Consider the following 213,240-nt stretch of genomic DNA (forward strand, 5'->3'; position numbering starts at 1 on the left):
GAGTGACAGAACTGCTCGCTGGAAACACTCAAACGCCACAGACAGGAAAGAATAGTTTCATCCTGGCTCAGTGAAAGCTCAGATTTGGGGATTTTTAATGTATAAAACACCCTAGAAGAGTTTCAGCCAAGACTCAAATGCCTTTCAAAAGGGTCAAAACACAACTATGTTTGTCTATCCTAGTTCAAGTGAGTAGCTAACATTCTGCTTTTTCATAACTGTGTTCAGTAACAGAAGGATGTCTCACAAAATTAATAGATACTGCTTATTTTAGCCCCCTCATTATTAAAACCTGCTCCTAGAAATGCCATTCCCTCTCATTTAGATAAGGTGCCTGAGTATCTTGCTAGTGTCAGTATTTGCCTGTTTCTAGTTTATGTTCGTAGCTGCCACTGATCTAAGCAAACAGACAACAGCCTTAACTATTTTTTTACATGCATACACGCACACATGTGCACTGCTTTGAAAAAGTTATTTCCCCAAAGTTGAAAAAAGGGAATTTGGGAGAAAAATGTATAGGCAAATAGGGGAATAAAATAGAGCAGTACAGGGAAACATGGTGGGTTGCCAAAAAGTCTACCATGAAGCAAGAGAACAACTTTCCTTGAAAGCCCATTCCTAGAGAAGCGAAGTCAGCAACTAAGAAGAAAAAATTAGCATGTTAGTGTAACCTTAACCAACCCCAAGAAAAACAAGAGAGAAAAAAATCCAATGCATGGATAAAGTTTGTTTTTATAGGAAGTGGCCTGCCAAGCAAACATGATTCATGTTTTTGTGAGGAAATTATCAGTGTGCTTACTAAAGTTACACAGCCGTGGCCATCACAGGTTTTTGAAAGGTGTGTTATTCAATGATACATGACATTCTCATTGCACATGTAACCTATTAAGGACCAGATAAGAGGAGCTTTGTTGAAACAGAACATGTTTTAATGGAGTGCAATGCAAAAATCCGACTCCAGGTGACCGAAACTGCCAGCAGCTTCACTCTGAGCAGAACTGGGGAGCGTGTGGTTTACTCTGCACACAGCGAAGGATTTGGAGGTCAGAGCAGGAAGGAATTGTGCTATACTCCTAGGGAAAAGGGGGCAAAAGAGGATGCAGCTGTCCTCAGATGTTTCAGAGGAGTAAGAAGTAGGTATAGGGAAGTGATTTTCTCTCTGCATGAAGCACCAGTGAGACAGATACTGGAAGCTGTCCAGTTTTGGTATCTGCATTTTTAAAAGGATATTGAAATACTAGAGAAGGTTAAGAAAGAAACCCTAAAAATAATTTGAAGTAATTCCTCTCCAGGGAGAGATTTCAGGTGCCCAGTCTATTCAGCTTTTCAAGAAAAGAGGCAATATAATTACATTGTGTAAGTACCATCACAGGGATATAACAGCAGGTACTACTAGGCTCTTTAAGCTAGTGGATAAAGGCGTAACAAGAACCACAGTTTAGACTAGACAATGCAACTTAGAGCAAACGTAGCTGATTAAACAGTGTCTGTCCATAGGAGAAAAGTGAGACTGTCCTGGGAAGTGAAAGACAATCTACTCATATTCAAATTAAAGAAAAAAAAAAACAAGCGCACATTTGTTATGCTTAGATGCTTAGAGTGTGCTAGATTGTGTGTCTGTACCCAAAATTTCAAACCATCTCAAAGGGAATGGCTAGAAATTGCTTCAGTTAAAGGTAAGGAATCTCCTCCAGGTTGCTAAGTCACTGTTATGGAATCCCACCGTGTTTTGTGGACCTCTATCTCTGCCCGTTGGGACAATCATTGCCAAGAGGTAAAATGGCAAAAGGTTTAAAAGCTAGGCTTTTAAAGATTAGGCTGCCTGAATTCTGCTGAAGTAGGGCTTTACCTGGAAGTTAGGAATCTTAATCCAGAAGAATGCTGAAGATGGCATTGCAGGGTATTGAAAAAGCCTAAATTAAGTGTGCTGGCTCCCTTCACCATTAATGGAAAGATCCTGCAGCCAGCAATTCACTTGATGGACATATATAGGGCCTAGATACACCCAAAGATCAGTGATCCTGTGTTGAGTTGGGCACAGGCAAAAGCGAACCTAAGGAAAACGCACATCGCAGGGTAGGTGAGAAATCCCACCTCTCTCTCCACTCTCAGGAGGTTTTGGTTGACAGCTCCATTCCCTCTGCATTGAGTGTGATGAGCCCCCGCAGGGGTAGGACCTCAGCAGGTGCCGGCTGGGAGAGGCTTGGGGTTAGTGCTAACTTCAGTTCAGGGTGAAGGTTTCTTGATGCTGATGGACAGCAGGGAAAGTTGACTGAAATCTGATATGTCTCTGCAGGTGTTCAGGAAAATGAGTTCTTTTGCCTTCCCTAGCTATGAGACTGAAATTGATCCTTGTTTACAGATGGAGAAGAACAGAAGAGATGTTAACACCAGAAGACCACACAAAGGATAAAGCAATACCATCCCCTCACCCATTTGCTTTGAGTTAAAAAAAAAACCCAGTAAGTTTGTTCAAGAGTTGAGCAATACATCTTTTCTTGACCTGACATTGTTAATACTCCATCCATCTTCCTATGCATATGCTAATAGCTATATTGCCTGTCACTTTACTACAGAATCATAAAATCCTGCCTGAGATTGGAATACAGCTTCATTCTTCTGTAACATTGTTTGAATTACTATAGTTGCTACTGTAGTTCTGGTTTCATTTACTTAGGTCAATCTAATATTCTGGATAATGCTCTGACGCTCTAAAGAAATCTTCAGAGTAAAGTTCCAGAAAAAACCCTGTGTTGCAGCCAAGATAAACTCCTCACTGGAGCTATAGGGAAGGTTCAATAGACTTTATAGGGAAAGTGACATTTTCATTTAAAAATTATGAAAACAGTTGAAAGGAGCTTTATCTTGTTTGATCCTTATCAAGTTTTCATAGTGAGATGGTGCTCCCTGTGTCCCAGAGGCAAAAATTGCCATGTCTTATCATGTTTGTTTAACGTCTGCTTTTGTTATAGAGATTTTTTGTAAACTACATGAACCCAGAAGATTCCTGCTGATGAACATCTTCCCGTTCCTTCTTCTATTATCGCTTCTTAAAAATAAAGAACATTTGAAAGAAACACGTCTCCTTTCTGCAGTTTCTTTCTCTTCTGTAATAGCTCACTCAGCCCCCTTAAACTTTCAGCATTTTCCGCATTTGTCATTACTCACATGTAGAGGCTTACTAAGCCCTCAGTCAAAATATTGGCTTTTCCTTTGCAACGTAAAAATATTAAAAAGTTAGTTCTCTCCTGTTACTAGGTTATTTTCCTTGCTGTCCTGTAAAGCGAGTTATTTAAAAGTCTTACTCAGAGAGAAAGTGAACTGACAGAATCCAGCCCCAGCGCTGCAGGGTAGCCAAGGTGTCAGCGCTGGGCTGGCATTTCCTGCTATCCCAATGGGGCGATTTCTCCTGCAGTGCACCTGTAACTCAACTACAAGTGCTCACGTTACTTATTGCTCCTTTCCTACCTGTCTCCTTCTAAGGCAGAGCATGTGTAACCAAATATATGAAAGGTTTACCAGGACCTAACAAGCTCCTGTTATTAAGCTTACCGTCTTCCCTAGCCTACAGTGTGGGGGGGAAGAGAGGGAACTACTGTGATTAGCATCAGATCCAGGTTCCTCTCCATCATCTTTCTTGAGTGGTCAGCCAGACTGACTGGAGACAGCCTTTAGCTTAAGTGTGGCATAAGGCTCACACTTGTATCTCTGTGTCTGTGCTAGCTGTTCTGGTGCTGACAGACATACACAGAGTGAAGCACAGTCCTGCTGAGGCAGAATTCAAGCTCCAAAACAGTGCCAGTTCCTAGTGTTTTAATCATCTTCCAGGGGAAATACTGTGAAGAACCTAAAAGAAGCTCTAACTTATGACGGAGATTCTTTCCAAAAAACCCAGACAAATTGGAAATGTATTAGCCAAGACTGTGTAAAGAGTGGAACCTGCTGCAGAAGCTGCATGGAAATGTGTGATTAGAGATCATCTGTGCCTCATGCTGGAAGTTCATGTGATCTGGAATGAAGAGTCATGCTAAGTACTAGTTAGGTGGCTCATAACTTTTGCGGTGTAATGATAAATCTTGGAAGTAGAGGTTGCCAGCTACAGGGCATTCTCTAACGCCTAAACAAAATGCAGAGTTCAGTCTCCGTGCAGAAAAACACACTGTCTATTGTGGACAGCATATATTAAATATTACTGCAGTTTTCAAATTAGTGGCAGAATCCTGCTTCACACTATTTTGGTTGAATCATACCAGTAAATATGCTGCATAAGAGGTAGCATTCACTACTCGCTCAATAGACATCGTATGTCTTGCTCCTTAAGCAATCACCAGCAGAAGAGGGTACAGAGCTACAAAATACAATGCTCACCTCGCCAAGGTTACACCCCAAGTTCTGAGTGAAAGATTTTCTAGTTTGAGGCTCAGCTTTTGAGAGGACACCCCTAAAATTTTTCCACCATTGCCAAAATGAAGCTATTGCCAGCATAATAGGTGTGTGAGGGGCCAAGCTACGTGTGCACATCCTAGCTATGATTCAGAGACCGCTTACAAGTGACATTTCCTTTACAGTGTTACACTTCCATAAAGCTACCACATTCAGATCAAAAGTTGAGTGTACCCAGTGACACTGAGATGCTAATGTTTGTCAAGACTTCCACCAACAAGCCTCTGAATGTAGTAACAAAAAAATAGATATACCCAGGATGACGATGGGAACGTGTATATGGCCCAATTCAGACATATGCAGAGATTCCTAGTCTTGCTTGAGAGACAGGAAGCATATACCTGAATTAACGGGACATTTTCCTATACAAATACACCTTGCTGATGAACTTCAACAGAGCATTTATATCGTGCCACACAGGTGGCAAATACTGACACTTGGCCAAATGGGAAACAGTAATACATTCTGCTGAAAACAGAAGTGTGAGGTTACTAATGGAGATTTTCCAGAAGAGATTCCTGGGATTGATCATATTTAACATGATCATTAATGACCATAGTGCATACAAACAAAATGGGAAACTCATTGGTGACACAAAATAAGGTGCCATTGGCAATAGAGAGAAAGGCATGTATGGAGTACAGAAGAACCTTATTGATCTGACTCAGAGAGATGGGATGAAATTCAATAGTACATTATGCCAGGTCATGAATTTACAGACTAAAAATACATACTTCTACTCTTAATTGGAAGCTCATTGGTTGGGATACTAGTTGATGAGGATGTCAACGTCACAAAGATTCCATTAACCACTCCCCCCATTTCAAATGTAGCCTTAAAATGCATTAGCAGACAGGATCAGCAGCGATGGGGGGGGCATACAAATCTTCTCACACGAGGCCTCAAGAAAGCCCACCTGGACTTGTGTGTAAGAGGAGCTGCAGTCATAGAAGATGTAGAAAAGGGCAGCCAGGAGAGCGAGGGAACGAAGAATTATTTATGAAAAAGTTACAAGCTTGGCAACAAGGGGAAGGCTGAAGGGGGTACGATTGCTCTCTGTTGGTATATCAGGAAGGCTAAATGCAGTGGAAGGAAAATAGCGATTTAGGATTTGGCACTTAAGAAAAGGACTGCAAGTTGATCATATATAAACGAATACATAAAAAATGGAGGAAAGTTTTTCATTAACAGAACTGTGAAATTTTCTAATTACCTAACTGGAATTAAAGAAGACATGATAAACTGATGTGAAGGAATTATTAAATTATTAAAGGATTACATGCAATAGCAAGGTTTGGACTAGATTATCCAAGAAATCCCCTTTGTCTACATCCAAACATAGCTTTAAAAGTTGACAGGATATTTCTTTTCTTACCCTCCTCTAAAAATAGCATAAATAGCATTTTTGGAAGACACCAGATGGTGCTGTCACAGACAGTTTTATAAGCTCAGTACATCCAGACTTCCACTTTTACAGGTTATGGTCGAAATGCTGTGTAGCTGTGTCACATTAAGTGTATTTTATGATGTACCTGCATATGCTATTAAAGTTTGTTTGCTGCTCAAATCTGTGACTGAACAAGTTCTTAGAAGCAGTGCTACTGCTCAAAGGAAGCACTTTCATACTTAGACATTAAAATTCCTCTTCAAATGGTATTTTTACCACTGGTTTGAATGGAAATTGCACTGAATCCTAAGGATGCCAAGCACATGAGAAAGATGAGAGCCCAGGATTTTGCTGTCTCATTTTCTTATTTCCCTCATTGGATCTTTCTTTAAATTAAGTGGAAGGATATTTGTTACCTGGACTGCGACCCAGACTACAGTCTATGAAGACTTTGAACACAGAGTTAAAGGAAAAAGTATACATAGTTGTTACTTAAAAAATTGATAGAGCTCAGATGGGTTTTACTAATTTTGGGCTATTACCACTTCTCATCCTCTCCATGCTTTAGATCTCTGTCCTCCTACAAGTCTAGTCTTTAAAAGTGAGTGTTCTGAATTCATCACTCAAATACTTCAGACATTGCATTTAGAGTTTAGATAATAGCCCCATCCTTTGTATTGTGTCTTCTTATCTCATACATTTATAAACTGTTTACTGCTACAATTAGAATGACAGAGAAATGGTCCATGCTAAAGCGACAGAGAAATGGTCCATGCAGGGTAAGAACTGATGAATGATTTATAAGTACTTTTAGCAAAAAAGTCATTCAAGGAAGTTTGTTCATCAAGTTCTAGTTCTAATCTCTGATGTGGGCTTTTTTTTTTTCCCATAGAATTGAGCACAGCAGTTTGCAATAACACTGCTGTTTGTCTGACAGAGTTAAACTCAAATTGCTCAAATCCCTTTATTACATTGCACCTTTATTTGGCATATGCCTTAGTCAATATCTTGTCTAAAAGCTTCTTTTTGTGTAGAGACTAAAAGTTTTGTTGTCATACAAGTCAATGTAATGGTTCATTATAACATCGTCTTGGGAGAAGAAAAGGCTTTTCTGCAGTCAGTATGGGTTTGTTTTTGTTACAGATTGCAAAAACAAATTAGGATTCCTGTAAGAGGGTCCATTATGATCACCTATTCTAATTTCCTACAATGCTAATGATGTTATTAACATTTAAATTGTTAATATTGTTTTTAATATCAGATATCATTCCTAGGTCCATGTTTTATGATACATCAAAAAAAAAGTAATTTTTCAACTTCTTGGCATTTCAAGAATTTATATAGGGGTTTATATTCCATTATCCTTCTCAAACTTTACAAACTAATTTTTGATCTTCAGAGTAAGTTTGTAGAAATTCATTAGTTGACTCCTAAGGTATCCATGAATGTAGGCAAAAGTTACTTCCACTATAAATCTTTTTCCTCTTAGTATCCAAACTGTCAGTAAAAACTAGCAAAATGTTTCAATAGGCAGTAAGGCTGTGCCGCTCATGTTGTGGATGATAAAAAGTATATATACATGTAAACCTCGCATTTAGAGAAGAACTAAGGTTCTTTTCTCCAGGAATAGCAGACCTTGTTCTGGTTTCTTTACCTTGAATACTTTGGTCCTAAACAGAGTGCTTGGTTTAGTAATTGAATGCAACTACCTGTTCTGACACATATAAGTTAACAAGAAGTTTTCTCCCACAAATGCCTTCTTGCTTCCAAATAGCCCAGAAAGGTCCAAGAGAAATATTTTATTATATTTATCAAATATGAAGCCTTCCACAGTCCAGCTTTTAGAAAACCAGCCTTTAAGCAAGTTTTTGAAAGACAAGAGGCTGAAATGATTTGTCAGGAAGCCCTCAACCCTTTAGCCTGTTAGGACCTCCAAAGCAGTCAGAGAAAGCAAACAGAGACTCTCTCTCCACCTTGAGGCAGGAGAAGCCTCACAGCGTCCTCTCCTCACCATGCAGGAGCAAGTGAGGGCTCTGCACTGCAGGGCAAAGGGAAGGGAAGGAAGCCTGTGACTAGACACATCACTTTGCACTCTTCCAGAGTGGTGCACGATCATATGATTGGTGATACGCGTGCGATTGTTAGAGATAGCTATACTTGTGAGTTTTCTGCCAATGTCTTGCTTTTAAAAAAAAAAATTATTTATTATTGTTATTTTTCAGGATCAGGGGATTCATTTGGCACCTTTCATGTTGCTGAAAGGTCCTCTAGATGTGTCCTCTCTTTGAGCAGGAATCATCTCTATCTTCCTTCTCTATTTTAAAGCAGAAGGAAAAGTGCACCAAAATGAAAATGCTCCACTTGCTCTGTAAATATATTTAAAACTTTTAGGGCAATTACGTGGTACCTGGTAGCTAGGCAATCCCTCAGTACAAGGAAGCACTCAATAGACATCCTCAGAGTTAATCTGTGGCTGTGGGTCAGCCCCCTGAGGAACTGACTGCTCATACAAGTTACTTCAGGCTGCTCTTGTGTGTTTTAGTGCTGACCCCAGAGATTTGACCAATATTCCCTCACAGTATTTTAAATCAAGTTGAGAGCTTACAAGCAGTAGCCACAGTGAAACACTTCTTTGCCTTTCAGGACTGGAGGGCTACTGACTCCTGGAAAAAAAAGAAAACCAAAGCAAAAGCAGAAAATCTATTTGTGTCCCATGCCTGTTGGCCACCTGAGAGTAGGGACAATGGGCAGTTTGTCACTGACATGGGTTAGGCAAAGACCATGACAATGCTTGTGTGTAGGGACCGCTTCATGCCTCATTGACTGATATGCACGTGTGGTGGTTTCTAAATTTGGTTTTCTTGCAGACCTTCTGATGTCCTGTGGACACTGGTTAGTCCTGGACAACAGGCCTGGTTACACCACTAGAATACTGTGCCCACTAACCATGGAGATACAGCAACCAGGGTCGGTGGAAAATAAATATATCACATACTTGGTGTGCCACAACTCACAGGTAGAGGCAACATTTCCACACTATGTAGGAAATATTTCTGTTGCCTTTATGCACATCAGAGTGATTTGTGCAGAAAGAAAACTGCTTTCTTCTGGTGGCCTATTTCTTCTGATACTCAACCTAGTGATTTATTCATAGGACCTTGGAAATGGATGTATTTTAGCAGACATACAATCTATGTGAATCAGCATCTCACCTCTGAATGGTCAAAACAAGGAAACACATTGGAAGGTACAAAAAGCCCTATGATAAGCTGATGTGAGGTGATTTTTCCTCTCATCATTGCCTCCAGCTCATACTATACTGCCTTCCAGAAACGACTGTCTTAAATCTTGAACCAGAAGATCTTTGTGCTAGCATCAACCACCAGAAAGATGCACCCTGAAATACCTCATGATCCAGTGTCTGAGTTTTCCAGTACTCTCAGTTACAATGACATCTCATGGCAATGAAGTCTGTCTGTAAGTTTCCAATCAAGCCTTTCTTCCCAAGGTTACTAAGAAGTTTAGATTTGCTCCTTCACTGATATATTGAGATTAGATTTTAAAAAATATTTATATTATTTATATTTATATTTAAGACTTCCCAATCTTGAAGGTACAGATTTTACATTAAAGTTGGCAACGCATAACAGAAGAATAATGACATACCTTAGGTCTGTACAGAGCCGCTGAGGGCTCCTTACACATCACATCTCACACCATACTGCACTACCCAGCAGAAGCAGAAAGGAAGTCCAGCAATGATTTTGATGCGATACAAAAGAGAGTTTCCTTCCTCAAATCCACTGGTGGTTTAAACCACGTTTCAAATCAGTCAAAAGATTTTTAACTTTCAGACCATGGTTGAACATAAACAATTTCAACTTAAGTAGTACAAGCTTTTTACATGATTAAAGGTAATTTTGTAACTCTAAGGGAACATTGTGGGCATGAAGTATCATTAAAAACACTAGCCAATATGAATGTGAGTTAGATTATTATAAGAAAGTAATTCTAGAAATATATTTTTCACCAGTTGATGCAGAATGTTTAGTCTCTGTACTTCAGTCAGCATAAACAGTGAAAATATGGTACTTTCCTGTATACTAGCACAGCGCCACAACTTTTGAGTTGCACACATTTAGACTGATAGGAACGTTTACCTAGAAGGCTTTAATTGCACAAAGTTTATTTGCTTTTTTTGTGTCAGCTTTATGGATTTAAAAAAAATAAATCCCATTTCAGCTTAGAACATTAACCTCAACATGAGTGAAATTCTAGCAGAGAGGCAAAATCGTACTCTCTGAAAGTAAGCTCGTATTCCCCACTTAAATAAGGGACTTGCATAGGAATAGTTAGTGTTGCAGCCAATGTTTTGACTTTCCCTAATTTAATAAAAATGCGAACTCCTTTATACGTGGGGAAACCTGAAGCTTTACCAGATGACCACAAGAGGTCACGGTTGCTCCATGAGAACAGTTTCTCTCCAGTCTAGTAAGAAAAACATCTTTATCTTCTCAAGTGTATTGGATTTACTCAATATTTACACCAGTAAACAAACATAAAACTCAACATAAAACTGGCACCACTGAGGGGTTTTTTCAAATGTAGAAGGCAAACCAGAGAAGTTTCTGCAATAAATTCAAAAAAATTTCTTAAAATATGTACCTTTATCATTAATACATCTTTTCTCACCTTCCTTAAATGTCTGTCTTGAACTTTTCCACACACTCGAAGTTCAACTTTAACAGAAGGATCAAGGAAGACGATATTATTTGGGACATTTTTCTTTCTAGGAGAAACAGCTACTTATCAATCCAAAAGACTGGATGGTAAAAAAATCACAGCTCGTGTCCTTCCTTAAGGTATCTTTCGACCTTCTACAGTCAACCCTGTCTCTTGTCCCATTCTCAACTTTAAAAACCAGTTGAAATATTACAGAAAGGCTTCTTCTCTACTTTTTTATCTGATACAAGGCTGTCTCACTAGCATAAAGAGATAGAAAAGTTTGAAAACTGTTTTATATTCAGAACCCTCCAGAGATTCTCTTACCCTGTTTACATCTAAAGCTTGTCAATTTCTTTTCACATAATCTCTTGAAAATTATAGACTTTCTTAACCACACGTGCACCTAAAAATTCTTATCTAGGAACCCATCTCATGTATTTACAGGAGCTTCCTTTTGTCTTGTCCTGGCAAACGCAATCTTGCCATATTTAGGCCAATTCAGAGTACTGTTAAGAGAAGATCATCATCTTATCTTGGCCCTTTCCCCCCACCTTTCTTTATATTCCTCCACTAGCTCTTCCTTTGGTCATACCAAATTTTTGCTACCAACTTCACCTTGAGGGGCATTGCAATCTCTCTGGTATTGCCACTGCTGCATTCTCACCTACCTTGCCATCCCTCTGCCCATGCTGCCAGTCTCTGCTGCCTACTCAATTTCCCAAAAGCACTGCCACACTTCCTTCCACCTGCTTCACACCGGAGAGCAAACCACTCTGTCTTCCTTCAAAAGCCTCCTTAAAACCAATGTAAATTATTCAAATGGCAAAATATCAAACCAAATGTAGTCAGGCAACCGATTTGCTTTGATCACTGCCAATTCTCCTTACCTCATTCTTTCCCAGTGTTTCTCATAAGCTCATCTGTATCCACCTGTAAGTTCTTTGAAGGAAAACCATCTTCTGTATTTTTATGATCCCTTATGCAATATCATCCTGCTCCATTCTAAGGGCTTCTCTGCAATGAAATCAAATAAGTACAGATTAAGGGTTTAAGTTATGAGGGAAATGGCTTGCCTAACTTATTTAATGTGGAGACACAGTCAGTCTGGAAATGGGTTTGAAAGTTCGCAAAGCCCATCTGGTTTGAGCAACACAGTGAACATTTTAAAACAAAAGTATTATCTTGACTACAGACTGTCTTCATTTGGGACCTATAAGACTCCAGAGCATGTTTCCAAATTCAGTCATGATAGAGACAATATCAAATTTACTGAAATCAACAGCAAACTCCCATTGATTTTCAGCAGTGCTGGGATTTCATCCTCAGCTAGGTAGGCAGTTTAGAATCACATCAGCACAAAGAAATTGTTGTAGTGGCCATAGCCTCATCTGGTGATATCACCATGGAAACCTCATCACAGATCAAAGCTAACAATCCAGTAGCATTCAATTAGCACCAGTGTCAGGCTACTCTCACGAGCAGCTATGATTTATTGAAATACTAAAAGCTTGCAGAACAGATACTGCAAAAGGAAAGAAAAACAATTCATTCATTTCATGGATATATTACAACATGCAAATTTTCTAGCTATAGAGTATATTTGTCATTGTACTTTAAAATTATTTTTAAATAAAGAATTTCACAATTAATATTTATTTCATACTTTATCCATGACTGTCCTCATCTCACTTTTTCTAACAAGCACTGCTGTTAACTAACATTAGAGAAACAGAGATTCAAACTGAAAAAGAATTATGTTAGGGAAATGAATGTACTGCTGATGTACGTTCAACTTGCAGTACAGACAAAAAGTGTTAGATATTCTGAATAATTGTATACAACTAACGTATAAGAAAAGCATAGTATTGTGGCTTACATTTGAAAGCTGTAATATACTGACTAGCTCTATCAAATAGATGACTTTCTCCTCATGTAGAGACTTGGTTATTTTTTTACACTATATGAATCATAGTCTAATGTTCAACTACTCTAAATATCTAACTAGATTACTAGATCTGACAAAATACATTTTTATGTTACATCAAGAGGATAAAAAATATACCATCTAAAACTTTCTAACTTATTATGGCTTCTTCCTGTAGCGTAACAAAAACAACTCCAGTTGTTTTATATCTCTATTGTATTTCCCATTAAAATTGCAACATACTTTATGCAAAGTTCTCTTTATTCTTATTAGCTTTAACATAAGATTTCATATGTTCCGCATTCCATCAAATAAACACTATCTGCTGAATCTTATTATGAATATGCACAGATATTCTGTTAATTAATGCCCAAGCATTACTCTGCTAAATCAGTTATTTTATAGCTGGATGAATCCAGCACAGTTCTGAATCCAGGCCCTTTTAGGTAGTTCAAAGTTCAATATCCCCTGCACATTCCATGAAATGAGGAAAAATTGATGACAGTTTTCACTCCTTTTTATTCAGAAATCCTACACTAAACCTTGATTCCTTCTGTGTTCCAGGGAACTCCATCCCCCCAAATTTCTCTGCTCGTGGCTTCAATCCAGCATTTGACCCCAAACAACTCCTACCCAAAGTAACTGCTTTTCTTGTAGCTGTATCTAGTAATCCTTTGTTGCATCTTCTCTCAGCTTACCTGTTCTGTCTGCTGATTCCCTGAAGATGGCTAGATAAGGAGCCAAAAACCGTAGCTGGGTTTATCTCTTAAAGCCACACAAGCTTTCCCTGCCTTACAAATTTTACAGACATAACTACATCAGGGAAGGTGGCAAAGAATCCCAAGTGACCAGGGAAAGGGGTACTACAGAGACTACACCATACCCTGGTTTAGCTAGTGCCACTTCAAGAAATTGTGTTTCTTCTTCTCCTGCCTTACATTATGCCTCCATTACAGGACTTGGCCAGTGCAGACATACTACATGTGGCCATGCTGTGCTCTAACTTGCTACCACGTCCCATGGTTTTAGGCTGTTGCCTCTGCTTTGAGTGGTGCGCCTGCTACATCAGCTACCTGTTACTCAGAAATACGACTTCATGAAGCCATTGCAAAGGGAGGGGTTGGAAGTCCCATCTGTTAGTGCCAAAGATTGAATCCAATGTATTTCAAAACAAAGAGAAAAGAAGTCTCCTGCTGTCTTCCTTTCTGTGTGATGTCTTTCCACAGCTGGGATGTTTGCACATTCCCTAGCTCGAGATGACAGGGCACTGCATATCTTGCCCTTTTCTCTTGCACAGCTTATGGAAGCACTCAAACACCTAGCATATTCTGGGCACACCCTTCTCTCTCTCTCTCTCTTCCACAGTTTTACTTTGCTTAGTTTTGTTGAATGAGTTACTATTTCAAAGCAAAAAAATATGAATACACGATATTTAGCAATTTTAATTTCTTGCATAAGAAGAACTGCAATTTTACTTTTCCTCCTGTTTGTAGGAATCAGCTCTGAAATCAGCATGAAAGGCATGAAAAGCTGCAACAGGAAAGGCAAACACAGCTAGGAGCTGAAAACGCAGAAAAAGGATTAAGTGTGCAGACCAACAAGTGACCAGGGATTTACCACTACAACCCTGTAACTGTGTGGGCTGGCAGGGGACTGAAGCGCCAACCTTAGTGCAACCAATTTTGCCCACTTGTTAGGACCAAGGGCTGGAGCAAGGTTACATCGCTGAGGACCCACGGCCAGAAGCAGAAACGGAGATAACAGCCAAGTCCCACAAGCTCAGGACAGAAACCAGGATGTGAGCCAACAGCTGTGGCACAGCCACCACAGGCTCCAGCTGCTGCCCAGCCAGGAGAGCTCTCTTGCCCACCCTGTACGAGCAGAACCCCCCAGCTGCCAGTCACGGCTGGGGGCACCCCTGGGATTACCCAGGGCTAGTGGAGAGGTTCTGCTCATCAGTCAACTGCCAATGAGCCTCGGCTAGGGAAAACCTCGCAGCCCTGTCAGTGATTGGGTAGGCAGCAAGGATGTTATCTTTCAGTCAATAGCGAACAAAAGCTTTTGAGGGTTGCTAATATGCATTAGGCTATGGGAGATGCCATCTTCTATCGGAAGATGAAAGTGGAAGGTCTGTTTCTGTAAAATTCCCCCCACAGGAAAGGCAGTAAGAATTGTGTGGCAACCCATTTCCAAGCTGGAGAACTGTATTTCATGTTTATGTGCATTTATCTCTGCATCCTTCTTTTCCAAGGATGTCTGTAGTATTCCTGCACTCTACTTACTAGCTGCAACTGCTCCAAAAGAGATGCAGCTGCACCACAGAGGCAGGACAGCAAACTCTCTGCACATAATATTTGACTAGCTTTCAATAACTGCTTTTATTTTAGCACCTTGGTTCCAGCTTTATTCTTAGATGGGCTGTGTCACGCAGAGTTCTCTGTAAGCCTCTACTGTACATTGCTACATAGCAAGGATAAAGAAGCAGCAATAAGAAAATCCCTCCAAACTTTACATCAGTTTCACCTAAGATGCAAACAATGCCATCTGCCAGCTACCCAGACATTTGGATGAGGTCAGCACCGGGCTGAAGAGCAACTGTTGAAGTCGAATCCAAGGAAGTCTGATGTAATGGCAGAGTGGGTTACTCAGAGGAAAGAATGCATCATTTCTTCAGCTTGCTTTCAGGACACCCTCCCAGTGCTCTTTAAGAGATGCATGGCACAGATACTCACTGAGACTCCTTACATTTGTGTCTACCCAATCATGAAATTAAAAAAGTGACACCACTCTCTAATACTGCTTCCAAAGCTGCCTCTTGCCTTCTTGGGGTCAAACTCAGACTCACTCATCAACTTGGTGACACCTGTGGTGAAAAGAATAGCCTTTTAGAAAAGCTCTGATAAGTTCGTAGCAGAGGTCCATTGACTGAGAGCTCAGCCTGCTGCAAGCGTGCTGCAGAAGCACCTGGTTCCCCTGGGAGCACAGAGCGACTTTAGAGCTTCTCATAGTGAAAGCCTTCTGTAGAAAAGGACAGGAGGACCCAGGACAACCCGCTGCGGGACAGCCTGGCTGCCTGCAGTGCTCAGGCCAGCGCACAACCTGTGAGGGTTGTGGCTGGGCTGGGCCATCGGGCTCTCACCCTGCCACAGGACCTGACCGCTCTGCTGATCCTGCAGATACCATCGTAACTTGTTTTCCAAGGCCACTGTATAAACCTTTCAATCATTCATTTCTTCCTACCTTGACCTCTGCGGATAGCCTTCAGGTGTCTTAATTCTTTGTATTCTATTCATTCCTGGAATGTCTTTACATTTATCTACAGAACAGCCTACTTGCCTCATTTAACTTCATTTGCGCCACACCATGGGGGGTGGGAGTGATGAAAAGACAGACCTCCAAGTGGGGAAGGCTGTGACACAAACGTGTCCCTGGGTCCCAGCGGGAGACAGAGGTAAGGCAAGGCCAGGGTGACAGCGGGGGCAGTGGGACACCGGGGCAGGCTAGGCGAGCGTCTCACTGAAAGTGCCAGACTCGATAGCCCTGTGTGAAAACACGCCTAGGTGAAGCGTAATATTAACATATGCACAGCGAGTGAGCTCTGAAATTCTCTCCCTTGCATTCTCCCAGTGCCTTCAGCAAGTATTTGCAGGCTGTCGCTCACATTTTACACGCACTCTCCTGATTGCCAAGTACCACCAATCCCCAACCCACCAACGGATCAACACTACAGTCAACACCCGATACCGTGCAAAGCTAGACAGATCCACCAGTGACCGCGGAGACACTTGTTGAGCTTGAGAGCATCCCACAGTAGGGGATACGTGCACAGGACTCTGAACACATCGCTTCCACCTATCACACCAGTGATCCCATTTTGGTCTTACATTTTTAAGGATTTTAATTAGGGGTCTGTCTTTGATCTTTCAGGAACTTTAAAGAACCTGGGAGAAACTGCTTGAATGCTGAATTTACTTTAGTCCCTGAAACCTCATGAATAAATTCAGCATGCTATGTTTTTTGACAATCCAGTTATTTGATAGCCTTTATTAAACCTTTTTAGAACGACTGGAGGCTCTGGATGTTATTTATTCATATTCAAGCACAGAAACAGTCACTCACGCATAGAAATCCTCAGTGACTCACGAAATGATGTGCTTACTTATGCATAGGAACCTTCAGTAACTCACACAGTGACACACTCCTGCCCAGACACACTTGGTAACATGCACAGTGACAGACTGGCCCAGAGCACACACTTCAGAAATCCTCGCAGACTCCCACAAGGGCCTCCTCTCCCTTGAAGCTGAAAACAAAACTCCCCAGCAACTCCAGCCCACGCTGCCAAACATGCTCATCCACCTCCTTCTCCGAGATGAGCCTTTTCTCACCACTGTGGCATTTCCCTGCTGAGGGTTCCCCTAAGGTCACTAATGCACTTACGAAAGGAAATCTCATTTTCACTACCTTCGCATTTTAATATCTTAATGCCAAAGAGCTGCTGTTCTGCTTTTCGGGTTTCATTTTGTTTTGTTTTATATGGAAATTTTACATTAAACAAACATTACATGACAGTCAAGGGGATGAGATGGCTCAGGGGATCGGTAATGGGCTGTGAAGCCTTTCCTTTCAAGGCCAGTGCTCCAATTCATTCTAGGCTGTTTTAGCTGCATATCACATAGGAAAAAAAGTGTGCTCATTTAAAAGGTCTGAGCTCTCTGAAACGAATTAGATTTAAAATGAACTGACCAGTGACAAAAATACCACTATGCAAATAAACTCCACCAAGCAGTCACTTGTAAAAAAACCCAAATGGAATGTAACATTTTAGTTCAGCTGGGTAACGATATGAATGGAAATGCTCTGGAAACATACTGGCTGCCAGGGGCATCCCATCCATCTTCCAGCTCAAATCTGTTACACAACTAGCTTTTGTAGGATGCCTGGAAGGTCTTCAAGCTCAGAGCGGGTCAGACCAAGAGAAGCTGGCAGTGAGCAAAAGTTATTGCTAACTTCACTCATCATCATGCAAATAGCAGATTCATAGCCTCGAGGCCCTATTCCTTGTAGACGAATATTTAAGTTCATATAAAATACATAGCCGCATCCTAGCTGTGGATGGCTTCAGACTGTCCAGTGACATGACAGCAGCAAGAAATTTGATAAAACAAACAACTCCTCAAACACCTTGATGATACTTCCAATGACCCATCAGACATGCACTCAGTGTGGAGATTGCAGATCTGCAATCAGTTAGAGAGAACTCCATCTTGTCAAAAAGAACTACAACCTAGTAAAAATCAACACAGAAACCAGATGCCAGTCCAGGAGGCTGTTTTCAGAAATTGCTTGCTTTTTTCTTGTCTTTCTTTTGGAGTTTTACCTTAGGTACATCAGTGCTGCAGTTTTCCACCACTGTTTTAAATAATACATAAATACAATAAAATAATTGAAACAAACTCTTCAATTCCCCCTTATACTCCATCAAAAAGGCTTTTGCTCTGCATTTTACCACCACCACACTTGGAACACTTACTATAAAATGAAAATGTGTTTCACAATACAATGATAAGCTCTAGCTCAGAGTAGGACTACAGATTCCTTACTCTGCAATAAATATAAATAAGGACTTTAGTGAATGTTGTGAGCACATGACTATTTATAGTGACACTTCAATAACTCTAAATGTACAGGTACTTGAGAAGCAATAAAACTGTTATTATAACTTTGTACTATAAATTAAATCTAACAAATAAAATACAAATGAGAACAAATAGAAACTATTGTCAGGATATCAAGTAACAGCAGTGAAATGTAACCAACTGGGTTTTCTAAATCAATCAGAATATTGAGGACTGATGTCCACACCTAGAAATGGTTCCAAGTCTTGTTATTCATAGTGCCACATGATTAGACACTCGATTACCTGCATTCAAAGATCTTATTTATAATACAGGCATTACATCATCTATAATATGAAGTTCAGTACGTGATCAGTTGCTGCATGACACTATTATAAACGCTGGGTGGAATTCTGGTTTTTATCCACAATGCTTTTCAAAACATGGTGAGGGCAAATAAGATGTCAGCTTGTTAAGTTTGTGAAAGAAATAAGAGAGCTCCCTGCAATATCAGGGAAGTGAACTGGTGATGCAAAAATTTTCTTTCAGTCCTCTGAACCAACAGCTAAACCACCCATGTTGTATGCCGTAAAGCAAACATCTGTCCTTCAGCTTTCGTTAGCTGAATAAATTCAGTATTTAATTCAGCCAGTGCTCAGTACCACTGATATTAGCCTCATCTAAATGGAGCTATAATTAGACAGGAAAACCATTCAGTTCGTATTTGCATACGATTTCTACAACCGAATTCTACTGAACAAGGAAAAGCCATAATTAAAGGAGAAAAATTGCTATCTAGATAAGAAGTGACACAAAAGAGGAACATGTCACACAGCTCAGTAACTGAGGAAAACCACGGAACAGCTGAAATGCTGAATTTGTTAGCACAGATATTTCAGAAAAGGATGGCAAACAACTATTCTGCCTCATCTAGGCCATAATCCAACTACCTCTGAAGTCAACAGGATCCTCCTATTCAGGATCTTTGCAGGGAGAGTTGTTAAGCCTGGGAAAAAGTTGCCCCGAGCAGTTGTGCAACCGCCATCCTTGGCAATATTTAAGATTCAGCTAGACAAGGCTCTGGCCAGCCGTGTTTGATGTGGAAATTTTCAGCAGGAGACTTGGCTAAGTGACCTCCAGAGGTCCCTTCCAGTCTAATTCATTGTGTTATTTTAATAATAGCCATTATAAATTACAAGAGAGTTTCTCGTTGTCAATGTAGGAGGCTGCAGCACAGCTTTTCCATTGTTTAACCACTCTCACTCCAAACAATTTTCTTCCATATACCAGCCATAATTCCCCTTGCTGCAGCTTGTGACCGTTGCCTCTCACGCTTTCACTGTGTACCCCTGAGAAGAGTCTGGCTCTGTCTTCTCTGTAAATTCCCTTTAGGTCCTTGAAGACAGCAATTGGATCTTTTCAGCCTTCCCTTCTCCAGACTAAACCACCTAAGCCCTCTTCATACATCACACAACTACAGCCCCTGAACCTTGACACTCTCCCACTGTTGTTATCTCTCTTGCACCATGTAGCCCCAGGCCGTAATGTTTCATACCCATTTGCTCTTGTGCCAGAACGGGTTTTTTCCTCACCCCCCACCTTAATTGGCTCACTGATGGAAACCCCCCTACCCCATTTTGACCTTTCATTTTGTCAGATACAGCACTTCTTTTTAGCCTCCTCCTATGTGACGGGCTTCTTACTTTCCTGATCACCTTGGCAAAACTTCCTTCCACCTGGTTGTATGAATTCTTTACCTTGAACAAGGATAAACAGGTATTAACTGGTCCACATTTATAGGGGGACCTGTGGGAAGTCTTCAGGAACTTCAGCCCCTCTTTCTCCTTCCTCTCTGCTCTAGCATCCTCCAGTGTAACACATCTCCTGACTGATGTGGTACAGCTGCAGCTGTGCAGACCCTGTTTTAGATCAGGGCTGAACTCAAGTAACGGTACCAAGCATTCTAGATAATGTCTTGTGAGACCTTTTTGATACCACTAGCTCTTCCCTAGCCCTGTTGGAAACAGCATCTTCAGTATACCCTAGAACCTTACTTGCTTTGCACGGACAGCTGGTAGGCACCCTGGGCAGGTTTGATAGCACCTAGCTTTAGCTGTCTGAAAAAAGTGATCATCCTGTCCTGAGAGAGATGGTTGGTTGACCTCCTTCCGGTGCCCATCTCGCTCTGTCGATTAGAGGGAGAGGCCCGACAACAAGCTTAGACCCAGGAGCTCATCATTACACACCTGAAGTTAGGTAAATTAATCTCATAACCTGTGACCAATTAAAGCAGTCACATTTTTCATTCTCCTCTGTCACTTCCACCTGACAAGCCTCCAGCACTGCCGGAGAAATTCTTGTCATCAGTCATCCACTGTCTGACCTTGATTTTTTTTTTTTTTTTTTTTACTTTTTCCATTTCTGTCACACAGGTGCTCCTGTTTATTTCTATCAGGTATCTCCCTGCTCTTCTTCATGCGCAAAACCTCCCAGTGTCACATATGCAGCAAATTTATCACCATGTCCTAGCTAGCCTTTTGACGGCATCAGAGGGAAGAGAAACAAGATAATTTTCAACATCACAATCTCATCATGGAAAAACAATACTAATAACTTGCTACCATCCAACAAGTTCTTCTTCCATCACAAATAATTATTGCTTACCCCTTTTGTTAGAAAATGAGTAACTTAGTCTTGCACTATCCCGTCACTTCAGTGATCTTAACTAACACGATAATTAACATGATACCACATTAAATACATTACAGAAATCCCAGCATTAGCTTTACCGCATGTCTTTCATCTTAAAAAACAAAACGAAAAAGCCCCAATAAACTACCACAATAAAATGCTGTTCAGTTCTTTGTTGAAGTCATGGAAGAAATATGAAAATATACAACTTGAATATCATAAGAAAGATTTAGATTTTAATAAAGAAGCTGACAACTGAGTGGGCTCCCTGAATCGGGACTCTAATCACTTAACAGCAAATTCTCTCTTTTATCTTTTTTTTTTCCCCTTTTGATACATTGACCAGACAAAATAATCATTTAGAAATTTCTTGGGGAATAATTTTCCAGGGTTAACAGTAATCATTGTAAGCATCAGTTATAATAGCAGGGGGGAGAGAAAACACACACACACAAAATCTTTCCAACACCTATTTCAAGAAGGCCTATTTTAAAATATTATATTTGAACATGCCAATTCAGTAGACATCAGTAAAGATTTTTGCCTTAAGTTCTTTTCTTTGTTTCCCTTTTCTTTATGTAGTTAAATCAGCAAGGATAAATGTCTACGGACAAAATTATCTTGCATCAAACAAACACTGACATGACTTTTAAGGTCAGTTGCTGCAAGGCCAGGATTTAAAAACAAATTAAATTTGATGCATGACATTTCAAAGGTCAGTTAGAAAGGTATATGCTGCATCCATTTTACAATGCGACCCCCAGGGAGGCAAATGTATTGAATGCTGTGAGGAGACATTGCAATAATGAAGATAATTACGGTAATAGGTAGGTAGGTAATAGGGGCTTAATTAGATCAGAACAAGCATGCTATTTAGAGAAAAAGAAATCGCAGTGTATTAAATTAAAAGTAAATTACAACAATTCAGGTCAGCATTTATTTCAAGTTGATAGTTAACGCACTTTATTGTATCTTTAAAGGGACTGAGATATTACAGCAAAAGGCAGTAAAAATGTTCCATTGTCATCCAGCACAATGCAGTGTCACTGCATATGAAAGTCCTGTCTCTCCCAGAATATTGCCATTCTGATAGAGGCTGCGCACACACTTAATTTCCTGATTTTCCTTTCTGATCTCAATAATTTTCAACAGCAGAAGTGAGATGGCACAAATCCTTTGTTATTACTTGAGTAGCTTACAAAATAAATAAGTGTCCATCCCCGAAACACGCCCTCACTGGAAAGGAAGAATTTCTATGAGATGAGCAGACAAAGGAGTGAGCAGGGCAATTCTGAAGATGGTTAGTGTCCATGTGAGCTGGTACACTGTGCTGCAATCGCACTACTCAGCTTTGCCACTGGAAAAAGCAACCTCTACCTTCTCTCAGACAACCATTCCAAATACTTCTCTTCAATGAATTATTCCCTTTTAAAACATTTGTGAATTTATTGCCTTAAAAATGTGTATCATACCAGCAGTCAGTATGTAATCCATAGTGCTACTGTTCTGCCCTGCCACACGACTCCAAAACGTGAACAAAAAAGGGAGCGAGGTGGAAAGAGATTGCCTCAAATTTCATTGTTCTGCACCCTGGACAGCAATTTATTTTGGAGGGATTCCAATTTATTAGCATCCTGTGGCCCTTTGCATAGGTGAAACTAACTTTATGAGATGCATGGAGGCGTAGCAGAGTAAAACAGGAGTGAAAAACAATGCAGGCTGCAGGGTACACCTTTAACGTGTAAATACCAAGACGGCTCTGCGGTCATTGCATCATTTAGTTTACAAGAGTGAATTTCACTGCCAGTTCTCTCCAGTGTACAGCTCTTACTCTGCAGGTAGCAGAGCTTAGGGTTAAGACAGTCACCAATATTTGTGCTGTCCTGCAAACTCTTGACTAGACAAATAACTTTGTCAGGCAATGCAGGGAGGCCCTCACAGAGTCTTGTCCTGCTTTCTCAGCTAGACAGACAGTGGCCATTAAGCAAAAACATGACAGTTCTGATTCTCTGTAAGGTAATATGGAATGACGATAGTTCAGAGACACACACTGTTGTCCTTCCATGGCTTTTCTTACAAAGGTCACTGAAAACACCTCTAAAAATGAAGGTGACTCTCTCTACTTTCTGCACGTATCTTTGAAACAACAACAGTCCACAATAGTTCCCCAGAGAGTAGTCCAGTGTTGCTAATGAAAATTCTGCAAGCTCCAAACTGGCTATTCTCATCTAAATTTTTTTTTTTTATTCACTTGTATTACAGCCCTAGGCCACTTTACCGGTTCTGAAAACAACGTATTTTACTGTTCATGAGTGAAGTGACTAACTCCTGCCATCTAGAGGGTGGTTTCTGGAACATAATCGAGGCAGATACGGTTTCACAGGATAAAATAAAACAACTGCTTTAAAGCCATTTAAATGAGACTAAGCTGAACATCTTAATGTCCGCCTGTCTCCTTGGTTTTTTTCTAGATTTTTCCCTCTTTTTACTCATGTGTTTATGTAAAAATGCCCATTCAAATGAGAGGGCAATCATCACGTCTGTGGATGTATACAAGTTCTTTATTCAACAGGTCCATTCATTCATGAAAATAGACTAGCTGACTAGGATAATTATTCTAAAATAGATTAAAACTTTCTGTCTGTATTTTTTTCCAATGCTATATCATTTATTCTCATTGTCTTCTTGCATTCCTGGCTGCCTAAAACACACTAGAATGGTCACAACCAGAATAAAAGAAAATTAATGATTAATGGCATTCATTAAGAAAAGTGAGAATGACACACAGAAAGCTCTAAGGTCTCACAAAAGATCATATTTTCTACTTTGGTTGTTAGTTAAATAGTATGTAGCCATGGCTACTGACAATATTTAAAATATTTAAAAATGACTTCTCCACACGCTTTCTTACAAAGGGGACCCATCCAATTAAGTGATCATCATGAATTTTTGTCTTTTGTTGTTTAACAATGCTTTTTTTCTGTGTGTCCCACTAACTTGGTGTGAAGACTATATCTTGAAGGAAAAGCATGACAAGCAAACAATTTGTTGTGGGAGATAAAACCCTAGCCTCACAAAAGTTAAGAGAGTCTTCCCGGAAAGGCAGTGGTGGCCAGTGAATACCTGTCTCTCTCATTAAGCCAAAATTACATTCCATAACTAGCAGCCAACTGTCAGTAAGAAGCACATGACCAAGTACAATGTGAAGCAATACAACTGCCCCACCTGAGTGAATGATGATCAAAGCACACAAGAAATAAAACCGTGCCCTAGGACTTACTTATATGAAATATATATCGAACCATTCCTAGGCAAAAGGCTATGAAATACACTGGAACGTAATTGCTCCATGATCCTTGCACTCATCTTCATTTAAGTATCTGTATGATACATCATCTAATGATTTTCACAAAGGGTTTTCTAGGCAATATGCACAAGAGCAATAAATATGCTTGTAGGAAGAACTTTTGATATTAAAAAGAATCAAAAAGACATCCTTACATTTCTGCTTGTGTTGTGTGCCATTTATGAGGAGTTAAGCAAGGGCTCATTGTAAATACAAAGAAAAGGGAGCGGTGAGTCCATACAGCTGTCTTCACCACATACTTCATACCCCTTTGCACCTCACATAGTATCTTTCATGCGTGCCAACCAAACCAAACTCCAGAGCTCACAGCTCTTGCAGAACTCAAGCAAGCAGTGATAGGTTACAGACCTCCAGGTGGCTGAGCTGGGAAATGAGCAGAAATTGCTGAGAAACAGACTGAACTCTCCTTCTGAAGGGCAAGTCAATCTGTATGACTTGCATAACCTCAGAGGAGACAGAGCTGTGTACTGCTTTTTTTTTTTGGTACAGATATTATTTCTCTTTTTAAGCTACATTGTATTCCTACCATTAAGATTAAACAATACTTTATTTTGAAAACAGATTGAGCCACTAATGAAAGATATCAGAGGTAACTTTTCAGGTGCCAACCCTAATCAATTACAATCACAACTAACTGTTGCAATTACTGTGCCCTGACATTTGGTGTCTCTCAAGTAAAGGTTGCAAAAGCGAACAAAATTTTAAGATAGAACAACCACTGAACATCCATGCAAGCAGCTTATAAAAACTTTTTCAATTATTTCCACATTGAAACCAACATTGTATTTTAAGTGTGGAGGAAGATTACGTTAATTAGGACCCCCAAAATAACACCAAAAGAGATTTTTTTAAATTATTATTCTCTTCAGGACACAGACATTCATGTGGAGGTAACAGTTTTGGCCTTTTTTTTTTTTTAAATCCAAGAAGATGCAAATGCATGCAAATGCAGTTTGCATTATAACTCCAAGTGCTCAGTAGTACACAAGATGCAGGTGCTCAATACTTCCGCTTCAGAGTGCTGTCTTTGATATCCATACATTTACCATTTTTTATGATGTGTACTTCCAAAACTCTGGCAACACCTTTCCCTGCAGTGTGGAAATCCTGCCCTTTCCTGGGTCCAACCCGCGGACATTGCCATTCTGTGAGGAGAAAGCGCAGACTTGCTACTTAGGCACTCGTTTCCCTCCCTGAATCCCCTCAGACACAGCCTCAGCCCTTCCCGGCTCCCTCAGTCCCCACCTCTGCCTCCTTCCCGGTTTGCCCCTTCAGCTTCCCCTACCCAGCACGCCTGGCCGTGCCTCCGACACTGCCCCCTCGCACCTCGGCTCCCTGCCGGGCGTGCGGCGCTTCTCACCGCGAGGGGAAGGACGGGAGACGGAGGCTTCCCGCCAGGGACGGGGCCCTGAAGGGGCCAGCCCGCCTTCCGACCCCAACGGCCGTCTCGGAACCTTCCCGCTTCGCCGCGCGGGGCCGGGCGGGCAGCGCAGCGCATCGCACCGCGCCGCTTCCGGCTTCCGCACGGCCGCTGGAGCCGGGTGGGCGCGGGGGACGCTGAGGGAGCGGCGGCTGTGCCGGCCCTCCGCGGCTTCTCCCTTTGAGAGCGCGAAGCGGTAGCTGCTTTCCCCAGAGATAAGTGCCGAGAAATACGGAGCACGGCGATCCAGGTCGGAAAGGTGTTGCGACACGGTTTGGGGGCCTAGGTAAAAATACTTTAAAAAAAATAAATAAAAAAAAGTTAAAACCGTAAAATACTGAAAGCTGAAAAACCGCAATATGTGTGTTTTTCACACAAGCCTACTCCGGGTGTTTCACGGAACAGCTTTAAATCAGGTCGTGGGAGCGCGTCGGCCTCACGCTCGGCAGCCGTTCCCGCAGCCGTTCCCGGCGGGCAGGCAGGCAGGCAGGCAGCCCTTCCCGCAGCCGTTCCCGGCGGGCAGGCAGGCAGGCAGCCGTTCCCGCAGCCGTTCCCGGCAGGCAGGCAGGCACGCAGCCCTTCCCGCAGCCGTTCCCGGCGGGCAGGCAGGCAGGCAGCCGTTCCCGCAGCCGTTCCCGGCGGGCAGGCAGCCGTTCCCGCAGCCGTTCCCGGCGGGGACGAGGTGCGTTTCCAGAGGAGGGAATGGGTGAGGGACGTGCCTGAGGTAATCTCTGCGCATCTGGGCCCTAATCAGCGCGGCAGCCTTCAGACGCTGCCGTCAGAGAGTACAGGTAGCCACCGTGTTACTGAGACAGGGGGTAAGTCATTGAAATCACAGTGCCTTGAAAATTATTTAGTTATTAGAAGAAATCGTGGACTGGACTTATGGAACGACATAAGTATGAAATATTGCTAATACAGATTTTTTTTTAAAAAATATTGTAATCATGTATAATGCTTGCAAAGTAGTAGAAGAGATTTTATTGAGTTCTGAATGGAATCACATGTGACCCAGCAAATTTACCGCGATTTCTCTTTTGATGAATATGCAAAGGTAGAAGCTATTTGTGATAGTCAAGTACAGGAAGTCTTGAAATATGGCAAACCTCTTTTGGGTGGTAGTATTTGCATGGCGTGGCAAGAGTAACCCAACAATTCCCCTGCCCCCAAATGAATAGCTTATTACAGCTGTTTGTTATATTTGTGACAGCAGGGTGGTTAGCAGATCACATGAGATAATATGACACAAGAGAACGTTGTGTTTAGCACAGAAGATCCAGAAATCTGCTGGTGCAATCTGCTTTTCTGTCTGCTGCAGACTTAGTGAGTGTCTTTGGGACCTCATCAAGGACAGTCTCCAAGAGGGGAAAAAAATGGCATAGACATAGTATGACCTCAACAGAATTTAGATGCCATTCATTGTTTATGGGTTGTACATAGCACAACCATCAGGTGAGATACACAAGCAGTCTTTGGAGCTGTGGTAGGAACTCTGCTGTCTTTGTCTGCGTTTACATTACCAAATAATGCAGCATGTGAGGAACAGTAGGTGAAAACTTTTACAGAATGACAGGCACAGTGCTGGGGACCCAGTACTCACACAACACATTTTAGGGCTTTTCCTTTGAACTACTGCTCACCTCATACACAGCCTCCCGATAACCAAATGCTGTGCCACAGCATCAGCCATTAAGCTGGAGAGTCATGCCTGCTCCTGTAGCTGCTCTGACCCAGTCACTCGGGAGGAGCATTTTGCTCCCGAGTATAAAACTTCAAATGGAGAAAACCCCCTTGTGCAGCACTGCTCCCCAGTTCGGGAGCTCAGACGCTCTGTAGGGCAGCAGGGTCATACTTTTTGGGGCTGAGGAGGGAACCAGGCATGGACCTATTGTGTCCTGGGCAATTTCTCTTACAACAGCATCATAGATGAAAAGGAGGATGCTAGCATGACTAAGTCTCTGCTTTCAGCAAAAAGACAAAAGGTTCACATTGTATTTCAAGCAGGTAGATCTGAAGTAAGTAGCTCACTGTAGGCATTTCCTTGATAAGTGGGCCTCTTGTTTTAGGCCCTCCAGAGGCACTTTTCTCTCCTGTGCACCCTGCAGGGGAGCTGGACTGCAGACAGGTTCCACTGCGTCTTTACTGTACAAGCATTTGGTAACGGTGTTGGGGTGCCTAAATAAATTTTTGGGTCATCAATCGGCCTCAGATTACAGAAGCGTTGCCAAAAGTGGAGGTAGAACATACTGCAGAGGCATTTTAAATACTGATTAGCGCTTTGAAAAGGTGAGATACTCAGGAATTGCAGGTAAACAAAGCTTTTACTATCATAGTTTCTGGCATCAACACTATTAAGTTCTAGTCAGAAAACAAAAAGATACATCCCCTAAAAATTTAGAAAGGGTAAAGACAACAAACATCTTAAGTGGAAGCTCAGAGGGAAAGAGTGATAGAATATTGATCTATAGGCTGTTGTTATTTATTGGATGCTGTTTGAAAGCCTGGATTGAGTTGATAGCTTTGTTAAAAGGACCTGACATTGCAGTTCTGTTGTTATTTAGTTTAGTGCAACTTTCTAAAAACTACCATCTTAAAGATTTTTCATAATCTGTGTCCTCAGTAGTCATCGAGACAGTGTTTTTCATGAAAACAGTTTGTCATTTTGGTGCTTTCGATTATGAGGTAATGTGAAGAAGTCAAGGTATAAATACTAACCATTAGATCCTGTTGTTAAATCAGTATTCAAGCAGCTTGAAAATTAGTGTGCAACCTCATCTTGGACTCCCAGTGTCAGAAATGTCACGGTCTAGAATAATGACAGTTGCTAGCAGGCAACTCAGCAATACAATTTTGACTACAAAATATGACACAAATACAATTTAAACACGGTGCAGAATGCTACAGGGTGAGAAAACTGATTTATGTGTGTTATCAAAAGCAAATTTTAGTATTTGGTCAGGACAATATATTTCTTTGTTTGGGAAAGTTAGGATTTCTGGGTTTATTTTATAAGACCTTTTGAACAAAGATACTAATTTTTCTTCCAAGTTTAAGCTTGTACAATTCACTGCCTGTGGATGCTGCAGCTCTCCTTATAGATACCAGCATGCGTGTCTACATGTCTGCTTGGAGTTAGGGATGAGGCTGGGGAGAGCAGGTACCTCCCATTTTCTCAGACCAGTGGCCCCAGTAGCCATCCGTTGACCTACTGGAATCAGCAGAACCTTGCCTGGGCAGAGCTGTCCTATCGTGTGGGCTGGTTTCTGCCAGGCCCCAAGTGTGTAGTGATTTTCTTCAAATTCCACAAGTGGAGACTGAGATTTTAAGATGACACTTGACTCTCAGTTATCAATTGTTTGAAAGTATATTTCTGCAGTTTTAGAAATCAGAGGCAGAGCAAGGAGCATCATTAGGTGTACTTGTAGCTAAAAGAACTGTGGGTTAGTCGTGCAGTGCAATATATGTTGGGGCAACTTGCTAGAGAGGCCAGACTTTCAAAACAGAAGCACTGTGGTGAGTTACCAAAATAAGAGCGGAACACTTCCAAAAATTCACCCATCTTGTCATCTGCAAGGAAGTATGGTTTGGTAGCTACAGTACGAAGAAGTGCATCCACCTGGGCCATAAACTTGGGAGTGGTTTTTTTAGAACTGTGTTCAATAAGGCAATTTTTTTTGTCAGTGGAGACAAAAAAATTGCCTCTTCCTTAGCTGCCTTGCCAAAGCAAATACCCCTGCTGCCCCTTTCACTGTCCTCCCCCATCAAATTGTGCTAATCTGGGCCTTGGGGGTGCTTGTTGGTTTAGGTTTTTTGGGTTTGTTTTTAACCTGTATCTGGTTTAGAATGTGACACCAACAACAGTTACATCAGCAGAAATGAGGGGAAGATAAAGATGGAACATAAGGAAGGGTGTCTCGAGTGCCTCTGTTGACGAAAGACATCAGACCACCCTTTTAATCTCTCAGCTGTCCATTTCATGAAGTCAAGATAATACTTGCCTAATTTGTTATAAACACAGAGTAAACTAAGCATATGCGAGTACTGCAGAGTTCATTGTGGAGATGACAAGAGAGCAGTGGTCTGATTGATTACCTGATGGTCTCACCACTGTGTGCATTGGTTCCCTCCCAGAACGTTAAGCTAGACCATGCGTTGAACCAGATGGAATTAGTGTAAACCCTTCTTGGGAAGCACTGGCATCTTCAAAGCAATGCATGCTCATCTCTTCATTATTGTTAATGTGCTAGAATGATAAATAAGCAGCACAAACATCCATTTGTCATAGCTCTTAAATCTATATAATGGCATTTTGTTTTCTAAGCCTTCATGAAATGTGAAATTTGCATTTTTGCAGTACACCACGATTTGCTTACCTGAAGAATGCTTTTAACTGATTGAAGTAGTTAGTGAGCATGAGAAGAGAGAGAAGTGAAAGAAAATGAGCTGAATATTGTCCTTATTAAATAGACAAGGCAAAGCAAAACCAGAGATGCCCATCACAAACAAATCTACAAAACATAGAGGTTTTTTAAGGCAAAACACTTCAAAGATAGTTAAAACAGTAAAGTCCTTTCCAGATCACAAGATTCTTAATGGTTCATGACATGACTCTTCCTAAGGGACTGGCCTCTTATTCTACATTTGAAAAGAAACTTTCAGAATAGGAAATAAATGGAGATGAAGCGCAGTTAACATGGGAACTCCAAGATCCAGTTTTAGTGCTGGATGTGTCGTGTGTAGCCATGTATTTACATCCATAGTTTTGTGTGCATTCATATTTTTCCCCCAACAGAGAGTGAAAAATGCCTAAAAAGAAGACTGGTGCTCGTAAGAAAGCTGAGAACCGTCGTGAACGTGAAAAGCAGATAAGAGCTTCAAGAGCCAACATAGATTTAGCCAAACATCCTTGTAATGCTTCAATGGTAAAATAACCTAAAGTATTTTATATTACAGTACTTGATTCTAAATTATGTAAAGCCAGTGATAATACATTGACTGTATAAATATATGTGTAAATACATAATATTTAATGCCACTAGAATGTCATTCTTCCTGCCATCTTTCTTTTATATTTAAGGTTACATTTGCATCAGAGCTATAATGCTTGAATAAAAAGTTTGGTTCCTAATCAGAACTTAATTCAGAGTCCCTGTGGGGTCTGTAAATTTTATATATTTTACCTAGAATAAAAATAATTACCAATATTTTATGTCTTTTCTTTAGGAATGTGATAAGTGCCAAAGGTAAGTATTTCTTCCTCTTCTCAAACCAGTAGTTTCATATTAATTGGTTTCAAACATTTTACAGGCCTTTTTTTTAATGCTTGCTTGCTTTTTTTTTTCCCCTCCATGTGCATAGACGACAGAAGAATAGAGCTTTTTGCTACTTCTGTAACTCTGTTCAAAAATTACCCATTTGTGCACAGTGTGGTAAGTAGAAATAATGAACAAAAACCTGCTATCCACAGTCCTGTTTGTGGTGTTAAACTCTCAGCAGTTAGAATACCTTTGTCTTATAATACCTTGGTGATTTTTGGAGCAGGATCTTTTCAATCTGCTGTGAATATCCTCCTTGAGGAGAGATCTTGCTTGATCATGCACTAATGTGTATGCCTCTGACCCCCTGAGGTCTGCGAGTCTGAGTTATGGACTTGTCTTCAGTATTTGATCAGCAGAAGAATTTGTCTCACTGGCTTTTAAGTTTGCGAACATCTGACTGACCATTTCCCTAGATTGACCATGTGGAGTATTGTTTCATAACAGCAGCAAAGTTAAAAACACCCTGACTGCCAGCAAGGCGCTAATAAAAAATGCTTTTTAGGGGTGATATAATTTCTGATCAGTTTAATAGCAATTAAAGCAGCAGTACATTATTCACCTTGCGTGGTTTTGTAATGTAATATGCTGCTCATGTTATTTATATGTGCTAGAGGGCTGATGCTTTGAAATCGGAAGAGGAGGACTCTGAAGTGACAGAACTCAGCTCTGAATCGGGCTAAAATGCCTTTTCAAAAAACCAACAAAACAAAACCAGCTGCTTACTTGCAGGGAATGTTGATAATTTCATACCTTGAGGTGAATTTCGGGGTTTTACTGTTTAAATGCATCCTTGCAGATTTTCAATTTGTCATTAAGCAGTTTGGCTGTTTTGTAGCTTGACTGTCAGAGCTGCTGACACCTGCAGCTTCCAGTGCCTTTGTTGGGACCTGCAGGTACTGAGCATTTCTGGAAGCCAGGCTGCTAGTGTGCAATGGCAGTGCATCATCCTTCCTAAGTCTTCCTCCTGTCATCATGCAGTGAAGTACTAAAAACATGCTGTCTATCTTACAGTACATTATACATCTGAAGTTGACTCGTGTGTGTTGAATTTATCTTGATCTGCAGTACGTTTCTGGAGGAGAAGCATTCCTAATAACAATCACAAAATTGTACTGAGTCCCAGGGTTTTCCAAGACAGAGACCATTAGAGCAGTTTGGTGCTTAATCAAGTGTCGGGGACAGCCCCTGTAAACCAACAGCATGTTTCTTGGATAATTTCCTGAGGGATGGGAGCAAGGTAGCTGTATTGCAGTGCTCCAGACCCAGTAATACCCCTACCACCTCACACTGCCCAGCTCAGCCCCCCACTGGTCCTTCCTCACCCCCCAAGTCCCATTTGGTATCTGAGGTGTGATTTAATACACAACTCTGCTGCTGCATACTGGGATTTAATTACATTTTCAGAGTAGAATTTGGTTTTGTCAGCTCTTGAATGAGTTTGCAGGGAGCACCCTTTTGTTGGTTTCTCTGAGCAGGCAATAGGGCCTGTGGCAGGGCAGCTTAAATCAGTGATAAAACTCCATTGCAGTAGCCTGGGCTAACTACAAGATTTTTTTTTGCTTCTATAACTGCATACAGAGTGTGGATGTTTCTGGTAGAGCCATTTATGTCAGAGGCAAGGAGTAGGGGAAAGCTGTCACCCTAACTGCTTGCTTGTGTCAGAATGACTTTTAAGCGCAGACTGTGGCTTTTTCTCCCACCCATTCCCTGCATTTAAAGGGAATTATTCTGTCTAGGAAGTAATCTCTGTAGAAGTTTTGAAAAAGAAAAAAAACAACCACCACTAAAACCCCACAAATATCTAAGTAATTAAATAATCAGGTGCACATGTTTTTTTCACAGGGCCTCAGTCTTGCACACAGTGCATACTGCTTTTATGGTGGGACAGAACTAGCAGCGGTTTTAAATGCAACTTTTTAAGATGTCATTGCTTGACTTTCACCTTAGTTTTGTTCTTTGGTTTGTTTTAGCATTTGAAATTCTTGCCAATGCTTCAAAACATAGAGCAAGACAACACATTGCCTTATCTCAGAACTAGGGCAAGAGAGTTTGGCTGAAAACAGACAATAATTAATTTGATCTAAGGGAGATGCGAGGGTGGGTTGCAGACATTTGTTTGTATTATTTTTACCTAGATTTACAATTAAGCACAGGCATTTGGTTTAAGTACTGCTCTTACATGAACATTCATTCTATTTTGGGGGGATTTTTATATAGTTTTTCTTCTTGTTGCTTGCCTTTTTTCTTTAAACAGGAAAAACCAAATGCATGATGAAGTCTTCCGACTGTGTTATAAAACATGCTGGTGTGTACAGTACCGGACTAGCAATGGTGGTATGTATACAAAATTATAGCCTTTTTTGCACTATGAGAGTATTCTATGCAAGTCTTATTGAAAAAAGATAAGCAGATTTGTGTAATGGTAGCATGTACCATGCCAAGTTTTTTTTCCTCATCTTACCATCACAAACTGATTTTTCCCTTATACTGGAAACGCAAATTTTGCATTTTTAGATTCAACTCCTGCAAACTCCAACACAGATCTGTTAGCATCCAGCACATGTGTCAGTGGCAGGCCCTAAGCACATGCAGTAACAGCACGGGAGCTTATGTGCCCCATAGCCAATTCCCAGTCTCCATTAAAATCTAGGATCATTCTGTAGAAACTAGTGGACTTTTGGTGCTGTCTTCTCAGTATTGCAGAGACCATCAGTATCACAGAGAGGAATCCGTTCCATGGCATTAGGGGGGAATTTCATTTAAAAAAAAATAAATCATTTGGGCTCTTAGCAGAGATATTCATAGCTTCTCACCTTTGAATTTTTGTGCTTAGAAGAACAAGTTAATTACTCCATTCTGGAAAGCAAGGTATGACATGTCATAGCCTCTGGATTAAACGCTGTATGGACTAAACATCTGTCCTGTTTCTGCCTCATGTTGGCAGTCAGCTCCTCAGTAACACAGCCAGCCTTGCCAGTCTGAAGTTCTAAACTCATTCCATGTGTTCACTGATGTAGTATTGTCATCAACACTTAATTTAGATTCACCATTGTTTTCTTAGTTTTGTGTGCACCTCATGCACATGATAGTTTGTTATATATGAGCTGAGGCAGCTTCTTAAATGCTACAATTAAGGGATAGTTGATGTATAGATCTTTTAGTTTAATCAAAATGAAAGTGAAGGGGTCTAACTTATTTCTAATGAGTTATTCGATCTTTGCTTTCTGTGGAGCTTGTGTTCTAATATAGCATGGTTTAAAATCCAAATGAGTGATTTCAGCTGTAAGAATCCAGTGGCATTTTTCAGGTCTTTTTGGAAATTGCATTTTTGCCAGAACATTGTTATCATTTATGGATCTCAGGTTTCAGCTGGAGGACACAATTTTCATGCATATGATTTAAGATAGGAAATGTGAGAAACAGAAAAGGAAAAAAACAAGTTATTTTGTGTTATATTTAATCCTGCAGAAGTGAATATCAAACAAACAAGATGACCTGTGGAGCAGCTTGGTAGGAATACAGATGTGGTTCATACTGTTTCACTCAACTGGAATGAGCCCACTGAGAGAATGGTTACTTTGATACATTCAGGGTTATGGAATAAGAGTCTCTCTAGGTACTGCAGAAGTCCCAAGATGGTATCTTTTTGTAATTGCAGGGGGCAATCTGTGATTTCTGTGAAGCTTGGGTGTGTCACGGGAGGAAGTGCCTCAGCACACACGCATGTATCTGCCCTCTCGCAGATGCAGAATGTATTGAGTGCGAAAGAAGCGTCTGGGACCACGGTAGGTTGCTCACACTTAAAAATAAGAAAATCTAAATGATACTTTTCTCCTCACATTGCTTAGGTTATTATACTTATCTTCTTAACATAGCTTTTTTAATCTTCACTGATTAGCCCTTGCAGTATATTTATTCAAAGCAAGGCATTCTCCCCATTTTAAAAATAGAGCTTCTACAGTGGGGAATGTAAATGGCCTGCTTGGGAACATACAGTGCTCAATTTGGGGATGGTTACGCAATCTAAAGTATTAACTGTCCTATCAGCAGAGTGCTTCACATAATTAAGCACTACATCAGATTGTCAACACACAATTTTCTGCCATTCCCGCTCCATTCATCTGCGCTAGTAGAGGTATTTGGATTCCCAATTGCTTAGCAAACCATACTGATCTCTATTTGTGGAATCCTTTAAAGTGTTTATTTCAAGTGTGCATCAGAAGTGAGGGGTGGGAGGGAAGGAGACTGGATGAGAGAAAATGTGATCTGATTGAAGAAAAACACTTAATGCCATAGTCAAATGAAAATGAAGAGAAGGACCAGGAGTAATACTTGCTTTATATATATGCTGTCTTGTATGGTAGGATACGTGGTATTTTTCAGTGCAATAATGGATGGCAGTGACTAATTTAGGACTTTGTTGAAGCATTTGTGACAGAAGGGAGAACTGGTCTTCAGTCAAAACTACTGCCTAAATTGTTTACAGAGCAGAACTTCATGTCTATGTCCATTGCTGATTATTTTGCCTTGATAAATCTTTCAGGAGGCAGAATATTTGCCTGCTCTTTTTGCCACAATTTCCTCTGTGAAGATGATCAGTTTGAACATCAAGCCAGCTGCCAAGTTCTGGAAGCAGAGACATTTAAATGTAAGTTAGTTATTCACAGTCCCTTTCAGCACAGGTAAGCAGACTCTCCAATTGCTTCCTCTGTGCTCCAGAATACTCTCCATCACCTTTTCCAAATAGCTTTTGCCACCACTGGAGGAAAGGGCCTGTTTCTTCTGTGCCTGCTTTTGATACCCAGTTAACTAGGCTAGAGCTTTTGTCTCTGACCTTCCTCCTTGCCAGATTGCACATGGCAGTTGTTTCCCTGCCTGGCTCTTAGATGCCTCCCAAGGGAAGTTGCCTTTGCAGGAGCCAGCAGTCTCTAAAGTTGCAGGACTGCAGCAAAACTGCTAGAATTGCTGCTGCTGCTTTTTTTAACTCCACAAAGCTCTGCAGGCAAGAAGGAGCTCTCTTCCAGTCTTCTGACCATATGATGAGCTATTTCTAGATAGCTGTTCCTTATGGAAAACAGCTGCCTTAAATAATACCACCTGTGTTAGTCCGGCTAAACTTTCCCAGGTTGCTGTGGATGGCCTGTATGTTGGTGAAGGGTTTGCACCTGCCAATTGTGTGAAAGCAACACATCCTGAGGAAGGCCGTGCCTCAGGAAGCGGTCATCGTCTGATTCAGGGAGACAGGGTGAGCACTGAAGGAAGTAACAAAACTAGTGTTCATCCAGAGCAGCATCAATTCAGTGTTAGTCCACTGACCAGCGGACATGTGTGTCAGTAATGTATCAAACGTTGATACATGTCCACTTTTACTGAGTAACCAACAGGTAGCTGAAGACTTTATGTCCTTTTGAACTTCCAATTAATTGTATGGACCGAAACTGGTATTTGTCTGAGGACAAGATGGCCATGCCTGACTTTGCCAGTCCACTACTCATCTGTGGCTGAAACAGAAGCTTCAAGGGAAGTTAAAAAAAACCCCACAAAACAAAACACAAACCAAGACTATGCATGTTTGAATAACTAATCTTTTGTAGAAGTATTTTTCTACCCACCATTAACTACTATTTGGTTTATCCCATGAGACAAGCATCTGTCCTTTCCAAAACTTGTATGCCTGTATTTTGGCTATTATAACATTTTCAATCCTTATTATAGAAATTCAAGGTGCTCTTTATCATGTATAAGACTGTTTTCTTCAGAACTGACTAATCTCTTGTCCTAATTGATTTCTCCCAATTCAGAATATTTGTTGATTTCAATGTTATAGTCTGTGTCTTTAGAAATCTCTTATCTCCTTTTCATCTCCCATCCTTTTTTTCCCAGCCAGCTATTTTCTAAGCCTTGATTAGCTTCCCTTGATGTATTCGGCCAGAATATCTTCCTGCATAGCAATATTGAAGCGGCGACAGCTGTTCTGCAAGAATGTTTTTTCAGTGATTGTTGGAAGCTTTTAGTTCACAGATGTGATGTCACACCCTGAATAAAGAAATAGCTTTTTTGAGGGTTTTCACTGTGTTCCACGTTTCATGGCACAGTGCAGTCTTGGTAGAGAGGCAGGATTTTTGTCAGTGTGTGGTAACAAGATTATAAAACCTGAACTTTTACAGAATACATGAACTTTGAATGTGGTCATGCAACTGTCATCTAAATCCCATTCTAGCTGTGAAAAGGTAGTGTTACTTTAAAAAACTTCTCTGATAGTGATGGAAAGTGCAGATACTCCAGAAATGTTTGAATATATATGCATTAGCATTTCCAATTCTATCTTTAAACACATGACAGAGCGCTAAATCCCACAGCTGTCCTGCTCATGTGGAGAACTCATGATATTTATTACTTCAGATTCAAAACCTTTATTGTCACAAGGGTAAGGCAAGGTAGAAGGGAACAAGTACTTGTACAGAGACCGATAAAATACATATTACTGCTTCTTGAGGAGTAAGTATTCCCCCAGCTTCGCGTTGCTGCCAATTCCTGTGTGGTTGCCTTTACTATACTCCCTCTAGTGGGGTAAAGACACCCGTTTGAAGCTTCAAGACAAGTTAGATTTTTGAATGCTGATTCTGCTCTTTAGAGCTCATGTACCAGCTATAATTCTTTAACACAGTTTAATAGATTTTTATATGAAGTTGTGGGCAATAAAGCACATTTCCAGAGGACATGACAGGAAATACAGAACAAAAAAAGAAAACTGTTCTAGGTTTGGAAGTTTGGAAGCTTTAAGGGTTCTTACATTCCATTTAAATGAGATAAAGGTATTAAAGGCTGCCATGGCATTGTTTAAAGTGACTGTAAAACGCTAGCACTCCTTCTTTTGACATTCTGAGAAAAGGAAAAGATGATCACTTAATACCAAATTGGTTCTGAAACTTCTGTTTTTAAAAGTCTAACTACTTCTTGAGTTTCCAAACTTTTTCCCCCTCTTCAACTTTTACTTTTTGTGTCAAATTACATTATTGCAATGAGGCTTAGACTTGAAAAAAATCTAGTGAATTGGTACTGTATGGTAAAATGACTGATTTGTGTTGCCAAAGGGCAGTTGTGTCAGGGAATTAAAAATAAATGCCTCAGTTACATTATTACATACTTTTACAAGGTTTTAAAAACATCACAGATCTGCAGTTTCCAAGTACTGAATTTTACATATTGATTTTCTCCAACAGGTGTTTCCTGTAACAGGCTTGGGCAGCATTCATGCCTGCGTTGTAAGGTAAACAGTAAAGCAGTTGCAAGTAGTTATGATTTTAAAGTTGTTGTCCTTAGCCTCCAAGGCTGGTATCAAGCCTTTTCTTGTCTTCCTCTACATTATTAAAAAGATGTTCATACATTTGTATTGGTTTCTGAAGCCTGGGGCAGACTTACAGGGGACAAAAGGGCTTCAATCTGTGCGTGCCTGTTAACCACAAGCCACTGTTGTGCATCCTTATGCCAGGTGAGGTGCTCTTCACTTTGGCCAGCCCTCTGTGTCTAAATTGGGGCTGGACCATGTTTGGGCCTTTTCAAAACAAAGCAAATCCTTGGTCTTGAACAGAACCCAAAGCTTTAGAATATGTTTTGATCCAGCATAGAATGAAGACAAAAAAAGGGGTTTTTTTGTTTGGTTTTTTTTGGGTTTTTTTGTTTTTTTTTAAAAACAGTCAAGTGATAATCTGACCAGAAAACATTGCAGCCTGGATCTACATCTCCACAGCTAATCCAGTTTTACACATGCACAGGCTAATCTGTTGACATCACACATTTGGTTTTACACACTCAGAAGTAATTTTGTATAAAAAGTTCCACCTGCTTCATCATCAGCATTGCTTAGATTCTCATGGTGCTGGTTCATTGCCCGCTCTTACTCTTCCTACCCTCCACATGTTTCCCTGCAGTCTCCCATGGCATCGATTTCATATTCCAAATTGTTCCTTTCTCCAGATACCTTCACTGGCACCCTGGTGCTCAACACGTGAAATTTCAATCTCTAATTCTTGCCTTCAGGTCACTGCATCGTTATGTTCTGGCATACATCTCTGACTGTATTTTATTTAAGCTTGTCACTGTAAACCAAAGTTTGCCAGGCTCCTTGTGGGCAGCACTGTAATCCAGTCCTTGAGTATGTTACTTTTTCTACTTGTTTATTAGCGCTTTTATTCAGCCTCTTCCCCAGGAAGCCACGAAACTACATTCAACACAGAAGTGGTTGCTCTGTGCACAGACTCCAGTTCTACTGCAGATAGAGCTCATTAAATTTTAATCCCAGCCAGAAAATCCTGCTGCTGTTAGACACTTTTTTGCTTGCTTCTTGCTGAAGACTATGCTTCTATGATTAAAACATTTAAACTTTTTATTCTCCTTTCACCCCACAGGCTTGTTTTTGTGACGATCATGTGCGAAGTAAGGTTTTCAAGCAGGAAAAAGGAAAAGAGCCTCCCTGCCCTAAGTGTGGCCATGAAACTCAGCAGACAAAAGATCTGAGCATGTCAAGTAAGCCTGTTTCTCTAGCTAACAAGCAATACAAGTACCACTGGTGTCTACTTTTCTGCATAGGAACGCTGAGTAAAGTCCAATTACTTTCAATTGTTCTGTAAAGCTTTGCTGCGTTTGTGTTGGGAAAAACTTTGTGTTTCTTAGTTCTAGAATTGAGCAGTCTCTCATTCTTTATCATTAATTGATTGCAACACAGTGAAGCTTCTGTTTAGTTTGAGATTTTAGTTATGGAATATTGCAAAAAAATAATCACTGCTTAAGCCTTTATTTCATCTACAAGAAGCTGGCTGATGAATTTCAAAGTGCAGTTTGATGACACGCATACAATCTACCTCAACCACTCTTGAATAAATCGCAATACATATTGTGTCTGCGAAGCACATCCAATCACAGGTTTTCTTGGCTAGAGTACCAGAGGTTTATCCTGAAACTCTTATTTTATTGTTTATACAAACTTGGCTGCAGGGGGACACACTGTGTAGCAGAAAGGTTCTGACAGAGAGTAAGGATTAAATCTGAAAATGTCAGGTTTAGAAAAAGGCTGTCTTAACATTGTATGCTCTTTGCTGAGTAGTGAGAAAGGACAGAAAAGAAATGTCAGATGCTCAGCTCAAATTGCTGTTGAGGGGTGAGAACATGATGATTTTTCTCTGCCTACAGCACGTTCTCTGAAGTTTGGCCGACAGACCGGAGGCGAAGACGCAGATGGAGCTTCTGGTTATGATGCCTACTGGAAGAGCCTCTCCTCCAGCAAGGCTGGAGATGCAGGTGACCGTGAGGATGAATATGATGAATATGAAGCAGAAGATGATGATGAAGATGACAATGATGAGGGAGGGAAGGATTCCGATACTGAGACCACAGATGTATTCAGCAATTTGAATTTAGGAAGGACCTATGCTAGTGGGTATGCACACTATGAGGAACCAGAAGATTAAGCTTAGTATGCTGGCAAGGTAAAATCCCTCGGAAGGAGCCAAGCAGTGCTGCCCTTGAGTTGTGTCCATGCCAGGATGATAGCTCCATCAGGTACTTACATATCAAAGTTAGGGAGTTAAGAGTGGGGGACTTCTGCAGTAACTCCAAGTGAGATTTTTTTTTTTTTTTTTTGCTATAAACCAATATTGGGTTTGGACTGGGGGAGAAAACAGGAAGATTTTTATTCCCCTAAGCAATGGAAGTGGTTTTGTCCTTTAGTTACTGAGTATAATGGTTCAATGCCATTTTCAGCTATTAATACAGGAACATGGAAGAGCTGTACAGCTTGCTTCCATTTGCTCATCAGAAATTTAAGTTATTTTTTACAATAATCTTGTTAACTGATTTCATAAAATTAATGTAGTGGTGGGTTGATGACTGCATTTTTGTCTGCACAATAAAAGTCAACTGCATTCTCTAATGAATTGTCATAAATATTGATCTCCCTTGAATAATTGGAAAGCAGGTTGTATACAAAGTACAAATTGACACTAAATAACTTCCTTTTATATGTAGGTAAAGCAGATCAATGTAGTTCTCTATGTACTTGAACATTACCTTCCAGCGTTTTAGTATTAGCTATTAATCAGTGGGCTACATGCAGTCATTACAAGTGCACCCTAGAACAAAAATTTTATTGCAATAAAAATGTTGGTGTATCCTCTCTGCCACTAAAATCTGTAAGACAATTTCTCATTCGGTCAAAAAGAGACTGGTTTCTTCTGTGCCTAGCCTTCAACTCTTTTCCTTGCACATGGTACAGACAAATAAAAAAAATTGATAGTAAACAACCCCTGTATATGAATTGATAAGGTAAGAAGACAAGGGGGTTCAAAGCAGGGGGTTCAAATACCCTTCTGTGCTGGTACGAGGCAAGTGACCAGCACAGCTGAGCTGAGGAGGTGACACTTGCAGAAGTGTCTGCAGTGATTCCAATTTGAAAGCCAACTTGTTAATCTACACAGCTAAGTGACAGTAGTTTTCTCCTGTAGGGAAATGTTGAGAGGGTAGAGATTTTAACAGCAGACAGATCAAGATTCAAGGGCAGCCCCCTAAAGTGTTAGTCCAGCTTTCTAAATGCCATACTTAAATGCAAGAGGGCTGTTTCTTGTTATCTGTCAAATATATGAACTGATGATAGAATTACCTAATTTTGTGGTGCTTTCTCTACTGTTTCTTAACAGCTAAACATCTTATGTTGGCAGAGCATGCCCTGTTGAGAATAATTTTTAATATTTGCCAAATGAGCATTTCCTAACAAAGCCGGATTGAGGAACCTGGCCTTTATACTCCCCTCCTAAATGTCTGTCATACCACGTGCATGAAAACCATGAGCTGGAGTCCATCCAAGACAAAAAAAAAAAACCCTGACAAAGAGCACGACTTGCTTATGGCAGCTGGGGGAAGAAACTGCACTGGAGAGAGGGACATGACCCTATCAGTGCATGTCAAGTGTTTGCCTTCAGAAAAGAAACCAATGGGTTCCTTGGAGAGGAAACCAATTAAATGCACTGTCTGAAAGCCAAATTCCCTTTAAAAAATTGAAACTCCAGGACCATCCAGTTTCATGTGCTAGCAAAGACCTACCCCATCTTAAATTATGTACCTGATAAATGTCTCGATTAGTCTTTTGCAAAAATCAAACACAAAGTGAGGGAAGTGGGATGCCTGCCAGTTCAACAGTGATTATTTATTTGTGAAATTGGCACCTGTGATAGAATTTCTGCTCAACTTCATGTGGTCCAAAAACTTCCACGGTCAAGTCCATCTGTGGCTGGCCAATGCCAGGTTTTATCTTGGCTGATGTTTCAAATAAAAAGCAATTATACATCAGTACAAAGTCTTATATAGGATTGAGGACAGTATGTGCATTTCTGCACATACATAAAGTTATAGGTGCTTGTGTGTCACTTATTATTATTTAACCTCACAAAATTCCCCTTTAAGGTTTTTGGCTCTTGAATTAGTTTTTTCCCATACGAAAGCTGCTGCTGTCACTGGCTGTGCCAAAGGCTGCTGACGTAACAGAATTAATCATCATAATCAGAGTAAAGGACTTATTCATTTTCTCATTGAAATGTCCTTGCACTGATCCTTGCGAGATCAATCCTCCAAAGCTAACGTGTGTTCCTATGATACTGTTGTAAGAGAAGGCCCTAGCACTGCCTCCAGCAGATGCTCAGGATACCTGCTGTCATTTAGCAAGGTCACCACTTGATGGACAGAGGCTTTTATTTGCTGTTTCTTTGTACTGCTGTTCACACCACTGACAGTGCCTGTACTGTGAACCTGGCTGGAAACCAGGCCCAGGTATTAGACCTGCGGGGGCTGGCCTTCAAGGGGGCAAAACATGCAAGTTTAAGCTGCTTTGAAGTAATCCGGTGGATTCAAGCTAGAATAGACAAACATGACCGCATTTTCTACTAATTGAGTTGGTCAATTTGTGACAGGACAAGCAGGATATGATGCTACAGGTTGCACTTTCTCATCCTTGTCTATTATTTAGTAAAGTTAAAAGCACGTAGTCTGTTGGGGATAGGTCCTCAGAGCTTGCTGTCATAGAAAGGGCATCATCTTGGTTGTCTTGAGGTAAATTGCAGGAACAGGATGAAACAGGGAATGAACACGTATCTGAGCTTTATTGAAACACAGGTCTGGGACAAACTGCCAATCTTGTCAGCTCCATTTTTCTTCATTTCTATTAGTTTACTTTGAAGTGTCTTGGAGGAACATTAGCAAGGCACTGACAGGGCAGTATGCCGTCTCTACACCTAAAGTGTAAATTAGTGCTCCATTTACTCTGAATTCAGCAGCTGATTTAGCTGCTGCTAAGTCTGAAGGTGAGGATGCTGTGGTACTGATGATGTATGCTTTACAACTCGCAGGATCTCAAGCTAGTTCAGACACTACCACCATCCACCAGGTACTTTGAGGTGACTGCTGAGCTGCTTCTGTCCAAGAGATGATTTTTCAAGTCGCTGAGTCCAGGACTCACAAACACCCCCATGCATAACTCTAAGTTTTTAAGACTGCAGTACTGCAGAGTGTGCTTCCTGGCAGGGCAAGAGTCAGGTAAGTAAAATCCTGAGATTGTACAGGACTTTCACTTTTTCTTTAAAAAATCCTGTCCCTGATTAAAGGAAATGATTCTATAAAATTCTGAGCTGAGAGAAGGATAGTTTTAACATGTAATCAGGAATACTTGAGAGTTACATGTAGTACTCCAGAAAACCAAGATCTTGATAAAGTCTTACACTTCAGGTTTTTTTTCCACCTCCGTGATGACCATTTAAACAAAGCTTAATTAAAATTTGAATCAAAATCACAGCAATATTTATTGTGCCTGTAGACCCTGAAAACCCAAGAGCTCTGGCCACCTCTGTAAGCTCTTTTCTGGCATTGGTTTGTTACAGTGACAGCACTGACTCATTATGAATTCATTGGGTGCTTATGTGGATTTAATGCGTTTTCACTGATACTCGGGTGTGATGTAGCACCTGTGACTGGGCATCTTTTGGTCAATCCTGTTGCAAGATTGCTGATTTTGTTTCCAGTAAATTAATGTGAAGATCCTTGTGATGTACTGAACAGTTTCAATTGCCCGTTGATCAAGTAGTGGCATGCATGTCGCAGAGAACTGGAGGACAAGATTCAGAACTGCTTGGAGTCCTATTTGTTCAGGCATTAGTGTGTCTTACAAGACGTTACATGCATCTATTCCGGTCCTGATCCTATTTCCAGAGGAACCAGCGGCAAAGCTCCCATTTACCCAAGTGGGAGCAGTTTAATAATCTTTAGTATCTACAGTTCATCGTAAAATGGCAAGAGGTGTTATGGAACAAAACATGAGGATAAACTGAAGTGAGGAAGATGAAACAAAGTGTAACATGATGTTAATGTGCTACCATTAGCATAAAAATATTTGCTCTAAATTTTAACAATTCTACTGGAAAGTGCTTTCAAGACTGAAAGAGGAAGCTGTTTAAAGCAGGAGGAGACAAGATGCTACAAAACACATTTAACAAGATGTAGAAATTTAATTACTCATCTCCTGAAAGTCTGCTCATAGTCCATAAATATTGCTAAAAGCTCAAGGCAATTAGGACACAGACACATTTTCTCATCCCTGCTTTGTACGTACATAAATAGGAAACACAGTAATTGACAAAATCACAGCCTGAGCCATCCAGTTGGCAACAGCCCTCTGCAGCTTGGACTCTCCCTCTCCTACCCATGAAACTCTAGAGTAAACAGATTTTATAACTAATGACACTTCTTTATTAAGATTATGTGTACTGTAATTAGCTACCACACATATGAAATTTGAAGCAGGGCCTAGTTTTTTGCTTCCATAGCCAGGATAGACAAAAAAAAAATCAGCAAGAGAATGTCACAGATGTGAGGATCATTCCATGGAAAAGCCACTGGTTTCCCTTTGCTAAGCAAACGATAGGCTCACCAGCCTGTACTTTGTCTTCTGCAGCTATTTACTTCCTTAGCTACTCATGCAATATGGGGGGGTGGGGGGGGAAAAATCACATTTCAGTCTCTTGCCAAATTAAGCTACTACTACTAAGCATGCAGTTTTGCTGTTAGTTTACAACCATCCCATTTTTTAAGCACTGCACAATGTTTTTTGAAAAGAGAAACAACTGCAAAGCATGAGAAAGCCTTTTGTAGCCATCTCTACTCCTACTGTTTCCTAACACTGAGGGATAATGAAATGTTTGCTGCGTTCTTTTTAACCCCATTTCTGCAGCCAGTGATTCTTCCACAGTGTTCCCCAAACCACCGTAATTGGAAATTCACTTTTGTTTCCTTCTGAAATGAGAAGTACTGAGTGCCTACAGCCCTGAATAATATTTTGACTTCATCATGATATTTCATGACATCTGTTGTAGATTTTCACATTACAAAACCACTGAGTAAGATTTTTAAATTTTTTTATTAGGCAGTTAGAATGCCAACGACCCACAATTTCTTTAGCAGGTAATAGAAATTTTTACTGCTATAGTTGCCCCTTGCTCTTCCTACTGTTTTAGTTTTGGCATAGAGAAAGAGGTTGATTCTTTTGAAAGTGAATCCCTGCTAGTCAGGCACATAAACCCTTGGGCTGCCTCCAGTCTGATTTAAATTCAGCACCTTATTTTGATGGCAGAGACAAGGATGAGCCCCTTGGAGATTCTCCCACCAGCAGGAGAGATGCGCAAGGACCTCACCCTTGATGTCAGCATCAATTCAAAGTGGTGTGCTCTCCTGCCACTTCAAGGTGGTAACAACTGAAACATGACCTTTCACTAGATTACTTTGGAAGCCTGCAGAAACCCAAATGCTGTAGCTTCTACCTCTCTTTAAACACACATTGGCTGAAAAAACAACAACTACAAAGCTGAATCCCAGGAAGAAGGTACTTTCACTCTATTTCTTCCTCAGGGATAACAGAACGTGTCCACAAGCTTACGCAGAAGTCATTATTACTTGGTTTTTTTCTTATTAAAAAAATAATCTATTGAGCAAGGATTTAAGTGAGAAAAAGAAACAGCAACAGAAAGATAAATAAAGATGTTAGCCTACCAACAGCTGAACAACAAGGTGCTTTGGAAGAGGGGGGTGCAGAGACAATACCCTATGCTCACAATTGGCTTTTTCTGCACCCTCCTCTTCAGCCTGGAAGTACGGGCCAAGAAAGCATTATGCACAGCTTAACCTCGGGGTTTTTGTATGCCAAAGCATTAACAGTTCCAAGGGAGCTTCAGAGGGAGCACCATACAATTTCTTACTAGGCATTTAGTGCACACAATCACTGCAACCAGATTTGGAACATTAAGAATAATTTAGAAGTTAGGTGATGAATTGCATTCCTTGCATGTTCTCCCCACTTTCTTGATGTTACATGTATTTCAAAGATCCCATCATGACATTTACACGCTAATACCGCACAAGCATGCTCCTCTGATCTACCATCAAAAATAATTTCTAAGCAGATAGCACCAACATAAAATGTAGCAGGTACCGTCTAGGTTTATCACACCTTCAGAACACCACTACTCCTCTTTTGTCCAACACTTCATTTCTGACCTTGGTTTAAATCATCAATTTTTAGTCAAATGAGGGTGGATGTGCACCCAACATACTGCTGGTACTGGAGTGCAGATGTACACCTGCCATTCCCTGGGCTCTATCAGGGCTGCTGCACCGCAGGATGCTCAAACCCTGCCCCGAGCTCAGCTATGGGATGCAAGAACATAGACACAGTACCTTCTCGCAGTCCTGCGTAGCCACCCGTGAAAGCACCAGAGCTCACTCACAAGAGAAACTCCTCATGACCACAAGCTTCCCCCCTCCTCTCCAGGCCTGTGCAGCATCTCCTCTCCTTGCCACCAGCAGCACCCAACTGTTACGCTTCCCTTGTAGAGAAAGCTAAACCATCACTCACCCACAGGCAGAATGACTCCAGACCAGGACACCAGCCAACCCCCCTCTGCACCACAGACACTCATAGCTCACGTGCTGCCTGCTGCCCTGTTTATAACCTTCCTCTCCATCTGCACCCCTCCAGCAGGGCCCAGTTGGCCCCTCCCTGACGGGACAGGTGAGCCTGGCCTCTCTCTGCAGCCGGCCTTCAGCAGCAGCAAGCCCGGTAATTACCGCAGCCTTTGCCTGTTGCTGTCAGATGAGTTGCCGTGGCCCCTCTGCACATTTGCAGATGCTGCGTGATCAAGTAGTGAGTGCTGCTGCTTCAAAAGATAAAATGTTGCAGTATGAAGTGTAAATAACATTTATCCTATTTAAAATGTGGCATATCTCCTATGCTATACTATTTTATTATATCAAAAATGAATTTGCAGATGATGATACATATTTTCTACTGACCCTGGATGTTTTATCATTAAAATACTAGCATTCTTGTTACAATGCCTTCATAATATATTAATATGACTGTCTCAGCTTCTAGAAAACTAAACTATAATCTCATGGTCTTTTATATGCTGTAATTTGTCTTTAGGTATTAAACAAAATATATTATAGCTGTATCAGGTTATTAACAGTAAAAAATGAGCCACAGCCCCTGCAGTGCCATTTAAACATATCTGAAAATCTTTGTCCTGTTGGAGATGGTTGGTTCTCAGATAATCAACTCGTTTCCAGCTTCACAGAGAAAGTTAAGAGGTCTTCCTACTTGCTCCACTGCTGGTCTCGTAAGCTGCAGCCCAGCAGAGCACGGCCTGGGGCGACAGATGTTGCTGGAGCTGACAGAGAAGTAGCACTCAGCCCAAGCAGTGATCTGACCCGTGATGCTGCAGGACACGGTATTTTGTTTCCAACTAAGCTCAGGTCCTTTGGTGAAATATCCTAAGGTGAGAACAAAAGCCAAATGATCTGTCATGTTCTTTACTGGACTAAACCTGGTGTCTGCATTTTGTTCTAATATATGGAATATTGTCAAACTGCATTATAAATAAACCTGAGGGATGTTTTTCCTGTACCTATCTATTCTAGCCCTTCAGCTCCCTGTGTGCCATACAGCACGCTGTGGGCATTTGCTCATCTCAGTCTCTGCACTTTTCCCTCCTGCCAAAGACCCCGCTGCTGCCTGCTCACTGTTAAGTTCAACTCAACTGCAGGAGCTGATGTGTAGCACCCAGTAAAGCCATGACTGTGTTCCACTGAGCTTTTGCAGTAGGGTAAGTGACGGACAGCCCAAGTACAACTCACTTTTATTTACCCAGAGCTGGCAGCTGGGAACAGCAGAAGGCAATTCTTGTCTCAGGAATCTCAGCCCAGCACCAGTCACTGGTTTCCAGGGAGCCATTTCTGCCTAAAGAATCGAGTCTAATCGAGAATCAAGGCAAAGAGCACGAGCTCCAGCTGCTTGCAGAGCCCGCGCTCCCTCGAGCAATGCCTCTGCACAGAGCCTTGCAAACTGAAGCTAACAGCGCACAACATTTCTCTCTGGAGCTGAACAGAAAGGCTGGCACAACAGGCTGTTTGTGTGCTTTGGTTTTCTGCTAATGACAGGACTTTCCACCTTCTGAGACTCAAAATTAATGAATATTTCTAAATGTAGAATTAGTGGCTGTAGTTTAAAAGCCCCCTCACTTAAGCCTCAGGTCAGATTGCCTCTGCGTTTAGTGTAGGAAATAAGCAAATGATAATTTCCTGTCATTTAAATCAAGGGAGTTGTGCAATCGATCCTGGGAAAGTTAGAAAAGCACTGAGATACCAAGTATCCACTTCCAATTGCTGCTATATGAACAACAAAATACCTGATATTGCTTCTAAGGGCCCAATCTGAAATCAGTTTTTCCAAACTCAGCTCTATCTCGAACTGAGACACCTCTATTCCCATCTTAATTGGAAATTTATGGCAGCCTGGCTGAACTGTTCGCTGTTACAGCCACACTCGGCAGGGAAGAGGAAACTGGTACGATGCTCCACTGAAGAAATACCATTTGAAGATGTGAAAGATGAAGTAGAGGTGCCAGAAGGAATTCCCAGGTCTCTTGTATACTGTGATATATTTTGAGATGCTGGAATTGCATGCCATCCTTAGTCAGTTCAGATTAATCCTGAGATCAAGCTGCACTGGAAATCCATCTTCTTCATTCTTATTTCTGCCATGGAAAGAGAAGTCTTTAATTTCACTCTTGCATTCTGTTAGCCACCGTGAAATGTTTCATCATGGCCAAAATGGTGAAAGCTGTTTCTCCATCTGTGCCTGTAAGCCATGAAAGCACTAACTGTTGATATAAAAAAACCCGAGTTCTTTAACACTTTGAAGATCCAGCAGATTCGTAGAATTTTCTGCTTTTACTAATGCCACTAACTCCATACATTAGGATTGCAGGTTTATCCCATTGGTCCTTTATCAGTAGAAGAGTAGCTTCTGGCCAGATGATCTTAAATTTGTGGTCTTAACTATTACAGAACTTGCACTGTCAGGAAAAGACACTTCTGTCACTTGTCCAATTTACATGGAAAACAGTCTGTTACTTGATACATAAACTGTACCACTGGCCAGTTGAAAAGCTAACAGAGTATTAATCTAGTTTCAGATGCATCCAGGCAATTACATGATAACTCAGGTATTAAGCTACCTTTGTGATTTCAATTACCTACTTTTTATATGCCTGGAAAGTAACTATAAAGTTATCCGGATAAAACTAATAAAGCAGGGAGTTCTATAAAAGTGGCAAGTGCGTTATTGCAATTGCTCTAGGCAATGTAACCTACTTCTGCATAGTCGCAGATGGGAAAGGTTTACTGCCTAAATTTTATACGCACAGAAAGAAAAGCAAAACATGAAAGCAATCCTGCTTCCTCTCCAAACTCAGTTTTCCTTTCTGGCCCCCCAGGAGCCAAAAAAATCAAATCAGTTTATTTTAAAGCAAAGGCATCTTGATGGGACTATACTGTAAGGTGAAGGAGACGGTTATTAACTAGAATTATATTGCAGCTTAGAGGAGAAGAGTAACAGTCTAAAGACGTAGTGAATTTCAGAAAACCAAAATGTAGCCATTTTAAATTGTATTTTTATATTTGATTGATCAGGCAAATGTGTTACTTTAGAGATAAGGCAAAAGTTACCATACCGAGAGATGGTTTCTAGCCACGCTATCAACTGGTTAAAAAGATGCAGCACCCAAGGGCTCTGCTTGTTTATTAAAAACATCTGGTTTATTTCCAGAAAAAAAAAATTAAAAATCATTGCTTCAAAAAGTGTGTGACAGAACTGGAAAGACAGTTACTTTAAGTCTGTGAACTGACAGGGGTTCTGACTCTACTCCTTACTAAATGTGATTGTCGGTCACACCAGCAGTCCTGCTAACTTCAGCGTAACTCCTTTACTGCCTGAGAGCTACTAACTGGAGTATGTGAGCTGCGCGGCTCACTTGTCCGGGTTTAGCCTGTGCAAACAAACCTGGTCTAGCTGTGAACTGGTAAAACACCAGCCCAAAGCCAGTGGATCAGCCCCCAGCTTCCTAAGCCCAAGGTCCCTCAGCAGCACTCAGCACCTGAGCTGGAGAGGGGTGTCAAAGCTCCTTTGCATATGTCTGCGTAAGACGGCGCAGTCCTGGCTCACGGGCCCAGGGTGCCCTAAAGCGGTGTCATGTGCATTTGGGCCAACATTGTCTCTCAACATCTGGCCTGATGTTGTAAGTCTGACACTGTGGCTTCCTGACCTATTCTCATCAGAGGCTGAAGCCTGCCCTAAAGAAGCCCAAGCAAGGCCGGCACTTGCTGTGCACACTCTGCTTGGTCCCAGGGGGAGAGGAGAGCAAGTTTGCTGTGCCCCAGGAGCATTGGTCTCTCTGCGCAGGACGTTTGCGCTCCAGGAGTGCATTGCATGGGTCAGTGTTTGGAAGCATCTGACTGCTGCACCTTTAGCGTGGGGGTCATCCAGGAAATCCCAGGTCAAGGCACGCTAACCTTCACAAACTTCTTGCTGTGCTTGGGTCAGACTCCTCACAAGGGCAGAAGTGCTGAGGTCTTACCTTTTCTTAAACTGACAATGGGGAGAGAGTCCTTACTCTGGGAAACCACGGCTTCCTAATTCTGCTGCTATTTAGATCCCAGCATGCCAGATGCAGAGGCCACAATGGAGAGGTATCTAACTGATTTCAGATGTGTTTCATCTCCTCTGCCATTTCATGAAACCTGAAGACAGAATACTATGAAAAGGGTATTTGAGGATGGAGTTGCCTTTCTTTTCAACAGCGTACTGCCTGCTTTTCATGTTTACTAACCTTTTGGCTGTAAAAAATGTAGGTGGCTGAGAGGTTTCTCTTGGGTCTGTAGTCACTGCCACAAAGGAATGCCTCCAGGCTCCTTTGCCTTCCCTCCTGAGCTCCTCAGAGACCTCTGCTGCTGTCCCTGGCAGCACACCAATGGGAAAACAGCTTCAGTTAAAGCTCCTCTTGTAGCAGCAAAACACCATTGATCAGCCACGTTCTGTCAGTGGCAATAGCTTTTGGAAGCTGGCACGTTTTTAGTGCCTGCTTTCTCCTTTTATTCAGGTTTCAGGTATGCAATGTAAAGAAAACCCCCAGAGAGTTATTTTTCTTTATTTCATCCTTTCAGGTGAGTTTGAAAAGAAAACCTGCTGCAGCTGAGCACCCCTGAAAACACCAGTTTGGATCCATCTCAGGCCAAGCCTGGGAGGGCCTTTTCCTGCCCTTCAGGTCTGTAGGCAAAGCAGAAGAAAATATGCTGGAACACGAACTCAACAGCTAAATGCGTGGCAGAGCGAGCAGAAACTGCTGAGCAATGCAACTACAGTGTCAAGGCAGTCGTCGGAAAAAGGCAGCGGCACACCAAGATACATACCAGTGAAAACTGGTAATCAACCTGTTCTGCCAGGACAGAGTGAAACACCGTCCTTTGGTGCTAGAGCTGTGGGCAAAGCATTAATGAATTTTATAAACACTGTTTGCAGAATAATAATGCAACCTCCTTTCTCCACTGAATGGATATCTTATTTTCTTGAAAGGATAAGTAACTCCGTGCAGTCAGAATAAACCAAAAGCCACTCGGTAAATCCTAGCACTGAAGAAGGTATCCCTCACTTGGGAGCAGGCATGAGGAGCCCGTGATGTCCTACATTGCTCCGGTATCAACCCATCTGGCTGAAGTTCTCTGTGCACAGGCCAGTGAGCTGCCACTGGCTGTTCAGAGCGTTGGGCACGCTGGCCCAGAGACATCCAAACTGGAGATACAGGCCCTGGGTTAGGCCTCAGCTGCATCGGTGTGAATTCAGGGTGGTTCCTTTAACTAAACTGGAGGCATTCTGGATTTATAACTATCTCCTTACTGGCAGGGCTTGGCCTGTTGCAGTGAGAGATCCTAATCTTGCTTTCATCCCCATGGGACATTGACTTTAACAAAATACTCTATGCTTCATTTCTCAGCATTGCAAAACAACTTAATGGATCATATACTTAGGGGAGCATTTCCATTAATTTCTAGCTTACATCCTCACTCTTTCACCGCACAAAATGTCAGTGGCTTTAGCCTTTTCAATACCTATTCCTCTGACAGCACACAAGGCAAAAAGAAGGCAAAAAATAAGCTTTTATTTAGCTAAAGCCATCCACATATTACCTTTGAGCACGGAGAAAGAGTTACACAAAGGTCCTTCCACTTACCTTTCCTCTGAGCAGGCTAAAACCCCCGCTTATTCCTTGATGATTGACGTTTGTTTGTTTAGTATGACCCTGATTCTCTTCTTGCTCACACATTTATCAAGCATGAAGGTTTGCTATAGCTGACGTCAGTGGAATTTTATCAGCGTAAAAGCAGACAAAAATGTAAGGACAACTGACAGAAGAGGCATCTTCTGAAAGCAAAAATATGCATTTGCTGTTACTGAGAGAAATGAAACTTATACTTGTCTATTTGCAGCTATATTCCTTTGAAGCATTACAAAACCCCGTGAAAATTTAGATGTTAGAGACTGTATAATCACTTAGAGAGTTAATGTGCATAAACATATATAAAATGATTGTTTGCATTTTTCCTGCACGGCCTTTTTACTGTATTACTGTATAAATCAGACCTATTTTATTTTCACTTGCTAAGCCTTGTACTCTTTTCAAAGCATCTCAGTGAACAAATACATATTTCCAGATCCTTACAACCTTAAAAAACAAATTTACTTGTATTTTCACGGAAATGTCTTCAAGATTTTTTTCTACAAAGCACATTATTCAAGATAGGACTGGGAGATTTAATGGCTCAGGATATGATTTCCAACCTGTGAGGTGCATGACAAATCTGAGCACAAAAGGTCACGTCATAGAAGAATAGCAAGTCTTAACAGGAAAACTCAAAGCTCACCAGCCCTGTACTGTTACGGTGGCAGCTGCGCTAATGACAGACACAGTTCTCTGAAAATCATAATCTTTTCTCTCATGCTTCTGCTGGTACCCAAGAGCATACGGCCGTCATTGCATGGATGAGATAGCCACAAGTCACGCCCATGCAGAAACTAGGAGAAAAATCACCCTGCTCATTCGAAGCATATGGATCCAACGAGGCTTGAAAGCTGGGCTGAGTGGAGGGCTAAGGCACGCTCCGCTGGCAGCAAATGACCCCGTTTCTCAGAAAGGGTGATCCTGCAAAATGTGGACTGGAAACTGATGTCTCCCTCATGCCAAATGCAAGCAAAGGCTGGTTTACAGACAGCAGGACAAACCAGAGAAAGTGGTATGGGAGATGCTGCCTCAGTAGTAAGCTCTGAATTTAGCAATCTCCATCAAGAAATATCACAGGCAGGTTAGGGAGAAGTTGCACGGCAAAGGAGAGAGGTGTGCTTACAAATCTTTTCCTTCTAATTGATTAGAGTTCTATCAGATAGCAAAGCCCTGACCGTGCTGGATGCTGTGCACCGAGAGATGCTTACAGGTACACTGTGTCTTTTGTCGGCAGCAATGCCTTTGACGGCAGTCAGCACATGGGACAGATTCTGGATGGGCAGGTGGTGAAGAGGTACCACCCCTGCCCATGTAAAACAGTCTGGCAGTTTTTACTTGCTGCGCTTAGATCAGTCACGGCTTTCTTGGTTGGCCCATGCATATTTGCATTTTATTATTTACCCAGCAGCCCTGCAGATGGACCTTCTGCCCCCAGAGACCACGAATGCTAAGAGCATGAGCGGTGCCGGGGAGGAGGGATCCCACGGCGTCCAACAGTGATTAGCTCGACTTCCAAAAGGGGAATTCAGTGAGAAAGTGCGTTACAGCCTTTGGTCCTTGCCAATGACACAAAGGCTCTGGCTGTAATGTAGATGTCTGTCTAACGGGCACTGGGCTAAGACCAACAAAATACAATTCATACAGGCCACCGAACAGCTTCTGATGTTAATGACTTTCGATTACCACTGGTCTGAGCTGCATCTGTATTTTATTAACACTGAGTACAGAGTGAGTGGAATTCCAGATGGAGTACAGAGTACCTTTTTTCTTGTTTTGCCCATAATTGCAAATGCTTAAATTGTACTTGTAGCTGTTTTATGACTCGACATTGACCTTAAACTCTGCGCATTTGCTACAGTGGAACATTGCAATTTCTAGGGAGTGGAAAGATCATATAGAACTGGTCAATGATCTCTATGATAGAAATAAAAATAGTACCATGAGTGTTCAAATAAATATTTCTTTCCATTTTGTCTTTGCATTTTTATTGCTTCCCCAGGTCACTTGAAATGAAATTGTCCTTCACAGGTCAGGCTACGGTCGCTTTGCAGACTGCAAAAAGACAGTGCTTTAAGATCATTAGAGCCCTGAAGAGGTTAGAGTAGACCAGATGATTTGCATTTCTGAAGGAAAGACTTTTATTTCTGAACTGTTCACCTATTATTGATCTGAAAAAGTACCTTTTTTCTCATGAAAATGCGTGTCCTCAGAATTAAAAAAAAAAATAAATCCATACTCCTAGCCTTGATGTGCCACCTCTCCATCAGCTCCCTGATGAGGTGCCCAGCGTGCTCTGGGTGGAAGTGATAATGATGGAGGAAATGAGCACCACTTTGGGCTCTGGAGCTGCCCTGGGTCTCAGCGGATAATGCGGAGGGAAAGGGGATGGGAGACTCAGCCCCAGCTGAGGGACTAGATGCACCATCTGCTCCGCTCCACACTTCCCTCACAGGAAGGCAGCCGCTTCCGCTCGGGCAGGAGGGTTTGGTTTTTTTTTTCAACTTGCTGCTCGCTGCTGGCAGGCAAAGCTGTGCAGCCTTGTGAAAGTTTGAATCTGAAGTGGATGTTTTAATGAGGCCCCCTCATTAAAACACGTGGAGACGTGGTGCCCCTGCACCTTAACTCCCTTCTCCACCGTCCCCTTCAGCGGTGACGCACGCTGCCACATCAGAGACATGAGCGGGACAGGACAGATGCTCAGACCACGAACACTTCAAGAACTACCAGATTAGCCACCACTGCCCTTTCTTGCCCCCAGGTAATCTGTGCACCGTACTTTTCTGCCTGGTTTTCTTTTGCCCGAGAGGCATCCTTGCCTCCGGGAAGCCGGTGGCTGAAGCCAGGGTGCTGCCTGGAGGAGCGCTTCGCTTCCTTGGGGCGCCTTTAGATGGCTCCCGCCCGCAGGGGTTGCGGGGTGCGCAGGGAGAGGCTGGGGTGATGGCCCGGGGGAGGGACTGCCTGCGATTTTGAAGTCAGGCTCAGGGGATGAATGAGGATGTCTGAAAATAGTATATGGCAAAAGTTAATGGGAAAGAGTGCCTCATCGCTCGCGGAGAGCCTTATGTTTTCAAGGCGTTTATGAACAAATAAAATGCATGTGCAACTGGGGAAGGAGTATCCCCCCCACCTGCCATGTTCCCCTCCCCACCTTCGAGCAATCCTCTTACTGATTAGAATTTCGACACTGATTTTCTTTGAAGTACAACCTGTATTTTAGTTATATTATTTCCATTTGGGCTGTGGAAATAAAACTTATGACAGTGTTGATTTCTCAGATCTGCTCAGAGTCTTTGAAATTTGCATTAGATTATTCTAATCACTTAGCCTCATTGTATATATTTACACAAGCACTTTTGATGTTTAAACAGACCAGGCTGCAATGGGATGTGCAGGGGGAAATATATACCCCAAAGAAAAGGAATGCTCTTTTTTTCTCAGACCACATCTTAAACTAGAAGTTTTCAGCTAAAACAAAGGGTCAATTCCTTTGGGACCTGAGGGGAACAACTGTAAGGCTGGAAAGATGGAGGGACTGGCTCTGCCTTCAGCTGCAGCAAGCAGAGATAGAGCAGGGCTGGGTCCCTGCGAGTGTGAGGAAGGCGGCGAGGACATGTCTTCTCACACCCTTCATTGCCACTGTAACTTGCACTCCTGACCATCCTGACAGAAGAAACTGCTCAGCCTGAACCCATGACGTCTATAACTACAGCCACAAGTTTCTGGGGACTGAGCAGCAGGAACAGCTGCCAAATCCCAGCTCTACTGAATTCAGTGAGAATAGTAAAATACCGTTTTTGGAGACAGCAAAAAGCCTGGGACTGTGGTGCAGTTGTGCTTGCTTTGGCCATGACATGCAGGAGGCAGGAGATCCGGGAAGCGTTACAGTCGTTAATGAATCTGGTCTCAGGGCTGGCTCTGTTAGATTCAGAATGAGAGGCGACAGTGGAGACAGAGGCAACCCTTACATTGCAAATGTGACCAGGAAAAGATGGTGGGGCAGGCCAGATGAAGGAGAAATAGATCTCTTGAGGACTGAAGAAGATAAGGAATCTTTCTGGAAGATGCAGGAAATTGCCAGGTATCTCACATGGAGTTTAGCTTTGCAAATGCTAAGGATCATATTTCTATTTGCAAGTTAGTACAGAAAGAATATTTGCAATTATTGAAGTAGTGCAAAGGAGGAATATTCTGGATGACCCTGTTGTTAACTTGATCTTACAATGAAATCTGGAGCAAATCATCCATTATCCAACATACTACCCTAAAGACTAAAAACCATGGTAAAATGTGTCAACGCAGTATTGATTCTGTAACTTGAGATGATGAAGTTTGTGGGTAAGGACCTTAAAAAAAAAAAAAAAAAAAGAGAAGCCTGTTCCAAGAACATACACTTCCATAAACTCAATGACAGATGAGAGCAGAATTTCTAACTCACACACTGAAACCGATCTATCCACTTAGACATGCAAATGTCATGTTTTGAATAAATCTAACGTTTTGAATTGTCACCAGTGAAAACAGCTTTCTCCAAAGGCAAGTTGGATTTTTCAGCTATCCTAAGCTTGTAAACCATGTAGAGTCAAGAAAAAAACCCACAACCAACCTACAAAAAACTAAACTAAAATGTTCTGCTTTACGAGGATTCAGTGATCTAAAGACATTTTTAAGATAACATTTTCCACTTCATACTCTTTTCACAAGAAAATATTTCTAGAAGCATAGCTCCCTCCCTCCCTAGGACTCCCTGGAATGGGGCAGCCAGGGCCTCTTGCCTGTGCTGGAAGAGGAGTGCGCTTATTGCCAGCACTGGGTGGGCAGTCACCAAACGTGGTCCTGCTGCCCTCTGGGGATGCAGCAGGAGGCACAGCCCAGGGCTCTCATTCTGGCTGACTTATTTGTCCTTATTCCTAACTTGCAAGTCATATGCCTTGCTGCACTGGTAATGAGATGCTGTGACCCATGGGAGGCACGGGCAAGAGACAGAGAGGCTAATGGTCCTTCCTCACCTTAAACAACATGAATTTGTGAAGCAATCAGAAACACCAAGAGATTCTAACTTTTATCGCCCACAAAAGTATGACAAGACAAGATAGTGCACACGGTAGGAATTACGTTTAACATACTGTTATTCTTCTGGGAGATGTTATAGCTTTTTCTACAGTTAAAACCTACAAGTTGCTAAAATTGCTGCCATTGTTATACGTTACTCAGACATAAAACATGTCTATAGTTATCAAAACTGTGCTGTGAGGCCAATGGGTGTGAAAGACCTAACTGTGAATCTATGGCTCTAGGTTACTTTCTGGGTTTGTCAGGGAGAAGATGAAAGAAACATTTATATTAGCAGTTCAAGTTTCATCAAGGTGTGTTAAAGCTGAGAATAATTTTCATGTTAAAGAGCTGTGGTAATTAAGCTTTGAGTTCTAGTTCCAGTTTTGGAAGCAAATTCTTAAAACTATAAATATTTATGACTAGGATTAAAAGATGTAATGAATGGACAAGTGCCTTGAAACAGCTTCTGAAATCAGTTTTGCTCAACTTGCTTATTCCTAATGAGGGCAAAGATGATGCCTATGCTAAGGAAGAGTGAACTGAGTGATTTGCTTGAGAAGTTTCGAAAAACATTGATACCCTTCCCTAAAATACCCTAAAATGATATTAAAAAAAATCCCTTTCCTCTTAAAAACAAATATATCAAAAGTGTGTATTTCAGCATGCTTCCTCCCTGAGGATTTCTCAGTCTAGAAAAAAATGGATGTTTTTTTCCAATTGCCTTCGAAAGGTTTGCATGTCTGCCAGGTGGTTTCCATCTGACAGAACCATCAATTCCTTCAAGGACCTGACACTGCATCCAATTTGTATCGCAAGTGACTGTAAAAGGAGGGGACTGCAGCTATTATTTTGTTAGATTTAGTCAAAATATCCCCAGAAGAGGCAGGAGGACATGCTGGGAATTGTTTGATGAGCCTGCTGGGAGAATAATTACATGGCCAGCAGTTTGTTCACTTCATCTTTTGTAGCACTTTCTTAACAGTTTTTGTGTGGTTTGAGCACTTGGCTTTTTGAATTAAACAATCTTTACTGCCATTGTCTTTTTAGATAATTCTCGGATTATGCAGTCTGAGATGTGCATCCCAGGGCTGCTTCTGTGTTACACGAGGTATTAGAAAATTAAAAGACTTTCTTCAATATTCCCATTCTTACTTGAGATGAAATTTTCTGCACCATAGCTGTGATTGAATTACAAAGAGTTGCCTGTTCTGATTGCAATGCTTATGCAGACCTTAGGCCCATTTGTGTTTTAATCGTGCTTCTTTCAGCAGGATGAATGTCAAAATTTGCAACTTCAATACCATTATTTTCAGTTAAAATTGCACATATAAACTTAGCTTTTTTTTTTTTTTTTTTAAATGTAGCAAGTTACAGCTTAAATTTTTCAAGAGCATCTTAGGTACCAGGGACCCAAAGATCTGTTAGAATTTTAATTTGACTCAGCAGCTTTTGAAAGAATAAATGGGTATGAGCCCCTGGAAGACAGTATGTGAAAGTATTACCAAAATATTAATTCTGAGTTGGCAGTAAAATCGAAAGCTATGAAAGGAATCACATTAAAAACTAGAAGCTCTGCTTATTCACCTCACTACCGGGGGCCATGATAGCCGTGGGTGCTTTTCATAAGGCAGGTAGGCAATTAAAAACCAGGTGGTAACAGCAAACCCAATCCAGCAAACCATGCTGCCAAGAGCAGCCTGACCGGTCCTCTCTAAACCAGTTCTCTTCTCAGCTGCTGTTGCTGATAAAATAGACCAGCCTGAATATACCCTAAGCCAGCTCTAGTCTCTGGTTTTCTCTGGTGGGTATAGCACGTGTGCCTTTCAGCTCTCCAGTATGAATGCATATACAGAGCTGTGTGGCTCCTGCTTTAAATACATTGAGATGAATACAAAGGAAGGAGGAGAAAAGGAAGTAAAAGAGGCAAAAATTACCACATCAGAGCCTTCTGGTGTTGGATATATGGATAAAAATATATTGCTTGTGACTCCGGTGAAATGAGAGTCTGCTGTTAGAGAGCTTACTACAATCTATCTTGTTTGTGCGCTTGGGGACTTCAGAAGACTAACTTTATTGGAAAGGAGCTGGAAAAAACTGGATCATTGGCCAAAGCTTAAAATAAAAAGTTTCCTTGCTATGGAAAGAATATTAGCATTCTAACAAAACAAGAATCATATTTTTAAAGCAAAACTCCTGTTGATGTGAATCCTGCATAAAAATATAAAAGGGCCTGTGGGATCCCATGTTCTTCTGTGTGCACTTCCCAATTCCCCTCTTTGTTAAGGGGTCACTTGGGCGTGTCTTCGTTCATTCCAGTGGCTGAACCAGGGTGTCTTAGGAGCACAGCAGGGATACAAAGATTTCCTAAAAGACATGCCAGTGCTGTAACCAGTTTCTCGAAGGGGGAAATATTTCTGTTTCCTTTTCCCTTCTTTTTTGTTTCTGCACTGTACCTGCTTCACCTTGCAGTTACTTGCATGGCAGAAATGTAACTTGAATTACCAGCCAGAATCAGCCCCAGCAATCTGCTCCTGACAGAAGTTGGTACTGCAGAAAAATCCCGAGAGATTACCTTATGGGCAATGAAGAAATGACAGGTATATACAGTGAAAGTTTCTTTTCTTTGTTCCATTCATTAGAAATTGGGTTTAACTCTGAAGCATGAGATTTTATAACCCTTTTAAGTGTTTAGTAAATTAAGGTAATCCGTATCTTTTTGAATACTGAATATCTGTCAGAGGTCAATTACGTGCTTTGTGTTCTTCATAAGATTATTTTCTCATACATTTTTTAACTCCTGATCTTTTGAGTTCCCTTTTATTTATCATTAAAAAAGCCACTCTAGTTCAGGACTACATTATTTAAAACTAAATTTAATTATCATTTCATCTAACTTCTTTTATATTGAAGCAAGGCTTGCTGATCTTCAATTTACAGTGATTTCAATTAAAAAAGCCACCCAAAGCACAAGAAAAAGAACTTCTGAAGTCCTTTTGTAAATAATGGCTAGCTGTAGCAGGATTGCAAATAAAGAGTGGGGGTTTTGTTGGGGGTTTTTTTTGGGGGGGGTGATTGAGGGGGGCAGGTTAGCAAGTTTGACATTTCTTCCTTAGCTTTTCTCAGAATTCTATTATTCATCACTGTTCTATTTACTAGGTTCTTTGAGCATCTTGTGCTAATATACCATTAGCTAACTTTAGCTCAGTTCTATTGCCTAAGAGTCAGCTTCAATTTCAAAGTTATACCTTTTAATATGCTTTTCAACACATTTTTAGGAAGTGGGGAACTTTATTTGTATACAAAAACGTTCCTTCAAGTCAACATTACACCTGTACATTACCGGCTGTTGGATTTTCCACTTTGTTCTTAAGCTCACATAGTTATCAGTTATGCCCAATCCTCTTATATACAGTTCAGTATTGTAAATACCTAAAAATAACAAAGGATAAAATTTGTCCTGACAGAAGGAAGGTGTCAGAAACAGCTCACCTGCTCTGCACAACACACTGATACCAGACCTGCTTCCACAGCCTGCCACCACAGATGCCCCCAAAGGTCTATGTTCGGTAAGCAGTGCTGAATGGAGCAGAGGCTCAGCTTGAAGCGCTTGGCTCCGCAGCATTCACACTCCCACCTGACAGGGAGGTGACCCTTCGCTCCGAGCAGGGTCTGCGCGGTACCCTGTGCTCCCCAGGAAAATGCCTACAGGCATCAGAAGGCAAAGCTGGCATGGGGAGGTAGGATTTTCCTCGGGTATTTTCAGGGGCATACCTCCATCCGTTCTCTAGAGGGGAAAGGTGCCAGTACCTTTCTTTCACAAACTGAGCAGCAAACAAGTCTTTTTCAGCTGGGGGTGGAGGATGGCAAGCAGTGCAGTGTTCCCATCAGTGCTGGGTGAGCTAACGCCCTCAGGACTGGGGAGACTCTTGCTTAATCCTCTCTTCTCTGCTACACAGGGACTCGAGCCCACGTGTTCTCCTCTGTTATCCCTGGCAGGCAAGTTTCTCCACCGAAAAACAAGAAAAGGAAAATAGGGTCAGAGTGAGAAAAAAAGGAAGGGAAAATACTTTCATGCCTAGGGATGGCGAGATACTCTACTACAAATGTTTTTACTAATATAAAACTAATAACAAAAACAGAGCAGGGAAAAAGAACCAGAGGTCCCCAGAGATCAGCCTCTAGCAGACTGAGGAATGACATTCCCCTTGTTTTTCTTTCTGACCAAACCCAGCTGGACAATGTTACGAGGACACTGTGAATAAGCATGTGCTGTTGGTTCCCATGCAGTTTCTCACACATTTAGGTCTTTAAGGTGCCCAATATTCGTAAGCATTCAAATGACCTAAAAATAAAAGAGGGAAAAATTGCTGTATGAGCATGTCATTTACCCACAGGCAATGACTGGATACCACTAAATCAAACTCATGTCATACTGTAACTAGGCCATGGTTCACTTTGACAGGCAGCCTTTTTATTTTTTACTTTTTTTTTTCTTATGATCTTGGATTTTTTTTACTGGTAACTAAGGAAAAACTTACAATAGAAGCATTATTCCTCTTCATTTCAGTATGAATTAACTCCTGAGTCTCTGTGAAGCCTCCCAAGGCTTCACAGCCTTTATCTTTGCATGGGTTACACCAGAAAGCTCTGATTTAGACTCTTACATAATTAAACACTACATTGTATAAACAAAGCAACAAAACCTCATTAAAAAGTACTAATAATGAAATTCCACTATGGAAATTCATTCACATAGGCAGAAAATCCAGATTTTATTGCCATCTAACAAGGATTTGCACAGGCAGGATTTTGTCTTCGTTCAACAATATAAAAGATCACATTTTCTTTCTTGCAAACATAGTTTTGAAAACTATGCTCTAGTAATCACTGCCTCATCCAGGGGATGAAATACTATCCATGTAGAAAAAGAGAAATGTGTTTAGTCAAAGGTCAAATCAAAAGGAACAGGGTGGAAAGATCTCCCGCTTGCCAGCAGGAAGTAGGTTTAATTATTCCATGCCACTGCTCATCTCATTGGAGGTAATGAGCTCCCTGACAATTCAGCAGCAGGCAAGTGGAGATTCTTTCTACCAAACAGGAAATTCAGGTAAGATAAAAAAAAATAGCTTATGGTTTGTTTTGTTTTTGTTTTTTTTTTTTTTAAAAAAAAAAAAAAAAAGAAAGCAATGCAGGGAAAAATTAAGTCTAATATGCCCACATTTAATGACAAAGATATTTACTATTTCCTTTGAAAAGTGACAAATGCAGATCAAGTTATTTCAGACTAAAAATATTAGCAAATTTATTCTCAAGTCATAAACTTGCCAAAAGTCCTGCATCAGAAACTAAACTGTGAATCCACATTCTCTAGGTTGCTATAAGTTGGGATGCGATTGGGATGTGACTGGATGTGCACTTAAGCCTGTGAGCATGGGACCATGCCCAAGTTCTGCCATTCAGATATAGCCTAGTTCTGTAACAGTCTTCTGTGAATAACAACCACACAGATGATGTGAAAAAGGTGGTTTCAGGTGAAGTGAACTGCGAAGTGTGAAATAAGCTTTACAAAAAGCAATGCCTGCTTCAGGAGAGTTTATTTTCAGAATTAGTTTCAACATGCACAGGCTTGCACACAGAAGTGTCTGTTTATACATGTTTATCCTGGTGCATTCCAATTTTGGAGACTTAATCATGATATCAAAATCAGGAGGCTGGCCTCTCAGTAGGGAGAAAAGGGCTCCTCTGACAGGCAATTCAGAAAAAGGAGTCAAACCTGGGTGGTTTCTATTCCTCTTTACAAAAGGCCCTCTCTCTGTTAATTAAGAAAGGGAGCTTTGCTCACAAAGGAGTGAAAACATCTTCTTACTGATCATTTACTGAATCTCGGTATTCATTATTGCCAAGACACAATGTACCAATTACTGCCTAGCCCAATACCTTACAATTTTTTATATATATAGATACATACGCACACTATATATATCTATAATAGACCTTGAAAAGAAGATATGCAGCAAGAGAATTTTGTACTGCAGATTGCAGCTGAAAACACAATCATCAAATAGCTTCTCTATTCTTCAGTTCTGCCATTCTTCTCAACAAGGCTTCCTAAGTACTGGGGACTGTATTACCTTCTTGCTTTGTATTAAATACTGACATGCACAGATACCACTTAGCAGAGAATACCATTTCCATGGCTTTGATTCTTGATAGGATCTACCTTTTTTGTGGAGATTTGGCTACATAATTTAGAAATATGACCTCCAAGAAATATTTAGAAAGGAACAAAAGAAATGGTGCTTTCAAATGGAAGAGGTTCTTTTGAAATGGAAACCAACCTGGAACAGGTTGCTCAGAGAAAATACAGGCAGTGGTACAAAGCCCTGCACTCAGAAAATTGGAAGAATTTGTACTTTAAGTATAGATTTCAAGCCCTTTATAGCTCCTACAGGGTTGCACCTCTTACGGAAGATAAGAAATCCAGATGTATTTATTTTTCTGATGAGAAAAAAAAAAAAAGCAGGTACCAGGATGCAATATAAAATCCCTGGATGCAAATTTTAGGACCTTTAAAAGGTCACTTGTCTTTTTTCCCCACCTTCCCAAAAGAGAATGGCATAAAAGAATACATTCTAAATTCCATTCCATTCCCTTCCCTCCCCCCCGCCAAATTAATTGTCTGTGACATATGCAATGAGTCAAGATAACATCATAATTGTGAGGCAAACATTCTGTTTTCATAATGGAAAATTCTAATAGCTTGAGACTTTTTAATTAGAGCACTGAATCTCTACTGCAGTACCAAGCTCCTTCGACCAGCAGACAGCTGATTTAGTGGACTATCCGGGCCTTTCCTGCATTCGTTAAATCAAAGGTAAAGGAACTTCCAGGATTATTACTGAAATTTGATTTATTTAAGGAAACCAATAGTGAATTCTTTGCCTCTCTTTTATAGAATAAGTTTTATAGGTAATTAAATTGAAGTAGTATTTTGGACACATTTATGTTACAGTGCTGCTGGCTGCTCTTGTTGCATACACTGCAACTGCTGTAGAGGGACAAGAGATGCAGCCGCTCTGTGAACAGAAGCACCGCAGTAGTGATGACAACTGGAAGATCTTCTCTCACCCAGGGCACAGAATGTGAATATCAACAGCTGCTATGCACTTAAGGAAAGATTATGCTCAGGTGTTTCCTATTAATCCTTACCAAATCTATCTAACAAAGATAAAAAAGGCTATTATTATTTATTTACTCAATTGGCTAGCCCATTGCCGGTTAACCGGCCAGAAACCAAAAAACACTGGCTGGTCTCACCAGCATTTGCTCAATTAGCATTGCAGGCTATGAGGCGGCGCGACTTTTTTCTCCTATCTCTGCATGAGGAACCTCAAGCACGTTCTCATGAAGCAAAGCAAATCCTTCAGCATCCTCTAAAGCCAGGTTTTAAATTGCTGAAATGATTGTGTTCTAATGGAACTATTTCTGAGAAGCTGGGAAAAAAAGTGGAGACAGTGAGATCCCATTTTACTGCCTCTAGATTTTTCTTCAAGAAAGCTCAGTGTGAAGTCAGTGACTTGATATGGTCTGACGTAGGTTTTCATGAGGACAGTGATTTGGGGTATCTTCATCACAGATTTGGCTATAGATACTGTAAGATTTTATATGAAGCGTAAGAATGCCAGAAACATGGATCTGACTTAACACGAAGCAGCAAAGGAAAAATGGCTTGAATTCACACTTACAGGAGAGTAGGCTTTGTATGTGTGTGTTTGCTTTTCTATATTGCCCTCTTAGCAGAAGGATGCATTACTGGCAATGCGTTACACTGTGCAGGAAAGCTGAAGAGGTGCCTACAGCCTAGGGGTAAAAAATTTCCATCAGTCATTCTCACAGCACTTGGAAAAAACCTCCAAAAAACCCAAATCAAAACAAACAAACGAGTCTCACACCCCAGGGCAGCACTAAAGCTACAGCCTACCAAGGCAGCCTTACTTTTGCTCTGTGGCTTGTTTTACACTAGCTCTGCACACTGCTTGCTATAGTATAATCCCAGTTTCGTTTTTTCTTAATTAGAAATAAAACAGCCCATTTTCAGCTTAGCAGATCTGAAGGTAAAACATAAGTCATTGTTCTGGTATTTCTCAGTTCTGATCTTCATAATTTTAAACCTCTGGCCAGCTGCAATTCAACTTGACAGAGATGGAAAGGTCTCTTGCATGTTATCTTTCAGCCTGTTTCATGAAATTACGTAGTCAAGAAGAAAAGAGGAATGCTATCTGTGCACCAGTTGAGCAACAGCCTTCTTTAGACATGGGGGAAATTATGTTAACTCTCCCTGGGGACAGTATTCCACAAAAAACTGTGCTCAAGGAACTCTGTGTTATTATTAATGAGTTTGATAATAAGAGCTGGTCACAGATCAAAGTTGTACTCCACTGGGTTTTGTACACAGATAATCTTCTTCAGATAACACAGATGCTTCACACCTTTCATAAAACACAAATCAACAGATGGTGAGAACAAGAGACAGCAGCAATCAGTAAGACAGGCAGTACCGTGGTACGTGGCCTGCTATCAGTGCTTTTGCAGGCATCACCACAAAAGAAAATTTTAAAGGGGGACAAAACCATTTAATTCTCTTTTGCAGGTGGAAAAAGCAACAATCACTTTGTGAAGTAGAGCTGAAGGGACAGCACATTGATGTATTCCCTTTTGTTTGAAACCTCACCACCTCAGCCACCACAAACAGGGAACACCTAAGCGCCTACGGTTCTCTTATGTACTGTATTTGCAAACTTCAAAACCAGTGACCTAAAGTCCTTTGTGGTGACCCATTTAGCTTACATTTATGGTCTTCTGCCTAATGATACTGTTCCACTATTTCAAGCTCTATCCCTCTCTCAGGAAAAAAGAAGCACTAGGAAGGTTTTGTGTTAGGATAGCTATCACCTCGCAGAATTAAACACCCCCCAGGCTCTCACTCTTTCAGCCCTTTTACTCAGAACCAGCCTCGTACTTGTTTTAGTTCTGTTTTGTTCTTACTTCTTTCTCATGGCCACTTAGTGCCCAGGCTTCCATCAGTGATGGTGCTGCATTCTCTCTACACGCACCTGTACAAGTTTGTTGGGTAGATAAGAAAGAAAAGTATCTAACATGGATACAGACATGTATAAAATGAAATGGCAGGAGGAGGGGTAGCAAAAAAAACCCAAACCCAATCAATCACAGATAGTGTATGCTTAGTTAGCAATAGTGTGTACACCTTCGTCTGTCCTTCATGCTGTTTGAATGTTTTGAATGTTGAGAGACTGTTCCCAAGAGAGCACATCAGCTGGAGGCATCACTTCAGGCATTTGCTTGAAGCAGCTGGGCAAAGGGATACCATCAAAGAGGACTGGACACTACCAAGAAAAAAGAAAAGGCAGGTGTGGGTGCATAGATGATTAGAAGGAAACTGGTTGTACTGGAGAAAGAGACTGCATTTCAAGAAAGAAAAGAAACTGCACGCAGGGATCAGGAGAAGGGATACTTTCCTCAGTTTAATTTAAATTTACTGAATTCCCTACAAGTGGATTTGTACCTCTCCGCTGCTAATTACAGAATAATTAATTTCTGTACCTCTCCTGAAGTCTGTGCATCTGTCTGAGCGGGCGGCATCATGCCTATGAAGATGTGACCTTTAGAGTCAGTGTAGTGACAGGGGAGCAGCTTGGCAACCAGACTGGAGCTGAGGTTCTGCATCCGTATTTTCCATGGACAGAGCATCAGTACCAAGAAAGTGAGAAAGGCTGGAGCGCACCACACAGCTGGATCCTACTGCCAGAGCACAGCAGGGATGGAGGCAGGTGATACCACCACCACATCCAGGCACCCAGCATGCTCCAACACACCCTTCTCAGGGGACAGACAAACTGCTCTCCTCGTAGGCACAGCGAGCATAGTGCCCATTAGCAAGAGGCTCCCATGGCTAATTGAACGTGCCGGTATAATTTTTCCTCCCTCTTTTTTGCTTTTATGATGGCTGATGTTCACCATCAAATTTATGTAAAAATTGGGTGTAGCAGGTAAGATAAGTTAACACCTTTGTGTTTAAGTAAGGTAAACACCTTAGTGCTTTTGAAAAAATGAAAAATCTTTTGATTCTTCTTTTGAAAAAAGAAATCTTACCTATGTACTTAAGGAGTTATAAAACATTACCTTTGTGGCTTTTGCTTCTTTTTACATGCAAACCAGAGTAACACCCTATTTTCTATCAACAAGCAAGCCTGAATTAACTGAGGGCATAACTCCCAGATTACCCTGAGCAAATATAAGGGCAAACTATTGTCAAAATGTGTGTTTCTTTGGCAGCAGCCTATGCTTGTGTCAGTAGAGAGTGACTGCAGAATCACAGCCTCAGCTTTACTCATCTTTTCCAGACTTGTATTGTCTCGTGAAGACAAAAAAGAAACTTCAGACTATGGCCTGAAGGCATGCCCTTGTATGTTACCTTCACTTCCACAGCCCCATGTGTCAGTCCTATTGAATATTTTTATGAATAGTGTCATAATACTGTAATTTGGATCCTCAGTCTCAGACCCTGTAACAAGAAGAGGAGCAAGGCTGTCTTGTACTATCTTGTACCTTCCTCAGAATACTTCCTTTCCCCCTGTAGTCACTGGGTTGCCTCATCTATGCTTGTCACCAACAAAAACATCAGCACAACGTGGAGAACTTCCTTTCTGTTTGAGAATGAAAAGCAATACAAAATATTCCTTTTTGTTCATGCCTGGCCCAAAGTTGATTTCGGTTCTCATCTTGTTAAGGAAACAAATCACTAAATCAAACAAAAGCCAAAGGCATCGTACCTTTCTTCCTTAGGACAGCTCAGGTGTTGACTACTCTCAGCACTGACACACTCCAGGAGAGACAACTGGCTCCAGGTGCTTACAATTCCTCTGGCTAATCATGTCCCTCTGGCATTGTGTGTCCTGTCACCTCCCTTGTGCTTTCAAACCAGAGGGGTTATTTCTTTCGTTGCAGGTTACATATAATGAGGATGAATCCAACACAACTGCAATTTATGCTAAATAGAGATTGTAAAAACTATACTTGGAAAATCCTCAGTAACATCTGCTGTACTGGAAAATATCTCTTCTATATAGTATGTAAAATAGGGATTCTATAGTTGAGAGTTTAAGCTGTTTCTCATGGTTCCAGAGAGAACTATTTTTCCCAGCAAACCTGGATATTAGCTGTAGGAACAACAGATTCTGATTTTTATTTCATTTTTTAGAAGAGTGTCTCTTACCAAAATTATCATTACGGCTCACAACAAGCATTGGTTTTTGCTCATATCACGTTAATCTTTAGGATTCTTGAAATAAGCTTGGTACTCTCAAGGGTTTAACTTTACTCAGATAAGACTTATTGACATGAAAGGAAGTATTTCTATGAACATTAGTGGGGGCTAGATCAGGGTTAATTAAAAAAACCCCAACAGTTGTGTGAGGGTTTGCTTTTAGTAGTGAAATAAACAAGAGGATAAAAATTAGGGAATGTAGTTTGGGTAGTCTTACACTTTTAAGTTCCTGAACAAAAATCTTCTCACAGGATTTCAGCTTATATGGCCTAAGACGATCTATTGAAAAATACTGTGCAAGCTGGGAGGACTTTTATGCTGACATAATTGTTATATCGGGAACAATGAGTGAAACAAAAGTTGCAAAAGCTTGCAGATTCTAGCAGAGGAACTAATTTCAACAAGAGGAACCAAAACAGAGGGAACTGAAATAATTAGATTAGCTTAATTGTAACCATTTCTAAATAATGACAGGCATGGAAATGTTCAGTAATTTTGTAAGAGGAGTAACCTGTGAATGGCAAAAAGCAGTGTTCTCCTTAATGTGCACAGCTGGCAAGAGAAGAGGCAACCTGTTCGACACATATCACGTTCATTCTTCCTGCGTACTGCCTTAAAAATGCAGCCCCTTTTTCTTTGGTAAAGCTCTGGTTCACGTTTTCATTGGCTCACGTGTCCACAAGTGAAGCTTCCTCTTCCTGCTTTCAACAAATCTACTTTCTCTCCCTGCAAAACCATTTAACACACTGCAGTAAAAATAATCTTGCTGACTTACAACCTCCATTGTATATTCATGTACTCTGCATCCCTCATCTACCTCTTTCCTCTCCTAATGCATCAAACAAGCTCTGTACCTGGCTATTACCCACTTCTCTCAAAGCACACACCAGTCAGCACTTGCTTGCAGCTGACCAAGAAGATAAGAGATGGCTTTCCAGCTGCTGGTGCTCTCCAATACCGCTCCTTCCTCTTTTATCACATTCCTTTTGCAAATGAAAAGCTTCCTGTAAAGAAAATCTACAAAGTCACTTTAAATTTCTGCTTAAGACTTACTGATGCCTTCCCATGCACGTAACACCTGACAGTGACTCATTGGCCCTATGCTGTGGTCACTCCCTTTATACTTATTCCAAACTCTAGAGCTCATCTGGATGCTACCTTTGGTTTTGCATCTGCTCATTTTCTTATCACATACTCAGGTTACAAGATCTGCAAGGTGAGGGCTGGGCTTTGTTTCCTACAGCATGTGACTGCTGTAGAAACACTGCATTAAGAGATGAGAGGTTAAGCTTTACAGAGGTGTGTGCGCAAGATCTTGGCTTGCGTAAAGCCTGGAACATAGGTGGTGCAAGCCAGCTTCCTCATGTGCTCTAGAGAGCGCTGTGCCGGTATTTAGTTTTGAAAACATCCCTGGCTTTTCCCTTCAGCTGGGATAAAGCAGTAGGCTTCCTGGCCAAGCTGCCTCAGGGAGGTGGGAAGGATCAGTGCGATACCCTAGGACAGAAAGAGCTCTGTGATACACTTTTGGATCATTCTGTAAGAAAGAAAGAAAGAAAGTCCTGGAAAGGATCAGGGACAAAAAGTGACAGTGCTGCACTACAATCCACTTTATTAGGCTGATATGCCTAAGGTTTGGTTTCCTCCAACTGCCTCCAGTCAGCAGCTGTGGAAGCACTGCTGAAGCACTGTAGGGTTCGTCACGAGAATCTCCACACTGCACCTTTAAATTCTTGAAGAATTGTCATGGGGCAACCACTTGAAAAATAAAATAGTTATATAGCTGTACACAGAATGGAGTTTGTGCACCTAGTTTTCTTTCTGGAGACAAACTGCAGTCACCAATCTTGTCACTGAGGGAGATGGCCGTGCTGTGGAGCGTGACAGCAGGAAAAAAGAATTACTTTTGTGGGACAGGGAGGACCAGGCTTCTGGGTAGCCTCAGCTCCTCCCTTTGCAGTCTTTTCAATCTTTTGGGGCACATGTTAGAGGCTGGCTGTGGATATATAGGCAAATCTGTCACCAGGTGAAAGATCTCATGTGACCAAGGCAAATTTTCTAATAAAATTCAGGATTTTTAATTTAAGCATTCTCATCATTATTTGTGGAAGAGTCAATGCAGCTGCACAGCAAATCACTACTCATACATCATTCATTGACATCAGTAATTTTTGAAGAAACAGTGTCTTGGAAGGTGCTCTCATATCTCTTAGAAAGAAAATAACAAATGCATGCAACTAAAGACAAAAATATTGGGAAAAGTGGGTGTATGCTGCTTTGGTGTCATGATCACTGCAATTAGTCAGGGACTGACAGTAGACCATACAACACTATGAAATCATGGAGGAAAAAATTGGATAAAAGGCAAGGTCTGTAGGTGTCTATTGGAAGTAGATTTTATAATTTACTTTAATTCTCTGTGTGTGTGAATGCACACACATGTAAAGCCATATATTGTAAAGAAAGGAGGAGTTAAGCAGAGAGAAGAAAAAGACAAAAAAAGGCAGGAGGAGGATTGGAGCAGAGCATCATTGCTGAGATGAAAAAGGTTCAGAAGTAAGAAAAGAAAGGCCAGTGAGAAAGGAGTGGGCCATCAAGCAGCAAAGACTGCTTCTCAACAAGCAGTGACAAATTGCTCAATCTCCTTCTTTTCAGACTGAAAGGAATGGATGGCGGGGGGCATTGGGGAGCGGGAGATACACCCTGTACAGATTTGGCAGAGGCCACAAGATCTCTCGTCCACAGCAGTTGCACATCCAGGTCACTGCACAGTGACACACTGCCAACAGTCAACAAATAGAAAACTATTTACTCTAGAGATTAGCCCTGGAAAATGGGAACAACCATCCAGGACCCAACAGCCTACGACAAAAGCAACATTTTTTTCTCATTACTGCACTCTTTCACAGAGTAATTAATCTTTTCAGAAAGCTTCTAGGCAGCGGATTCTTAGATTTGTCTCCCCTTGTCCCTGCTGAACAGTCTTTTACTGGGCGAGCAGCCTGAATCATCTGAAAGAGCGCGGCCTCTCAGAAATCATGGGCTGCTCGGGGTGAGTGAAGGTGACAGCGGCAAGCCCGTGCAATGCTGAATCCTGCCTGACCTCACAGGAACTGCTTCATTTATAATAGCCTCCTCTTCATTTTCTGAGGCTTAAATTATCACAGTGCATTTCTTGCTTATGAACATTTTAACACTGACATTATACTGCAATGTTAAAATTGGAATGTCATTTCAGGAAAACCTACAGCCGCCCATGAAAGAAAAACATAAACTACAACAAATAAAGAAGTCAACATGAAAAACTTCTTGGGAATAATACAGAGGTATCTGTAAATAATACAAATACAGGTTTAATAGAAAATAGTCACACACAGAGATGTCTGAAAGTAACTGTGACAAAGCTGATAAGGGAAAAAATATGAGGCTATATGTATAAACACTGAGGAAGAACAAGGACCTTATGATGTGACATGCTCAGAAAATATGGATTCTAAGCATATCTCTATAGCAGTGAATTTGGTAACATCTTTATTAACCCATTATAAGGAGTTTCCAAAACATCTGGGCCAGTATTTACCATTTTCCACAAAGATGTTGCTTTCAATGGTCTAAATACTAATCAAAACACACCACTATGGCACTTCATGAAATTGGCCCAAATGCCCCAAACAGGTAGTATTCGGAAAAGGATTTCGTTATGAAAAGCCCCTTTCCCACATAATCTTTTTTCATTCAGTTTTACTTTTCATGTTAGAATTTCTGAAGATCCTTCTTTCTCTCGCTGTCAAAATAAACAACAAAATATTGCATATAAGTTTTCCAAAGGCTTTATCAAAGGATATTTAAGGTCATTTTTTTAGGCTAAAGTACAGTCTTCTCTTCACACCCTTAAAAGCTGGGAGCCTGGCAAGATATGGCTGAACACCCAGGGCCCAGTCAGTGCAATCACTTTCTCTGAACAGGTTATGATTATGATGCTCCCAGGTTAGCATCTACCACAGAAAGCATCCACATGTGCTTTGTACTGCAGTCCAAGGGGCAACTAATGGCCGCCTGTGGCTCACGCAGAGCTGCTCGAGGCACAAGCCTGCGACCCATAGCCAGGGCAGGTCGAGGGGCAGTGCTTGGGTGCACACCTCAGTTCCCAGGTAGGTTTTGTGTGTTGGGTTCTGCTTAGCAAGTAGATTTACTTTTCTGCATTCCACAGAGAGGAGAGTCTGCAGCTGTGCTGCTGAAGTGTTCCGCATAAAATAAAGCAACATACACAGGGCAAAATTCAGGAGTCACTGGGGTCAAAACCATCTTTTGCCATCTTTTCAGTCAACTGGAGAAGACCTCCAGAATCGCCTCTGTTGCATGACCCAGACTGAGGACTCCAGCATTAGTGACGATTAATCCCACTTTTATCTGGTACCTTTAAACGCTGCATCAACCCTGACATTTCTTGGCATTTCCTTCTCACAATTAGAGATTTTTTTTCTTTTTGTTTTGTTTTGTTTTTGTTTTAAACCAGCTGAACTGGAGAGAGGTCTCCATTTTACAATGTGGCTACCATTAGGGTGGTGTTTCAGTGCAGGAAGATAAAATATACCTCTCCACTGTACTGCTGTGTATTGTTTAATTCTCCAAATGGCTAAGAGGCAGATAGCAGTAAAAAAAATCAGCTGCACAAACCCAGTAGTGACACAAGCTGCTTAAGTGGAGCCCTTCTGACTGATATTTTTCTTATGCTTCCTGATTTTGCCTGTCACCCAGGACAGACATCTTAATAGTATACACATGCTTTAATATGGTATAATCCATGTACTCCAAATTGTCCCCTGGAGCTATCCAGGAAGATGTTAAGTGATATGATCATTAAAAGAGAGTGACAGCATCATACAAGATGGAGCATTGGGGAATATGAAGACCTGGGGACTGTCTGAGAGTCCTCCCTGACCCAAAAAGTACAATAGCAGGTGAGTGGAGAAGTGAAACTAAAGAGTATCCCAGATAAGCCCCTTCCTTATTTCGGTCTCTTCAGTTGCATCGCTTCTACCCCACCTTTTACCCACCACCTTGACTGTAGGCCAGGAGGGATAAACAAACCAGGTGACTCCTTTATGCACACAAGTGCTCCTCTACTCCGCTCTTGTGAGACCCCACCTGGAGTACTGCATCCAGCTCTGGGGGCCCCAGTACAGGAGAGACATGGAGCTGTTGGAGAGAGTCCAGAGGAGGCCACGAAGCTGATCGGAGGGATGGAGCACCTCTCCTATGAGGACAGGCTGAGAGAGTTGGGATTGTTCAGCCTGGAGAAAAGGCAGCTCCGGGGAGATCTAATTGCAGCTTACCAGTACCTGAAGGGGCCTACAGGAAAGATGGTGAGGGACTGTTTATCAGGGAGTGTAGTGACAGGACAAGGGGTAATGGGTTTATGCTGAAGGAGGGTCAATTTACATTAGGTGTTAGAAAGGAATTCTTTACTGTTAGAGTGGTGAGGCACTGGAACAGGTTGCCCAGAGACGCTGTGGATGCCCCATTCCTGGAAGTGTTTAAGACCAGGTTGGATGGGGCTTTGGGCAACGTGGTCTAGTGGAGGGTGTCCCTGCCCGCAGCAGGGGGGTTGGAACTAGATGATCTTTGAGGTCCCTTCCAACACTAACCATTCTATGATTCTATGAATTCAGAGGCTGAAGCAAAGCCCAGAAACAAGCTCTGGCTTAGATGTTGCCAGAAGAAACCTGGGTGCTCCAGGCCCGCACTGCTCTCTGCAGTACTGAATGCAGCAAGGATGAAGCACCAGCAAACAGCTCAGGGGAGAATTAAACAGCCTCTTCACTTTGCCTGGGATATAGGTTTTACCTGTCTTACAGAGATTCAAGGCCTTCCTGGCAGACAAAGCACTGGTGTCCCAGACAGATTCTCCGTAATGGTTTGTATTGGCAGATCCAACAAGGAAAGTCATCGTGCTTCACAGTGGACAGAGCTATTACGGATCCAAAGCAAAGGCAAAGAAAGAGCTGGGAAAAGCGTGTAACAGGTCCACCCTAAATAAAACGAGACAAATTATATTCACTGCTCATGCAATTGTTCTCTTACTGCAAGAGCCACTTTCAAATTCAAAGGCCATCCTTTCTGAACCTCTGAGTCATGTATCCAGAGAGCCACTGGACAGACTTCTGTTACTTGGAGTGCCTAGAGAAAGACAAGGAAATGCCTCTGTAAGACAGATCTCAGCTGAATATGCAGCTGGGATTTAAGGCAACTTTCAAACGACCTTTGGTCCTTCCCTTTCTCCTGTCAGTGGCACTCATCCAGCAGACCAGCTCTGATGTTGCCCCACTGCATTTGAACTGCACGAGAGAAACCAAATAGCTATTTTGGCTTAGGACATAGTCCACATCAGTTTAAATGCCCACAATGAATTATAAGCAGATATGCAAAGAGATAATCTTAATAACGCATAGCCTAAACTATGGGTTTTGTAAAATTAACAGAACATGGTGGCCACATCCTGTGGATACAAATATCTCTTCCCAACACATCAGTGCCTGATAAACAAAGCAGCAGGTAGAGAAGTGATGGTGCCTAAATTTTCACTCCGCAATGGCACTCAAATTACAACTCCCGTCACTAACATCCGATAGTGACTGCTAGCCCATGCAAACTGGAATTTTGAACACAGAATAGGTTGTAGGGTTTGGTTTTGTTCTGCCTTTTTTTTTTTTTTTAAACATTTCATCAGAATACTGAGTTACTCTGACAGTTATCCCTAGACAAGCTGGCAATTTATCAGAGGAAAAAAAACCCTTTTCATCAAAGGATATAGTCAGGGGACATTTACCATGGGAAAATATAGTTCTTTTTTGGTAACAGATCCAGCAGCACACAGCACATCAAAAGGGAACTCTGTAATGTGGGGATGAGAAATGGGGATGCCTGAGCAACGTTACCTCCTCTATCTTGTCTTGAGGTATTCTTCACCCTACTGAATAGCAACACCTACAGCCTGAGCTCTGCCAAGAGCTCAAGAGCACTTAGTATTACGTATTTGTCAGTGGTCGTCCACAGACAATAATGCCAGGGCTGCACATGATCACCCAGCAGTACTAATTTGATCTGGATCAGGCCATGGTATTTTTGGCAGATTAGCCAAAGTACACACCACAGGGTGCTTTTTATCTGGTTTTGTGAGAATAAGCAATACATGATCTGACATAAAGCATACTGGTATAACATTAAGCTGTTGAACCCACCACTTTTAAACAAATCTGAACTGGCAAGGTGAGTTTACACTGGAATACTACTGTGTGCCATGTAGCCAGAACCTCTCCGATCACAATTTAGAAGTTCTAAAGTTGGATTTATATAATCAATAGATGGCCTCAGCTGAACTCTTTAAAATGAATCTGCGCAGTGCACTGCACGCCACCTGGTACACTGCTGCTAACTACGTCAGTAGAGAAGTGTGTTTCAATGACAGCTGGAATTTCCCTAGCCCCTCTCCCTCTTGCTTCAGCAGTAGACAGAATCCCAGTAGGGTGAAAAAGGATGAGCATATGGCTAAACCCATTACTGACATTTTTACAGCATTTAACTTCTGTCCCTGGGCTTGTTTAAATGCAATTTGTGGTGCACCTTCTCTTTTTCCCAGCAAGGACTGCTGAGATGGAACATACACACAGGCTAAAACTAAAAGAGATCCAGCGAAAAAGAGGAATGCAAACTGTGGATGCAGGTGTCAAGGGCCCGGAAATGTTCTATGGAAACATCATGCCTCATAGGAAGATAAATAGGCAGCTGAGAGCAATGATGTAAGAGTTATGGGAAACAGCAATTCTGGGACCCGTTACCACAGCTACCTCAAGAAAAGAAAACAGTAATTCATGTTATGAAGCAATGGTAATGAAAGGGAGGTTGTTCATGGTGTGACTAACGCTTGCAAAGATACTCAGTTCACATGTGCACAGGCTACAGAAGCCGGCTGCCATTGTTGCAGCCAGGGAGTATAAACAATGGGCAGTTGATTGCAACTGACATGTAATCGCAGGAGCACCGATAAAGCAGCAATATTAGACTCGATAATTAGATGGAAGAATCAGCCTCATTTTGAGGCTAAACAGCAAATGCGGTTGCCAATAAGAAAATTCAGAAAAGCGAGTCATGCCATCATTTAAAACATATTATGGCTGATGTACTAAATATCAATCATAGCTGGCCAGCAGAGCAGGGCAAATCACAGACTTGAATATTGAATGAAGTACCAGATTCCATTTGAAATACAAGGTGGAAAAGAATAGTAATCAGGAAGTCTCTAATCTCTTCTTCTAGAGAGAAGATCTCTCTAAAAAGCATCTATAAAAAGCATCTGTAATTTTAAGGAGAGAGTCTGCAGGACAGCAGATTGAGTTTAGAAGCAGACCCCCTCTCTGTCTATTGGTCAGTCCATCCTAGCTTGCCCAAGCACAGGATTCACAACATGGAGGTTGGTCAAGCCCAGGCAGAGCTGCAAAGAGCCATTGAAACTAGCAGCAAATGCATCACAACCTCTTCTCCAAAGCTGGTGTCAACCCAAAGCCACTGAGCAGTGTACTGTAAATAACTGAGGTCACTCGACCGACCAAATAAGCCTGCCTAACTCATACACCTACAGCATCTGCAATGTCAGGCAGAGTTTCTGCTGTGACAGAAGATACAAATCTGATGTTCAAACATTTGCCACATCACCAGGTACAAATATTAATGGAAGACAGGACCTCAGCTGCCTGCCAAGGGACCTCATGTCAACTGAACCAGATCCAGAGAGACTCATTGCCTTAAACACCACAACACTCCCACCTGAAAAGAGGAGAGGTCAAAAAAGAAGGTGCCAAGGTGTGACAACTATTGAATGTACTGGGCATGGAACATTAGGCTGAATATTCACAGGCTGCAGCTGAGCAGAAATGAAATCACCTAAACATTAGATATCCTTTGAGGAACTAAGAGCCATTAAGTATATACTAACAAGACTTCAGCTACTGTGTAAGACTCTTGCAACCTGTGAAGCTTGTAAAACAATTGGTTTACAATGAATGTTGTAAAGTAAGAATAGACACAAGAACTGGAATTTGCAAAAACTAGTAAAAAACCATGCTACGAGTGACATACCAATTTTGAAATATTACATCCTTTACAACAACTACAACAACAGTTCTGTGCCCCAGTAAGAGTCCGAGGAACAGTAGCACTGATGTGAAACTAATGGCCTATGGCATACAGTGGTAGACAGACATGCAAATGTGCATGGGTGGAAAAGTAGATACAATCTACAATGCTCTTGGACATGGAGCAATTCTTTTGCAACACGAAGTGGATACATGGTCTGCTCACAACAAAACAAGTGCACCCAGCAGAGACAGTGCATGTTGTAGCACTGGATATAGCGCAATGACAAGCGGGCAGTTCACTAACTGTAGCAGACATGCATAGCAGGCACCGTTTGCAGGGACAAGCACTGCACCCAGATGCACTGCTAAAGGCTCTGTAGAACTGTAAGCACTCTCGCTCCATATGACAATATCTCTCCATTGGGCTTTCACTGAGCCAAAACACTCACACTCCAGGGTTGGACAAGCTGTCAGGAGTAAGTGCCACAGAGACTGCTCTCTTAGGAGTAAGTAGCTGTCTAAGCAAGGTAATATTTACTTAAAGGGGATAAAGTATAATCCAGAAAATTATGGGTTGGTAACTTCCCACTTGGGACATCAGCTGCTTTTAGGCATGTCACCAACAATACTGGGACTCAACACTAGTAATTCTTCTCAAAGGAGCAAGGTATTTACACAGTACTGCCCTATTGTCAGTTCTTGAACTTTGTTGTTTCGAAGTTAACAGTTATCCCAAATATAATTTATTAGAAGAGTTACTCACAGTTTCCTCCTCCATTTATCATGAAGAATCTGCAAAAGAATAATATGGAGTAACTCAATTTTAGCAGCTGTTGGCACATGTCTCATCTGAAAGAAGACTAAATACAAGACAAACTTCCCACTGTTCTTTCAGGTCACTTACATGATTTTTGAAGTACATTTTTTCCCAGTTGATCCCGACAAGGTATGACACTAGGGTTTTTAAAAAGCTTTCCCAATAGCATTTTATAGCAGAGCTGTCCAAGACAAGAAATGGCACATTAGTAATGCAAAAAGCTTCTAACTCAGTAAAACGCCATTCTACAAAATGTTCTTTTTTTTTTTTTTCCTCCAGAAAATAGCCTCTGCATCCTTTCCGACTCTTTATGAGTCTTTTCTGTTTCAAAGTCCATTTATGCAAGGTATTTGTCAAAGCTTGTTTACTTGTTTGCAATCTGTGGAAATATTATGTGCTATTAAAATCAGGTCAACACTGATTTAATAGTATCTCTGGGAACTTTTATGTTTGGTATCAATCTCTACCACTGTCTTGCAATAGTAGCCTTGTTTAAGATCAGAGCCTGAGGCCAAAAGGGAAAGGAAAGTTCTTTACTCCTGAGACATCTGGAGTGGAGCCTCCCCCACCCTCTCTGGAGTGCTTTGCAGTGATGGCAAGGGGAGATGAATGAAAGGAACTAATGAAATGTTAAAGAGAGACACTTTTTTTGCTTACATAGTTTAAATTTAAACCAGAGCAAACTGTCTATGCCCAAACTGGGCATACAGGTGAAAGTCTTTACTTTTAAAACAGCAATTTCCAGGCTTGGGGTGCAATGGTAGCCTAGAAAAATAGGGATTCTATTAAAATGTCTCTTGTAACTGTCTAGTGTGAAAAGCATTTCATGCCTCCTGAGGACCAAGAGACAAGAATCCATTTAGGAGTCTCCCAAATGTGCAAGAAGACCAGTCTTTCTCACGAGGACCTGGAAAATGAGCCACTTCAGCAATGCTGCAGAGCAGAAGAAAGGAGGAGTGGGGGTATGGAACAAAGCAGAGATGGAAGTGCCTAGAAAGTGGGGACCAGCTACTGATGCTTATGCCAGTCTCTGTCAGGTGCTGATGAACGTGGCTGCCCAGCTCAGCCTGGCGACACCAAACCCGGCAGGGGTTGCTGTGGGGCCGAGGTTGGTGTTTTGCACAGGGGAGGTGCCGGCTATTTCCAGATCCCAGTAAGAAAGGCATAGCCCAGAAAATTTGCTAGCACACTATTAAGTTTACATCCCTCCTGATACTGGGAACCCTGATACGATACAGTACCAAGCAGACCTCTGCCAACGGCATGCCAATCCCACCCATGGTGATGGTTCACCCCTCTAGGTTCAGCAGTATTTTGATAGGGTCTTGCTCACAACGCAGATTCATTAGTCACTGGCAGGAATGAAGCCTGGGATGGAGGCTTAGCTTTGAAGAGTACCTTGGATAACATGCTCTATTATCATTATCTCTTTAATAAAGCTAAAGTTTCTGAACAGGTGCATATAATATTTCAAGTGGGCAAGACAATACACTATGCATACTCTTATGAATAAATATACGCTGACTACATATACATTGACTAATTATGCATCGATATGCACACATTGATCAATTATTGTCCTGATTGCAGCTGAGAGAGTTAATTTTCTTCATAGTAGCTAGTATGGGGCTATGTTTTGGATTTGTGCTGGAAACAGTGTTGATAATACAGAGATGTTTTTGTTCTATGGACCTGTTATTGCTGAGCCGTGCTCACACAGAGCCAAGGCCTTTTCTGCTTCTCGCACCGCCCTGCCAGCGGGACGGCTGGGGGTGCACAAGGAGTTGGGAGGGGACACAGACAGGACAGGTGACCCAAACTAGCCAAAGGGGGTATTCCGTACGATGTGACATCATGCTCAGTATAAAAGGGGGACTAGTTGGGGAGGGGCGGCAGCAGCTCCAGGACTTGTGGCTCGGGAACAGTCCAGTTTTGGGACAGGTCTGAGCGTGTGGTCTGAGTTGTACAGTCCTTGGGTGAGAAACTGCATTGTGTGTCACCAGTTTTGTATATTCTGTTAAGTACTGGTTTTCCCCTCCCCTCCCTTTGCTATCCCAGTGAACTGTCCTCATACCAACCCACGAGGTCTTACCTTTTCCTTCCCATTCTCCTCCCTGTCCCACTGGGGGGGGGGGAGGGGGGGAGAGGGGGAGGGGGAGGGGGGAGTGAGCAAGCAGCTGCGTGGTGCTCAGCTGCCAGCTGGGGCTAAACCACGACAATAAAGACTTACACCTGGATTAGCCATTATGTGGATCAGTAACTGTGGGTACAATAAGCTTCAAGAAGGGCGTGTGGATACTATAGTTGCCTTCATGGGTTTCCTCAAAAGGGAGAAGATTTATGCAATAGCTACATTTCATGAATTAAGCATTATGTGTTATCCTGGTTGTCTACTTTACTGGTGCTTTTCTTTTTTTCCTTACCAAGATGTTATTGAAGCAAACTGACTCATGTTTGCATGTTGGAAACATTAACTCATCATACACTAGGAAATCAGGTTTAATATTACAAAGCTTATGAGTGGAGAGGTTTCAGCTCATTCCTCTCTCTTCTTTCTTTAATACGGTATCACCTGCTATTAGCAACTGATTTGTTTTTACAAAAGAGGAAAATAAGCTCATTATGACCCGAAAGCTTAATTTTCTGCATTTCTCAAGCTGTTTTTCAGTAATGGCCTATTTAAGTTTGCCACTGGTCCCTGTTACTGCCAACCTAGTCATGGGAGAATGGTTTTTCTTGCCATCGGAAGAAGGATAGAAGCGTCTTTCCCAGCGTAACAGCAATGCTATGTAGGCTTCAATGGTCTGGCAACAAAAGTCAGGATCTGGTAGAGAACCATCCATAAAATGTCCATCTTAGCAAAGACAGGCATAAATGGTTCAAGCAAAAATTCAGGCAAACTTCTCAACAAAGAGCCTACAAAGATAGGAGCAACAGAACTTGGGAGAAAGAAAAGGGTTCAGAAGAAACATCAAGAAGTTATACACTACTTACTCATGCCTAAAAATTATATTTGAAGCACTTTTGCAAATAGGCATGTAGTACACCATGAACTCATACCTTCAGTCAGCTCATTTGTGTAAATGATTGAGACCCTCAGATGGAAAGCTTGGTACATGTACAACACACACGGGCTTCAATTTTGTTTAAGTATATACAATTTTAACTTTTGTCATACCTGTTCCTGGCTACCACTTTTAGTCTTACAGAACTGTTGACTTCTCCCTTCCTTCTATTTTTCTTTTAGCTTTAGTTGAGTGTAGGCAATAATAAAACAGTGGAATAAATGAAATCTAGATATCCAAGCTGGCTATGCTTCAGCAGCTGAATTGTAATTTGTTGAACTTCTGCTGAATTTTATGCAAGGGTGTGCAGAAACCATGTTCCTTGCCTATTAAGGAACATTTCACATGAGCCAGATTAACTGTTTATAACATAAAGTAACCAACATCAGTAACACTTGGGAATATTTTGTTTCTAATGCATCTTGAAGGAAAATTGATTAAGCTTCAGCTGCAGAGAATTCTATAAGCAAAGCTTTTATACATGCTTTATCTCAGTTACAGCTTCAGGAATGCAGCTAAATATGTTGGAAATGAACAAAAAAAATATCAGTACATCTGTAATAGGATTCTTCAGTGGCTCTGACCATTTGGCTCTGATGGAGCAACATTTGGAAAACATTAGGGAAATGCATCAGGGAAAAAGCTCCCTCTCTGGTAGTCTTCATTTTCAAAGGGCACAAAAGAGACTCGGAGACTGTCAGAATCTGTTATTTTCAGTATCTGTGTTCCTCTTATACAGCTTAGACTGCTGGTGGTTTTTGAAGGTTATCTTAAAATGAAGATCCCTTTTGGGGGAAAACAGTCAAATGTTTCAGAGCTTTAAGCAAACACATTGCAGGGCCTCCCTTGGAATGGACAGTGCTAACTGAAAGTAGATATGCAATTAGGAAGGAGCTCATTAAAATACTGAATATACAACACAGTAGACTGTAGAATGACCCAGTTCAGGAAAATGATACAACATGTACTTTATTAGCCTTTTTCCCACTGAATATCAAGATAAAAATATTCTACATTAGGACAGCATTTAACACCTCAGTTCTGAAAACGAGGTCCCATGCTAATTTTTACCTGGAATGATATTAAGAAAAATAAGATTTATAGGGCTCAAAAGCTAGTACTTCTGTTGTTATGAGTCAATGAATGTTATCATTGCGGTTTTGTCTTACTGTTTTTCCTTTGATGGTTTTCTCTTTTAGACATGACTTCTCACTGAGACATTGAACACCTACCTTATTGCCAAATTGTAAAGATGTTTAAGGACATAGTAGACTGACCATGAAAGTGAAAGAGCTCTTTCTTAAGCAGGAAAAATTTGCAAGAAAATCTTCTTAGACTGTTTCCACTCTCTTTGAAATTGCATTAGTGGTCACTCTATTAGTCTTTGAAAAACATTAAAATATTGGTACTAATCTCTTTAGAATACAGTTGATTTCCTGTAGAAATGAAATTTTTCTCCCATAATATCAGAATTTTTCTTCTCTAGCTTTTTCTTCAGATACTAAGCAAACAAGCTACATCATTGCACTAATCAGAAAAGAAGAAATCCAAATATTCCATTTCTACACCCTGAAAAAAATGTAAGTCAAAAGACCGTGTTGTAACTTTACTTAATAACTCCTCAAACTTCATACACTGGCAGAGTTTATCAACAAAATGCAATACAACAGTAACAATTGCAAGATACAAACTCATAGTTGAGGAAAAATCAGAAAGATAAGTCCATTTGCTTCAGACCACCAGAAAGTCTTCGGGTATTTTTTGTTTTTCTTTTTAAGACCTTGGTGGCAGTAGACCACCTGATATATTTGATTTGTAAGAGACAAAGCTCTCCTGTTGTGATAGTAAGTTCTTCATTACTAAAATTAATTTGCTCCAAACCCATTAAAAACAATGAAAAGAAAAAAAGAAAGAGGGGAAAGAAAAAAAAAAAGCAGGCATTTGATCAGTCAGGTGGAGTGACATGCATCTAACTATTAATCAGTTGTCAAGCAATTTTGAACTTTTGAACTTTTACTGATTTCAGAGGCATATTATAACGACTTGTCTCAGCCTCATACCATCTGCAAGGCACCTTGGAGGCTTAGCTTCCATTCTGGCCTGTACAGCATAAACCAACAGATTACACATTAAGCATAAAACAATAGATTACACATTCAATTGTGTAATTCTGTGCCCATAGCAAACCTCCTGTAATACTGATATCTTGCAGTACATTAGAGAATGGCGTTTGATTCTGCAGAGACATTGAAATCAGCTGGGCTAATAACATTGGCCAAGGATCTGGCTGTATGTATGTACACCTGACTACAACTTCAGTGGGGGCAGATCTCTCCTTGATCACTCTCACAAGGACTAAAGTTTGTATTATAGTTCTAATAATAGAAGTAAAAGAGAAGATATCACTAGTACTTTTGATAATAACAGTTCTGTTCACATATTGGGTCGAGTTAATTTCTGAGATAATTCTAGCTGAAGTTGTTCAGACTACAACAGGCATTAATTTAATCCATTAGATTTGTCATTACCTGCTATCTTGGGACATCCTTATATTCTGACTGACCAGCATGAGATGTAACACACACAGTTAGGAAAATAGCTGCTAATAACAGTGACTTTAGTGAAGTGAAAACACATGCTAACTGAATTCCAATGCATGCAGGAAAACATGCTGGCAATTAAATAAAACAGCAAATAAAACAACACAGTAACTGTGCTGTTGTCATACTGCCATTGGGCTGTGACCACATGGAGCATAAGGACAACTAGCGACCTAAAGGAAAATTAAAGATGCCCCCCTAAAGAGGAAATCTACAGAACCTAGCTCCATAATACCATTTTCCACCAAAAGCACACAAAAATATCTGGGAAGTACCATCAGGTACCTCATGTCACCATTTTTCTCATACACATTGAGAAAAACACTCATAAAGCTCACCTCATCCATCTAAAGAGACCTCAATAATAACTCTGCTCTGAAGGATGGATGAGCCTTTGAACAAGTCATTCAAGTACTACAGAGAAACTTACCCGGAGGCAAAAGGATAAACTAGCACTAAATATGTATCTCCGATCGTCATATTCTACCCCAAACCGCAACTTTAATAAACAATTCTTAAAGAACTACAATCTATGCTAGAAAAACATCAAATGACCTACAGGAAATTTGCTGCTGGTGATCAGGTCAGCCAAGTTTCTGAGCTTTGTTTATAAATTTCCTCCAGGTCATTTGCTGCTCAAGCTTCCAAACTATTGGTGCTGTTTTTGCAATTCTGTCGAACTTTATAGAGGTAGCTACAAACTACTGGTTTGTTCTCAGAAATGCTACCACGACAGGAGCAGCGCTTGCTAGTACTGATTATAAGAAAGAATAGAAAGAGAGAACTCCAGAGTCAGTGCACAACAGTAGAAAAGCAAAAAAACCCCAAACCAAACAAACCAAAACCCAACAAAAACCCAACACACCCCCACCCCACCCCCTCCCCCCAGGGTTTCTTCTTATCTGCTTTGAGAATTTATTAAATATATAGATTTAGAGTAGCTGGAGATGTAATATCCACTCTCAGAACATCTTTGGTACCTGGAAACGAGGATCAGCTTTTTCCATTAAAAAAATCCAACATGTTATATTTCAGTCCTGTTTTGAAAGTGCAGACATTTAATCTCTGTTGATTTACTCTGCTAACCCTTTCCTTGTGGGCATTTGCTCAGCACTTGCACTCAGGTACAAAAGTGCTTGTCATATTCTAACACATTTCTAGTACTCGTGTTAAAGTGCTTTTTTCAAATATAGCAGTATCTCTTGTGCTTTTAATCAGAGACATTTGCATGGCATGACCCACTTAGATCTGCAGATAATACTGTCAAGTATTTCATTTTTTCAAGTAAGCAGTAACAGAATGGCAAGACCACTTATACCACAAAACACTTGTAAGGGATACTGCAGAATCACTGTCTCTCAAGATACTTAAGCTGGGCTGAAGAAAGCAATAGTAAACATGGAGCATGAAACTGCTCAACATTGGCTGAAAAACAGTTAAGTAAACATTTCCATCTGTAGTCTCCCTGACACTTGGATTATTGCTAAAGTTTAAATTCTGAGACTCAGACTTAGTGGTGCCATACAAGCTGCACCAGCTCAGTATTTCTAACACATATCTAATCTTGCCAAGGGAGTGCCACCTAAAACTAAGTATCTTTTAGTTTTCTTGAAGTTATGTATGAACAATAAAATAGTGGAAGAATGAAATGATTTCTAAAAAGAATTCCAGTTCATTTGTTGAGACTGATTGGAAATAGCTAGAACCATATCATGTCATGTTAGTCATTCCAAAGTCTAATCCCAGAAAAATTGTCACTTGATTGCAAGACACTGTTCAGCTGTGCCAGATCTCGGTCAACTTAATGCAATCATGAAAATCCATCAGCAGAACAAAGTAAATGGAGTACAAACACTCTAATGTATCATCACAGAGCTGCCATGCCATACACTGCTGTGCTTTCTTATTGTCAGGTACTTTGGTCACAGGCTTCCTGAAAAGCTGCTTCTGGCCAGCACAGGCTTTCTAGAAACATGTTCAGTGCAACAAATAACAAAGATGAGACGATGGATGGCTTCTTGCTGCACAAAGGAAATCTGACTGTAAGAGCAGTGTTTTGATGTTATTTCTAGTGCAGTAATTCCTCTGTTCCAGTGCTGGCTCTCATTGTTTCTGAGAAAGCAATGGAAGTGCTTTAGGATCAAGACTCTACTCAAGAAAGGTGGCAACAGTAGAGTTGTTTCAGCCAAGGTGGCCTCACACTATGTTCCTTTTCTCCTTTTTATTATCCCACTGTTCTCTGCAAGTGCAAAGTACTCTTTTCTCATCAATGGCTTCCTCTGGCAACCCAGGACAGCTGTTCAACTCAGGACAGTTAGTCCCAATCTCTGCTAGATTGAAGTTTGCCCCATCGTTTTGCCTATACCAGTTGATCTAAGAGGAGATACTGCTTCTCCATGCAAACCTTGTCTCTTTTATTCTGTGATAAGAGTTTCAGAGAGGGAAGATGCTAAGACAAGGTGTGTTCTACAGTATCCCCAGCAAGTTATTATAGATTGACCATTTAACATTATTGATTTATATGTGCAAACTTCAATAGAGACTTTTTAAAGTAAGTATTTTGGTATCAGTTATGCAATAAAATCAAACTGCTATTAGTCAATTAAGCAAGCAAGACCATTGTGTAGTTTCTAATTACAGTCTATTTAAACAGACTGCGATGATAAAACTGGAAGGGCAACTTATTTTGATCTAATCAAAGTAAATCAAAAAACCCTATCTAAATACCAAGAAAGTGGTATTGAAGCCTAGACAAATGTGCTAAGAATAGATCACCTTTAAAACTGATTGACTAACATCGATGTTTGTATAGCCATGTTTTTGTAGCAATTTCAGCAAGTATTTCCAAGAGTAGTGAAATTGTTAAATATATTTTCACCTTATGCCCATGGCTTTTTTTTTTCTTTTTCTTTTTTAAGATAAGAATACAGGAGAAAAGCTTCCAAATGACTAAATATTTCCTGTGAAAAATATTTCCTGTGAAACAGGACAGATTGCAAAAAGTCTTCCAGAAAGTTTTTCAGAGAAGAGCTAATTCACACTTTTCTGAAAAACTGATTTTCTGAAAAACCTGTAGAACGATTATAAAGGGACAGCATAAGGCAGGCTGGAATTGCATAGAAATCATGAAAGAGAAAAATATTGATTGTCAAGATTTTCGTGAGTGCTTGACAACTATCATTCAAAACCACTAAATTAGCATCCACTTTGAGAAAGCAGAAGGAACATTTCCTATAGGAAGCTTATTCAGAAGAGGCAATATATTTTGTTTGCACTGCTTAAACCCTATCCAGGAGCTCCTAGATGAAGGCTGCATTGTGAAGAGCTGTCTGGGGCATTAATCTGCAACAGTTGCAGTTCTGTGCTTGCTAAAGAGTCTAAGTATCAGAAAGAACAGAAGTTACTAAGCTAGATATGGGTGACAGCAGGAAAGGAAGTCAAAACTTGCTGAGAAATCTGTGCAACAATTATCCTGCCTCAAACCAGCAGTCTGGCAGGTGATCATGGAGTGTCATTGCACAGAAATTTAGAACCAGTCAGCTGGAAAGACTATGGAAAAAAAATCAAGACAGCATTTGTTGTAGCTAGAAGATAACAAGCAGCTTACCAGTGACAGACAGTTTCTGTGCCTGCATTTCAACAGAAGAGTTCTTCTAATTTTACATGTTATCAAAAAGTACATGAAGATATTGCTATAAACCTAAAAAGGATCTAGGAACACTAAAAAATAATTTATCTTAGAAACACCCACCCCACCCCCCCTTATGGCTGCTTTCAGTAAATATTCTACAAGAAGAAAATTCTCTTAGAATGTCCAAGGGAATAGGGAATATTAAGCAACATGGAAAATAGGACTTCATACTACTTCATAACTGAAGACCATGGGAAAGAAAGAGAGAAAGAGAGCAAGAGAGAAAGAAAAGACCTGTTTACTTCAGTGACCCCAAGATCATTCACCAAATACTTACATTTGTTTAGTGTTAAAACGGGGTATTTGGAATCAAGCTCTGAGCTAGGAATCAGAGAGTGATCTAAGGAATAATTTTGTTTTTAAAACACAGAAATGTGTTAAATGCTTTCTAAAACTTGCCATTAAGCTTTTTCTTTTTCTTTTTTTTTTTTTTTTGTTTCCCCTTTTTTCTTTCTTTTTCAAGCAAGAAGATATATTTCCTAAAATCTTTTCAGCCAGCTGGCTGTATATTGCCCAAAGTTGCCTCCATATGTCTTATTGCTCTGGCTTTGCAGCATATGGCTTTACAACAGTTTCAAAGGTAGAAGAAATAGGTGTTGTGAACAACCTCAGATAATTAAAGGAACATGAAAGAAAGTTCATTTAAAATTCTCACAACACATCAAAGAACACTAGCAGTGTAAGTGCAGTGATGAAAGTACTGCAGTCAATGTCACTGGATGGTTTTCCCCACTGAATTCAAAAATTAAAGTTACTATTTCTGCACTGTAAAGTTCCAGACTTATTGAATTTGAACTTTTTTTTAAGTCTAAATGAGCCAATCTGAATCTCTAGCAAATAGCTTCATAACTGAAAGAAATTTAAAGATAGAAGAGATAAAACACAGCAAAATAAAAAAAGAAAAAAACACCAAGCAACCACAACAACAAAAAAACCCCACAACAAAATAAACCAACAACGCGGCAAACCAGTAGAGTAGGCTGCTAGAGATGGACAGGCAATGTCCACAATTTTATTAATTATCAAGTTAACTTCTGCTTTTAAAGAAAGTTACAGCTCCCAGGTTCAGCCTTCCTGGGACACTACAGAAGCAAACAGCTGGATTAATTCAGTGGTTTGTATACATCAAGGAACAAAGTTCACTTCCATGGAAGTTGCGAGAGAAACTCCCCTTAAAACACAGAAAAGTACGATTGAAATTTTAAAAGAACCTACAAACCTTGGCATTTTTGCTGTATCTTTACTCTTGTCTCTAAGTTCTTCTTCTGAGCTATGAATCGTCAGCATCTTTCCTTGAGCTTTGCTGTCAGTGTAATATTGTCCTAAACAATCTGGCTTAATTTTCTTCCTACTGATCATGTATTTATGAAGCTAGATCCAAGCAAAGGCTAATATGAACAAAACTGATACTGCAATGTAAGTATTTATGCCCAGAGTTGTAATTAATAAATCCCCCCCATTCTTTCCCCCTGCAGGCATGTTGCTGCTAACCAGTATTTTTAACACTAAACTTCACATGTCCCTCTTTTCTTGACTAGACTTTACATTTCTCCAGGCATTTGCAATTAGATTTCTAGACGAACACCAAATTGCCATTCCTAATTCACTATCTGTGCCTAGGTGGATTTCACAAACAAGATGGAAACTCCCCATCTAGTAGGTGTTCTCACAGCACATTCATACACCACAAAACCAGTTCTCCACAAGAGAGAACTATGTTAACCTCGTTCTTTTGAAATTGGACGTTTGAGCTCAAACCCAAGGCCCCAAGAAGCTGAGGTTTTCTTTGCTGCTCTTCCTCTGGCCAGTAGCAGACAGGTTATTTAAGCACAGTCTCTTTCTCCAGTCTGTGACAAGAACTGCAGGCAGCATAGGCATGGAATTGGGAGCAACCTATTGTATTTTAGGCAGACTTTATTTTCCTTCTTCAGGCAAGAGTCATAAACAACGTTGGATACAATTTACCAGTTAAAACATTTCATTAGGGTTACCATTCCTGTCTCTGCTTATACGTATCGCCTTCTAGAAAGGATACAATCATGTAGAAACAGCCTCACAAGGAAAAGTGTCACCTTGATCTCAAAGCAGTCCAAAGCCAAGGCATTAGATCAGTAAATCTGAGGCCTAGAAATTCAGCTGAGGGTTCATGCTGTACTCTACATCTGGAGTTACAGTATTAACAGGGATGCTAAACAATTAACTTTTAAAAGGAAAGGGCGACACTGTGGTTTTTATTGAAAGGAAGGATGTAATTTTAATCAAACTCTGGAGGGCTCAAGGCTGTGGATTTGAACAGAGAGAGGTGCTGAGAAGAGGAATCCAAATGGCAAAAAAGTCCAGAAGCTTGAAATACCCAGTTAGTAACTCAACATATATTCATAACCAAGAGATAGAAAAGAATGAATGACATACATACATTAAAAAAAAATAACCCTCTCATTTTCAGAGGTTATACAAACAAGTACAGCCTTATTTATACTTAATCAAAGAGAAGTTATTAGTTGAAAGTTGAATAATATTGGTTATCTGCACAGAATGCCAATAGGAATTTAGGTACACTCACTCCCCCCAGCCAGCACCAGAACTTTGAGGACAACCTTGCTATGTGCTTCCAACATAAGAATAGTTTAGAAGAATGATGTGTTAGTCACAAGGTGACTAAATGCTTTCACACAATTTCTTCATTTATTTGATCCATTCAGCTGCAAGTTAAAAAGCTCTTGCAGCATCTAGTAAAATCCTTGTTAAGAAAGATTTTGGACAGGAACTTTTCTGACCATTTATCCTTAGAAGAAATAAAAAGGAGCAGAAAAAACTTCTCCTCCACGTTGCATTGGAAGAGCTGCCTTTGTAGTAGCAACGGCGAGAACTCATACAGAAAACACATTCATGGTCAGTGGCATTTTTCCATTTCCATTCATTCAGAAGAGAGAATAGGTGAGGGCTCCATACAAGCTGTGCTTATGGGAAGGGCTGATGTAGGCCTGTATGTAGTTACCTTCATTTCTAAATTCTAGATTTAAGCCATTTCTGTGTCCTCAGTATTCCTCTTGGTAACCAAGGAAGTTCCCTGTGAGGGAGGCAGAGATGCAGAGAATCCTAATTTTAGATGCCTAGTTAACATGTCTGTACAGTGCACTGCATCATTAAGGGAGGAAAATAGACACTGCATTGCATGGTTCTCCCTGTCCTCGGCTATCACATCATTAATTGGAATTTAGGGTACTTAATACCTTGAAATACCTGTTTTTCAGAGTGCCAATTCCCTTAATGAATCTGTCTGAAAGTGAATATACAATCTATGTCACCTCCAAATTACATTCTAAATACCCAGTTAAATGATCTATTAAATAATGTTTCTTCCGGGCACACCCCACATTAAGGAACAGGAAGGGAAGGGGCACTACAATACATTTCACAAACAAAGGCATATTGTTCAGGAAGGATTTCCCATATGAAACATTTACTGTCTGGTCCTGTCTGCTTGCCTCCCCTGACTGCAGAACACTCCAGCATTCTGTGGGCTGAACCCCAACTAGATAATGTTCAAATTTCTGCTGCAAACTGTGACAACTTCTTTAACTTTGTTCACTGTCAAGCTATGCTTCATACACATTCTCATTTCTTTTTGGTAATAAAAGAAAAAAAAAAATCTATCTGAATTTTTTTCCTGAAAGCTGGGTAACAAAATGCTGGGAGATTCATAAAGCTAGACAAAAAAAACATCTTACAATATACACAAGACAGAGTTAGTGTCACCAGACGTGCAAGTGATCCATCTTCACATTTTGTTTTTGAAGTTTTGAGCAATAAAACTTGTTTGTAAAAGTAGTGTGGTTCAAACTATTTCTTGCTATTGAATTCAGGCAAACTTAACAGATACGTATGTATCAAACTGACACCATATTGCAAGAGTTTCTTCCCTGCCCACTTTTTTTACCAATCCCCAATCTACCTTTCTTGCTTCGTGTCATTTGTAATCCTGAAAAGTCCTTTTTATTTGCTTTTGAGCTGCACTGAGGATTATTTTTATTGTTTTTATTATTTAAATGTCATCCTAGCTTCTATCTGCCTTTAACTTTCACAGCTGCTCTTCATTTCAACGTGCCTAAAAGCCCATTCTTGTCTCCTGATCTCAGGAAAGGCTTCTGCAATCCCATCTGCCTCTTGAAGGCACTCAACTTTGCAAGATACCAACAGCACCTACAAGTACACTGAGAAACAGCTGTGGGCACAAAGCTATTCCTTATAAGCCTTTGCTCCAGAATGCAGGCGTTAACTCATTCCCATGTTTTAAAATTGCCCCCTTTCTTTGGCAATGTACGCATCCTAGTTGATGTGATAAATAGGGACAAGGCACAGATAGTCATTTAGGACACTTTATCCACACATCCCTCTGAGATGATGTGGAGCTACTCTGCTAGGCTGTACATTTGCTAGACTGTTTAGTCTGGAGAAAAGGAGGCTGAGGGGAGACCTTACTGCTCTCTGCAACTACCTGAATGCAGGTTGTAGTGAGGTGGGTGTTGGTCTCTTCTCCCAAGTAACAAGTGATAGGACAAGAGGAAATGGCCTCAAGTTGTGCCAGGGGAGGTTTAGATTGGATTTTAGGAAAAATTTCCTCACTGAAAGCGTTATCACGCATTGGAACAGACTGTCCAGGGAAGTGGTTGAGTCACCATCCCTGGAGGTATTTAAAACATGCGCAGATGTGGCGCTTAGGGACATGGCAACATTAGGTTTACTGTTGGACTTGATGATTTTAAAGGTGTTTCCCAACCTAAATGATTCTATGAAACTGCTGACCAGATGTAAGAGTGACTTATAAGCCAAACAGCAAGATCTATAGAAGTCAGCAAGCTGACTAGAAAGCTGCCTATTGCACTTTTGTGATGTGTAATAAAGAGAGGTAAGCAAGACCCAAGCAGTGCTCTGGTAAGGAATGACCTGTCTTTCTCTTCCCTCCCTTAAAATCTCCAAGATTTGCATTTGCTGCAGAGAAGGAAGCCCCAGAGACAGTTTTCTGCCTCAGTGTCTTTACCACTTTGAAGTCATCTTACTTGCCAGTCATGGGACAAGGATCCTATAAGATTGTCAAAGATTTTGCTCCTTCAGCTCCCACTTCTGCTTCACAATCACAGATTCTTCCCAGTGCAGCCTGCCACCACTGCCTGCGGCTTGCCTTGTACTTACAGCTGGCTTTTCCCTCTCATCTCCAACTGTGAAATTGCATCCCTCCCTCCCCCTCTTTGACTGAACTGCATCGCCCAAGTTCAGTATGCCATCCTGGCAGCTACCTTCTTTGCCAGATCACTGGAATACCTCCAATTTCTCCTTCATCAGCCTCTGCTGATCTACATATCTGAGCTCTAGGCAGGATCCTAACAGAGCCATAGGATTTTCCAGAGCATGGTCAAGCTTACTGCCTCTCTAGAGTCAGATAAACAGTCTAGGACAATCTAGACAATCGTCTTCAAATTCATGGAGAGACAGTCAGTATTGGAGCAATCTTCCATCACAGCAATTTGACCTTATCATTCGGAGCCCACCAAAGTAGCTGTGAAATCCTTATTGAAGTAGGACTGTAAGGTCTAACAAACTTTTCTTCAGAAATGGTATTGTTTTAGACAGCCCACTTGAGGAGGAGGATGGACTGGGTGACCTCTAGCATCTCGTTCAATCTTACTTTTCTATGATTTTCTATACCCTCATGGAGAGATTCTCCAAAGGGCTTTACATTTGTGTGAGCTAAAAAGATAATTATTCTTATTGAGAGCCATGTTTCTAGTCTCACTATGCAACTTCAAAGGTGCTGCATAATGGTAAGTATATTATTCAGGTCTGTGGAGCTTTCCCAAGTTAAAAAATACTGCAACCATTCCCTACCTGAAGTTATGTTTGAACGGCAGTATTGAGTCACTAATGACACTGACAGCTTTTTTGCCCTTTTCTCCTGTATGAAAAAAAAAAAAAAAAAGTTATGGCCTCCTTCTTTGTATTGTTGATTTTTCACTGTGTCTTCAGTGTACTTAGGAAAAGCCCTAACATTTCTACATATTTGCACAGGTAGGGAGTTTAACCTTTCATGGGGATTTTGCCTTAATTAAAATCATCTGAAACAAGTGAAGTTTGCTCCTTTTCAAAGTAATTGGATTAACGCAAACATTTTCAGTGCCTACTACAAATTAATACAAAAGGTCTGACTTAAATGAGGTTAAAAAGTCACCTATAAACTATGACTACTGTTATTAAATTTAATTAAGATAGAACAGCAGGCAGTTTAAATGGGAAAGTGTTGCACAAAAATGGCAGCACAACAAAATGACTCCGATGTTGTCATTAAAGCTAATTGGAAGCAAGGGTTTCTAAATGACAATGTAATTAACAGGCTAATGAATACTATATTAGGATTGTTATTAACAATGAAATTTGCAAACATACATGGAAAACTAGTTAGGGATATCGTGCCATTAGAGATATTACAAGGTAAAACTCTACAAACAAATTATACAGCACTTTATCTGATGATACAATGCTCCAGCCACGTAGCAGTAATTATACCTTTTGCCCTCTCACCCTCCTCTTCTAGCAAATTAAGTGATCATTATCACAAATTAACTATAAAATGTGTGCTTTGAAAAATTCCGCCATTCTAAAATTCTGCATAGAGCTCACCAAAGTAACATTGTTTGAAAAGGCAATGATCAAATTTGGAGGAAGGCCAATGACGGCATGCAGCCTATGCCCTGCGGCTAAAAACAAGCTACCTTTGGGATTCACCACTAAACAAATACTCCACATAGCTGAACAATAAGGTTTCTACTAAATTAGGCTAATGTAGTTTTATGCATAAATGAAATTATTTCCACCTTTAGAAGGAGTATTTGAGCTGGCTACTTTTCCATGAATGCCAGCTAAATAGCAGATGGAACAGTGCTGGCTCAGATCTAGGAGACTTTCCTTTGCGTGGTAGTTCATCTTCATTTCAGTGCTTGAAATGAAACTTCAAGGAGAGGGCAGGAAGGATGAGAGTCTCAATGAGGAGGAAACAATAACGAACAATAGAAAAGGTGATAAAATAAATGAATCACAGAAGAGCCTGATGGTGGTTTAAGAAGAGCTGGTTTGCTCCAGAAGAGCTTGGATGTGTTCACAGTGACCATAAGGAACCTAGTATTCTTGCTGGCTTGAGACAGTCTTACTAGAAGGTATTACAATTTGTGTTGGTTTTGCGTGGCAAGGTTTTGGTAGTGGGGGGGCTACAGGGGTGGCTTCTGTGAGAAGCTGCTAGAAGCTTCCCCTGTGTCTGATAGAGCCAATGCCAGCCGGCTCCAAGACAGACCCGCCGCTGGCCAAGGCCAAGCCAATCAGCGCCTCTGTGATAACATATTTAAGAAAGAGAAAAACAGTTAGAGAGCGCTTTTGCAGCCAGAGAGAGGAGTGAGAAGATGTAAGAACATCTGCAGACACCAAGGTCAGTGAAGAAGGAGGGGGAGGAGGTGCTCCAGGCGCTGGAGCAAGATTCCCCTGCAGCCCGTGGTGAAGACCATGGTGAAGCAGGCTGTCCCCCTGCAGCCCATGGAGGGAGGATGAGGGGGTGTAGCGATTCCACCTGCAGCCTGTGGAGGACCCCATGCTGGAGCAGGTGGAGACACCTGAAGGAGGCTGTGGCCCGTGGGAAGCCCGCGCTGGAGCAAGCTCCTGGCAGGACCTGTGGATGCGTGGAGAGAGGAGCCCACGCCAGAGCAGGTTTGCTGACAGGACTTGTGACCCCGTGGGGGACCCACGCTGGAGCAGTTTGCTCCCGAAGGTCTGCACCCCGTGGAGGAGACTCACGTTGGAGAAGGCCGTGAAGGACTGTCTCCCGTGAGAGGGACCCCACGCTGGAGCGGGGGAACAATGAGTCCTCCCCCTGAGGAGGAAGAAGCGGCAGAAACACCGCGTGATGAACTGACCGTAACCCCCACTCCCCGTCCCCCTGTGCCGCTGGGGGGGGCGGAGGTTGAAGCCGGGAGTGAAGTTGAGCCCGGGAAGATGGGAGAGGTGGGGGGAGGTGTTTTTAAGATTTGGTTTTATTTCTCATTCCTCTACTCTGTTTTGCTTAGTAATAAATAAGATGAATTCCCTCTCTAAGTTCGGTCTGTTTTGCTCGTGATGATAATTAGAGAATGATCTCTCCCTGTCCTTATCTCGACCCGTAAGTTTTTTTCATTGTACTTTTTCTCCCCTGTCTAATGAAAGAGGGGAGTGATAGAGCGGCTCTGGTGGGCACCTGGCCCTCAGCCAGGGTCAACCCACCACACAATTGAACAAGTATTAGATATAACATGCTCTTCTCACTGGGCATGGCTTATGTTTCATTCTGTTGCTGAACAACGTGTCACCATTTTTTGAGCATTTTACTTTTAGTCAGGAACAGAGGCTCTAGAAAGCAGTGTTTTGATTTTATAGGCTTTTCCATAATGCAAAGATAATTGGTTAATAAGACAGTAATTGAGCAGACTTGTGACATATCTTTGCCTCTAGTTGGTTTCTGCAACATTGTTATTTTTATATGCATTTTACAACACACTTTTAGCAAGATGGGTTTATTTTCTGTTAAACTTGTTAACATGAAGGACCAGGTAAAAAGACCTGTCTTTCAGAAAAGACAGACAAATATAACCTCTAAGGGCTTAGCATATTGTGCTGGTTTTGGCTGGTATAGGCTATGTTTTGGATTTGTGCTGAAAACAGTGTTGATGACACAGGGATGTTTTCGTTACTGCTGAGCAGTGCTTACACAGAGCCAAGGCTGTTCTGCTTCTCACCCCACCCCACCAGCAAGTAGGCTGGGGGTGCACAAGGAGCTGGGAGGGGACACAGCCGGGACAGCTGACCCCAACTGACCAAAGGGATATTCCCCACTGTATGGTGTCATACTCAGCGTATAAGGCTGGGGGAAGAAGGACAAAGAGGGGGGAAGTTTGGAGTGATGGTGTTTGTCTTCCCAAATACCTGTTACACATGATGGAGCCCTGCTTTCCTGGAGATGGCTGAACACCTGCCTGCCCATGTGAAGTAGTGAATGAATTCCTTGTTTTGCTTTGCTTGTGTATGCAGCTTTTGCTTTACCTATTAAACTGTATTTATCTCAACCCACGAGTTTTTTCACTATTGCCCTTCCAATTCTCTCCCCAATCCTGACATGGGGAGAGTGAGTGAGCAGCTGTGAGGTGCTTACTTGCTGGCTGGGGTTAAACCACGACACATATTCAAATAAGTTAATCTTACAGAATCATAGAATCTTTCATGTTGGAAAAGACCTCTAAGATCATCAAGTCCAACTGTCGACCCAACACCACCATGTCTATTAAACCAAGTCCTGAAGTGCCACATCTATGTGTTTTTTGAACACCTCCAGGGATGGAATGCCTCTCGTTTTCCCATAGGCTGCGAATGGACAAACATATAGGCCTGAAAGAAATATAAAGTATGCCACAGAACAACAAAAATTGCTGGATTTGGATTATGGAGGCAACATATGCCAAAATTGCAGGATTTCATATGAGAGAGAAAAAGAGAAGTGCTGATTAAAACTTAAGACCAGAATTTTAAAGAAAGATTTTACTTAACTAGCAAATACTAGATAAGAAAATATGATACAAGAGCAAAGGTGTGATTATAAAAGGGAAGGAAGAAAATAATAACAAGCACTTTTCTGCAATCATACTGGACTGATTTTCTTAGAAGACCTTGCAAAGAACTCCAATTTATAAGCATTTTTACAGGTCAGAAAGGTTAAAATTTCATCAAGAGAAAGAATTTTGAATGGTCAGATTCAGACTTCTAAGCTAAAATATAAAACAGTATCATAAACAACAGGCAAACTATTGAATATACATACACATGAAAAATTACACAATTTCCTCTGCCTCTACAACTGACCATTTCTAAATAAACATAGATTTCATCCTTAATTGGTCCATGCAAACAAACTAAAGTGTATTGAACAAATTATGAAACTTATCCTCAACCCACATATATTTAGTAGAAAACAAGAAACCCAAAAACATCTGGAGGAGACAGCAAGACAAAGACAACAGCAATTTGTAGGAAAAGATGGTTTAAGTAAACCCAGGGTTTATCTCATATCTCAAAAATCGTAATTGTTTCATATTCAAGATTCTTTCATTCACAGTAACCATTGTGAAGTAAATTTTTCAGCAACTACTCTTTTGCCAAGATTGAAAACCTTGACATCCTTAAATAAAAATCTCTTTATGTAATCCTTGCTTCTCAGTATTTGGTGGAGCCAGTAAGCTCAGAGCCATACTCAGCTATGTGGGTAGAATGAAACTCTTAAAACATCAGCAAACCTGACTGAAAGAGACTGCATCTTGCAAGATAAGAATTAGATTATTTCAGCAGTTCCCCAAATTATATCCTACCAAAAGATGAAAATCTTTGGCTAGTATATACATTTCTTACCTGTAATCCCTTGAAAGGGCAAGGTATACCTTTACTTTTAGGTTGCTATTGAAGTGATCTCAGCTAAAGTCACTTTATTCCCAAATGAAGGCAGGTTAAACAGGTGTTAAAACTCTTCATTTATGCATATCATTCTAATTGCTTTGCCTTAGTTTTCAGAATTTCTCTGTGTAGAGAAGCTCTTATGTGGGTTAACATCGAAATTGTTACAACATGTTCAGACTTATGTAACTTTTTGGCTGGTGATGGCAATATAAAAAAAGCTCACATTCATGCTAGTGTGAAGCGTAGCCTAAAGGAATCTTCCTAAAATTGGCAGCAAAAGCAGAACTCGTAACTTAAACAACTATGTTTTGTGATCGAGTCTTGATGTTCCCCAAAACCAGTGGGGAAAAAAACACTACTAGTTTCAACGACTATGAAAAAAATACTTCTCATCTTTAGCTCAAAGTACCAGCTTATTGATAGAAACAAGATATGGTTTTATTAGAAGTAATCAATCCTGTTTCTGTCCTGCTGCTGATTGCTTTAGTTGTCTGTAAGAGGTTGACTTCTGTACAGTCCAGAAAACACATGCACACACTGTTTTTAGCTACAGCTGTTGCTGCCATTCAGTCCAGCTAGCTTTCTGGCAGGCAAATTCAGCAAAAGTATGACCACATGGGGTTATAAGCATTATATCACATATTCACAGGCACAGAGTAGTCCTGCTTTTCAAATCACAATATGTCCCAGTACTGTTGGCAATGTTCACCTTGGTAATGAAGACAACAATATATCAAGAAATTGAGCTCTTCCAAAGAGTGAGTAGGTGGCAAACGCCTTTTGCAACTTCTGTTTCCACCCCTCTTATGCTGTAGAGTACCAGGTTTTTGAGCGTGGTGGGAAGGGCCAAGGGGAGATGGAGAAGGAACTATGTCTGTGTTCCCCAGCCAGAAACTTTTCCCTAGTATGTGCCAACAGATAGACACAATAGCTAGTTTTGACTGCTGAAGCCACCAGTACAATAGTTAACATTTACATTTTCTGCATACTGTTGACTGGCTTGAAAAATCAGTGATAAAAAAAGTATAGTTCACACAACTCTTTTCCTTACTGTTCAAATCCCTTTACTTCCTGGACAATATGCCATCAGTTACATCTAGTTAATTTATGGAAAGTTCTTCTCAGGACCCTTTAGGCTATGAAGCCTTCAAAAAATAAAAGCTTAAATTCTGTAGAATAAATCTCCATGGACTGCAGAAAAAATCCATGGTGTATGGATGTAAGCTGAGTAAACAAGTAAATTCTTCAACTATGCACCTTTTTGGTTTAGTATTCATTAATACCCCTCATTCGACAATGGTTTCATTTACAGATGTGCAAGGGAGAACTGAACTGTAAGATTTATCTAGTCAAGAAGTCAGCTCATGTAAAGAAAGAGGAGAATGTTACCACATAGTTTCACATATTACTCACTATGAATAGCATACAGTAAATAAATAGTAATTCCTAGCTTTTATATAGTACTTTTCAGTTCCACATGAAACAAAGCTAACACTTAAATTTGCAGTACTAATTCCATATACATAAAAGAAAGTAATCTTAATAAAGTGAAGATTTGCTCACAAATCGCAAAATAACTTTATTTATGACACAGGTCTTCTGTAGCAATTGTAAACTAATTTTTCGCTCAAAAGGTTAAGAAACTGGAGTTTCTCCATCTCCTTATCTTCTAAGGTGGGTGAGGGGAAAAAAAAAAAAGAAAAAGGATGGGAAAAATAAAAGGCTATCTAAATTGCTAAAAATCCTAACCATCATCCCACCTGAAAATCCATTTTATCTGTTCACTGGGCTATCTTGCTAAGAGAAGTTAAGATACTTTTACTGAACTGGAGCTTGTCTAAATACTTGGGAACTTTCGTGAACTATCCTGAAACACTACATCAATGAGCTCCTCTCAATGTTTACCCATTTTTCAACATGGAAATAATCTGTTTCCATTTCCTTTCAACATATCCTTTTGACCTCTCTTTCTTTTTGCAATAATGCTTGTATATTTTACTAGAATGGTGTATTATTTCACACTGTCCCACACTGAACAGAGTCAAAGGTTCTAGAAAACCAATTAAGTTCGTTGTGGCTTTTGTAACATAAATCTTTTTAAAGCTTCAAAGATATCATCTGCATATCTGCTAGCTCCCCTTGTTAATCTACTGTATGGAATTGTCTGTTCTTTAAAGTCAGCGCTTCCATCTGTCCTTGTGATTCCTAGATGTGAAGACCTTCTGTAAATCCTCCTCAAGAAGACCATGTTAATGGTTTCACCCACAGGATCATCATCTCTAATCTTGACATTCGCACTTTCAAAGTACCTTCATGTTTCCACATGACAGCAACACAAAAGTGAACTTCTTCCAAGTGAAAAATTATCTTAGAAAACTGCCCCTTTCCTATAAATAACTATTCCATATAGGCCAACTAGCATCCTATTGTTTATTTGTTATAACACCATGAGCCATTATAACAACCGAGAAGGAAGTCATATAATATTTTGTTTTGGGTAGAAATGTAGTTTCCCTAGAAGTGAAAATTTCTCTACCAGTAGATGATGATATAGCAGCAAACCAGCAGGCTATACTCATTTATACGAGCTGATGTTTCCTTACCTGACATGTGGTTCAAATTTGTCTTAACCTCTAAAGATCAGCAATTTGCTGGCAAAACATGTTAATAGTGAAAGATTGCAGCAAAGTAATTTTTTTTCCCAGTTCTTTTCAAATATTTTGTGGGATACTTCACACTGTAAACACCTAAATCATGGTTTGAAAAGAAAGTTAAGAGTAATTATACAGCTAAAAGCCATACAAGAGAGCTTAACTGCTGGAAGAATAAAAATGTACTGAAATTTTTTGAAAGCTTAATTAAAAAAAATCATCTACTGAAGTTAGAGTGGTTATCACATAACAGCATCCAATACACACTCAGATAAGTATCTACACAAATAAGATATGCCCGGGGGTGGCACCCTCCCCATGTGCTTCTGGCCAGCAGACAGGCTGCATTCTGGTTTGATTGAGTGTGGGCTTCCAATCTTCTTTCCTTTCAGACTGACATGCTAGGGTCCAAGCTGGTAGAAAACAGGTGTAGAGTGACTGTCCTCAAGATGGGGGCAGAAAGAGCGAGGGCACTACAGTCCAGACAGGTAGTCTCCCATGCTTGAAAACCTACCAGAAGAAACGCTCAGAGAAAATGGAAATTGGAGGAGGAAGAAGCCCACACATTTTGTTATGGACAAATTATAACAAATTATTCTTCCTTTCATGACAGTATAAAAAGTCTAAATGACAGAGGAGAAGCAGTAGCTGTCATGTCATCTTGACTTCAGTGAGACTTTTGACATGCTGTCATGTGATATCAATACAAGCAAGTAATCTGCCAGCATGAGGGGGCACAACCTGTTGGAAAAGTGAACTCAGGCGTGCTGCTCACAGAGGAACTCGTATAACTGAAAGAAAGAAATATGGGTAGGTCATCCAGTATTATTCAATTTATTCAAGCACTTTCACTTGTGATGTAGCTATCAAATAACAGCTCTGCTGACAAAATCTCAAACACTACTAAACAGAAGGAATGAAATGTTTTGGAAGGGAAGAGCAGACTGCAAAATAATCTTGAAAAACTGGAGAAGTGCCCCAAACTGCAACACACCCAGTGCAAAATCTGAATAGTCAGTTGCTTGAAAATGGCATGGGGATAACCAGCCATGGCACACCTTCTGGAGAAGACAGCCAGTCATGACCAGCCATGTGCGGGCAGAGGCATGCAAAGGAAAAAAAAAAGGGGGGGGGACCGAGAGTAGCCTACACGCAAGACAGGAAGAAAATCTGCTGCTCAGCCACAGGCCAGTCAATAAATCATAAACAGCACCAAGAGATTCTGAATGGCTCATAAAAATACCCAAGGCATAAAAATAACTATATTTTCAAATTAACTCAGAGTCATTAGCTCAGACTGGATATTTTAAACACATCTCCCTCCCTGCCCATTCATCCTTGCATGGAGGAACATCACTTCTGGTCCTGACTTAGAGCATATAGTGCTCACTTTCCTCTGGTCCTCTAAAAGTTCTTTTTGCCCACCTTTAAGATCTGGCTCTCTGCTACGTGTTTTCTCATTCTCTCAGTTTCCCTGCACATGCCACAGGATTCTGCCTTTGCTGTGCACCTCTCTTGCATGCCTTATTATGCCACATCCCTGTGAAATTCTTCAGACCACAGGAGATTTTGAAGAACACTTCAATAAAATATCCACTAGGTGTGGTTTACTCATGTCTTGGGGCAGAAGGATGGACTAAACAATGTCGCAAAACTTTTAAAACTCAATTTTTGATCTGTTTTAACACAGCTACGTCTAAAACTGTATTATACACACAACTGAAGAACATTCCATATACATCAGAAAAATCAGTGACATATTTTTAAGCAAAATACTAAACCAAGGTGCAATCACAGATGAAAGAGTCATGTAAATCAGAAGGGCCAATCTCCCTATCTGGAGAAGAGGTAGGAAGGAGAGAATGTAATGGAGTACTTCATAAAAGCTCAGATCCTAACAAACACTTTTAGACAGAGACTACAGGAATACCCAGCACTACCTTTTGAATTGGTCAGCTTTTTGCTCCTGACCAAGGTTTGTGGAGAGTGAAGTTGCCTCCTTATGGTAGCAATGCTCATCTTCAAAGGGGGTAATATGGGTCAATATGACCATGAAATCAAAATTTTGCTTTGGAAGGGAAAAAGGATAGGTGGAGACTAGTGCTACAAGAGCAGAGCTTCCTATTTAGTGTGAGTAGGTCTTCAGCAACCACCAGGGTAGGGAGAGGGAAAGAGAAACCCCCAAACAACCAGAAATCACAATGTGAATGACCACATGTAACCAGCTCTTCTCCTTCTCAGGTGAGGAAGTAGTTATTTTTAAATTATCAGTTGAAATATATTAATATTTCTAGTATTTTTAAACCCACAAGTTACACTACCTGTCCCTCAGCAATCACACAGTGGCTATTTACATTGCCTAGGCAGCCTTGAGAGGGTCACCAGTTGCATATATTCACCCTGCTTCTGAGAAGTGTACAAATTAGCAAAACCCATCATTTTAAGACAAACCTCCTATTTCAGCCAAATTAGAGCATACAGGATTTTATTAAAAGTTGCTGAATGTAGCTATTCCTAATTGGGGTGACTGGCAATGAAAAAGGCCTCCGAGTCCTTGTAGTTTAGGGTATTCAAAATTTCAAACCACTTTTTCATACATTCAGTGAAAAGACTTAGCCCTTCCTCCTTGCCAAAGAGCAAATGGACTTCTTGCTCCTCTGGGGTGCCTGAAGACAACCGTGTTTATCAGATAGGTCTAAGCTTCTACTGGTATGTGTATGAGAATAGACTAAAATTGATTTCATATGATCGCCCATGAACGAAACAAGCAAAGCATGCAATTTTATGTACCAGCTGCATGTAATGTAAATCTAGGCAATCACAGAGTGTCCACTGGTATAAATACATGGAAGGGTTTGCAAGAAAGTGTAATATCAGCAGGAACTCAATTCTAACCCTCTCCTAAGCCACACAACATTCATTTTAAAGACAGGAAACTAGTTACATTGGGAGCTGCACAAAAATAGATGCTCTTTAGTAAATTCAGAAGGAATCCTGTGGTAAAAAAAGCGCAAATGACAAGATGTTGCTAGGAATTTAGGTATCTGGGAAATGACAAGAAATGTCATAGTTTTCTGTGTCTAAGATTTTGGAGAGATTTCATTAGCCTTTCTAAGGTGACATCAAGTCCACTGTTCTTGTAGAGTATGCTCACACTAACTACTTGTCCATGTCTTGCAAATTTACTACTTAGTACCTTCATTACATAGGATTTATGGACTAGATTACTATGTGTAGTTGCACTGTTACAAACTGAAATCTTTTTGAGGCAATGTATTTTCCTGAGTCTAAACTTGATTCATTTTATAAATGGATACATGAAGCCTAATGGCCACATATCAGTACTTGCATTCTTAATTAGGATGACACTTACAGTCTCTTTAACTCCCTTTCATAGCAATAAAGTCTCAACTTTGTTTCAGTGAAAAAACATCTTTAGCTATATTGATTAAAATTCAGTATATATGATTTTTATTTGTATTTCAGATATTTCTGGATGCTACTGCTTGGTTATATTTGACAAAGTACTGTACAAGTAGCTTCTGGAGACACACAAAACCAGGCAAAGTTAGCAACAATGCGTGGTTTGAGTCTCATCTCTTCAATAATGTTTTTTTTTTTACAAAAAACTGCTTTTTTGTCTCCCATATTTTCAACTCTGCAGAGAATATCATAACCCGTTGAGCACCTTTCATCTTCTATTTTAATGCACAGAAACAATCATAGTGACAAAAGTTTTTGTCTTATTGTCAGTTTCCCCAGTTTGGACATTATTGCAGTGGCAATTTAAAGGGCTGATGCTACTTTACCTTCCGTGCTAGGACATGGCTCAAAGCTCAGTCTCTGGTCCTTCTCCATTTTAAGCAATCTCAAGCAGATTGTGAATCCCCTTGAATAGTAACAAGAACTGCAAGTCATGGATCAGGGTTAGCTAGACATGCCGATATTAGGAAACACTGAAATGTTCACACAGCTAAAAGTCACTTGATAGCGTTGTGTCTCTGGGAAACAGGGACCTCCTCGTTTCCCTGTGGATGGGCCTAGCCTGGCCACGGGTCTGAGCAGCTGCAAAGTCACCCTCGGCAGTCTCTGCTTCTGTGGGCCACTGTTCACATCTGCAAGCCAGCCCCATTTTTGACCTTGATATAGACAATTAATCTGAACTGCTCACTAGACAAATAGAGTTCTGTGGCCTAATACTGGAAATCCTGTCCACAAACATATTTTCTTTGGCTTTTTCCAGACACATGAAGTACTCACAGATAAATAATCAGAGAAATGGAGAGGACTGGAAATACCCTGTACATTGCTGCTGCTACATGCCATTGTATGATTTCCTACTACGAATTTCAGTGACTCAGACTAGACAGTCTCAAGGCAGAGGATGGAAGTATTCAGAGTGAGCAGTGGCGGTTAAAAATGGGGAATCTCTATTCTTATGCATATTGAACATTTCTGTGTCCCACGTGGTGCCAGCAAAAGCAATGGCATACCATTCAGAGCAAACTGCTGCTTCTCAATAACACATGCTCTGGGGAAAGGTTAGAAATAACAGATGGGAAAAATTGCTGGTCTGAGGACAATAAGCTATCAAAAAACCCCAGGACTGAAATGACAAATGACCAATTATTGATAGTAAATTTCAAAACACTATCTTTTCATCAACTAGTCAAATTTTTGATAACTCCCAGTGCATTCATCCTTTCTGTAGTATGCCACATATTAAGATTTCCTACAGAAAGCACATTGATTTTTTTTCACATGAAGGAGCAAGCAATACATTGTGGGGTGATGTGGGAGTTTAATATTGCACAAGTGTGTCATAATATATGAAAAGGCTCTTTATATACCCTAGTAACCCGAAAGCGATGTGACAAAAGTAAAGAATATACCTTGAATTTGGTGTGACTCCTAATTTAAAGTTAAACTACTTGGAGAAGGCCCTTTCCTTCCTTTTGGGTAAATACAGTATGTTGTGCAGAGTCTCTTAAATTTCAAGTGTTTAGAATACATTCTGTCCACTTGGTAGCTAAATATCTTGGTTTCTCTATTTATACAGAAATTACTTTCCAATGAGTGATTTCTACCTTTGTCATAAAAGCTCTGAGCATTAGAGACCAGCTGTATTACAGTATAATGAAACTATAAAACAGTATTATCAAATGAGAAACAAGATACGTATGTCATGGTTATTGTATTTTAGTATTAAAGAGCAAAAAAAGGAAATAATCTTGACAGAACGCACATCATTACTCAGTTGCATTCTTTCCTCTTTCAGCCCTCTCTTTTGTGTGTTATTTCTTTTTAGTAGGACTTACTTATTTGCATTGTCATATGGGTTAGGAACTAATTCTCCCACATTCCTGAAAGCTCCAACTACAAATGGCAAACTGAGCAGCAAAGCAGACTGTTAACCTCAGAGAGGGTGTGTCTACGTGGACTAAGACTGAGAGATCTTGACAAATTGTTTTGACAAATAGCTTTGAAGAAAATCTGCCTCCCTCCCCCCATGTGATTCAGTTTCATTATGATAATGTAACATTTTGATTCTTCAATCCACTGTTCTGGAATTTCTGTTGAGAAACACTTATAAAATGCTTGTCTAGTAAGAAAAGTAATAATTGACACCTGTTTTGGATGTTGTGCTTTAAACTGATGAAAGGCAATAGTTTCAGGGGAGGATCCTGAGCTATGGATCCTGGTTGGAGGCATGGACAATGCAGCCAAGGGCACTTAAACCTTCAAAAGGCTTTTCCCAGCCTTGGCTAATTTAGACAGTGTCTGTTCAGCATGTGAAACCTAAAAGCTAAACGTGCCTGACTCCCAAGGCAATGCACTGGGCTCCAACTACTCAGTTTAGAAAGTGCCCAGCCATCTGAAGTCAAGTGGCACAGCACCTAACTTCAAAAAAGCATTTGAGGATAGAATTATTCCTGTGGGAACTAGCTGGGAACTTAAATAAGGATTAGATTCGCTAACAGTTTTGTGGATTTGGCATGTAGCACTCTACATCAGAGGCCACTGAGATAGCGTGGACCACAAGAGTTTTGTAGTCTGGCCATTCCACTCAGGCTTAATTAACACAGAGAGAAATAACACGAGTATAACTTGAGAGAACTGCTATAATGAAGATATGTCTTTTGGGATGTTAGGCAGCTTTTTTATTCACAAATTTATTTTATTTTGTGTAGGATTTTCCATATCTATCATGCAATTTAAGGAGTAACTCTTTTATGAAAACTTTTCGGCTGCAATACTGCAAATATTTTGTCTAAATAGGATAGTGCTTGTTCACAAGGCACTAAAACCCCCACAAGAGTGTAGGTTCCTCACATGACTTCAAGAGACGCACATTTCTCTGCATTAGCTTTTTTCACAGATTCAGAAACATATTCCTACTCATTTTAAGCATTAAATGCCTTTCCCTTTGTTTTGTTTTTGCTAACTTAGCAATTGATATGGTTTTGCTTGGAAACACTATCTCTTTAAACAGGAATAGCTCATGCTTAGTGGCAGTAGTGGTTAAATTACAACATGCCAGAAATATTGTGCATGCTTCTGAAAGGCAGAATATGAATGTCCTCCACATGTGTCTAGAAATTAAATAGCATTTTTGAGATGCTAGAAGTTTTTAATAACCAATCTGAAGAGTCTATAATTTAGGACACATTATAATTTAGTATAAAAAAAAAAAAAGAGACATATTATCTATAGTCCTATACCAGCCATGAAGCAGAAGTTGCCTAGATTTTCAGAAGGCATACATTCCCACCTAGTAGCATGTTCCCACCTAGTTTACATGTTCTATTACAGCAGTAACTCCACCATAGAATTATTTCAGACTTGAATACTGGTTTACGTGTTGTTACAGCACTGGTGCAGGACAGTTCCCAAATTCAATTATGTGTATGATTTGCTGAAGATTATAATTTCCAGAAATGCACTTTCCTAGTATATACTGAAGACAGATTTACATAAGTCCCTCATCGTACAAGTTCCCTTCTGTTCTCTCCTGCTCAGGAGTAAGGCGCTCTGCTGCTTGCCACTATCAGTAGAATCAAGGCTCACCTCAGCTGAAACAACATGCAGTAGTGATAAATGCTGGTGGGACAACTGGAATGTGACTCCTTGGAGGCAGAAGGCTGTTGCCCCCTGAGTTAGCTCCTCTGGCTGCCATGCTGGGAGTGGGGGGAGCCAAAGTGATACCTGCTTATCAGCTCTTTATATCCACTCTGTCACCTACAGGAAGAAAACAACAGGTCTTTCATTTTCCTATGCAGAAATTCATGAGGTTGATAATTGAGGGTGTAGTAATTCAGCCCTGCTGCAAAAATTCAAACACAGCAGGAACACTATAATAAAAAAAATACCCAGGAAGATACAGTATGCAAATTGCAATTACTGTCATTTGCATCTGCCTGTACATTTGGGTTCAAGTTCTTGAAAAATTTTGGAATTAATTTAAAAAAAAATCATTATGCTTATCAGAGCATAATATCTTATCAGAGCTCACATCTTATCAGAGAAGGCCTCCATTTCAAGACTTTTTTTAAAAGAACTGATACTGAGACAGTAGGTGAGAAGAGCATAATGCAGTCCCATCCTTAGAGTATTCAGAAATTTAGCAAAGTTGGCTCTGAGCTGGGTCAGTTGGGGGCCATCCTGAAGGAAATCTGGCTCAACAGGAACTGCCATTTTTTTCCAGACTACCTTCAGAAAAGGTAGAAATGTCATTTTTGTACAACCACCCACATCACATTGCTCTGGAAAAGCCTTCTTCCTTCACACTTCTTTACTCTTGCTCCTGTAGCAATACTTCCTCTCCTAGTGTTCAGTGCCAGAACAAACACCAATTCCAAAGGAATTAAGTTCATGAAAATACGGGCAAACTTTCAAGAGTATGGCAAACCCAAACTTGTTGTTGGCTGTCATGCAGCTGCACAAAACATTTGGGCAACGTTGCTTCAAATCAAGGTGGTCATGTTTTCAGTTATCCTGTTTTATTTATAAAATGACATTCAGGCATTTGTTTTTACTTTACTGTTTGCACGATGTAAGTTATTCACATTCTTTGTCACTGCACTTACTTACAAAACTAAATTACAGTTTAGCAGCTCATTAGTGAGAGTAATTGCCAATATCTTGCCAAATAGCCTGTGTCCACTATAAATGAAACTTGCATAAATCAGAAAGGGGTATTTTGCTCCTAGGAGAGTATGAGAATAATTTATGTTATAAATAAACACCTTCATGTGTCTAGTAGTGTTTAGATGACTATAAGACATCCCTTGTGTAATTAGGAAGCACATTTTTGTGTAATTAAGAAAATGAACAAGAATTAAATTTTGAGGGAGTGCAGGTGGTATTGCCACCCTATTGTAACATAATACATACTGACACTTGCATTATTTTTATATACAACTACTGTAATGTTTAGGAACAGTTTTTATATTAAGCTAGAAATCGATATATTGTAACTTCAGAAATGACATGGTTTAGCCCCAGCCGGCAGCTGAGCGCCACGTGCCGCTCGCTCACCCCTCCCCTGGCGGGATGGGGAGGAGAACGGAAAAACAAGGGCAAAGCCTCGAGGGTTGGGATAAGGACAGGTTACTGGGACAGCAAGGAAGAGGGAAACAATCAACAACAGTGCTGATAACAGATAGTAACAATGGGTGATAACAGAAAACAATTTACCGATCCCAGGATCGACCGGACGCTCAGCCTGTCCCGGAGCCATGCCGAACCCGCCACTGCCCGACTGGCCCCCTTTTATGGTGAGCATGACGTCACATGGTATGGAATAGCCCCCGGCCAGCTTGGCTCACCTGTCCTGGCTCCTTGGGAAATTAACTCTATCCTTGCCAGAACCAGGACACCAGCAAAACATAGTTCTTAAAAAAAGAATCAACAAAGAGAAGTAGTTTAAAAAAAAAAAATCCACCCTATATACAGTGTTTCCATTTTGCAGTGTTCAAAGGAAACTGGAAAGAATGAGTGATTCTCCCCCTTTTCCCACAGACCATAATTCATTAATACCTGAAACTTTGTGTGCTTGTTTTTGGCTGCTTACAAATTTTTCCTAGTTGGGAAAATCCTGACAAACTATAGTACAGCAAAGGTATCACATCAAAAAGCAAACACAAATGGAAAACAACCTTTTTTTTTCAGTTTTAAGCAGTCACAAATGTGAGAGACTTTGGGATCCCAAGCCCAAATACATACACTCATATGTATACTTGAAATCATTTACTCTCATTCTTTGAGCTGCAGTAAAGTGAAGAAACAGAGGTGCTTATGACCACTTCTGTCTTAGAAGTGCCCTTATCACAAGACAGTTAATAAAAGTGTATGTTCCTTTGGTTTTAAATATTTATCTAGGCTGGTGTTTTCTTCCTGCAATGCTGTTACCTCCTTTTCACTTGTGTTTTTGTCCCCTGTCAGGGCAAGAATTCCAGCCAAGTCTGTACTTTTATTTGCTTTTTCAAATCCTGCCCAGGTTTCTAACAGCTGCCAGTTGAGGCAGATTTCCCCTCCCTTGCTCGCACAACTGCTTAAGAAATGATATTAACACTCTATACTGGGGCAGACTGCAAGGAGTGTGAGTAGCTACTTTTCTGGAGATGCAGATACAGTGACACATGAGAGCACCAAGAGTCCCTGGAGAGCATGAAACGGTGTGTTCTGCTTTTTTGTCTTGTGTTGGATTGCTGGAAGGTTCTTTCCAGCAGTAGTGAGTGGAAACCAGATCCTGCACAGGAACTAATCAGCACGGCTGCGTTTCACTTCGGTACCTTCTCTGCAGAACAGATGCTGGACCCAAGTGTTGGACCACAAGATACAGTGCACAGGAGTGCTGAGAAACAGCAGCAAGCTGCCTCACAAAATGAATTTGTCATGCAGCCATCTAAAACTACTCTCTGGAAACCCTAAATGCCAGTCCTTGTTTCTCTATCTTGTATGACAGCTGTTCAAGATACAGAAGTCTTATTCAGGCCCTTAAGTAGATTTTCTGAACCTGGCTGTAACAGAGTATCTCAGCACAGGGAACTAACTGGTATTGTTCACCAGGTTTTATAAATAGTGTTCCTGAAAAAATGTTATTTCACTGAGAAACAGGAAGGAAATGCCCAACTTGAGAAACTCATCTCTTCTTCAGTAAGGAGACAGAGCCATTTCTAAAACCCTGTCATTTAGCTGCAGAATATTTTTACTATCTCACAGAGTGTTACACGCACAGAATAACAACCAGCACCTAGAATAACACAGAAGATGACAAAAAGAAGAATGCACAGAGAGGAAGTACCATTTTCACTGTTGCCTCTGGAGTGCATGACTCTTACATAGGTAAGTGATAGTTCCTGGAAACCTGAGTACTCCTACCGAGCTGCTAAGCCTCATCTTAAAGGTAAAGTTTAGACATTAAAAGTTTAGCTAAAGGTAGAAAGGTTTTTCATCGTGAGGTGTCTAAGCAGGACTTCAGGATTACAGCTGTTATGCCCTGTGATTATCATAGGCACTAAACCTCCACTTTTCTTAACAGCTTCTGAGTTCAGTGCAATTTGTAAAGTATTTTTTCAGTGCCTTTATAAGGATCTTCTTCTGGTGTCACCCGGGCTGATGACATCTCTCTGCCCTGAAGTCCCACAGCAAGCCAGATGTTGTACCTTTTGGAAAAACTCTTGTCTGTTCTGACAAACCTTTTCCATGGCCATGCTCTCCTGGTGTTGCCCTAAGCAGCAACTTCTTTTTCCCTCCTTTGGTGGCTGCCCCAGTCAAACACTGCTCAGGCTGCAGACAAGAGGAGGAGTTACAGCATAAAGCTACAGTGGTTCCAAGACAAGCAACTCTTCCGAGCTTTGTTTGGGAGGATACACTTAAGTTACAAAGGGGTAAAGGACTGTGCAGAGACAAGGGCACAAACTGTGTGCTTTCTTCCCTTTATGGAAGGATAGAAGGTAACATGTATGTCACAGCCTGGGACAGCAAGCAGCTGCCTTTCGTGTTTGTCAGTCACATGCCTGCCTTCTAAATCACAGACATATGTCTTTCCCCATGGATTTTTGGGGTTTTTGCCAAGTTTGAAAATCACTCAGAAATGGCAGCGGGAAATCCCTACTATCTGCTATTTGTGGTGAGAGTAATTTCCATGTTGTATTAGGTACAAACATAGTCCTGTATGATAATATAACAACTGAAAGTAAAACAGAATGGAGGAGGGGGTGGAGCGTTTGCTGCTGTCACTAGTGCAAACTTTATCCTAACTTCTTCTGTGCCAACTTGCTGCACAGCTTTTCCGAGACTTGTGAGTATTTTACAACTTTTAACATCCTCTTTTCTTTCTTTCTTATATTAAAAAAAAATGAGGGAATTCATACTGCATAGCTTCCAATTAGTTAATGTTTTTTAAAATTGTCTTGTAAGATTTGTTATATATATAAAAGACATCGTTTATGTATTTTATTTAACCTTCTACCTGGCACCTGTTTCTCTGTTTCTGCTGTGTGAGAGACATCAGCAAGTACGGAGAATTGGTGCTAGCCAGGGAAAATTTGTCATTGTTTTCTAACAAATTCACACAGCAAAAATGAGGAGAAAACAAAGACACTGCTGTGAGCCTAGTTAACATAGCAAGGACAGAGACAAAAAGCTGGGAGAAAAGTTATTTACCATCTTAGTGTACACACTTGAAAGAGCAATAAATGCAGGCAGGGAACTGAAAATCTGCAGTCAAGTGGAATCCTACTGAAAACAGGGATACAGAGATACTGTAGCTGATAGCAGTATAATACGGAGGTATTAGCTGGTTGCAAACCTGAGTAAGCAAATGCATTTATGAGTCTGTTGTTAAAAATCCACTTTCTACCTGATGAAACCAAAAGGTAGGAGGAAAAAGATGTGTGAGGCAGAGATTTGTGAAGGATTGTATTGTCAAAATCTGCAAAATTACCTCTGTAAAAGCCAGTAACAGGAAATTCTCCTTACTGTGCACAGCCACTACCTTGTGATTCCTTCTGTATACAGCAGGTATATTTGTGCTGCTTACTTTTAAAGGAGTGTGATATTGCAGAACAAATTCCTGATTATAATTATCACAATATGTTTTGCTATACTTTCCAAATAGTCAATAGCACAGCACTTCCTTTTTATTTCTATTTATAGTTACCAATTTATTTGACACGTACTAGATAATTGGAAAGGTATCATTTGGTTATTTTATCTTGGAAGGAGATGCTTAATTATAGATCTTATAATCATAGTATTATTATATACTACTTAGTATAAATAAATGTTCTTTATATAGAGGTATAAAATTCATTCTTTGGGAGCCTACTGGAATGTTCTACACTCTAAGAACATGTAGTATGCCTGTATAGCCTCTCACAATCATTTTAGCTCTGCAAACTCAAACAAGAAAGGTCAGCTTTGCCAGCTTTTTAGAGTAACATTATACCCTGCTGTCTTTAAGAATATTTGAATTCTCTGGGAAAAAAGAATATTATGGTCAGATGCACTCTGAGGATTCGTAAATCTTCACTGAAAAAAGAGAGGGATCACGGGGGGACAGAAATACAGGCTGATGTGGAGTAATTGGGCAGTATGGGTAACAGAATGCTAGATTTTATCTGAAGAGTGAAAGGTTCCTTCTCACTTCAGCTTACAGTCTCTTCCAGGCCACAGCCAGTAATACATTTGACACAAACCTTTCAATGTCAGGTGCAGGGTTCTGTCAGCCAAATGTTTCCCTCTTCTGTGCTCAGGGAGTTCAGCTTGCTGCAGCCAGCACAGCAGGGAAAAGGACAATCTGGAACAGCCCCTCTGTGGGACCTGGTATTCTCTCAAAATAACGTTTTTTGTGGTGTAAAGTACATCACTGTTCTGCAGGCTAGCACAGTGTTATTGCTTGCAGGGATCAGTAAAGCACAGCAGACCAACCTCAGTTGTTGGAACAAACTTGTTAGTCTGCACAGAAGTACATATTTTATTCCTCTTGCTTTTTACATGACATGCTCTTGTGGCTATATCCTCTATTTCATCACTGCACCATCAGTAGGAGCTAACTCATGAGAGTAAACATCCTTGCCTTCATGTTTTTCATGTGGTCTTTCTGTGCATTTAAAAACTCATAATGAAAGATAGTGACTTTAAAGGTTATTTTAACTACAGAACTGTAATGCACTGCCAATTCTCATTATTATAATACATTTCCAAGTCTCTACACCAAATTAGTCTCATTTTACAGACTTTGATAGGACAGGAGTTCACTCCAGGAATAAATGCTGACGTATTAACAAACAAGCTGATATATACATGTCTGCAAATACCAAACTCTGGTAGAAAGCACTATTAATAGGTCCTCATGGGGATATATGCTCAAAACTCCTTTTGAGCAGGAGTTCAAAGGGACAGGACTATGTTGGAGGTCCCCAGTACCTAGACACAGATTATTCTTTCACAGACAAAAGGACTTCTGATTTTGTATCATTAATCCCAGATCAATTTGCCTGCTCACTGCTTCTGTGCCAAACACTGAATTGGTACCCACCTGCCTGCACACTGAAGGCTCCTCTGCTCTTGCTGGGTCAGTGCCGTTCCCAAGATGGGTGCTCCAATGCCACTCTCAGAATGGACCTGAAGGAAGGACTATAAGAGAAAGACATTTCATCTGAGCTGCCTGTATCAGTGTAAGCAGAGATCCCACTTGGCCAGGGCTGAGTGCCACCTTTGAGATAATATTCTGCACATCTCTGTGAGAGGTCTAGTCTGGGATTTCCTCCACATCCTTTAGCTGATTTGGGGCCTGTTCTCTACCATCCATAAGGATTTATGGGCAGGTGGGGCTAGATTTTTATATCATGATGACAACACAAAGAATTCAGGCGCCTCAGCAGCTAATAAAAGCTTTCCATCTTCCATTCATAAATTAATGTACTAGTGTAAAATAAGGAGACTAATTCTTTTTTAGCTAAGAAAGTAGTGAAGAGCAGCAGAAATATTTGGAAGCCAGCAGGAGATCTGCTATATAATTAAACTGTTTTCCTTGCCAATAGGTTATCATCAGCAGGTAACAAGATATATGCATCATTACAAACCATCTTACAGTATTTCATGCTGTAACAGATGAGGTATGTCTTTAGTGGCAGCACAGGGTTATCGCTCAGGCATTGTTGCCATTATAGCTGCTATAAATTAGAACTTAACAGTTTAATAGTTTATCAATTAACTCTAGTGCCAATGCTTAAAAATTCTTTACCAAAAAATGGCATATTTTCTTTGCTCACTGAAAACCTGTTTTTAAAAGCCTGCTCTATAAAAATACCTGTAGACTAGAAGGGTTGTACTCTGTGACAGTTAAAAATATCTTATAACAAAGTTGCTAAACCAGCCCACCCATGACTAGGTTTTATCAAATGTTTTAGGGTGCCTTTTTGTAAATGAAAGTACAAGTGAAACAAATTTGCTGGCTGTAATTTATTCCTGAGTAGAGGGATTGTCATATTCTAAACCGCTAGCCAAAAATGGTTCCCACTGCACCTTTTCCTGGTTGGAGGATCTGCCAGAAGGCTGTGAATGTCAAGTGCTTTGTAATTTTCTTCCCCAGAGTGTAAGTTATAAACAGGGACAGTGTGGAGAAGTTTATTGTCTCTGCTGGAGAAAGGACTTGAGCTCACTGGCGATGTCAGGTCACCGTCTGCCACAGATCCTGTTTGTGCAGATACAAAATAAGACAATGCAGTTGTTGAGTTAATGATCTTGTGAATGGCTTCTGCAGTAGAAGACTCGTTTAAATGTAACGGAATAACACCACTGACAAGGTTTCACTCCACATATCTTAAATATCATATTAACTGTTAATATGTTGTTAACTATTATTAACATAATAGCAATTCTGTAACCAACACGATGGAAAATCAGGCATGAACTCTGTGGCATTTTTTGGTGTTGCATTGGCTAATTAAGTATTATAGCACTTGTACCAGTGGTGCCTGCATGTATCTCCAGCAAGTGTCACTGTCTGTCTTCCTGCAAGGGGAAGCAGGAACCTTAACTGCCCTTCCAGGACTAAGGAGAGGTATTGCAGGTACATGGAAATCTATGTGCCTGACATCAGAAAGCTGCAGCTGGTTACTCTCACTAACCTGCTTGTAAGAGGTATCAACATAAGCACGCTTGTTCAAAAACAACTAATTATATCCGTTTTTATAAGCCATACTGGCTCTCTCTTGAGTCATGTAGACTCAGTTTGAATGTCATTAAAGTAACAGACATCTGCATACCTGTTAAAACTGAGTGCACGTAGTGTGCTTTGAAGAACATGGGAATGGTAGTCACAGTAACTCTCGCAGGCTTATCTACTGTAGCCTGTGGCAGAAAAAACAAAAAGTATGGTTTGTTTCCCTGCTAGTGTACTTTGGTAATGGTACAGTTGCTAGGTGGAGTTTTTCCTTATGCAGATTCTTGGCAGGGTGAATAGATCAGTGTTTCACATTCCTAAGGCTAGATTAGTTCTGGTAGTAGAGGTAACATGATCAGTTGCATTCAGGGCTGCCAGTAGTAGCGTAGTGCAGTGTAGATCACTGCTGAGTGGCAGAGAAGATGGGAAGGAGGGTGGCACTGGGAGCCCACCTGGAATTGCACTGGTCCCTGTTCTCAGCCTGAGGATTTCAGTTGTCAACTTGCCCTGCGATGACCAACACCGGATACTGGTGATGGCAAAAATAATCAGATTGGGGTTTACATGCTGCCTTGGTGCTTACGGCTTTCTTTCACTCATTTTATTTCATTTTAAATCTTTTTTAGTTAATAAAAAATGTCTACTACCTTAGTTACACTGTATCTTATAGTAATTAGTTACATGGGCAGAAGAAATGTGATTTTTACACTGGCTAGAATATATATATAGACATATATATATATAAAACCCCAACAGGAAAAGCAGGTATTCTGTATTTCATGTATTCTTCTTTTGTATGGCCCCATGTCTGATTTGCTGCACATTCCTTACACCATGTTGTAACTCCAGAATAATTAATGTTATCTTTTATTGCCTTCTCTTTATGGCACTTACCAGTATAGCATCCAATTGCTTCCTGAACATGAATTAGTTAATTTTTCTCAAAAGTCCTGAAGGATAGGAAAATGGGAATTTTACTTTACAAATGGAGAAGGATTGGAAGAACCTAATGATTTTGGGTCCAGTATGTGATACCTGGAGATGGATATTTTCTTAAGAGATTGTTTAGCATTCTCTAGGATTGTCTGTGTTCACATATAGCGCCCAGAATAAACTGGGCGCTATATGTGAACACAAATAGCTGTGAGAACTCAGTGCTTTTTTGAACTAAGCTCTGTAGAGGGCACACATTTCTTCAAACTGTGGCATCTGCACTGGAGAAACCTGCATCTGACTGCAACAACTAGAAATACATGCTTGGGGAGCATGAAGCATTTCATCCTAAGGGCAGATATACAAAGCAACTTAAAGTCAAGATTTCTTGTAGGAGGAAACTCAGAAAATTATTGTCACTTGTGAAAAATCTGGGTTAAGAAACTTGCCCAAATCACAGACAGATGGTGAGATGAAGGCAGGGACAGGAACCTGTTCCTCACGGCTGCATTCAGCTGTCTTTGTCATTGAGCCCATGCTTTTCTTCCTGTGATCTTCTGCCTCCTTTTCTACACATCCTCCCTTTTCAAATAAGGACATTTATACAGGGTTTTTTTTTTTCAGGGGCTTGGTCCATTTGGTGAACAGAATCCACTTTGTTCATAAATCCTGTGAGAGAAAAAGGAAATCGTTACATCATATTAAAGATTTAACACCTTTTTAAAATTAGGCATTCATGGGAAGGCAGTGAGCATGGGACTGAGTTTCAAGTTCTCAGAAAGAATATGTTTTAGTGTTCATAAATGCTCCCACTTCTGCTACACCCAGCCTTTCTTCCTTCCTTTCAGCTCCACCCTGTCTTGATTCTTTGCTGTGCTATCCGTTCAGTTACGCTACTCAAATTCCACTGCTGGGTACCAGCAGCGTCACTGATTTCTGTTCCTCAGCCTTCACTGCACTGGTCCTGAAGGAAGCCTTGATTTTACACAAAGAGTTCTGTTTGCCTCTGGAGCTCTGAGATGGAGTATGTTCATTGCGAAGAGACTGCTGGAGACCAACTACAAACACAACGTCAACAAATCTCCTCTGCAATTATGTAAACTAAGTCACTCATGACTTGGCCAAGTTTGTGCAGGTTTTCTAGGCTGCTGAACTTTAACACATTACTAAAAAGCACAGCTTTAATTAAATGGCCATAAACATTTTCTTTATATGAAAGAAATGCATATTTCTGCTAATTTGTTTTTGGAAATGACTGAACTGCTCTTGATGGAACTTAAAAGAAAATCACTAGCCTAAATAAGTAACGCAGTGTAGGATATTTCAGCTCTAACAATTTCAGCTTGACCAAACTAAAAGCAACTGAAACTGAGTTTTATTGTTTGAGAGCCAGCTGCAGAAGGCCCTAACAAAACTGTAGGCAATAGCCCCTTTACATATATAGAAACAGGACTGTGTTCCCAGCCCATATCTTTGAAATTGTGTTTAATTTTCTAAGAAAACAATCCTTACACAATCAAACATCATGCGTGTGTGCACAATATGTAATATTACTGCATATTACTCTCTCCTCCATCACATTTTTTAATTCAGGGCCTAATTTAATGAATAATTTACATTGGAAGAGGCATCTACAAACCACCTCTTCCAGCCTCCCACCTAAAGCAGGGCTACCTTCAACATTAGAACAGCTCGCTCCAGGCTTGGTGGATTTTTTAATATCTCTGAAGATAGAGCTTCCACAACTTCTGCAGGGAGCTTCCTTCACAAACTTATTTTCTTGTAGATTGCATTGGGACTCCTTTTATAAAAAATACTAATATTAATGTCCAAATAAACTGTTCTCTCAACATGTCTTCATAATTTTCTGCTGTATCTCTTCAAGGTCTTGCTATGAATACAAAATCAGTTGTTTGAAAAAAAATCGCTTGTTTCTCCAACTGCAACACTTGCAAGATTTGAAAGTGAATCTAGGAGGAAAAAAAAAGTTTCTAAAAGAGAAGGGAAACATTCCAATTAGGTTTTATTGCATAATCTGTAAAAAGGTAATAAAAAGGGGAATGAGCTGGTTAGACAGTTGCCATGATCTTTACTATGAAAACACTACTTAAATGGAGGTGGTATATGGTATTATGGATTGCTGCTGACCTAACCTTGTTTCCATATGGCTTGCCTCATTTATTCTCTTCTAATTGATTTTATAAAATAGGTGAGAACAAAAGTAAAATTGCATAGCTGGACTGTACTGTGTCTACATAAATGGCAACTATTAGAAGCAATTGTCATACTGCGTTGTTGGGGAACTTTTCCAGCCCTTTATAAAAAACAGAATTGTACTGATGTCAATGACTTTAATACTAGCTACCTGGGCTACAACCTCTCTTCTGATTGTTATCAGAAGTCACAAAAAATATCCTTTGATGAAAATATACATCTTCTAGGGGGAACTCCCCTTATATAATAGCATTCAAAGATGGGTGTCTATTATCTAAATAAAAATAACCCTTTTTTAAAGTCTGTGCCTTCCAATAATTTAGAAGATTTAAAGGGGACTTGCAAAAGTTACTTCCAAAATTTCAGCAACCTCCCGCTGTGAATGCTCTTAATAGATGGGCTGAGAGCCACTCAGAACCCTATTGCAACATTATATATACTTATTTTTTTCATGTCTAGGTTGCACAATATATTTTCCTGATCCAGATTCTATGCCTCTGTTATGAGTAATGTTCCAGCAGGCAGGATGCTGGGGATAGCACGGCCACCAGGAAACTCTGCTGGAGCTTTGAGCAGGCTGGAGAGTCAGGTAAGCGTCACTTAAACAACACAATATTTTAGGAAATTTCAGCCAAGCTTTAAATGTTATTTGACAACCCAACAAGAAAACTAGGTAATACAGCAAATTTAAGGCTTGGAAACATTTACAGTATTTTAGATGAGATCACTAGCACCCTATAATTTTCTTCTTCAATTTTTCCACTCCTTGTTTTTCACTTGTAGCAGAATTACATAACAAATAGGTCTGGGTTTTTTCATATTTGTGTTTTCCACAGTTCCTTCGTGGCACAGAAAGTTCCAGCAGATTTTCCCTCTTGCTTTGACTTAAAGACTACATCTAGCTGAACTTTGGCAACACCTGAGCCCATAACCCCTGACCCTCAACGGTGTTTAATACACAAGGAAAATCCTTGCAAGTGCCCAGCCCCTGTCGCACTCTTCAGAGCTCCTCAACACACTTTCTAGATGATTCTGTATCAGTTGTATTTCCAGTATGCCGCGTGGCCAGGTGACTTCATTATAACCCAAAAGCCATTAGTATATGACACTCAGTACCCCCCAGGCTTGCATGCAGCTCCACACTGGCAGGTCAGTCCTTCCCTTCCTCCAGGTAGGCTCCTTTCCTAAGCAGTGAAAGATCTGACAGCTTCAGGTGGGATTCTTCCACTTTCAAACACTTGATTGTCCCACGGCAACAAGCAGAGCAGAGAGCTGCCTGCATGGTACCTTGCCATGGAGGAAAAAACAGAGTGCCCCAGCTCTGTGCCCTCACTTGTGCAAGGGCTGCAGTGGGGCTCCAAGGCAGGCACTGTGCATAGCCCTGCCACCATGGTGCCTCCACAGCCCCATCTCACCCAGCCTTCCCTGCCAACAATGCTGCACTGTGGATGGATAGGTCCTTGTGCAAAGCCAATCTGCCTAAATACGCAGGTAGGGGGAAAAAGCCAAACAGGAATTGTCTGAATGGTCTTCATGCTAGTTACAGCAGTGAAGTTGTTGCTTAGGACACTGGATTTTTTTTACAATGAATTCTGATCAAATCATACTTAGCTTCTTCAATTCTAAACATATTATTGCTCATACTTGAAACTATAGCTCATCTTTTCTGCTGGCTTACTAGCTGCTTTTCTGCAGAAATCATATGAACAATTAATCAACTCAAAACTGAGTTAATCATTGATTACCCACTACCTTCATATGAGTTCATGCAAAGTGCCAGAGTGACTACATCAGAATCCTAGCCCTTATTAAAAGCAGAAAAGTATAGCCCTCCTGATAATGGAGAAAAATTTGGAACTCAAACCCCACCAATGCAGCCTATGGAAATTTGGAAGGATTAGAGCAGACAGCAGCAGTTTATGGGACAGGTGAAGAATGCAGCAAACTAAGTCACACACCCAAATGTCTCTCACGTGTTGAGTCACTCATAAGGTTTGTTTCTTGTGTTTATCTAATTCCTTACCATTCTGCTGCTTGTATTCTGTTGGGAGACTGGGGTAAAAGATAAAAGATCACTCTTAGGAGACCACAGTATCTTCTGCTTGTTGGCTGGCTTCAGGTGTCTGCTAGCACTGTGATCCAAACTACTGCATGGACTCACTTGTCACAGGCCTTTCAAAATTACACCTTGTTATAGTGCTCCCATTTCTACATCTCCTTCTTTCTGACCTACACTTTTACCACCTCCTGCGTCATATTCTGTCTCTCCACACCAGACAATAACTCCCTGAGCCTTTGTCCCTACATTTTCAGTCTCCCGCCTATGTTCTTATATCAAAAAAACCCCAGGTCCTGGTGCTTAGATGGTGCTGAAAATATGATATATGATAATGACAGAGCAGGTCATGACCCACTGTCTTGGTGGGTACAAGTTACTGCAAGGTAGTTCTTACACAATGATCACCTGTAGCACATGTGAGTCAAGTTAAGGTTATTTACTCTTCTAAGCCTGCAAAAAAATCAAATGCATCACAAAAAGCAAATAAGTTTCTATTTATGCTGAGCATTTCAAATACAAATATAGCCAGTGTTGTTTTGACTCTACTATTTCCCCTACTGTTTGTAAAGAATATACAAAGCCATTACTCAGGTAGCAAGATGCAGACACTGGATTGTGTGACTATCTCAGTAAGCAAGCTTATTTTGCCCTTTGGTCATAGTAATGTTCCTCTGCTATAATTTATATATTTAATCGCCTTCATCCTTCATGATAACTTAAAAGAAGTTCATGTCTTCTGGCAGTGATTCTGTTTGCTTCCAAAGCCAGTGAACATTTTAAAATACATCTGTACAACTATCCCTTTTAAAGGTACATGCAAGTTTATTCATCTGGCATTTATGCTGTTACTATATCATCTCTTAAATTAATAATTTTATGCTATTTCTCATATTTATACACAGTGAATGATATAGCTATGAAGGTACAAACAAAAAGACAACATCCTTCCCAACAAGACTTTGTATCTAAAACTAGATGTAACATATAGCCATTAACATCTATGTTGTGCCTGTTAAAAGAAAAAAAAAAAAAGACTGTAGATAAGTTGATAGTAATAAATGGTAGAATAGTCTACTATAAGAAAAAAAGCTGAGTGGATTCCATCCACTGAGAATATATTATTGTGCACTCTGTAATAGTTTTGTAAAGATTTTTTTCCTTTAAATTTTTATTGATCAATAAAGATTTGAACTGGATGATGCTTTTGTAGTTGAGCTATCTTCTCGCGTATTTTTAACAGAGATTATTTATATAAAATGGTATCTTAGAAAGTACTGCACAAAAGCTAACTAAAAACATTCTGATAATGTTAGAGGTTTTAGAACAGTTTCCAGAGATTAGCTCAAAGAGGTATCACGCACTGCAGAACAGACAGGTAGTTACACCATTACCAGAAATTTAGGAACCAAGGTTCCCAGTCTCTTTTCTAGAAATCGGATCAGCCTTCTATTACCAAAATGACTTTGAGTAACGGAATTTCTGCCTGTTGGCCACTTTGCTATGAGTTATCTCTGTATGTTAGAAGAAAAGATGCCATAAAGAAAAAGTTAGAATAGCGTAGCTGTTCTCGGGAACTTGACAGGGAAGCAGTCAGAAAAGATACTAATCTACAGGCTCACAAATAATTACTTATCCTTAGTGTACCCAACGGTGCTTCTGCGTGCACTGAACTAGCTCCTGTCCAGCTCTCGCCTGTGGGCTGTGTGATGCTCTTAAGTGGTGCTGTAGAAGGTCGTGTTAAGGAAGTTGCTGAATAAGAGTTTATTCCTGACATTAATCTTTAATATGAAGAGTTACATTGACATAAAAAGGAGAACAAATAAAGGGGGAGACATACATTTCACCCAGTATCTTGCTTCGCTGATTCTAACAGCTACTAGTTCAAGAAGAATTTTTCATTCTCCTAAAAGTTTCTACAACAGTTTACCACATGATTTGAAGCTACAAGTTTAGATTAAATTAAACATTAGCTGATTCATTATTCCTAATGTAAGGTTGTCCAGCTGAATTTGAAAGTTCAAAGGCTATGATTAGAGGATTCCCTCCCTCAGTTACATCAGGGAACCTGAGGAAAATTTCATATTTTTAAAATTTTCTATTTGTTTCAGAGAAAGGGAAGTGGTTTAGTCATTTCACTAAAATGTATTGTCAGGTATGTTTGCAGCTACACGTGCATTTACTTTATCTTCATATTTTCTTTGCATTGTAATTATACCAAAATTTACTTTTAAAAAGATCACTGAAATGCCACCAGTACACATAGTTCATTCACTCACTCACGAAAATGAAATAAATCAGCCCTGATCTCAGTTGTTAGTTTATTTTCTTAAAATTTATCAAAGTCCTAAGAGGAAAGAAAGTAGAGGTGAGCATGGAAATTAGGGTGTGACTTCAATGGTCATTTCTATGAATTACTGCATAACAAGTTTTTAATTATATCATCTTGGGAAGTTTAGGCTATAACAGGGTGGATGTGCTCACTCTGTGAGAAACTTCCAAGAAAAGCAAAGGCAATCTAGGGGAGTGTTGCTCTATTTTCTTTCCGAAAACTTTGCCTGTGGGAGCATGCCTCTATGTTACAGCTTTCCTTCAGTATTAGGGCAGGCTGCAGACTTGCCTTGTTCTGTCCTCACCCCAACATCTCCAGTCCTTCAGCCAACTCAACAGCCTAAGTCTGAATCAGGCCTCTTTTGCAAAGCTGAATGAAGATGTGTTCTCTCTGCAAGCTTTCCAGATGGTCGTGGGAACAAAGGGGAAAACCATAACAGACATTCCAAACCTGATAAAAAATAACAACTTTGTTGCCAAGGAGAAATGTATGTCATACTAATATATTCTGCTCCCTAGTTCCTGAGTGAGAATAACAAAGTCTCTTCTATAGAGAAGGTCATTTTCCATTTCAGAACAGAAAAATCTCTATACAGATTAGTATTCCTTTTCTTACCTGCTTTGCTCACCATCCATCCCTTTAGAGTAAGATCAATTCAATTATCGTATCCTAAAGACAGATCAGGCAATAGAAGGAAGAGAGAAGCCTCTATGAAAAAAGGGAGAGGCATAGCAAACTGTCAGAAGACAGTACTGAGGAACACAGGAACACCCAGAAACAGCTTCTGGAATAAATGCAGAAATGGTTGGTCCTGCTGGAGAATATTCCAATTAAAACTCTAGTCCAGAAAAAACCTAGAGCCTAAAATTAATGATATGTGCATTAATGACATGCACATCTCCCCCACTCAGGCTGCAAGACCATGCATCACTGACAATCACTCTTTTTCTGCTACTTGCCTTTCTGCGCGTCTAAGGAGAGCAGACAGAAATACTATGTTTATTATAGCATAGACTAACTCAAACCTGTTGCCTCAGTACTTGCATGCATACCCACTACATCTGCATTGTTATGTTCAGTGAAGTTTGAAATACTTACTCTTATAGGTTGAACTTCATGGTGTAAGGTTTCCATTGTTGGGGTTTTTCTTCTGGTAAAAAAAATTTGTATTTGACAAAGGCTTAATGCAGCATCATAACCTGTGTGTGGCACATGCAACAAAGCTTTTTAAAGAACAGCTGCATAAAACCCTTCAACTTGAAGCTTCCTTGCAGACAGCCTTGGTGCTGTGCTCAGCTGGCAGGACAGATTAAATTGCATCAGCAACAAAGTCTCAGCAGTTCTGCTTCCCAGCCACTGCCGAAGCCCCTTCCCTTGTTTTTGCTGGTATTGTGTCAAATAGGGAAAGTTTTTCAGGCACTTGCAGCAGACACCTTCTACATGTTACTAATTAGCCTCGTCATTAACCATTGCGAACTCCTTTTCTACCTCCCAGCAGAAAACTTTTTGGTCATTCTACAATTTCTTGAGATATTCCCTCCTAACTATTTTGTCTGGCGACTGAATCAGGGGCAGGGTACTAGGGTGTCATAAATGCTTGAGCATTGCAATATTATGCAGCGAGACCGCGAGATCTCAAGGGCTGTGCAGACAGGAGTCCTAATGGGCTTGATGTAGCTTGGCAATCCAAACTGTGCAAATCCATCTGTCATCCATGCATTGCAAAATTCTGTAAGCCAAGATTTCAGCATCCACTTAACTGATGTCATCTACTCATCTACAGCCTTGGTGTTTGATCCGTCCTCAGCGAAGTGATGAGCTTGGCATTAGTAGTGAACAATGCTCTGAGGTGGAGCTACCTCCCTGGTATATTGGTTTAACTTGTAGATTGTCTCTGAGCAGATTTTTATGATAATAAGCTTCATTTCCATGTGATGTTGTCATTTTGTTATCATATCACTACCCAGCATAGCCTTGCTGTGAATCACCATTCTTTCCCAACATTCACTGGTAGTTTCCTGAGCCAAGAAATAACACTTTCATGAATGAAGTTGCTCCAGGAAAAGTTTGTTCACAGCTTTTTTGCTGGAGGAAAGAGAGAAAAATGTCAGCATAGCAACTTACTCTCAAATAAAAGCAGTTTCAAGTGGAAATGTATTAGGACTTCTGTTTTTAAGGAAAAACTTCTCTCCCTAAATACAATCTGGAAGTTCCACTTCAGTTCAAGACAGGTGATTCATGAAGTCCTTTTGGAAGGAACGTGGGATTTTGTTGGATTGACTACAATCACAAAACCCCAGTGGTTTCTAACACATACCCTGCAGTACTTTGGGAGAGTGGGGAGGGAGGAAAAGATCTCACAGTGCCATTTGCGTGTACTGGTTTAAAGAAAAACAGCTATGGAAATAACAGTTATTTCAAATTAATTCTGTTAGCTATAAAAAAATAATTGAAAATATATATTAAAAAGACATTTACCATGCAGATATTAATAGTCAGTTCTCTTGTCTATGCTATCAGACAATTTCCAGCTAAACTCATAAAGCACAGGCTACTATGCAAGTAATTGTTTCTACTGCAATATAACATGACGCACCAGACCATCTACCTCACATGATACTCTGCAAAAATTAGAATTGGTAGCCTTTACGTCTTGGCCATATTCTTATGTGAGTAAGTATTTTCCCTCTCTCTTGAATCCCAAGTATGTGTTTCTCCATGTCTCCTTGTCACACCTTCAAGTAAACTTCTTTTTCATATCTTTTTCCCTTTTAAGAAGCAAGAGTCCACATGCTATTGCTACAAGAGATGAAGCTGTGATATGCAGTTGTCATATGTGTTATGAGACAAATAGCTCTGTAACAATGTTGAAGAATCTTCTCTAGGGAAAAAAAAAACCAACCGAGAAAAAAAAAAAAAAAGAGAGAGATTGGCATTTGGTTATGTCTTGGAACTAGGAATTGGACTCCCAGAGGCCTCTTCTAGTCTGGGACGTTAGTACTACGCTACTGCATAATAAACCCATGCAGTGTCTCAAGACCATTGAAACCTGGCCTAGGTGTCACTGAGCCTTTAACTGCAAAGTGTTTGATTTAGTAGCCAGTCTCTCAAGAATGATTCCACTGTGTGAGCACAGAGGAGAAACTAATGTAATTTCTAAGGAGCAGGATGCTTGTTCACCTGAAAATCCACACTAGCATTCAGGAGAATTCAGTTAACTTTCTGAAACCTCCACAAATTCTATGCATGACCAGGGGCCATTAAAGCAATATTACCGTGTCTCATTTCTCCAGCAAGAAAAATGACACTCTTTTTTTGCATTTTGTCTGACTGGTTGAGGTCTTTTGCAATATCTTTTGGAAGACATTAGCCTTAATTATAGGTTTACATAGTTTAGAATATAGCACACTAGGTTGCATCTTAGCAGATGTTTTCAGTTACTGCCATTAGACAAAAAGTGTAGCATTAACACATAGTATGAGTTCTCAAAAAAAAAATTCATTCTTTCCAAAATGCAAGTGATATCTCCACAGGTTTTTCTAAAAAATGAGCTCAGAGGCAAATACAATCAGTTTGTTTCAGTGCATCTATTCTCTTTTTCTCATAGTAATCACGCTGATATTCAAGTAACTAAGTAGCATATAAAATTATAAAAATTAATTCCTATTATTCACTCCACTTTAAAAAAGACAAAAACCAGACACATAGAGTTGGCTGTGTATTAGTGAAATTTTGATAGTGAAATTTTAACCACAATTTGGAAGTGACTCAAAAAGTATCTTTTAACTGTGCTTATCTTCTGACCTCTGCAATTGTAAAACAAAAGGAATATGAATATACTACGAATTGAGAAATACACACCATTAGGAGGTCATTACAATTAAAGTAAACAAGCACAGCTTTGGGAAAACTGCCCAAGCTTCCCAGTATGTTTTTCCATTGATTTTGATCTCCTGTGCTTGGCTTTGCTCAGTTCTGCTTAGCTCCAGCAGACCCATGAAAGACAATTAAAAGCAAGTAGGAAATGTAGAAAAAGGTACATCTGCCACATCACATCAAAGATGGTTAGGAGGAATGGGCAAATTCTTTTTTTCCAAAAATCTTCAAAGCCATTCACGTACTACTGAGATTCTGAAACACAGTATGCTGCTATCAGGTCAGACTATAACTATTGAAGAAAATTTATATCAGGCCCAAACATTGCTAGAAAACATCTAAATAGATCTCACAGCTCTATAAAAACTGCAAGGCTTTAAATTATTAAAGGGATGCATTAAGCTATTTTACTTCGATTGATGCATGAATCAAAGTTTCAAGCTTTGTTCTATTTCTGCTAAATTACATAGTTACAGTGTTCTTTTGTATTGCATTCACCCTTTCTAAAAACAGAATTAAAATACACATGATATATTAACAATATAATATGGAAAGGGTCAATTTCAGAGTAAGAGACATGTACCTTTATGAAGACTGTGTAGGTTAACTTTAAGATTTTAAAAAAGAGTTTAATGAGTCAGTCCAGCATTCATTTTCTGTAAATGTTGAAACAAAAGCTTATCACAAAATACACTCTTATTTAATTTTTATGGTAAAACTTGAAGAAAATACAGTGAAGATATTAAATTTGGCCTGATTTTGGGAGACATATTCATTGATAATTTTATCTCAGGAATACCCCCACCCTTTCATAAAGGCTGGAATTTTTCAATGTAAAGTTTTTCAGGATGTGATGAAGCATTTGGGGTCTAGTACTCCTGAAGAATGACAGACACATGACAAGTCTCTGCCCTCACAATCCTGATTTATGAAAGGGGTCGGCTTATTCTTCTAGCCAGAAACACAGTGTATGCATCTGTGTTGGAGGAACGGTGATGTCCAAGCTGGAGCTGACAAAGACTGGAGGGCGAAAGGAGAGTTGAGGATTGTTCTCAATAGCAAGCTCTGGATAAGAAGATGCCTCAGGGCTCAGCTGTGGGACAAGGCACCTTGGATCAGGAGAGGAATTTGTTATTGTTGAAGGAAAACATATGTCAAGTTGCTGTATTTACATGATTTTTGTCTCCGTTTCAAGTGGAAGACTCTTGAAATATCTACATTGTCTCTATAAATTATTATGACATAATTTAGTATAGAACACTTCTGATTATCAACTTGAGGATGAAGACAAACTTCTGGAGGATTTGTTCAGCACCATGACTTCAGTGGTGTTGGGAAATGTGAAAACAGTGCCAGGAGGCAGAAAGCGATCTTCACCGGCTGAACCTACCCCGTGTTCTGGTGTGAATGTCATTTCTACCACACCTATTCTGTAACTGAATGGATGCCTAGTTTGATTAGTCAAAAACGTTTTTGGAACACAAAACAGTTGGGTCATCACTACAGGCACTGATTTTACACGTATCCCTCGGCTGATGCCATCATTTCTCCCTGTAGGAGCCAATAGTTCAAAATCAATCCATTTGCTTTCATTTCCTTAACAGGCAGAAGCAAGGAACTGGGAGCTAGTGAGAATATAGGGAAAGCTAGTGAAGAGCCATGATGCACTGACTCTGAATTCCCCATGGGCATAAACCCACTTGAAAATTCTGTTATGGGTACCTGCTGCTACCATTTGCAGTCTCTCAGCTGATTAGAACACAAAGTATAGCTCTCCTATCTAGTATTCAAATTTATCTTGAGATTTGAGAAAAACAATCTTCAGCAGTTAGACACCTATAATCCAGGCAGCTTTTTAGTGCTGCATTTTGGATTTAGGATGAGAATAATGTTGACAACACACTGATGTTTTTAGTTGTTGCTGAGCAGTCAAGGATTTTTCAGCTTCTCATACTGGTCTGCTAATGAGGAGGCTGGGGGTGCCGAAGAAGCTGGGAGAGGACATGGCCAGGACAGCTGACCTCAACTGGCCAAAGGGATATTCCATACCATATGACATCATGCTCAGTATACAAACTTGGGGGAAGTGAGGTGGGAGGAGTGAGTGAATAGCTGTGTGGTTGTTTTAGCTGCCTGCTGGGTTAAACCATGACAAGCATGTACACTACTGATACATTTACTCTTCAAGTATCTATGAGACTTTTTTCCTCAAGGGAATCAAACTTTTCTCATATTCTACTTTTGAAAGAATTCCTTCTTTTTTCTGTCTTCCCCTCCTCTTTTTTCTGTCTTCCCCTCCTCTTTTTTTTTTTTTCTTTTTTTTTAAGGACAAAACTCCCACTCGTCTCCTGCCCTCATGTAACTGAAAATATCTCTCAGATCCATAAGACCTTATGGATGCCTGTAGATTATTTTTCATAATTTAAATGACACATGAATATTTCAGGTCTCATTTTAAACTGTGTGTGATTTCAAGACACATGGGTCACAGTGAGGACAAAGTAGTTTTCATCCAGCTAAAGATGAATGACTTGACAATAATGTAAATTTATGTGCTGTGTCTATGTGATAATTTTTAACAAGAAACTAATAGATAATTTGACTACAACTGTGAGTAAGATACAGCATTGAAAATGAACTGATGTATAAATGTTGAGAAGGCCAACTACAGACAAACACCGGATTACACTTAGTAAAAGTGACTTTTCAACAATAAGGTGATCCAACAAGACGGGGGGCTAGTAGTGATCCTCTGTGATTTATAGGATCCTGAAGGTTTTTGCCAGTACCTTTCCTAACAGCTCAGTGCTCATACCATATCGAAAGTATGGTACCATCCAAGAACTAGGACAGACTAATTTATCTCGAAGCAATTTAAGACCCTTGTTTTGCTCTGACTTAAATATCAGAAAACAAAAAATCTCCTTCATTAAATCATGGATCTTAATTTTGATTTCTGTTTATACTTCAATTATTTTCTAAAGATAAGGTCATTTTCTCTAGTTCACATAGCCACTAAATTTTTTGCAAATGAAAGAAACCTTTACTTTAAAATGTACTACTTAGTATTTCTAACCAGAAAAACCCATAATATGCCATATTTCTTAAGCAATTTTTAAAGTTATACACTCAGATTCTTAACTGTTACAATGTTTTTATCCATAAGATTGTGAATGATGACTTGTTTCCTTGCTAGCTTGTTTTGTAATTTGCTTACAACTTTTGTCAGCCTCAATTGCAAACAAATGGGAATGGAAGTAACACACAGAGAATATTTGAATCTTCTCTTGAATGAGTTCAGTATGAGTAGCTAAACTATTTCTGATACAGAATAAAAAAGGAGCATTCTCAAACCAATAGGTTATTCTTTTTGCTCAGTATTGCTCAGATTTTCTGAAGGACAGGGAAGCACCTTTGGAAAAAATATGCTAGGCGTTTGAATAGTATAAATGCCTTACTGTTACTGAAACCAATAGAATAAAATGATGTTTATCATCCCCTCAGCTGACCACAAGCTTGGGTCTATGGGATGTAACTTTGCTATGTACTCTGAAGAATTCTATACGTGCCTGCCTTGGTGCCAAAAGTAATCTTTAAAGCATGGTACATTGTCCCAGGTATTTAGAATTAGTAATGGACAGCCCTTCCACGCATTTTTTCCACTCACAGTTTGCAACTAAGAGAGAAGACAATTTGTTTTCTCTTTTGCAACTAGGTTGCTTAGTTTTGAAATAGCTATTTCAAATGATGAAAATGTGCTTACAGTGCCTGGTGAACTGAAACAAAAATAAATAGATCGAAACCACAAAGAAATGAAATACTTGTTTTCAGGAAAAGGGTAAATACCAGCATTTGTTCCATTGCAACGTCTGAAAATAATATGTATGTTTACTCAAGATAGTGACATTGTGACTTTTAGAAAACTCAAGCTGACCTAAAAAATGAAATATATGTTCCCTTGGGTTATACAAACTTGTAAAAGCAGTAGTCTTTATAAAATTACATTATGAAGAGGCCTCATTAATAGTAACATTTTGTGTTTTTAAATACCCTTGTATTTTAAGTTTAGAACTTAACATTGCCTGTCAAAATTTGAAATGTAAGCTGAAAAAATAATTACACAGAAGAAACTGCTACATAAAATTCTAAAAAATCAATTAAAAAGAAAATATTTATCTATGCTGGCAAACAGCAGGGAAAAAAGGCTTGAGAAGTTATAAAGCTGAAAACACTAGCCCCAAATCTGACAAGCTTTATCTGCACTCTCCTTTGATGGAGACTGGAGGATATATCAGGGATATATCAGTATACTCCTCCCTTGGCATTCACAACTGGCTGTGGTTGGAGACATCAGGCCTAGAGGACTTTTGCTTACAGTCAGCTCTGCTATTCCTAAATTCTCTAATTCATATCAGGGACATGTACCCAACTTTTAACCTGTGAGGACTATAACTCTTTCTCATCTGCCTATTACAACTTACTTATAAGGTACATGCTACCTGAAGACCAGCAAGGGCTAATGAAAAGTCATTATGGCTGACATACTTCTTACAACAGGACCTTCTGCAGGCCTTTGAGTGTTTAGAAGCTGTGTAAAGAAGATTTAATATAAAACAGGTTTTCAACAAGACGACTCCTGCATGGCTACTCTGATGCAAAACTGTTATTGGCTGCCTATACAGGTTTAAGACAAAGACCAGTAAAGTGAGTCAGGCTCTGAAAGCAAAAGGTAGGAAAGTCAGTGGGAAAAGAGCAGACACAGCAACTTGCAGGCTGAATATCTAAGTGTAAAACGATAATATTAAATCTGGCCTAATCAATTTGAAAGAAAGACCTTCTGAGATGGCATACAGCAGGGGTATTGTAGAGTGGCAGGAATGGATAGTTCATTTTGGAAAAATCACGTAAGATTTTGAAAAAAATTAAGAAAGTTTTTTTTTCTGGGACTGAAGTGGTACTGGACCTGTTCTTGCAGAAGCGTTGAAAACTTCTAGGTGTGTCTTCTCAGAAGTCATCTAGTTCAGCAGTTCAGGAGTTCAGCTTCTGGAGAAGTGAGTTGGAACAAAAATCAGTGAACTCAGAAATGTAGAAATTCCTGATTTTACGGAAGGAAAGTGTTAAATTCTTCATCATACACGTCAGCCATATTCTCTGCTATGCTACGTTTGTGAGGCAGATCAAACACTGTATCACCCCTTGCTTAGAATGACATAGAACTAATTTCTAGCTTTACCATTCGAAAGTGATGAAAAAAAACTTTGCCTGGAAAAAAGACTATAGGGAAATATTATCTTTATCGTATCTCTTATACCTTCCCACAAGGTGGATGTGGCACGTTTACTAGACCAGTTCCCTGCAGCTGAATCAGACATTTATTTCAGTGGGAGCTGTTGAAAACAGTCCGTTTTGAAAATGAGACTAATTTTTTTTCATTTTTAATTGATTGATGTTGATCCGAAGATATGCACTTTCCTATTTGTAAGAAGTATTAATTTTTCTGGCAGGCTGCATTATCTCCCAAATTGTTTCTTTTACTTAGCAGACTAATAGTAATTCTGTAAATAATATATATACACATACATATTAATTTAATAGAATTGATTGACTTTTTGCAACGTGGTCATGGGTTAAACTTACAATGTGTATTTCATCTCTTACAGTTTATGTTGCATCTTGTATGAGCATAGCAGAAACATTTATTATCACCTAATTACTGTCAACACAGTGAGTTGCTTTTGGCTTAACATCCTGTATGTTAAATCAATGCAGTAAGCAATCCCAGAGTGCAGACCTGTAATTTTATCTAGGAGGTTACTCCTTTTCAATAATATCGTTCCATGCAGTTTTATAATACAAAGGTGCCCAGGGATTTATTTGTGCTTTGCTGTATTGCCAATTATTTTATATACAAATGCTTTTAACATCCCTGTGAGGTACTTTTTTCAATCTTTAAAACCACTTTTGTCTAAATGAATGCACTCGCTAGTAGACTCATCTTACTCTGTCCGAAAGAAAATGTGAAGTTTTCTGAATGAGTGTTGTGCTGCACTGTTAAGAACTATGACTACCATTTATTCTTTTTTAAGAGCTATGATACAGAAATCAGTGTAATTTAGTATTGCTTCAGTTCTCATTAGTTTGCACACACATAACCTTTTCCATTCCTCTTGGTTTGGCAGCCAAGAAATGAAGGAAAACCATCATCCATACAATTGAAGAAACCTCAAATAATGACAACTACTGTATTGCACTCACCACTTGTGTACATATAGAAAAAGTGGTTCAGTGTGCAATGTCATAATTTGCTACATTCCACAAAAATACATTCAAAATTTACAAGAAAGGGGGAGGCTTCTGTAGCACACACTAGAGCTTTTCCCATAATCAATTTTCCTGTATCCTAAGGCAAGAAACTAAGGATGATTGCTCACTTGCTGTAAGTCTTACTGCATTGTTATTTATAAGTGATTTAGAGTAGTATAAAGCAGAAATAATTTCCTTTCCAAATTTGTTTGCCTTTCCTATGCAGAAATATGAAACAAATCTATAGCAGAGATATTTTGTTGCTCTTTCTTTGAATCCTCATACTAATTTTTTCTGCCTATTGATCTGTTTACAATATTTCTTTTGGAAGTTTGTGTGCTGCTTTCCTTGGTTGTTCAATAAATCTTTTTCTCAGGTTAACATTTCAGTGAAATTCTCAACAACTCTGGAAACGGAAATAACTTCATTGGTTTCAGTAAAGCTATGGCAATTGACACACATTAGGATTTCATTCTGCTCTTTAAAGAAGAAAAAAAGCACAAGAAAAAGTAGAGTATTTCAAACTTCATCCTGCCTATTTACTTCAGGATCCAGTAAATTCCAGTAAAAGTATTGCTGTAAGAGAGGGTCATAGATGATAATTTTCCTTTTTTTCAAAAAAGCTCTGAAAACACTGCCTTACTTTACCATTTTGAGAACTGCATTTGCTATTTTTGTCTTCTATCTATTACAAGTGTGTTACAGACCTCTATTAGCATATGATGTTATTCATCGTCTCCGAGCTATTTTGCTAAGACTGAGATATTATTCATCCAGCAGTTGCTCCTGTGATAACTATTTTGTGGTCTCAGGATTTCCAGCTCTCATGCACAGTATGATATCCTTTATATTTTTACTATTAAGTTCTGTATTTGGCACTAGTTTAGATGTTAACATCCTACCCCTAAACACACAAAAATTTTATGCCTAATTGTATTTTCATTCCTTGTTGGATATTTGTTGCCATGGCATAAAAATATCACAAATAATATTTATACAGAATGCCTAACAGCATATATGGATCAGGACACATTTTGCTAAACAATCTTCAGTGCTGACTAGTTCTGGCTCTTTTTTTTGGTGATTTATTAATGTTCTTTACATTTCAAATGTTCGGTGATTCAACTGCTTACTAATCCAGGAGAGTATACTCTGAAAGGTCTTTTCACTAATTATAGCATATTGCATACTGAGGGGGGTTGCTTGGGGATAAATGGTCAAGCTAACCATCTGTGCCCTACAACTGAGTTTTGTGCTGTGTACTTCCTCTTTACTGACTGCCTTTAACTCATTAATTTTGCCACTACCAAAACTTGGGGCTTCTCTATTTATCAATCACTGTGTTTATCAAGCAATCCAAACATCAATGTCATATATACTTGCATCAGGACAACATTAAGTTGATCTTTCATAATTTAATAAGTGATTGATACCTTGAAAAGACTGACATTACATGGAAGGATGTAAAAAGAAAGAAGTGTGTATTAGCTGTCTTTTCTGGTTGGATTTTGCCAGCTGGCAAAAAATGCTTAAGAGAGAGATCCTGAATTGACAGGCAAGGGGTAAGTCTAACCTATGGAGTAAGCAACATGTTTGCTGTCTTGGTCTCTCAATCATGTAAATAGGGACCTGGCACCCTTATTTCAAGCAGAGCTATTAATGGAAGAGGCCTGTGGTCGTGGAGTATGCATTGTTCTGAGACTGTGACTGACAAATTACCAAAAGCAGATGGACTAAAAGGAAAGCTCTTAATTTATAATATTCATACTGACTGTAAGGTTCTTTGGAAAGGTATAAAAATCATTCTTTGCATGAAGGACAAACTTCCTCTCAGGCCTATAGCCAAGTATAGGACACATCTTCATAAGGCAATGGTATGAGCCCCAGGCCTCAAGCATGTTTTGCAAAAAAAGGTCAAAGGAATTATTTAACTTCTCACATTTCAACTTCTGATGTTTAAGGTATTGAGTGGAATAGCAATGACTTTGCAACCTTTTGGAAAATTTTCAAACAGGCATTGCAAACTTCACTTTCTGGCATACATGCCAGTTAGCAAGAGCATATAGGAGAATGAAGTCCTGCTGGATGACTGTCAAAAGCAAATCAACAAGTATTTAAGCAAACCAAGAAGACATAAATGCATAAGTGATTAACCTGAAAAAGTTTCCTGCCATGCTGATTACTGATAATACTCTACTGAACGTCAACACTGCTCACATACAAGCAGAATAAGCTAGGTAGAATAGTACTCCCCAGGAGAGTCACCACTATACAATAAAAACAAGGAAAGCTAGAGTTCTTAGGGGAAAAGGGGTGAAACGGAAGTAATCAAATAGGAATAATATTTAAAGAATGCTCAATTTTAAAATGTCAGCTCCAAAAATGCTTTAGCCTGCCTAACTCTAGCTAAATACAAAACTTCTGAGAAAGCACTTCAGCTTTGTAGAATAAAGGCTTGAAGACGTAACAATCTAAGGCATGTTTTGGCTCTCATCCGGACAAGCATTCAGGCATGTGATTCAGTTTAACACTCAGTGACTTCCCTTCTGGATCAGTAAGTACAAGCTAGACAGAAATGTGGAAAGCTTGCTCTTTGCCTTCAAAACCGTGAGGACGAGAGCTGCTGGTAACACCTGGTGGAACTTGAGGGCTGATTTCCTGGGCTGTTGTGCAAAGATGGGTAGGAAGGGAGAAAAGGAACTAAAATGGCTGTGGAATCATAATGGATTCAGGCACCATGATAGCAAAGAAGCAACTTTATAATGGTTGCTACATCAACTGGTGTTCAGAATTTACCAGAGCTGTAAAATATGTTTCTTCAATAGATGGGAATAGGCTGTAGAAATTGGGAAAGGATTTAAGGCCCTGGTACTAGATCCCATCATAGAAAAATATTCTGTTTTCAATCAATTTCTGTTGATATTGGTAACACACAAATTAAATTACTTTCAAGGTGTGTTTAGAGGGCTGCACCTGTAGGTAGCATCTGTTACAGAGTTTCTTATTGTCTCAGAGTACATTAATGTGGTTCTTTGTTTTTATCTCTGAATTCTACCCTGTCAGAATAAATACATTCTGACACATTCATATTCAGGGTTGGGTTTTTTTGTTTGTTTGTTTCCCTTTGTTTGTTCCCTTTAAACCACCTAGAAGAACTTAGGAATGAAAGAGCAGAGAGATCCTTCAATGAGTCTGTTCCTTTGACTTGGAGTGTTTTCCAGCATTTACTCCATAACAAGGCACTAAGAACATATCTTTCCTCTAAAACTTACTCATGATCCATGAAAATTTGATTTCAAAATCACTTATTTAAGGCCTCAATATTAAAACATCTATCTAGTTCGGAAGTATTGCTTTGCTTTATGAGCTCCATTCCTTTTCTAGTCACTTCCATTAGTTTATGAAATCTTTACTCTCCATGGCTTCTCTCCTTAAAAAAAAAAAAATCTTTAAAAAAAAAAAAAAGCGCTTCTTTTTTACAAGACTAGGACACAAATGGGAAAAACATCTCATTTTCTTCTCAATCGTACAGATTCTGACATTAAAAATGCTCTCTATGCTTCTGAGCATAGAGAAGGAACTAAAATATTATGCACAATACACAAACTTAAATAGATGCAGCACTCTAGTTGTGCAGCTCCTGGACGATTTGTCTCCTTGATAGGGATTGTCCTAGCACAAGAGGACAGAACAATTAATGAATGGAGCCAACAAACAGAGAACAGCAGAACAAGAGCCGTAGGATGAGATTTTGTTGGGCGAGGAGGCAGAGTTCTCTACAGGAGGCTATAATTATTGTGGCAAAGGAGACACTGAAAGAGAAGAATTGCAGAAACAATACAAATGAATGAGTGCAGAATTCAGCTCTGCATGATGTAGACAGTACACTTGAATATGGACCTGAGAAAACCACTTTATGCCTGAGACATTGCTCAATAAAACGACCAAGGACTACAGAGAGCTGGAGGTCACGGTATGATTTTAGACGGAAATTTGCAGCAGTAACAGAAAAAAGAAGAGAAGATTTACAGACCTTTGTTGCATGAGATGTCAAAGAAAAAAGTGCTAGGGACACATATGTGTAGAACAGGGCAGAAGTATAGATTAAAATAGGATAAATAATGTGCAAGAAGAGGTCTAATGCACTAGAAAGTGAATATGAGAAATCAGCAGGAAAAAAAATGCATGACAACAAATAAGAGAAGAGCAATACATCATACACACAAAAAAGAGAAGTAAATCAAGAAACCAAGGATGAACAAAAATGTAATACAGGGTGTCACAAGAGACAACAGTCTGAGGAAGATGATTTGCTTACCGGAGTAAGGAATGGAAGGACTAGTGACACCTATCAGCACCACCCAGAGGCAAAGGGAGAAAGGAGTGATCAAGAAAAAAGCTATGTGCTAGAGGTGAAGAAGTTAGGGAAAAAATGAGAATAATCAAAATTAAGCAGGTTAGATTTGGGGTTTTTTTTGTTTGGGTTTTGGTTTTTTGGGGAGGGTTTTTTGCAAATAGTGAAGGATTCTTGAGACATTCCAGGATTCTGAAAGACCTCGACATAAAGTTCTTGCAGGGGAATATATTATTGAAGTATGAGCCACCAGTGTGATACAGTCATGAAGAAAACACTGGCACCACCCAGTTCCCTATTTCCCATGGAAGGTGAAAATACTAGCACCAGTTTCTAAATCCTTCATGAGATCTCAGTATTTTGTATGCTTCTGGTCACTTGTTTTCAAGAACAATGCAGCAGATGAGGATTGCTAGGAAGATCAAGGACACGGAGGCAAGTGTCTTCAAAAGACTGCATTGCATAGTTGTAGCGGGTTGATCTTGGCTGGCAGCTAAGCTGCCACTCAGTTGCTTGCTCGCTCCCCACCCCAGCCAGACAGGAGACAGAACTGGAAGGGTAAAAGTGAGAAAAACTCAGGGACTGAGATAAAGACAGTTCAATAAGTAAAGAAAAAAAGGGAAAAAGAAAAAAGTAATGCAAAAGCAATCACTCACCACCTCCCACAAGCAGACCAATGCACAGCCAGTCTCTGAGCAGTAGATCCCTTTGAAGAACTCCTCACCTCCTTTTAATGGTATGATGTTACATGGTACGATGTATCTCTTTCCTCAGTTTGGGTCAGCTGTCCTGGTCACGTCACCACTCAACCTATTGTGCACCCCCAGCCCACTTGCTGAGGGTGGTATGGGAGAGTGAGAAAAAGAGAAGGCCTTGCATGCACTGTCCAGCAATAGCTAAAACACAGGCGAGATTATGAACGCTGTTTTGGCCACAAATCTAAAACATAGCACCATACCAGCTACTATGAAGAAAATTAACTCAATTCCGACCAGATTTGGTACAATAATCTAGCAAAATGGAGGCTGAGAAAACACTGTTGTCTACTTACTTGTCAAAGAGGGATCCCAATGAAGAAAAGAGCTGTTTTAGACTGAAGGACAGTATTGAAAGCATATGCACACATAAAGAAGAAGTGGTCAAGGACTTGTAGGTTCAGGATCCAAATTCTCCAACTAAGAATAAAAATACAGTTCAAAATAAGCAATAAAAAATAGTGGACCTTTGTAGATAACTCCAACTTGCACAGGAACTAAACTTTCTTAGTTATGAATACCACATCTCAAGGATTCACTGAGAAATTTATAAGCAAATCTTGATAAAGAAATTTAGATATATGGTATAATAGGCAGACATGTAATTTTAGCTTTCAGTATTTTCCTTCACAGGTAACTTAAATATTGTAAAGAGCTATGAATATTTTCTTTTGACTAACTTGGATTATAGTTTCTGTGACAGCCAAAACAGCAAAGCCAGCAACTGTTTCTGCCTTCTGAAGAAAAAGTTTTTCATTTGCTTATACATTTGCTTCTTCGAAGAGAAAACAGTACTACAGTGGCTTAGATTTTACTCAGTGGTAACCGCTCTTAAACTGCTTCATTTTAACTTAATTATAAAAAAACAGCATTCCTTTCCAGATTATTGTGTATATCATCACTCTCAATTGCATTTTGTAAACAACACATATTCACTTACAAAGTCTTTAATCCTTAACCTAGAATTGCAGGTTATCAGGACACAAGCTACAGATAAAAATATGTATGTATTTAAATATGAACTGCTCCCTTGTCCAAAGTTCAAGCTTCCATAAAACAAGCGTAAGTATCAGAGAGATAATGAAGACAGAGGACAATTGGTTAATGATTAAATAGAAAATGAAAAAACTGACACTAGCCAAAGAAAAATTTTACATTACAACAAAGTGTGTTCAAGGCAGGAGAATAATTTGTCAAAGCATGTAAGTGAGCTAACATTCCTTATGTTGCTGAATAGTAGTTTGGATAAATTAATTAAGAAATTAAAGTAGAAAATGGCCCTGAACTGTTGAAAGGAATGTGTTAGGTGATCTACTGGACATTAAGAACCTCTTTATAAACAAATGGAATGCCCTTTAGAGTATGCATGAAGTATATTTTTTATATATTTTACAACCAGTACGAGTTCTTATTACTTCTAAAACCTAAGCTTTATTTTGAATTAGCAATGATTATTTCATTACAATAAAATATTACCTACCATATTTAAGAAAACCAAAGATCAAGACAATTACATTAATCATTAAGAGCACAGTGTTCCATTGTCATCACAGGGAACAATTATTAAAAAAAAGGAAACAAATGACAAACTAATGATAACCCTGGCCCATTATTCATTATGGACTATGATGTATTATTTTCCTTACTTGAACACTTTGTTCTACAGTATAAATTTGACAATACATTTGGACTGAACTCCCTCTCAAATCGGCTTTTAAGGCCCCATAATACTAATTATGAAACACAAAGCTGGTAAATGCTTAAGGACTCAGCATAAGTCTTTCATATTTCATTTGTAGCCACCTAATCTCTGATAAAAAACTGGCTTGTAAAATGATGAAAATGTTTACTTATTGCAAAATGTTTCTAAAACATTTTAAAATAATTTGTTAAAACATGTTTTAAAAATGAAAACATGGGATTAAAACATGTTTTCCTCAGTTATATCCAACAAATCAGATTTTAAATTTCTTTAAATGTGTTTTGAGTTTCCCCATAAAGTTACTTTTGAACCTCAATTAAATTTTTTTAAAAAAAGCCAAAATCCAAATAGGGTATTTTTAAAGGACTGGCAAATCAAATCAATATGTATGCAGATGTAAGAAACAACAAACAAACACCACCCCCCCCCCCCCCAAAACCAAACCAAAACCAACACCATGACAAGTTTCAGATCAAACAATATTAACCACGGAAAGGTTACAGGCTTTCTGTCATATGATAACAAAACGATTTAGCTCTTTTGACCATAGCCAGGCAGTTAGTATTTCTTTTCCGTTACATTCTTGTATGTTTGCAAAATATATATTTATATATACTTTGCATTTTAGTTTTAATACTCACATATTTTTCAATTTCCATTTGTTTGTGGAAACAGTAACAGGTTAAGCATTGTTTTTAGACATACTTTGGGTAACAGTAACACAGCATGTTCCATACTGAAATAGTTCAGAAGATGGATGAGATATTACTTGCTCTGGCCTTACTTTAATTTAGATTATCTATTATTCATTTATATACTTCTTATTTAACAGGTTTTGGACACACAGAGGTGATAAAAGGGTCTGTCATTGCTTTCCATTAGTGAGTTTGGAAATGTATGTAGTGATTAGATTATTATGCTATTTCAGCTATATCTGAGGGTTTTGAAAACAAAATAATTGCAATGTGTTTAAAACATTTTCTATTTAAGAGAGTAACAAATATTTGTTACAAATACCCTTCAGAAGTCCCCTGTGACACATGTAGTATTACTCTCCTGGCTTTGCCAGTAGATGCTTTAATAAGGTGGTTTTCAGCAAGTTAGCTGCAAACCTGACAATGCATGGATTGTCCTCCCATTTTGGTATTTTTACCACTGCACGGTGCTAGCTCTTGTTTTATTATGTTCTCTGGTCCATTTTTAAGTATTCAGTTGCAAGTTAGTATGTAAATAAACCACTGCTAAAGAAATATCATTTGAATCAGTTAATATAAAAGTGTTGCACATATGGTAAGAAATAAAACCTTGGCTCAAAAGTACAGTTGCAGATAATTAACCAAGCTCCATGAAGGAATTGTATCAGCTTAAATCAGAGGACTTGTGACTTTGGAACAAAGGTTGGAATGTTGGCTGTGCAGAGTGAAATGTTTCCTGACAGTCAATGCAACAGCTCACAACCTCCTCCCTATTTCTACTTGCCAGACTCCACTGACAGAATTCTTAAATGTATCACTTCCCAGTATTAGATGTACCTACACTATATAAAGAATATAAATATATACCGTATCTAAATATTATGTTTAAAATCTTGTGTTGGTTTTGCGTGGCAAGGTTTGTGGTAGCGGGGGGGGGGGGGGGGGGGTGGGGGGGGGGGGGGGGGGGGGGGGGGGGGGGGGGGGGGGGGGGGGGGGGGGGGGGGGGGCTACAGGGGTGGCTTCTGTGAGAAGCTGCTAGAAGCTTCCCCTGTGTCTGACAGAGCCAATGCCAGCCGGCTCCAAGACGGACCCGCCGCTGGCCAAGGCCAAGCCAATCATCACCTCTGTGATAACATATTTAAGAAAGAAAAAAAAAACAAACAACCAGTTAGAGAGCACTTTTGCAGCCAGAGAGAGGAGTGAGAAGATGTAAGAACATCTGCAGACACCAAGGTCAGTGAAGAGGAGGGGCAGGAGTGCTCCAGGCGCCGGAGCAAGATTCCCCTGCAGCCCGTGGTGAAGCCATGTGAAGCAGGCTGTCCCCCTGCAGCCCATGGAGGGAGGATGAGGGGGTGTAGAGATTCCACCTGCAGCCTGTGGAGGACCCCACGCCGGAGCAGGTGGAGGCACCTGAAGGAGGCTGTGGCCCCGTGGGAAGCCCGCGCTGGAGCAAGCTCCTGGCAGGACCTGTGGATGCGTGGAGAGAGGAGCCCACGCCAGAGCAGGTTTGCTGACAGGACTTGTGACCCCGTGGGGGACCCACGCTGGAGCAGTTTGCTCCTGAAGGTCTGCACCCCGTGGGAGAGACCCACGTTGGAGAAGGTCGTGAAGGACTGTAGCCTGTGAGAGGGACTCCACGCTGGAGCAGGGGAACAATGAGAAGAGTCCTCCCCCTGAGGATGAAGAAGTGGCAGAAACACCACGTGATGAACTGACCGTAACCCCCACTCCCCGTCCCCCTGTGCCGCTGGGGGGGGTGGAGGTTGAAGCCGGGAGTGAAGTTGAGCCTGGGAAGATGGGAGGGGTGGGGGGAGGTGTTTTAAGATTTGGTTTTATTTCTCATTCCTCTACTCTGTTTTGCTTAGTAATAAATAAGATGAATTCCCTCTCTAAGTTTCGGTCTGTTTTGCTCGTGACGATAATTAGAGAATGATCTCTCCCTGTCCTTATCTCGACCCGTAAGTTTTTTTTCATTGTACCTTTTCTCCCCTGTCTAGTGAAGGAGGGGAGTGATAGAGTGGCTCTGGTGGGCACCTGGCCCTCAGCCAGGGTCAACCCACCACAAATCTATACACATAACTATAGCATTTGATGTATTTGATGTGGAGTTTCATATATATATGCAACCACAATATTGTAGGTAATATTACAGTTGTAGGTAACTCTCAGAATTTGGGTGGCAAAAGGTAGGCAGGGGTAAGATCTCCAGGATGGAAAACAAAACAAAACAAGTTCTTTAATATTATCCCTGCATTAAATTGCAGTCTGCAGCAGGAACAGATAAATAAATAGGGAGCCCAGCATGAGTTCAGATTTTTGCAGTGTGTCTTCAGCATCTGATTTTCTACCAACTGGTATGTAAAGTGATTATGTATTTCTGCAAGTTACAAGTCAATTGGTCTTTCAATCTACTCACAACAGGTAGTCTTGTCTTGATTGGATGTCTTTTCAAATTAATTAAGTCAGTACTAAAGCAAAATTCTGTTAAATCAGATTGTGATAAGCTATCATCTTGGTTGTGTCTTTCAGAAAACACATCTGAAAAGTATTTGTCTGCAATATCAGCTGTATCTTCTTCTGAACAGCCATTTCTTTTGCCTTTTAAAGAATGAGATGAGACTAATCATCATCTTTCTATGGTAACTACAAAGTCAATGATAATTAGATAGTAAATACAAATTATTTATTTTTACTATTGCAGCTGTTACTTGCCTCCAGTCACTTTAGAGAGTGAATCCCTCTGCTGCCATGATATGCAGTCCCCTACTGATTCATAGGCCACTCATAAGTGGCCATAAAGTCCCTGACTTTATTCTGTCTTTGACTAGACTCAGTCTGGTCAAGAAGGCATCATGGCCCTAATCTCCATGATAACCCTCAAGTTGTTGGAATTGTTGCATTTAAAGACCTCCATCAATTGCTACATCTTTGCAATGAAAAAACCACCACACGTGAACATTTTTAAATATGTATGCTGAATTATAAGAATTCCATTCTCACTCCAGTTTCCTGTCTTAGAAAATCGGCCCTTCTTCTAGGGCCTACAGGTCCCATGTGTTTTCTCCTTGTGCCTCGTACAGTCAAATTTCTTTACTAAGATCTGATGTTTCTTCTCTCTCTCTCCCCCTGGCAAAAACATGGTAAGTGTCCTCTGATTCTTGTTAGAAACCCTCTTTTTTTTTTTTTTTTCCCTTTCACAAAAATCTTGTAATTTTTGAGTCTTCGGTTGAGGCTTAAATGTCTAACAACTGCTTGTTTTAAACCAACTTCCCAAAACAATTGGTCTGTCTTTCTCTACGTTGTCATATATTATTTATAGTACAGCAGTACTGAAAAGCATCCAAATTAAGGAACCAAACAGATTAAAACTGCAATTCACATTCCAAAAACCTTCCAAGGAGAAGGAAATCTTCCTTCCACCCTTTAGTGGTTCATTTTGAGCGAAATCTTATCCATAGCAGGAGGCATCTTTCCTGTACACAAAAAATTATATGTAAATGACAAATAATATTTCTACAGGGCTTAAGGTAGAAATTCGGGGGGGGGAGGGGGGGAAGGAATCTGCAGTATAAGAGACTTTGAAATTTGTGATTTTTTTTTTTGTATACTTTAAAAGAATTGTAGGTATTTTACATTAAGTAGTTGAACATTTCTCTTGCATTACATTCTATAAAACAGGCCTTTTTGAAAAAACACATTGACTGTTTATGGTGTGTGACTCTGAAATATAGTTTTTATGTAGCTATATAATTTTATGATTTGTCAAATATAGTTGTCCCACACATTTGCTATGTGTATATATACATGTAAACAATGTATCTATGATATCTTAATAATCTCTGACTCTTTTTTTCAGAATAAACGTTGTGTATACCTACTGTTTAGCTTATGGTCACTGGTTTTCTTCTGTTTTAGTGCTTATGTACCAAAGACAGCAGCAGGTCATTGCAAATGGACGGAAGTTCTGAAAGATTTGGAACAGATCAAGGCATCCAAAGTAAGTTCATAAAAAAGTCAGCATTTCATATAATCATAGGAGCAGACATAATTAAATATGTAGCACTGTACTCAGCTAAGAAGTGACAGGGAGCAGGAAAAGGTGTTTGTATAATGCTGTTTCATGGGTGGAAGCAAAGGAATAGAAGGTTAAAGAGAATTGGATTGACCAATACTGCAGACCCTAGAATTAAACATTATTTTCTTTCTCACTTTTATAAGACATGGGGCAATGGGCTTGGGAGTTAGCTCCTTCAGAGAAAGTATCGTGGGACTTGATTCTAATGAGTCCTCCTAACAGTGAAGCCCATCCTGCAGGTTACTAGGTGACTTTGAGATTCCCTGACTTGCTGGCTCCCAGTACCTGGGTGGACTGGGCCTTTGAACTTGAAGCTAATCCGTATCTTGCACAGTTAGCTTTATCATCTCTAAATCTGTTGGCTAATGTTCATAATTCTGGTTCTTGTTTTCCTTCAGGACATTGATGTCAGTTTATATACTGCAAACACAGATGAGGATGTAAGTAAACTTAAAATTTGACCAAACTGGTCTAATATGGTAGCTTCATTTCTTCACTAGCAACTTTCTCCTAAGGTAGCTTTGGTCTAGTTTTGAGAAAAGTTTCAGAAATCAAATAATTTACCTTGGAAGGAACAGTTCTGTTTAGTTTCAATACTTATGATAAATTATGTAAGCAGGTATTATTTTTATTGAATCATCTGCTATTAAAATTCATCAATTAAAAGAGATGATCCAAAATGATCTTATCAAAGCAAACACTGCTAAAATAATGTTGGCATTCATTTGTAATTCGATGGAAGAAAAAAGCGATAAAAAAATACTTCCAAAGATGATTATTTAATATCATGCACTATTTAATGGAATAAAATACCAGAGAAATAGAATATGGAGAGTAACTGTCAGCATCTTCCTGTGCATTTCTTTGCTTTTGCCATGACACATGCACTCTCTTAACTGAACTAAGCCAGAGAGGTTAATCCATTGTAATGGCTGATTTAATACCTGGTAGTGTCAGGAAGATTTTCTTAAAGTGGGACAGTCTGATATGAAAGTCAGACAACCTGGGACTTATTCTTGCCTTATTGTTGACTTGATGAAGAAATCAGTACCTCTGCCTCTTTTTCTTTAATTTGTGAAATACAGGTAATATCTACTTTCTCTTCTCCCCTACCCATTCTGAATTCAGATCTCTGAATGAAAGTGCTAGAACTACTAAAAATAATACTAATTTAATTCTGATACGTTTAATTATATCCCCAATTCCTATCCTAATGAATTATTTTTCTATGTTCTTTATAAAGACGCTACGTTTCACCTCATCTTAGCAAACTGGTTGGCCTTTATGTTGTTAGCTCTCACAGCCAATCTTTGAAGATATTTAAAGGTATTGGAATAGTAAGAGCAGCTATCCAGTAAATAAAAATCAGCCACTTTGTGGTAAATTATATCTTACATTCACTTATTCCTTTTTAATTGTAAAACTATTACAACTTCATTTTTTTCAGAAAGAATGCCAGGAACCTGTAATGAGATGCTTTTTCTTAGAGACGGAAGTGATTCTTCAAGAATGTCGTATTAAAAATTGTAGTAAAACACAGGATGTACTGAACATATGGAAAAATGGAAATGCGAGCTTAGAAAATAACAAGGTAAGTAACACTAATCATCCATGGAAAAAAGGGAAATCAAAAGAATTTCTTCAGCAGCAGAAATAACTCTTTTGTTATATAAAAGGTGAGATTGTACAGATTAAAGCAAATGGGATCCAGTAACCTGTACATATAATAGTGAAAAAGCTACACATATAACAATTAAAAAGTAGAATTTAGTGTTTTTTTAGAAAAACACTTTCAGGATTCCCATCAAAGCAAATACTTTTGACTGTGCATGCATACCTGTATCAGTGTATTTGAATGTGTATGTATAAATGTGTATGTATAAATATATGTGTTTCGTAACTTCAGTATCTAAAGTCAGGTATGCTCAGACACATACAGAAAAGTATTGCATTTTCTTTTTCAGTTGAATTCCACAACATCAGCAAAATGCAAAGAATGTGAAGAATATGAAGAAAAAAATTTTACAGAATTTATACAGAGTTTTGTAAAGGTTATACAGAAGGAGTGCAAACACTGACCAAAAGACACAAGCTGGGAACCAAGATTCTTCCACAAACATCCTCAGAGAAATTAGATTATTGCCAATGATAAACTGGAAAAAACATCACTTACAATCCCTCTTACACAGCATAACAAGTAAACAAAGAATAATAAAATCCCTGTAATTCACAATGTATTCATAGCTGAATACATACAAATGATATTACTTATGAAATATAAATGAAGGGAATTTAACAGGGTTTAAAGCTTCTTCTTGACTTAAAGTGTCCTTATTTTTTGGTAAGTCCATTGGAAAAGAAATCCTGCCTAACATACCAACCTTTCGACAAAATTCTTTAAGATCTCACAGTATCTGCAGTGGGAACTTCCTCAGTTCAGGCCAACTGAATGGGGTTTCACAGAAAAACTCTTCTATTATTATTATTATTATTATTATAAAATTATCATACCCTGTTAAAGCATTTGGCTATAGCTTTTTTTGTTATCTGAAATCTATCCCATTACCATCTGTACTCCTAGAAGATCCTAGCCCATCTCTCACTTCTGTTGTTAGTCATGTCTGACAGTTTTCCTTGCTATTTTTTTTTCTCATCAACATTCCTTCAATAAACTAATGTCAAAACACAAGCTGAGGCCTATTTGTCTTAAAGGTCTATGGCTATCTCTTAATATATTTATTTTCAGGTAAACCCAATTATTTGTTTTACCTAAGAATTCAAAGTACAAATTTAGAATATTTATTTAAAGATTCTTCCTTGTCTTTTTTCCCTTTTGAACAATGGCAGCATAAGGGTATTAAAAATTATCTCCAGTCTTCTCAGCAGATGATAATGCTGGTGCTTTCCAGCTGTCCAACAACAGAACATGCTTTGTTTGTTCATTTGTTATCTCTGACACTACCTTAGTCATTATGGTAATTACTACAGTTCCTTTAGCAATTACCAAAGATATCAATCTAAATTTCAACCAAAGTAAAGTAGCGTAAATTTTATTGTCTGAATAAAGGAGGTGACCAAGTCTCTTATGCACTTAAAAAAGTAAAATTCTATGTGGTAGAAATCTTTCCTAGAAGTAGAGTTTGTAGCTTTGGTCTCCTTTTAGGATAACAACTTTGAAGGCAGGAATCACTTTTGACCAATTATTGGAAATCACGATAAATGGATTTCTAAGACTCAATGCAAAGTCACCTGTCCCCTGGTAGTTCTGAAATGTTGCATAGCCTTCTTTCAGCTCTTTTTAAAGTAACTGCTTTCTTCACAATTCATAACCATGTCATACCAACTGCTATCCATAATAAGTAATTTTTTCCTCCAGGCACCTCCATTTCTCCATCTTCATTTGATAAATGGCTGAGCCATTCAGCTGTCCACTTACCAGGAAGGAAGTCTCAATCTCATTATGGCAACAAATCCACTGCCTGGTACTCCCTTATTATTGGGTTATTCCCAACAGTCAATCTTTAGCACTCTGAGGAGCTGAATCTCCAGTAAACTACAAGAGAAAGAACATAAATATGTTGGATGTCATCTTCCAGGTGACTTATAGACCAGCTGATTGGTAAATTCATAAGCACATTGATATCAGGATTAAACAATGGCAGAGGTATCACAGAATAAACAAACAAATTATTTGCCACTGAAAATGAAAGAAGTGTTTATTACATAGTTTGGATGAAGTAAATTGGTCCTACATTTTAATTTTTTCATTAAAACAATGGTATAAATTGAATATGATTTTCTCTTACCTGATGTCACAGTCACAGGCAAGGTAATACTAAGTTACAACTGTGGTCTTTAATCAAAGATATATACAGGGATTTTACTTTTTTCTAGCTTTAAGGGAGCTTGAGACACAGTCCAGCAGCATTCATGATGGGAGAAACAAACAGCTCCTTTGCTCATATAGTTTTCTTTATCTTGGTCATTGTGAAATCAGTTACCTGATTAATTTTATTCTGTTTTTCATTAAATCATTTACCAGTAGCAAGTACACTAAATACTGTGAATTTGTCTTTCTGAAAGAATATTGCTATGTCTATAACCACTCAGCTTGCTACCCTGTTAGCCACCTTCTATTAGACATTGGCTATATCTCTTTTATTTCATTTCTTCTCCATGCATTGTTCCAGATGCATATTCTAGAACAAAAAAGGCCATTTACTAATCTGGTTCTCCAGTATTTCTCCTGGGGTTTTCCTTTTCCTGAGAGCTAAGCTGTCACTTGAAAGCTTTACTACATCCTGAATCCTGTGGTTATAAGAAATGATCTGATCAGTACAAAGGATGGACTAAATTAAGGCCAGGTTAGTATTTTTTTTAGTGAGGGAATTCATACATATCCTGGAGGAAAAGATTCAATATGACTAAGACATGCATGGATCTGATGTGACTTGTTAGTACTACAGGCAGAACAGTAAAAACTAATTCAGGGTGCCTAGCTTTGAAGTAAACATCTCTATGTCGTGGAAGGTGTTTCTTCTACACAAGGTCAAGTAATTTGCGTGGCATTTACTATCTAATATTTTTCAACTACTGTTGGTAAATGTTAAGAAAAAGATTAATATTGTATTTTCTCCAATTAATTCAACTCAGTTTGGGACTAAAGTGACTCATAGCAGAGTGTTTCTATGTTCAGAAAGAAAAATAACTCTACCTTTTGACACCAGAAGAATAATGCTCTTCCACAGAAGTTTTGGACTACATAATTCTGTGTTCCTGACTTTGCAATACTTTAAAATCTATTTTTCCTTTCCTTTTCTGGTATACAGTATCCATATTTCTGTCTATATTTTAACAGGATATTGCAAGTAGCACTAGTGCAGGTGATGTCTGACAACCTTTGCCTTCTTGTTGTTTTATTAGACCCTGAAAATAAATATCGGTTGCTCATCAGTAGAATGTTGCCTCCAGTGGCTCTCAATATTTGAGCACCTGTTGATCAGGTACTGTGCAGATAATTTTAAAGGACATGTTTGAAAGTCCTCACAGTTTCAAGTCAGCTCTGGATCAGCATCAGTATATTTATACAAGGACTATTAGCTATAATACCTCCCTCTTAAAACACAGAAGAGAATTTAACCAATAATTTCTGCAGTCCAGATTTTTTTTAAGCAGTCCATCTATGCTGTGTGATCAATAGATTTCAGTTTCTGCAATGTCTGGCAGTCTTTTACAATTACAGGGCACAGTATGTCTTATCAATTTAATTTCCCTAGTAGACATTTGGACCTGAAAAGTAGCATGTGACAGTTTTCCCACATTTTTTTTAGTCAGTTCAATTTCTGACTAAGGTTATACAGTCATTTGATTATGCTAGTAATATGGCACTATCACTGTTGAGTACAATGAAGGATTATTCTCCTCTGATACCCAAAGTAAACTTTTACATCCAAAGTGGCCCTTCTTAGGCATTTACATATGTGGATGCATAAGTGTATAATAAGTAATCACTGCCTAGAGGTAGCAGTCCATTTGTCCCTTCTTTAATCAAGGAGATGCTATTTTAATGGGCGAGATGTCTTCAGTGAGAAGCCAGCTGCCATGGGAACCTGAAGAGCAAGCAAAGGGCAGGCTAACAGACTACTGCAGGTCTATAGCTGATGGTCTGTTTTGCCCAGACAGAAACAGGTGACTCCTCATTTGACTTGAGTGATGCTGTAAGTGGTTTCATCTTTTGCTCCATACAAATCCCCTTTTAAGAGATTGACGTAAGTGTTCACTGATGCTAGTTCATTTGGAAATGAGAACTTTGTGAAAGCCACAATCATTAATGGTAGTGGAAAAAGGCAAATTCTGAACTGCAGCTACCTCTCTTGTTAGAAGCTTTGCTGTTTTGGGGAAAAATATTTAAAAAGGGGATTCTTTGCCTGCAGTGGACTAGCTGGGGGCTCAGCAGCAATTTCAGATTTTTCATCTTGTTCATATGGATATGCGAGGAAAACAACAGTTAGAAACATACTTTAGGATCCATTCCAGGTCCATGGGGCAAACGCTCAGATAGACAATGAACATTTGTCTCAGACAGCCCAATACACAGTGGTAGCACTTAGAAAGGAGGGCAAACATTTGCTATATACATCAACAGGCATTCTCTATAGCTAAATGCAGTGTTTCAGCTGCTTCAACCCTTCAACCAAGGGTCCAGATCCAAAGTTTAATAGATGCCAAGGAGAGTAGCTACTGTAGAAGCCAGTACAATGTATGTTGATTTAATCTCCTGAAAGCAACAGCCTGCTTGCTCTTTGTTTTTCCTACTGCAGCTTTCTGAACAGGCCCAACAAAGATTTCAACAGAGATTCAGGGGTTTTTTCCCCCAAGTCTAGTTCAGCACCTGAAAAATAGTGATAATGTTACATGCCTTAACAGCAAATGTCACTGAGTTACCACTGCTTGCACATTTTGCCAGTTATATTTTTGAGTATCAAGTAACCGTTCCATTTTTCAGTACTTCTGCCTCTAAGTAAGAATACTAGACATGAAGGTGCAGCAGACCGTAGAGATTCAAGTGGCTACAGTGGAGCAAGAATATTAACCTCCTATCGCACTAGAGGATCAGTGAATGTTTCCAGAAGTATCATCTATTTTGTAAAGCAAGGTAGAGGACATTTGCATTTACACAGAAAATCTACTGCCCAGTAGATTATGGCCTCCAGGTAAACTGACCAGGGCAGAGCCACATTGCAAATTAGCTCTCCTATGACACATAGCACTAGATAATTGCATTACTACCCATTCCAATTACATAAATTATGTGTAGAATTGTTAGTCAACTCATTTGTCTAGACAGCTGCATCATAGATACTGTGGTTCTACTGTCCACTAAATCCAAACTAAGTGCCCTGTCATCCTTGTGAATCTCTTTGCCTGCCTGCCGTGCTTTCCTAGTTTAATGCTGGCAACACCACAACAGGATGGAGCTATTAATATTTTGTTGTATTTCTACTAGGAAGAATGTGGAACAAATATATAGGAACAATATATGCAGCATCAGGAGACTGATCCACATGACATATGTAAAAGGGGACTATTCTGTAGTGTGTAAACAGCTATACCTTCTCTAGAGGCAGACAAGAAACAATTAAACTTTGCTACTACGCTCTCTATGGAATATTACTCACATGCACTTAAGGAGGAAAAGAAAGCCATAAATGAGTAGGTTATGTATTTTGCAATAATAAGATCAAATCAGCATCTCTAAGCTGTTTCCTTCCAACTATTTTCCTCCAAAACCTGGAAATGTTGGAGAATTCTCATCTCCTTATCAAAAGACTTAATTAGGCCAATAATCAACACCGGAAATAAAGACATAAAGAAATAAAAATCTTCCAAACCCCCACCCTCTTTGGAATGCTTATTAGAGGGGGTATTTTCTTGGTTAAGTCAAGGAATCAACTGGATTTGTAAAAATGGGGGAGAAGATGGGCAAATACAATAAAGAATGAACCATCTGTTTAAATGACTGACTTATCTGTACCATAGCATAGGCAGTTCACTACCTCTAAAAGTGAAAAATGTATGGGGGAAAAAGGATGAAGTTAGAACATAAACAGAAATCAGGGGGCTTCTGAGAAATTTAGCGAGAAATACTTAAGGCTAAAGAAACTTATTTTAACTTTACCAGATAAACAAATATCTTATCCTGGTTCTCTTCTTTCTGAGTCTGAATCAGATTTTTTCAGAGATGAACGGTGACTTACTATTGGGTAAAAGCTTTAAAGTCTCAGCGAGATGGTGAATGGGGAGGGAAGCAGTTGAAGAAATGTCAGGAGTTATCTAAGATGTGAGGCATAATATTTAGAACATGTCCTCATGGACAAAAGAAATGAATTTATATAAATACCTTCATCCTCGACTTATTTATTAGAGCCAATTTGTAAAAACATGTCCAACAGAAATAGATCATGACAGAGTTCCTATCAACTGTGACTCTAATGCTATGTCACCCAAGAAAAGAATTGAATCTTTCATCCTATTCCTTCAAAACCTGATTTCCCTGCAGAACATAAATGGGTTTATATGCCAATAGGATGTCTCCACAGTTCTTCCAAATTTCTAAATCTATCTTGTAATACAGCTAGTCTCTCGTCATATTCAAATTCCCTGGGCAAGAAAAAAACAACAGCATGGTTTCACCCCCAGACTGTAATTCCACAAAGTCCTGAACCACACAAACTTTGCCCCTTAGTTTCTTTTCCTAGTGAGACTCAATACTCTTCCAGCTTTCCACTTCAGTATGTACAGGTCAGAGTTCAATCTCCTTCTACAATTAACAGAAACCCTGTTGTCACCCAGATAAACCGACCTGCTATGTGGTTTAATATATCCTCCAGTAACCTCAGTTTCCTTTCATATGTCTCACATCAACCACTTTTACAGCATAAAAAGGATTATCTGCACTTTCTGTTGAGCAGAAGAGTATTTGTCAAAGTTACAGGCTTTAACAAAGTTTGCAGCTGACTGAAACTCTTCTGCCTTGCATCACTTCTCCCTGCGCCATTAGCTTCTTCAGCATAAAAGCCAGTCCAGTAATTCTGATTTCCTACTTTGTGATTACAGTTTTATACAAAATACTGCTTTCTTTAAATCTGATGAAATAGAGCTGAGAATCAGTACCAGAACTTTCTGTATCTTTCTGTAAGTGGTTGTGCCTTTCAAATTAAATAAATGTGCATAATATATGATAGGGAAAATTACCTGATGCTCAGGGGGTCAACATGCAGCACATACACATAGATAAAAATATATTTTTACACATATTAAAAAGTGCATGCGCACACACACTTTATTTTTTGATTATTCAATCTTCCTATGAATGCACATTTTCTGGTGTTTTGTATGCTCTATCCAGATGATAAATTTATCATTATCTAACCTGAACTGGTTTGTCGGGTTTTTTTCCTAGTAAAAAGAAATCTTTTCTTCTAATGTTATCTAAGTTGTATTTATGAAAAAATACACACAGCTGTTTTAGATGGTGATACATTAATAGTGTTGCTTATGAATAGACAATGGTCAAACTCTAGTATGAGATAAGCTATATGCCAGAACATATTAAATGATGAGAACTGTGGTTATGTTAGAATATAATAAAATAATAATACGTAATCATATTGCTTATGACACATAATCATAACCTAATAATAAAATAATGTTGCTTTAATACAATATAACCACATTGCTTTATGCATTCATTCCCATACTGTTTATTATCAATAAAATTCCTAACTCTGAGATTTTTTTTAATTGAGATTTGCACTGCACATTTGATCTATGTTGGCACGTACATAGTGTGAGCACTAGCCACATAAAAAATCCAATGTTATAATTTTTTGTGATACAAGCAAGGTAAAATGTTCTATCTACCACTTGTAATAGAGACACATTTTAATTTCTATCTACATTTCACAAAAAAAATCAGGTATTGCTTTGTGGATCAAGGACTGACTATGAAAAGTCAAACAAGCAAAATTAAAAGATGGTTTGGTTTTCAAACGTTTGTAAATTATTTACACGGAGTGTCCTAAACTTCTAGAATACGCAGATTTACCAGTAGACATCTACAGGCTCAAATACACCTATTCCTACCTAGTAGACTTGCTGTATTTACCTACTTATATCTTGCATTCCAAGCACTTTAAAGCAGTGTGCATTATTTTTGTTATATTCATTGGAGTCTTCAGGAGTAATCAGAATTATCTACTTCTAACTGGAACAGCTTAGAGCTTACCCACTTTCCTACATCAAACAGGTGAGCTTATTCATATACTACTGCTTATTTTACATGTGTGTGTACATGTAAGTACAGGGTTGACTACCATGTGCCCTAATCAAGACATTTTCAACTTGTGGTCCACAGGGCACCTAAGCAAAAAATAATGAAGGGAAACAACCCTATTGTCCATCAGAAAATGTTAAATGGTCGTCAGAATAAAAAAGCATGAAAAACCCCATAGTTCTAAGGACTGCCTCCAGTAAAAATAAAAACATTGTAAATACTCTGAGAATGGTTTCTAATGCACTTTTTTCACAAGTTGTAGTTGAGAAAAACAAAGAACTGTAACTAACTTTTTATATGCCAAGTTGCTTTCTCGAAAAATACAGTGACAGTATTGCTAAAGGAACCTGCATTAGACCCAAGTGCAGTATTTCTGTTGTGAGATTAAAGGAAGTTATCAGCTTGCAGCTTTGTTTATTCAATGCCTTTCAGGAAGCAACTGTACTGAGTTTTTCAAAATGAAATATTGCATGTCAGTAATCATTACACAACCTTAATGGCTGTTTTACCACAAATGACTGATCTCATTAGAGTGACAAAAGAGAATTTAAGAGAAATTTAAAATATACTTATGTCATTAGAACATTTCTAATATGGCACAAACAACGATAACATTGTATTGTAGCAGTGTGCTCTCTGTGCCATAGGTAAAACTGAGAAACCATTCTATTTAAAAGTTGCCTTTCTAGCTCTTCTAAGAATCATATACTCCCTTCAGTTAGCTTGAATTCTATAGTCTTACAGTAATACAGGACATATTAGTAATCCCAGTTTGAGATGTTCTGAGACATCAGTTTCCCAATGAGCCAAAATGTTCTCTCACACCAAAACAAAAACCTAGTATTTCTTATAATTGATAGAGTCTACTGTTTTTGACTGGAGTACTGAGAAATCAAACCATGCTTTTGGTCAGTCTCAAAGCATTCAAGTCACTTAATATTTATCCAGTTAGTAGTACATGGAACTCCTCAATCCTTTATGGCAGCAGAACTGAGTAGCAGGTGTTAATTTTCATCAATTATGACAGCTGGGAATTTCTTCTCATTAACCTTAATTGTGACTTTTTACATCACATTTTGCAAGAATCTTTTTTTCTTCTTTCAGTCACAAGTTAACAAATGAGAGATTAACCTATATTTCCTTTATGTTTCCTTTGGCAAGCTTGCTACAACTAATTCAAAGAAAAATAGATCATTATGAATAATTTCTGCAACTTTTTTCTGTAACTAGCTTCCTGCTTTCACGCATCTGTGTTGGTTTTGCGTGGCAAGGTTTTGGTAGCGGGGGGGCTACAGGGGTGGCTTCTGTGAGAAGCTGCTAGAAGCTTCCCCTGTGTCTGATAGAGCCAATGCCAGCCGGCTCCAAGACGGACCCGCCGCTGGCCAAGGCCAAGCCAATCAGCGCCTCTGTGATAACATATTTAAGAAAGAGAAAAACAGTTAGAGAGGGCTTTTGCAGCCAGAGAGAGGAGTGAGAAGATGTAAGAACATCTGCAGACACCAAGGTCAGTGAAGAAGGAGGGGCAGGAGGTGCTCCAGGCGCCGGAGCAAGATTCCCCTGCAGCCCGTGGTGAAGGCCATGGTGAAGCAGGCTGTCCCCCTGCAGCCCATGGAGGGAGGATGAGGGGGTGTAGCGATTCCACCTGCAGCCCGTGGAGGACCCCACGCCGGAGCAGGTGGAGGCACCTGAAGGAGGCTGTGACCCCGTGGGAAGCCTACGCTGGAGCAAGCTCCTGGCAGGACCTGTGGATCCGTGGAGAGAGGAGCCCACGCCAGAGCAGGTTTGCTGACAGGACTTGTGACCCTGTGGGGGACCCACGCTGGAGCAGTCTGTTCCTGAAGGTCTGCACCCCGTGGAGGAGACTCACGTTGGAGAAGGCCGTGAAGGACTGTCTCCCGTGAGAGGGACCCCACGCTGGAGCGGGGGAACAATGAGTCCTCCCCCTGAGGATGAAGAAGCGGCAGAAACAACGTGTGAGGAACTGACCGTAACCCCCACTCCCCGTCCCCCTGTGCCGCTGGGGGGGCGGAGGTTTGAAGCCGGGAGTGAAGTTGAGCTCGGGAAGATGGGAGGGGTGGGGGGAGGTGTTTTTAAGATTTGGTTTTATTTCTCATTCCTCTACTCTGTTTTGCTTAGTAATAAATAAGATGAATTCCCTCTCTAAGTTCGGTCTGTTTTGCTCGTGATGATAATTAGAGAATGATCTCTCCCTGTCCTTATCTCGACCCGTAAGTTTTTTTCATTGTACCTTTTCTCCCCTGTTTAATGAAAGAGGGGAGTGATAGAGCGGCTCTGGTGGGCACCTGGCCCTCAGCCAGGGTCAACCCACCATAGTCCTTTTTGGCGCCCAACGTGGGGCACGAGAAAATCGAGATAAGGATAGTAATGGGAAGAGGTAACGGGCAAAACATTGACTGAACGTAACTTGAGAGTGATATAGTGGTGAAGGGACTAGAGGTAGATTTTGTGTGTAGATTGTCCACTCCTGTTTGGTGTTGTGATAGTGTTGTTTTGATTTTGGTGTGGGGAATTCTTTTTCTTTGTTGATGTGATTAGTGTTTGTGAAGTTTTGTGTTGAACGTATATTTTAATGATATTTCTTAAATATGTGATTCACAGAGGCGAGGGGTGGAATGTGTTGGTTTTGCGTGGCAAGGTTTTGGTAGCGGGGGGGCTACAGGGGTGGCTTCTGTGAGAAGCTGCTAGAAGCTTCCCCTGTGTCTGACAGAGCCAATGCCAGCCGGCTCCAAGACGGACCCGCCGCTGGCCAAGGCCAAGCCAATCAGCGCCTCTGTGATAACATATTTAAGAAAGAGAAAAACAGTTAGAGAGGGCTTTTGCAGCCAGAGAGAGGAGTGAGAAGATGTAAGAACATCTGCAGACACCAAGGTCAGTGAAGAAGGAGGGGGAGGAGGTGCTCCAGGCGCCGGAGCAAGATTCCCCTGCAGCCCATGGTGAAGACCATGGTGAAGCAGGCTGTCCCCCTGCAGCCCATGGAGGGAGGATGAGGGGGTGTAGCGATTCCACCTGCAGCCCGTGGAGGACCCCACGCTGGAGCAGGTGGAGGCACCTGAAGGAGGCTGTGACCCCGTGGGAAGCCCGCTGGAGCAAGCTCCTGGCAGGACCTGTGGATCCGTGGAGAGAGGAGCCCACGCCAGAGCAGGTTTGCTGACAGGACTTGTGACCCTGTGGGGGACCCACGCTGGAGCAGTTTGCTCCTGAAGGTCTGCACCCCGTGGAGGAGACTCACGTTGGAGAAGGCCGTGAAGGACTGTCTCCCGTGAGAGGGACCCCACGCTGGAGCGGGGGAACAATGAGTCCTCCCCCTGAGGATGAAGAAGCGGCAGAAACAACGTGTGAGGAACTGACCGTAACCCCCACTCCCCGTCCCCCTGTGCCGCTGAGGGGGGCGGAGGTTTGAAGCCGGGAGTGAAGTTGAGCTCGGGAAGATGGGAGGGTGGGGGGAGGTGTTTTTAAGATTTGGTTTTATTTCTCATTCCTCTACTCTGTTTTGCTTAGTAATAAATAAGATGAATTCCCTCTCTAAGTTCGGTCTGTTTTGCTCGTGATGATAATTAGAGAATGATCTCTCCCTGTCCTTATCTCGACCCGTAAGTTTTTTTCATTGTACCTTTTCTCCCCTGTTTAATGAAAGAGGGGAGTGATAGAGCGGCTCTGGTGGGCACCTGGCCCTCAGCCAGGGTCAACCCACCATAGCATCATTTGACATTTTAAATTTTTTACTGATGCCTTCAGACAACATTTTTCCCTCTTACACTGCCTACTGCAGGACAGTGACTGGGCTTCATTTTACCCTAGACAATCTTCCTAGCAGTAGGTATCAGGCATTTGGATAAGGTAACATCCAAAATCCCTTGGCTGTACTGTATTTTTATTGCTTGACATAATTCCTTCTTAGGACCTCATCCGCTAGTATTTGTCCTGGGTTTGGCTAGGATAGAGTTAATTTTCTTCCCACTAGCTGGTATAGTGCTGTGGTTTGGATTTGGGATGAGAATGGTGTTGATAACACACTGATGTTTTGGTTGTTGCTAAGCAATGTTTAACAAGTCAAGGAATTTTCAGCTTCTCATGCTGCCCCATCAGTGAGGAGGCTGGGAGTGTGCAAGAAGCTGGGAGGGAACACAGCCAGAACAGCTGACCCAAACTGGCCAATGGGATATTCCATACCATATGACATCTTGCTCAGTATACAGACTTGGGGGAGGCTGGCCAGGGGGTGATCACTGCTTGGGGGTGGGCTAGGCATTGGTCAATGGGTGGTGGGCAGTTGCATTGTGCATCACTCATTTTGTATTATTACTATCACTAGTATTATTATTTCTCTTCCTTTGCTGTCCTATTAAACTGTCTCTATCTCAACCCATGAGTTTTACTTTTTTTTCAATTCTCCTCCCCATCCCACTGTGGGGTGGGGAGGATTGAGTGAGTAACTCTGTGATGCTTAGTTGCTGGCTGGGGTTAAACCACAACAGTATTTTATATCACTAATAAAAAACCTGGGACAACTTAGGCAGAATTCATTGAATTTCTTAAATTGTTTGTAAGTTTTACATTCTCCAGCTATGACATATAAGGTGCAGATATTAACTATTTGCTTAAAGACCTAAAAGTTTTTCTGTCAGTTTAATGTCCCCCCTTTTTCCCCTCATGATCTTCTGGTATCTTCTAAAAGCAATCATAACTTTGGATAGCCTATGTTTTGTTTCCGCATTAGTGAAGGAATCTTAAGCCGATAAACTTCCACAAGCATGCATCAGTTGTGTCAGCACGTGGGACTTAAGCTTTTCCAGATATGTGCTTGTACAGGATCTCCATTGTCAGGTGACTGACAGTAAGACCAAGCTATGGAAACAATGCATTGTCCTCCTCAATGCACAGGAAAAGGATGCAATCACCAACAGCCAATGGCTCCTGAAACAGTTCTTTGGAAATCATAATTTCTGACTCTGTGCAGTGGAGCTTCTAGAAGTCCCATTAGCAACTGAGCAGGATGGTGATGATGGCTATCATAGAACATGGGGTTTACGCAGATAATTTTCTTCTAGGCAAGCTGCCTTAAACTAACAGTTCTAAAGTCCTGTTCCCATGACTTTATCAAAGGCCTCTATGCCTATACAAATAAAAAGAAAGGGTGAGGAATTATTCCTTGGCCTCAGGGCCAACTGGCACAGCACAACTTATTTGGGGGTGACAACATGAATGAATGAATCTGCATCTAGTGCCAGAAAGCATGAAGTATTTTTAAGCTGCAGTGACATAAAGGGACAGGACAAAAATGATAGCATTGCTGACAAATATGCTATGAGGATAAGAAAGGGATGAAGGCATAAGAAAGTTATTTTTTTTTCCTCTGGTCCTTCAAGTTATTGTAACCACTAAATATTAAAGCTGGCAAGATTTGGAATTTAGACACACAGGTATCTGTGACTCCCCTCACTAAGCTGTTAGCTGTATCTTCTAAGCTTGCGAATCATAATCAATAACAATTTGTACCGTATGTTGAAACCAGAGCCTCCTTTCTCCCTGCCCAACTATAAGTAGCATTTAAAGTGCAAACCACCTTGGTAACAGTGATCTCTAACACCTAAAGGTACTCTGTAACCACCACAATCAACAAAACCTGGGCAATTGAGAGATAAAAGAATAACACACAGTTATTTCCTTGGCTGAATATCATGTCCATGAACGCTGAGACTAGCAGATCTCAAGGTTCTGAGAAGTAGGGAGTAAGAATTAAGTAGCATATGCATTCAGGTACTGTTTTCAACAGCAACCCATGCCATGAATACCTTTGTTTATGAAAAATACAAAACAAGATTTGCCTTTACTCTTCCCAGACTAAAACACTTTTTTGCTTCATAGTAAAAAATGTTGTATATGCTTCATTTTATAGCCCTCTTCTCCTTAAGGATGCTACACATTTATTTTCCTCTCATTAAACACCTAGGCTACACTCATCTCCAACCTAATTGCTGTCAATAGCAAGACCACCCTAGGTTCTGCAGCTGAAGCAGTACTGAACAAGAGACATATTAAATCTCCTGAGATGCATATCCACTCCTTTCTTCGTGCCATGTGCGTTCCCATGCAAGAAAAAAAGTTTCACTCAATTCCATCACAGAAGTCCTTCCAGACTGTATCATTCTCTCACTGCCAAACTGCTTTAATTAAGCCCTCCAATATTCACAGTAGCTACGCCTAAGACAGTGAATACAGCTTCAGTGTGGGCAAATCTCCTTTCGCTACGAAATCTGAAGTGCTTAAGGCTGGCTGTGCATTCTTGGTCATCACAGTGAGTTTTGTTGAACGAGCCATTCCAGAAGGGCATGGTTATACTTCCAAGTAACCCTAACTCTATATCAAAGTATTCTGTTAATAAACTACAGTGATCATCACTGTAGATGATCATAGATCAGTTACAACTACAGTTACAGCACACAGATCTTAGAATTACTTAGTAGAACAAAATGCCTTACAAATGTCTTTTATCATCCAAAAAGGCAAAACAATGCTCACCCAAAAAGCTGTCCTCAGATGCTGCCAGAAAGTATTCCGGACCAGTTTTTGCACAATAGTTAGGACACTGGGACATATAATGTAACTTGAAGGGTGGTGCAGTTGCACAATATTTCTGCAAGGAAAAGATGTTTACTTCAAACAATATTCACTCACATCTGTTGCTATAACAAAACCATATCAAGAGAGCTCAGAAATCTACTCATGCTAAAGATTATTATGGGCTGTCTTCTGGTTATAAGCAGAGTTGCAAATTATTTTTTTACTTGAAAATATTTTCTATCAGAGAAACTTATTACATCTTCAGAAACAGCCTATTAAGCAACTTCTTAAGTTACAGCTTTATTATAAGAGTACTGATGTCCTTGTGAAAAGAGGATAACAAATGCATGTCAAAAAATGTGTATTGATAGTTTGCATTTTTCTCATGCCCTATGATAACACTGTGTGGGATACTAGCACATATAAAGAGTATATAGATAACATTCTCAAACTTTCTCAGGACCTCAGGGAAATTTACACTGTTTTTTATTCTATATTCCAAAATGTATTACTGGAATTTTCAACTTTCACTATCTAAAAAAAACCATAATAGAGTCATGTTAGAGACAGTTTAGGTTGGAAAAGATCTTTAAGTTCATCAAGTCCAACCATTAATCCAGCACTGCCAAGCCCACCACTAAACCATATCCCTAAGCGTCACATCTGCACGTCTTTTAAATACCTCCAGGGACGGTGACTCAACCAGTTCCCTGGGCAGCCTGTTCCAATGCTTGACAATCCTTTCAGTGAAGAATTTTTTCCTAATATCCAATCTAAACCTCCCCTGGGACAACTTGAGGCCAGCTCCTCTCATCCTATGACTTGCTACTTGGGAAAAGAGATCAACAGCCACCTTGCTACAACCTCCTTTCAGGTGGCTGTAGACAGCAATAAGGTCTCTCCTCAGCCTCCTTTTCTCCAGGCTAAACAATTCCAGTTCCCTCAGCTGCTCCTCATAAGACTGGTGCTCTAGACTCTTCACCAGCGTTGTAGTCAATTTAAAGCTACTCTGAAATGGCTCTCAGTCAATCCAGCAAAATGAGCTCAACAGTAAAAATGTTGGCTATATCTAAAATGATTAAGAATTTTCCAACAGACATTCTTTGTGTAAAGGTAAAGCTACAAATTCAGACACAATTCAGTGTTTCCATGCAGTTTTTTTCAAAATTACTTCAATACTATCTGATATGTACCTTTAGCAATACTTCTACAATGAATTGTACAAACTCATTCTTGTTTTGCAAAAATAATGGTAAAACCCACCCTATGCTTGAGACTGCTTGTATTTTTCCTTAATGAAAAGACCTGAAAGTGTCTTTTACTTATTAAAGTCAGAGAGTGAAGTTATCCAAAATATATATAAGTGATTTTAGAATCCAGGGAATTTTTAAGCCCATTTTAACCCCATTTAACATAATCAAAACTTTCTCAGAATATATTCTAATGGGGAATGTTACTGTAAATCTTAGGTCAGAATTTCTATAACTTCACTGTAAGCATCCCAGCTGTTAGCAACTAAATACATTTCTGGGAAGAAAACCTACAACATCCTGTGTGAAGGTAGAGGGTTAAATAAAGAATAAAATAAAAAAATGATAAGCAAAGTAGATTAATTATATCTCAATTTGAACATGAGTCAGATGACTACACTTTATTATCTTGCATTTTGTATATTACTTTTTTGTCTATCACCTCCTTTATACTGTCCCTCCCTGCATTTCTTTCAGTTAGGGATCAGGCTTTTAAAGAAATCTTTAAAATGGATGGTTACACCTTCAGGCTTAGACGCTGTCTCCAGGACACAGATTTTAGGCTGTAGAGAATGGCAATATCCTGCTTAGCATAACAAGGAAGATGTAGAGCAGTGAGGTGACAATTCCTTGAGTTGAAAAGCAGAATTTACAGAAGGCTGTGCACCTCTGCTCTTCTGATGTCATCACCAGCCCTCAACTGCTGTGGACACCTTAAATTAAGACAGTTTGCAATTGCTGAATTATTGTTTTGTTCCCTTCTTTTCAGGAATTTGAAAGAACTTTATTAAAGCAAGAGGAAAAGAGAATGAGAGTTACTGAAATGAGGCACTATTAGCAACTCTTATGCTGTAAGGTTACACTTCAGCCCAAGATACAACTATCAGTTAAAAGGATACAACTACAGAAAATGGAAAACTCACTCATGGCCAGCCTCTTGATCCCAGGATCAAAAGAAGGGACAACTAGTATTTTCTTTAATTAAATCAATTCTTTTTTTCTTTGCTATTTAACCTCAAAGATATTTATAAAGGTCAAAATTAGTCATCTTCTTTGCATCTCTAATGAAATAAATACATCATTTCCCTACTTATTCTAATAGCCCTTCTTTGCAACATAGAATTGATAGATGTGTAACATTCTTTCTTAGGGATTCATGTAAACATACATGAAAGTCAATGTTAAAAGACACTCAACAGATAAATCAAATACTAGAAGTTCTTGCCAGCTGTACACGAACTATAATCAACTAACAAAGAACTACTGAGCATCTTTAACCCCTTGCTGTAGAAAATACCTAGATAGCTCTCCAGCCATCCAGCTAGATAAGAACCTAAAGGTAAACACTTTTTAACTTAAATTCAAATCCATTGTTTAGTTACAAAAAAAGGGCACTAAAATCTGTTTTAAACTAGCACCTAATTTAAAAGCTGGCATTTCTGACCCAGCAGTGCTACAAATGGCAATTTCACTTAGTGGATGGAGGAACTTCCCCATTTTCTAAGCTTAGGACTTGCTTCTGGATCAGAAGTCTCATAATACAGGGTAATAGTGTCTTCTAAGGATCCTTTCTGAGCCCACCTGGTTCTCAAGCAGGACACAGCTATTCTACTATAGCTTGTATCTTGGGAGGGAATCCCAAGGAAACTGCACCTAAATTTCATCTCATTTCTTCTTGTCTTTGCAACTTCTCTACTCTTTCTCCACAAATACTCTCTGCAAATCACTGCAGAGAGATCTGATGAGCATAAGTGGGTTATGTGCATATGACATCTGCTGGCTAGCCAGCTAAAAGGCTACCTCCCTTTGCTATCCCCTCTCATGCCCCTACAAAATGGCAAGGCAAACTAGGTATGCAAATTGCACACAACTTTGATCACACCGGCAGTACAAGCACTCTATTTATAGAGATTTTCTTTACCTGTCTGCAACAGACCCACCACAAGCTGACACCATCAGCCAAGTGTGTGGCAGCTCTTTGAAAACACATTTAGAAAGGGGAAAAAAAAAAAAAATAAAAAAATCTGGAGCAGATATTCATGGAGGACTCCACACTGGAGCAGTTGTATGTGTCCTGAAGGAACTGTGGCCCATGGAGAGCCCATGCTGGAGCAGGTTTTTCCTGAAGGACTGCAGCCCATGGAAAGAGTCCATGCCAGAGCAGGGGAACAGTGTGAGAGAGAAGGAACAGCAGAGAAGAAACCACTATGTACTGGCAATCTACCCCTCCAATACCTTCCCTGCTGCTACTCAGGGGTGGGTGTAGAGGAGTCCAGAGTGATGGAATGAAGTTGACCATGATAAAGGGGTGAGAAAAGGTGTTTTAAAGTTTGTATTTGGTTCTAACACCCGAATTATCTTAATTGGCAATAAATTAGATTAGTTTTCCCCAATTTGAGTCTGTTTTGCCCTCTACAGTAATTGGTAAGCAATCTGCCTATTTTTATCTTGACCCACAAGGTTTCCCATCCTATTTTCTGTCCCTGCCCTGCTGAGGAGGGGGAATGAGTGAGAAGATGGCTGAGTTCGGCTCTTAGCTTAGGTTAACCCACCATACCCATGCTGTGCACTTTCAGTATAGAACTGTTGCCAGTAGGTATCTGAGCTCAGAGGCGTGCAAATTACAGAGATCCCTAATCATACTTCACTGCACATAAATGACCTTTTAATTTATTATTCCATCCTTGACATCTCCTACTCAATATATTCAGTGCACTAAATACATTTGGGAGTTGCAGCGGATTAAAGATTAACTGTGACAAACTGAACTTTTCAATCAAGTAACCAAGGGAAAAATACCAATTAAGCAATGCTGCAGTTCCATGCGGACAAAGCATGCATTCAAATAGCAATCCAAACTACATGGGCAGAAGTAATTTGTAGGCTCTACTACTAGGTTAACAAACTGAATATGGATTCCTCTGTGCCCCCCATTTCCTTGTGCATGCAGTCCCAAAGAGGTTTTCTTACCATAGCCAGAGAACCAGGGTTAATGAACAAATGAGTGCAGATCTGTCCTCCCTACAGAGCCACCACACTACCACAGAAGAAAACACAAATGAGTTATGACTGTGAATGTCCTCTGACTATCAAAAGAAAATCTACTCTGAAAGATTAGTCTGTTCTAGCTCCCAACAGTATTTGAAGCTTAAGCAATTGCACATTAGAGTTTAATATTTTACTAGAACAGTTAAAAAAAAACCCCAACAGTGCAATACTGTGCCACATTCTGGCCCTTTACATGCACGAGGAATTCCCAAATAACTTCTAGGATATTAAAGGGGATAGGCCAAATTAACAGCAGCAGTAAATAGAATCACAGTCTAGCTCAGTGAACTAATATAGTCTCTTCTTCTAAGTGTTCAAGTGATACCGAGTTTATTAACAAAATCTTCTTGCAACACATGCAGTTGTGTGACATCTTTCATGGAATAAGTAGCAGATGATAAATTATAACTATTAGCCTAAATCACAACAGTATCTCTCTGTAAGGCTGAGGCATCCATAATACAATTATTAGACTATCTGTATTTAAAAAAAAAAAAAAGTAGCATTAGCAAAAATAAAAACAAACAAGAAGGCATGTCTGGGTTCCTGATCTAGGAATAGGATGGACTGAAGAAACAAGCAATAAAAATCTATCTTTCAAAAGTGTTGTTTCTAGTGATCTTGCAAAATACCCAGCTCATAAGTGCCACATTGATTTGGAGGGAACTGTCAGAAGGGGGGAAAATAGATGAGCATGGGCAAAAATCTCTGTGGAACGATTATGTATAAATAGAGATCAAATGGGATAGTCTTGCAGCTTCTTCTTTTCTAATCTTAAAGAATTACTATCTAAATTTGGCTAGACCTCAGGAGTACAAACTTTAAAAAAATTAATTCCAATAACAATCCTTAGTCCTTAAAATATCCTCTGAATATCAGGGCACATGCCATACTTGTGTATGAAAACAGATTCTTGCAAGTGGACAAACATTCATGGGAAATAAACAAAAAAAAAAATCCTACATGTTGAGGCCCCGAAGCATCCCAAATATCTAAATTATGACCACAGAAGCCAAACACAAAATTTGTATCAAATTATCTCTGTATTTGTATTGAAAAATTATTTCTGAGGATTTAAAAGTCTTGGAAAAAATTCATTAGGAATCAGTTTTAACCACATATGTAACAGGGGTAATATCAGCCAGATAACGGCTTGATTGTGAACAGTGACTAATACTTCCCCAGAATATTGTATTTTATAAACAAGAACTCTTCATACGCAGATCTACTGAGTCCTCTCTCGTGCAAAAGGGTCAAATTCTGCATTAGAGTGACGTTGACAGGCATTTACACCAACGGAGCCAAGACTAAATTTCAGCTCGGTAACTTATCAGTCAAGTATAAAGGCCTATTTTATGCTGAATAGAATTTTATATGAAAATTTATTTACAACTTAAAATCAATGTTAATGCCTATCAAACAAATGTTTAATGTTAGTTCTGTTGTAACACATGATGAAAAAAAGGCTGGAAGATGCATTATTTTTATGCAATATGCTTAGTGTCTTTTCACAAATGACCCACCTCAAATACATGTTTAAATCTAGGGTAGCTCAAGACTGCAAGACCTCCCACTTGCTTCTCTCTCACGGCTGTGTACCAAACCAGAAAAAATAGTATTACCAGCAAATGCTGCACCCATGCTATGGCAAAGATTTCATCAAAAGGGAGAGTTTAAGATGATCTGTCAGAGAAGACAGACATTTTTTACCAGATCACAGGACAGAGATGAAAAGGCTCACAACCCATGTGTTTAGGTTAACTTCATACTCTAAGCCCAAGCTAAACAGACAAATTTGCTAGACTTCTCTTCCGGGAAAGAGACCAAACAGAGAAATCAGCAGTCAACAAAGGAAAACCACTCCGCTCATCCTCACCCCCAATCTGGAATCATCAGTTGCTGTAAATATACAAAACAGGTGTGTAAAAGAGAAGTAGCTACCACGTGCTATCCTTCTAAAATAGATTTTGGGGATATAATCAGTGTTTCATATTTTCCTATGCTTCATGCATCAGCAGGTGCCCTATGAAAACTGTAGCATGCTTGCATTTGCCACTCTCTTTTACTAACAAAGCTTTACTTCCTTTTCCAGTTCAGTTCCTGAACCTGACTCAAGCCTATGATTTATGTCAGATTGAATAAAATCTGTTTTTTAAAAACTAAACAAAACACCTTTTGGGGGGGGCTAAGGAACGTTTGTGCTTTTGTCACAGACTAACTGATTTTGTACTTTGAATTGTGGGTTAGGACACTGTCTCTTCAGTACTGTTAAGTTTTTCTTGGAAAAAGATGTGGCGTTGGGATATTTATGGGCTATAGCTTCCCAGAGATAGGAAATCTACAGGGCAGGCACTGCAGAACAACACATATTATTAAGCAGAAGTGGTATAACTGAAATTAAATTAAGTGTTGAAGTAATACTTAGAACTTGTGCCAGAGTGGCAAGCACCAAATATTGTGGCAAACCGTTTTCAGAGGTATTGGTGTATCTTTGCTCACAGAAAATTAGACTAAAAGATAAATTATCAGTCAGCAGTAATAGCTATTTTTCTTTTAAATTCTCTGCTTTGCTGTCTCATAACATTTTTATGATTTATAACCATAGTCCTGTTTATTGCCCAATCCTCTATCCAGAAATACACTACAGAGTGTTACCCTCTCTGTTGCACTTGGCTACAGACTTACTACAGCAGTTCATGAATAATTCTAGAGCAAGAGATTTTGATAATGAAGTGATCCTCAACATGTATTTTTCCGAGCACAGTTTGACTTCCTAATGATGCAGCTGTTCTGCAAATCACACCACCACATGTAAGATCTATATGTATTTGAAGAAATTTCTGAAAAGAGAAGTGGGAAACTTAATGGCGCATTCATCACCAATAGGTCTCTCTTATCCCAGAGACGGCGCTGGCAGTTCCATAATTACATACACTTGAAAATCCATTTTACATACATACAGCAATAATTCAATTAGTTAGCAAATGAAAATCAAGAGCTTTTCCAGCACAAAGTTACATTTTCCTTAATATGATTTTCTCAAAGACATCTGCTCTGTCTTTCAAAGCTTATCAGACTATACTTTTTCCAACAACACCTAGACCTAGGATAGGAGTCCCAAACAAGAATTGTCACTTTCTGAAGTAGAACTTTGTCTTGAACTTCCCACATAATCTTTGCCTGATGAGTAAACTTAGCACTTGTTTTGGATTTCAACAAAGGGATCAAAATTCTCCTTGAACTTACAGCTATAAATCAAAGATTGAAAACAACCCTTGTGTTTCAGTGCTCACACACTTCATCCTTTCCTATTACCCCATTTTTAGCATATGTTTCAGATACTCTGTAATGGATGATGAATTCCCACAGGTGTATGTAGTGCTGTACTTAGAAGTATAGTTAAGCTTCATTACTAGACTGGATTTCTGCTGGATCAAAGTTCTAATGAAAACTCATTTAAGATAATAAAGAAATTTATACTTATATTTTTCTAGCAATTTTAAATTGAAGTTAATAAAAATACAGATTATTTTTCTTTTTCGGTTGTATTGGGCAGGCCATTTAGTTGCAATAGTTCTTTAGCAACATACAAGCCTTAAGCTCTGCAGGAAGCCCCATAGTTGAGACTTTTTTTTTCTTTGCCTGTAGAGAAGCATATAAAGATATTATCTATCTAATGAAGTTCACAAAGGAGGCAGATAACTATCATGGAACTGGACAGGAAAGATTTACATCTTCAGTAAAGAGTTTGAAAATGCCATGAAACATTTATCTGTTAGCCTTCAAGCATAACAAACATTTGTCTTTGAATTCCATTTAGGTAAAGGCTTCATCTTCATAAACTCCATTTTAGGAATCACAGAATGGCTGCTGTTGAAGGGACCTCTAGAGGCCATCTGGTCCAACCTCACTGCTCAGAGTCGTCTAGAAGAGATTGGCCATGACCATGTCCAGTTGGCTTTTGAAGACCAGTTTTCTTTAACTGTAGCTAAGAAACAATTAGAGCTGCTGGTTGATGGTGTCCTGGTTTTGTTCTATGGTGATCACCAAGAAATTATTCTCTTCACACAGGACAGGAAAACAAATAGTTATACTTTGTGTAAAATTTGTCCTGATTCCTACAGCATCCTGGAAACAGCATTCTGACTTACTGTGGTCTTTTAACTTAGCCCGCTAAGAACACTATGCCAACATTACTATGACTGTGGACATGCTAGTGTGTATATGTGTGTGTGATATGGGTTCTTAATCTTAAGAAATGGTTTTAAAGATAACTAGTTTTTTTATATCATATTCTATGCATTTTAACTAGATTGCACATCTGCTTGATGGTCAATAAAAGCTGGTATAAAGAATTTCAGAGTTTAATGGTCACACCTGGATTAATATTTTGATGGAAGACTGCAACATTTTAAATGTAAGGGTAGATTAGAAATTCTCCATTTAATAGCTTAGCATACTCTTTCCAGATTCAGCCAAAACCCCTTGACTCTCTTAGGTACTTAACAACAATATGGACAATTAAGCAAAATGGAATAGTACAGAGAAAATAGCTCACTGTGCATTAAAATACAGCATAGGAATCAAAGACAGATTGATCTATAATTTCAAGATGGTTCATTATTAGAATGTAACCAACAAACAGTTGATACTTTATATCTGATAATGGAATGTTTCACCTTGGCATATGTTCCTCTAGCTAGGCACTGGAGTTTCCTTTGGGATCACACCTAAGGCCACTCCCTTTATTCAAGTACTTTCCTTTGAACAAGCTGTACTTCAAAATATTTGAGCACATTTCATCATAAGATTACTTTCCAGTCACACCCCAATAAAAAAATACTTATTGTTCAGCCAACACTCAGCAAACAAGAAAAACCCTTACTCTTGGCTAAGGTCTGATTTAAACAATGTGGATGGAATGGGCAGCTCTGTGTAGCATTACAGTATTTTTTCCAAGATCCCTATTCAGAATTTCAGCATTAAAAGAAAGTAATCTAGTTACTTTCACTATGAGTATAATTATTTTCTAGCCTGAAGTCAGTTTGTAACTCCTTTTCTCCTATCAGAATGTTTCCTATAGTAGGAAAGAAGTTGGTGGTGTGTTTTAAGTATCATACACATTAAGAACATGAAGATTCCCCACTTAAACTATTGGACTACCTTACAGCAGGGAAGACTCAAAGCTACATAGGTATGAAAGCAAAACTGAATGTTGCTGTCCTGAGGCAGAAACAGGATTGTATTTTTCAGCGGTTGAAGAGATGGCATGGGGAGCTGGGGGAGAGAAAAGGCTGGGAGAAGTCAAAAGACGATTAAGAGGGTACTCAGATTTAACTGAGGAGGCCTGGGAGCAAGCAGTCAGATATGGGGAAAGGCTATATGTAAAAATGGAGGCTTAGGTCTTGTGCCTGAGGGATACTTTGAAAGGTGCTGAGAGGGACTGGGATCTTTCCTTTCCCCCTTCTTCAGCCTGCCCCTCTTCTGGCATGTGTTTCTCTCCACTCTATCTCATCCCATACCCCCCAACCCATCCAATATATAGAACTCCACCCTCCTTGCCACCTCCAAAGGCATCTTCTTACCTTAACATCCATCTCCCATTCCCTAACTCAGATAAACTAGTCTTCCTTCCCAGTAGCTTCCCTAACAAAGGAAGAGCAAAGACAATCTCTTTATAATATGGGTTGAAGACAAGACAGGACCAGAAGCAGAACCCAAAGGATCTGAGGATCCCAGAGAATGAAGCTTTCTGACCCTTTTCTGGGCAGCCTGAGGCAGATGTGATGGTAGGGACAATGTCTGGGGCTACTTACATGGCCTGCTGTTCTCTTCCTCATCCTCACATAAGCTGACCCCATCTAGCAGCAGCAGACGGGGTAAGGATGGATTGTTCAGACTACAGCAGTCCATCTTTGCAACCTCAGACACAAACTAAACATGCAGTTTGCAGCACTCTATAGGCTCACATTGTAGAAAAATTATGATATATCCCTGCTTGGGCAAGCTGTACATATATACAAGATGATGTTTTCATCCTGAAATACTGCTAACTGTCCTCATTTTATCTTGGAAGAGGCTGACTGTTGAAAAGTAGTAGTGCATGGAAATTTGATAGCAGCTGTATCACATTTCAGGACTTGAAGGGAAGCATGCATACAAGTGCTGTTTTTACTATTCTTAAGGCTTCAAGTCCTCTGTTACTCACTTTGCTTTGATAGCCATCAAGGATCTCTGCCCTGGATTTTCGTGGCTATTCCCTTTCATAGCTGGGTGTGTGGCTGAACCTGAAGTCAGAGTTGCAAAGAGCGCCAGGTGAATTCAATCTCTGGGTCAGTTTTTGCCCTGTTCCTGTCTTCCTACCTAGGGAATCAGCTGATTCACCCCAAACTAGAGCTAGAGAGGGGGCTAACATGCAAATAGCAGAAATGGCAAAGAGGTGGTGACCTGAGACACAAGTCTACATGACAGCAGGAGTGTTGCCTCAACGTAACTGCCAAGTCCCTTTCCTGCAAATTGTATCACTGCACTTTTTCTTTTTTCTCTAGTGACTACATCATTCACGTCAGCAAGGATGTTTCTGTATTGCACTGAACAGGCTTTCCAAAGCTAAGTTTGGGTGTTTTCCTTTCTCACTCCCAAACACTTGACAATATCAAACTTCTTTCTTAGTATTTTGAAAATACTCTGTAAGTGGCTGCTAAAGCACCTCCTAGTATGTGAGGAAAGCGTCAGATTCCTGTTAGTGCAATTTCAGATTTCTTCGGTTTGCTATTTAATTAGGATAAAGATTACTGCAACGTAGCAAGACAATTAACAGAGAACCGGGAGAAGCTGGTTTCAGGAGGATGTGTAGGTTTAACGCTTTTGCTCCTCATTCTCTCAGAAACAGACCTTGTTTCCCATTTGTTCAGCTGTGGGTCCTCCTGTCTCTAGCACTTACAGCTCTGCTTCATAACATGCCATTCTCCAGTATGTCCAAGTACAGTTTCAGGACAGGCAAAGAAAGATCTCATCAAATCTGAAGCAGGAGTAATCAGGCTGTCTAACTTCGAAGGTCCTGCAAATTCTCAATATTCAGCACTGAATATAATGCTTCACTGAAGAGGAAAAAAAAGACAGTGAGGAGAAAGAAATTATTCTTTTTGTGGGGGAATGAGAGACATAATTAACAGTAATGCCTCCGTGTTGGGTTTGCATGGCAAGGTTTTGGTAGCGGGGGGGTGTGTGTGTGTGTGTCTGCAGGGGTGGCTTCTGTGAGAAGCTGCTAGAAGCTTCCCCTGTGTCTGACAGAGCCAATGCCAGCCGGCTACAAGACGGACCCGCCGCTGGCCAAGGCCAAGCCAATCAGCACCTCTGTGATAACATATTTAAAAAGGAAAAAAACCAATCTAGAGAGAGCTTTTGCAGCCGGAAAGAGGAGTGAGAAGATGTAAGAACATCTGCAGACACCAAGGTCAGTGAAGAAGGAGGGGCAGGAGGTGCTCCAGGTGCTGGAGCAGAGATCCCCCTGCAGCCCGTGGTGAAGACCATGGTGAAGCAGGCTGTCCCCCTGCAGCCCATGGAGGGAGGATGAGGGGGTGTAAAGATTCCACCTGCAGCCTGTGGAAGACCCCACGCCGGAGCAGGTGGAGGCACCTGAAGGAGGCTGTGACCCCATGGGAAGCCCGCACTGGAGCAAGCTCCTGGCAGGACCTGTGGATGCGTGGAGAGAGGAGCCCACGCCAGAGCAGGTTTGCTGACAGGACTTGTGACCCTGTGGGGGACCCACGCTGGAGCAGTCTGTTCCTGAAGGTCTGCACCCCATGGGAGAGACCCACGCTGGAGCAGTTCGTGAAGGACTGTAGCCTGTGGGAGAGACTCACGTTGGAGCAGTTCGTGAAGGACTGGTCTCCCATGAGAGGGGACTCCATGCTGGAGCAGGGGAATGATGAGAGGAGTCCTCCCCCCTGAGGATGAAGAAGCGGCAGAAACAACGTGTGATGAAGTGACCTTCCCCATCCCCCTGTGCTGCTGGGGCGGGGCAGAGGTTGAAGCCGGGAGTGAAGTTTGAGCCTGGGAAGATGGGAGGGGTGGGGGGAGGTGTTTTAAGATTTGATTTTATTTCTCATTCTTCTACTCTGTTTTGCTTAGTAATAAATAAGATGAATTCCCTCTCTAAGTTCAGTCTGTTTTGCTCATGATGATAATTAGTGAGTGATCTCTCCCTGTCCTTATCTTGACCCATAAGCTTTTCGTTATACTTTTTCTCCCCTGTCTAGTGAAGGAGGGGAGTGATAGAGCAGCTCTGATGGGCACCTGGCCCCCAGCCAAGGTCAACCCACCACAGCCTCTACAGTACTTTAATATTTAAAATGCTATATACTTTATGCATTTATGAGGTTGATTAAAAAAAATCACAAGCACAAGAACAAGTAATGGGAATGTGGTTTGCAGACTAATCTTAAAACTTGGGAGTCAAACTCTGAATGTCTACAAATCATGGTCTGAGTCTTGATTTCATCTCAGTCTCCTATGAACTTCCTCACCACTGTACCAACAAGACTATTTGAATATGGAAATATACTCATATTTAATAATGATTACATAGTAGTTATTGTTATTGTGGCTGCTCTTACTGCTATAATTATGCAAGCATGTTCATGAATTTAGAATTCACAATTTATAGTTATGATATATCTATTTTGAGGTAGTAGGCTTATTTCAAACATATTTGTGTCCAGGCTTCCACAATAATCTTCTAAACTTCAGTATCTGTAGAAGTCATGGTTCATTACCTGGTCTGCTAATGCCCACAACTCATTTTCCTCACCTAAGGGATATAAATGTTAGATATTACTCTCCTCTATTTTAAGACTGAACTACCTGCGATACAGCCACATCAATTATAAATAGTAAATAGCCTTTCAAAGGTCTAAAATTTTGCTTTACCAGGGAACTCCCCTTTCAGAAGAAAGAATAGGGCTTCTTGTTGCTGTGAGTTCTCATATTATGGCTATGGCTGTGATAATTTTGAGTCTTGGTGATGTTATTTTATGAATTGTGACAGAACTGATTGCAAGAAGAAGGAAATATGATGGAATCATAATGATGTTACTTATTTGTATTGAGATAGCACTAGGAAGGCAACCAAAAAATAGAGGCACGTTATACTATGCATTGTACAAACACAACGTAGTAGACAGTGACTGCCCTGAAGAGATTACAGTTTCAGTAATTTACAAAGATTAGAGAGTAATTGATATTGAGTATTATGATTCTCTTCCTGGATTTATTGATACAGGATGACTGTATATCTCACCTAACTTATTTTAATTGATGAAGAAATACTTCAAATCACTAATGCAAAGGAAGGCATTTTTGGTAATCCAACAAAGCCTAAACTTCAAACCCCAGTCAACACCTATTTGGAAAAATGCTGTTTCTCATACAGAACAGTTACTGTATCTTCCAGCTTCTATTCAGTGGTGAATACCCTGGTGCTGTGCTTAAAATAACTTGTTTAACACCATCAGTAACATTTTATGCTTACATGTTTAGCAGACTAGAAGAGGCCCAACACACATCCCTGTCCTAAAGAGAGGCAAAATCAAGCTAAAAGGAACATTGCTAGTCTTAGCAAACCACTTACATCTGTAAAAAGTTTTCTGTCCCTTTTCTGTTAACCTTAGTATTATAAACAGCACTGCTAGTACAATAAAGGTCATGTTTTGTTTGAAATGCAAATAGAGAAAAGTCAGGTATTTTCTGTACAAGGAGTTTAATCAATGTCTCTAGTGTAAATGAAAACAGCCAATACTGAAGCTCCAGTGAGATTAAAACGCTGTTAAGCTTCTTGAAGATCACAATTACCCATTTCATACCTCAGTGTTTTCCTCATGAACAAAAAGCAAGCAACAACGTGAGCAGTTGGGCCTGCACATACGACTTTATGGTCAGTGGGAACTTTGCCACTGATGTTAGTGAGCCCAACAGGAACAAATCCAACGCACACATGCTTTCTGATGCTTTTCACTCCTCACCACTGGATCTGCTGGTATCTACTTAAACGCTGTACAAACCTGAAACATTGATTTCCCTCAGTTCCTAAGTCAGCATCCGTAACAACTTAATTACAAACTTACTCTCTGAGGAGTTTTCCATTGGTGGTGATATTCTCCCACTGTTATTCCTCTTCTCACTTCTTGAACTGAATAGTGACATCAACAATTCAGTAGTTACTGTAGAAACCTGAAGAAATAACTTCCAGAATTTTTAAAATAGAATTTTCTGTCAATTTCATCATTCTCTATTAAATCAAATTTAATTTGCTACAGATGTTGTTTTATCTCAGATTGTCCAAGTCTTTACTGAGGAATAAGGCTCTCTTCCTCTGGGAGTTGAATTATCTGCTTCTGTTACCTACACACAGCTTAGTCACCATGTAAGGGTAACAGTTACCAATATACCTACCTCAGTCTGCTGCACTACGCAGCTTGTGAAACAAGCGAAAGATGAAAACTTTGCAATTTGTACTGGTTTTATCTCTCAATCTCAATTGCCACCTTTATTTTAAAATATGTTTGACTATTTTACTCATATTAAATCATCATCATATCAAAGGCATCAAATTCAAAAGAGCAATGAGGCTACGAATAAGCTGCATTGATTTGCTTTTCATGTGCCTACAGCTGAATTCTTTAGAAGGTCCCAATTTCATGGTCAGGCTTAGCCTCTGCCCTCATTTATGTCATCAAACACTACAGGGTCAAATCCAACATAAAATCTTTATTCTATGCTTTTTGAAAAAGCAACATGTGAGAAAATTAGGGGATGGTTTAACTTAAGTTTAAGCTAAGATTTCTCAGCAACACAAACTGGGAGAAAGTTATATAGTGAAAAGCAAAAATCAAATTATCAAACAAAACATGTTATACTCATCTGATATGGAATGTTCTCATCTGAGCAAAAAGCTACCATGATTTTCAATACAGTCACATTTTGAAGAAAAGCAACCAATTTTTTAAAATTGGAATATAAGGGAAAACCCACAACATCTTTCTTCCCCACTGTCAAATGTGTTAATTAAAGTTTTAGAACAAATTCTAAAAGAACAATCTTGCAAAAAAATATTTGTTATTATCTGGAAATCCTATGAAATAGTGTTGAACTGTACAGAAATTTTTTGGTATGCGTTAGTTGTTGTAGCAGAAGTGTTACTTTTCTTCTGTTACTAAGAACTCAAATCAATTAATGAAAGTGTACTGTCTTGTATGTTTCAAAGACTATACTTAATAAATACTCTTCTGTAATCCAGAAAATCCAAATATATGTTTTCAGAGAAATTAGTTCCTATGTCATGTCATGGTTTGGGTTTTTGTTAGTAGTTTGTAAAGAATGTAGTTTTAAAAAGTAGTTTATAAAGTATATTACTTGTGTGTGTCTGTGGCACTACATACATATTATAATGTGCACAAAAACATGCACACTGTAATATATAGTTTTGTGTCTATACATGTAATGCATACATAATAGTGTGGACAGATAGACAGCAAAACATGTTAATCAGTGCAATGTTTTGAGCATTAAGCCTGAATGTTTCTTCTAAAAATACAAAACCACAGACAAAAGTCTAAAATAAGCAAGAAGACCTGGGTATGGTTTTCATAGCAAGAACACAGAAAAAATAGTCCACTATTATTTTTAGAAAGCTTAAGTGACTGAGCCAATGTGAAAGAGCTACTCTTAGTAACCCTTAACCCACTTAATCTAACAAAAAATATTTCTAATTACCCTAAGTTTATCTTACTGACCCTTGCAGGGCCTAACTTTAATCATAACGCTGTCTGTCCAGAGGGTCTTACCAGCCTTGGAAAAGTTTATCATAACACCACCAGGTTTAAGCAGAACCTGTTGATTCTTCCAGCCTCTCTCTGTTTCCAGTCAGTGTTTACCAGTACGTACTAGCATCAATGCTAATCTCAATCCTAATAGCATCCTTCACCTTATCAAAAACCCCTTTGGGATCCACATCTACACCTAACTAAGCCTATGTCAGGTCAGCTGTGAATTTAGCCTAGCAGCTTCTTCTGGACCATAAGTTTACCTTTGCCTTTCTTTGAGTCTTACCCCTAAAGAGGAAGTACAAAAAAGGAGCAAAAAATATTCCTGTGGGATGAACCTAATTATGAAAGTGAGAAAGCTCATATTGGAGATAATGGATATTTTTTACTCAGCAGTATGTCAAGGCCCTTTTATCCCATGCCCTGTCTGTTAGGGAAAGAGACAAAGTATTTTAAGGGCAAAAACAGTCCTTTGAATAAAGTTAAAGGACCAGCAGAGTACCTTCTTGGGAATTTTGCCATTAAATTTTATCATGGCAAAAAAAGATTATGATTAAAAATTGGGTCATTGGTCAATCAAGTAAGCAAGTGCAAAAGCAGAGATGAAGTGAGCAGGTAGTGATTTAAATCACTTCAACTTTCCTACGGAGAGAACCTAAAGAACCCAGCTGCAGCGGAAGGCATAAGTTCAAAAGTTGGCTTCGGCCTGTCCTCCAAATGCCTAGGATCTCAAACTGATGGGACAATGCAGACAAAGTCTCTGCTTCCAGCACAGCTGTCTTCCTCTTTCTTCAGTGTCCAGAACATGATTCAGACCAGAAGCTACTGCAATTATTTGTAACAGAAATAGCAGACAGGTCATAGACACCACCCATTGTTTAGAACATTAAAAACATGACCACATGTCCACAAAGAAGTGCACATAAAAGCATGTTGGTATCCCTTGGCTTCCTTTAGCACTTTTTCATAAACTAAGCAAGAACAAACTGAACTTTAAATCCAGTTCAAATTGTCAAGCCAAACTTATTTTGTCAAAAATATATTTAACGCTGATATTTTTCACCAAGAAACTCTTTCAGAAAAAAATTGTTTTGTGGGTTATTTTTTTCAACTTGTTTACAGTCTTTCAATGTATGAAATCACATTATGCAACTGAACTTCAAATGCTTTAAGTGAAAAACCCGAAAAAACACATATGTCAGGATCATACATCACTGGAATTTATTAAATGAAATCAAGTCTGGTATTTAGTATTTTGTCATCTAACTCCATTCAAAACAATTTTTTGGTTACTCAAATCTTTAGTGTGGCAGAGTCTGCTTCAAGATTCACTGAAAGTAGTGGATCTGTTCCAATCTATTTCAATAAGGCTTCAACCACATCTCATATGTTGTAGAATTATGAGGTGTTTTAGTTGCTCAAACATAAAAAACCTGAAATTTTTCTGTCTGAAATGGAAGGAAGGATTCATTTTCTGCAATGGACAACTCAAAGCATAGCTTAATTTCAGTTGTTCCCGGACTGAACAGAAGTCCTCATTTTGTTCTTTATACATTGTACACTTTATAAGTAGAGCCCTTGTAGGCACAATTACACATTGACTCATTCTTATTGATATTTATAATCATAATAGAAGTTTTTGCATTGCATTTATATACTATGGAGACAACTCAGGACTTTTTTACAACAAAAGTTTGAAAAATTTTTCCTAACAGTTTAGTATTATTCAAATTCCTCTGCTTCTAGAACAAAACTGACTTTCACTGACGTCCTGTTTAAAAAAAAATCCACAACTTCCCCTACATCAATATACGAGCAGGAGGGCATTGAATCAGCTCCCATTATCCCTGAACTGGTAGTTTCTCTTGTGATAATGGTATTTACCCGTCTGCAACTGCATATCTGTAGTCTGAAAAAGTGGGCTGTAAACTACATTAATCCTATATTTCCTCTTATTTTTATTGGAATGAAATGAGTAGTAAGAAGCAGCCTTCCGTGTCTAAGGAAATGACAATGAACATATTATACATTAGTAAAAAAAAGGTGTATTTATTTATCTTGCATTCTTTTATGACACAAATTGCTTCTCTGTGCTATTGCCAAATGCTGCTGGAAACAGACTGGCTATTTGATCTTTGAAGTCTCCACAGGCTTTAGGTCTACATGCCTCTCTGACTGAGATCATGATCATGTTCATTCACTGGATGCCTGCTAAAATATGAGTTTTGCACCCACATCTGAGAGGTTAGTGAATGGTAAGCCCAGCCCTATTTTCAGTCAGGTATCAAATCTGAGAGGAGAAGCAGTAACTCTCACTACCCATCCACTATAACGGACAATGATGTCATAGTTCCCTTTAGGGCAAAATCAAAGCGGTTAGTTAAACGAGAATGATACTATCCTCTTATACTATTCTTTGGTATGAAGACCTTCAGACAACAGATCTCTGTCAGGAAGCTATGTCTAGCAGCTGATAAGCAGTAGGAAACATCTTCAGCTGCAAATTAACCACAAGGACACGCGAAGGGGCCAGGTGAAGTGCACATGAATGCTGCAAGTTCTTGTGATGAACCTGTAACTACACTTAAGGTCCACATCATCTTGCACCTGAGCACTGGCAGACTGATGCTAGAGATGTAAGTTCACACACAATATTGTACTGATACAAGCTCAGACATCTTGGCAAGTGATACTCTGTGAACAGTATTACTGCTCTATGCTCCTACTCTCTGTAAATGTGTGTTGCCTTAGCTGTTTTCAAGGGTGATGTGTTTTCATTAATATACTCTATGGAAGAGACATGGATTCGATGGATGGACCACTCGGTGGATAAGGAACTGGCTGGATGGTCGCACTCAAAGAGTTGTGATCAATGGCTCAATGTCCAAGTGGAGAACGGTGATGGTTCCTCAGGGGTCGGTACTGGGACAGGCACTGTTCAACATCTGTGTCGGCGACAACACCAAGCTGTGTGGTGTGGTCGACACGCTGGAGGGAAGGGATGCCATCCAGAGGGACCTTGACAGGCTGGAGAGGTGGGCCCGTGTGAACTGCATGAAGTTCAACAAGGCCAAGTGCAAGGTCCTGCACGTGGGTCAGCGCAATCCCAAGAACGACTATAGGCTGGGTGAGGAATGGATTGAAAGCAGCCCTGAGGAGAAGGACTTGGGGGTATTGATTGATGAGAAGCTCAACATGAGCCAGCAGTGTGCGCTTGCAGCCCAGAAAGCCAACCATGGCCTGGGCTGCATCCAAAGAGGCGTGACCAGCAGGTCGAGGGAGGTGGTCCTGCCCCTCTGCTCCGCTCTTGTGAGACCCCACCTGGAGTACTGTGTCCAGCTCTGGGGGCCCCAGTACAGGAGAGACATGGAGCTGTTGGAGAGAGTCCAGAGGAGGGCCACAAAGCTGATCGGAGGGATGGAGCACCTCTCCTGTGAGGACAGGCTGAGAGAGTTGGGATTGTTCAGCCTGGAGAAAAGGCGGCTCTGGGGAGATCTGATTGCAGCTTACCAGTACCTGAAGGGGGCCTACAGGAAAGATGGTGAGGGACTGTTTATCAGGGAGTGTAGTGACAGGACAAGGGGTAATGGGTTTAAGCTGAAGGAGGGTCGATTTACATTAGGTGTTAGAAAGGAATTCTTTACTGTTAGAGTGGTGAGGCACTGGAACAGGTTGCCCAGAGAGGTTGTGGATGCCCCCTCCCTGGAAGTCTTTAAGACCAGGCTGGATGGGGCTTTGGGCGATGTGGTCTAGTGGAGGGTGTCCCTGCCTGCAGCAGGGGGGTCAGAACTAGATGATCTTTGAGGTCCCTTCCAACCCAAACCATTCTATGATTCTATGAAGAAAGTAGTCAATTCAGTCAAGTCCGTATGCAGAGGAAAGCAGTTTACACAGACTACATTACATTATTTTAAGAAAGTAAACCCTTTGAAGCCTGGTACCCAGCTATATAAACTCTGTACCAGAGAGGATCAAGAAGGTTTTCAGCAAATTAGTCTCTTACTTTCTTACCTCTATAGAAGGAAATCTGTCTTCAGGCAGATGGCTAACGTTCACCCAAACATCTTACTCCTACAACATTCATTGAAATGCCTGTTCTCTCTGTGTAAGGAGAAAGCAGAATACAGGGTCTGGAGGACTCTCCATTTTGCTCTCAGAAATAGCTGTTCTTTATGCTCTGTCTGGAAGATCACAATGTGTTCTATGTTAAGGTTCTCAAACTCAGTGAATCCTTTTGACTCTTCCTTGTTTACAGGCTGGAAAGTGTATCACATTACAGAGATGTTTGATGTTGTACCACAGACTGTTAAAAGTCATTAAATAACTCTGTAAACATGTTCCCTGCTTCTAATGACGACTGCTATTCTGTGCTACCTTTCAAGTAACTTTTCAGAGGCTTTAAAACAATCAAGGTGATCTGAATTATTTGCAGGCCAGTTTTATCCTTTGCGAGTTTCCAAAATAAAGATAGTAGGAGTGAGACCTCTCCAGCCTCAGACACTCTATCCTGTGCACATTGATCTTTGTGCTTCTGAGAATCTGAAGGTCCTGTCTCTTTCAACTGCCTATAAAAATAAAACTATTGACTTTATCTTATAAAGAAGAAAATGGTTATGCTCATTTACATACCCTAAGGATCTAGCCCAACATCTTGCCTAAAAAGTTCACTTCATTCTGCCTAGCTGGAAAACAGTCAGTCTAAATTAGCTATAATTTTCTTTGTTATTTCACTGCTTAATATATTTTTCTATGAAGAGATTTTTTGGGGGCATTAGTTTTTTTTCTTCTTTAACTGAGTTCTTGCTAATAGCAAAGTATCTGTTCCATCTGGTGAGAACCTCAGAGGACTTTAGACAGTGGTAAAGACAAAGGTCACAAGTTTATGCATTGATTTTATTTTAAGAAAATAGTTCTCCTGCAGCTGTTTTCTAAAAACTAATACACATCAAATATGATAGCTGAGGGAAATAGGGAACATTTCTTGAATAACACCAGTTTCTCTTCATTCCTGTTTTACACATAGATGTAATGCTCTCTGACACTACTGGCTTTGAACTGTGTTTCTGTAGAATATTATAGAAAAGTCATTTAATGATGAAAGTTTAAGTTGCCTTGTGGAAAAAAGACTATTGTCACAAAGGTGAAGGGGGTCTTTAAAAGGAGGGTTAAAAGGGCATTGTGTTATGCTCCAGAATAATCTTAATAATCTTAATTTTTAATATCTTAGTGCAGGTCTTAAGATTCTTACACTTCCTTCTCCATTCCCTCTTTTCAGAATTACTCCTTCCTGTGAGTTTCAGAGTCCTGCTGTGTTTTATCTTCTACTATATAAATTTTTTTCACAAAATTCTGTATCATCACAGCATTTGCTTCAAATAGATAAGCATATTTTCAGAGCTTAATTAATAGAATCTGGATAACAAGTATACAGATCTCAGCAAGACATATATTGTATCAGAACTGCCCTTCAGAAACCTGATCTAATGCTTTCCAAATTATCTTACTTTGCAGAAAAGATAAAAAATCATGATACACTGAGGACATGAAAACTCTGGGAGTTTCACTCCCAGAAGCCCTCATGCAGAATGGCATGAGCCCTGGTTCAAGTCATTCTTTAAAGGAACTCAGTTTTAATCCACACCGGTCAGATCCTTTCCTAACATAATGACCATATAGGTATTAGAAATGTGACCCAGGGTTGTTTTTCTTTTAGAATTTAACATGCAATTCACAAATCTCCTATATGAAGCCACAACAAAAAGAATAATTATTGTTGATTGATTTTTTTTTGCTCTCTAGTAAGAGATTTTTTTTTCTCTCACTAGGAGGAACAGATGTTACACCTCTAAACAGAAATCTTGTTTTTGTCTTTTGGTTTGTTGTTTTTTGTCTTGGTTTTTGGGGTTTTTTTAATGTATTCTTCCAAGTACAATAATGAACACTTCTGAGTACAAAACACAGCTGAGCTGTGACTATTCTATACAGGAAACAAGAAGAATTTAAGCTAGGTGTGTTTTGTCCTTGTCATGCTCAGCTGCTGGGTGCTGTCTCAGTACTGTGGCCCACACATCCAGATAACATCAGTCACCCCATCTCCAAAATACTCAGCTGGGAATGCAAAGGGAAAATATTTCAAAAGCACTTACTCTCTGCTTCCCCACCACTCCTCCAGCTTGGGATTGTTTCACTCTTATCTGTGTGTTCCCCAACCTGCTTGATCTAACATAAAATAGAGTTGGCACCCCACAACAACATATTAAAACAATCTGATTTCTGCTGCGTTCGTGGGGTAGTCCCCAGGTCTGTTTAAAAAGGGAAACAAATTCCTAAAGACCATTGAAGCAAAGATGGCTGCCCATATTCCATGCAGGAGGACAACCTGGGAACACCCCTGCCAGTTCTCCTTGGAAGAAAGTATTTCCATTTAGTCCTTGAAATTTCAGAAGGCAAGGAGCAGCCTTTCTAAAAGATACTTAGTATCTGTTTCTCTCTTGTCCCCAAGTGTTTGGTTTGGATTTTTTTCAAAATTTCTTACAGTTTCAGGAGTTGTGTGGCCAACAGTGGGAAGCTGGGCAAGTCTGAATCCGCACCAGAGATCCCTTCATTGTACTTGAAGAAAATTCTCTTGAGCTCTAAAACCTAGGAAAGAAATTTAACAACAGCTTAATCTGCCAGATAAAGGCAGAATCGAGTAAAAAGCAAATTCCCAACTCCAAGTCTTAATTACAGTGCTATGAGCTGTAGTTCAAATCTCCTGATGACCCTACTGGAAGCATTGCAGGATTGCTTAATTGCTTTCCTACCTCGATGGCAGAGGGATCTAAGAATAAAAAAGTTAACAATCTGTCCTATATCAGAAGCCCCAGTCATATAAAGGGATATTGGCACTGCAACTTTTTTTCATTACAAAAAAACCCCCTCAGTAAGAATCACCTGCTAATTAATTTATATTACATTGGGCTGTGTTCCGCTTCCAGAAAAGACCAAGCTTTGTGGGCTTTTTTCCACTCTCTTTATTCACAAATTAAGCGTAAACTAAGGGAGCTGCAACATACAATTTGACAACATCCTGTCCCATCCTTTCGGCCAATTCTAAGAAAACCTTTACCTCCAACACATGGCTATAAGCCTGCTACCATTTTCCTATCATTTGTGGGAAGTCTTATCTCTTTTGGGTGGTTTCAACTTTTAATTTCATACCTCCCCATTTAAAATTCTAACTGGAGCAGTCATTGTCACTTTCTGACACAAAGAGGTCCATGGAGCCAGTAAAACATTACATGGTGACCTACATAGCAAACCTGCAGAGCCAGCACAAGGGCACAGCTGAACGCTTTGAGATGCCGGTGTCAGTTCTTGTAAAGAAATTCTTAGTATTACCACTTCACATGGAGTTAGTGTTTTGCAGAAGCAAAGGTGCACACATCATGCAGACCTGGGAACAAGCTCTGTGGTTTATTATTATTCACCTTTGCTTACCTTAACTGAAAATCCTTGCTTGATGACCTGCTGGCACCTACACAGAAAAAGAATATAGGGTAAGACCTCATTCAGCCATCCCTTTTCAGAATCAGGTATGCTTAAGATCATAGGGAAGAGCAAACCTCTATTGACAGTTACAAAAAACTAAAATGAATCTTCAGTGAACCTTTTCACTTTTTGACAGGCACACAACTTGAAAGAACTGCTAGTGCAGGCTATTCTTTTCTGATGAAGTTATTTGTGTGACACTCCTTTTCCGGCTGTCAGCTTCTCATGTGTCAGATGCAGTATAACTATAGAGGAAGCACGGGCTGTACATTTGTGTGGGATATGGGCAACCCTCTTAGCTCTAATGCTTTTCAAGAATCTGTATTTCTTTTTAGAATATTCATTGGACTTGGGGAAAATCCCAAACTATTTGTCAGCGCCTTCAACAAGGTGTTTGTACTTAAATATTCCTTTTCTCTGTAATCCTAGTTTCTATATGAAAATGTTACATGAAACTGAAAAACCCCAAACCCCGCAAACACAGACTAAATCCTAAATCACATATTACACATTGAAAGGAATTTTTTTCTTTGCTATTCTTCTATTGATTGCCAAACTTACCTATTAACCCAGTTTCAACAGTTCTCGTTTTACTTTGAGGGGCCACCAGCACAAATTTTTGTGCACTGGTCAGTCATACCTACTCTTGGAAATCTTTGGTGAAATCATGCAGGAAAAAGAGGGTACCCATAAAATAAACATATTTTATGTTAGGTAAATGAAGAAGGATTTTTACACCATCTACATGGAATCCTTTCTAAAATCAGTGGGTGTCAGGAAAACACACAAATTTAGTTTCGCAGATTTAATATCAAAATGGAGTCCCGAGCAGAGAAAAGATGAAAAACACTTTTTTTTCTGAATGTTACTCCACTTTGAGTCCTTATTAATTAGTAGGAGGAAAACCAGTATTTTTCAGATATTTGTCATTAAAAATTGTTATCAAGATAGTGATAGGATGACATGCTCTTTTTCTATTACATTAGTAGCTTTTGTAATCCATGTGTGATATTGATTTTCTCCTGTGAATATATATGGTAGGTTTGGTATGATATTTTATTGCACTTATTTTGAAGATAATGTGTAAATGAATGGACAATGATTTGTTTTGTCAGTGAATCAAGGTTGAATGACTTACTAGTCTTACTAGGATCCAGAGAAGATTTGATGTAACACATTAGCGTGGTGATTTTCTGGAACACATTTACTGACATTTTCTCACCCATATTCTTTTCTAAAAAGAAAATAATATTTTCTAAACAGTGAAAATTAGATGTTCTGTATCAACTTAGCATGTTCCGTGAAAACATACATTGTTGCCATGAGATTCAAGTTATCAGTCTAGTAAGCCACAATAACCAAATGAATTAATTTGGTCCAGAAAGATGTAGCATTCACAGAGCAATTAACATAATATATGTATTTTTAAGTAGTCATTCAAATAACCAAAATTGCCATCATAGAGTTTGCTGCAGGAAAAAGATGAATGAGTAAAATTAATGTGTTTTAAATAAAATAGGGCCAGGGAATAAATCTGAAAACTGGATTGAAATGCTAGTGAAACACTCACAGTCAGTGAATAGGACAAGGATTTTATATGAAGCTGCTTCTTTTTACTTTGGTTTTGCACATAAAGATCATAGCTCCTCAGCTGATTAATTTTCATTTTATGATCAAAAGCAGCACCTTGTATGACTATCACAGTTATTCTGTCCCCTCAGTTTTAGACATGGTATTAAGTGATGTTTTTAACTAGCATTAGGGAATTTGCCTTGATAGATCCAAACCTTTCTAGAACATAATACATTCTTCCTTTAAGTGCTGCAAACTTTGAGACATGATAGAGAAATTTCCATTTGAAAAAATTAATCCTGATAAAACCAGACCTCCTTCTTCATTGGGAAAATTGATTTTTTTATGTTGATTGTACTTCAGCATCACAAGATGGATATTACGCTAAGAACAGGCTTTGTTAACTACATGAGGAAGTTCCACTGTATAACCAAAGTTGCAGAGCCAGGCTAAACTGCATAAATTAAATAAAGCCTGAGGGCAATGCCAGATCATCAGACCCAAACCTTCACACGCCAGTGAATTACATATTACAGAAATGACCCGTAACACGTCTAAAGCTTCCAGTTAAAGCACGAACATTAGTCCTTAAAAAGAAGGACTAGCCATGCCGTTGGTAGAGAACAGGAAAGATGAGACCTGAAAGCTTTGCAAGATTAGGAATTTACTTGAGATATACCAAGATAATCCCAGAAAATATACCATATACAAATCCAAGAGCAAATGAGTAGCTCCATGGATCGTGGCTCTGATGATTTTAAGAGATACGTATCTCCTGGATGGATTCCTTGGTGCCTGCTACAATGTCTGCCACAGAGAAAGTTCTCATTGGTGAATGCAACTTCTGCTACTGAATTAACCCAGTTACCCAAAACCCATGGAAGCTTAATGTCTCTGACACTATGATTTTCCTGTCATTTCACTAAAATTAGCCAACAACTTCTGAGCTTACTGGAGGCCAAGACCAGACATTACTATATAAACCTTGTTTTCTTAGGAAAGTGGATTTAAACATTAAAACAGGCTGCCCAGAGAAGTTGTGGAGTCTCCTTCTCTGGAGATATTCAAAACCTGCCTGGACAAGATCCCATGCAACCTGCTCTAGGTGACCCTGCTTTAGCAGGGGGTTGGACTAGATAATCTGCAGAGGTCCCTTCCAACTCCTACCATTCTTTGATTCTCTGATTTTTAAAGGTGCCTGGCAGTCTGACCTGTGGGAAAAAAACTCCAGCTCAGGCATTCGAAATCACTGTGTACGTATTAGTAGCGCATATGGTCAAGTCATTTGAGAGGGGTCTCTGTGTTTGCCCTATTCAATATGCTATCTACGACTCTAAGTTATCTTGGATGTTTCAGAAAAAGAAAAACAAAAATGCCAGAAACCAATTTAAGCATGAGAGGAAGAAGGATTGCTTCAGGCACCTGACTGAAGTCCTGACACATGACAATTAATTGTAGTCATTCTTTCAATGTAGAGACAGAAGAGTTTTGTCCATGTACAGGACCTGTGAAGAAGGGGAATGAGCACAATTACTCAGATCCTTCATACACACCAATGCAAGAAGAACCATCTTATCCTCTTTACAATATGAAGAACAAACTTGTCTAAGGGATTCCAATAGCCAGCAAGATCATTACGTCACTCCGCAGCCCCAGTGACTGCTAGGCTCCCGCTGAGATCAAAAAGGCCATCCTTCTCCCTTACTCTACTGTAACATATCTCGTATCTCCATATTCAAACACATCTACATATAATAAAACTCTCTCCAGCCTTGTTGATATACCTATTGAGAAATAAAGCACATCATTGAATTCTGTAAGATTTACATAGCTTGTCTTCTGCCTAATCCATGTAGCCCATTGTTTGAATCCTCCTTTCTATTAATTTCCATTTTATACAGGCACCAGAACTGAGCATCATACTTTAGCAGCAAGTCTATGCTGGGCATACAGGCAGTACACTTCTATTGTTTCTACCTAAAAATTTCTTACATGTTCATTCCAGTATGGCAAATGATCTTTTCTCAGAGCATTGCACTTAAAGCAAATGTTGAGGTGATTACCTACAATGTATTCAAGAACAAAATAAAACAAAACCACAAACCACGCCAAGTATTTCTGCACACCCTTTTGCACAGTTTAACACTGCAGGTTTATAAGCTGATTCAAGTGATTCACGTAGCACATTCTTGTTCAGACAAGCCCTCCTCAAGTCCACGACTTCATAACAATACAAATAACAAACTGAAGCAGGACTCAAAGCTGCACAAAGCATGCCTGCCAGCATCAATCCATTCATTATCACCAGATGCCCCTCCAGGCCATCATACCTGATTTTCAGTTATGGAATACCATCAGTTTTATAGCACTTAGCAGAGTCAAAGTCCCACTGCTTTGGAGAATCTGAACTTTATTCTGCTATGTGTTATACTGAAATCAGTCTGTTTCTAGGATGCGGGCTTTCAAGAAGACCATGTATTGAAATGAAATTAATGGAAAAGATGTTAAGTACTTCGTGTTGGGATTTAGTGGTGAAAGGGGAAAATGTGTAAAACATTTCATCTTTATACCCGAAAAGTTTGTAATATTTTCTTAACTTGCACTCCTCTGGTTTGGAGTCTACCTCAACTACTTACATGCCCTTCATTATGTTAGTATCTGAGAGTTCCCCCAGCCCAAGAGCTTTCATCTTAAAATCTGTCTGAGAGTAACAGAGGAGTCATGCCAATTGGAATGCTGGCCCAGAAAAGCCTATCTGGCATAAGCTTGCAAATAGGAACCAAAAATTTGAACCTAACACACAAGGTGGGGCCACAGTGGCAGGAAATATAACAGAGGCAAGAAAACAAGAAAATCAAGTCACAGTTTGTATGGCAGCACTCCAGGTATACGAGCTGAGGAGCTGTGTACAGAGGGTAATACTGCTCTGCTGCAGATTTCTTATGGCTTTGGAGGGAAGACAAGGGAAAAAATCGTTCCTTTCAGCTCAGTTAGAGCAACACTGAATAATTGTCTGAGCTGTAAAACAGTCCTTTTGTCAAAACCACTTCTAACTAATTACTTGCCTGCCAAAAATACATTGCTTATTCCATTCTTTGCCAGATGTAATTGATGCAAATTCAGTTTTATATCTAAGTATTTGTTGTATATATTTTGTGACATCTCAGTTTGACAGCATACTATTAAAAGACAAGTGCTGTGGTGTAAAAGGCATAGTTATAATGAGTATTCATAACTTTTGTATAAACTTATATTTGATGTCTTATATTTTAGAGGACACGAAAGTCACCTACTTTCACCTTCCTCCTAGCAAACAGAGGTCTGAGCCAGGTAAGCAAAGTCACTGCCATGACTTGTCAAACAGAGGTTAGTGGACTCAAGGGCACAGGCATGCTGCCTTGCACTCAGCTGACTGCAGCTATGAGGGTTGTCACTTGGGAAGTATACTGCGATGATCTCCAAACTTTTTTGTCTCAGTGTGTCAGTACAGTGTATCCATTCATGCTTGGCTAGGACTTAACTGCACTGTTCAGGGCATCGCGGGCATGTTTCTCATATCGTGTCCTGCCCTCCTTTCAGTGATTATTCTGGGGCTGGCCTGCCCTTAATTTTCCCTAGGTCTGTTCCTAATCCCTCTGTAGCTATTCCTGTTCCATGATTTCAGACCTTAATCTTTTTCTAACACCCACATTTGATTTCAAAACGTTCCACTTGGCACTTGCCATCTTTTGAAGAATTCTCACCTGCACTGTCTACAGCCTTCTCAGGTCTGTTTTATTTTATGCATCACTTTCCACTCCAGAGAGTAATATTATTAGTGCACTGTCCAGATAAAGCTTCACTTTGATATCAAATGCAATGTTTTATTATGCAGTAACTTTGTCAATTTCTCTGCAGCACTTGAGTTAAGAGGTATCTCTTTTTAATCTCAGTGCTGGCTGAACCATCAGACCTTATCAAGACCCCTGGGTGCCTCCATGGGTCTTTCTTATTCCGTTATTTCTTGGCTGAGGCATTTTGATATTCTATATTTTTTTCCTAGTTGCAACTACTTGATCTTCTTGACACTTATACTAAGTATAGTAATCCAACTACATGGATTTACTGTCATAGTTGAATCCAGTTTTCTAAAAATTATCACAATCAATTAAATGTGTCTTCCAGTTATACTCAGGGATTGTCCAGCTTTGATAACTGGAATAGAAGGCTAGAAAGAAAGGAGAGTATAAGCTGGGTTCCCAGCTAGTGGAGGGGTTTCATGCAGTGAGAGCATGAGAACATGGTATAATACAGAGTTACATTTTTTGTTTTCAAAAATGAGGGGTACACATGTCTGATAACTAAAAGAAACAGCAGTGAAAAGACTATCTATGCAATTTGAGTTTAAGGTTTCTCTATTAGCTCATGCAGTGTCACATTCTCTAACGCGCTCACATTTGTCTCTATGCACTGGAAGAATACAGTGAAAATCTAGGTCCTAATATCACATCAGATAACATCATATCACACCAAACTTTTCAGCTGTTAATTGATTTTCCCCTTTGTGGCTTCAGTGCCCCTGCAGTTAGTTCTTATAGTTTCTTATATCAGTAGTGATCTTATGCAGAAAACACCCTATTGCTTCGTTATTTCTATAACACGCCCCTCTTGACTTGAACAATAACTTTCATAAATTTTTTACGTGCTTAATACTGAATTGTAGACACATGCATAATTTGCATCAGCAGAAACACTTTCCACACAGTTAGTACAAATGTTGCCTTTATCTAGCCACCCACTCCTAATTCCTGATTTTTACCTTTTTTATTGCCTGAATCCTTTATACTTTTTTTTTAAAGGTGTTATCTTCCCTATACTCCAGTAGTGAGGTTCCATTCTGGCATTAAAAGATTCATCAACCTCCACCAGGCATAGCTAATTTGGGCTTCTGGTTTCATCACAGGATGCAGTGGGTTCTGAGGAGAAGAATTAAAAACAAAGACATGAGCAGGTACATATGACCCAATGATTTGCTGATGTTGGTCTAACTGGTTTTTAGCTATTCAGCTATTGTGTTCTTGCCCTGTTTTTAACTTGTCCCTTGCTCTTTCTATTCTTTCTTCTGACAGTGGAGCAGTATTGGCAGCAGTTCTGTGCACAGACTGCTCTGTTTGTCTAGCTGCACAGCAGTTAATTCCCCTTCACCTCACAGAAAAATCTTGCTTTTTCTCAAAACAGCAACTCCTCTAATATTCAGGGAAAGTCTTTCTTAACCATTTGCATCACTGACTAACAAATGTTTGTTTATAGTCTAATGTTTTGTATAGTGTTTTAAGATCTTGATTTCTTTCTAGTCTGTTGAGCATCAGCTTCCCAGCATCAGCTTTGGTGGACTAAACTCTTTCGTTTCTTTGCAGCTTTATGGATTCACAGATTGGTAAGGACTTCTGGAGATCATCTAGTCCAACCTCCCTGCTAGAGCAGGATCACGTAGGGCAGGTTGCACAGGATGGCATCCAGGTGGGTTTTGAATATCTCTGGAGAAGGAGACTCCACAGCCTCTCTGGGCAGCCTCTTCCAGTGCTCGGTCACCCTCAAAGTGAAGAAGTTTTTCCTCATATTCAGATGGAACTTCCTGTGTTCCAGTTTGTGCCCATTGCCCCTTCTTCTGTCACTGGGCACCATTGAGAAAAGTCTGGCTCCTTCCTTTAGACATCCACCCTTTAGATATTTATAAGCATTAATAAGATCCCCTCTCAGTCTTCTCTTCTCCAGGCTAAAGGGACCCAGCTCTCTCAGCCTTTCCTCATAAGAGAGATTCTCCAGTCCCCTAATCATCTTTATAGCCCTCTGCTGGACTGTCTCTAGTAGTTCCCCCTCTTTCTTGAACTGGCGAGCCCAGAACTGGACACAATACTTTTGTACAATGTTTGAGGAATTTTCACTTCCTCAGAAATGTTCTTTGTTCATTATTTGTGCGCTTTCCTCTCCAGTTTCTCCCTCTGCTATATTTTGTGTTGGGACTGCATGTTTTTTATAACAATGCATGCGTTGAGAGCAATGAGTTAGGCTTTAACAAGTTAGTACCCAAGATGTCTGTGCTATGCTGGTGGTTAAACAGGCTTTACCCTCATTGTGCAGAGAGACAGCGCAGGTGTTGAACTAAGGCTGGAAAGTGATGACACAGACCTTACACAGAGTGGCTAGAATGAGAATTTAGAACCTCCTGGCTGTCTGCTTGCTCTGACAAGCCATGGTGCTTTCCAGCTATACTGGATTACCCTAGGGAGGCTGAACAGCATTGTTAAATTGTTGGTCAACCATGAGCCAATTACTCTCAGCTGCCGAATCTTCCAGTGCAGCACTCCCCATCAGCATCAGTGTACACATTAGCAAGTTCCCAGGAAGGAGGTACAGATATATCTCTTCACATGCTACCCTCTAATAGAGAAAGGGGGGTGGGAGGGTGGGGAATTAGGGTACTCTGAGTACCTCACATCCCCAGACAAGAAGAGAACATCAAAAGTTCATCTGAAAAGGAAAGTTTTTAAAGTCATTTTGACCCTTGCATGCTGTCAGCACACTTCTAACTGAAAGCACCAACTATAGTTTATACTAGAAATTATAATTCCATTTCACGGCCAAAGTTTTGTCTCTCAGTAATGCAAAATGGACAAATAATTAGCCTGTCATTTTTCAAATTGAAAGACATTTACTAGGCAATGGCTTCATCTAATTAAAAACTACAATGTTAAAAAAAGTAAAAGAAAGAACCTAGTCTTAAGAGTATGAGGTTATTTGTTGAACATGTTTCCGAAAGAAAACCCTGAAAATGAGATCCAATCAACCAAAATTGTATTTTGTAATGTTAAGAAATTGAATGTTCTCACACAGTACTTGACGAAAATTGATCAGTTGCAAGCAAAGACATAGTAGGCAGAAGTAGCACACACAACAGAAAATACAAACCAGATCCTGTTATTCCTGGCTGCATGTGTTTGTGCTGCAGACTGGAGAACCAGAGCTAGTTGTTAATTGGCCAGCTGGAGGAATTTCAGAATTCTAGTAATTCCAGAAGTCATTTTGGTGGCTGGTCATATTCCAGGGTAGATTTCTGAGATCAAAAACTGTAGTCTACTCTATGAAATACAGTTGTAAAAAGAAAAAAAGACCAATGAGCAACGATGTTGCATGCCCAAGTTCTCCAGCCTGCATTGAGAAAGGCTGCTTTCTCCTTCAGTGTTCAGCTAATCTGGTAGACAAGCCCTGAAAATAACCTGGTAGGTTTGCCTGTAGAATTTGTGAAGTCCTTAATTTAAAATACAGTTTCAAACATTAAGCAACTAAGGTAAGCATGTCAGTGATACAGGCAGCTCCTGAGAAGTTCTAGACTATTCACTGTGGAAGGGAAGGATTGGCATTCCAAAAAGCTCAGAAAAATACTAATCTTGAACCATTAGACCATTGAAAAACGCAGTTACTTATTACCTACTTTGAAGACACATCAATTTGCAGAATTGGTAAGGGATTTCCAGTTTTACATCTAAGCCACAGAAGTGTCATTCCAATCAGAAAATCACATAAGAGTTTGTTCAAGACTTGCTGTGCAAAAAGTCTGCTACAAGCACAAACATTGCTTTCTCCAGCAACATCTCCATGCATACTTGCAACCAATGTCCTGATTAATCTGTTGTGAATTCTACAAGAAATTTAACAGTGACAGAAACCTGAAAGATTCCTGCTCATTTTGGTGATACCATTTGGATCAAATCATGCTAAGGCAGAAATGTGAGGAAAAGACAAACTGTTCTCCTGAAGAACATTACATCCTTTCTCATCCCTCCCATTATAAATCAAGGAAAGAGTTATCCGACTTCTACTTTGAGACCTCTGTAACCAGCGGTAGTTACAGATACGTCAAAAGGTAAGTACACTTGACAGAAAAGGAGCTTCAGGGAAAGCAGTCAGCTGTATCCTGACATGTGTCAGATCCCTTATAAAACTCTTGGGTAAGCCGGATCCATGCATTAATTACCTGCAATGGACATCTGCTTCGCAGAGGTTCCAGCCTCCTTCCCTATCACTCTCTCCACAGATTTTTCATCAAGCCAAGTGAAGGAAAACAGAAATAATTGTACCTGCTGTTATGCTGTTTCTCATCATAAGGGTCCAACAAGGAACAAGAGCTTTCCTATGAATCAACTACCAGCTGTAAAAAGGATAAGCTGCCGAGCAGACACTGCCAACAAAATCAGTTTGCCTGAGGGAATGACAATGTCTAAAAGTCAAAAGGAATATAAAATGTCTAGACTTAAATACAGCCTGACCAACACTGAATCTCTCCAGGTATTTCATTTAGAGAAAACACTTGCTCATATTAGCCTTGGCTTATTATTTTATGCAGAGGTGCCAGCCAGGAAGTCCAAAAAGCTACATTTCTTATGAGGAAAAATCCACTTTTTCTATCCTTAACCCTTGAAGCTCTGCTTCCCTTTCAGTTTAGATAGAGGGGAAAATTCCCAATAGCTCAATGCAAGTTTGGGACAGATCAGTCCTGGCATTATCATTCTGAAAGCACAAAGCATCAAAGGCATGGCTTCTTTCTTCTCAGAAAATGTTCATTCTATGAAGGTAGAGCTAGACTCAAGTAGCTCAGCGTTTCCAATTACAAGACATCAGGGAAACAGCTGCCAATTTACACCGGTTAATAACAAAAGACCCATGGATTCACTCACTGCTCTGTCCCTCCTATGTTACGGCTTGCAAGTGATTCTTTGGAAAGGTCTCTTAATCCTCCTACCTTTTAAAGTACAATTCACCACAGAACAATTGAGAGGGTTTAATTAAGAAGTCCTATGCAAGCATTAAGCTGTTTTATAAGATTCTTAAATGCACGTTCATCTTTGAACTTATTTCAAATGCAGAAATATCCTGAGCTGGAAGTTAAGCACGATATTTTGATAAACCACCAGTCCTTTCCTCTGGCATCATTCATGCAGAGGAAAAGCAATCATTATTTCATAACCTCCATGGAAGGACAGTGTTGCTCAAGTGTGGGCCAGCTCTGATACCACTTACTGTCAGTTAGACATGGGGCAATGTCCAGGCTGTGAAATTTGTCCTCCAGCACTCTCAAAGCCTGTAACGCCTGCACATGCTCCTCAGACCTCAAGAAAGGTCTGAAGCTTCACTCTGGCACAGAGTTTTCATGCCCAGTGCTAGGGTTTCAGTAAACATTATTTCAAGAGGATTAACTTGGTGTTAGTATTAACATTGTGATTACTCCTTAGACAATCTTCCTTTTCAGTATGCTGAGTTTCTGTTTACGGATTAGTCTGATTCTTTATTATTATTGTTGCTGCTACGGACTGCACTATTTAATTATTTTTATTAAGTCTCCATCTCAAAGGTTCAAAGAATACCACAATAAAAAAATAACATAATAATAGTAAATCCATATACTACTGGGAGCACACAATACAAATTTTGTTTATGTCAGAACATAAACCAGCATGATACTAACAACAATTAAATTCTGGGATTCTTTTCTAGACTCCAACACACATTAGCACCAGGGAAACTATTAAATACAGGGTTAATTTATAAGTACAGTTCTCTCAGTCTGGGTATTATAGTCGGTGCAAGTTACATTTGACAGCTATGGATTTACTGGCAGAGGACTAGAACAATGCAATCCCATTTCCTGCCTTCCACCACTACACACAGTACAAATCTGGTTATGAAACATGGGCAAGTAGTTTGAAATGAGAAAATGGTCTTATGAAACCAACATTCATAAGTCATTGACTGATCCATTTAATGAGATTTACAGTTTACTCTCTTCCCTTACTGATAAAATTCAGGACTCATGAAAAAAACTCTCTATCCATAAAATTCAAATACCATCCCCATCCCCCCTTACATTCAAGTACTGAAAAGGTACTCCAAGGTTTGCAAATTCAGCACAATGTATATTTATTAATCAATAATCCATATGGAAACTGTAAATTCTCATACAAGTTTCTGGACAACACTACAAGACCTTTTGTAAAAGCCTATAGCTATATAAAGTTTTCATCCTTCATTCCCCTAACTTTTAAATTACTATATCAGTTTTAGCACAACATATTTTCCATGTTAATTCTTCTATGTAACCTTTGAATGCTCTATACCGAAACTACATATTCACTCTGTTTTAAGGCATATGGTGATTCCTTTCTACTATCATAATACAATCTGAGAGGAAGTGAATACAAACTTACTTTCATGAATGCTAAGAAATTAGGGAACCTGAGCTTGACAGAAAAGCACTAACTACAACACAACTCATGCTAAATTGCAAGAACTCATTACGCTTGGTCTTTAAAAAAAAAAAAAAAAAAAGCCACCTTAAATGTAGAAGGAAAGCCAGAGTAGCAGAACTGTGCTCAACTACCCACAGACCCTACCTGTTCTATGCAGTTTCATGACATTTGATGGAGAGAATCTCAAATCATCCTACAAACATGATTCCCTGTGAGGAACAGAAAAGCAATCATAGCACTTTGATGAAAGTCCTGAATTTGGTACTTGTGTCATATCACTTCTGGGTAAGGTGGTCCCTTCAGCTTTCCCTGATACTTGTTTGTTTGTTTGTTTTTGGGAGGGGCGGGAGGAAATTCAGCAATCTTATTTATTTGGTTTTGTTACATACCTTCCGAGAGTTATTACATCAGGTCAGTCTCTTCACCATGGAAATCACCCTACAAATGCTTAAAAAAGAAGCAGAGAGGACTATAATATTTTAAAAAGTGCCTGTCAAACCACTACTGCTTAGTTTGGCTTGTGGCTAAACAGAAAGTCATACACAGGCAGGGTGATGGGTCTTTGTATTATTCATTATCAAGTGTATGGTTATAAAAAACCCAATGCCTTCAACAACTCAGAGCTAGGGAAGTAGTTTTTAGAGGTTAAAATTGTTATATATCAGTTTCAAAATAAATGGTTTGAAACAATAATTTACAAAAAATTGCAGTATTTCCTTCTATCATAAAACATCAACATAGACTGAACAAGAGTCAAACTTTATCCCAGTGTTGGACACTACAACCAGTCAAGTCACTTAGAACCTGGCCTCGCAATCCAGTTTGTTTTAGCATCATTTCTGCAGTCTTTTTGCTACAAGAGCTCTCTTTCCAATCTTAATTTCTGAGCAGGGTCCATAGGAGTTACCACAATACAGAAAAAAGCAGCTGAATTATCTTGGGAGAAGAATAGTGACGTATTCCTCTGGAGTTCACTTGATGATTTAGTTATGTTTTACTTAATGCTGGCACATCTGAAATTCAGAACCAAAGAATTTTCAACTGGATATTGCTACAAATAAGAGGGCTTTTTTTATAGTTCTTTTATGTGGATTCAACAGACACTTATATCAGACTTAGCTGGCTGTCATGTAGCCAGTTTAACATCCACGCAGCTCTAGAGGTTTTATATGGCTATGGCTTACATTAGCAGAACCTCTATGCCCACAGGTTCTGGGAATTCTGAATTTACATATATGACTCCTGAGAAATTACACCACACTGTAAATAAAAATCTCAGTCCCAGAAAAATAAAGAGAAAATTCTACATGGGAAATGAAGAGCCAAGTTTTACAGTTAAGTTTAGACTATCAGAAAACACTGACATGAAGGGAAGCAGCAGCTGATACAGAATACTAGGGACTCTGGGAAACAAAGTGGAGTAAAAGGACCAAAGATAGCACCAACATTACAAACTGTCAGCTTCACTGCACAAAGACAGTAGTTGCTAAAGTAACTTTCTCTGTTGACAGGTGACTTCCTGAAGAACATGTTAGCTTCTCATAAGGACAGCTTTCTTTTCCAATCTCCTTTTTTTCCTTCAGTCTCCCCCTCCTTCTTACTAGAACTCTGCTAAATCATCAGGGGGATGGGGAGGCAGGAATTAAACAGTTGAGAGACTATACTAGTTGTATGTGTTCTTGCCTTTCTTTTTCACCCTTGGAGAATATTTATGTAAAAGAAGTTTCTCTTTGTTCCAATAATGGCAGCACTGCAACAAAAGTATACAATGGTTCTACTTTGTCAGTGTAATGTATTCCCATTCTAAAAGGCTGTCTGCTCGCAGTTCTCCACAAAGTCTTTGCTAATGCTATCCATCTCATACAGACCATTAAAACTCTTGATTGTCAAAGGATACAGAACTTCAAAAGATAGTGTTTGTTCTTAACTAAAAATAATGTTTAATAGCTTAGCTTAGTGTGTGGTTCTATTTCTGCTGGTCAAATCTTTACATCCCTATTCACAAGATAAACTAGGCTTCAAGGCAGAGGGCGATAACACCAGGCTTGCCAGTGACATGTTGTGGGATGATGTTCCCAGGTTGGAGGGATGGGGTGCCGGTGAGAGCCCTCAGCCTACTGCTCAGAGACATGCTGGATGCACTACAGCACACTCAAAGCCTAGAGAAGAGCCAGGGGGCTCTGGATGCAACAGGAACCAACAGGGTAACCCTGGGTTATCCTTACATCAAAAGAATTCCAGCCACCCCAGCCAATAAGTCAGCCTCATTGGGGGCACAACTGAAATGCCTCTACGCAAACACATGGAGCACGGGGAATAAACAAGAGGAGCTGGAGACGTGTGTGTGCCTGCAAGGCTATGACTTTACTGGCATTATGGAGACGTGGTGGGATAGCTCCTATGACTGGAGTGTTGGGATGGAAGGGTACATGCCCTTTAGGAAGGACAGGCAGGGCAGGCAAGGAGGGGGGTGTCGCCCTCTATGTCAATGACCAGCTGGAGTGCATGGTGCTCCACCTGAGGATGGATGAGGACCTGACCAAGAGCCTACGGGTCAGGATTAAAGGGAGGGCAGAGACAGGGGACATCACAGCAGGGGTCTGCTACAGGCCACCTGACCAGGGGGACTGAGCAGATGAAACCTTCTATAGGCAGAGAGGACCAGCCTCATGCTCACAAGCCCTGGTCCTTATGGGGGACTTCAACCACCCCGACATCTGCTGGAGGGACAATGCTGCTAAGCGCAAGCAATCCAGGAAATTCCTGGAATGTGTCAATGACAACTTTCTCCTCCAAGTGATAGAGGAGAGGTGCCATGCTAGACCTTATTCTCACCAATAAGGGGGGCCTGGTAGGGGATGTGAAGCTCAAGGGCAGCCTTGGCTGCAGTGACCATGAAATGATGGAATTCAGGATCCCCAGGGCAGCGAGGAGGGCGCACAGCAAGCTTACTACCCTGGACTTTGGGAGAGCAGACTTTAGCCTCTTCAGGGATCTGCTTGGTAGAATACCAAGGGACAAAGCCCTGGACGGAAGAGGGGCCCAAGACAGCTGGCTAATATTCAAGGGTCACCTCCTCCAAGCTCAGGAGCGATGCATCCCAGCAAAGAGGAAGTCAGGCAAAAACACCAAGAGGCCCCCGTCGATGAACAAGGAGCTCCTGGGCAAAGTCAAACAAAAAAAGGAAGCCTGCAGAGGGTGGAAGCAAGGGCAGGTAGCCTGAGAAGAATACAGAGAAACTGTCTGAGCAGCCAGGGAGCAGGTTAGGAAAGCCAAAGCCCTGATAGAAATTAGTCTGGCCAGGGATATCAAGGACAAGAAGGAAAGCTTCTACAGGTATGTTAGTGAGAAAAGTGTGGGTCCCCTCCAGAATGAAGCAGGCAAGCTGGTTACCCAGGATATGGAGAAGGCTGAGGTACTCAACGACTTCTTTGCCTCAGTCTTCACTGGCAATTGCTTGAGCCACACTGCCCAAGTCACAGAAGGCAGGGACTGGGAGAATGCAGAACCACCCACTGTAGGAGAAGATCAGGTTCGAGAATATCTAAGGAACCTGAAGGCGCACAAGTCCATGGGACCTGATGAGTTGCATCCACGGGTCTTGAGGGAACAGGTGGATGAAGTAGCCAGGCCACTCTCCATCATATTTGAGAAGTCCTGGCAGTCCAGTGAAGTTCCCATCGACTGGAAGAGGGGGAACATAAGCCCCATTTTTAAGAAGGGTAAAAAGGAAGACCCAGGGAACTATAGGCCGGTCAGTCTCACCTCTGTGCCTGGCAAGATCACGGAGCAGACCCTCCTGGAGACTATGCTCAGGCACATGGAAAATAAGGAGGTGATTGGTGACAGCCAGCACAGCTTCACTAAGGGCAAATCGTGCCTGACAAATTTGGTGGCCTTCTATGATGGTGTGACAGCATCGGTGGATAAGGGAAGGGCAACTGACATCATCTACCTGGACTTGGGCAAGGCATTTGACACTGTCCTGCACAACATCCTTGTCCATTCGATTGATGGACCACTCGGTGGATAAGGAATTGGCTGGATGGTCGCACTCAAAGAGTTGTGATCAACGGCTCGATGTCCAAGTGGAGAACGGTGATGGTTCCTCAGGGGTTGGTACTGGGACAGGCACTGTTCAACATCTGTGTCGGCGACAACACCAAGCTGTGTGGTGTGGTCGACACGCTGGAGGGAAGGGATGCCATCCAGAGGGACCTTGACAGGCTGGAGAGGTGGGCCCGTGTGAACTGCATGAAGTTCAACAAGGCCAAGTGCAAGGTCCTGCACGTGGGTCGGCGCAATCCCAAGAACGACTATAGGCTGGGTGAGGAATGGATTGAAAGCAGCCCCGAGGAGAAGGACTTGGGGGTATTGATTGATGAGAAGCTCAACATGAGCCAGCAGTGTGCGCTTGCAGCCCAGAAAGCCAACCATGGCCTGGGCTGCATCCAAAGAGGCGTGACCAGCAGGTCGAGGGAGGTGGTCCTGCCCCTCTGCTCCGCTCTTGTGAGACCCCACCTGGAGTACTGCATCCAGCTCTGGGGGCCCCAGTACAGGAGAGACATCGAGCTGTTGGAGAGAGTCCAGAGGAGGGGCATGTAAGCTGATCGGAGGGATGGAGCACCTCTCCTATGAGGACAGGCTGAGAGAGTTGGGATTGTTCAGCCTGGAGAAAAGGCGGCTCCGGGGAGATCTAATTGCAGCTTACCAGTACCTGAAGGGGCCTACAGGAAAGATGGTGAGGGACTGTTTATCAGGGAGTGTAGTGACAGGACAAGGGGTAATGGGTTCAAGCTGAAGAAGGGTCAATTTACATTAGGTGTTAGAAAGAAATTCTTTACTGTTAGAGTGGTGAGGCACTGGAACAGGTTGCCCAGAAAGGTTGTGGATGCCCCATCCCTGGAAGTGTTTAAGGCCAGGTTGGATGGGGCTTTGGGCAATGTGGTCTAGTGGAGGGTGTCCCTGCCCATGGCAGGGGGGTTGGAACTAGATGATCTTTAAGGTCCCTTCCAACCCAAACCATTCTATGACTCCATGATTCTAAGATAACTCATTAAAAGCAATGATAAATTTACATTTAAATTTTAAAAGTAAAAGGTGAAACCCTCATGCCCTTAGTAAATTTGTATTCATTTTATTCAAGAAAGACACCTATACATATGTGCAGAAGAAAGAAATTAGAAAAACAAGAATTAAATAAAACAGAGGAATCACTATAGAAATGCCTACTTCATTAAAAACCGTTCTAATTTTTCCCTTACCCATTTTTACTGAAAATGATCTGAAACCAAAATAAAATGGAAGAAAGCCCACACAGCCTTTTATGAAAACTTATCTATACTGGTTAAAGCACAGCTCATGTTGAGCAATACATTCTGTGCAGGAATAAATGCTCAGGAGGGCCTGTAGTCTGCTCAGGAAATGTCTTATTTGAAAGTGAATGTAGCACATGAGAAAAAGAACTTACTGGCTGCACAATTTCAGCCACATTGGGAACCTGCCTGGTTCCATCTGTGAGCATGTTTATCCCGCACTGACAACAACAACATAATTCAGGAGGGAGGTTCAGTTCCACCAACAACTCACCACTCTGACTATCTGGTAGGCTCCTATTTTGTCCTATCCTGGAATCTGATTTTTATCTCTGACCCATTTAGGTCTAAAAATGACTTGATTGCTTTGTGCCACGCTAGGAAGTTTATGCATTGATCTCCCTTAGTGTAGGCTAGCAGGGAGAGGGAATCAGGTGCTCCTATACAAAAAGTTGTATTTGCATTTTACAAGGAAACATTACTGTTAGCTGGTTATTGGGGCTTATGCACTGAGGAGTAATAAAAAGTATATATAGAATAACATTGGATCACACATAGAGTAGTTTAGTTAGTGCAAAGAAATCCAACTTAAATTGTTTATTCAGGAAAAGCTGTCAGGAAAGAAAATAATTAACTATATACAACATTAGCAAGAATCTTTTAACCAGCTCCAGTTGACAGCAGCTATAAAATACCAGGGATATTTCTGTTGCCATTATTTATTCCTTTAAGGGAACCAGTAAGCTCAGAATGCATCCTGTCTTCTCTGCTTTTAATACCCCTGAAATTTGAGTGAACTTTCTTACAACATATTTGTTTGAGCTTGTGGCAGCTGACTAGTGTCAAGGAATATGACATCCTGTGCTACGTTTTCGCTCCAAATGTCCTTCCCAGGCCATTTCTGCTGCAGCTCATTTGTTTCCTGAATTATTCACTACCTGAAGCATTCCACATTCAGATGCACATTAGGAAAATCTAAGATGAAAGATAGGAAGTCACTGGGATAAATTTGCCTGGATTTTTTGGGGGGAGTGAGGAGGGAGGGTGCACTGTTTTGTTTGGTTTTTTTTCCTTCTGGAATCTCAGTGGTATGCCAGCAAGTTAAACATCAATCTGGAGTGAAATAGGGAGGAAGATGGGCTCTGTAAGCCCCTGATTTCTATGATTCAATATGCTCTCCCATCAAAATGAGAAGTTATTCAAAGATGATTCACAGCTGCTTAGGAAGAATAAAAATAGGTCCAATCTGCAAAACTCAGATACATAATTTACATACTGCAAAAGCTAAAGTGGACAAAGATTCAGAAATCTGGATTCAGGGACTCCGCCCCTAAGAAAACTGTGGTGTTATATAATATTAAGTCCTACAAATACTAGTATCAATTCAATGAAAAACATCAAATTTGCAGGTAATGGACATATTTTTATGGTCTAGAACTAAGTAGGTAGAAAATCAAACTGTCCCCAGTGGCCCTAGATATAAACGGTGAATGAGCTGTACTAATGAGCTTTAACTTACAAGTGCAAATCAGGTTAATTAAAAATAAACTTTACTACATTACAGCACTGAACACATCCCTTAATTCAAGTACAGATGAATGGATACAGCAAATTTGATCTATATACGTTCACTGGGTTAATTAAAAGTCATGCATTCATCTGCAGAACAAGACGGAATTTTTTATTTCTACAAGGGCTGTTGGAAACTCGCAATTAAGAAAGAGATGAAGAAGTAAAAAAAAAAAAGCATCTGATCTCTATTGAAGTTAAAAGGTTCTTTGCACCAGGAAATCTAAAACACTGCTGACGTAAGAAATGTTGACTCACAAGCAAGGGAATATTAAAGCCTGCCACACCTGTCTTCTGCACTTTTTTTTTCCTGTGGAGACTACTGTGTCTATGTATGAACAAGTTTAATTCAATATGTTGAAGTAGCCTAGTACTAATGCAATCATACCTTTAATACACTGAGCTACAAACTGCAGAGGTTCAGCTGCACCACACACAACAAAGACAGCCTGGTCAAGGGGAGCTCTGGCCACAGACAGGGCAGACAGCTAGATGCAGTGCCCTCATCAGCCCCTCTGTGTTTATGGGCTCTTGTTGAAACACATCGCTATTGTCCATTTGAGGAAAACCTACGCCCAAAAATCAGCCTTTTATCTGTAAGCAGTCTTCTTGCCAGGATGCTGCAACTTGTCTTTGCAGAGACTCCAACACACAGCTGAAGCAGATCTGCTACCCTTTGTTCTTATTTCTGCACCATAGGTATTTGCCTGCAGGCATGAACACACTCCTGAATTAGTTTATTATCACTTTATTGTTTAGGAAAGTCAGCAGCACTGGATGCAAAATGACTAAGTAAATCTGCATCTTATTTTTAATATTATCTTGTTGGCAGAGGCTTTAAAGTGCTTTTTCAGAAGTACGGGATTCTTTCTCACCTTTTCAGGAATATTCTTTTAAGAGACTACAAACGATGCATTCCCTAATGTGCTACATAATCTCTTCATACAGGAACTGTGTGTCAGGAAAAACGTTAGGCAGGCCTCCTCTATGTGGGGAAGCCCATAAATCACCTTGTTTGGCAAAAATGCAAGTACAGCCATGTCTTAACTGGCCTCACGGAGGCTCTTCAAGTGAAACCTGATCCAACAGAGGCAGCAATTCTATTATAAGGCTTCTGCCTGCCTGCTTCCCACCTAAGTGCACCAAATAGTAATTTAAATGCAAGAAAACACAATCTGTATGATGAAATGTTTTTCAAGAATGCTTCCTCCATAACAGTTTTGACAAATACAATGTTGTGCACTCACACGGGTGGGCTCAAAGGCAGTGCCAAGCAGAACATCTGAACATTGCTGGAAAAAGAGGCTGAAGATGTGTGGATAAACTGTGCTACTGCCTAGGGGCCCTCAACTGCCTCCAGTCCAAGCAACTTAACAGCCAAAATGGCAAAATTCACATCTAGAATGGACAAGGTTCATTCTTGCTGGATTTCTGCCATTACAATGTGAAAGGATGCTCAAAGTACTTGAGAACCGGAAATCTGCATGAGGTGAATCCAGTGAAAGAGCAAGAAGTTGGTATCTGTAAACTCTATCCCAAGCTTAGTATTCCAGCAGACTATGAAATACAGTCAAGGATGATGAGGGCTCTGTTCTGACAAGGCTACAAAATCTATGCTGGTTTATTCATAAAGCTGAGATAATTAAGCAATAATTCCTTTTATATTTCAGCCACTACTTTGCCTGTAAAACCAGCTGATTAATTTAACATGCCTCAGAATGCAGAAAACCAGTGCAAAATATGCTTCTTTAAAGTCGTAACCTTCACTAAAAGAAAGACTGTCAGGGAGTATAAAACTAATTCTAAGTGCTATGACTAAGTACAAGAGAAGAATAAACTTTAATTATCTCACTGTTATGGTTTTTAATAAAGATTTATTAGCAATCCGTTAGCATGACAGCAGGTTCCAAATCTTTCAATGCTTATGTTAGGATGAGGAAATGTAAAACCTATTTAATTGCCAGGGAAAGAAGAGATTTTTAAACAAAACCATAGGTCCAGAATACCCTGCATATCCACATGCTGAATTTTCTTTAAATTAAAAAAAAAAAGGCATGTATAAGGCAATGTAATCTAACTGCAAGTATCTTAGTCATTAGTACACTTTAATTGTGTATTTATCATTAGCAACTGAAAGTCAGTAACCTAAAGCTTAGTAGCCAAAAGAGAAATAAATAACATACATATTTTTGCAGCACCTGTTTTGAGGGAGAGTCAAACTTTTTGGATTTGAAATTTATCATATTTGGGAGACAGATCAGATAACGGTTTCAGATAAAATCTTTCCTCATCAGAAAGCACCTGACTTTCCAAGTCTACTTTGTTTCAGATTACATCAACTCAGCACTCAGTGCTGAATTTCGAGTTGTACAGAACTCATCTCTTTAATGCCAAAACAAAATCACCCAGCTGGCTTCCTACTTAGAGCAAGTGAGTGAGGCTGAAACTGTTCTGAAATTCACTGTCTGTGTATTTTGGCATTAATAGACATCTCTTGTTGAAGACGTACTGATTTCCCTTCTCACTCCTGTCTTGCTTTTATGTCAGATGCAGAAATATGCCACTGACATAGACTGGTAACTGCAACTCAGTTTTGAAGGGAGCGAATGCACCTAAAATCTGAGTGAAAAGCCTTATTTTTGTTCACATTATGCACATTTCTAAAAGACAGAGAACCTGCAGGAACCTACATAGTCTAGCCACTCCACCTGCAAAATCTATAAAGAAATAAAAGTGTTGCAATATTTTTTCAGGTGACAGAATTATAAATGTGTGAAGAAGTGAACTATTTTGACATGCTTTAGATTGTGGGTTTACTTGAAACAGATTCTTATTTACCTTTTGATATGGAATCATTTGGAACTGAAAGATGGAAGAGTTTGACTCAGTTTGGGTATGTCACACTAGATGAGATCTGATTATGAGTAAGAGAAAGAGGGGGGAAAAAAGGATACAGGCGTATGTTCTCCTCTTCCATCCTTTGGAAATTTTAACACGTATCTTAACACTTATTAAACTTTACTGTGTTTGTATTATACTTGAATGCTCATTTGCAGTCTTGTGCTGAGCAGTTCCTTTTGAATCTTCCACAATGGTGATATTTACATCAGAGTATCACCAAGTATTTTGCTACTTAAGACACTGGACAAAGGTTCAGTGTCATTTCAGCCAGCTGGTTGGGAAAAGCAAGGGCAAGTTTATCTTTACTTCCTTCCATTACTGTCTATTCCCTGGATGAGTTGATGTCACTGGAAGGCTGGAATTGTCCCCCTAAAACTTCTCCTGCTGGAGACAGCAGGATAAGGTCATACGGGAATCAGTCATAGGAAGAAAAATATCTTTCTCCCACTCACTCCCTCTCTGCAACAGGCAGACCCACTCTGTGCACCTCTGTTCTGCTCCAGCACTTGGTGGAAAGAGTAGGGTGTGCTTTCAGATGGCAGAAGAGCAAAGATGGAGCACGACCCACCAGAAGCCCCCTTGTGTTAAAGTGGAGAAGACATCCAAGCAGCATTGCCCTCCTCTGAGAAGGAAGTAGTCAAGGAAAAGGCAGAGAAGAGATAGGCTGTGAAAAGCAGGGACAAGAAATGGATATCCTGGTAACAATGGCTGCAAGTGCCATTGTATATTGCTTAGAAATTTAGAGCTGCAGTACTTTACGTAGCGGCAGAATATCAATACCGCCACACTCTACTGGTTTCCTAGAATAATTTTTTTTTGTTTATACAACACTGAAATCTTCACTGACATGGGGGGAGAGAGGTGTGTGAAACAGGCGACAGATATGAAAATCCTGAGTCTACTGGAGTTAAGGATGCCAAATCCAGCCTTTAGGAGACTCTATACATTGCTCTTGAGTGAAACAGTTGGAAAGACACTGGAATATATAAAAGACAGAAATACCTTAAAAAAAATTACATCTCCATCTAATTTTTTTTCCAATGTAAAGAAATCTCAGCTAAAAGAGAGACAGCTACGAAGCAGAGCACACTATTGGTCTGTCATTAATTATGCCCACTTCAGCCCTAGAGAAGTGTGTGACACAGCACTGGCAACAGTTTTGCTGTTTTAAAATAGCACTGTATAATTTCACTAGGCTAAGGAGCTCAATAGCATTTAAAATACACACACATTCACATTTATTTCTTGAAGTATTTCCTTGCCGGGCAAGTTTTTTTTTAACTCTAATGAGGACTTCAGAAACAGTTACACAGTCTTTATGAATGCTTTCAGCAGAGGAGAAATGCCAGGAAAGGTAAAGTAATTAGGTCCTTGGTGTGAAATCAGCTGCTAGACTGCAGCCATGGAACAAAGGAGAAAGTAAAAGTTCTAGACAAAATTAATTGTCTCTCATATGCAGTGATCAAAGATATAAACTCCATAGCACCAGGTGCTAGAAAACTTCAAGCTAGTGGGAGCAAAAAATATAATGATCGTAACTGCTAATGACATGTCCACCTCTGTACAAGAAACTGAAGGCACAGAAATCACTGCCTTAATAATAGCTCACTCTAAGGAGGAACAGTCAATACCAAACTACACTATGTGTCAATTACCTGCTTAATTGTCCCATATGTGTCACTACATACACTTTTTAAAGGGTTGCAAACAAATTTTTGCAAGTAGTTTTCCTCAGAAATGCTCTCAATGCATTTTTCCCCAGTTTTTACTGCCTTTTTATACAATGTAATAGTTAAATTTCATAGCTCAGATGACTGTTGCTTAATTTCTCTCTCCTCCATGGCTAAGAGCAAATTCTTCATTACTTATACTTGATAATTGAAACAACTATCTCCACACTATTGTCTGTCAAGTACAGCAACACATACTGATCCATAATTGAATTAAATGAGAGTCAATTTTGCTTTGTTTGTACACATAAGTAGAACCCAGAACTCTTCTGAGAAAAGCACAAAAGATTTTTAAAGGCTATGAGAAAAACAGTTAAAGTGGTCCCTCAGGACACATTGCAGCTTCAGAAAATACTCTTGCACTGCTAGACTCAGTAGGATATTTCGACAGATCTCTGCACAGGCTTCATGAATTTCTAGCTGTGTAGTCTCAAGCTCTTCTGTCCATGAAGAGTGCACAAAAGCAAGGCTGTACCAACACATGCAATGTATTTTGAGGAAGCAACATTACAGAGGCCACTTCTGGAATTCAGTGCACAGACAATATTAATATGCACTTCCTCTTTTCCCAACATGTGTGTATTTCCACTTCAAAATATTGTCTATCATAAAGTTCTGTGTTTGGTTTGCATCTCTGGACCTGAGACTGCTCCATCCTCAATCAAAAATCCTGATGCTACAGTGCTAGTGCTGTACGGTAATTGTGCATGTGTCTATTAATGTTGGACACAGCATCAAGAGCTTTACACACTCTAGAGACCTGTGTGTCTACAGCTCACCTTCACTATGTAAGTACAGGCACACACAGCAAGTCACATGCTTTAGGCACATACTGTGCTCATTGCACATATGTAATAACATTGCTTTAGCCGATATGTTGGCTAAACATGTCACAGTGTGGTCAAAAGAGAAACCCATTGACAGATGCTAACTAAAATGTCTTAACTTCAGCATTATAAGCCTGGTAGCATTATGGGACTATTTCATTCCCATGAAAAGCCATGGTGTTATAGAGAGTCCTGAGACCCAGGGCACCTGTGGAATCCTTTCATTCTCTGGTGAACTCTGGTGACATTGCCAGAGCCCCAGTAGTCCGTATGACTAAAAGCCATTACAGAACCTTGGTCCAAAAGTAGTGTCACACATCAATTGATCCTAGCTAACTGCAGAACAGGAGATTTTCAAGCACTTCTGTTCTTTTCTGTGGCCTCAAATTCCTCAACTGCTACCACAAAGGAGTACCCAGTCTTCATTACATCAAAGTCCTTGGAACAAAATTAAGACAAGCTTGCTTCCAGATCAGCCAGGGTTTACAGCCATTTCAAGAGAGAAGAAAAGGAGAGAGAGCACAATTCTGTTGAACATATGATCACATTGCAAATTCATTTTTATCACATAAGTCAACAATGACTTGAAACACAAGAATCTTAACTTGTGAGGGTAACTGCTGTCTAACTACAGTGAATTATTTGCAGTCATGACTCATGGCCTGTGAATAACAAGAATCAATAATCAGTGTAAGAAACTTTCAATGCAGTGCTATATTGTGCACTAGAATACAAACTCGGGCCTCCAGCCCCAGCAAAAGTTCATCTCATTTCAAGAAAACAAAAATTAAGCCTTAAATATTTATTTTAGAAACCATATATGTCACGTCATTACAGCTTGTATATTATACAGTGATTTAATAGACCGTATATGTGAAAGAAAATGCACTGCTACACAGAGGTCTTTACTAAATTCACTGCCTGAACAAACATTTTATATAAGTGTTACATCTGATATGTCACACATGTATTCGCCTGAGGCAATATGTCCAGGAAATGTGAAAAAACAGCATAATAGTGTTCAAAATCCACATACCATGCCATCATTAATTCTGTAACCAGGCTCACAAGGAACTGAAATCTGAGGACCATCGTTGCCTGAAGAGACAGATATAGCTATATAAATCCCACACGCCAAAGGGCCCTGATTTGGTTCCTGACAAAGAGGTATCAGGAAAGTGGCAATAAGGTAATATTGTCCTCTACAGCGCTTACTGAAACAGGATGCCCTATTGTTAAGCTACAGAACAAGTGGCTACAAACAGCAACAAAAGAAAATATGCAACAATCTGATCCAGAAAAGTCTTTGCCCAATGTTAACTTTTTCTTGCCTTGATGTGTAAATGCTAAGTGAACCTCCACCACCACAAAGAAAAACTGATTCATCCAGATAACACCCACGATAAGCACTTCTGTGATTTCTAGAAACTCCAAGAGTATGAAATCAGGGTGGGGAAAAAACTTATAAACCCATAGATTTTTAAGTACTCATTAATTCTTAACAATAGCTTCTTTTGCCATTTTGTATCTAATATTTACAGGAAAAGAGCCCACGGATACTGGAAGATCACGTCGACAGGTTCTGCTGCAAAAGCCAGCAAAGCCTGTGACCCTGGAAGGGCAATATTTCACCACTTCAAGGAACTTAAATGCTGCTGGGTTTGTACTTAAAACCACTATCCACCTATATATATATCCTCAAATCTAACACAGGCAGGTTGTTCGCAATTGCGTTTTTTTCATTCTGTAAGAGGATTTAAAAAAAAAGGAAAGAGAGTTAAAGGTACTCACTTTTACAGGCAGTTAGGTTACAAAATGAAGGGCTCCGAAGTTGTGAAGCTCGTAAGTTTTCCTTGTGGTGTTGACATCTGTGACCATGTTGCACGAAGAGGTTTGATGCGGTACCCCTTCAAAATGCTAACTGCCTGCTAAACTGGGATGTGGGGAAGGCATGGTCGCCCCAGGGAGAACCGCCCCTGCGCACCCCACCTCACAGCCAACCCCCCCCCCCAACCCCACCATGGCTCTGAAGGGGAGCCCCTGCACCTTCCCTCAAAACAAACACAGCACAGCAGTAGCAGAAAGACCTTCTGCCACTAGGCTCACTAGAAAAAGCTTATTTAAAAAAAAAAAAAAAAAGCACTTAAGAGCTCTGATTTTAAAGGTAAAAGTAGGAAAATGTTGGAAGAAAATGTACACTCCCTCCCACACACCCCCACCCCACCCTTGCTTCCTGCCTAATTCGTCCTGACAAGATGGAGCTTTTCCTTTAGGGTTCTTCTCAACTGGGTGGTGGATTCCCGGGCAGGAACACCACACAGCCCTCCTGCCCCTCCAGTGAGAAGCTTTATTTCTGTCATGGCTTCAGAGGCTCCGGCTGTGCGTCCCCAGACCTCCCACAGCCCTCTGCTCCCCCAAGTCTCTCACCTCATTCGGAGGAGCTGCCTCCCACACACAGCACACACTGCAGAGCTTCCTTCCCCCTCTCCCCTCGCCTGCTTTCCCTCACCTCCTCACACCTTCCAGAAGGTTCTCCCGCCCCTGCAGGGAAACAGCCCTGAGGCACCTTGGCAGGAGGGTCACAGCTAGCTGTGCCCACCCATGGGCTGCCCCCGCAGCAAAGAAGAGTAAGGCCAAGATTCGGAAAGCCCTCTCAGTCCGTCTCCAACACACAGACCGTCTGTCTTTGAGGAAGGTGGGTCAGAGAGGTCCCTGCATGATGGCAGCCACATGCTGAGTGGTGCCAGTGCAGAGGAAGGTGAGATGTTGGCTCTTGCCATCGCTTGCTATCAGAAGGATTAAACTCAAGGCTGCTTTCATTAGTGATTACATTTGAAATATATCTGGAAGGGCTGAGAAAACAAACCAAACCCTCCACCCCAACAAAAAACAACCCTTCTGTGTTCAGTCCTAAGATGTTTAATATTCCTAGGGGGAACTGGTTGTGTTTGGGATGATTGCTAAAACCCTCTGTTTAAATAGCTATTCCACTGCTGTTGCAGTTCTTAGTGTTTAAATGACTGAGAAGTAGAAGGCATTAAAAGGT

The 213,240-nt window shown here is 40.1% G+C and overlaps 2 protein-coding genes and 3 long non-coding RNA genes across 17 annotated transcripts; 2 read left to right on the top strand and 3 right to left on the bottom strand.

Moving 5' to 3' along the window:
• Positions 1-25,449: 25,449 nt before the first annotated feature.
• On the top strand, positions 25,450-40,821 carry ZNF330 (zinc finger protein 330). 2 transcript variants are annotated; one of them, XM_075751226.1, is made up of 10 exons: positions 25,450-25,861; positions 30,368-30,497; positions 30,799-30,818; positions 30,934-31,004; positions 33,148-33,227; positions 34,552-34,678; positions 35,437-35,541; positions 38,117-38,163; positions 39,302-39,419; positions 40,083-40,821. In XM_075751226.1, the coding sequence occupies exons 2-10, from the start codon at positions 30,378-30,380 to the stop codon at positions 40,358-40,360; spliced, it is 966 nt and encodes a 321-aa protein (XP_075607341.1). In that variant the 5' UTR covers positions 25,450-25,861; positions 30,368-30,377; the 3' UTR covers positions 40,361-40,821. The 2 variants fall into 2 exon arrangements, with proteins under 2 accessions (XP_075607341.1, XP_075607342.1); XM_075751227.1 differs by having other exon boundaries at positions 25,451-25,825.
• Positions 40,822-42,740: 1,919 nt separating this feature from the next.
• LOC142601673 (uncharacterized) lies at positions 42,741-61,719 on the bottom strand. Of its 3 annotated transcripts, none has more exons than XR_012835222.1 (6): positions 61,136-61,719; positions 52,547-52,737; positions 51,149-51,275; positions 50,897-51,059; positions 48,851-49,015; positions 47,252-47,753 (listed from the first exon to the last, which is right to left on the bottom strand). It is a non-coding gene; the product is annotated as an uncharacterized LOC142601673 (long non-coding RNA). The 3 variants fall into 3 exon arrangements; XR_012835221.1 differs by having other exon boundaries at positions 50,897-51,073; XR_012835220.1 differs by having other exon boundaries at positions 42,741-49,015; positions 50,897-51,073.
• IL15 (interleukin 15) lies at positions 54,989-148,552 on the top strand. 7 transcript variants are annotated; one of them, XM_075751230.1, is made up of 8 exons: positions 60,212-60,243; positions 61,111-61,201; positions 120,242-120,371; positions 144,385-144,494; positions 145,771-145,852; positions 146,329-146,370; positions 147,378-147,521; positions 147,895-148,546. In XM_075751230.1, the coding sequence occupies exons 3-8, from the start codon at positions 120,285-120,287 to the stop codon at positions 148,006-148,008; spliced, it is 579 nt and encodes a 192-aa protein (XP_075607345.1). In that variant the 5' UTR covers positions 60,212-60,243; positions 61,111-61,201; positions 120,242-120,284; the 3' UTR covers positions 148,009-148,546. The 7 variants fall into 7 exon arrangements, with proteins under 7 accessions (XP_075607346.1, XP_075607345.1, XP_075607344.1 ...); XM_075751231.1 differs by lacking the exons at positions 60,212-60,243; positions 61,111-61,201 and adding an exon at positions 54,989-55,352; XM_075751229.1 differs by lacking the exons at positions 60,212-60,243; positions 61,111-61,201 and adding an exon at positions 111,482-111,868.
• LOC142601675 (uncharacterized) lies at positions 108,079-118,238 on the bottom strand. Of its 2 annotated transcripts, XR_012835226.1 has the most exons (6): positions 118,018-118,238; positions 117,530-117,585; positions 116,739-116,823; positions 115,007-115,104; positions 110,289-110,354; positions 108,079-108,699 (listed from the first exon to the last, which is right to left on the bottom strand). It is a non-coding gene; the product is annotated as an uncharacterized LOC142601675 (long non-coding RNA). The 2 variants fall into 2 exon arrangements; XR_012835227.1 differs by lacking the exon at positions 110,289-110,354.
• Positions 133,053-212,113, bottom strand: LOC142601674 (uncharacterized). 3 transcript variants are annotated; one of them, XR_012835224.1, is made up of 11 exons: positions 211,986-212,113; positions 185,947-185,983; positions 182,479-182,568; positions 176,770-176,875; positions 166,568-166,634; positions 162,306-162,420; positions 149,367-149,483; positions 145,734-145,819; positions 139,755-139,878; positions 139,360-139,538; positions 133,053-133,089 (listed from the first exon to the last, which is right to left on the bottom strand). It is a non-coding gene; the product is annotated as an uncharacterized LOC142601674 (long non-coding RNA). The 3 variants fall into 3 exon arrangements; XR_012835223.1 differs by having other exon boundaries at positions 139,360-139,878; XR_012835225.1 differs by lacking the exon at positions 166,568-166,634 and having other exon boundaries at positions 139,360-139,878.
• Positions 212,114-213,240: the final 1,127 nt, after the last annotated feature.

The sequence above is a fragment of the Balearica regulorum genome, chromosome 4 (assembly GCF_011004875.1).
Source record: "Balearica regulorum gibbericeps isolate bBalReg1 chromosome 4, bBalReg1.pri, whole genome shotgun sequence".
Taxonomy (NCBI): Eukaryota; Metazoa; Chordata; class Aves; order Gruiformes; family Gruidae; genus Balearica; species Balearica regulorum.

Coding starts and splice junctions, on each gene's coding strand:
- ZNF330 (XM_075751226.1), top strand. CDS start 30,378: ATGCCTAAAAAGAAGACTGGTGCTCGTAAGAAAGCTGAGAACCGTCGT. Junction 31,005..33,147: donor ACCCATTTGTGCACAGTGTG/GTAAGTAGAAAT, acceptor TTCTTTAAACAG/GAAAAACCAAATGCATGATG. Junction 34,679..35,436: donor AAGAAGCGTCTGGGACCACG/GTAGGTTGCTCA, acceptor TAAATCTTTCAG/GAGGCAGAATATTTGCCTGC.
- IL15 (XM_075751231.1), top strand. CDS start 120,285: ATGAGTAATGTTCCAGCAGGCAGGATGCTGGGGATAGCACGGCCACCA. Junction 145,853..146,328: donor AACAGATCAAGGCATCCAAA/GTAAGTTCATAA, acceptor GTTTTCCTTCAG/GACATTGATGTCAGTTTATA. Junction 147,522..147,894: donor CGAGCTTAGAAAATAACAAG/GTAAGTAACACT, acceptor TTTCTTTTTCAG/TTGAATTCCACAACATCAGC.